Source organism: Mauremys reevesii, linkage group 16, assembly GCF_016161935.1.
Source record: "Mauremys reevesii isolate NIE-2019 linkage group 16, ASM1616193v1, whole genome shotgun sequence".
NCBI lineage: Eukaryota > Metazoa > Chordata > Testudines > Geoemydidae > Mauremys > Mauremys reevesii.
The window spans coordinates 13374049-13662406 of NC_052638.1; the positions used below are offsets into that span (position 1 = coordinate 13374049).

At 41.2% G+C, this 288358-nt stretch overlaps 4 protein-coding genes and 3 long non-coding RNA genes across 17 annotated transcripts; 3 read left to right on the forward strand and 4 right to left on the reverse strand.

Annotated features, from left to right (window-relative positions):
• The first annotated feature begins 1288 nt into the window (after nt 1–1288).
• Nucleotides 1289–4599, forward strand: LOC120384546 (ferritin heavy chain A-like). The gene is made up of 4 exons (XM_039503404.1): nt 1289–1483; nt 2188–2334; nt 2818–2943; nt 4367–4599. Exons 1-4 carry the CDS (start codon nt 1382–1384, stop codon nt 4520–4522), a joined length of 531 nt encoding a protein of 176 aa, XP_039359338.1. The 5' UTR covers nt 1289–1381; the 3' UTR covers nt 4523–4599.
• Nucleotides 4600–8627: 4028 nt separating this feature from the next.
• On the forward strand, nt 8628–154775 carry LOC120384507. 8 transcript variants are annotated; one of them, XR_005588920.1, is made up of 7 exons: nt 8628–8833; nt 9119–9260; nt 12791–12965; nt 15854–16002; nt 87838–87942; nt 92003–92081; nt 93683–93951. It is a non-coding gene; the product is annotated as an uncharacterized LOC120384507 (long non-coding RNA). The 8 variants fall into 8 exon arrangements; XR_005588921.1 differs by lacking the exons at nt 87838–87942; nt 92003–92081; nt 93683–93951 and adding exons at nt 151264–151386; nt 153886–154775; XR_005588923.1 differs by lacking the exons at nt 87838–87942; nt 92003–92081; nt 93683–93951 and adding an exon at nt 78253–78648.
• LOC120384508 lies at nt 60609–65064 on the reverse strand. Its single transcript, XR_005588926.1, has 3 exons — nt 65006–65064; nt 63798–63995; nt 60609–61692 (listed from the first exon to the last, which is right to left on the reverse strand). It is a non-coding gene; the product is annotated as an uncharacterized LOC120384508 (long non-coding RNA).
• Nucleotides 98140–201878, reverse strand: SLC6A2 (solute carrier family 6 member 2). 2 transcript variants are annotated; one of them, XM_039503335.1, is made up of 15 exons: nt 201733–201878; nt 199289–199601; nt 170468–170599; nt 165699–165936; nt 151234–151372; nt 149713–149847; nt 145056–145159; nt 139472–139596; nt 138148–138260; nt 133308–133436; nt 126402–126501; nt 110619–110719; nt 105109–105276; nt 101196–101267; nt 98140–99567 (listed from the first exon to the last, which is right to left on the reverse strand). In XM_039503335.1, the coding sequence occupies exons 1-15, from the start codon at nt 201760–201762 to the stop codon at nt 99544–99546; spliced, it is 1923 nt and encodes a 640-aa protein (XP_039359269.1). In that variant the 5' UTR covers nt 201763–201878; the 3' UTR covers nt 98140–99543. The 2 variants fall into 2 exon arrangements, with proteins under 2 accessions (XP_039359269.1, XP_039359270.1); XM_039503336.1 differs by lacking the exon at nt 201733–201878 and adding an exon at nt 200035–200147.
• LOC120384509 lies at nt 175391–186723 on the forward strand. Of its 2 annotated transcripts, none has more exons than XR_005588927.1 (3): nt 175391–175503; nt 179666–179768; nt 185944–186723. It is a non-coding gene; the product is annotated as an uncharacterized LOC120384509 (long non-coding RNA). The 2 variants fall into 2 exon arrangements; XR_005588928.1 differs by lacking the exon at nt 175391–175503 and adding an exon at nt 175900–176276.
• Nucleotides 201879–233223: 31345 nt separating the features above from the next.
• Nucleotides 233224–282102, reverse strand: LPCAT2 (lysophosphatidylcholine acyltransferase 2). 2 transcript variants are annotated; one of them, XM_039503582.1, is made up of 14 exons: nt 281772–282102; nt 272681–272820; nt 271379–271596; nt 269623–269735; nt 266289–266349; nt 264766–264824; nt 256285–256319; nt 252648–252702; nt 248889–248971; nt 248156–248281; nt 246228–246381; nt 238050–238148; nt 236168–236309; nt 233224–234895 (listed from the first exon to the last, which is right to left on the reverse strand). In XM_039503582.1, the coding sequence occupies exons 1-14, from the start codon at nt 281967–281969 to the stop codon at nt 234657–234659; spliced, it is 1722 nt and encodes a 573-aa protein (XP_039359516.1). In that variant the 5' UTR covers nt 281970–282102; the 3' UTR covers nt 233224–234656. The 2 variants fall into 2 exon arrangements, with proteins under 2 accessions (XP_039359516.1, XP_039359518.1); XM_039503584.1 differs by having other exon boundaries at nt 272656–272820; nt 281772–282100.
• Nucleotides 243116–244412, reverse strand: CAPNS2 (calpain small subunit 2). Its single transcript, XM_039503585.1, has one exon. It carries the CDS (start codon nt 244176–244178, stop codon nt 243435–243437), a length of 744 nt encoding a protein of 247 aa, XP_039359519.1. The 5' UTR covers nt 244179–244412; the 3' UTR covers nt 243116–243434.
• Nucleotides 282103–288358: the final 6256 nt, after the last annotated feature.

Genomic DNA, 288358 nt, shown 5'->3' on the forward strand with positions numbered 1-288358 from the left:
CAATGATACTAAAAGGGACTAAACCAGAGGGAGGGTGGGCTGGAGAAGAAGCCAACTGCCCTAGGAGAAATAAGGGGAAAACTAGCCAATCTTTTTTTCCTCAATTTGAGACAATTGCTTGAAAGTGTTTCTTTATCAACTATTTGTATTCTGCAGCAGCCAGAGGTCAAAAGCCAGGACATTCTAGCTGAACCCAGCTCTTTTAGACAGAAGTGAGGTACCTGGGGGACAGAGTTTGGTTAATATTTTCAATTGGTATCTATTTAAATAAGTCCTCAATAAAACGCAGAAAAAGAATGCACTGCTGCCTTGTCTTGGACCCCTACATCTTTTTTTTAATGACAGCAGGGGTGTTTGTCACAGAGGTACAGAAGCCAAAATGTCTCTCTTTCAGATACTAGATCACAGATGTGACCTCACCTGCTGCTTCTGTTGAGCCCCAGGAGCTGCCCATCTCACCCCCTGCAGACGTGCACACCATGACAATTCCTGGTGGGACCTCGATCCGCAATCACTTCCCTAATTCTGGTGTCTGCAAAGGCAATAGTGTGAAATATCTCCTGCCATCAACCTGGTGTTCCTGTCCCAGCAACCTCTCTGTGTCCTATGTTCACCGCTCTCCCTGTGACTCCCACATGTCCATACTACAGTGCTGGGCTACGCTTGGGATCCAAAAGAGAAGTGTGACTACACAGAGAAAGGACTGTCAGATGCATAACAGTCACATGCATCATGCCAAGCCTCAGACACCCAAGGGCAGAATTCAAAGGAAACATTGACTCGTGCACAATTAGGGTGACCAGATAGCAAGTGTGAAAAATCAGGATGGGTGTGGGGGGTAATAGGCACCTATATAAGAAAAAGCCCCAAATATCAGGACTGTCTCTATGGTCAGCCTATGCACGATAGGCATTATTGCCCCAGACTCCTGATGCCACTTTCATCTCTTCAGAGCAGCTCTTAATGGGGAAATCTGACTTATTCGCTGTTTTCTGCACATCACAGCCAATTCCTCAATTATCAAACATAAAAGAACCAGGGAGTGACCTCACTGTTGTCCTCTTGGAGAATATCTACAATCCCCAGCTCCTTTAGCTGGGCTCAGAACAAAAGAAGAAATGTCTCTACATGAACCTCTCCCTGGTGGAAATGCTGCTATAGCCACACCCACAATGTTAACGAGCCCCTTGCTGGAGAAGGGAATTTCCATTGGCCAACAGCAACTGCCAATCATGCCTACAGCCTTTCTGACCATTATTAAAAGCAGCTGTGTTGGGGGAGATAGTTTCTTTCTCTTGCCTGGCTAGAGGTTCTGTTTTCACAGAGTTTGTATAGTTGTATATGTTATTCTTATCTAGAAGCTTTTGTTGGACTTGCAAAGATGGAGTCTCAGGTGTGCCAGAACTTCCACTTGGACTGTAAGGCTGCTGTCAATCACATGGTGAACTTGGAGTTGTATGCTAGCTATGTCTACCTGTCCATGGTGAGTACTTTTATTTCTCCTGCTGCTCTCTATTTGAAGGTAATTGTGGCCTAGGGTTGCAAATGGGCATTGCTAGAGAGTTTTCTTGGTCAGGTGTGACTTCTGGACAACTTGGTTTCCTAGTCTGGAAAGCACAGAGGTCTTTTGCTGAATGACCTACTCCTAGTCTTTCAAGGCAATGAAATGCTGATGTAAGCTGCAGCCATATTTCAAAAGGAATTGTGCTTCTTTTTCTCTAGAGACTTCTAGTCTCTGGATGAGTGTGGCTGCTACAGAAATTCTCCCCTATTCAGAAAAAACCACAAACAAATAGGTTTGTATTTATGAAGGTTCTATATGCATCTCCTCAAGGCAGTCTCTCCTTTGCAGTGGACTGAACTGCAAACTGAATGCCAGATATGATGGCAACTGATTCAATGGCAAGGATCGCTGCACAAACCAAATACTATATAGTAGTGTGGGGGTCTGTCTAACGACCGCTGTGGGAAGTTGCTCTTCCTACAGGCTGGTGGTAGTGAGACATAGGCTTCTACCAGAGTTGCTCTAATCTTTGGATATGTGTGTATTGCACACTCAGAGCCATGGAATTACAGTAGTGCATCAGTCTGGGCACTGACCCAGATCTCTAAATTGCCTGCTATTTAGTCTGTTGTAGCCATGTTTAAAAATATTGTCTTCACTAATGGGTTTGATCTTCTCCCTAGTCTTGCTACTTTGACCGTGATGATGTGGCCCTGAGGCATATGGCCCAGTTCCTGAAGGAGCAGTCCCATGAGGAGAGGGAGCATGCAGAGAAATTTCTGACCTATCAGAACAAGCGAGGGGGACGCATTGTCCTGCAGGACATCAAGGTGAGAAACTATATAAAACAGGCTTTCTTCCAAAAATTTCACACAAACTAATGAGACCTATGGATTTGGGGGAGAGAAAACAACTAGAGGTATCAGAGGCTGGGCTTTTCATTTTAGACAAAATTAATAATCTATGTACTAATCATTTCCCCCCAAAGGTATAACATGGCCAGCTCTCATAAATCATCTCCTTAATACAAGTGCATGCAGTTCTACAGTCATGGTATCCTGCTTGGTCCTTTACTTTTTTTGTATATTAACATGTTACTTAGAGTTCTAGTTGTCACTGAGTAGACCAAAAAGATGCTTCCTACAGAAATAACAATTTTTCCCAAGAGAAATGGGTGGTACTTCCTTGCACACTAGGGCATGGGGAAGGAGAAGTGTCAGGGTGAGTAGGCAGTGGGTCACCATGTACCTTCAGTGAGTGTTGAAGTTGGTTTGGACTGAAGGTTGCTTGGTTTCTTGGTCAATTCTGAACAGAAGCCAGAGCGGGATGAATGGGGAAACAGCCTGGAGGCCCTGCAATGTGCCCTGCAGCTGGAGAAGACTGTAAACCAGGCTCTGCTGGACCTGCATAAGCTGGCTACAGAGAAGAATGACCCCCATGTGAGTATAAGGTAGTGGGAAGAAAGGGGATAAGTTGGCAACTGCATGGAAAGAACATCTTGGTTATTGGCCTACTGGCCAATTTTGTGAAAAGGAAGAAATGTTAGGAAGCAATGAAGCTGTAATGCAAATGTTACCAAACTGTGGTAGATGACCTCAGTGGTCTAAATGAGCTTGATGTTGCAGCCATTCACTTCACTACAATATTTTGAGATTGTACATGAATCAGAAGTCTGGAAGCCACTGCTGTATACTACTTCTCACTTTTGTACCAAGTCAACTTGTGTCTTTTAAGGAAGCTGCCTCTCACAGCTGGGAACTCTGACCAACAAGTCTTCCTGATGGAAAAACAGGGTGGCTTTTTTTTCTTTTACATGGTGTCAAACCTTCCAAACATTTGAAAATGTAGACAATCCACAAATTAAGTGACTATTTTAAAACGGCATTTTTCTTGGTTTTCCCCACTTGTGGTTTTCCCCAGGCGCCCCTCCCCCATTGAAAGCAATAGAATGGATGCTGTCTGGGTGGAAAGGTTGCTGGGGAGTAATAGCTGATCAGTTTATACCTCAGTTAAAGCAACCCCATTCTAAGGAAGGGCCTAGTTCATGCCACTGCTTTATAGAGTCGTGTACTCTCTGTACTTGGCCCAGCTAAGATGAGCCTTGAAAGGAGGCACTTCTGAACTGGCAGGGGACTGCTAATGACCAGAAGCTATCATGAGTTAAGGTTCCACTATTGCCAAATGTTCTGATAGGGCCATACTTGTTTCCCAGTGGATTAACTAGGGCTGTACAAGAGGGTGAGGAAGGGAATGATGGGAAAGGAGCCTTCCTGGAAGAGCGACACTGCTAACTAAATGGAGCAACTTAGACTAAGGGGTGAACATGTAAACTTCAGTGCAATTTAAAGCCAGCAGAAAGGGCAGTATTGAATTGAAATGAGGCATCAAAACACATGCTCTCAGAGAATTGTGTGAGATGTCTTTTGTATTCCTTGTGCCTGTTAACAGGACCTTAACCTGTGGTGAATGGCATCTGCTATTGGATATTTCTAGCCATACAGTGTAGAATGATGTGTGGTTTTTGTTTACTTCCTCCAGCAACACCAGCATGAAACTTTTTTTTTTCCCAGCTAACAGTCTCTAGGCTAAAGCCCAAAATGCATGGGGGTAGCTATAGATTTAAGGGGTGTGTGGGGAATTTGGACTAAGTAAATGTTACACTTGAATGACTGCTCCACCACAATATCTCTCCTGGCTAAAACTTGAAGGAAGAACACCCATTCTTTCCAGTCCCAGGACTCTTCAGTTAAAGGTAGCAGATTTAAAATATCTGTATTCAGTCCTTTCTGGTCACACATCATGATGTGTGCGGGTAACAATCTAAGATCTGAGATTGAAACTAAATGTCAATTTACCTTGCAGCTCTGTGACTTCCTGGAGTCTGAGTACCTGGAGGAGCAGGTGAAGGCTATCAAGCAGCTGGGAGACCACCTCACCAACCTGAAGCGCCTGGGAGTGCCCCAGAGTGGCATGGGAGAGTACCTGTTTGACAAGCTCACCTTGGGGGAGAGCAGCTGAACTACTTATTACCAGGGTTTCTTGTCATGCTGTCTGTTATAAATCTGAATAAAACTTGACTGACTTTTCAGCTGCCATCTGGTATCTGCTCCATTTGTATGGGGGAGGGGATCAGGCCTCAGCAGACAGTGCAGGAAGTCAGATGGGGAATTGTTTCCCTTGCTAGCAATCATGCAGTGTGGATCTAAACTTGGGTGGTGCCCTGAGTAGTTTATGCTCAGCAGTGTGTAAAGTAGGTGTGGAGAAGAAAAGGCTGGGTCTTGATGTAAGAAGTGGTTAAGAAAACTAATCCTCCCTAGACTTGCACTGCCATGGATATTGGCAAAAACAGGCCCTCTAAACACCATCCTATGCATTTAGTTAAAATTGCAACAGCATTCAAAACAGTTAGGCACTCTTCAAACACACTTCCTACAAAGCAGAGCCCTAGGTGCCACTCCAGTATCTCTAAGCAACAAGAATAGCTGACCAAGTAATACTATGCATGCCCTCAAATTTCCTCGATCTTCCAGTTTATAGACTTTAAGGTCAGAAGGGATCATTATGATCATCTAGTCTGACCTCCTGCACAAAGCAAGCCCCAGAATCTTACCCATCCACTTCTATAACAAACCTCTAACCTATGTCTGAGTTATTGAAGTCACAAATTGTGGTTTGAAGACCTCAAGCTGCAGAGAATCCTCCAGCAAGTGACCCGTGCCCCATGCTGCAGAGGAAGCCGAAAAATCTCCAGGGACTCTGCTAATCTGCCCTGGAGGAAAATTCCTTCCTGATGCCAAATATGGCGATCAGTTAAAGCCTGAGCATGTGGGCAAGACTCACCCGCCAGCACCCAGGAAAGAATTCTCTGTAGTAACTCAGATCCCACCCCATCACAAACCACTGGGCAAACTTATCTTACATTGCTCAAGTACCCCCACCAGCCTAACCTGCTTTTAGATTAGACAATGCCAATATCTCAGTCCATATACCTTTTTAAAAACCCTTGATCTGATCTGTGGTTTGTTCTATACTTACTCAGAAGTAATAAGTCCTTGAATAACAAAAGAGGTGGGGGAGAACCCATGTGGTTGGGGTGACATGTCTCAGCAGTACTAAGGCAAGAATCATCCTAATTCCAAGTAACTTCCCCATGTTACTTAATGATTTCTATGAGCATATTTTAGGAGCAGAAACTCCTCTCTTCCTCTTAAGTTATGAGCAGTGACCAGGCTGTCACTCAGGTTGCCCCAACAAAATGACTATTATCCAAAACAGACTAGCATCTCTCTCAAAACATCCCCACAATGGCAGTAAATGTGGGCCTCTTTTCCTTCCACCTCTGTACATCAAGTGGTGTATATAGATTTGAGTTTGCTCATGAATACAGGTGCAGCTTGGGACCCTGAATTCAGGCTACACTTCTGTCTGGCAGCATGGGAATCTTAGTGGGGATAGTGTTGGCTAATGGGAACTAAATACAGCTTAGTGTCTGAAAATTGTTAATGTAATCTCTCCAATTTCATTTGGAGACAAATGCTGTAAGCAAAACTTCAATTGCTTTCCCCCAATACCTGCTTGAGGTGGCTCTACCTATAACAATGGGGTCATTTGAATATTCATGACATAGGGCTAATAGGTGAACAGTGACCTGGGTTTTGAGAAGTATAGTAGGATAATATAGGGATTCTTCCAGGTTTTCCTTTAGAGAGAGTGTGTGTGTGTGTGACCTCATGAATTTCATAGTAGTCACCCAATTGTTCCAGCTGCTCACATGAATTTCCCTTTCCCACACTTGTCCACTCTTAAACTATTTCTGGAGCAGGATTCTTTCTCCTACTTCCCTAGTCTTCATTTGTATGAATGAGGTAGGCAGAGAATCAAGAGATGTGACATAGTTGTTTTTAATGCAGGTGGGGTAAGACATTTCTGTGAAGACATCATGGGATCTTGAAAAAGAGATTTAGATTAACCCAAAGAAACAGAGCAGGAGCTGAGCAAAATGTAAGGTAGATTGTGCCCAAACTTCCTGAAAATCAATTTTGTGGCGTCATCTGAGCCAATAAAATGTACCAAGAGAGTAGCGTGTCTAAACAGGATGATTTTGTTTTGTATAATTTATGTGCATGGCAAAATATTTTAAAGAAAAAAGTGGATCAAGGGATCATTTTTAGCTGACCAGCAAATACACTGCAATTAAAGATAGACTGCATGATGTCCCCTGTGACACTGGCAGACTAAGTGACAGCTCAGGTTGAAGCCCCAGGCCAATTCATTTGTGTATTAGTATAGAGCAAAGTGATTGTTAAATGTACAAGAGTGTATTTGGTGTTTAAATGTCATGAAAACTAATGGGATGTTACTTGTATTGTTTTCACTTATCTATATCCTGGTGCAATGTAGTAGCAAATGTTAACTTTTTATGTATCCCTTAAATAAATAACCCATTCAGCAAGAAAGAAGCCTTGTGGAATGCAAATGAAGAACTTTAATAGAAAAATGCTAACTTCAAAGCAAGTGGTCCTTGTGTGTGATGAGTGAAGGTCAAAGACTCAAACTGCATTCCTCGCTCTCCATCATCGAAGGAAAAGCCCATGAGGGTATTGACCCTATCAGCTTGTTTTCTTTGAGAAGAAGTTATAAGTATTGATTCAAGGAAGGATCCTGCATCTCTGGATTGTTTGGACTCTTACGGGAAGGTGAACCAGATGCAAAGTGGAGATCCCCAGAGACAGTCTGGGTACCCTGAAAAGACTTTTGGGAAACTGGGTTTGTTACATCACTGCTCATAGCATGTTCAAAGCATGTTACCTAACTATCCCCATTTTATAGATAACAAGCTGTGGAGTGCCTTGCACAAGGCCACACTTCTACAGCTACTCCTGTATTTGACCTTGTGCATGTGAGCTGTCCAACTGAAGTCAATAGAAATATTTAAGTGTCTCAAGTTAAGCATGAGCCTGAGTGTTTGCAAGATTGAGGGTGTAGTCAGGTAGGCCCTGATCCTGCAATGAACTCCCTATTATTATTTTTATTTATTTGCATTGGTGCCAACAATGTGCTAGGACATTTGCACAGTCCCTGTGCCGAGGCGCTCATGGTCTGAAGGATTTTCTGTTTTAGAATGAGCCAGAGTTGGAACCCAGGAGTTCATGACTCCCCTTGCAAGGTTCATTCTGGTAGGCCACACTAGCACTGTAACATTTTAGCACTAAATGTACACACAGCTTAGCAAATGCAGAGCAAAAGCCAATAAAGGAAAATATTGTTTCCTAAATATTTAAATTGCGATGATTATAAGGATATCATAGTGTGTTCTTTCCAGTTTCCCCCATAGTGAAGGGGGAAGGTAACCCCTTACCATGTCTTGGCTATGAGTCATCTCAGAGTGCTGAAATAATATTGAGTATTTACATGACATTTTCCAACTTCAAAGCTAATTAAATCAGTCAGCTCCCTTTTGAACCAGGCAAGTAGCATGATTATTCGTCATTTGCAGACGGGAAAAATAAGGCAGAAAGGTGAAATGATTAGCCTAGAGCTAGTCAGTGTAATGTGGGATTAGAACACAGGAATGGTTGGTTTCTAATGTCACACTCAGAGTACTAGACTACAGAGCAGAGATTGCTGTATGTTGTAATAGGCATATGCCTCAGGGTTTCTAATAGACCATAGAGATGGTTCCTGGTGCCATTCAATATGCACTGATAAACTGTCTACACTCTAGGCACCCCACTACTGGAGCTACTAGAAGTGACTGTGAGGTACCTACAGCTAAATATTACAGTGATTGGTGATACAGAGGCACATTAGAAGCTGATTGATAGACTCTATATATCTTTACTCAATTTTCTCCTCATTTTGCACTTATTGTATCATACTCTTCACAGTCAATCAAAGGGAAGGGGCCAAAAGGTGCCTACCTGGGCTGTTCAAAGAAAGTGTGTCCCTTCTCCATGGAAAGGGCCGGGAGTGGGGCCCCATTGCTGAATAATGCTGTCACCTGTGGAATGTCTGTCAGCCATTGTCCAGGAGGCTAATTGGGATGGAAGAAGAATTCTATTGGATAGAAGCAGCTGCCACAGCCTTGTCTGAGCAGTATCAATAGAATCTGTGTGAGGCAAGATTTTTACATTTGCTCTGGGTTGTGTTTGTGCTTCAGTGGAGTTTTTTCTTGGCCCCTCATTAGGGTCTAAACTATTACAGACACTGTAGTGCTACATCTCCCAAATAGACTCCCAAGTGCACCAGAACTTCTATGTTGCATGCGAGGCTGCTGTGAGCTGAATGGTAAATATGGAGCTGTATGCTAGCTATGTACATCAGTCCATGGTGAGTGCTTGTATTTCTTAGCCTCTTTTTAGAGGTTCGGGGCTTAATTTAGAAATGATTCTGAACTTCTTTTGCTGAGGGTAGGTTTCCCCTCCCCCCTTCTTCATGTAAGGATTTTGAAGCACTGCTGCAGAAGCAGTAGGAAGGAAGGTGTTCTTGTAGGCATTAAGAGCTAGTTACTTTGTAGGATATATGTAAGAGGCAATCTTAACTATTGGTGGCTCCTTAACCAACCCTCAGGTGTGGTGTATAATCTCACTACACTCACTCCTTGTATTTCTACAGTTCTGCTACTTTGATCGTGCTGATATGGCTCTGAGACATGTAACCCAGTTCGTCAAGAAGTCCTATGAGCTGAAGGAGCATGCAGAGAGGCTTCTGTCATACCCAAACAAGCGGGGGGTACATTGTCCTGCAGGACATTAAGGTACAAAACAAATCCATTCATGTATCCAGGAAAGGGATTGTTGAAACCATATTAAGAGAGATTCAGTGCTTTCAGATAAGCTATAATGTGAGGTTATTTCTGTATAGGGTGACCAGACAGCAAATGTAAAAAATTGGGATGGGGGGGGGGGAAATAGGAGCCTATATAAGAGAGAGACCCAAAAATCAGGACTGTTCCTATAAAATTGGAAAATCTGGTCACTTTACTGCTGTGTTACTGCTTTATATTCCTGTACAAATGAGCAGTTTCAATAACTTTAGTGGATCTCCTTTTCTCTCAGTGGAGAAAAATCTCTTTAGAGAGTCCTTACATGACCCATCTGTTAATACGTATTCTGTAACTTGGAACTGGAACACTAAGGGGTGCTGTGGATCTGCATTTAAAAATTGTGTGGGAAACCCTGTATGTCTTTTTTCCTGCAATATGCTTAGCTGTAGCTGGTGCTATTGCTCCTTCCTCTACAATAATATTGACAAAAACAAATAGAATTAATTCTGTTCTAAAGGCTTCTGTATACTCAGGGCTGCCTGAAGAAAGTCTGCTAGCAGTAAAATGGGTAACTTTGCCCAGGGGTGGTTCCAGGCCCCAGCACGCCAAGTGCGTGCTTGGGGTGGCAAAATTCCTAGAGCCGCCCCTGACTTTGCCAAATACTGGTGGACGGACTGACCTTAAGGTAGATTCAGCAGGCATAGCTGTTCAGCTGAGCCTCAAAATACAAATTGTCTGCCTGACACATCTTAAATCATTCCTCACTGCTATGTATTTTCACTTATGTTCGTGCCATACCACTACTCCCCTCCGCCCCCTTTCCTGGAGGAGGTGGAAGCCTGCTCCTTTGTATTACTTCTGCGGTCTGCCTTGTGTGGCAGGGAAAGGGAGAGGAGGTCATGTACCACTCACCTAGTGGTCTATTCAAAGGAGCTCTCAGCACCATTCCCTACTCCTGGTTGAAATAATAGGATATGCTGCAATGAGGGTGTCAGATTATACATCTGTCCTCAAAGTGCCCCTTGTTACTTTTCTTGGAGTCTACCTATTTCTCCTGCAGAGTACCCTGTAAGTGTGGTCCCACAATCCTCATGAAGGTGAGGTCTACTAGCATATATTTATTTTTTTGTGTTGCAGAAGCCAGAGCAGGATGAGTGGGGGAACAGCCTGGAGGCCCTGCAAACTGGAGAAAATTGTAGCAGGCTGTAGCAGAGTGGTCACCTACTCTTGCCTTAAGGCTTAAAGCAGCCTGGGGAGAAGGCTGTGGCAGGGAAGGAAGAGTGGGGCTGATTGGGGAAAGCAGCCTCAGCTGGGGGCCATGCTTCAATCAGGCCAAGGATGGCTTAATGAGGGCCCAGCTGGCCCTTATAAGGGGCTGGGGCCAGAAGCCAGAGACAGACTGTCTAGCTTTGAGAGGGAGGGACCTGGCTGCAGGGAGCTGAGAGAAGGTACCTGGAGTGGAGCAGGGCTGGGGGAAGGCCAAGGGAGCTGGGGAGCTCTGGCTTGGAAACCCCCCAGGCTGTGGCCTAGTGGACAGCCAATTAGGTACTGGGATTGCAGCGGGTAGCCCATGGGTAGGCAGAGGCAGCAGGTCCAACCCCCCCTTGCTTATAAGTGGCTTTTACACTGTAGTCTGCCCCAGTGAGCAGGGGCTAGATGGTGACTGGTAGGAGCCCATGACTGAGGCAAGGTGGGGATAGAGGGTTGGGGGTTCCCCTAGGTGGGGAGACCCTGAGACTGGGGGTATTGCCAGGAGGCAGCACCCCAAAGACAAGGGGCACCAGGTCCTAGGAGAGAGACAGGGGCCAGTTGAATTGGGACACTGGCCTGCAGAAACACTAATTCCCTGAGACAACCAGCAGGAGGCGCTACAGCGGTGAGTCACGCACTGTGACACAGATCCTGTTAGACCTGCACAAGCTGGCTATGGAGAAGAGTGATCCCCATGTGGGTAATCATGCAGCTGCCCTCAAATCCAGCTTGTGGAGATGTTAAGGTGTTTGTGAACACACAGTTTAATGGCCATATTGGCCTGACTCTCTGGCTGAGTGGACACAAGGAAAAAACATTAGTCAATGTTGAGCCATAGCAGTGGCTTAGTGTCTTCTAAGCTAGGCACATGGTGCCTCTAACTTATCCAGTCCCTAATAGCTCTCATGGTTGCTAGCAACTGAACTGACTGCATGAGCTTTGCTAGATTCCCAAGCTACCTGTTATGGATTAATTGGCACCTACAATAAGCTATTGCTGGGTCTTGACTAGATTGCAGAGGATAGTCTAGCTACTGCCCTTTTACCATATCAAACCAGTGAGGTAACTTCCTTTTTGATTCAGGGACTGTTGTTTATTAGCTTCAGTGATTGGCTTATACACAAGCTTCTGGAGAGTGTGGTTAAACTGAACTTAAACTCCAATTAAAAACTAAGCTAACCAGGGACCATTCAGGAGCACTATATAAACCGGGGAACAAATATTGCCCTACCTAAAATGGAAAATGCTGCTTTCTGAAACAAAACTAGATGCTGACTGTCAATTGCCAATAACAAATGGAGAATACTAGTCCTCTGCAAAATTTCCCCTAAATCCATACAAAGACTACTTTAACTCTTACATAATGATTAGGGACTTACCAAATTCATGGTCCATTTTGGTCAATTTCATGGTCATAGGATTTTAAAAATCACAAATTTCATGATTTCAGCTACTTAAAGCTGAAATTTCAGTGTTGTAATTTTAGGGGTTCTGGCCCAAAAAAGTGTCTACTTCTGCACTGTTGGGCAGAGGTGAAGGGTGGCATGGTATTGTCCTCCTAACTTCTGTACTGCTGCTGGGGAGTACTGTCTTCAGAGCTGGGCACCTGACCAAGAGCTGCTGCTCTCCAGATGCCTGATTTTGAAGGCAGTGCAAAAGCAAGGGTGGCAAAGGTGTGATTTGCCCTAAAATAACCTTGTGACCCCCTGCTGCAGCTCCCTTCTGGTTCAGGACCCCCAATTTGAGAAATGCTGGTCTCCTCCATGAAATCTGGATAGTATTGGTTAAAGCACACAGGACCAGATTTCACAGGGAGAGACTAGATTTCATGGGCCATGATGAGTTTTTCATGGCTATGAATTTGGTAGGGCCCTAGTAATATGTTCCCTTGCTTGCACTGAACCCAACAGGACTCACCTGTCTGTGTGGCAAATAAGGAAGGCTCTAAACTTTGTGCTGTAAACACTTGGAACACATCATTATTATCAGACTTGACCATAAGAATGGCCTTTTAGTGGATTAGGCCAATGGTCCATCTACCCTATATTGTCTCTGACAGCACAGAGTGCCAGACAACTGCAATGGAATGAACAAAACAGGGCAACTTTGCATGATCCATCCCTTGTTGTCCAGTCCCGGCTTATGATAGTTGGCAGTCTAGGGACACTCAGCACACATGTGTGTGTCATGCTTTACCATTGCAGGCAGTTAAATGTGCTAAGCCAACAGTAATGTGATGCAGAAGTGAGTCCATCTTTTCTTTCCTGCAGCTCTGACTTCCTGGAGTCTGAGTATCTGGAGGAGCAGGTGAAGGCCATCAAGCAACTAGGAGACCACCTCACCAACCTGAAGCACCTGGGAGTGCCCCAGAACAGCATGGGAGAGTACCTGTTTGACAAGCACACCCTGGGGGAGAGCAGCTGAACTCTTCACTACTGTCTTTCAGTAAGAACCCTGGACCTCTCCTCTAGAAGACAGCAAAAGATCCATTGCCTAACACCTTTAGTATGGTGAATAAAATTTGGCTTCAAGCTATTACTTGGTTTCATCATTGTTAAATTTAATAGACCGTGAAAAGTCTAATCAGCTGTTACAATAGCCAAAACACTGTCATTGACTCTTCCCCCTGCACGTTCCACATTCAAAATTGTATGTGTCACAACTGGAATCTAAAGCCTATGGCCACTGTTAGAGGCAACATAATGAGCAAAGACATTTTGGGTCTTCTCTGCTACAACACCCTTTCTGGTTCTGTTCACCATAGCAGGAGTTGTCTAGTACAAAAGCAAAGTGGCTTGGTGTGGTGTCTGCTAGGCAGTAGGGAAAATGGGTAGTGTGTGTTTTGCCAGAGGGTGGAGATGGATGGCAGGAGAGAGATCACTTGATCATTACCTGTTAGGTACCCCAGAGAGAGTGAACCTGGCATTGGCCACTGTTGGCAGACAGGATACTGGGCTGGATGGACCTTTGGTCTGACCCAGTATTGCTGTTCTTATGTCCCTCAAATAGTAGGAGGCCTGGGGGGTGCTTTAGGGAATGATCAGTTAGATTGGCTGGGCCCCCAGCATCAGTCTCTTCTCTCAGCAGCTAGTGCTGCATGGCCATGCTGAATGGCTTAGTTTAAGTAACAAGGGATACTTCAGAAAAAGTTTGACACTAATAGAATGAAAAACTTCTGTGGGTGTAAATGAACGGCAGGTCTCCTCTGCATATTGATTCCTGGTGGGCAAAGAAGCCTGAAGTAAAATATAAAGCTTGAACAACTTTCTCAAATGTAGGCCCTATTTTGAGTGGAAGGAGGGAAGTATTAATGAATAATGAGTTTCTTTTAGGAGAGAGGGGGAATCAAAGTACCAAGTATAATTAGATTAACTGGATGTGCTGGTCAGTCTTCCAGAATTGTTTTTTAGATGGAAATTATCTTTTCACATTTAATCCAGGTTTAATTGAAATGGTGATGGGGATGGGTTGGAGGGGGAGAACCAGTTTACTTTAGAGCCACTTTCATTCCTGGGGAAGTTGGTGGCTTTCTCCCCCCTCCTCCCTGTGCAAAATAAAATAAACCACCTTGAAAAGAAACAAATACACTTGCACAATACCCTGTAAAATGGCTTGTGTGATAGGGAGTCAAGTTTCCTAGGAGTTACTCATAAGCTCTAAAGTCTGAAAAGACTGATATCTGATACAGTGCATGTCATGACTGCATAATGCAGTACTGTCTAAAACTTTATGGTAGCTTGAGTGCTAATCCCTTTAACTTCAGCCAAAGAACAGCACTCCTCTGGCTTTTGTGCTCCAAATTCTGAAGTTGACAATGGGTCTCTTCCTCACCCTGTGTCCTGGGGACTCAGTATACTGATCAGAAAATACTGGCTGCATCAAATTTGTCCTGTCCACATAGTGGACACAGATTGGACACTCTTGTCAAAATAACTAAATTCTTGACCACCTCCATTCTGATTGCAGGAGCATATCTCCATAGTAGCTTTGGCCTGAACCCTGCTCTCTGTGGAGTGTCACTATGGCAACAGGCCTTCCCTAGGTGATATAGCTGCATGCGCAGCCAGAGAGGAAAGGCACAAATGGTGTCACTATCTGGGCTGCGGAGAAACTGAGATGCCTCATAGCTGTAATCTCTCAGCTCAGTGTCCTAAATGTGGGCCACTTAATCCCCACTTCTCCAGCCCCCATCTCTTGCTTTAGTCCTGTTGGTCTTAGGACCATTTTCTGTGTAGTCTCAGTAGTGTTTGCTTCCATTCAGGTGCCTTCCTACAAACTCAAATACTTCCTGGTGAAATAATATAACGGTTCCAGCTGCTGGTGGGGAATAGTTGACAGGCAGCATAGTGTGGGTGCTTCCATAGCTATGCTGTTGTGTACTTCGTAAGTATCTAGCAAATGGAGTTTATTAACTTGCAGTGAGAGTAAAGAGTTGTTCTGACAGTCTCACTTTTATCGTGTTGGCTCTTTTCTCTATGAACAAACCATTCCCATCCATTGCCCAACCATGCAGCACTAACTAATCCGAACAAAGGAATTTCCATAGGCCAGGCAGTAACAGCTAGTCAGGCCATAGCTGCTCCTACGGAACCCAGGTTCCAGAGTTTTCTCGCTGACCTATGGAGCTACTGACAATGGGATTTTATCTGTTCCATAGTGGGTGGTTCTTTTTCCTACACTCCAGGCTTTGTGATGAAAGCCCCCCAAGACTTATTTTTTTCTGTTTATATCTGCTGGGGTCAGAATTACAAACATTTAATCAAATGTAACAAAATGTCATGTGTAAAACTTGATAGCATATTGTGAACACTAAACTTGTGGGCAACTACTTGTGGGCTCTTAGGAAGAACCATTCCCAGAGGCTTGAATATCAAAAATCCTGGGGTTATGGAACAAATCTTGCTAGAGTATAGGAATGACAGGAAATTGGTTAGGAAGGCTGGAAACTTGCATGATTTATGGGATAAATGAATATGCTTCCCTAAGTATTCTTGTTTCTCTGTTATAGCTCAAGGGTTTTCAGAGTTTTATACTGGTGACCCCTTTCACACAGCAAGCCTCTGAGTGTGACACCCTCCCCCCTTATGAATTAAAAACACTTTTTAAATATATTTAACACCATTATAAATGCTGGAAGCAAAGCAGGGTTGGGGTGGAGACTGACAGCTTACAACCCCACTTCCCCATGTAATGACCTTGCAACCCACTGAGGGGTCCCAACCCCCAGTTTGAGAACTCCTGGTATAGCTGCTATCTAGATCCTTATCTTCTATATGGGATATAGTCTCCTAAAAGTAAGACTTCTTCATTAGTCTCCTGTACTCTTTTTCTAGTTCTGCTACTTTGACTGTGATGATGTGGCCTTAGGCACATGGCCGAGCTCCTGAAGGAACAGTTGTGTGAAGAGAGGGAGCATGCAGAGATGTTCCTGAAATACCAGAACAAAGGAGGAGGAGGGTGCATTGTTCTGCAGGACATCAAGGTGAGCAATAAATCTGATCAAATGGCTGAGGCTGCTGAAGCAAAGACTTGAGACAATGGGTTTTGCTTTCCTAGTGCTGGAGTATATGGGTTGGTGATTTTATCACTGAGTTCTTCAGGCATATGAGTAACTTTTTGTTCCTCTCATTAATTTGGCAATAACTGTTATTGGGACAGTTCTACCCAAGAGGGTGGCTGTCTCTAAATCTATTATTTCTGAGATTTTTACTATCTTGAAAGGCAGAGATATTGGTATCTCCACTCTTCTAGTAAGACTTTCATCATCTTGCTAAAGTCTCATGAAAATAGGTGTTCTTGATTGTGGTTCTGAGCTGGGGCTAATAATGGGGTGTGGGTGGGGAGAAACAGATCCAATGGTTCAGATTGTAGGCCTGATTTTAGCCCTTTTCTGTTTGTTCCTGCATTGCCATTCCCTATAATTTAAAAATAAAACTACATAGTCTTTGGGTTACTTGTACCAGGCCTTAATGTACAAAACCATTTTAGAGCTCATGTGGAACAGAAGCTGTGGTAAACAACAATAAACATGGTTAGAAAGGGGCAGAAAAATCAAATGCATATATATATATATATTTTGGAATGTTTACTATAAAGAAGATAGTATATTGACTCTAGTTAGCAGAAGGATATAGTTAGAGGTCTTCTCAAGCTGACCATTGAACAGAGGCCATTGACTGGCTCAGGATTATTTAACTATTTTCTAGATCTAGCTTTGTTCATATACATTTTCTCTCTAAATAAAAAGATAAATTTAAACAAATGGTTAATCTTATTTAAGGTCCTGACCTAAGAACTAGCTGTAATACAGATTCTGACTCCAGTCCGTGTCGACAATTGAACACCGTCACTTTCTTGATTGTTTGTTTGAATAGCTTTTAAAGCATGGATCTCAAAGGACCAGTAGTGACATTGATACCAGGCCAGCTTTGTGGCTTATTGAGGAACCTGGTGCAATGAAGTTGCTTAACTACACAATCTTCTCAGGGGGAGAAAATATAAGATGGAACAAAACAGTGTACATTTTTCTTTCTTCCAGAAAATGTAAATATTTATTGAAATGAAGAAAAGAGAACCAAATTGCTGTGCCAAACACAACAGATAATTGTTTTCTGTTCAAATGCAGCCTCTGTCTCTAAATAGGAGTAGCTGGCATACTACCTGCCTGCTAATGAATAGCTACTCCCACCAAGTATTGTGGATACGAATACAAGCAGCACTTGGCTTCCTGTTATTTGTTAGATATATTTTTGGCTTTGTGGCATTGTAGTCTTTAATGTTTTTAATGTAGTTTTGCAAGAAGGTGATTGGTTCACTGTCCTGTGAACTGGTCTTTTGTTCAGTATTGCAATTGCAGTTGGAGTGCAAGTTCCCCTACGTGGGTGCTGGCAATGTGGTTCACCCCTGACCTGATGCAGCGATGTCGGTGCGGGAGAAGGTAGTTCAATCTGTGTCTACACAGTCCAGGGCATTTCTTTTGTGACTGGCAACAAGGTTGCCAACTGTGACACTCATTATGAATACAGTCCACAGTAGAAGAGTCTTTTCAACCACGGTAGTTAAACTGCATCAGAATGCAATATGTGAAAAGCAACAGATGTAAGTGATTAAAAGAAAGACATGACAGATTTTGTGGTTTGAAATCTGTTCTGTTTTGTTAGAACTTGCTTGAAAATATACAGCACAGGAATTGCCACATGAATCAGGTTGGTGGGTCGTCCAGTCCAGTGAGAGAACCCTCATTTTGGACATTTTTATAAGATAGCTAGACCACTGGAAGAGTTCTACTCTAACCCCTCTCTATTGGAAGTTGGCTTCAGTTGTGAAGCATGAGGACTTCTATCCCTTCTATTTTTTCCCTTCTCTAATGTAACTGGATATTTTCCTTATCCATATAAATGCCTAACCTTTATTTTCTGTCCCAGCTTCCATTGAAGCTTTACAATCATTTTACTCACCACCAAAGGGCAACTGTCTTTGGGGTGAAATGTGGCAGTAGTTGAACAGGGAACAGCTAGGCTGCACTACAACTGGACACAGGAAAAAAATGCCATGTCCAATTGTAACTCTAAGTAGAATTGTAGTTAGGCAGAATGTAGCAAAGCAAACTGAAGTTTAACTAGGAAACTACAACAGTGGAAAAAATTGACTTAATTGAAACATGTTTTTTTATTAAACCATAAAAATTGAGTTAACCAGACCCTCTTTTTTTGTCCATAATGTTCATTTAATTGAAAACCCAATATTCCATCAAAGTTTTGACCAAGTTTTTGACCAGCCCTAAAAGAGACATACCGGTAGTTGCCTTAAATTTAAAAAAAAAAAGAGTAGATTTGAATGATAATGGTATTCAACTAAGATTATCTCTGTGTGGAGTATGTTGATGTGGAGACACAGATGACCCTTAGGTGGTGAGCTTGTGAGGATAGCAGACTTGTCAATGGAGGAGAGAGAAAGAGGAGGTAAGACAGGTTCGGAGGACAGATGAGAAGTTTAGCCTTTGCCACATGAAGTGGCAGGACATCTAGGAGGAAAGACTGGGAGGGCAGGCAGTGATGCCAACCTGGATGAAGGGGGAGCTTTAGAGTGAAGAGTCATGAACAAAAAGTTGGCGGCTGAAATCCATAGGTGCTGTTAAGTTCCCAGAGGAACACATGCATTATTTCTTTCTGATATAATGGGCCAAGTGTGTTGCAGACATGGGAAAAAAAACCAGGTCCCATCCTGTAGAGGGTGAAAAGGAAAAGGTTTTTAATGAGAAACTTTATAATAATTTTGCCAGGCCTCATTGAGGCAATTGGCTTTGGTATAATTGATCTCCACATTCCCTCCAAACTTTAATGAAGTTTGAAACACTTCTTGCAACTTTCCCTTTTCCATTATTTTTTCATGTCAATTTTTCATCTCCTTTTCCAGGTTCTGCCTTTGCCTAGAAGCCCAAAGGCCTAGCACACTGCAAGAGAGTTTCAGTTTGCAGTCACCTGAAAGTACAGTATCAGAAATCTCATGAATGCATCTGCTCTCTGAGATTTGAAGTCCCAGCTCAGATAAGCAGTCAAAGTTTAAACGCTTACACTAACTGCTCCTCCAGGCCTTTTGAAGTTCACCTATTGCAAATTGAAAGCTGTCTCTGACTTTACTATCAAAAATGCCCCTCTTTTATAGTAGTAGTGGATGCCTGAAGTTACCAAATCCTATTCTATGCTGCATTACACACTATTTACCATGCTCCCAATGTATCATTTAAATCTGTTTCAATTATAGGAAAATATAAATAATTCATAATGTGGTTGACTATCTTGAGTCTTTCCTATTTTTTTCTTCCAATTCACAGTCACAGGAACACCTGATTTGCTAAGGTAACAATAGATTGATACTCTTTGGGAATGGTACTGAACTCTGAATGGTACTGATGGAGGTGTCTGAGAGAGAAAATCCTGTAAAATTTGAGAATGCCTTGCAGGCATGTTACTGGTTAAGGCTGTTAGTTGCTGTCTATTTCTGTTTATTTTTTAAAGTAAAAATACATGGATTTGAGACAGTTTGAAACAAGCTGAATGAAATAAAACTCGGATTTATATCAGAACATCAGGTTGGGGCAGGGGACCTGCAGCAGTGTTTTAGCCCCATGAGGAGTTAGTTTCACAGTAAATCTTGATGTTTCACTGCTTGGAATCGGAAACCTATCACCCCCCCCCCCCTCTCTGATACATGTGGACTTTTCAAGCAGGAGAGGGTGACAGCTGCTTTGCTCTAGGTACAGTAGTTCTCAAACTTTTGCAACTTGAGGACCCCCTCATTTTGATTAAAAAAAAATTTCACAGACCCCCCCCCAAGCTTCTTGATGTTTGTTTACATTTGAAGAAAAAAATTCCATCCCCCCCTCCATCCCTGCCACTCCTCTTCCTGCCCCCTCCCCTGAGCATGTCCCATCCTTGCTCCTCCCTCTCCCTCCCAGTGCCTCCTGTACTCCACTGAGCAGCTGTTCTGCCATGTCCAGGAGGAACTGAGAGGGAGGGGAAGGATTTTATCAGTGGGGCCAGCAGCCCTGGACATGACTTGCGGACCCCCCCCCCCAAGAAAACCCTTGCATACCCCCGGTCACCAGTTTGAGAAACACTGCTCTAGGAGATGCTTGATGCACAATGTCAGAAAGGTTTGATAGTGTCTGGAGAAAGTTAACTCTCTTGCCTTTCTGGGCGGAGGTAAGATGCTGCACTGAATTAGGCCAGCAAGCAAGATGGGGATGGGGTCAAACCTGTAGTGTTGCAGGAAAAGAGAGACCTAATGGAGCAGTGCGGGAAATAGGAGCAATGAGAACATTCTGCCCAGCAGTCGGATTCTTGCTCCACCTTCAACAGAGCAACCCCTGAAAAGTAAAAGTGCTAGCTGTTGTTCTGTGTATGTGTTTGCTCATTATTAGTGAGCATCCTTTGCCATTTACAGGAGAACCTCAGAGTTGCGAACACTTCTGGAATGGAGGTTGTTCGTAACTCTGACGCGTTTGTAACTCTGAACAAAATGTTATGATCTTGCTTTGAAAAGTTTACAACTGAACACTGACTTAATATAGCTTTGAAACTCCACTAGGCAGAAGAAAAATGCTGCTTTTAACCATCTTAATTTAAAAGAAACAAGCACAGAAACAGTTTCCTTACCTTGTCAAACCCTTTTTTAAACTTTCCCTTTTTTTTTAGTAGCTCACATTTAACGCCATACTGTACTGTATTTGCGTGTTTTGTTTTTTTTTTTGGCTCTGCTCCTGCCTGATTGTGTACATCCAATTCCAAATGAGATGTGTGACTTACTGGTCAGTTTGTAACTCTGGTGTTTTGTAGCTCTGAGGTTCTACTGTAAATGTTACTGGTTAAAAATAATCAGTAAATATCAAAATAAGACAATGAAATACTCTTGCTGTTGCCTTACAATACATAATTTCTGTTTTAATGAAATCATTTGGGGATTGCTGCCCACGATGTAGAGAAGTTCTGCCCAACACAAACACACTCGTATTTAGTCCCAGACTACATGTCATTTTTTAGGGTTTCAAGATATACACAGAGAGGCAGGAAAACTGGGTTAGAAGTGGGGAGTCATCCTGAGCTCCCAAAGGTGCATATTGAATGTGGTATCACCTAAGCCCTCTTCATCCAACCCTACATCCCAAAGGAAGAATAAGATAACTTATTTCCTTTTGGACTCTGTACAAGGCATCTCAATATAGCAAGTGCAGTCCCAGGCTCTGCTGTGAGGAGATATTGTTGGGAGGACAATGATAAACAGATCACTGCCACTATTAAAACAGAAAATATGTATATCATACACACCCACTCTGTAGCATGGGGAGACATACAAGGCCTGTGTCTGTAATAATCAAATCCTATCCCTTCCTTCTCTGTTGGTGGCACCCTCGAGCTGTGCAATCTCTCCAGAAGTATCCAGCACATAGTTCCCCAGCTTTGTAAAAGCAAGGCAGTGAAAAAGTTTTTAAGCTGTGTCTTAAAAAGTGCAAACTAAAGAACTAGAGATTGCAGGAAATATATACATGGCAGAACTATCACAATTCTCTACATTAAGCAGCAAGTTCTGGGTGTTGTGTGGCAGTCTCTGATACTCTGCAGTTATTGACAAAGAGGCCAAATACAGCTTGAATTTCACAGAAGCCTTTTGTAATGATCTGCATTTCATTTGAATATATCATGATGTTTTTATGCCATCTGCAAGAGGGTCCTTTAAGGTCAGGAGAGAGAAGTGGGAGGGCAATTACCCCATTAAGGGGTCCAGGGAAAGAAGATGAAGTCTGGAAAAATAAGTGAAGCATTCATTGGGAGAGGGGAAGATGGTCCTGGGGAACAGTTAGCATCTAGGAGAGAGAAGGTATAGGGCCATCTCACACCACTATTCCTTTAAGAGCCTGGGACCTTGTGGAGCAGGTGAGACAAAGCACTGTTTTGAGCTAACCATGCTCCCTCCTGCTCTCTATAGAAGCAAAGTATTTATTTTGTGAATGTGACCATGACCAGAATTCACCATAACGTATTGAAAAAGAGGTGCTTGCACTAAACATGGATTTTTTTTTTTACATGTACAGTTAGGGGAGTGTGCAAGGTTGTCCTCATCTGACTTCAGTTACAGTAATGAAAGTAAGATTTATACCCCAGAAATGACTTGAATTAAGCAAAAGGAAATACTTTTATTTAGAACATAATTATCCTATGGAACTCAATACCACAAGATATCCTAAAGGCCAAAAGCTTAGTAGGCTTAAATAAAGGCTGGATATTTATCTGGATAATGAGAAGGTCTCAATCAGATTAGACATAGGAAAAACACGATATGAATCCTTTTATTTCTGGGCACAAGCCAGCTGCTAAATTAGATGGTTAGTAAGAAAGATGATTCATAATTACCCATTATGGGCTTTTCTTTGATTCTACTCATGGTCAGACTGTTGTATATTAAACTGGATGGAAAGCTCGCCTGATCTGCTATGGAAATTTCTTTGTTATATGAACATCTCTCTATCAGAAACTTCTCAGGCTTTTGTGCAACTCTATATTCTCCTACTTTGCTATAAACTGTCCTGGCCATTCTTTCAGCATTTCACTTGGAGGCGCTATTCCTTTCCGTAGGAATCAATCACTGTTACAGCTTTAGCATTCTCCTTTCCCTGCACTCTCTCTTTGGGTGATATCAGTGCGGTCTATTGGCAAGTTAATGATTTATCTAATCTCAATGATGCTTCAGTTGAGAAGTAATTCAAATTCTTTCTAAATCTCTTACTGAAAAATGCGGCTTTATGAAACAGAAGCCTTTTCTTTTTTATAGGCTTGTTTTCTTATTGTATGATTTCAAATACAGCATTTGGACCTGCTACTCGTTTCAAATGAAGAACATTCCCTAAGAAATGAGACAGTTACTTCCTCCCAGCAGGGCTATATTTTATCTATTTAGAAAAATGGAATAGGCTCAAACATTTATATCTTTCAAGTTGCTGATGGATTTAGGCTTCAGAATGAACTACAGCTGGCATGGAAAATTTCAAGAAAAGGTGTGAAAGGATGAGTAAAAAATGTCACGGGTGACATTTGTTTAATGTAATTTCATTCATATTTCTTCCATCTCCAGAAATGGGTCTTGAGTCCGTCTGGGAGCTGTGCCGCTGAGTCATGTTAGTCTTTTTATTTTTTTTCTCATTTACTCCATTTTGCTTATGCTTCCCACCCCTTCATTTTATTCCTGCTCTCCTTCCTTCCTCCCCCCTTTAGCCTTTCTCTCTTTCTGTCCTGGTTTGTTCTTTCTTGGCTTAACTTTTAATTAATTAAACATGAATGGCCTTTGACACAGCAAGGATTATGAAAGCAGTGGGACACTTGTTACTTATTTGAAAGAGTTTGGCAAATATTTTTTTGCCTTTACACTCTTTTCTCTGTTAACTTTTTCAGTATTGCCAACTTCAAGAGAGGAAAAAATCAGGAATTGGACTCCCAAAAATCATGAGCATGACCCCCAAATCATGACATTTTAAAAACAAGATTATAGTGTGTGTTTAAGTCAATCTCTTGATTTTTTTTTTTTTTGAACATCCCCGCTCCCCCGACCATTCCCAGGGTGTGTGCATGTGACAATTAACATTGCCCACTCTTCTGTGTGTACTGGACAAGGTGATTTTTGGCCCCTGCTACAGAAGCTCTCACCCCCACATATGCTCATCTCCTGCACAGCAATTAATCCTGTTCCTCAGTCCCCCATCAGTTCTCTCTCCACCCAACCCCCCCCTCAATTCAACCCTACCTCAGTTCAGTCCCCCAGCCAGTTCTGCCCCTCTACCCCATTGTCTCCCACCCTCAGTTTACCCTCCCAGTACTCACTCCATCTGCTCAGAACCCACCATCACTATAGCCCCCTAACCCCAATCAGCTCTGCCTTCCTCATTTCAGCCACTCTGCAGCCCACAACCTCACCTCTGCTCCTTAGGTTTCTTCATCCTCCCCAAGCCTGAGGGGGATGCAGTGGGGTCCCCTCTCCCACTTCTCAGGGAGTCTGACAGGCTTTCTGGGTAAAATTAACCCTCACTTTTAAAACGCTTAAATGTCAGGATTGATTCAATTGCTCATTTGAGGATTGGCCAGCCCCCACTTCTCTCTGGTAAAGTTTCTGTTCCCGGCTAGGGTGTAGCCATGCTGTCTCTTGTGAGCTTGATAGCTTTGCTTCTCTGATACGTAAATGAATTCTCATTGTCTTTCACTGTATTTTGGAAGTAACTACCCGGTGGAGAGACCATATTCCTTTGTTTAGGGTGGGGATAACTCCTGTTTGAATGCAAACACGTTTCTGCTGCAGCTGTGCCCCCTCCAAAAAAAAAATTTTTTTTTTAAAAGTGAGAGTTCTCTTGTGAGATCAGGAATAAGGCTTAATTTTACTTAGAAATTGCAACTCTTGCGATCAGTTTGCGAGAGTTGGCATGTCTGCTTTTTTCCTGGAGGCTCTTGGGATCATGTTGTCAGAGAAGTCAAGGAGCCATTTGAAAGTAAAGAGAGACTTGATGTAGCTGAGGGTGTGTGTACAGTGGGCTTCCATCTTGAATGGTCCCTTGCAAGTCATCTTCCTTTGGCAAGGGTCAGTATGGGAGGGTTCTGCAGTTTTTTCACAGCTCTTCCAGCCAATAGGCAAACCTATAAATGCATACTAAGGGACAGTCACTGCAGCAAAGAGCTTACAACAGAAATAGATGAGATAGAGAAGGAGTGGGAGAGTATTTTTCCCATTTTACAGAGGCAGAATTGAAACGCAGATGTAGGGTCAGATTTTCAAAGGCTATCAGCACCTGAAGGGTTTAAGCTCTTTTGAAGTTCTGGCCACGTGTTTTGGTGTTTGAATGGGAGCTGTGTGGTAGAGCTTGGAAATGAATCCAGTCCCCAATTCAGTGCTATCCTTACAGAATTATCCTTCTTTATCTGCACAGAGGACTAATGTTTTCCATCTATGTGCAGAATAAATTTTATGTGTACCGAGGTATGTGTGGATGTGAGCCACCACTAGAAACAAAAACACCTAGATACATTATATATTTTTTAAAAGTTACCATAGGGATACTTACTCCAGCCAGGACATGTTAGGCATTTTAGAATTCACTAGTCAAAGAATTAAATTTAAAAGAGTAAGAGAAATAATAATTATGAAATGCATAGAGCAGTCCAAACACTAAAATAACACACTTTGAAAGAATAAAATTACAGGAAGTACAAAGAAGTAACAACAACAATAATAATAATGTGTTGGGAGGTGAGTGTGAGAGAGAGAGACATACCCACAGAGACTGTGTGCTGGCTTTTGGGGAAGTTTCTGAGAGATGCCATGTGCTGTCTCTTTAAGGCACTCACTGAAAGCTCCTACTCCTACTCTACTCTGTCCTGAGCCTGTCTCCCCGCTCCATGGAGATGGGGTACATGGACAGAGGGGAGGAGGAGAGATTGTGTGTGTGTGAGACCGACAGAGATTGTGTGAGCTGGCTACTGGGGAAGTCTCAGAAACTGTCTCTTTAAGAAAGGCACTCAGCCACTGTTCAGACCTCACACCACAGCAGCTCTGAGTCCTGAGCCAGGCTGTCCCCTCTCCCCTGCTCTGCAGAGATGGGGCACAGGGGCAGGGGGACACCCTGACATCAGCACCCCCTTCCCCTCCCGCTCTGCACAGCCTGCAGAAGGGTCCCGGGAGCAGCTGCAGGATGGAGCAACATGGCTGCTAATCACTTGAATCTCTCCTGGACATCCGACCAACCCCGCGGCTTAGAGGGAACACAGTTGAGGACGTTACTGTTTCGTACAAGAGGAGATCATCCTAAACACATCTAGTCTCTGTTTGAGGCTTTTTACTGATTTAGCTAAGTCGAAGTCTTAAAGGCAAGTTATAGAAGATAGAGATGACAATGACATATTAGATCACAGAGTTAATCCTCCTGCAAATGTATGATACAGCCTCCCGTCTGAAGACATGTAGGAGATTTAAGTTTTTTCCACACTTGATTTAAGCCAAAAGGCTGGAATTGCAGTTACATGCTGTATGTTCTTATACATAAACTAAAGTGTTGGCTCTGCTCTGATGCCAGCTGGAATATGTCGTGTTTTTGTTTTTTAATTAATCAGGAACAATTGGGTTCTAAGGCCTTTCCTAGCAATTAGTCATCAAATGGCAAAAGATGAATAGACCCTACTGCCATTATTGACTTAGGCAATGTCTTATACGAGTTCCTGATTGCCAACAGGTGGAAATTAAGTGCCATGTGAACCTCAGCATGTGGAGCTGTGTAACCAGACCTGATGGTTTGAATTTGCTGAAACCATGAGAGCCAAAATCATCTTTTTTTGTAGTAACTCTGCTCTAGCTGCAGGTCCTCCTCAGCAATGAAGCAGGGGATAGGTGACTGCTCAAACTCATTTAACTTTCTGTAATGAAGGCAAATAGACAAGTTGTTCTGACCACCTGCCTCCTATTTTGAGAGAGGCCTTTGTTTTGACAGAAATATTCATAGAATCATAGACTTTAAGGTCAGAAGGGACCATTATGATCATCTAGTCTGACCTCCTGCACAATGCAGGCCACAGAATCTCACCCACCCACTCCTGTAACAAACCCCTAACCTATGTCTGAATTATTGAAGTCCTCAAGTCATGGTTTAAAGACTTCATATTGAACTTTAATGCTCAGCTGTGGCTGAGTTCTGCTCTGTGCAACTGTGGGGAGCGACAAAGGTGGCTTTATTCCTTTCTGGGCTTGCTAAGGACCAGTCTGGTCAGCACTGCAACTTGGAGCTACCTCAGGGTTTCAGGTAATGAATCCAGCTATAACAACCTCGAAAGGATTTCAAGGCGCCGGATTTCACCAGAATAGAGCATTGCTGTAGCCAGGCCCTTGATACACCCCCTGTCCTGGGTCTAGGAAGGGAGGGTGGCCTAGGGCCAGAGAAATCCACAGGAAGCTGGTAAAAGCAGCTGTCCTTTGCTGTTGCGCAACACAAAGGGAGACACATGGTAGCCAAGCCCTGATACCACATCAGGACTTTCCAGAGTGATTTGAAAAGCATGGCCTGATTTTCAAAAGACCAGGCACATGCCATGTGCATCAAAATAAATAAATAAAGACTCTGCATTATCAGTCCACGTCTGTGTGTGTGATTGCCTTGAACCATGTAAACAGCATATGCGGGACTGTATAATTGGCCAGCTGCTTATATGTGGCCATTGATTGATGCAAATCCTTGATTTCTAAATGTGGTAGCGTAATCATACATGTGGATGTACATGGATTTGTGCCTTGTGTCTTTTTACAAATCAAGGCTTGGTTTGCATTTCTATTTTTGGGAAGACCCTGAAGAGCAAGTGATATAGGAGATTTTCAAACCTGCAAAACCAACAGACTCTAGCAGCTGAGTGTGCCTCTAAAACTTAAACACAGGCAAAATATTAGTGCGAAAACATCCAGTACTATGGATGAAACTGGGCCCCATTGAAGTCAATGGGAGTTTTGCCATTAATTTCAGTGCAATCAAGATTTCATCCTAAATGCCCATGTTCAGCCATGGGACGGTTTTTATGACCATGTTATAAACCCCCTGGAAAACAGGGCTGATAATGGAAGTATTGGCCCAACAGTAACTAAGCCAGTCCAAACAGCTTTGCTCTCTCAATAACAGAATTCTTAGCAAATGCCAACCTTTAAGCTGCTGAAAGAATTGTGGAATGCACACTCTGAGGATTACTAAGAGCAGCAGGCACAACTGAGAATGGAGGAAAGCTGGTTGACAGGAATTACTATATATTCCCCCCCTTTTTTTTTTGAGGGCATGGATGAGTGTAATTACTGCCATGTCGTATTGTTACTCCTCAAGCTATGCCATGTTATTTGTGAGTGAGAGCAAAGAAGACCTTTACCTCTCTTAAAATGGGAAAAAAAGAAAACTGGAAATAGGCTTGAGCTGCAAAGATTGGATCCAAACTTTCTCCCAAGTTCAGATTGCTCCTCTTAGCTGAGGGGTTGGTCCCTTAGGTAGACGCTGTAAAGTCTTTTGCACTGGAAATATTGTTAAAACAAAACAAACTTGTTCCCACAAAAGGTTGGACAAACTGATTCAGAGGGAAGATGCTGCCCTACAACCCCCTGCCACTCCAGAACCTTCATGTGGTTCTCCAAACTGGATCCCAACATTTTCTGGGGCTCTGAAATGTTCAGGTGAAAGTTTATTTATTTCTAGTTTCCAGCTAGGACCAGAAGCAAAGTGCCAAATGATTTTATCGAGGAGATGGGAGAGGCTAGGCTGGACACTGTTGTTTAGTCTAAGGGGTTAAAAAGATTGCTGTTTTTCTTTTGTAACATCTAGCGTTCACATATTGTCCTATTTGGGGGACCCCTTGTCATTAGATGTGTTGGATGTGAAAATTCTGTACTGCTCTTAGAGGTAAGTTAAGTGCAGTGGGTGCATTTACATTCTTAACTATTTATATTACAGTAACAGCTAGGATTCCTTATGGTAGGTGTTGTACAAAAATGTGGTAAGAGTCAATCCCTGCCCTCAATCTGTGCCATTGATAATACACAGCAGGTGAATGAAACAACTGCATGGCTAGAGGTGGGGGAAAGGAAGGACAAGGTACACGGTGATATGAGTACACTTTCCTGTAGTCCAGCTGTGTACACACTGAGAAAAACATAGAGGAAATGGGCTAAAATAGCAAAGGAATTGGAGGACAGAAATGAAGAATGTAGACTCTGTTCATTATCACGTGTACTGCTTCTTTTGAACTCCGTTTTAAAACTGAGGTTTTCTGATGGTTGGGTTGTATTGCAATAAGCAGTGTGTTAATGTGGAGATGATGAGGGATACTTGGATCCAAATGAGTCATGTAGAACACACACACACTTAATTATCATTTTGACTTTATATAAATTTATATAAATACTTTTACATAAATATCATTTTGACTTTTTGGTTTAAATCTACTCTGACTACTGTTTAAAAAATGCATTGTTATGTGTGTCATAAAAGTAGCAAGGTAATATTAACCATGTCAACTGCAAAACATTCCTAAAAAATATACTTTCTTCTTTATAAGCTGAGCTGTTTACTGAAATATTCTTCACTGAATCAGACACACACACTCAATTGACCTTGATACAAACGTATGTAGCAAAAGTAAATATATGGATCAGAGTTGATGGAAAAATGGTAACAAAATTTTATGTATTGGGTTTCATCAATAACCAGAGCATTCTCTTTTTTATAAAAAATTATTTAATACATTTTGATCAGCTCTCACAAGGTTTATACAAAGACAAACAAGCCAAAAGGCAAAAATGAAAAAAAAAAAAAAAGTATGTGAATGCAAACCTGATGCTCCCAGCCACGCCTTCCCCCTTCTCCCAAAATGTAAGATATGATGAATAGTCTGAGGCACAACCAGAAAAAGCAAAGACATTTGGAAGGTATTGTTGTATGTAATTTTTGTCACTACCTATGTACTTCACTGGAGGAGTGTTATGTTTAATTACTGCTTTGAGATCCTTGGATAAAGGCCATACAGTATTTCAGACAATGTTTTAATATATTAATTATCAAGGAGCTTATAAGAACACTAGGTTTCTGTGTGCAGGGAGAGAGATCTGTTAAGCTTTAGTGGATGGGAGGGAAATATGGTCTATAATGCTTACTTATGACACCTCAAAACCAACACATTACTTCTGGGAATGATCGTAAATCATTAATTGCTCAGCATAGTCTAACAGCACTAGTCATTCCTGGAAGAACCATATACCAAGAGGTGAATTACAATGTAGAAATGGGGGGAACTAAGAAAAGACATTGTCTGATCCAGACGGGTAATGTAAGATAGGGAAAATTCTCAAATGTTTCTCTTCAGGGCTACTCACTCTAGAGGCAAACCTGCTGGCTTTATCTGACTTCTTATTCCCAGTAACTTTTATTTTCAGAGGTTAATTTTTTTTTCTTTCTTGGAGGTATAAAAGGCCCCAATTCTGCAAATTGTTCCAGGTGGGTGGACTTTTCTCTTGGCATGGAGACCCATGGTCTTTAGTGGGATACATGCAAGATCAGCAGTCCACTCAAACAGATCAGCTTTCAGGACTGGATCTCAAATAAAACTAGAGGTCAGCTTGCTTATAACATCTTTTATTTAGAGAAGTGTAGGTAAGGACACTGGAGTCACCAAATGGGCTTTATGTTTCTTCCATATAGCTGCCATAGAAGGGCAGGAGAAATAACCTTGGTGTAGGATGTGTTGGGGGATGAGAATTGCACCGGCTACCTGCTTATGCTAGCTAATGAATGCCCCCTCCCCCCTAAATAAGAAGATTTTAAAGTAATGGGCAATGCCTTTTAAATGACAAAGAACTTTCTGCTATAATGTTCCAATATAAGACATACAATGGTCGACATTTAAAAAGTCAATAATTGTCAGCATTTACCACAGAGTTTTGACATTTTAATAGTGACCACTGGAGCTTTCATTTGCTTTAAATGCTCCACTTATAAATTCTTATAGCAAATTATTGGCAGGTTTTTCTTCTTTTAAAGTGGTGGCCTCTTCTGGGACTTCAGTCTTGGGGAGTTAGAGGGAGCTCTTAATTTGATGGTTACAATCACTGAAATAAGGTCAGTGACATAAAGTTGGGGCACTTATTTCCAAGTGGTGGCATTTGCATTTAGCTCATTGCATGAGGAAAAGCACAGCAAGAGGACAAACAAACGTTTGCTCTCTGGAAATGTGCTGTTTCGTAAAACCCTTTATTTGGGATGCAGTGTGGCCTAGTGGACTGTAACTTGAAAGACCTGGGTTCTATTCCTTGCTCTGCCATTAGCCTGCTGGATGACTTTGGGCAAGTCTCTTCCCCTCTCTGGGTATGCCTACATTGAAAAAAAAAATTCACGTCACTGAGGCCTGGGCTACACTAGCGGGGGGGTTTCGAACTAAGATACACTATTCGTGTAGCTGAAGTCGAAGTATCTTAGATTGACTTATCTGATTGTGCTCACGGTGGCGAGTTGACCGCCACGGCTCCCCCATCGACTCCGCTTACTCCTGCCGAGGTGGAGTACAGGCGTTGATTCAGGGATTGATTTATCGCGTCTAGATGAGAAGCGATAAATTGATCCCCGATGCGTCGAACACTACCTGCCGCTCCAGCAAGTAGTATAGACATACCCTCAGTCTCAGAGCTCAGCAACTGACTCAGGCTTGTAAGGTTTAATCTATAGGGCTACAAATAGCAGTGTAGATGTGTTGGCTTGGGCTGGAGCCTGAGCTCTGAAACCCAGAGTGAGGGGAGGGTCTCAGAGCTTGGGCTCCAGCCTGAGTGAGAATGTCTACACCGCTATTTTTAGGCCCATAGCATGAGTCCTGTTAACCCAAGTCAGTTGACCCAGGCTCTGAGACTCGCTGCCACTTTTGGGGGGTTTATTTTTTTGCAGTGTAGACATCCCTTCGGTGTCTGTTTCCACATCTGTAAGATGGGGGGAGAGTGATACTGAACTTCTTTGTTAAAGTGCTTCGATATCTGCTGTAGACAAGTGCAATTTAAGAGCTATGTATTATTATTGGTTATGGGAGTTGTACAGAGTTTATCTGAAATTATCTTAACTGAGACTCCAATCCTGGTGCACAGGTTTCCCTGCACAGAGCTCATTGCAGGCTCTGGGGCTCAGTATGATTTGGAACCAAAACTCAAGGACTTAAAACAAATGAAAAAATGTTTAGAAATGACATCAGTCCTAAATTAATATTTCTGTCAGGAAAGTATTGGCAGAAACAACATGTCCAAACAAATTGAGTGCATTCTGGGAAATCTATACTCCTCTGGCTCACTCTGTTAGCTCTGCTAGTGTTCCACATTTACTTCTAGTATAGTTATTGCTGAATAGTTCTATAAGGGTAGTCCCTATAGGCCCTATTTTAGCTAGGCACTATATAAATAAATAGGAAAAGAGTCCCTGCCCAAAAGAATTCATATCTCACTAGATGCAGGGTGAGGAGAAAGGAAGTATCAACCCCATTTTACAGATAGGGAACTGAAGCAAAGATTACGTGACTTGCCCTCTGACCCAAAAAAGATGGAATGGAAAAATATTCACCTGTTACTGATATGTACTGTAGCTTGCTGAAATATAAATATGCTACAAGAAACATCTCAAATTTGGGGTTGCAGCTCTATCTTTAGAATGGTGTACTTAGGAGCTTTAATGAACATTCAGTTTTTTGGATTTTGGTTGTCTTTCTCCTTGGCTTTCACCATAAATGAAACACTTTAACTATAATAACTATTTGCAATCATTTGTTGTGGGTCAGCACCACGGTGTCACTCAAGAGTAAAAACAGACCGCCTGTTGATCTTTTAATCCAAAAAATGTGTGTGGCAGCTAACTACTAAGGTAAAGCTAACACAATGTCACTTGAAAGTTCTTTAAGCAACAATATTGATTTCCTGTGGAATGTTCTAACTCTAAATCTTTAGTTTGATCCATTTCCCGACATTCTTTATTCATTTCCACCTCGTTCTTTTGTTTATGTGTATCAATTTTGACATGGCGCAAACAGATGTTATCTGCTCTGTTTGAATCTAGAGGTTGATTCAGAGCCAATGGGAGTCTTTCCCTTCATCAAACCACAAGCTGAACTGACTTTTTCACATGAAAACTCTGTGTGGTGGGGATCTTTAGCTACCCCCTGCAGTAAAGGAACTGCTTGTTCCTCCAGCCACGTGATCAGTTGGTATTGGTTCTCATTGTTTTTCAGTCTTCTCAAGAAGAAGGGCTAGAAACTCCTATATAATGAAAGTTTTAATTATCCTGCAGGTGGCTTTAGGGGCAGCGCTGTTAATAAAAAGCCAGTGTTAGACAGCTCAGTCAGTTAAAGGGGCCTACAAAAGTGCGCACTCCATGAGGTTTGTTTGTGCCTAAGATTTATATTGGACCAGAAACCTGAAAAAAAGATATGTGATAGAGTCTTTGCTGCCCCGTTGCAAGCATAACATTTCCATTTCATAGCGTCCGTGCTGCCAATACACCGAAAGAAACTGTTGAAATAGCAGAGATCTCTGCTTCCTTTTTCAAATCCCGCAGAAGTTTAAAACCCCTGACAACAGAGAGGGGATCGATCCTGTGCCGTGAGGGAATGCGCTGTGTGTAGCGACTCCAAAATGTTATCTTTTGAAAACTGTACAGTTTGTAACTCACTGGTCCTGTGTGCACGTGACCTGTTGCAATTTAAGGCTGTGGCCTCCCATTGGCATACAGCACTGCATCTGCGCCACTGTAGCGGTTTAAGTGTAGACATAATTTGATACAGATGTTCCCCACAGTGTCACAAAGGTGTCTTAAAACATTTGGGTAAACCAGATGACATAGCATGAAGACAAAGAAACAAGTTCTGTTCTGCATAGGGAATCAGATGAGAAGAGGGAACCTGATCTGTCAGAGAGGGAGATGCAGCACCGAGGAAGGATCCAGAAGGGGCTTTCTGCACAAGCTATGTAGAAAGTCTAGTGGGAATACCTGAAGTGATAGAAGCTTTACTGGCGAGAGGCTTTAGGAAAGGCCAGCCACCAGGTCCTGGTTTCAGGAAGGTAACTATAGAGTCTATGAAAGATTTTTGAGTTGAGTTGACATTGCACTATTCTGTTAAATAAAGAAAATTCTGAGGAAAGGGACTGAAATTCTGCAAGCTTGGTTTGAGGTATGGGCTTGCACTGTACACCAAAAAAGCTTTTAAAACTGTCTCTTTGAAGAGTGCCTCTTTGTTTGTTTTCATGCTATGTCACCTGGCTTATCCAGATGTTTCATTAAGACACTTTTGTGACAGAGTGGGGTACGTCTACGTTAAACTATAAACATTATGGATATGTCAACACTTAAACCGCTACAGTGGCATGGATGCTGTGCTGCAGCTCTGATGATGTAGCGCTTCAGTTCACTCTTCCTATGCACATGGGAGGGGTTCACCTGTTAGCGTAGGTAATCCACCTCTCTGGGCGGTAGTAGCTAGGTCGATGGAAGAATTCTTCAGTTGACTTAGCAGTGTGTACGGTGAAGTGAAGTGGCTTTTCCCCACCCCAGAGACAGACAGCTATGCTGATATACGTTCCTGGTATAGACCAGTTCCCAGCTGTACTACATGGGGAAATATAAGCACTGTACTGCTGTGATATGTCTGGCCTTGCCCCAGGGAAGCTTATTGTACTGCATTCCAGACAACCACCCTGGCTGAGAGAGTGTTTGACACCTCATTTAAGGATTACCACGAGAGCCTTCAGGATTGCAGTTTGTGGCTATTGTCATTGACTCTTAGCTACTGGCCTATCGACCAATCATTTTTCTACACAGGGGCCTGCAATAGGGGGTGGGGGTGCAACCATGACTTGTGGACCTGGAGCTTCTCAGTTTGATCATGTCACAGAGGTGGAGGCAAAGAGCAAAGTTGTATTCTGTGTAGGAAGCCAGACATTGCTGCACAGAATTCTTTGACGGGCTTAACAAGCATGTGCACAAGGGGGATCCAGTGGATATAGTGTACTTAGATTTTCAGAAAGCCTTTGACAAGGTCCCTCACCAAAGGCTCTTAAGCCAAGTAAGCTGTCGCGAGATAAGAGGGAAGGTCCTCTCATTGATTGATAACTGGTTAAAAGATAGGAAACAAAGGGTAAGAATAAATGGTCAGTTTTCAGAATGGAGAGAGGTAAATAGTGGTGTCCCCCAGGGGTCTGTACTGGGCCCAGTCCTATTCAACATATTTATAAATGATCTGGAAAAAGGGGTAAACAGTGAGGTGAAAATTTTTTTAGATGATACAAAACAACTCAAGATAACACAGTTAAGTCCCAGGCAGACTGCAAAGAGCTACAAAAGGATCTCTCAAAACTGGGTGACTGGGCAACAAAATGGCAGATGAAATTCAATGTTGACAAATGCAAAGTAATGCACATTGGAAAACAAAATCCCAACTATACATATAAAATGATGGGTGTCTAAATTAGCTGTTACCACTCAAGAAAGAGATCTTGGAGTCATTGTGGATAGTTCTCTGAAACATCCACTCAATGTGCAGCAGCAGTCACAAAAGCGAACAGAATGTTGGGAATCATTAAGAAAGGGATAGCGAATAAGACATAAAATATCATATTGACTCTCTATAAATGTGTGGTACACTCACATCTTGAATACTACATGCAGATGTGGTTGCCCCATCTCAAAAAAGATATATTGGAATTGGAAAAGGTTCAGAAAAGGGCAACAAAAATGATTAGGGGGTATGGAATAGCTTCTGCATGAGGAGAGATTAATAACACTGGGTCTTTTCAGCTTGGAAAAGAGATGACTAAGGGGGGTATGATAGAGGTCTATAAAATTATGACTTGGGTGGAGAAAGTCAATAAGGATGTGTTATTTACTCCTCCTCATAGCACAAGAACTAGGGGTCACCAAATGAAATTAATAGGCAGCAGTTTTAAAACAAACAAAATGAAGTATTTCTTCACACAACGCACAGTCAACCTGTGGAACTCCTTGCCAGAGGATGTTGAGAAGGCCAAGACTATAAAAGGATTAAAAAAAGAACAAAAGTTCATGGAGGATAGGTCCATCAATGGCTATTAGTCAGGATGAGCAGGGAGGGTGTCCCTAGCCTCTGTTTGCCAGAAGCTGGGAATGGGTGACCGGGGATGGATCACTTGATGATTACTTGTTCTGTTCATTCCCCCTGGGGCAGCTGGCATTGGCCATTGTTGAAGATAGGGTACTGGGCTAGATGGACCTTTGGTCTGACCCAGTATGGGCATTCTTACGTTCTTATGTAAGGACCTGCAGGAGGGATGCTGCCTAGCCTGAAATATGGCCAAACCACAGACTCAAAAGAAGGGCTTAGGTCAAAGTAGGGGAAGGCGCATGTCAGATCTTTTATTATTTCAAAGATTGGTGGTTCTCAAGTGCTTTAAGAGTCAAGCTGGTGTGGTTAAGATATTTCTTTGCTAAGCCTGTTTTCCTTGCTTTCCTGCCTCATTGTCCCCAAAGGGATTGAACTAGAAGTCCAGAGTGCCCACAGTTGAGGTGAAGTAAGCGACTGGGGGCTCGGAGATCTCAGACACTGGTTCAGAATCTAGGGTCGGTGGGTAGATGCATGGCAGTGTCTTATGTCTCCAGGAAGGACATCAGACAAAAGATCTGAGCCTGAAAGTATGCCCTTGCTTCCCAGAGCTAGAAGCAGTGGTTATGCTCTACCAAAACCCAGTTCATTTAAAAGCACCCAGCAATTGGGTCCACTGGTTATACAGTGGGGTACTGGTCCAGTTTGCAACAATCTTTTATTTATGGACTACATAAGCTGGAGAGACAAGGACTCATTATTAGAATAGAGTGAATAATTGATTTTTCAGTTCAATCCAGGGGGGAAAAATTGGTTGTTTGAACTGAAACTGATTTTTTTCCCCTCACTAAACCAACAACAACAAGAAAAAAACATGAACATTTAATTTGGATCAAACAAAACAAATGGATTCAAAACAAATTTTCAAAAATTTATAATTTGCCAAATTCTTTTTTGCCCAGTTCTACCTGTCATTTACAGCATTACGACCATGGTACAAAGCATTTGCTGCACATTGTGCTAGGTAGAGGTAGTGAACTGAGATGACCAGTCATCATTCCCCAGAAAATGCCCCGTGCCTTTGTTGTATGGGGATCAAGAAGTTAATGTGTTTTTAAAAGCATGTTATCTATTGTGTTCTTGTTTGGATTGCTTTTGAAAACTGGGAACCCATGTGCATTATATTCTTGGCCTTGGTGGTAAGATAATGCTCCCTTGTGTTCCCCAGACTTTCAGTTTGGACAGCATTCCAATTGGTTGCATTAACTGATGATTTCCTTCATTTTTTAATGATTGTGCTATAAGGGAATAGGCTTGTACAGCCTTACCTTGAGTTAACCAAGTTTTGGAGTATAATTAATCCAGGCAGTTTTTAAATTGCCTTTGTACTGATGAAGCTGTAAACTATTATTTTGAGTTTATTACTTTGGGGACGCTTGGCTTGGAGATAAAAATCAGAGCTAATTGAATCCCAAATGTGGTGCATATCGGCATGCATAGTCCACAGGGCTGTTACTGCCATTCCTGAGTCTAAACTTAATGTCTCCAGAAACACTTCTAGACGGGTTTTCAGTGTGAAGTGTTTATGTTCATTTCAATTTCCAATCATGGCTTTTCAGCATTAATAAACCACTTAATAAAATGTGATTTGTATACGGCTCCTTTTTCATATTAGTTTCTAGAATTAGACACAACAATCAAATTAAAGGGCATAGTTCCAGATGGCAGCCTGTCAGAGCAGAGAGGAGATTCAGACTCTTATAATGGAATACATGGACTAGTTTGTGTTTACAGAACCTACAGCTGTTTGCCCTTCAGGCCAATCCGAGCACCTACTGTATGAAGGATTTAGCCCAGGGGTCTAACTTGTGAATAGTGAAAGTTTAAAATCTAAGATCCAAATTCAGCCACCCTCCTGATGAGAAGCAGTGCTTTGACTCCATGTGTTACTCCACTGAAATCGGTGTGAATTTTTGCAGAGTACTATTCCGTGGGAGTAAGTGTGGCAGAATCTTGCTCCCAATAGACCAGAGGCAGGGTGTATGCCTGTGGTGTAGGAAATGTGTTTCTTTCTTCTACAGTTCCTCTCTTTCCAAACTATCTTTCCTCAGTCTGTTTATTCAAAATGATATCGCTAGGCTAGAAGCTAGAGTAAAGGATACTGTGCTATCCAATCTGCATAACTGATTCTGGACTGTAGTATTTCATGGATGGATGGATGTTCTAGTGGCTAAAACACAGGACCGGGAGACAAACAATCAGGGTCCTGATTCCCCATGCTGCCACTAATTTAATTTGTGACTCTGTACAAGTTACTTAAACTCAGGGGATCTGTTTTACATTTGTAATACAGGGTAACCAGTTATGATGTTTTGGAGGATAAATATTTATAAAGCACATTGAGATATTTGGATAGCAGATACTATAGAAATGTATTATTGTTTTATTATTTATTATCTTATGCCTTATTTTGAAAATCACAAATAGAAATTAACCTCTTACATCGTCCGGGAAAGTCTGTGATACAGTGTCTTTTGGAAGCAATTAATTTGTTTAACCTAAATACAGTTGTTTTTTTTTTTAAATAGGGAGAGTAATTGTAGCTAATACTATTTCATGGTGCTTTCTGTTTTTATGGACGAGAAATAACATTGGTATTATTACATAAATCCTTTCCTCATCTCTTACAGCAAAGCTGTACAGCATAGCTTTTGGACATTCGCTTCTTATTATGGTTCATTGTGGGTGTGTTTTTCATTTCAGGGTTATGTTTTTCTAATAAATAACTGCCTATATTAAAATTAATTACTAGAAACTAGGATTTTGTTTAGAGTGACAATGGTACAGGACCAAATCAATTGCTTTACATACGTGTTTTATGTCCCACCAACTGTACAATGTATATTGAATTTATGTCAGATTTCATCTGGGCAAAGGTATAGCATAAGGCATATGAATCACTTAACTATCATTTAAGCCCTCAACAATAGGACTTACATGGTACATTGGCCTTTTCATAGAATCATGGAAGATTAGAGTTGGAGACCTCAGGAGGTCATCTAGTCCAGTCCCCTTCTCAAAGCAGGACCAACCCCAACTAAGTCACCTCAGCCAGGGCTTTGTCAAGCCGGGCCTTTTGTGTTGATCCTCTGCACAGTGATAAACTTTACCCTTAATAGTATGAAATAAATGGTAAATTCATTTTAGATAAGCTATCTGTGTTATAGGCAAAATCTAGGCACCCCTAACAAATTGAATTGGTTGATGATCATAGCTCGAACTCTGTTTTTCATGTTTGCTTGAACACTTTTTACTTTTTTATTTTATTTCATATATTTGTTCTGTATCTACTCTGTACAGTCACTTTTTGGACTGAACTTTGATTCAAGAGCCCAAAATGACACTGGACAGTACCATCAAGCACTGTGGCCTGAGCCAAAGCCCAATAAAATCAAAGGAAAGATTTTGTTCTGGGACGTGTGACTCCTCTGTAGTGGGCTGCAGCTGGCCATGCACTTTGGGCTTTCAAGTCAAAGTGCCAGTTTAACTAACAAAGCAGTAAAGATAACTGATGAAGGACTTTTCATCAGTAGGGTAGTAGCAGCATTTGTAGTACCAGCTGCTCACAAAACTATGCCACACCAATCTAATTTCTACACACACAATTGGAGCAGGCTCTCCGATACCATAGTGATGGGCGACTGTAACAAAACCTAGACAGACAAGAAGTCCAACTGGAAGACTTCTCTCTGGAAACACAAATGGCCTTAATGCAAGGAGTATCAAGTCTGGGGTTGAAGCATAGGACTAAGCTTGTGTGAGCTTGGGAAGTGACGTATCCATGTGCTTTCAATATGGAAGTTTCTTGGCTCATATCTGCATGATAATTTACAAGTGGTGACTTGTACAAGGGTTTGGGGTAAAAGCCTTGCTCCATTTACATCAATGGCAAAACTTCCATTGACTTCATTTCAAGGATTTCATGCTTGACTCTAGTGGACTTCAAATGCTCAGGGGTAGCACCCTCTGGCAGGTGGTACGTGTAGCATGCTGGCTGGATGTGTTGTCTCCCTTCTACTGGCTAATCCACATACATGATAAGAGTCTACTAAAGTTAGCAGCTAATATAGTCACTCTATTTGCTGAAGTAGTAGAAATCTCTGCTTTTGGTGTTGAAGGCCAGGGTTCAGTCCCTACTTTAGCCCTTGATAGCGGGTATTACAATTTTTTGTTGATAGTTCCCAAGGTGGCTCTATAATAAATAATTTCTTAGCCTACTCTTTGTGCCAGTCCAGGAAGCAAAGGACCAGTAGATTTAGGCTTTACTGCTTAGATATTTACTTCTGGAGTTGAAGAAATAGGCTTAAAATTCTCATTAGGAAATAAAAGCAATTTCCCACAATGCCCTCAGGGAGAAAAAATAAGAAAAAAAAATTAAGTACATTTGCTAAGTCTTTACATTGTTAGAAGATGTTTATGCATCTGTGTTACCAAAGGCCTGGTCATTGCTTTAAATAATTTTATTTTCTAGCATGAGAAGAATATAAAAACTGAATATAAAAACTGAATTTAAATTCCGTGCTGTGGGAGCCTGATTCAGCAAGGTACTTAAACACTTGAGGATCTCTTAGGCACAGGAGAAGTCCCCTTGACCTCAGTACTGGATGGGAAAGTGTTTTAAGTAAAAGCATTAGTAGGTGTAGGAAATGGGTGTGGCAAAGTGGGATATGTCTGTATCAAACTGTGAAATTCATTTTGTATTATATGCTGTAGACATGCTTGAGCTTGCCCAAGACATGTCTATTGTACTACAGTACAGACAGCAGCCCTACCCAGGAAAGGTGCTTGACACCTCACTGATAGCCATCTGGAGCTATGGACTTTGAATGACTCTCAGCTACTGATCCACTCTCATGGACCAATGATTTTTCTACACAGGGTCCCACAGGCATGAGGCTGGGAAGAGGTGGGTACACATTACAGAGATACCTGTTAAGAGTGGGGTGATGCTGTGTGGATGGGGGTGGGAACTATTACCGTATGTAAAGATAGCAGGACAGAAAGGGTAGTGGGACTCTGCCTAGCTTGGAACGCTGATGACCTATGGACTCACAGAGGGGTTGAGATCAGACTAGGGGAGGATGCATCTCAGGACTTCTGTTGTTTTCAGAGATCTGTAACTCTGGAGTGCTTTAAGATAAAGGCACGGCAGTGAAGGAATTCCTTTGCTAAGCCTGTGTTCCTTGTTTTCCTGTTACTGTCCCCGAAAGGGTTAAACTAAAGCCCAGAAAGTCCACAGCCTAGGTGGAACTCCAGGGGAGCAGGATTAAGTAACTCGGGAGGTTTTGGGCAGCTGGACTATGGAGTCCCACATCCCAAAGAATGGTGTTAGAGAAGGAGTTTGATTCTGGGGTTGTGCCCTAGAGTTCTAGAGCTACAAACTAGATTCTAACCAGACCCAGTTGACTTGGAAACGAGTTGGACCTGTGTTTTTGCAACATACTGGTGACCATGTAGAATGGTCCTGGTCCAAGCTGTAACAATGGGCATCTTCAAAACTGGAAGTGTTTTAAAGAGTGAGGGGATGAGGTTTTCCTCTAGTCTGGAGGCTGAATATTAATCAGATTTTGGTATGAGAGTGGCATGCATATTCAGATCTTAAGGGGATGCAAACATCTTGCAACACTGATTGAGAACTTGAAACAATCTAGCTGAGAAAATGTCATTTATTGAAAGTGCATTGGACTCGGGACAGCTCTAGACATTTCGCTGCCCCAAGCACGGTGGCATGCTGCACGGGGCGCTCTGCCGGTCGCCGGTCCCACGGCTCCGGTGGACCTCCCGCAGGCGTGCCTGCAGACGGTCCGCTGGTCCTGCGGCTTCACCGAAGCAGCGGGACCAGCAGACCCTCCGCAGGCTTGCTGCTGAAGGCACCCTGCCTGCCGCCCTCCCGGTGACCGGCAGAGCGCTCCCTGCGGCATGCCGCCCCAAGCACGCGCTTGGTGTGCTGGGGCGGACTATCATATTATTAGCAAATATGTGGAGAAAACAAATCTAGTGGTGTAGATTTCTTTAACTAAATCTTGAAAATTGCATGTAACACCTACCATAGCAGCCTCTCAAGGTTAGATGGCAGATCTCCAAAGAGATGCCAGGGATTTCAATAGGCATAAAGATCGAAATACCCTCTTCCACTTAGAGGTGGTTATCTCCCACTTCAGGATCATTGGTAGGGTAGTAGCTTTCACTACCTCTGCCTGTGCTATACCTACTCTGTGCACCAAAACGAGAAGACAGTAGTGATCAGAGATGTTAATTTAACTGCTGCAATGAAAGGGAAATTCATCTTAACTTAGTCACTTCATTAAAAGAAAAATCAATAAAAAATGTAATTATTCGGAGTGAGACAGCATAACATGAAATGGTTAACTCACTATGAGCCAAATCCTGCTGGCCTAACTGAGCTGATAGAGCAGTTTGGAAACCGGAATTCTACTCTGCAGGAAATTCTGACATTTTGAAAAATAAATCTTCCAAATCATAACAAAAAGCTGAAATTTTGAAATTTCCTAAGAACCACAAATTCCAAAAAATTTCAGTTCAAGGTCTTCAAATAATTTTGTTTGGATAATAATGAAATGTTTCATTTTGGTAGGGTAAAAACTTTCAACTTTATTTTCATATAATCTTAAAGTCGAAAGACAATGAATTGAAGTAATACCGCCACATTTCATTTTGACTTTATCAAAATGTTTTGACTTCAATAAAGTGAGTGAGTCAATATGAATTGAAAATGTTATTGAAATTGACATGCACCTGTGAAATGTTTCAATTTTGATAAAACTGATTTTTTTCATGGAAAACTGTTTCGTCAAAAATTTTCCGACCAGCTCTATTAGTCAGATATATTACTACTTGCATAAGGTGAGCAGGATATAAACTTCTCTGAGCTGGTGGATAACTCTTTTCAGAACATATTGTTTCTGCAATGAAAGTGAGTATTCTGTCCTGCTCACCCCAAAAATCCACCTTGGCATTCTCAATTCTGGAATTAAAATTTCCCAAATAATACTAAAATAGGGATATAGAGTGGGGGATAAGGGTTAGGGAGCAGTGAAATAAGGCAGGGAGCTCACTTTGTTGATTTGGGGGGAGTTGAGAGGTTTTTTTCCCCACCCCCCGTATCTTTTGTTCAACAGAACTCGGACTTTCATGCGTTAACTCAGGTCTGGTTGTAACCACAACACGACTCAGGAAAGAAAGAAACAAAATGATTTTGAACTTGTTCTGTGTATACAAGATAGAGCTGGGGAAAAAAAAAAGCCCATATTAGATCACTGAGTCTTTTCCACTGACAAAGCAGGCTGCAGTCCCTAAAGAGAGGGTGTATTCAATGATATTCTGGAATTATCTCATTCCCAGCTCTCCTATTCTGTTTACGTAACCATGTTCAGATTTTCAATCTGTATTATTAAATATATATGTATATGTTTATGATTTTAGTTCAAGGTTAAAGAGACATTCAAAAGTCTGTCTACACTCTACACCCAGGTATAATTCCCACTGACATTAATGGGCGATATATGCACAACTTGGGGACAATAGAAGCCTCAAATCTCATTTTATAGAGCATTAAGAGACACCACATGCAAAAGCTGATACCTTTAACTCTTTCATGTAGTAGCCTGTGATATGTTAGAGCAGTGGTTCCCAACTTTGGCAATGAATTGCTGGCCATGTGTTGCATGATTCCATATTTTTAGCTGCCAAATTGCATTAATAGACAGCTTAAAGTAAATACTTGTCTTGATGTTGCTTTTCAAGAGAAACTGTTGCTGTAGTTATGACAGGATGTCATGAAATTGCAAATGGGAGAGTATTGGTCTGCACAATTGTAAGGGGTCCTCAGTTTAGTCCATACTGAAAAAGTTTGAGATCCCTTATCTTTGCATGGGTTGTGGCCCTGAACATGTGTCTGCCGATGGGAGCTTTGCTATTGACTTCAATGGGCTCAGGATCCGGTGCTGTATTTTGTGAAGTGGGTACAGAATGCAAGGGAAAGACAATAAAGGGATTTTGATAGGAAAGATTGCCATTAATAAATGCTAAAGGCAAGATCTTCTCCCACCCACTGTAAAACCAGCAGGGGGTGACAGTTGGGGAGAAAATCTCCATGAGGCTCTTCCGCCGTATCACCCTGTTGAGAAAGAAAGGGGACGCAGTTTGCCTTCCTCCCTCCCCAAGCAGTAAGGATGATGGCACCTATTTCCAAATCTAGCAGATTCTAAGCAATCTGTAGGGAGCCTGGTACCTGGCAATCACCCCTTGGCTTGCTGGCATAATTCTACTGGAACTGCACTACCAGGGGTTCCATTCTCGCTGTGACTGCTGTAGAGGCAATGATGTGTATCTTCCTGGCAAGCCCAGTCATCTGCCCCCTTCTCCATCACACAGCCTTGACTTGCAGAACACCCTCTATAGGATTTGGCTAACTAATGACATGCCTGTCGGAAATTCATTTGGAAGTTACCACTTTGGAGAGGGTGATGGGAATGCCTAAATTGTTTTCTCCCTCAGCAGCCTCTATCCTGTGAGTCAGGAATTGGGAAGAACTGTAATGAATTTAAACTTGCAGAACTCTCTGCTGTCCTTTCCCCTTTTCTGTGAGGTTTTTTTCCCCCCAGGAGGATCATGTGTGACTCATAACTTAACCAATGTTCCAGCAAGGTACTTTGAGTGTTTCGCAAAGGTGAAGACACCAGTTACTGAAATAATTCACACTGTGTGGAATGTAGCAGTTTCCGCTCATGTGGGTTCATCATTTTGGGGCGCAAGACTAAATAATGGGAAACACTGAGGCTGCCTCACAGGTTGGGATGCTGGAACAATTTGTTTAGTAGGGGTGCTGAGAGCCATTGGACCAAATCATAAACTCTGTATATGATGGAAACCACTTCAAGCCAGGACATGTGGAAGCACCCCTAGTTCCAGTTACCTATGCAGGAAATTTCTACTATTTCAACCAATGTCTCAGATCTCTTATCCCTTGCAAGTTTTGTGTCCAAACTGTCAAATTTCACCTGATTTCTCAAGTATGTAAAAACATGGGTTTTATAGCCAGCATTTTGTATAGTTTTGATGATAACCTTGCAACCACCCATATATTAAAAGCAGGGTGACATAACTTAAATTCATGCTTCATTGATCAAAGATTAAAATAAAAGATCTAGAACATAATGTGAACATTCAATTTTCCAGTGATCTGACATTACGAAACTTTACCGGCTCTCGTAAACCTTGTAACATCACTATGCATTTTGTGACACTGTTTTATGGACTTGACTTTTTAAATTAGGGCACCATTAGGTTTAAATATGCCTCTCTTTCTTGTTTTAAACTAAAAGCATATTTATGTAATATAGGCTGCGGAACAAGAAAGCTTGTATAGTGGTTAGCTGGGTTTTTTTTTCATGCTCACTAAGCTTGTTAGCTTAAGAACAGCTTCAAGTCAACAGAGAAATCTTCAGGAGATATTTCAAGCAGTAAGGTCTTTGGGATTTCAAAAAGTTTCATCTTGACTGGTCTGTGTTCTCATTTGGTAAAAACTCCCTATGTCAGCTGCTCCAAGTAAGACTCACTGAATGTTGTCAGATTATCATAAAAACAAGACAAAAAACCCACCACACTGTAGGGCTAGACAGTATTCTTATACGTTTTCCCTGAGTAACAGGCAGCGTTGCCCCAGCAGCAGAGCAGAAACCTCACTAGGACTCAGATTCTCTCTTGCTCCTGGCTCTTTTCTTGGTTCCAGACTATTTTCCCCTCCGCACTGGCTCAGCTGGCTCATGCATTGAGGAGGGCAGAGCTTTGGCTCTAGCTAAGGGTTTTAAAGGAAGTGAGGTGGCGGCGGCGGCTCTGCCCACTCTTGGGTCTTGTTTGTCTTCTGCTTGCCTATCTGCATGAAGGGGGCTACTTGTGCACCAACATAATATGGGTAGCAAGAAAAGGAAAGGAACATGGCATTGCATGCCCCCTTTACTCACCTGTGTGAGTATGCAGCAAAGATCTCGACCTGTCCAATGATGAATAGGTACTAAAATCACATGTTTAGCATTCTTCTCCTCAAAGTACTTTCCAAACCCTATACATACAGCACAGCTGAAAACCAGCTACTTCTGTGGCAACTGAGAAGAGTGCAACAAGCATGCAGAAGTGAAGTTTGACTAAGAAATCTGGGAGGACAAGCCCTTGCTCAGAAGAAAAGTCCTGTGAGATGTTATCTCCACAGGGAGCAGACAGACAGAACCTCACCTTTTAAGGTCCTGTCCAAATCCCACCCTCTGTAAACTGAATAGAACTCTGGCCAGACAGAATTAGATCAGCTTATACCAGCTGAAGATCTTGTACTCAATGTATATACCATGAAAGAAAGAATGAAACCACCTGACCAGCTTTCAGACTTGTGGCTCCAAGAGTTACTCAGTCTGTCCTCTCTGATGCTTACACCCCTGCTATGACAGCTTAGATGGTGGAGCATTTTGTTTCCCTTTCCTAGGCTAGGGGCTCTTAACTGCTCTGGGTCAGGTCCTTTACTGCTCTTAGGACAGCTTGGTAAAAAGGAATTCATAGTACTGTGTGTTCTTGTATCAGGCTTGCATTGTGGAGGGAAGGTTTTTCTTTAGCTAAGATGATCATGGGCCAATCTTACTTTCACAGAGATGCCTCATGTCCTTAGTGGTGTGTGGTCATGTCACAAATCCTGGGCAGGTCAAAGCTCTCTGAATTAATCCAACAGGAGGAACGTGCTGATAAGATAGGAGAACACTGTGGTGTGTACACAGATACTTTGGTTAATCTGCAGAGTTGGCTGAGAAGAGACACAACAAGGGTTTGAAAGTTGGATGGGGCTGGGACTGGTGAAATAACATATATTTTAAAATTTATCTGGTGAACTGCAAGGGGCTTTTAAAATCAGTTCAGTATTATATTCATTGAGTTCTGACAATAGTATTTTTCAACAGCTCTGATAAGAAGTCTCACTGGGCATGTTGTAATGGAAAGTCATATTTGGGCCATGGAAGTTACTACTACAGTATAAGTTAGAAGATAGCTTGTTATTGACCCAGGCCTGCTGTTCAGCTCAGCACTGCAGATAAGCTTTATCAGGAATGGAGAGCACCGGTAATACTCTAAAAGGCAAATTCAGCCCTGATGTAACTCCACTGAAGTTAATGGGGTTACAATAGCCCCTAAGAACACGCAGAGCCAAATTCATTCCCCGTGTAACTAACAAGGCTTATTGAAGAGAGAGATTAATGGGACTTAGTTTTTACATCTCAGGCTCTATTATCTTCTTGTCTTCTCAGCCCTGTTTACTTCTCTAGGAACTGCCATTCTGGTCAATAGTAAGTAGTGTCTCTATGGCAACTTTCAATATAAGAAGGATTTATTTGTATACACACATATCTTGAACCTCATTTATAACTTAAGGGATATGTCCAAATGTGTGCAAACATAATATTTACTGCAGTCTTTTCAATAAATCAAATTCCATGCAGTCCTCTGGCCCACCAGGAACCCAAGCATAAATACTAACTGATCAAGTAGTTCAGTGCTATGGATAGGAGACGAAGCAATGTTGTGCCATAGGACTTGTTAAAGCTGCCCAGGGGTGATTTACACTCATCCTACGCTGAGCACTTATAGGTATAATGAATTGCGAACTCTAAATATTGTTTGCAGCTTTTCAGTGGGCAGAATTTGGGGTGCTATTATGAAGTATTGCTTGAACCATTCACACATGGAATTTCTTAAATGCAGCCCCAGAGACTTTCCACAGATATTGAAACTAAAAGTTTTTGATAGTTAAAAAACCCTTAAGAAAAAAATAACTGATTTGCCTCTAAAGTTGCTATGCATAGCTTATAAACAACTTTGATAGAATGAATTTTTGAATGGAATTATTAAGAACCTCTTTATAAGTTTTTGCTACGTACAGAATTGTATGTTTCTCTCATAGAATATATGTGTGGGTCATGTAATTATCAAAGTTACATTAAACCTCACTACATGTGACCACTTAGAAATTATGGACCAAATTAATCTCATTTATAAATCCAATAGGCCAAATTCTGCTCTCAGCTTTGCCGGTGTAATCCAGTGTTAACCCAATTGAAATCATTGGAATTACCCAGGATTTTCACTAGTGGAGCTGAGAGTAGAATTAAACCCATTGATTTAAGTGCAGTTACATCAAGGATAAATCTAACTAACCAAGTTCATTATGATTTATAATGCTTGAGATTTTGCAGAATATGTTCATTTTTGTCCTGTGATTTAGGTAATGTCATTAGTTTTAATGCCTTTTATTTTGGCCTTATTATTGCCTTTAAAAGAATAAACCAAGAAAAAACAAAAGTAAGGTCTCTAGGAGAAAGGATGGCATGGGTCGTCTTTGTAATGGGCTGGAATGGAAATGAATACAGAAAGGCAGCTGTCTGCAACAGACTCAGATTTAAACATGCAGTATGAAGAGGGGGAAAATATGAATAGTTGCATAATTACTGTGATTCATTGCAGGAATCCTACCTTTCATTTATAAAACTCTCTGAGATCCCCAAAAGTTCATTCATAAGCCTGGTCCTACGAAGCAGGTAAATATGATTATATCAATTTGTGGAGGGGTAGGCTGAAATATCACATACTTACTGAAAGTCACACAATGAGCAAGATGATAGCTGCACACCGCACTATGTAACTCAGTGACACAGAAACTCAGACTGTGTCTATGTTGCAGAGCCCGTGGTGACAAAGCCCCGTAGGGTAGGTGCAACCTACGCTGGCAGGAGTTTTTCTAACAGTCTGGGAACACTACTTCCCTGAACACCATTACCTAAATGCTCTTCTGTTGGCATAGCTGTGTCTATGCTGGGGGTTTGTTGGCATAGCTCTGTTGTAAGTATAAATGATTTTACACCCCTGACAAACACAGCTATGGTGGTATACATTTTAAGTGTAGACCAACCCTCAGTATCACCTTGTACCTACTGTACTGTAGCATTTATTTCAGACTGAAAAAAAAAAGTTCACAGTGCTAAGCAGCTCAAAAGGTCTTAAGTGACACCAAAGAAATAAGGGTAGCTGAGACAGACATGCTACCTGCAGGCATCTGAGGTCTATAAAATAATCCTTTGAGGTTAGCTAGGTCTCTTCTGCTTTTAGATATTAACATCCTGCTCATTTCTATCTGAACCCTCTCTCCCACCCTCCCCACCACTAAGACTTGCTTATTATGGTTACTTTTAAACTTTCTTTACTGTTGTTTTTATTGAAGCCAGATAGTGTCATGAAAAGAATACTGAGTGCCTTGTGCTGTGGAATCCTGAAAATGAGTCAGACTTAAATTATTTGTAACTGGTAACAATGACTCTGTTTTCATAAATATGGGAAAATTATTAGTGGTTGTTAAGTAAATTAATTAGTGTGCATTTTTTTTCTTTTTACTGGGTGTTTTTTGTCAGCCAGAATACACGGAGATGAAGTTTCATTTTGCATGCCAAATGTCAAAAATGTTTGTCTTTTCAGAGTTTACTCCCAGGGTAAAATAGGTATCAAATTTATCCAGCAAAGATGTTCTCTTTATGTTTGATGGGAACCTGCCTCCTCTGTGATGGTGTCAAAGGAATTAGCACTTTTAAAAATTGTATTGCCTAGAAAACAACATATGACTGTACAGCATACTTATATCTACTTGCCACAGAAAGAAGATTGCATGCCTAGAGGCTGAGAATCCAAAGGAACAGAGCATGTATAATTGCCTTGCAGTTGCATATATGCGCATATATGCATATATGCACATATATATATGGCTGGAATGTGTTATTTGGGCACAACTTGCCATGTTTCCCCCCTTACACCTCAATGTAGTTTATATAAGAATCAGACAAAATTGCAGTCCCTGTACTCAGGAATAGAAGTTCTAACCCTTTGCTAATCTCTTGCTTGCCACTCTTGCAATAGTTCATGGAGAAGAGCTGTGCAGCAGGGAAGGTATTAATATATACACACCACCCCAGAAAGGGCTGCTGATTTGGTTATGCATCTCTGAGGCAGAATGCCTGTCAATGTCCCCACAATCTGTCCCTTAGTATTCTTTGTTCATTCAAAGAAGAGTGGTCACTCTGCTTAACAGGTTGCGTTTTTTTCTGTGCTAGTGCATTTGCCTGCTATGTAGTGGAGTTTTGAAATTCCTTAGAATCATAGAATATCAGGGTTGGGAGGGACCTCAGGAGGTCATCTAGTTCAACCCCCTGCTCAAAGCAGGCCCAATCCTCAACTAAATCATCCCAGCCAGGGCTTTGTCAAGCCTGACCTTAAAAACCTCTAAGGAAGGAGATTCCACCACCTCCCTAGGTAACCCATTCCAGTGCTTCACCATCCTCCTAGTGAAAAAGTTTTTCCTAATATCCAACCTAAACCTCTCCCACTGCAACTTGAGACCATTACTCCTTGTTCTGTCATCTGCCACCCCTGAGAACAGTCTAGATCCATCCTCTTTGGAACCCTCTTTCAGGGAGTTGAAAGCAGCTGTCAAATACCTCCTCATTCTTCTCTTCTGCAGACTAAACAATCCCAGTTCCCTCAGCCACTCCTCATAAGTCATGTGCTCCAGACCCCTAATTATTTTTGTTGCCCTCCACTGGACTCTTTCCAATTTTTCCACATCTTTCTTGTAGTGTGGGACCCAAAACTGGGCACAGTACTCCAGATGAGGCCTCACCCATGTCGAATAGAGAGGAAGGATCACGTCCCTCGATCTGCTGGCAATGCCCCTACTTATATAGCCCAAAACGCTGTTAGCCTTCTTGGCAACAAGGGCACACTGTTGACTCATATCCAGCTTCTCATCCACTGTAACCCCTAGGTCCTTTTCTGCAGAACTGCTTCCTAGCCATTCAGTCCCTAGTCTGTAACAGTGAATGGGATTCTTCTGTCCTAAGTGCAGGACTCTGTACTTGTCCTTGTTGAACTTCATCAGGTTTCTTTTGGCCCAATCCTCTAATTTGTCTAGGTCCTTCTGTATCCTATCCCTACCTATCAGCGTATCTACCACTCCTCCCAGTTTAGTGTAATCTGCAAACTTGCTGAGGGTGCAGTCCACACCATCCTCCAGATCATTAATGAAGATATTGAACAAAACCAGCCCCAGGACCAACCCTTGGGGCACTCCGCTTGATACCAGCTGCCAACTAGACATGGAGCCATTGATCACTACCTGTACAGCCCGATGATCTAGCCAGCTTTCTATCCACCTTATAGTCCATTTATCCAGCCCATGCTGCTTTAACTTCTCGGCAAGAATATTGTGGGAGATGGTATCAAAAGCTTTGCTAAAGTCAAGGAATAACACACCCACTGCTTTCCCCTCATCCACAGAGCCATTTATCTCGTTACAGAAGGCAATTAGGTTACTCAGGCATGACTTGCCCTTGGTGAATCCATGCTGAGTGTTCCTGATCACTTTCCTCTTCTCAGTGCTTCAGAATTGATTCATTGAGGACCATCTCCATGATTTTTCCGGGGACTGAGGTGAGGCTGACTGGCCTGTAGTTCCCCAGATCCTCCTCCTTCCCTTTTTTAAAGATGGGCACTACAGTAGCCTTTTTTCCAGTCATCCGGGACGTTCCCCGATCACAAGGAATTTTCAAACATAATGGCCAATGGCTCTGCAATCACATCCGCCAACTCCTTTAGCCCCCTCAGGTGCAGTGCATCCGGCCCTATGGACTTGTGCTCGTCCAGCTTTTCTAAATAGTCCTGAACTACTTCTTTCTCCACAGATGTCTGGTCACCTCCCCATGCTGTGCTGCCCAGTGCAGTAGTCTGGCTGCTGACCCTTGTCACAGAAGACAAAAAAAAATGACATTATTTTTTTTCCATATCCTCTGTCACTAGGTTGCCCCCTCCTCCTTATTCAGGGCGGGGCCCACACTTTCTTTCTCTTTGTTCTTGTGTGGAGAGAAACCCTTCTTGTTACTTGTACTAGCCTTGCACAAGTGTGAAAGTTGGATCCTGATTCCTGCATGCCTGAGCAATATTTTTATACTCCTCCCTGGTCATTTGTCCAACCTTCCACTTCTTGTAAGCTTCTTTTTTGTGTTTAAGATCAGCAAGTATATGCCCATGTATAGTAGGGGTACAGCTTCTATCTGCATTTCTAAACCTTTTAAACATCTACATTTTTATTTGCTGACTTAAGGACAATTAATAATGTTTTAGATAATATTATATGGTTGGTATTTGACAAGCAAAGTGCTATATATGGGGAATGTATTGTACAGTCCACTGTAAACATAGTTTATAAATAGATGAGGTTTTTCTAGGACAGGAGACCTTAATCTAATCTAATTTTAGGTTGGGGAAGGGAAAGATTTTTTTTAAATAACTTCAATGATACTGTTCCAGATAACTTTGTTCTCTTGTTCCACTGGTAGATGAGAATATCCTGTCCTCTCCTACTTAGTCTCATAATTTTTTCTTCAGGTTCCATCATAAACCCCAATAATTTATTGCTCATGTTGTAGAATATTTAATTACTCCCTTTGAGGGCCCACATGCACTTTTTCTTCACTTCATCTGAGAAGTCATCATGGAAGCCATAAACCCTTCCTCTCAAGCTAAATTAGGAGCAAAGTTAAGTCTCCTTCAGAAAAGGTAAGAAAAGTTGCATGGTTCTTTAAAGATTGTTCACAAATTAGTTATAGATGACTGCATCCTGAAGCAAACTATTGTATTAGTACCTCAGCTGGCAAGCTACCAATGTAAGTTTGTAATACAGATTTGAAACCACCACGAAGTAGGAATTATAGGCACACGTAATCTAAAGTGATAGAATATGAAAACTAACTGTGCAAGAATGAATTTATTTAAACATTTGCATTGTGAAGTTGTATTCCTAGTGAAGTTGTTTGGAATATATGTAATTTAATACCAAGAAGACTTAAAATAATTTTGTTTAATTTTGATTTTTTTTATTAGTCTGGCAGAATACCACTGCCTTAAAATTATATTAAAGTTTAGATGGAGCTATGGGCTATTGGAGCTTATTTGCTTTAACAAATACTATGCTTCCCAGGCTTCAAATCAGTCCCCAAAAGCTTCAAATCAGGGTTTCTTGTAGAGCTGATAGAATGATTCATAAAATGAAATTTATTTGTTTGAATTTTGCCTCTTTTCCTCTTCAGAAATTGTTCTTGAACATATAATGAATTCTTGAATGTATTTTTGGTTTTGAAATTGTTCAGTTTTATTCAGCAAATAATTCTTTGTCTCTAGATCCCTTTGGAAATGCCTCATTGCAGATATTCAAGAATGTGCAGTTTATTAGTCACTACATTGGGCTTATATTTTCTAGTTGCCTGACTGTAAGTAATAGGATACAGTGCCTGCCGAACCATCCAGCTTCAGTTTTGCTGCTCACAGGCATTACCACCATGATGTCAACAGTGCACGTTAGGGAGTGGTATTAGTGAATCAGTAGGGGGGTGCGATTCCATCCACCCAAACTAGCAGTGGGGGGTACTTGTTTCCTCCAAGAATCCAAGCTAAAAAAATCATGTTGAAAGTATCCCTGGTATTATTTATTAATAATACTGCAGTAGCACCCAAAGTACTAAACAGCATCAGGGTCCCATTATCCTCAGTGCTATACAAACACACTAGGAGAGATTACAGTTTAACTCAAAATATGACTCAGGAAGCGAAGGTAACAAAATGGGAGGGAGAGATGGTGGGAGGGAGGAAGAGAGGCTGAGGGTAACAATAATATTGCAAAGTGTTGCAGTTACAGGGTACCCCACCCATTGGTCCCTTGGGAGTATCTCACAAGTAGAGGTCGGTGGGATTAAATGGCTTTGAAGCTGAAAGGTTTTGTGGGAAAGGACCAGTTTTGACTTGACGTTCATCAAGAAAGGCCTCTTAGCTCGGGGTGGGGGGAGGGAGACAGACCGACTTACCCCCCCCGCCCAGCAGAGCCAATGGCCTAGTGGTTAGGGCACTCGGGATGTGGAAGACTTGGGTTCCAGTCCGGGCTATGAATCTGGGTGTCCCACACCCCAGAAGAGTGTGCCTTAACCACCTGGTTGTTGGGGTAGGGTCTTCCTCTCTTTTTTTTTGCAGAATGCTTTAAAAAGTCTCAGTTTTGTCCCAGTGTGGAATGGGAAAAATTCTGAAATCCTGAAAATTTTACTGGGATGGGAAAACAGTTTCCTGCCCAGCTCTACTCATGAGTGCACCCTTTCAAGGGACAAACTCTGTGCCTCCACTCCTCTTAGAGTAGAATCCCACAATTCTCCCACTCACAGACCAGATCCCTCAGCGATAGCACTCCTTGTTACCAACTGTGATTCCTCAGCAAGAGACTCTCTTTTGGGAGCTCTGACCAGGGTAAATACAGTGGCTCAGAACAGCTTCAGAATAAAATGTTATTTATTCATCCATAGGAACATCACATTCAGAGAGAAAAAGGTTAAAGTAACAAAGAGTCTGCATGCATATTGTAGTACCTAAAGCTTATAATTCTCTCAAAACTTAGGCAGGCCCACCTTATCTCAGGTACCTTCCCTTCTGGGGATTGCATTTCAGTCTGCTTCCCAGTAAACATTGCCTTTGTGTCTCCTGTCTTCCCTGAGCTTCTAGGAGTGTCTCTTTTTAAAACCAGGCAGCTGCTGCTGTTCTGGTCCACAAGCTGGGGCCTCCCACCACTTACCAAGCTCATTTGGTGAACACACCAGTGGTAGAGGTAGACCATCAAAGACAACAATACAGTCACTGTCTTGTAAGTGTTGGTAGATGGTTGGCCGTTATACTCATTTCCTGGGGACATGATCTGTTTGACCTCTGCAGGAATTAATCTCTGTGTCCTCCTATGGCAAGACTATATCATAATCAGATAAACAGAGGTACACACAATAGTCATAAAGTTTCATGCAAAGTTATATGGTTTAGGTGTCTGCACAGCTTTGGGGTTCTGAATTGTATGAAAGATTTCTCTCTCCTTATCCCCTTTTACAAATAAATAATATCAGCTATTGCTGACTTATACTCAACCTACTCATCAACGAGCCAGTTGAGCATCACAACAGAGGGCAGTCTTAAGGAGGAATTTGAAGGAGAACAGATTGCCAACGTGAGCACTGACGTTGGCAGTAAAATGGATGACATTTCCCACTATTCAATCAGCTCTATGTTTTGTGTGTGTAGATATTTCAAAGCAGACTATCAATATAATGAATGACCAAACTGAGAATTTCTTCCACTAGGCAGATTTGGGTATGCTCACACAGCTGTGTCTGAGTACACTTCTGAGTTGAAAAAATGATTTTTTGTTTCCACCACGAAAAAGCTTTGTGAGTATTACAGCTGTGGAAGTTTTGGAAAATAATGAAATCCATCCATAGGGATTGCACGAAATATGTTCTCTGGTTTTGAATTTACGATAGTTGTGCCTAACATAAGCAATTTATCTTGTAATAAATGTATTTTAACCTGGTTAAAATCATGCAAGCCACAACAAATAATAGAAAACCATGCACTCGACATATTCAACTCATAATAACCAAAAAGATGGAGTATGCTATTCTCTGTGGGTTTTTGAGAAAGCCAGTGGAAAACTTTCACTGCATGTTCCCCTTGCTTTGTGCAGATTTTCTGACAAGAAGCGGAGTATAGTACTCTTCTAGAATGTAGCTTATTGTAATGTTCTACATCAAAGCCTTCTGTTGTATTTCACATTTATAATATACTTTAAAAAACATAGTTTGAGTAAATATTCTCTTGGTGAGATTCCTCTTAAGATTTTGTAGTGTACCCTGAGGCTTCTAATAATTATAAATCAGAAATAGTATCAGAGGGGTAACCGTGTTAGTCTGGATCTGTAAAAGCAACAAAGAATCCTGTGGCACCTTATAGACTAACAGACGTTTTGCAGCATGAGCTTTCGTGGGTGAATACCCACTTCTTCGGATGCAAGAAGAAGTGGGTATTCACCCACGAAAGCTCATGCTGCAAAACGTCTGTTAGTCTATAAGGTGCCACAGGATTCTTTGTTGCAAATCAGAAATAGAATGTGCTATGGAAACTGTGTAAGATAGGAAATATTAGTATGTATGAATATACTTGCACATGCATACTGTGGATAATTGTAGTTATTCTCAGCAGAGGTCATGTTTTGGGATTGTTATACAGTCTTAAAATATTCAAATTGGATTAGATGCAAGTTTTTTTGAGAATGGTAGCTTTTAGATCAGGAACTAGACAGATTAATATTTTGCCGATTAGAGTTGAAATTGTTTGAATGAGTTTTTGCTACCAGACGGCAAACCAAAAAAATCCTTTCTTCTCCTGAATTGGATTAAAACTGTTATAGTCACAGCAATTATGCTGTGGTTTGTAGCCAGTTTGCTGCTTTTATTATTTAAACAAATTTTAAGGAATTTTGTGAGTTTGACCTTTTGTATCATTACATAGCAACAGGAGGTTGGAAGAAAACCAGCAAGATAAGGAAATATTGAAATGCCAGACTCTCCCATGCATATTATCATCGACTATAAAAACAGATTATATTCAAACTGCAGAAGATTTTTAAAAATATTTGATGTATTTGTCATTATTTTAGGGCTATTTTTCTAATAAGTATTTAGTTAACATCAGTTTTGTTCACTGGGATTATTGGTATTAGTCTAAATGTTTTACTCCACCAGACTCTTTTCTAACAAGTTAACATCTGGTTATGTACAAACAGAATTAATTCCTAAACTGCGTACTCCAAAAATAGCCTTATAGAAGGAATATACAAATCGTTTATGGAGAATAAATGTATGACTACATGTGGCACTATTACAGATATTAGCCATATCATGACTTATGATGGAAACACATCAATTACACCTCTACCCCAATATAACATGACCTGATATAACATGAATTCGGATATAACGCGGTAAAGCAGTGCTCCGGGGGGGGGGGCGGGGTGGAGCGGATCAAAGCAAGTTCAATATAACGCGGTTTCACCTATAACACGGTAAGATTTTTTGGCTTCCAAGGACAACGTTATATCAGGGTAGAGGTGTACCTCATATACAGAGAGATTTTAAGTTATTATCATGGACATCTAACTATTGAGAATGGGCCTAGACCTGGTCCCAAATGAGTCGAAGACAAAACCCTAATTGACTTCAATAGTAGCAAGATCCCTAAGTCCCCAAGCCTATTGTCATTGGCTTCAGTAGTAGACATTCAGATTTTGTAGTCATAGCTATATGACCCTATGTCCATATCTGCACCAGCACAGTATGCACATCCAGTGTAATAGAAACCCTTTTTTATGTCAGAATTTCACTTAAGCCCAGAAGGATCCTGTAGGGTGAGTGTTTCTTTGGTTTTTCTTAGCCTCTTCTTGCTCACTGTTAATGTTTTCATACTGTGCATGTGTGGAATACCTGGATATACTGCTGTTAATGTCCATGCTCCTTTCCCATGATCTTGTGTCACTTTTGATGTTGCTCCAGATATTTTTATAACAATCTCTTTTGTTCTGGTAGAATCCCCTCTTTCTTTCATCACTGTGTGCGGCAACACTTTTCCCTCTTGCTACATGCATTAGGCCAGGTTAGCGACAAAGATTGTAAGAGCTATGCAGCTCATTGCAACTGGTCTATTACACTATGGAATTGATGTTTGCCCCCCGAATTCTTCATTTTATGAAAGCTTTCCCTAGATATTCTTGGATCATTGAATAGATTGCAAAATAAAGGAGCTCCCAGAATGAGCCAAATGTGTAGAATCAGATTTGCTGACAGAGCACTTCAAACATCACTTCGTTTGCGCAGGGTGGGAATGGAATCTCCAGGGACAGAGAATGGGGAAACTTCAAAAGGTTTTGTGTTTAGGTTTATTTTGGAGAAACACCTCAAAGTTCAGATGCTCATCTCACTGCCCTCCAGACTTCTTGGATTTGCAAAATTCATCTGGAAATTTTGCAAAAACTTGGCTTTCTTTGGAGAGTTTTTCTACTTGATGCTTCAAGTTAAGGTAGGAACGGGAGGAAGAATAACCCTGTTCTAGATAGTAGGTAGATACTTTGTTTCCTGAGTGCTACAGGAACTGGAAGCAACTGGAAGCTTAGGAAAAGTTAAAAGACTGGGTATGGGTATGTGGGTGGGAAGGGAGTTGGCCAGGTGTTTTTCAGACTACCTGAGAGAATCAGTTTGGGATCAGTTTGAGTTTCAGGTAAAACTGAGACAATTTTTGTTTTATCTATACGATCCTGTGACAGCTGTCAAAAACATGGCTCTGACACTCCGTTGAGATAAACACCCCAGGAAGGGAATGAAGCAATGCAGAACTTGTATCAGAGGATCAGCACCTTAGGTACCATGGAATAACAGGCTAGATTCTGGGGTTCAGTTTGTGCTATTTATGGCGCAAGATTTGCAGTCCTGTGCCCCTGAAGGATTAAGCTGCATTATACCATCTTTCCAGAATGTGTAGTGGAATAACTGTTAATATCTGATCCCTTTGGAAATGCCTCATTGCAGATATTCAGAATGTGCAGTTTATTAGTCACTACATTGGGCTTATATTTTCTAGTTGCCTGACTGTAAGTAATAGGATACAGTGCCTGCCGAACCATCCAGCTTCAGTTTTGCTGCTCACAGGCATTACCACCATGATGTCAACAGTGCACGTTAGGGAGTGGTATTAGTGAATCAGTAGAGGGGTGCGATTCCATCCACCCAAACTAGCAGTGGGGGGTACTTATTTCCTCCAAGAATCCAAGCTAAAAAAATCATGTTGAAAGTATCCCTGGTATTATTTATTAATAACTGTCAATAACTGTTAATATCTGTCAATAGAAATGTGTGCAAAAACTTCTTGTGGCTGTAAAAACTGTTAAACATTTAATCACAATTGGTAAGAAATGATCAGTATTTGTCTGAAAGATCTTTGTTTTTTGCAGGTAAAAGATAAAAACTGCCCTTTAGTGCAACTATTAGCCTGTTTTTCATTTTGTCTGCTGTAAAAGCTATTTTTGTTGTTGAAAATGGTTCAGAGCAACATGTATTAATAAAAAGTAATTTAAATAATTTACAAAAAGTGAAGTAAAAACCTTCTCTCCCAATACTGCAAAGATCATGAAATAACACAAACCATGTGATTCCACTGACAAGTACGAGCCACAACAGCATTACATTTTTCATCTCTCAAACTAAAGAAGTTAAGCTCTTTAGTATATCTTCGATACACTTCAAGGGATTTTTTTCTCTCAAGAATGTTGAGAAGTTGTACTTGGACCTGTTCAAGAAAATTATTTTATTTTCCCTGCAAAATAGTTTTGATGAAAATGAAAATCTTTCATTGTTATATAAAAAAAATTAATTGAAAAGCCCAAGGCCAACCCCCCCTCACTGTCTGGCAAACAACAACTAAAATATTTGGTTAGCTTTGCCTTTGTAAAGAAAAATCTGAACTTTTTTTATTGAAAATTGATTTTTTTAAAATAGTTGATTTGTTTTAGAAAAAGCCATTTTGACAAAAAAAAGTTATGAACATTTTTTGACCAGCTCTATAATTGACACCAATAAAAACAAAAGTTTAAGTTTCAAATAAGAAAATAATGTATGGTCTTATTGTTGGTGTAGCTATAGAATCTGCCTGTGGGTCTGCAATATTCCTGGAAATTAAGCTGATTTTAATGACAGACGAGCAGAAGAGGAATAAAGCACTAGGTATCTTTCTGTTGCTGTTAGAAATGATCTAGATTTGATCAGTTGTGGGCTCTGCCTCAGAAACAAACAAATGCAATAAGTATCTGATCCAAAGACCATTGAAGTAAATGGATAAACTGAAGTATCTGGCTTGGGTCCTAGATGAATTGCTAAAAAGAAGTTTTAAAATGGACTTCTTACAAATAACACAGCTGCAAGAGGTGGGTTTGTTGTTTTGTTTTTGTGTGTGTGTAAGTGTTACCAAGGGACTTTTTCAAATTTCTTTGGAAGAGAACAAAATACTGCCTGAACTGAACTCTGTCTGACCTGACTGGTCCTGCTACCCTATTCGTATTCTTATGAATGTCAGACCATATGTTTCTCCAATATAGCTCAATAAACAGAGAATGGGAGCAGAGTTTGTTGATCACAGTTACAATTAGGTAACTAATAAATATCTTAGTGCACTGTACAGTGACTTTTCTGTGCTACCTCTTTCTTAATGACAGACTTGTATACTTAAACGATAATGTCATTCTGGGCTTTAGGAAGCATTGAAAAACCAGTGGAATATGTGAACTACTGAACTGGCATATTGTGAGGACAAAAGCCATCAAATCAAATGAATAGAAAACAGCTTATTCTGTTCCTAGATAACAAAGAATACTGCACTATACATGCCTGGCAGGAACATTCATATTTCAGATTTGATTTTTAAATAAATAGGTTAAAAAGCAAAGAACAAAACAGTTCAAGGAATTCAGGGTCACTTCAGTAGGTACATTTAATTATTTGTTCCATAACATCTTTAACAAGGAAAAAAGAGCAAAATAGCCTGAGAGGATGGCTTAGTTGTTTATGCATAAATTCCTAGACTCCCTTTAAACTTAATTCCAAACTTTGGCAAGGTTGATTGAGCTTTCAGCCTTCTGAAGTAGATGCATTGACTTCTAATCAGTTTAGTGTCCCTTGTGGGTCTTTTGGATGAGACATTAGAAACCCAAATCCAGTCTGCTCTTTTTGAGTATTGAGGAGCCAGTGTGTTATAATGTCTACGGCTACACATCTTTCTCCCCGCCATTGGGGGGAGGGAGGGAGCTAGTACATCAATTTCTTTACCATATGATTCCTGCACCTGTATAGCTCCCACCCCCCGCCCTGCCCCATAAAGTGCCTGTCACTTTAATTGGAGAAACTAAAAACTGAAATGCAAGAAAATCCAGAAGGTAGGGAAGGATTTTCTCTCATTAACTTTACCACATTGAATGCTCTATAAGGCATGAGCCCAAACCCTAGATCTGAAGCCAAAGTTCCCAAACTTGGAGATTTGAAGTGAAGATCCATATCTGAGCTTTACTAGATTTTGGAGTATTTTATGATGTAGCCTGTTATAATGAGAGATGTTGACTTTAACACCGCCTTAATGCCACCTTTTCTGCTTTTTTGGTTTGTAAAGGAGCACTCATTTCTTGAGCCCTCTGCGTGGTGGGGTGCGGTATTAGTTCTTTTCTCGACTCTGGTGTCCCTTGCAGGCTGATCATGGGGAGAGGTCTTCAGTGGCTTGGCCCTCCAGCCAAATCACAAAGTCCAAATGAACCCCTTCCTGGGTATTTAAGAGTCCAACAAATAAACAGCCTGTCTGCCCTCTCTAGGGCCTTCACCCTGGCTCTCAGCCCTTTAGTTCGGGCTCCCAAATAAGAACTGTCCTCATCTTGGGGTTTATGCCATTTTACCTGGGGAACCTGGGTCTGCCCACTACTCCGGGTTCCAGCCTACGGACCCTCTACACAGGAGCACACTGTTCACTTCAATCCTTTGCTGCTTTCCCCTGGGCCTCATCCTGCTGGACCCTTTTATCTCCAGCCCTATCTCATGTTCTTCTCTCTCCACAATCCTAGCTATGTAATTTCAGGTAGCCATAAGCTCTCTCTGATTGTCAGGCTCCTTCAGCCATAGAAGAGCGCCCTTCTTCACTTCTCTGGTCCCAGCCAGGAACTGACCAAATAGGGCCCTTCAGCTCCTTTTAGCTGGGCCAAAAGGACCCAGATTGGCTGTTGCTAGCCCCCCTAGTCGTGGAGGGACCAGGTTTCTGTAGTTTCTAAAATGGCTTCTCCAAGGTGGCTTCTCTAGCCAGATCTGGAGGACCCACCTTCACTGCGCTGTTCCTCTCATATCACTGCTTCCTGGGGGAGGATGTAGCAGGACCACAGGGCCTTCTGTGGGGATTAGCAAAGGCCAGGTACATCCCATCAAATAGTTCCTTGGCTATTATATGGAAGGGAAAAAAAGGGGTTGGGTGAGAAACCCAGAAGTAACCGGTTTGGGTAGCTTACAGGCTCTGCCAGTGTTACAATGGGTTTGACAGGAATAAGTACATGTGATAAACCGCATAAAGAGTGCGAGCAGATGCCTGCACCTGCTAGCTGAGACACCATGTATTTTTATGCATGCACATGAAGAAAGATCTGAAAATTTACCTATCACCACTTGAGAGTTAGATCAATAGTTTTAAAATACTCATAATGAAAAGTCACCAATATTTTTACAACTAGCAGTGCTGTTCTTGATTCACACTGCTGTGTTACTCATGAATTGTGCATATTTGAACAATTGCAACCCCTTGGGAAAATATTAATTTCTGAAAGCTTCATGAATTTTACCACAAATGCATATTCATACTAATATTCCTACCACAAGTGAATTATTTTTCTGTTTATTATTCACCAGTGAAACTGCCCTCAGAATCTCTAGTGAAGTCTCGTGATTTCTGCTCCAACTCCTTGTCCTTTCTGCTGCCTTTGATACTGGTGATCACTCCCACTTCCTTGATAGTCTTTTCCCAGCATCGTCCACACCTAGTTCCCCTTTCTCCTCCCTATCTGCTCCTTTAACATTTCCTTCTCTGTGGCAGTCCCTCAGGGCTCTGTTCTTAGTCTTCTTTTTTCCATCTGTATCTTCTCACTGAATGACATTCCCCATTTATTTGGGTTCACCTGTCATCCCTATGCTGATGACTCTCAGGTCTACCTGTCTGAGTGTGTTAGTCTCTCATCTCTCATGGTCTTTCTGACCTTTTGTATTGGATAATCTCACTGCAATTGAAATCTCAGCATGGCTAAAACTAAACTCCTCAACCCCTTTCCTCTATTCTCTTCTCATTTGCTGTGAGCAACATCACCCTGTCACCCAAACACACAATGTTCGGGTTGTCTCTGACTCCACCTTCTCCTTTCTATTCTGCATCCACGCTGTGTTCAAATCCTGCCCCTTTTTCCTTTGCAACATCTTGAAAATCCAGTCAGTCCTCCTTCTCCATCCTGGTGGCTGAGTCACTGGTTCACAGTCTCATGGCTACAGGACTAGCTGCACTTCTTGACCCTTTCTCTGGCAGTGAGATGAGCATCTGAACTTTGAGGTGTTTCTCTGGTCACCCACTCAGATGTTAGATCTCATGACATTATCTTTTCTAGAGTGAAATCCCATGATTCTCCCACTCTTAGACTGGGTCCCAAGGCTACAGCCCCCTCTGTCCCAAGAGTGATTACTCAGCAGGCCAGACAGGGTTTGACACTTGCAAAGTCTTCCCTTTCGGGCCCTGGGACCTGTGGTTAATATAGTGACTAGACAACTTTCATAAAGAAAAGTATTGTTTAATCTTAACAGTAGGAATACAGCACAGCAAAAGGGAATAGGATTTTAAAATAGGAAAACAATGTATATTTATCTTCCCTGTGTCTTACCATTAGAGCTGGTCAGAGTTTTTGATTGAAAAATGCCATTTGTTTAAATGAATGTTTCAAAAAATGTTGATTCTGATAAAATTTTGTTTTAAAAAGTGAAACAAAGCATTCTGATCATGTCAAAAGTCATGTTTTGACATTTTTGCAATAGAATGTTAATTTTTCACTTCAAGATGACTTTTCAGAATAAAAATGGCATATAAAGAGCCATCTTTACAAGTTCTGGATGTTCGCAATCAGAACAAAAGTTTTTGATTTCATTGAAACAATTTTTCTATTGACTCAAAATGAATTTTGTTTCTCAGGAAATGTTGAAAGTGTTTGTTCCATTTTGGATTAGGAAAAAAAATTTCTCCCACAAAATGGAAAATCCTGTTCCCACTGAGGTCTACTTACCATCTCCTGGAGCTTAGGCAGGTCCATTTGCTTCAGCCCCGCTATTAAACTAAGCAAATACATGCACACAGTAAACATTCCAGTAACCCAGTATGGCCATTCAATAACTATCCTAATAACCCAGGTAATTTATTTCATTCATAATGTTTTACAAATCAACCCCACATATCCATCACACAGAGCCTGGTCTTCTTCCTTTGATTGCCTTTTAGGTATTTTTGATACTAATCTTACCCCAGTCTATCCAAAATGCTGCTTCTAAAATCATCTTGCTCTTCTTTTGTTGGCCTTTTGCTTTGTCCATGTTGCACCATGTGCACCTCAAGTAGTTTCATTTGCAGTGTGTATCAAGTTCATACTTCTTGTCTTTGTTTTCAGGGCTCAGAACATGCACCCCCGTCTGTATCTCTGACTTGGTCTCCTTTAGCCTGGCTGCAGCAGAATTAAAATTCACATTAAAATTAAATCAACTAGTTTGAAAACAGGAGTCTTAAGGGGTTGTCAATGCCCCACTAGCAGAACCCAAAAGTTCTCAAACTTTCATGACAAAATTTGTAATTAGGACACAGTATAGCTCAAAAAAATCAATAAGGAACTAAAAATGTGACATGATCCCCTTTCCTTTCTCACCACAGGCTCAACTTTCTATCTTTGTGATTCTCATCAGATATGTTCAGGAAATAGTTTTACATGTGTATACGTTTAGTTTGCAATGGTTTTAGCAAGTCGCTCCTACCTGCTTTGGGCTCTGATTCAAGATGATATTCAGGACAGGATACACATTCTTAACTTCCATCAATGTTAATGGACTTACACATGTGCTTAGATACTTTCCTGAATTAGCTTTAGCTAATTAGATACTCAACAGCTTCTCTATTTCATCCTCATAGAATACTTGGAGGAGATGGATACATCTTCTGTATGATTAAGCCAGATGCAATTAAAATACCCAGTCTGGTGAATTACTCATAGACTTTCATGAAAATACCCAACTGATTAACTAGCTCTTCTTGGTATATGAAATGCTGCACAGATTAGGTGTTTTACTGTGTGTGTTTGGGGATGGAGGAATCATCTAATTCCTACAACTGTCCTAAATATTCTCTCTTCTGCATTCACCACCTATGAAAATTTTGAGGGAGCTGGGAGATCCATGACTTCCAGTTGTGACAAAGTTCCTCTTCTACCTTGGTGGGTCCTGCGCTTATTGGCAGATTTGCTCACCTCAGTGATCTTCCCCACAGTCTGGGTCAACTCCTCCTGTGTCTGATCAGGAGTTGGGAGGTTTGGGGGGAACCCAGGCCCGCCCTCTACTCCGGGTTCCAGCCCAGGGCCCTGTGGATTACAGCTGTCTATAGCGCCTCTTGTAACAGCTGCATGACAGCTACAACTCCCTGGGCTACTTCCCCATGGCCTCCTCCAAACACCTTCTTTATCCCCACCACAGGACCTTCCTCCTGGTGTCTGATGATGCTTGTACTCCTTAGTCCTCCAGCAGCGCACACTCTCAGCTCCTTGTGCCTCTTACTCCCAGCTCCTCACATGCACTTCCTCTCCTCTGGCTCCTCCTTGCCTGACTGGAGTGAGCTCCTTTTTAAACCCAGGTGCCCTGATTAGCCTGCCTTGATTGGCTGCAGGTGTTCTAATTAGCCCGTCTGCCTTAATTGATTCTAGCAGGTTCCTGATTACTCTAGTGCAGCCCCTGCTCTGGTCACTCAGGGAACAGAAAACTCCTCATCCAGTGACCAGTATATTTGCCCTCGACCAGACTCCTCTACCCCACTCGTCTGGGTCTGTCACACAACCTATGTCCTCATGGCTGGTAGAGACAGAAGTGGGAAGTAGGGTTTGGTCCTTTAAAGAGTGGATTCTCAGAGCCCTCCTGCAAGAGTAGGCCAGATTCTCCTAAACCTCTGGTTGCTGGATGCCAGTCCATAGACAGTTAAACCAATTAATATCCAGCTTCAAATCTTCTCTTTATGGGTAAGTTGATTGAGAAGGTTTAAGGGGCCAGCTATGTTGACATAAGCATCTGATTGCCTTGACTCGTCAGCCTGAGTTTGAGGCCAGGTGTCATTACAGATCTCTAATAGTTTCCTTAACCAACAGCTGACTCCTGGGAATATTTAATGGTCATACTGATGCCTTTTGACCTTTGGCAATCATGTTTGGATTTTTTGTTTTTCCTGTATAAATGTAAGTGTACAGAATGAAGAAGTACATGTTCTTCAGCTATATTTCATTATTAGGATCTTCAACTTTCATCCCATTGGCTTAGAATGCCTTCTGCAAGAGGTATCTTTCATTGTTCTCCAAATAAAAAAAACACCATTTTGCAAGGGGTGAAGCACCTAGACTAGGAAACAGAGAATAAGTAGAGTGGTTACACTTAAAAAGGTCATATCATTGTAGCTTTAGACACTTCCCATCAGAATCAAGACCTTATCATGCTTGATGCTCTACATAGAGTGGAAGGCAATCCTTTGCAATCTATTTAGCAGGCAGGATGTAACGGGTTGATGTTGATAACTAGACAATGATACTATGGTATCAATAAGTTTAAGAAATGTTCTAAAAATGGAGGAAGTCTTTTATATTCATCTAAGGCAAAAGAAGCAAGTTTTTAAGGTGACCACTGTAGGAAACTGCCACTGCCACTTTGAAAAGACACCTACTTGGCAATAACATAAAATGCTATGGGCACTGAGATCAATCTCTGCAAATTAGAAGCGTCAGTTGTTCAAGCAGAGAGGTTTCATAAGCAGATAAACAGTGAGTAACGGGTAATTTGTCTTATGAGGATGGTCAGCAGTACACAGAGAGTTTTGCCCGTGATGCTAAGTTGTTGCAGGCCTATGTAAAGGTAATGCCAACATGTGTTTTGTTTTGCCTTTTTTATTAATAAAACTTCCCTGGCATTCACCTTCTTTGAAGGCAAAGAAGCTGCATAATGAAATCAACATTTACTTTGCACTCATAATGCATGGTTGGGGGGAAAAGGGTGGCTACTAGTGGGAATAGCTAAGAGAAATAGCTGACTTTTCAGCAACAAGTATTAGCACCTAGTATAATAATGTTATGTATTACTTTATAAAACACTAGTGGGCTGAATATCTTTAATTATAACAACCACTACCACTGGAAAACAGAAGGGGGTACATGTTGCTTTAATCTCTCTGGACTAGCGCCTAATGTGCATTTGCATCACTTTTCACATTAGTATATCTTTCAGCACTGAACCTAAGAGTAGTGTTCATAGTAAAATGAATATTTATCAGTGATAAATAATATGAGTCTTTTTATATTGCAAAATACATTTCCTTTTGCAGTAGCAACATGTTAAATTCACTCCTTAGTAAGCATCTAGCACACTTTTGTCAGTATGAAAAATTGTGGCTTGATAGAATGAGATTGCATTCTCAGTACTAGTGTCAGTGACTGCGGAGTTATAAAAAAAAACCCACCACGAGGCGTCCTTGTGGCACCTTAGAGACTAACACATTTATTTGGGCCACAAGGACTCCTTGGTTTTTTTCTGATACAGACTAACATGGCTACCCCTCTGAAACCTGTGGAGTTATAGTTATATTGATATGTTTAGAAGACTACTAAATAGGATTCTAATGGATGTTCTGCTTAGAGATAAAAGTTGGGCTGTAGGGGTAGTAGTACATTTGAAATTGATCTTGCATGAGGCTCCTGTCTGACAACTTTAATCTGACCGGTGTCAGTAGTAGGCATGTAGGAGAGAAGAGATCTAAGGAATGTGTGTGTAAAGCTGTATGTGTGAGTAGAAAAACTGAGAAGACCAGGGCAGATCCAGCAGCATGCATTTACCATATAGTTAGGCCCCCTCAAGATAAATGGAATGTTCTTCCCACCCTGAATAAACACTGACCAAGAAGCTAATGGTGTCTGTACAGAAGGGATTCTGACTGAACAGCACTCTCTAGGGAGAGGAACCCTGTCCTGGAAGAGCACAAGAACCAATCACTCCCCTTAGCTGTTGTTAGAAGGCAGAAGGAGAGTTGGTTGCAAATTTTCCAACACACTATTAAAGCATCACTTAATTCGAGTTACAGTATAGATTTCTGTGTGTGGACAGGAGTTGAGTTCAGAGTTAATGCTCGAGTTACAACTTGAGCTAACTGCGCTGTGAAGAAACCTTAAATCAGCTGTGCAAAATTCCTGTGTCGTGTTAAGTGAATGTGAAATTTTGATGGTACTAGACAAAGACAGCAAGGGATAAGAGTGATGAAGAGAGACACTCTGTGGTCCTTCTAGCCACTTTTAACCCGTTTTCTAGGGTGAAGGCTACACTGGAAGCCACTCAATATTTCAAATGTAGGGTCATTTATTTTTTTAAAAGAAAGGGAGCTGAAAATGTCTGGTGGATCACAAACTGAAACTAAAAGGGCAATTGGGCTTTTCAGAGGGAAGTGGTCTAAAGAGTCCAGGACAACCTGCAAAAAATAGAGAGATTTAGAGAAAAATGAACAATCAATTTATTCTGAATAGCGGGCTGAAGATATTTATAACCTGCTTCCTAATATTTTCTCTTACTATTTTACTAAGACAGTGGAAGGAGGGATTGTGTAACTCCCCTCATTAAAAAAATATAATAAAATGTAAACTTAAACCATTGTCTGATAGCAGTGAGCCCCAACAGCGGGTGCACTAGTAGGCTACAGGCACGTGTTTCAGATGGTTGAAGGCACCATGTATCTTGACGCAAGCCTCCATACCCTCCACTCCCCCCATAGCTTATTGTTTGTTTTTACTGGGTTAGCACATATACATTCTTTGCTAATTAAAGCAGATCTTCAGTCTGGGGTGGGGTGTTTGGGGGACAAATCTCTGTTGCCCCATCCCAACCACCTTTAGAGTATGTAATGTTTGGGGAATTGAAATACAGGTGGCCACCAGACAATGCCATCTATGCTATTATTGATTTATTTATAATAGTGTTCATAATGTGCTTTCTGGACAGTCCTTGCTCCAAAGAGCTCTCACTCTATGGGTGGAGAAACAAACAGACACAAGTTATGGGAAAGAGAACAACAGCAATCAATTTACATACAAGTCAACTCAGTTCACTGTAAGCAGTATAGCAGAAGTGGATCTTCGAGGAGGGACTTAAATGGGTTGGGTCTTTGTGGATGAACTCGGGCAGACATTATACACTGATTTTATTATCTTGGTCCCCTTAATTCCGGCAATCCCCTTAATTAAATTATTACTTCTAATTATGGTTGCCAATTAGTCCAGTGCTAAAGACAACATAAAGTGGGAGAAGGGGATATCTTGGTTCACTGCTTCCCTTTCAGGTTGAAGTTTGAGCATTTCAGGTCGTTTGTTCTTGTGGATGCTATAGGGTTAGAATACAGTTTTATCCTGTGTTGTAGATATGTTTGCCCATTCAAATTGAAAAGGATCCATAGGATGTATGAGGAGAATCCAGGCTCCTTTGGGGGTTGAACAAAAATATTTTAAAAATTGTATTTTCAATTGGAAAATATTTTATAATTGAATTGGAATTAGATCCATTTGGAAATGGTTGATTTCTTTTTTTTATTGCATCTGCTGCAGCACAACAGCTTTAAAAAGAATTTCTTGCAGCCACAAATTATGATGTATGGTTTCTAACAGCTGTGATCTCAAAATTGGCTAATAGTGAATAGGTCGATGAATAGCCATTTATTCCTGGAATCTATAAGATGAGCAATTATGAACAGCCAACAAACATGGTCAGAGCAGAGATTTTTTAGCAGCAGCAGCAGCAACAGCATATTCACTCACTAAAATGAGTACTTAGGTATAACGTGCTTTTTGTAGTAAGAGTATGATTTGTTATGTTCAACTCATTGAAATCTGTAAATAATCATCTCCTGGAATAAACACACTGTTACAAACCATTATTTGAAAGCATCCCTTTTTTGCTTTGCCAGTTTTTGTACTAACCAAAGCCATTACTTCATTTCTTGGGTTTATTGTGATAACAGAAGATAGCCAGCCAGGTATTTGTTCTGAAGAAAATTCCTGTGTGAAAGTCCATCTTCTATAGTGTATAACCATTACTTACGAACCTACACTTTCAAGAACTGAATTGGAATATACTGATTGCTGATTTCCAGAATGCATTCTTTAAATGTCTTTCTCTTCCTCCATTCAAAGTAAGTCATAATTCCTTTGTCACTCAGTTGAAACAAAGATCAGAAGGAATGATTTTGAACTAAAAAGAACAGCCTGCATCTAAAAATGCCTGCAAAGACCTTAGCAGCAGTTCATGATTCACTTTTCAAAGGGAAGAAATAGGGTCAATAGGCCAGAGCTGGCCCCAGTTCCACCTCTTTGCGCCACTCCAACAGTCCAGTCCAGGTTGAACGGTAGTTCAATTGGCCTGCTAGGGATTCTACTAGCAGCATAAAGGAAAGCCCAAGTGGAATAGGCCAGCATAGCCAGCCCTATGCCATCCACTATGTAATGGGGTGCCCAAGAGAAGAAAGGTGTGGCTGAGCACCAATAATTCTTGGTAGCTGGAACTTCCCCTGCAGTTTATACAATTTAGAACACATGCTGCTCTAAATGTGCTCATTGGAACTGGTCCAGTGCCCAGTGGTCCAAGGATAAGGGAATCACAAAAGTGGCTTTACAGCTATCTTGACTCCTCCCAGCCCTGAGATGTGCAATGTGGAAGGAGGTAGTCTCCAGAATCTGCCCCAAGTAACTTTAGGCCTAAAATGTGTTTTCTGTAGAAGAATAAAAGGGCCATTTGAAAAGCAAATAACATTGTTATTTCCAAGGTGATTCATGGATTCCAAGTCCAGAAGAGACCGTTGTGATCATTTAGCCTGATCTATATAACACAGGCCATAGAACTTCCCCAAAATAATTCCCAGAGCAGATCTTCTAGAAAAACATCCAATCCTGAGTTAAAAATTGATGGAGACTCTACCACAAGCCTTGATAAATTATTCCAGTGGTTAATGACTTTCACCATTAAAAAAAGTGCATCTTATTTCCAGTCTGATTTATCTAGCTTAAGCTTCTAGCCATTGGCTCATGTTATACCTTTCTTTGCTAGATTGGAGAGCCCATTATTAAATAATTGTTCCCCATGTACTTATAGACTGTAATCAAGTCACCTCTTAACCTTCTATTTATTAATCTAAATAGACTGAGCTCCTTCAGTCTATCACTGCAAGGCATGTTTTCTAATCCTTTAATCATTCTCATGGCTCTTCTCTGAACCCACTCCAATTTATCAACATGGAACATTTGAGAACATTTTAATTGAACACTTCTCTGCATTGTTGGAAATCCAAACTCACCAGCAGCGCATTAGAACACGAGGACCAAAACAACGAACCATAAAAACAGACAGCGAAACTGATAGGTTTAGTTTTACACTCCAAGCTGAATGAACTACAAAAAGTACAGCTGAGCAAACACTTCAAAAACCTGTCCATGAATATTCACTTGAACCCAAATGTCAGATTCACTTGGCTGTATTTCCAAGCCTTCATGTTCACATTTGTTAATATTATAGCAAACACAGTCACTAGCAGAAATATCTGCAGAAGCAATGAGTTTTAAGTGAATATTTGAGGAATGTGAATGCTCACATTTTGAGATTAAAATTCATATTGTAACCCTGATTCTGAGAGTTGCTCTCATGTACTCAACAGATGCAATCAAAATTTACCAAGAATTTCAAGTATTGACTTGCCAGCAGTGTGAGGACAATTTGTGAACAGGAATGAAAAGAACAGAAATTAATTGAATAAAAAATTGACAAAATAATTACTTGTCCAGCTCTAGTAAAAGAAATGACACAAATGATTAAAAGAAATGTGGATTATAAAAGTTTATTTCAGTTTTAATGTTAATAAGTCAGTTTTTCTTTTAATGTTTTGTTTACATACTGTACCTTTTAAATCAGGTTTCTTGTCCTTTCCCTATGGCTCAATCAGTAATGTGAAGTCAAACACTGGCACCCACTCAAAATGTACACAACATCCGATATCTTGATTAGAACTGATTTTTTTTCCCCATGCAGTTATGAAACTAAGTATTTATTTAAATGAAAATCAATTCTCAAGATATATATGTGGCCTCAAGCAAAAATGGATTTTATAGCTCTTTCTAAGCCAAGACATTAACCAGATATGAATTTATAGATGACTAAACTACCCATCTTACAGTAACTCATAAGGCAAAATTCTAAAAGGCAGCTGCAAATTCTTTTTCCTTTCAGGCTTTGGTGGTTCTTTATGCTAACCTACTGTATTCCTGAGCAACGCAAATCATTTCTAATCTGTTTTACCCTTATGTAAAATACCAGTGCCCACCTCTGACAGCTTCTAGCATTAAAATTATATATGCAGTAATTAATCTGAATCTGATTTTTAATATCAAAATGATTGACAGGGATTAGATTTTCTTTGACCTTAAATAGTTTGTTTGACTTTGTCATTTACCATAGTCTTAAACCAAAGGAAATATAAAGCTGAGATGGCATTTGTGTGGGTAGACATATGCTTTCCTTGAAATCAGTCCTGGGTAGAGATGGACATAGGGTGCTAAAGATTCGTCACTAGCCTCTATATTTCAGGTATGTGTGTTTTGGATTGAGTGTATTGTTTGCAGTCTCATGCTGCATGTCTTCCACCCTCTCCAGCCAGATATACTTCTCATGGAGATTGTGTAGCCTGGTGGCATAGGTTTAAGAGAGGATGTGAGGCCATTGTTGGAGCACTAGTCTTTCAGATGGAGACACTTGAGTCAAATTGGAGTAAGTCATAATTAAAAATATGGTTGGGTTGGTTTTGGTGGTCTCATCCAGTTCCAGATCATGCATGAGATAAAGTTGCCACACAGCTTGGTACAATGCAGAGTGATTAATGGAAGTAAGATTGGGAGGAGCCCAGGCCTGGAATGGTGAGGGTAGTGTTAGTTGTCAGGGCTGATGTTTTTTCATGAGCTTAATTTCTTGAGCCAATAATAGTGTAACCTGGTTTTCATCTTCATCTAATTGACTCTCACATTTTTAAAGTCAAATATGTCATCAGGTTTAAAGTGCCTAGTGATCAGAAGACTTGGCAAAATCTGATGCTAGCTAATATGGTAGTCACAGAGGAAATGCATTGTATGGAAGAGATAGGCAGCTGCTTGTCTACTAATGTCTGGCTTCTATGAAAGATTGCCTAGCCCATGAGTAGGCCTACTTGATGTCTTCCTTCACTCCATGAGCTGCTGAAAGAATGTGTTGTAGTTTTTCATGTTTGTCTCTGGTGCATGGCAATTGTGTGTTCAAACGAAAAAAAACTGCACCAACTGTATCTTCTTGGGTGTTTATACTTACGCCCATCTGTTTGGAAGACATCAAGTGGGCCTACTAATTGTCTAGTCAATCTTTCATAGAAGCTAGACGTTAGTAGATAAGCAGCTGTCTCTCTCTTCCATACAATGCATTTTTTTTGTGATTACTTGATCAGTCTGCTTAGCCATTTGACCCATTATAAAGTTCTCTAGCGGGCTGATCTCTAACTTGTGATGGGTAAATACTGTCACAAAAATTTCCAACATCAGGTAAAATATTAAAACACATTTGCTTTGACTTGATTGAGGCCCCTTTTGTGTTTGCTTTCCACCCATGTCCTGGAGACTGATTGTAATGGCAGGATAGTCTGCAGGAGCTGCAACTCTTAAGTAAATGATGGAGAACATTCACAGAAAGCAAACTTTGACTTCATCACTATTCCCCCTGGAACACTATGAAGTTAGGCTCATCTAATCAGAGAACAGAACTATACCATGTGACTTTTGAGTCCAATCAAAGCAATTGCAAATTTTAAATATTGAATATTCTTAATAAACTGCAGAAATTATTCAGTGAAATAGCTTAAAATAAATTTGGGAAAATCACAATCTATTTACAGACTGAATTATTTCAATACTTATCGGACATAATCACATTGGAAAACCAGGTGCTACTTTGCTATGTGTGTTTGAAGATATCTTAGCTCTGCCTTGTTACTTAACAGATACGCTTTAATACAGTTCAATCTCTTATGCAGTCATGCAACAGGAACATGTGTATGTCGTGTTAATAAGCACATCTAAGATGTACTAAATTATAGTGTCCAATACTATATCATTACCTGCTGTGAAAATAAACTCTCCAGTTTGAAAACGTACAGTAGATCAGCTCTTATCAGTGCTATATCACAGTTAGATTTAGACATCAACATGTTAAGTACTCCTCTCAAGAGGATACCAGTGTTTATGTGAAATTCTCTTTTCTTAATTATTACTTCTATAGGAAAAATCTGTAAAACACCCACTGAGATCAAATAGAAATCTTTGAAAAACATTCTAGTTGATTTCTCAACAGCATATTTTCTGTATTGTGTATCCTTGGTTCTTTACTACTAGTCACCTCTGCATGAAAATAAGATCTTTCCTCCCTGGAGTTCATCTACTCTTCTTGGTTCTCTCTCACTATAAGTTATTATTTCTGTGTATGACACAAATATCTCCATGACAACTTCAGGTGAAGGACCTCAGAGGAATTGTTAGTGGGCTGCAAATTTTCTGTTGCTGTGCTTTGCCTACTCTTGCCATTATGGCTTTATTGGCAATTGTAGTAGCAAGTGAATAGGTGAATAAAGAGATGAGTAAAGGTAAGATCCTTGGGATTTGGATGCTGCAAGTTGGAGGGGCTGCAATACGGTTGTGAGTCAGTCAGCAGGTGCTGTGGCAACTACCTGATTGATTCTGGTGTAAAAGTTCCTCAGCCACTCACATCGTGTGACTATGTGACATCAGGAAAGGGTGGGCAGGCAGTGAATGGCAATAAATGACTCATTCATCCAGCATACACTATTAGAAGGATTTTTGTGTGTGTGTGTTTGGGGGTAGGGGCAGCAAAGGTGTGGTGTGTCCAGGCATATAATAGAAAGCACAAACCTACACCCCTTACTCTCATGGGTAATACTTATTCACGCAAGAAGTCCCATTGACTTCAATTGACTCCTTTTGTAAGTAAGTGGTGAAGGATCAAGCCCACTGTCTTTATTCACCCCTGCATGGAACGGGGAGGAAACAATATTTAAGATAGGTTCTAAGTCTAGTTAATCACCTCACAATGTGAAATGGGTTCAGAATAAAGGAGAACTTTACTCTGGGGTGGATCAAGTAAACAGTCCAAGCTCACAGCACTCTGATGGGAACACACAGTTATGCTTATGCAGCATGACAAACAAATTCAGTGCCTCATGGATTTGCTCTGCTAAAATGAGCTAAAAGCAGCATAATGGTGAATGTGTGAATGTTTCATTCTGCAATGCTTCTATATTATGGGCAGAGGATGCCATGATGAGATTGCTGCTTCATGCAAATTCAGCTTCTCCACTGTTTTAGCTTCTCAGGTCAGAGTTTGACTACCGTCCTGGCTCTGTCTGTCACTGAAAAGAGCTGTGAATGATGGGTCCTTAAGGAGCTGACCTGAAATCTCTTTCTTTGGAAATCATAAATTCACAGCATGAAAGAGGGAAATTTCCCTTTTTGGTCTTTAGGCCCCAAATAATAAAAAGCCAGAGCATCAAGCACTTCTGTACTCTGATAGACCGCAACCTTGTCAGGGTGGAGAGGCTTGCATGGGCTAAAGACCCTCAGAGCTCCATCATCTGGAGCTTTTATACTCCTGGTAGGGTCCCCCTTGGCAAGCAGGCCTCCGGTGAGGCTCCTGACTAACCACAGTCCAAACTTCACAAGACCCCAATGGTGGAGCAGGTGCATAGAGAGGACCTTCTAGTACACTGTGGCTGTAAAGGCGGATGGGGGCTGCAGCAGAAGGGAGGCCTCTGGTTGTCTTGGATCTCCTTGCCACTGGGTGAGGGTTTTCCTCATGTGACGTCTCATGTGGTCACTGCCTGCACACCAGTTTCCCCACGTTAAAAGATTTCACGCGCAGGCCTCTGCCAAAGGGTTCACACCCACACAAAGTCCTGCAGCGATGGACGAGTGGCGGGGAAGACGGGAGCAGAGAATTTTGATTTTTGTAACAGGCCAGTCTTCAATTTAAAAAAAAAAATTCAGATGAAAAATTTCAGCCTGATCTGGACTGATTTGTATATGTTCAAATTTTGCAAATGTTTCTTCATCTCTTCTGAGAAATAGGCGGTGTGAACTGTGGCCTTTTTGTTTTTCAATGAGAGACATTTTGAAGTCAGCAATGTGTACATTAGTCTCTAAAGATGGAACATGTCTTAGCCTAAAAATAAGTTTTTTATTAAATATTATATGCTTTGAAGGGTATGCCTATGTTCATTTTGGATAAAATGTGGTTTGCAGGGTGCTTATGCATAGGGAAGCATGCTGTGGCTCACCACCCTAGGAACATTCTAGAGAAGGCCAAGGGGAGGGGCTCCTTGCTGGAGGGACTCTGTCTGATTTTTGTACCGGGGCTCTCCCTTTGTACATATTAAATAAAGCCTTGTTGAATTGAATCGAATTGCATTGAATCGCATCGCATCAAATCGAAGTCCCTTGATTCTACCCAGCATCAGACTCACTGGGAACCACAAAATCCCAACAGTTTCAAGTCTTTAGACAGGTTGCTTGGCAATGTATGAATATTATCAATTCAGGTGTAAGAAAAGCATGTAAAACTTCTAGTGTTTAAGTGAGAAAGAAATGAAATGTGCTAAGAAAAAGAAGTGAGGTTATACTCACCAATGGAAAACAACCACATTCGTTGTGATTCTGAAGATAAATATATATTTAATGTAATACTTTTTATTTAGTCATGGGATCAGCCATGTACATTTCTGCCACATCTCAACACATTCTGTTTGTACATCTGCCCACAGCTGGTGTCTTCCAATTTTAGTTATAAGCAGATGCGCAGATTCATCCCTAGTGTTTTGGTGGTGGTATATATCAACTTTATGCAGCTCTAGAATGTGTCAATTTGTTCTGAATCTGCAAATGGAAGATATGATGATTGTCCCCTTTAGCAATTCTTTTTCATGCATATTTATTCCTATGATATTGTTCCTGTTGTGGGACCCATGTTTAATCCAGATTTCAAGTGCTGGCTGAGATTGGTGCTTTAGTATAATGCTCTTTTTTGTGAGACTGAAAGGTCAGTTCCCTGCCTTCTCTCACTGTAACCTGGCCACCATCCTTGAGTGTACTGTCCATCAGGATTCTAATGCACAATATAATCTGATGTATTCCAGAGACGCCTACAGCCAGAAGTACTCAGCATGTGGATGCACATATTAGCTTTAACTGAAAGTGAGTTTATAATGTTCAGATATGGTGTTCCATTAGCTTTTCAAGTAGTATAAGAACAAAATAAATGGATACTTTCTGCTGTTGCCAAACCAAAGAATTAATGTCATAGCAATTTGAGAGCACAAAGATGAGTTTTTGGAAAAACATGTAAGCAATATGGTGGTTATATCTGAGATAAACTAGGAAATTGGCAAGCAGGTTCAGAAAAAATGAGGCAAACACATCCTCAAGTCTTTATCCATTTACAGATTCAAATTCAACTGAATCTGTTGTTTTAAGGTTCCAAAATGTTACGGTAAGGATGGCGGGTATGTAGGTATATGTGGAAGTTCCATTCTGTTTTGCACATCTTTTCATTTGCCACTAGGATCATAACAGAAAGTGCCAGTGCCCATTGATGAGTGTATGTTACAGATCTCCCTCTTGAGGGCTCAGCATCAACATTAACAATCAACAGTAACATTTCTTGAATGCAGATGTATGTTTTTTGTAGGGCTTATGACTTACTGCACATTCATTTTCTCTATAGCATTGTGTTTAATTTCTATAATCCATATGTACATTGCTTTTGTAGGATTTTATTGGGATCAGGATTAGGATAAGTACGCAAGTGTTTGCATGACATTCAGACAACTAAGAATAGATTCAATAAAAACTGTGTCTCCCTATAGTTATGGAATACTTGTTTTCCTGTGGAGAGATGTGCTTGGCTGAGTGTTTGCTCTTTGCTAGCTGTCATTTATAGAAAGAGGAAGAACATTACTACATCTCCTCAGGGAAAAGTGGCAGCTTCACTAAAAGGTTCTTAACAACCCTCCTTCTGTGATTGAATATGGTACAAATTAATTCCACACAGTCATGGGAGACACCTTGCTGCATTGGGTTCTACACTGGCATTGTGCTGCCTCTATCAAACGGTGACTGCAATAATGCATTGTTCAACTGCTGGTGTGTCCGGTTGTTCTTGGTGATTTTAATGGGCTTTGAATCAGGCCCTTAGACAGGCCTTTCTAACTCTTACAATGCTTCTAGCTTTTGCATTCCCATCTGGTATGTAGATTTTCATCAATAATGTCTTCATTCCTCACCTTGGATTCCTTTCCATTATTTGTGGCCTGTTACTAGTTTTTTTGTTGTTGTTTTGCATCTTATTAACAACAGGAGATAAACTTCTCTGTCTCCTTCTACCTTGTGGGATGATGAGCAGTTACTTATTGCCTAGTAATTGACATCACGGTGGAGGCTTGCTTATAATATCTCAGCACTTCTGGTTCTAGTGCATGGAAAGGTGCAGGAAAATGAAAAATAACCAAAATCATCTTTTTTTTTTAGTTTTTTAAAAATAATCTTTAAAAAAAATCTCCCACTGCTCTTTCCATACCAGGAAATACAAAAGTTGCCAATCTCTATCAAACTGAGGAAAATACGGAAAAGAAAGGAATTTTCACTTGTTTTGTCAAGAGCAGATTAGAAGTTGGTAGCAGTGTGCGAAGTGCTGTAAAAGAAGAGCTGTGACTGTCTGGCCAGCATTCTCTTGGTCCTTATTATATGGTGTGATGTGGTTATAGTGGCTCAGTTGTTAGGATCCTACCCTGGGACTTTGAAGACATGGATGCATTCTCTGCTCCGTCACAACCATCGTTGGGCAGGTCTCTCTATCTTTCTGTGCCTCACCAGTAAAACAAAGATAAGACCGCTTCTGTAGATTAGAGAAGGATTTCTCTCCCACATACATGCACGCACACACACGCATGAGTGTGCGCACACAAATATTTTCTATCTACCCACATTGACCGGTCTAGGTTCCCACTAGATGAATGCAGCAAGTAGTCTACATTACCAGAAAGTTGGTGTAAAAATAAAAAAAAATAAACTAACCCTCTATGTAGTGCCCCCCAGCCGTTAGACAACAATGCTTCCATATGATCAGAAGTAATGTTTATGGTAGCCAACAAGCCTGCTGTGAGAGCTGGGATGGGTCATTTCTCTGTATGAAGGGCTTCCAAGAGCTTTTTGGGGGCCTTTAAAAACAACAACAACAACAAAAACACCCCCAAAATAACTTCATCTGGCTGCGGAGATGAAATATACAAAGATCTAACATGAAAGGAGATTTCCAAACATTTTTACCACATGCTAAATATATCATTGCAGTATGAGTAAAGCTGTATGTTTGTCACAGCCATGATTTCCTCAACAAAAGTCACAGCATAGGTTCTTTTGTCACAAAAATTGTTTGCCTTTTCTCACCTTGACCTGTCCTCCACCTAGTGAGATTTGTCCATGATTGCCTACACATTTTGCTTTGTTTTTTGATGGTGTGCTATCGTCGCCTGCTTTTAAACTGTTGAGGACTGCAGTTTAAAACATTTCCATCATGTAGAAGAAGCATCATAAATATTAAAGTATTATTTGGCATGACTTTTCCTTTTTTATTTTTTAAAGTAAAATTACAATTTACATTTTCTGCCATCATTAATTATTTAATACAACCAACATTAATTATTATTTAAAAATATATTTGCTTCCCGCTACACCGCTAGGGTATTTCCCAATATGATTAAAAACATATATTTGTTGTGTATGTATGTAACAGTATTGCCTGGGCATCATCATAAAAAGTCGGCCCCGTTTTGCAAGGTGTTGTATAGACATGTAACAAAAAATACAGCCCCTGCCCTGCAGACCTCACATTTTAGGACCCCATTCCTATAAATTCTTTGGCTTTGATAGAGCTACTGATGAACATAAAATTGAGCATGTGCATAAGTGTTTGCAGGATTGGGGTCTAGTTGTTCAACCAGATGCAATGGGTGGACAAAATGGACGAAGGGGCGAGCATGGGTGTGGAAGCTGAGGTAACAATAAAAGAAACAGAGCTTTGCAGAAGAGAAGCCCCAGCTTGCCACCAGACTACCCAGTTCTAATCTAGTGGTTGTAGGGATCCATTTCACGGAGGATTTAAAGCAGTTGTTTAACCAAGATATGTTTATTATTATTATTGACCCGGAGATGGCAATATAGTTGCTAACATAAGTTCAACAGGTCATTGTACTTTTAATATTAAAAATCTGTATTTAGATTGGGCCACACTATTGAAGATGTTGTAACAGTAAAGACCATCTTCAATAATGTGACCCAAACTAAATTCAAGGGATCTGCTAGCTGCAAGAACTCCCCACAGATCGCTCAGTTTCAAGAATAGCAGCAGTCCTATAGCAGGGACTATCGTCTGCTCTGCATGCAGCTTAAAGATATATACATATATATAGGCCAGAACTTTGCTAATTCACATGACTGACTGGGAAACTCATTGTGAATGGCTGAATTTTCTGAACCTTCAAGTAAATGAATGAATACAAACCTAATAATAATACCGAGCTCTTATACAGAATTAATAGATCACAAATTGTACTTTGTTCATGTATTTTGCCAGTCATCATTTTAATTATTTATACTCTATAATACTGTATGTAAATACGTATTTAGTATATTTTATATAAAAATATAATCTAAGTAATATACATATAAATCTAAGTAAGATACGTATAGCACCTGCTCTTAATTATTTGCTGAGAGGTCAGGAAAGGCTGCTAATTTTCTATACAGATTATAACATGTATAATTCAACAAAGCGAGGATTAGCAAATCATAGTTTTTCTGAAAAAGATTGGAGCTATATAGCACAGCACACAAGCCTAATATAGAATAACATGACATTCAAGAGTTATACTAGGTTTTTCAATAGTCAGAGCTTCCTAGAATGTCACTTTTAGTGATTTTTTTTATTAGTGTTTGAGTATGTATTTTCATGGCTCTCAAAAATAGCACCTGAACAATACTTTTGATGTCAGTGGCAAAGCTTTGGGTGATGGTTATTTTTCACATGGATGGAAAGGTTTCAAATTTTTACCTTTCCAATATAGGTTTCAGCCAGTTTTAGAAACGTTTCTGTGTCTTCTGTGCAAGGGAAGAATAGTATGCTAGGGCTTTTTAAATACTACATTAATATTATCAAGCTGATTGCAGTGTTGCCTACTCTTGAGATTTTGTTACAGGTCTAGTAATATTTGGCATTTTTCTTAAACCCCAATCAAATGATTACCTGAGCATCTCTGCTGTCTATATTAAATGAAAGTTTCTATGCCTATTGGTTATGGAGAAAAATTTGAAAACATGAACCTGAAAGGCTCAGACAGCAGAAGGCAAATAAAAAGAACCCCAAATTTAAAATCATTGATAAGGAACGGCTTGATTTTACAAGATTCTGGTTGTGGATGTTGATCTATTGTTCATCTATTGCATTCTAATGTGCTTGTCACAAAACTGTATAAAACATCTGTTGCTGTCAAAGGTCGAAAGAGAATGGCACTGGCAAAAAATCAGGTATCTATCAGGATTTGTTAATAGGAGAAACTGAGGATTGCATAAATAAGAGTTGTAACTCAATCACTAAATCCAATTACATGCAGCTTTCCACCATTCTTGTTGGCTGTAAACTTTATACAAACTTAGAACAGGCCCTGGACTTTCATGATAAGTAACAAGTTCACATGCTTGTATGTGAGATTATGTGAAAATCAGGGAGGGAGAGTATGACAATTATGGCCGAATGGCATTGGACCTTGAATAATAAGAGGAGATGATAAAGGAGACCACCCCCAAATCGTATACTACAGTCTATGCACAGCACACAGCGAGAATTCGGAGAGAGGCTGCTGTAAAAGTTTGTTATATAAGGTTAAGTTCTTGTATCCAAATCTTTCTTGTTTGTTTACAAGTGTGAGAGTTTTTATTAATGCAAAACAGCCACTAGAAACAAATTGCCTGGTCATGCTTTTCTACTGCCCCAAGGCAATGACACTGAAATCACCTTTCAAATCTCCTTTAATGTTTTTATGTGCTTGTGTGCTCTCTAATTCACTTTAATGTAGGCCAACGTTCTCCAGATTTTAGCTCTCGGCAGGATAGATAACCTGTTCTGTTTCTACTACCACAGTATACCAAGAAGCTTACAGTAATTTTGTGAAAACTATAGAAAAAGACCATTTTCAGAGTACATTTTGTACTTATTGTGCTTTAGTACATTTTTAATGGAAATAGAAGACAATAATACTGATATTTGGCACATGTGTACTTTAGTTCTTTCCTGCTCAAGATCATGCAGTGTTTTGCAATGGTAGGTACAGTGTTGTCTCCATTTTTTAGAGAGGTCTTTTCCACCTCCTGTGAGGAGATCATTTTGTTTTATTGCTGAAATTACTGATTAGGCTGCCAGACTATGCAAATGATGCAACAGAGCACATCTTGCCTACTCCCTGCTATGGCACTAGAATTGAAAAAAATATATATATAAATTTGTTTGGATAAAATGAAATTTTTCCATTTTAAATGTGATTAGTGTTATCACAGGGACGATCCTGAAACCCGTCACACCTGATTTTCCTTTCAATTTCACCACCTGTTTTATACCACTATAACTCCACTAGCTTCCTCAGCGGTATCCCCGATTTGCATTGTTCTGAGAAGAGAATAAGACGCTTCCTCTTTTCCCTACCCTCCATTCCAAGCCGTTTTTTTTTTTTTAAATTCTTTCATTGACAATGGAACGTAACTCATGCTTCAGGTAAATGGTAGGGGTCAAATCTAGGTTCACATTTATTCGTAAGATTCCAAAAGAGGCGAAGAGTAATAAAACTGCTACTTGAAAATGCAATTAACACCATATATTGTTACCATTAGTGAGTCCTCAGCTTGGAAAGGACATGCAATTTTAATTAATTAATTCATATTAGATTTAGCTTCTCTACCAGAAGAGGCACAACGTAATTGGCCAAAAGCAGAGAAGAAATAGTTACTTCCATTACACTTTTAGGAGGACACACAAACTAGACTTTCTCCAATCAAAGACTTATATGGGACCACTTTAGTAGTACTAGTTGTTAATAATGCTGATATTAGAGGCTTGAAAACAATTTACAGAAGTTTGATGCAAAAAATAACATGGTAAATAGACAACATCTATTAAGACAATAATGAGAAGTGTGGCCTGAAAACAGACTGACAAAGTGAAATAAGGAATATCAGTAACTGATACCTGCAACTCTGCTACCTGTCTAGCTGAAAAAACACTGAAGAAGGGAGTATTTTTCCTGGCTAGGCAGAGCAGTACTTGATGCCACTGTATTTGATTTAAGGGGTATAATCTCTATGGCTCTGAGCATTTTAATAAAATTCAAAAGAGGGAAAGCAACTTCTCTGAATGGGGTCAGCTTTTGAATTGCCAGATTTAACACACCACAGGGGACAAAATATTCTTCCCTGCTTGTTGTAAGTTTCCATAGTAAGCATAAATTCTGGGCTCACTTACATTGCTGCCACCTCACTGACTGGGAGAAGGTCAGTGGGCGGATCAATAGCAGAATTTGGACCTGTAAACTAAAACAACACCATCATCAGACAGTTTAGACCAGTTATGCTTCTAGAAGTAGACAGACATTCAGGAATGGGTAAAAATAAGAGGGTTTTTTTGGTCTTTGTTTTACTGCTGAACAAGTCAACTCCCTAGTGATGGTTCCCTTACTTAAAACATCTGGAATGTTTCTACTGTGGAAAGAAACAAAACAATCAGTTGTTAAGGCATCCAATACTTGACATGTTCTCTTTGCTAGTGGTTAAAAGAATTCCCTCATCTGCAGACTGAAAGAGATGGTTCACTTTTTCTACCAGAATATTGATGATCTGAGCAATGCAAACTAACTGCAGCAGGTATAGCAGCGGGTTCATTCCCCCTGCAGACTCCTGTACTGCTTCAGCATGTAGTGGAAGCAGAAGAGGAGGGGTTGATGGTTTGGGAGTAGGGTGAGGTTTGGGAAATGAAACAAAGCACTTACACGTGTGATTAAGTTCCATGAGATTTAAACAAATGCTTATTTTAAAGCTAAGCTAGCGTTTAAGTGCTTTGTTGAAGCAGGGCCTGGATCAGCAAGATATGTAATGTAATGGGCAATCATTCCAATTAGTCACGAATACAAATTAATGGAATGTGATTTGCCTGTGTTTATATTAACTTATGTAAAACAAACTCAGTTCATTATTTTTAACTTTTCCTTTAGCACCTTCATTCATCATCCAAGTTTACAAAAGATCGTAGACAGCGTATAGAAAACTTACTCCAGTGTTCAGAGAGTATACCCAGCTGCTTATGTTCTCTATAATTATTGCCACATTATTTCTCACCTTCTTGACAGGGCATGTTAAACATCTCAAAAACCCAGTGCATTCTCTCATCACTGGCAGTTTACATTTTGGGCTGTGATCCTCATCTTGCAGCATAAATGCACCCAGCAAGGAGAGTCAGATAGCTATTCCTACCCCACATCAGTGCATTGATTGTCAAGGTCAATGTACATTTTACAGGAGAAATGCCAACAATAAACACAGCACAATTTTGACCGAGTTGTATTGAAATTCCCTAATCTTGGGAAAATGCAATTTCTCTCCTACCTGCTGCCCTCATCATAGTTAGTTTTCATTTGACTCCGAAAGCTTGCCTTTTCTGAGGCCTCATTATCAATCTTGGACATGGGTGATGGTGAATTATGAAGAATTTCATAACACAGTGGTCCGCTGACAACACAGTGAGTGAATGCAGGATGGGGTGATACACTGCTGAGAGTTTTAATTCACAAAACAAGCTTATGTTAAAATAAGCCTCTAGCTTACAGGATTTGTGGTGATTCCTTTATGATGATAAAGTACATTTTATTTGAAAAAAAGTGCTGTTAAAATATAGGAGTCAAACCTTTAAAGTTTCTGGCTTGCTGTACTTTTCCAGTCATACAGTACTGGAAACCAAATAAGTTTTTCCTCAGGATATTTTAGCCTTCTAGTTGCTTGTGCATCATGCTATATTTTGGCCTTCAAACATCCCTACATTGCAGATGTGTACTGTTATGTGTAACTTCTCTAACACTTTAGTACACTGTGACACCTCAAATATCTAAAGCAACGCTATAGTACATCCAGAGTGAATAACTTGCTAAAATCAGTTAAAAGACCTCCTCAAACATCTACATTTCTGCATTTAAGTGCTTTCAAAACTAAGATTCTACAAACTGACCCTAGATATTGTATTTATTTTATTATTTGAGATTTTGGTCTTATACAAACTCCAGACAAAAGGATGTCCATCCAGAGCTCTAGGCACCCTTCCCTTTTACATCTGCTTATACAAACAAAAACATAAGAGATGCAACATTAAAAATAGTCCAAAGCCACTGCACTTCTTTCTGCATCATTCATATGACAAATTCTGTTTCTTGACCACCTCTACCAAATACACACAGATTTTGAAAACAAAATGAATATTCAGCCCACTTGAAGATGCAGCCTTCAACCAACATTTCACGAATTGGGCTGGACAGGACTGGATTATCTGTTGGTAATTTAGATTGTAAGATTCTTGGAGGAGGAACTGCTTTCTCCTTTTTACAGCACCAAGCACAATAAATTAATTCTCAATAAATAGTAATCTGGAAGTCGGCAACTTTTTGACTCGGTACACCAAGAAGTGGTTAAACTAACTTCAACTTTGCAAAATCCTTAGGGAATCTTTGCTGCTTTTCCCTAATGCTTTCACCCAATCTTGAACTTTCGTAGTATGTATATGCTGTATCTGTCTAGCTCTAATTATTTGTCACTCTATTCCTGAGCATTCACCATAACAACATGAGGTGTAAGTGACAGTAGACTGAGAGTGTTGTGTAATGTGTCACATACTAAATATATATACATACACTGGACCACTGCACTCTCCTGAAGTCCATTTGTGTACAGCAGTACACTTTTATTGAGTGTAATATGTTGTTGTTGCTCCTATAACCCAAGGGTTGGAGATGTGAGAACCTAGCTCTAATTCTGATGTCATCTCTGGATGTAGTTGTATTAATGTGTGGACCATTCCTGTAGTCAAAATGTCCTTTATTTTGTATCTGGATGGAACAATGAATAGGGGAAAGTTTAAAACTTGAAAAGCTGTGGAAGTTTTATGATGCTTTTGCAAATCTCTTGGCATTCAACATGGATATTTCACTAAACATCTCACAACTTCTGGACTGAGCCCTTTGACTATACTTACTCGTTAAATAGAATCCACAACATGTTGCTGAAAATATTTATCATGTACACTAATCCACACAGCCAGTTATGGTAGCCAAAGCCATGGACAGAAACAAAGGGGAGAAAATTGGAAATACTGTAGTGTCAAAGCAATACAATGACTAACAGGTTTTTCTCTTCTGAAAAATATAATTAACTTTTTTTTATACAATGTGGTTACTCCATGTTTGTATCCTTTTTTGAGCACTAATATTGGAATCCTATATACTTCTAATTAATTATATCTTATTAAAATACACTGGGCCTCAGTTTAAGCTTTTTGCTTTACATGCCTCACAGCAAATCTGTGAATGGAGTGATAGGATCTTCAGCTACTCCAGAGTAAGTGCTAGTGTCCTGTCCCACTGCACCTGAGGTAGCACAGGGAGGCAACTTGCTTCACACAGCAGACTGGTCCTTTAGACTCCTGGATGAGTAGGGGGAGCCATTTATGGGTGACAATTTGTTCTCCCTGTGCAAAACCAGACTGCAAACTTATGTCTCCACCTCCTGTCTGACCTTCTGGGGATTCCATATGAAGCAGGTTGGAACATTTTCAACTAAATTAAATTTCATTTAAATATGCTCTTTTGCCAAGATGTACATCTTTTGACTAAGTTTTCATTGGAAAAGTGCTTTGGGCTCTCCGGTCACTTCTGACCAGAGCGAGAGAGCAAGAAAAACATTCTCTCATGCTCTAATAGCCTAGTGGTCAGGCGATTGGCCTGATTCAGAGGGATCTGGGATGACAAACTATGCTCCTATTAAGGTAGAGCAGCGCCTTGAACCTTCTTCTCCTAGGCGGATGCCCTGGCCCCACAAACTACCAGGTTTTGATTTGAAAATAGACATTTCAACACAATTTCATTCTTTTTGTGAAAATGTTCAAAAGGTTTTATTTTCATTCCAGTGCAGAACACAACCCTCAAAAGTTGCCATAAAGGTGAACTGTCTTCCTTTGGCCTGCTTTAGTTCTACACACTCTGGGGGCATAAACATGAAGTCGGTGCCTTCCTCAGTTCATGGGGGCTTCAGCTCTGTATGGACCTTACAGAGGCTAGGAGGGAAAGCTCCTTATACCCTCCTTCGCTAGCCTCCTTCCCAATCTGTAGTTATGGCAGAGACATTCTCGATGTACATTATGTATTTGAAGATTTAAAAGGGCCTGATCCTGAAACTGTATTTTTGTGTGTCTAATCCCCATTTAGCTTCATGGGAAGTAATTACATAGCATGTAGCTCAGGATGGTCCTGGAAGTGTTAATTGCAAACTAAGGTCTCTGCTTTGGCTTTGAGAACAAGGTGGTCCATGCTGCGGGGGGTGGGGGCGAAGCAAATAGGTGCAGATGCAACATCATTCTGCCTCCAGAAAACAAGGCAGCTAGAATGTTCCAGGGGCTTGAGGGCATGTGTGTGTGAGGCGGCGGGGGGGGGGGGGGGACATGCTTAAAGGCAGCAACAATGTTTATCTCTTAAGTTTAGCTTGTGCCTCCCACAACCAACCTCCAGCTGCCAAGGAGTGAGCAGTAGCCAGGCCCCCAGACTCCATTTTCAGTGTGAAGTGGCCCTGACTTCCCTTGGGTTATTTATCTCAGTTTCCAACCCGAGGCAGCAGTCGCACAAGCTTTATATACTTGATGAACACATCTGACATTCTGATTTAACGGAAGAACAGGTTTTTACGGACAATATTTATATTGTAGAAATAATTCTCCCACATCATTTAAAACCAGATAGATAAAGTAGGTAGATATTTTGTATCCCCCTATTGAGCCATTACCCGTCTAATAGGCTTGATTGGTCTTCTGTAGGCTAAGCTGCACCTGAGAGGGGATGTCCTCCGCTATATTCCTTCAATAGCAGAGCTGGTCAAAAGGAGTTGTGGAACATTTCAAACCATTCAAATTGGACCCATTGTGAGTAGGCTTTAAATTATTTTATAAATTAAAAAAAACTTTTCAATGGTAAATTTGATGGTTTCAGCTGTAGGGAAAATAATCAAATTATCCCATTTTTTAAAAAATAAGTGACATCAATTAAGGGGAAAAGCAAAAGTAAATCTTTTCTTCCTGGTTAATCCATCGATTAAGGTTGGTTTTTGTTATAGTTGTTACTATAGTTATGGCATATTTTATAAGCAGAATATAAATGACAGCAAGTAGTTAAAAAGGTTAACCATGTGTACTTTGGGAAATGGCAGTTCTTGCGTCTTGCATTTTGAGAGAGGTTTAAATTGTTTGATTTTCACTTACTGTGTGTTTAGTATGACAGCTTTACAGAGTTACTTGGATTACACTCACTCTAGGAATTAAATAATCCCTTTACTTTTGCTAATCCATTTGATTAGCTGAATGGTAAAAGGATGTGGGCTATAACTGAGCAAAGATAAGAACTGTGTGCAGTTTCTACGTTTTGCCTGCTATTTTTAACTGGCTACCAGCCTGGAGGATCAGCCGGAGACCATGTTCGATAAGAGTGGCTAGTTTGCATATTTTTAATAGGACTGGTGTTTCTGTACCCCCACTCACATCAAGGCATAGTTTCCACCTGGTGGAGATCATTTCAGGATTATCCATTCAGAACAATTTGGACATCTTAACTCCATTTTCATTTTAACAATTTCCACACATTGCATGCAATATTACCATGACTAAATTGTAGATACAGAAGATACTCTTTATTGTTTATAGTCTTTTTGTATGTGCATATTTGTCAGATGTTTATTCATTTAAATAATACTTTGTACACAATATTGAAATCTATTACATTTATGGTGCACAGCTTAAAACAGTTCTTATTTACACTGAACACAGAAGGACAGAAGAATGAGGACAAATACTTTACATTCACCAACTTTATCAATGTTTTTAACATAGTTCACCAGCGCATCTATCACACGTACACCCATATTTATAAGAAATGTAGTTGTTTCTGGTTACATACGTATGTAGCTATGTCCCTGTTTTTAAAAAAAATGAAAATGAAATGCCGTTTCTTCCCAGACAACAAAAGGTGTTAATGTATGAGTTACAGAAATGAAATAGTTGATAAAGGGCTCTGCAGATCATACAAACCCATGGAAGTAGAAGTGAAAGTTTAGTGGCATTATTAAAACATTAGTGGCCACTGGGATACTTTGCAGAATGTTCAATCACTGGTAAATTGTCAACTTCTATGATTTTTTTTTAAATTAAATACTATTTCTTGACTTGAATATGGATCTATATTAGACACTACTTTGTGTTATTTAAAGTAGAGTTCTCCATAACAAAACAAAATGACAGGCAAAATATGCTCTAATTAGTTCTTCAGAATATAGACTACAAATGCATGACTTCCTTTTATGAAATTAAGGCAGTGTTGGAGAATATTGTTCTACAGTGCACTTTAGCTGTAGACAACAATTCTTTATTCTCCTTTATCACATTTACATTTATAATCAAAAGGCCAACATACTGTAGAACTAGACTGGCTGATTACATAGATTTATAATGGAGAGACAGGTCCTATATGATAACACAAAAACTCAATTTCTCGCCTTACAATATACATTTACATTTTGTTAAAAATAAAAAAAAACAGGTAAAAATATTAAAATATTCATATACAGAGGTACCCTTATTTCAGATAAATTCTAATCACTGCTATAAAAAGGCATTACAAATTAAGTAAAACATTTGTGTAAACCAAGTAAATGCTCACTATAAAGCTTTCATTTGTAAGGCAAACCTTGATAAGTTACTTTTAAAATGCAGTATTTGGAAAAACACCCTTAGTAAATAATATTTTCCCTAAGTGCACATATGTTAAGCTCTCACCAATAGGCTCATAGAGAGGGTGCAACATAATAAATGATGAAGGCAGGTCACCTGCAAATTTAACACTGTCTTGAGCAGTGATTAAAATGCAACATGACATATTTAAACAGAGACAACTTAATGCTTAGTGATTTTCTGAGTTCACTGCATTTTTGCATGTTACCCTGTTAAAGAAATCTAGCAAAGAGCCATTTAAAGTTGCAGTAAAAGAGGAAAAGTAAGCACCTTTTTACAAAAGAAAACAAATATACAAGTGGCACAGTCTTGCAATCAGTACTTAAGCAAGAGGTCAGCTGATCTCAACTTCAAAGCTGATGCAATAGAAATGTTTTCACTGAAAGACTAAAAATGTTTCACATAGGGGCCGATCCAAAACCTCCAGAAGTACACAGGAATGCTTGCAATTAATTCACTGAGCTTTGAATCAGTCCTATTAAAATTACCTAGCTCTGGCATAGCATTTTTCTTCAGTAGATCTCAAAGCACTTTACAAAGGAGGTCAGTATCATTGAAAACATTCATTGTTCTACACTACATTTGGTCATTTAGTTCTCCTGGATTTCTCTGTCTGCTTCTCCCCTCTACACCAATTTCTTGCTAAATGATTGCTATATGGCTAAATAAGTTTGCTTTTGGTACTGGGGAGGTGGAGAACACACAACAACAAAAAAACACCTTTTGTAAGTTGTCACTTAACTAAAACACAAGGAAAATTCTTATGCAGGCTGAACTGTAGCCTAATTCTCTCTAGTAGCCCAAATGATAAATGTCTAATGGACATAGATAAAGAATTTCAATGGAGAGCATCCAGAGGTGGTCTTCTGATTGTGATAGTATGTCCAGATCCTTAGGGGATGAACAATGCAGCTATGCAGAGTTACAGCCAACTGAGGATATGGCCCTACGTTTACATGAACTTGCCATTCTTAAAAGTTATAGTGTGCTTTGGTGAATAATTTGAAAATGACCTGAGTGCATAAAACCTACAGCTTCTGTCCCTAATGATCATACTCCCCATGTTTGTACCGACGATGCCTTTTCCTGCAGAAACTTCTAGGCATCAAAAGAGGTACACTGGGCTGTATAGTTATCCACGTTTGAAATGTTTTCTGGAGTGAATGAAATTTGGGGCAGAGGCTTAAAGATAAGCAGAGGGCATTCACATTTTTGGTCCTGCAAAAGGAACCACATCATCTTGACATGTGCATGATATGCAACAGGCAGTAAGTAGCACTCACAAGAGTGTAGCATGCAAGAACTGGTTCATTTCAAATCATGGTAGCATAAGAACTTACTAAAAAAACAGCTACAGATGCTCTGTGTTGCTGCTCATCAACCTAGTTAGTTACTGCTACTCCACCTCTTATTGGTGTCACTACACGATAATGTGTGATGAGGGGACTAGAGGGGACATTCTAGTCCATCAGATGCTAAGATGAGAAAAATCCATGTCAATATCCAAAAGTTGGGTTACTGGTGTAGAAGAGAGGCCCCAGCTTAGTGGCACTGAAAAACAAATGACCACATACAGCACCAGAGTGGACAGGATACTTGCAAATACAAGTATCCTGTTAGCTTCTTTGTCTCACACAAAATGCTACCAATGTTTCCAATACTGCTGCCAAATAGCACTGCCCAGTTTTAAAATAGAACTACACCACTTCTTTCACATATTTTAGACAAACTTTGCACATCAGCAAAGTTGATAAAGTGCCCTCTCTTTGCTAGTGTGATACAGACCATGTATATCTTCTGGAATATTTTGTCAGACAATAGATATTAGAATATTCCTCCTCACCAGTGATGTCCTTGGAAGTGAAAATTAATAGTTTCTTACCATTCTTATTCAATTTTTTCCCTTGTGTTTGCCATAGTAGTTTTTTCTGTTCAAGAAAACAAGTTTTGCTAGAAAATATTGACACTGAAATTAAAGATAATATTCTTTATGACTAACGCATTGAAAAGTTGCTCAGTAATAATCTACCCTTATTAATGTTGACATCCACACGTTTCCTAAATCACATCAACTTGGTTTTAGTGCCAATGTAAAAAGCAAGTCGACAACTTCTGTTCACAAAAGTTTTAGATGAAGGAAGTGCCTGTTCTTGCTTTTACTTTTATCCGGATATTTCTGTCTTTTTCCCCCGTTCCCTTTCAGATCAACACACTGAACCAATTGTGATACAAAGATCAAAAGTCCTAGGTGTTCTTCTCCTGTCATGTGACCTTCATGCACTGTGAGTGGGAGAATCAGGTTCAGAAACATTTTTTGTCTAAATAATAATTAAAAAAAAAAGCAGTTATACATGGGGTAAGGTCTCTCTCAGAATAGGCCTTTCAGGGCATTGCAGAAACATGCTAATTGCATTTTTCATCAAAGCTAACGAACATGTGCTCACTTGGTTGGTCTCATTGACTAACATTATCCCTACCTCAGCAAAACCTTGCCTCCCAAGAATATTGGTTAGGAAAAAACAAACCAAAACAACAACTCATTGTAGTGCAGTACAAAGCACTGGGTTCCAACGCCTAGATTGGAATTTAAAAATGTGACTGCAAAAATATATCAAGGACTCAATTCTATAACACAAAAATCCCCCCCACCCCCATGGCCTTTTTTAGATTCCTTCCAGGTAGAAGCTTTTCATTAGAATATACTCCTTTGCCAAACAAAGAGGAATAATTTTTGGGGGGGAGGGGAGGTGGAGGGTCAAAGGACTAACTGAGGCTATGTCTTCACTACTGCGGTAAGTCAACCTATGCTACGCAAATACAGCTATGTAGCTGGAGTTGACGTACCTTAGGTTGAGTTACCGCGGGGTTTACACCGCGAGGGGTTGCCAAGAGAATATCTCCTGTCGACTTACCTTACTCTTCTCGTCAGGGGTAGAGTATAAGGGTCAACTGGAGAGTGACGTGCAGTTGATTTGGCGGGTCTTTACTAGACCAGCTAAATCGACCGCCGGTGGATCGACCTCAGAGCATACATATTGTAGTGCACACCTGCCTTGAGTTTTTTTTATTTGCCATAAATTAAATGCCAAAGAACCAGATTCTGCAACCACTTTGCACTGCTCTGCTGACATAATCTGGATCCAATGCTTGGATACTCATTAATGCTTTGATGAGGGGGTTGGACTAGATGACCTCCTGAGGTCTCTTCCAACCTTAATCTTCTATGATCTCAGTATAAGGATGATCCTTTGACACAGAGCACAGGTAGGTAGGAGCTTTTATTCCATTCCTAGGCACCCTTTTCATTGCCAGAGTGGCAGAGGAAAGGGGGCAATGGCCTGGATGCCCAAGCACTGCACTGATCCTCTGCTTCAGATTCAGCTCCTTGGGGCTGCTGGCCACTGTTATTTAGAACAGCCCTCATGCTGTTGATGCAGCCCTTAATGCAGAGGGGCCAGCCCTGCAGAGGCAGCTCCAGCATCTGTAGGTCTTGTTTACCCCCCTTCTTTTGAACGGAGTGTGTTCAGACAGCAATAACGCCATTCTATAGTAGTCCACAGTAGCTTGACTTCTAACTGAATAGCTGTCATAGGTTATAGTATGAGTCATGCTAATCAATACAGAATGCAAAGACTTTTCCCTTTGGATGAAAATCTCCAAGGATTTTTATTATAAAATCTGCCTCTTCCTGTGTTGTAGCCAAGAGTCTAAAAGAAAATCAATGATTTTGGGGGCCTAGTTTGAGACACTTTGTCAGGTCCTAACTTAGGACCCTTTTTAAATGTCTCAACTCAAATGAGACAGCAAATAATGGCTAGTCACGTCAGAAATTCTTGGTCTATGTTTTTGAGTTGATTCACTAAATCTGTTCCCTGTGTTTAAGGAAATGTTTGACACAGCTTCAAGATATACAATAAGACAACATTCAAAACACCCAGGAAAAACAAATGTTGTTTTTGTGCCTGTCTTATGCATTCCTTCTGAATCCGAATTAATGTTAAATGAACAACTTTTTTGGATTATGAAAACTGTTTGAAAAATGAGATTGTTTCCTACGTGACATTTCTCTTATTAGGTTGGGGAAAAAATAAATTAAATTCACGTCTAAACAATAATGTAAGAAGGGAAATATATATACTAGATGTTTGAATGTGGCTGTTTTATCAATGTTTCATCTTACTGTGGAAAAAGGTCAACTACAGGGAGCTTCCTCTGGGAAAATTACATACAACATGCATCATACGGGCAATTGCTGTACACATACAATAGAACAGCCAAGTGTTTCTCCCCCTTTACTTTATATTTATCCTAGATTTCCTGCAAAATCGCTCGCTATGGTAAAATACCTTTCAAGTGTTGCCAGCATGTATGCCTCAGGACATGGCAGAAGGCAAGATAGAGCCCTGCAGTGGTTCAAACAGAGGCCAAGCATTAAATCATACTGGTACTTTTTGAATTACTGATTTAAACGGCTCACTATATTTCCATTAGAAATCTAGGTCTCAAGGGCTTTAACCATGGAGTGGTGGAAAGCTGCAGATATTTGGAAAACTCACAGCATTACTGCTGAGCTGCAGTAGAAGAATATGAAGGAAAAGCAAGTTCTCTTCGTACCTGCTAGTTGGTTTTCTGTGGCTTGGTGAGACAGTGTGGATCGTGGCTGGGTCCTAGATTTCAATTAGAACTGGGCAAATAATGGATTTTTTTTGGTTACTGGCAATTCCAAAAAATTGGGGAAAAAAGAGTTGAGTCAAATGAAATGTTTATTTTCAACAAAGATAAATGTTTCATGTTGATTTTGATCATTTTCAAATATTTTTTTATTGTTTTTAAATAAAATTAAGGGAAATTTTAAAATGAAAAGTAGTTTTGAACCAAAAAATTGAAATATTTTGTTTCATAAAAGATAGACTGAATTTCAGAATTTTTTTCTCCAGTGAAACTATTTCAGAGAAACAGAGATGAATTTGCAACATGTTTTGGTGTCGGCGAATTTCTGTGTTTTTTTTTTTTTTTTTCAAAAAAAGTTTTGCATGAAAATTTTTGCCCAGCTCTGATTTCAGTGTCAGGCAGGCAGTGAAGGACTGCCCAGGAGCAGGAGACATGGCACTGAGCCCCTCTCCTTGCTGGCCCTGAAACAGGTCATAGAGCACAAGTTTACATTTTTTTTATAAAGGTGTGATTTTAACTTGGATTAGCTAACACCTGTTTGCTACCTTGGGTTAAAATAGCAACAAAGACACAGCAAATTGGCTTGTAACTCATGTTAGCTGCTTGAGTTAAAGGTTATATGGGAGGATGGGGTTGAATTTGGGCTGACTTAAAAGTTGAGCTGCAGTGCCTTCACTGCTATTTTAACCTTAGCTGATGCAGTAAAGCCAACCTGAGTTAAGAACTCACCTGTTTTGCAGAGTAGCCATACAATGACTTCCCAAGCTGTCAAATAAACCTGCTTAGCCCTACACTATGCTCCCTACAATAGTCACTTCGTCCTTTCCCTCAGACCAAGGTGAGTGTCTGCACTGGCTCACCAATCTACAGAACTAGCAAGCACATTACAAGCACATTTTTAAGGGAGAGATAATGCTGCATGTGAGGGTGCAAATGAACAAGGCCTTTCCCCTATCAGAAAATGGGTTACCATGCCACCTCTTACTCTACTAGGGATTGTGTGTGTGTGTGTGTGTGTGTGGTGGGAATATCTTCAGAGTTTGGGATCTGTGGGGGAAGATATGGGGTGGGGGCAGTGAAGTGAAGTGGCAGAAGTTTGAGCTTGGAGTCATAGTCCTCTTCTGAGGGAGCCTGTTTCTAGGCGGTAGGAGGGGGAGGAATTTTTATTCCTCTGCAGAGGCTGCAAAGAGGTCCCAGGAATTACTGAGCTGTGACAAGGGATGGTGTAAGAGGGGCATTCATTTAAGAGACTTTAGGCTTTGCTAATCCTGAGATTTATGAGACTCTGCCTCTTCCTAAGTAAGCATGTAGTGGAGTTGGATGGACTCTTTCTCTCCAGTGTCCAGTGCCCTCAGAAATGGGTCTCACGGGACTGCTCCAAGGCATGGGGAGGGTCTGCTCTCTCAGGCAGGCATGTGTGGGGGGGAAATAGTGAGTTGCTGCTTGGCAGCACGTGTCAGACACACTGGTTCTGTTATGGTGGGAGCCATTTAGCTGAGCCACTTCACAGAGGTGGTGAGCCCAATCTTCCATAACTGCTGTGGTTGAAGTCTAAAGAAGCTGACTCTGTGCGAGGCATTTTCTACTTTCCTCAGTGAGACACAGGAAAACACTGGGGAGATGGTACCTGAAAGGAGTAGGGTGTGGCACAAAATCTCTCTTATTCCTGACTGATGGACATTTTTGATGGACTTTGGCTTCTCTGATGGACATATTGTCCATATTGCCTTACAAAGTACAAAGTGAATCTTTAGCACCTTGTTCACACCATCAGGCATGGCTTCCTTGAAAGTATTTAATTACTCAGCAGGCCCTGAGGTCGCATCTAATAGCAATATACTTTTCTGTCATCCAGGAGATGTGATAAAGTGACTCATCTTGCTCCCTCATTTAATGGAGAATCAGGGACAACATTTTCCATCTCTGAGGCAGAAGAAATGCCTCGTAATAATTGTGAGAGACTCCTTCTGGCTGACACTCTGAAATAAGGACCAACCATGCAAGCACTTACTATCCTGAGTAGTCCCACTGACAACAGAATTCCTCTGTCTCTCAGCTCCACCTATTATCTCTTGTCTTATACTTAGGCCTGGTCTATACTAAAAAGTTAGGTTGACCCAGTTATGTTACTCAGAAGTGTGAAAAATCCACACCCCTGTGCAGCATAGTTAAGCTGACCTAACCCCCGGTGTAGAGAGTGCTAGGACCTAGCTACTGCCTCCAGGAGGTAGAGTACCTACGCCGAGGGGAGAACCCTCATGTCAGCATAGGGAATGTCTACACTGAAGTGATGCAGTTGTGCCACTGTAACATTTCAAGTGTAGATGAGCCCTTAGATTGTTTGTAAGCTCTTTGGACAGGGACCATTTTCTTGTTCTGTGTTTGTACAGTGCCTAGCACAATCGGGTCCTGCTCCATAAGTGGGGTCCTAATGTGCTACCACAATACAAATCAATAATAATTTAATGAGGAATCACCCTAGCCTTGGGCGTAGCCACCCGTGGAAACTATTCACAGTAGTAAGAATTACTGTTACTACAGGAGTAAGAAACCAGTGAGTATTTGCAGGATCAGGCCCCTAACATGCTGGTTAGAGCGAGCTCCAATGTCCCTTAGGGCTAGTCTACACTGGCAATGCAAAGCGCTGCTGCGGCAGCACTTGAATGTGGCTGGTGTAGTCACAGAGAGCTCTCCCAGCGCTCTAAAAATCTACCTCTACAAGGGGCGTAGCTCCCAGTGCAGGTAGCACGGCTCCCAGCCCTGGGGCACTGTTTACACTGGCGCGTTACAGCGCTGAAACTTGCTGCATTCAGGGGTGTGTTTTTTTTCACACTCCTGAGTGAAAAAGTTGCAGCACTGTAAAGTGCCAGTGCAGACAAGCTCTTAGATAGAAGAAGGAAAAATCACACAGGCTTTAGGACGTGAGAGCATTACATCGGCGGCCATTTCGCTGTATGTTGGCAGATTTTCACAAGTAAACATTGCCGTAGGTTGTTAGCCTGTAAGTTTACCATTGATGTGCAGAGCGAAAGGAATATGACTTGATGAGACATGATGATTTGCACATTTAGCAGTCCTCTGGTATTTCTCACTTTGATCGCCATAACCGTTCTGAGATGCTTTTCGATCACCTCAGAACACTGACTGCGCAAGCTATGCCATTCTCGAAGTAAGATTTATATCTACAAAAATAAGGACCCCAGCATAATGTTAAGAAGCAATGTTGATTAGAGTGACGATATAATGACCATTTAAAAAAGAATCCTAAACTTATTTTCCTCCTTACAGAAGATGTTGTTTGGACTCTTAGGTAATTACAGTACTTTAATTTTAACATTTTAAACTCCTTGATTTTTGTATATAAATTACCACAGCTGTCCTGCCAGGTTACTGTCCATTAGCTTGGGTAAAAAACTGACAATGCCCTTTGGGTTTAAAACACTGTGTTTTGAAGAAGAAGAAAAGGAGACAATGAAAATAGAGAGAAACTATTTTAAAGAACTGTTAAATCTTTCTGGCTTTTCAATCATGCTGGGGCATAAAGGATAAAGTAAAAAAGAGAAGCAGATATATTTGAATTCTATTAGAAACATTGGGGTTTGGAAGGAAGTCAATGGTTGTTAAATGGAAAAGGACAAAATCAATGGGGAAAACTTTTATTTTCAGACTTCCAGGATGATGATATAAAAATGAAGAATTAAAAAAATATAAATAACCATTAAAAAAGGAGACACTACATATATTTAAAAAAACATTAAGAAACTGAATTGAACATATAAAGGCAAAGAAATTCAGCATTAAGGCTTTAACTCCAAACTAGATTCAACTGAGAACCTGCTGTCTCTAAAATTTAGAATAGTTCTTGTAATAAGTAATTGTCAGTTACTGCAACCTAGTGATCACTGGGAAGATATGACTTTAAAACAGTGACCATACAGAACAGCATCCAATCACACTAAGATTGCTCTGTATTTTCTAGCTGGCATAAAGCTGCTTGAAATACACAAGAGAGGGAGTAGGCCTAGATAATTGAGTTATGCCTAGAAGACCCCTCCATCCAAGATGTTCTACACAACTCTTAAAATGTTCTGGCAGTTGAACCTAGAGGACAATTAGAATAATAGTGCACTTGCACAAAGCCAACATTTGATATTTTGGTGCCACTGGATAGCGTGGCTTATTCTAAAAATCATTGCCTTTGTTCCTATATATTTATATATACTATACATTCTTTGTCACACAATATAACAGAATGTAGAAGGAAAATCTGACTACCTGTAAATATTTTTGGTGCTTAACTCAAAGTCTGTAGAATATGGATCATGTGATAAATAAAGCCATTTTAATAGCTGACATAAAGGAATATGTTTGCATTGTTAAGTACGGTGTATTGTTAAAACTACTTTCTGTACTCAATAGCCACAACAATAGGAATTTAATTCCATCCCTGTTACTTTTCCGTGTGTATAGTTCAACTGCACAGAAAATGGCACAGACATATACAGCAAAGACAACCTTCTTCACCAAAAGAAGAGACTAATAACAAACCACTGAAAGTGAAGCACTGAGTCTTCACTTCAGAAGGATGCAAAATTATATCCCAAAGGATAGTCCTGAAAGAAAGCAAATGACATGAATGTGCACTTAAAGTCACTCTTGTCTCATAATTGAGATGCATCCATCTCTGAGTATATAGTTGGCCTCTAAACAATGTTGTGGCAGGAATTTTTAAAGGAATTATGTTTGTTTATTTCTCCAAGACAAGAGTTTCTTTAATTAATGCTGATTTTCTGCTCCCTCCTCCACTTCTCTCTCTATCAAAGCTCACAAATTTGGTCAATTATGGATCTCGTGGCACTGAAAGATATAAGGAAATGGAAAACCAGTCTGTAAGTTCATTTGAAACCAAGTAATAGAGAAAACAGAGAGCAGAAGCTGTCTTCCCTCAAAGGAATCAGTAGATGAGCTCTGAGCCAGCCTGGTCCAAGCACAATCAAGAGAGCTTTGAACTTGACTTTTCGTTTATTCCCAGTTTAGTTTAATGTATTGGCTTTTTCCTCAACCTGTCAGTTGTCATATTGATAGCCAGTGTTGAAGCTGAAAGGAAACAGAAGCCATCATTTATTTGATAATATATTATTGATTTAAATTATAGTGATGAGAGTAAGTATGAAATAAGGGAGATGACAAATCTTGAATTACAGAAAAGCAGGAAAAATTGACTACCAGTATTTTCAGAAAGAATCCCAGTTTCTATTAACAACCAGCTTGTCTGATACAGCGATCATTTAATAATCGGACAGTTTTAAAATGCACAACAGCTGGACATTAGGGAAACATAACTAAGATACTAGTTGCATCATAAGATAGGCACAGTGCTTAATGTTTTGTTAAAATGCTTAACCAATGTCCAATAATCATGATGTTTTTCTGCTACTGATCCTGGCTATTTGGAAACAGTAACTTAAGTTAATACACAGGCCTTAGTGATTGACACATCATCCAGGAACTCCATTGTCAGAGCCCCACTCCTGCTTTTTTCAAACTAGGCCTTTCTACTTTTTGTATATTTTCCCAACCCCCATAATTTAAATCCAAAACTGCGGAAAAGCTATGTTATACCAGTATGGATTTGGGTTCAAATGTTCAGAACTGTGCAGAAATATGTGCATATAGCCCATGTCTGCATGTTCATGTGCTGTAATTACAGAGAAAATATGGAAACACACACATTTGAAATCTTGAGCCATAATCACTTACATTTGAGGTATTAAAATATAAGGGAAAATATCTATACTATATCACTCTAAAATATATAGAAATAATTCTCCTTCATATAATAGCAAGTATTTTGCCTATTCAGGTTCTTGCTTTTGTTTCAAACCAAATACAAAGAGCCAAATTTTCACCTTATTTTTCATGACCAGTACGTGACTCTGAATCAGCAGTGCAACTGGGGTCAAGTTTTGAGCTATTGTACATAATTATTAGTTACTTTTAACCACGGAGGCAAAAAACGATACAGTATGAATGTTGATAACAGAGAAGAATGGGATATTTGTATCCTTTTTCACTTTTAGGAAAGAGTTTTTCAACAGGCTCATTTTATTTGCAAAGTCGAAGGCCTCATTGGAAACTTATAGCATCTTTGTCATAGTTGCTTAAAGACCATCCATGCAAAACAATGAACATGTTCAACCTGTCAGCATATGGGGAAAACCTATTACATCTCCGTATCGGGTCATCTCAGCATAACCACTTTGTAAGTGAGTTCTTGTCACAGGATATTTGCTTGCCTCTTTGTCATGACTGGTGGCACATATTTGGAGTTTGAGGTAGAAACCATCAATCCAGATCCCTATGAAATGTGAGAAGCATCTCATAATACTTTATTTTTTCAAAACTGCATGATGGTCTGGAACTGATCATTGCCAAGATGTTCTTTGATGAGATCTCACCATGATTGCGTATGAACAAAAATGCTTGGAACTAGATCTGCCGTGGGATAACCTCAGGGACTCTACAGGGTCATATTGTTAAAATGGTAAAAGATAGGCACCAAAAGTCCTACAAGGCCGATGCACATGTCATTTTCCCACCCACAAAAGCCACATACTGGCAAAAAGGCAGAAAGGAAACAAATCCACTTTCATTTGCTAGTCAAACTTGCTAAGGGTGCAAAGGATAAGGGAGTGGGCAGGGAGGTAGGGAGAAGGAATACACACCTTAAACTGCCTCACGTTCCCTTGTGCCACAAGATGGTGTTCGTTCTCAGGTGTGATGCAGTAAGCTAGTCTCTAAACAAGAGTGGAGGCACACAGGAAAGAAAGTTAGCCATGTTAAATGGGTTAGATCTGCAGATAGGGGATGTTATCCCTGGGTTTACAGGGAAATAGTGTGTGACTTAATTTTTAATATCATTGAGCCCAGAGAGGACATAATCATTGAGAGACCAAAGTGTATTATAGTTTGAGCTTCTTGATGGTAGTCCTAATCTCACAGCAACAACAGAATGTTTATGATAAATTTTAGCTGGTTCTCTCCCCCCCAACCACATCATGGGAAAAGGGCTCTAGGAGCTACTTGGCACCACAGCCCTTGAACTTCCTGACTGCAAGGATTGCTGGAGGCTAGTAACAATGCAAACAGGTGAAGAAAGGTGCATGGGAGCGTACCCCTCCATATTGTCCACAAAGCCTAGGGTGTAGTGTCATTTGGGAGCACACACAAACATCGCTCTGGCATACACTTCCATGGGCAGTGTGCATGCCTCTAGGAGCTCCTACTAGAGAGGTTCCCTCCTCTCTCCCTCTATTGCAAGCTGAATAGCCATAATTTAGCCCTTGATATCTAATTTTGGTCATGGCTTCCCCTTTATCTGCAGCCCTTTTATTTTGGGGTATTGCTAAGGTTCAAGCTTTGCAAGCAAACCTGAACTTGCCCTATAATTTTGTGTCGTCAGCTTTTGCAAGCAGGTGAAACTCAGTGGGCTAAAGTGAATTCTGCTATGAGGTTTTGGTGTTGCTTGAAAGGGATTTGCAAAGAGAACTGAACAAAAGAAAGGGTTTGCACAAACCCCAGTGAAAAGAAAGCCAAAGGTTTTGCAGAACACTGATTGCAAGGGGCTGGATCGTAACCCTACAAACCAGCAGGAGTAAAGGGCAGTGCAGGAATCAGATTGTAACTCAGAGGACCTCAGTCAGGTTCCTGGCTCCCTGTCTACACTGGTTTTGCTAATTAACCTGGTGTGTTGGGGGGTGGAGTCAAGTCTTCATCTGCTCCCTGCCCACTCTCATCCATCTGAGCAGGAGAAGGAATAGCTGACCAGCAGTGGTCGCTCTCTTCTCCATGCTTGTACTGTAGCTAGCCTGCCCAGCTGTATAAGAAGGATCAGACTCCCTCTTATTCCTCTGTGCATGCAAGAGGGCTCCCAGTTGAGCCTATGGAATTGTCTGTCTTACCTTTCTCTTGTCTTAACATATTAGGAGACTATTTGAATTTGAGGCTCAGAAATAGAAGATTGAACTATAATAATATGCCTGGTTACCTCACAACTCTATTTGCATAATAGGTTTAAAAGATAATTAAATTCTACCTGAACTAAAGGGCCTGATCCAAACCCTTTTGAAGTCAATTGGCACCTTTCCATTGGCCTCAGCAGGTTTTGCATCAGACCCACAGTGCATTTTCTGCACTTGTTCCACACACAGATCTTCTGCTGAGATCAGTAGAACGTCTGCGTGCAGAACACATGAAAAATATGAAGGGTTCATGTAATTTGCTTGGGAGAAGAAAGGAAAAATTGTTGCAATTGTTGGCTATATCAATCGTTTCTGAGAAACCATAAAATGCTTCTTTGTGGCAGTCTGAATTTTGACAAACCTAGGGGCATCTTTTCAGATTATGGATAGATACTATGATTGAAATCCAACTGTTTGCAATAAACCAGATGATATTCAAACTGTGCTTGCCCGAGTTTTAAAATACTGGACTATAAGGAACATAAAACAATCAAAATTTCAATGTTTTAGGAGTATGTTTGGTATTTTTAAAGGGCTGAAAACAGATCTAAAGGTGGCTTTACTTTCTAAATCCTATTTGTGGATTCCTTTGGAGCATGGATAAGAATTTCCAGTGACAGTGATGAGAAAATTAATATGATCAGTGAATCTTAAACTTGTGTCATTTTGAAATGGTAATTTGAGGCAAGTACAGAGCAGTGAGATTGTAATGAAAAATAATTAGATGTATTTTTTTCACCATAGAAACCAGGTTCCTCTTAAGCAGAACAATAACACACTAGATTAACATTACACACAATAACACTACGTTAAAAGAACATTTTTAAGGTAGCAAAGTCAAGCACTCAGAAGTTAGGAAATTAGCAAAGGAATGGTGAGACAAGGGAATCTTGGGTTCCGTTCAATGCTGCGGAGGGGAGTTTGTCTAGTGGGCATAGACTCCTCTGTGCATTTCCACCAAAGCTTGAATTCCTTTTGTCCCATCCCCTCCAACCTGCCTGTCTCAGCCCCGTGTATTCTGCATCCCTGGTTCCTCATCTCAGTCTCCACTCCTCAGGAGTCTCATCCAAGTGCCAGTCTCCGTGCCCAGCAAGTCCTAGTCTCACCCCTCTGGACTCCCCGGATCAATCCCTTTGCCCAGCAATTCCTAGTCCTCCCCCAAACACACACTTGCACGTTTCCCATCCCCACAGAATCTCAGTCTCAATCTGCCTCCCAAGGGTCCTCATCCAATCTTAGTGTCCCCCAGCCCAACTCAGTGTCCACTCTTTACTCACCTACTGGCTCTGGTATCTCCCCATTTCCCTCCCTAGCCACTCCCAGTCTCCACCCCAACCTAACTCCCATTCCCAGTTTCCCTTCCCTATCCCCCCCACAGCCTCAGTCTTGCCCCACCCCCTTGTCTTTTCCCCAATCTATTCCCCTTTCCTCTTTCACAGGTCCTACTCTTGCCACTCTGCATTCAAATCAGGCAGCTGCCTGGGTCCAGCATGGGGTGTCATTGAGAGTACAGGAGAGACAGTCTCCCTGCTCTCAGTTCAGGTGCCCAGCAGAGCCTGAAGGAGCCCAGAGCGGCAATTGCAGGGAACAATATGCTCCAACCCAGTGTGGACTGAATCTTTGGGGAATCTAGCTGCAAAAATCTACTTGAAAGTTAATTTGGATAAAGATATGGTGTTAATTTAAAGCTTAATCACTATTCCTGAATAGCAGTAGACAAGCCTTAAGAAGTCTTTACTGAGCACATGTGAATGGCCATTTTTCAAAGCTTATCACTTGCCCACGTTTCGGCAGATTTCCATAGGGATAGCAAAAGGCACATTCCTGACACAAAGTCTACCCCCGTCCAAATTCCAAGTCGCCGCTCCAAAGCATGCGGGCTCTAGAACAATTCAAATTTTCCCCAGAATTTTTTAATATGGGAAACAGAACTTATTTTTCACAGCTTCGTTTTTGGTAATGACTCTTCTATTTTGGCTAAAGTTTTCCAAGAATATTCAGCCTGACCCCGCGCATTAAGAAATTATAAGCAACTGCAAACAGGGTCTATGAATGGGAACTGTCAAGCAACGTTCACAATAGATGATGTCACTAGTTCTATCATTACCCACCCTCCAACTTTTTTTTAATATCACCCATACAGTAAACATTTGGAACCATATTTTCAGAGGAGTGGCCTAATCTATTTTAAGCACCTCGCTGAAGTGCCCAGATTTTCAGAGAGGGACAGCACTCCTGTTGAGAATCATGGGCCAAATTGCTGTCTAGGGAAAGCATCTGGACTGGGTCCACTCTTTATTCTGGATGTTGTATTTGAAGGCATCCATTTATATATATTTCTACAGTTGAGAAAAATCTACTAATTCAACTTTAAAACGTGCATTAAAAATGCTTTTATGAACTACAGTGGGGCATTCTGGCAGACTAATTTCTGTCTAGAAACTGGAATAGGGTGTATTAAATCCAGCTTGTAATTCCAGCCAGTTAGAAAGCTGGATCTGAAAGGTCACACAACGAGTAATGTGTCTGGGGAGCTAGAGAAGCAAACTGTTAACGCAAATCCAGCACATTCATTTCATAATAACATTTCATGACATTTTATTAGCACTCCACTTACTTCTTTAAAGGTCCCACGCACGTTCAGAAATTTATAGATAATGTAGGCAGGCACAAGGATCATTGAAGATAATGCTATTCCCCAGCCAACGCGATTTGCCCAGAGAGGGAAGGTGTAGTCGTCATAGGTCAGAGGTTTGAAGTTTATAATACTGACTATCACCACAAACTAAGGAAGAAAAAATAGAAAGAACCACAATTTTAGTCCTTTGGAAAAACTCCAAGTGGAAAACAAGCCCCATCTGTTAGATCAGGCAGGCTGCCAAGTGCAAAGGGGCTACCTAGACCTGTGCAATAGGCCCTACCTTCAGCCTATTTACAATGTGTCCCTTTTAGATGACAGTGTGGAACCACTTAGGACACTCACGAATGATGTTAATGGTCAGAAAAATCATAAAATTCCAGCCAGTCTATTTGTATCTGCCCTGTGTACTAGTGAACATCACTGGCAGATGACACGCTGCTGTGGAAGGGGGATTTCCTTCCCTACTTCTGAAGCAGACAGGGGAGGCTGACTTGTTATTCTGTAGTTTAAACTAGAGTTAGAGATGGGGAAGTTCTCAAGGCTGAAGCCATGGGTCCAGGACAGGATTATGCGCAGAGATTTTCAAAGGGTCCCTGAGGACTCCTCAAGATCCCTCTGTCCTTTTCCCCAGGGGCTCTAGTAATGCTTCATAAGGATGGAACTGTCCCAATATACTTTTCTCTGCTAGGCTGAAGAGCCTGTTATTAAATATTTGTTCCCCATGTAGATACTTACAGACTGTAATCAAGTCACCCCTTAAGCTGCTCTTTGTTAAAATAAACAGATTAAGCTCTTTTAGTCTATCACTATAAGGCAAGTTTTCTAATCATTCATGTGGCTCTTCTCTGAACCCTCTCTAATTTATCAACATTTTTCTTAAAATTGTGGGCATCAGAACTGGGCACGCTATTCCAGCAGTAGTTGCACCACTGTCAAATATAGAGGTAAAATAACCTTTCTGCTCCTACTTGAGATGCCTCTGTTTGTTCATCCAAGGACTGCATTAGCTCTTTTGGCCACAGTGTCGCATTGGGAGCTCTCAGACACCATGAGCCACCAATCTTTTTCAGATAGAATCCTGTATCCTATAAGTATGACCTACATTCTTTGTTTCTAGATGTACATTTACTCATATTAAAATGCATATTGTTTGCTTGCGCCCAGTTTACCAAGTAATCCAGGTCCCTCTGACACAGTGACCTGTCCTCTTCATTATTTACCACTTCCCCCATTTTTGTGTGTCATCTGCAAACTTTATCTGTGATGATTTATGTTTTCTTACTGGACATTGATAAAAATGTTAAACAACACTGGGTCAAATGCTAATCCCTGCGGGAACCCACTGGAAACACAGCCACTCAATAGTTTCCCATTTACAATTACATTGTGAGACCTATCAGTTAGCCAGTTTTTAATTCATTTAATGTGGGCCATGTTCAGTTTATATCATTAGAAAGGTTTCTCAAGTGTGTGTGTGTGCCTGTCCCCAGAATTGCCACTCAGTCAATGATTGACAATATTGGACTTTAATTCTGGAAGTCTTCTAGGACTATATGCATGGCTAGAGGATGCAGCATCCACTGATCCAGAAAGGTACATATTTTCATGTTTACAGAAGATATTAAAGCATATACTTTAGAGAGATTAGCAATTCTTTTTTAATTCGCTTTCCAATTATCACCTGTCTACACTGAAGGTGGGTAGTTATCTAACCCTGACCATACAGTTCATCACCAAATAATTTAGAGAACAATTGGTAACATATTTATACCAGAATAAGCTTATTTGGAAAGACAGTGACCATTACGCTGCATCCCAAATCCTACACACAGACATCTGTGAGCAATTGTGTGATTGAAAATAGAGCTGAGGTTACATCCCAAATACCCAAAATTGACATGAAGCCTGGTAGCCAGGAAAACACCATTAGAACATCTTTCATTTACTTCCCTAGAGCTAGGTTCATGCTGTAAAACTGAATCCAGAACTGGGCTTCCCATTCTCAAAAGTTGGGTTGGAGGGAGTGTGGTACGCAAGAAAGCTAGATCCAGCATTTTCATTCGAACTATTGTAGATTGGGATCTGGATCCAAAAACGTGTGCGGATTTGGTTGCAGGATCTATCCTTGAGGGCCACAATTTATACTAAGTTTATAGTTATAACTAGTGTTTAAAGGGCTACTAAATGGTTAATCAATTGTTAGAGCATTTAACAAGTCAATAGGTTGTTTATGTAACGATTTATAACCATCTCTATATACCTTCTACTGATGTGGTTATAATCATCTTCAACATACAGTCCTCATGTCTGTAACATATTTACATCATCTTTTGATCATTTATTAACCTTGTATAAAACACCTATAAATGGAACATTAGTATAAAATATGACTGACTGACTTCAGTGTATGCTTCATTGGCTCATTACTGAATGGATGCTATCAGATGCTAAGTATGCTATTAAAATGTTTTCCCTTTTAAAAATGTATTGGTGTATCCCATCATAAATATGTCTTGATAAGAATGCCTTGTGTCATTAACTGTTTGATAGCTAATTTTGAACTTTGAGACGATATCTGATCCAGATTTGATGTAGCTATTTGGCAGATCGCTATTGCTTTCAATTTTATATTGAAAGCACAAACTTTAATGCAACAGAAAATATCCTAGGTCACAATGATGTCAAAATCTCCATATATTCACCATGACCTTTTGATCTACAAATAACTTGGAGTGAATGTATAAATACCCAATATAAAACTGCAGTTTAGTTCCAACTTTAACCTTTACATAAAACTACCAAATGCTACCTTCACATTTCAGGGAGAAAAAAAATTCTCAAATGTAATGAAACATCTGTTTATTTTCCTTAATACATGTCAGAAGGCTCACAAGCTATATTTAATGTGTCTCTTTCCTCTCTATGTCACACAGCTAACCATTTGGAGTAATTGCACCCTACATATTCTAATGCGTTAGTCCACATTTGTGATCTTCATACCCTCCAACTAAAAAATACACTAATAACTGAATTATGTTCTTTAGTACATATATAACAAATAGTTGTAAAATTTTATATGTAGTCACATTCTTGTGCATATTGTTGATTTTACTATTCAAAAACAAGCACATACATAAATGGTAATGCCTCAAGAAGTTATGTGCTTAGTTGACACATATTTGTTTAATGATGGCTGAGTGAAATTTAGCACAGAATAACACCCCCCCCCCAATATTTTGATTTGCCTAAAACATTAGGTATAAACATCACCACTCCATATCGAGTTATTTATCTTACATTTTGGGGCTGGACCTGAATTGGCAGCATGTTATTTGTGTTGAGATTAAGTTGATTGGAAGACAGCATTTGTACATTTTGCTCTGAATGTTACAAACATGATAGTTTCAGTGGTATAATCATTAAATAGTTTCACTTTGTACTGTGTGTATTACACTTCTGAACTCCATCAATGAAGTATCAATAGGAAACATACTGGATACTGCTTTTACCAGTTATGTTTCACATTTTTGCGCCAAGCATTTGCTTATCAAAAGCTAAACTCAATTACAGTCAATGGCGTTACTCATCAAAAGATAAACACCAAAGCCCCAATAGCTACGAGAAAAACATTTCTCCCCTTGGCCAAGTTATTGCAAAATTGTACTTCAGGGGCTTTACATCTTCCACTGAAGCATCTGATATTGACTGTTGTTAGAAAGAGAATATTGGACTAGATGCTAGATTTGGTTTGACCTAATTCCTATGTTTCGTTCCTTACGCGGGGCAACCTGCAGTTCTGTATAACTCTGGCAACAGCTGGAATCATGTACCTATTACCATATAAGTTTCTTTGTGGGGAGGAAAGGGTTGTTCTTTTGCTTATTTTTAAGCCAGTTTGTTTGACATCTGCTGGGCATCATTGAAGTCATAATGAGACACATTTATCCTTGAAGTGGAAGCACAGAATCACAACCAGTGATGGGCAGAGGATCCGGAATACACAAAGGTAGATCGGATTCAGTTTCCACCTATAATCCTATAATTCCTTCCAGACAGTACCTGCAGCATTTTCTTTAATATCCAGTAACTGGGTATAGTTAGCTTTGGCTTTTTAGTTATTTTTGTTTTTTTGTTTTGTTTGGTAACATCTCTGACTTCTTTGTTAACATTAGTTTCAATCACAATTTCACCTTTAAGTGAAAGATATTGTGGTTAAAAATCAGGGAATGGGAGTCAGGAGATTTTGGTTCTCTTCCCAGCTTTATTGCAGACATTCTCTGAGATCCAGAGGATGTGATATAAACACTCGCTGCCTCCATCTCTCTATCTGGATAACAAAGATAATATGTACTTGTGTCAAGGGTGTTGTGGGAGCCTTATTTAGTTTTGTGTAAAAAACATTGAGATCCTTGGATGGAAAGTGATGCATAATATGTACAAAGTATTATTGCAGCTAATGGTTTTGATCAAAATTGGGCAAAATTGGTGACATTTCTTCCAGGAAGTTTCTCTCTCTGGTTTTAACTAGTCATTTTGTGTAGCGTTTAAGTCCTCAGAATTAAACTTCCCTGAAACCGCAAATGCCCAAAACATAATACAGATCAGTTCGCAGATAATACTAACAAATTTGAAGTTATCATTTTATACGTTCAAAATTGTGTACAAAAATACTAGGACAACTACCACCTTGGGCTTATGGAGAGGAGATAGGGAGGGAAGAAGCCTCCACAGATACTCTCACTCTCATATCAGACATGCTTCCAGAGGCACAACTGGTCAAAAGGAGGTGGAAATGTACCATGGTGTGATGAAGGCAGACCAGGTGCGGCTCATGCCAAGGCCCCAGACCTTACTGAACCCTTACAAATGCATAGCTGGAAACCAGCCTAGCTTACCTGTGTGTTAGCATTATCAGAATAGATATTAGATGTTAAGCTGATAAGAATGTGTTTAGTGTTAGACTTTATATAATGCTTGTAGGACGCTGCATTATTGATCTCACTTATAACCTCTATAGCCCGTGGTATAAAGTTATATTGAGTGTTTGCATTGTAAATCTCTATAATCGTGTAACTCACTGAACAGGAAAAGAAGCATTAATTAAGGGAAATATGAAAATGAGTCAAAATGGCTTCTGCTATCCTGGCTGACAACACTGGGGATAACAGCGAGTAACAGGGCCAGCCTTAGGGTCCAGTAATCAGGGCAGTTGCTCTGGACACCTGGTTCTGGGGATGCCAAATTTAACATCCAGGGTGTGTGTCTGCATCAAAATTGGGTGGGCAGAGAATTTGTTTTGTTCTGCTCAGCTGTTTGGGCAGCACTGAAAATCTATACTGCCCTGGGCAACAAAACATGTAGCGTAGGCCCTGACGAGTAATGTTACGAATCCACTTAATATCTTGCTTTTAGTATGAATAAGCTGGTAGGAAGCATCCTCAGAGTGTTCTTTCCAGGACAAAATAAATAAATAAATCGCCTCTTACCAATAAAAAAGCAGGGCTAACAAATTTCCAACACAGTCGCCAGTAGAGGCCCGGTTTGAAGCCCATCATTTGCTGGATATCTTCACTGAATCTGTCCACACCTGCAAGTTAAACACAAACAGAAGAGACACAGACTTCAAGTTGGCAAAAATGATTAGACGATGGCAAAAAAACAAACATATTTGTTATTTGTAGTCTCAGAAAAAATGTGAGTTACTTCCAAAGCAGAAATAATGTAAGGATGAAATCCTGACCCGTTTTAGCTAACAGGAATTTTGCAATTGAGTTCAAAGAGGCCAGGGTTTCTCCCTAATTGTCTATTCACATGATACTCAAATTGTAAATCACATGACTACTGAGAAAGACATAACAAATTTATTTGGGCATAAGCTTTCGTGGGCTAAAACCCACTTCATCAGATGCATGCAGTGGAAAATACAGTAGGAAGATATATATATGTTGAACTTCATTTGTGTATATATATATATACACACAGAGAACATGAAAAAATGGGGGTTGCCATACCAGCTGTAATGAGACTAATCAATTAAGGTGGGCTATTATCAGCAGGAGAAAAAAAACTTTTGTAGTGATAATCAGGATGGCCCATTGCAAACAGTTGATAAGAAGATGTGAGTAACAGTAGGGGGAAATTAGCATGGGGAAATAGTTTTTAGTTTGTGTAATGACCCATCCACTCCCAGTCTTTATTCAAGCCTAATTTAATGGTGTCCAGTTTGCAAATTAATTCCAGTTCTGCAGTTTCTCGTTGGAGTCTGTTCTTGAAGTTTTTTTGTTGAAGAATTGTGACTTTTAGGTCTGTAACTGAGTGTCCAGGGAGGCTGAAGTGTTCTCTGACTGGTTTTTGAATATTATAATTGTTAGAGTTAGTATGGCAATCCCCATTTTTTCCCCATGTTCTCTGTATATATATATCTTCCTACTGTATTTTTCACTGCATGCATCTGATGAAGTGGGTTTTAGCCCACAAAAGCTTATGCCCAGATAAATGTGTTAGTCTCTAAGGTGCCACAAGTACTCCTCGTTCTTTTTGCTGATACAGACTAACACGGCTACCACTCTGAAACCCGAGAAAGACATGTTGAACTTCATTTTCAGTTAAGCCACAACTCATTTCAAACATCGAAGCAGCAAAATGAATACAGATTTTTTTTATTATGGCTGTGGGCTATTCTTTGTAGTCAAATTACACTACTCATTCATACTCGTAAACAAAAACCCACAAACAAATAAGGCGCTGATTGTAAAGTAAATCCACATATTTGTAAGTCTTCAGAGGAGCTACAAGTTCCACTTTTTTCAGCGCAGTGTGAAGAAATACCCATTGTCTTTGTAATGCATGCCATTTCATCTTTCAGCAATCTTTGCTAGAGTCTGCCTAGGTGCTTATCTTTCAGTTTAGATGTGAGCCATAACGTAGGAATATAAGCCACCATACTGGGTCACACCATGGTCCATCTTGCCCAATATCCTGTTTCCATGCTAGAGGTTCAGGGGGATTGTACAGACCAGGGCAATTATGGAGTGATCCACTCCTGTCTTCCACTCCCAGCTTCTGATAGTCAGAGGTTTAGGGTAGAGACCTACGCAGGACTAGTGTAGAACCCTGCAGTGAGACTGGGATCCCGTGGGTTCCACAGGACCCACTGCCATAATAGCAGCTGCAAGTGGGAGCAGGATTAAAGAATAGTCCTGTGCAGGGCTCTAATTTAGGGTTTCCCCGAGCATGGTGGTGTTTCCTTCACCAACTTAGCTAATAGCCATTGCTGGACCTATCACCTACAAATTTATCCAGTTCTTTTTTTGAAACCAGTTATACTTTTGGCCATCACAACATTTCATGGCAATCTCTTTCACAGCTGAGTTGTGCATTATGTGAAAAAGTTCTTTCTCTTGTTTGTGTTAAACCTGCTGCCTATTAATTTCATCAGGTGACCCCTGGTTGTTGTATTATGAGAAGGGGTAAAAACACTTCTCTATTCACTTTTTCCACACCATTCATGATTTTATAGACCTCTATCATATCCTCCCTTGGTCATCTCTTTTCTAAGCTGCCCAGCTGTAAGCTTTTTAGTGTCTCTTCCTATGGAAGCCTTTCCATACCCTTGATAATCTTTGTTGCCCTTCTCTGAACCTTTTCCAGTTCCACTATAATTTTTTTAGATGGGGCAACCAGAACTGTCCACCAATATTCAAGTGGGGACACATCATAGAGTTATATAGTGGCATTATGATATTTTCTGTCTTATTTTCTATCCATTTCCTCCTAGCTCCTAATATACGGTTGGCCTTTTTGAGTGCTGCTGCGCATTGAGCTGATGTTTTCAGAGAACTATCCACGGCGATGCCAAGATCTCTTTCCTGGGTGATAACAGCTAATTTAGAATCCATCACTGTATGTGTATAGTTAGGATTATTTTTTTCCACTGTGCATTAATTTGTGCATATCAGTGTTGAATTTCATCTTCCCTTTTGTTGCCCAATCACCCAGTTTTGTGAGATCCCTGTGTAATTCTTTGCTGTCTGCTTTGGACTTAAATAGCTTGAATAATTTTGTAGCATCTGCAAACTTCACTGTTCACCCCCTTTTCCAGGTCATTAATGAGCATAACAACATAACAGTAAGGCTACAATGCCCTGGTTTAGATTTCCCAAAGCATTGCTGGAAACTACTCAATAATACCAAATATTTTTTCTAAAAACTACTATCTCTGTACACATTGTCAATATCTCCTAATTTAATACTGCTGACACAGAAGATACATTAGAAAATAAATGACATGTTCACATGTGTAAAAAAGTAAAAAGCAGCAATTATAGGAAACTGTTGGGAGTTTTGATTTTTGAAATCATTGGGCAGCTGGGGGCAAAGGGTTTGCTTGATGAGACTGCTAGATCAGACTCTAAATAATTATAATCAAACTTGCTATGTTAAATGAATGACATAGAACATGTGTTTATAAACATGGTAGACTCACCTTGATCACTTGATTAGCATTTATAAATTTGTATTAGCAGTTATAAATACATGAGCCTATTACTTTCATTGTGAGTCAAACCTTATATAACCAAACACCACTTAAAAACTGTAGCTGAAAGTTCGCTACATCCAATGGTTGTTACTGTGCTCTGTGGAAAGAGGGATGCATGAAAATGAGAAGCAGAACAGACTTATATGCAACTGACATTGACTAGAGAGGAGGGAAGAGTAGCAGACAGACTTTCTCAAATTAACCAAACTATCATTGAAGCACTTAGGTGTTCATCTAAACCATCAGATAGATGAGGTTCTCAATACCGTATTCGTTTCTTCTTCTTTGTGTGTGTGTGTGTGTGTGTGTGTGTGCGCGTGCATAGTACGTGTCAGAGGTGTCATGTTTACAGCACTAAAAGCTAGAATCCTATCTGTGACCAGACACAATATACACAGTGGCAGTACAAGTTTCTTCCCACTGTCCTATCAGTGAACTGGTGGAAGCCCCATGTCTATCCACCTAAGGTCTTTCTAAGGCACCTATGAAAAAGTGTTATTTGAGCTTCCATTGTGACTCAGTCTCTGGAATCTCTGTTGAAATAGCATCATGGTTGTTAATTAGTGCCAATGTGAACCTGTTGTGAGAGGAGAATCAGGCCTTTAAAGGCCATATCTCACCAGGAACATAAAGCCAAGGATGAAATGTGATGATTTTCATGTATTTCATTTTAGGTAATGCACCTAAATTCTCGTGTATATATATTTGATATATAGACATAAGCAGCAGTGGAAGCCATAAAAATAAAAATTTCTGGAGCCACCTAACCTATCTAGGCAAGCACCCATCGTTTATCTCACTTACACCATCCTCAACTTGTCCCTTTCTCCGAAGCCTGGGAAAATAAACATTTTTGTAGCATGTTCTTTAAGTGAAGGGTGTCAGGCTCCATGGGACCAAGGATGGACATTTGTTCCAGAGATGAGACCCTCTCGTAGGAAACATCCTTCCTCCAGCCACTGCTCATTTAAACTAGAGGTCTGTTAGTGTGAGTACCTACGCACATATCATATTCTGTGGCAATGCATGAGGAAAGGGATGTGGTTTTTTTTTTCAAGTAGGCAGGACTTAAACCCTAAAGAGCTCCATAGGGCTTCTAAACCAACACCATGAATTTCACCGCTGAACAAGTTGGGAGCCAGTGTGTAGGCATGAGGTCCTTCCTGTGAGAGTCTGCAGTAGGCTACCCAAGTCTGCACTAGCTGAAGGTTCTGAGAGTCTACAGGGGTCAAATGTATTGCAACTAGTCTCAAACTGATAAAGACATGTCTAATTGTAGAAAGCACAGTATGTGGACGAAAAAATTATAAAAATCATGCTAACTCATATTCCTTAGACCTTTCTTGAACTTCATTCCTGACTGGAACTACTTACTTTCCGCCCATAATATTTTATTAGAACATAAATTTATGTATTAACTGGCAGCTTAAATTTGTTATGCAAAATAATTGTTAAATGTCTACCTTCCATATGATTAGAATGGAAATTACTCCCCCTAAGCCCCGGCTTTGTATCTGTTGTTGAAATCCTTGAATTGAATTTCTCCTGGTAGCATTTCCCAATAGGAGATATCACTTTGCAAAAGTTTAATCTGTGCCAAGACTATTTTCCCACATGAGTTTATAATTACATGACCACTACTGCGGGATAGCTTGGAAAAAATTTCCTGGTCAGAACCACCATAAAAAAACAAACACATAAATAAAAAAGATTCCTTGCTTATAAGCCTAGAGACAACACAAATAAAGTAATTAGAGAAATCTCCAAGAGAAAAAAGGGCTCTTGGCTCAGGGCTCAATATTTCTCTTTGACCAGTGTCACACGCTCATGTAGATATACTGAACCTCCAAGTATTAATATACTGGAGAAGTACTGTATGTTGCAGCTTGCAGGTTTGTTTTCATCCCCAAACTAATGGGCAAAGAGCCATAAGTTTGAAGGCTTTTCTCATAGGAACTTGTTTACAAGGGTTGAAAGGTGTTACCACAGAACTAATGTCTATTCTTAGGGAACAATTCAAATGGAACCAGTTGACTTGCATAACTTTGCTTCAGTACCCACATTTAACTCATTCTTTCCTCCCAGAATGGTTAGATTAGCATAGCATTTTGTGTCTCAAGTCTTTTTGATCATGGTATATATGACTATGCAACTCTGAAAATAAAGGAACTTTGTTCCCCCCCATCACTGTCAATATGAAGAACATACCAAATCCATGATATTCTTAACCTACAATTCTTAACCTATAGAAGGACTTTTTTTCTAAGATATGTTTTCTGTGTATAGGATTCAGCCCACCTGTTTGCACTGTTTCTCATATTTTATTAAACTTGTTTAACTCTGATATGCTGGCTTTAAAATTTTGTAGGAGCTGATTCTCATTTACATCAGTGTCTCTTTACATTGTCAGAAGAGCGATCGAGAATCAGGCTCAGAGTCCATTAGACAATACTGCTGCTTAGTGCTTTAGAAATGTGCAATTTAAGGCCCCAGTTCAGCAAAATACTTGAGCATGTGCTTAACTTTAAGCTCAGGAGTAATCCATTCCTTTTCAGCAAAACACTCTAGCCACTTTAGTGCAGTTACAATACATACTTCTTTGTTCTTTTATTTCTGTTCGTACTCTGACAGTCTCAAACTAACTCTGCAAACCTGTGCTGACTATCCGCTCTGTAAAGTTTGCTTTTATTTTTAACATTTTAAATGGTCATATATAAAATCTTCTCACCCATTTTAATCATGTGACTTTAACATTTGACATTCCTAATTCTGCCCAATTCAGTTAGGTAAAGTATTCTTCCCAGCTTCCTATCCTAAATTCTTTGAATCTTGATTTGTACTGTTGATCAGTGGCTGCATGCCACCAAAACAGCTGTATGTTACTATGGGTGATGTATACACCCTCAACAACCTTTCGCAACCCTGACAACAAATCATGTAGGTTCTATAAATATAAAGTAGTAAAGCTTATGAAGTGCTTCTGAAATCTTTGGAAGTAAAAAGAGTCATATACTTTCAGTGTAAGAGGTGATGATACATGCTGCAGTTAGTTGCCTTGTCTTTTAGGATCAAAGTCTGCTCTCTCTGGCATCAGTGACAAAACTCCCACTAACTAGCTGGAGATTGGGATAGACAGTGTAAACCATGGCCTACACATGTCATTTATCAGAAAAACGTTATTACCCAATAGTGCTGGAAGAACCAGGGTATGGTTTGGATTGTGTGTAAAACTGAGTTCTGAGAACTACTTATTCATTTAATTGGATTTTATTTTTTTTGGAAGGAAATTTAATATCTATTTAATTTAAATTAATTTAGTTATTTAACTGTATCAAATTGTTAGCCTGTGGCAGGCCACCAAAGGGGGAGAATACACCACACCCAATATTCATACAAGAGTAAAAGTGCCTTCTGAAGCAGTACCGAGCCACGCTAGGACATGCAGATGGCTTAGGTACTCAGTGATATGTTCTGTTCACACTTGGCACAGGCAACTCAACAGCTAGTGACAATAATAGCAGGACAAATGAAAAAGCAGCACTGCAATTGTGTAGGGAGAAAACATATCTTAGACTGTCACAACTGGGCATCTTTCTGGATGCTATGTAATTTGGCACCAGGGGAGACAGTGAAAATGGAGGTGGAATTGAAGAACAAGGGGCACAAGCCAGGACAGTTAGGATATGGGATAGGTATAGCTATGTTTGCAGTGGCATGTGAATATAAATACAGCAGAAGCATTATGGACCCCATCTAAATCCTCCTGAAGCCAAGGAAGTCTTTACAGGGACTCGGCCTTATAAAACCATGGGTTGAAAGGGGCACCCTCCCACTAAACACCCTTCTTTCTCCTTTGTTTCTCTTGTCTGTTTCTCTTTGCCAGCTTCTCCCCATATTCCTGTTCTTGCTCAAAACTTGAACCGAACACCCACAGTATTTTTTGGACACAGAAAATTTTGGTTCTCAATTTTAAAAATTACATTTCAGTTTTGTACATGACCTCCTTGTTTCCAGGGACAAGACTGGAGCCAAAGTGAGAGTGCTGCAGAAAGCCACACGAAATGGAGAAAGGTGCTACTGGCATGGTACTTTTGGTCTAGCAAGCGGAAAGTTCAGGGAATCTAATGGGAGTGCCTGTACTTGTGAGATTATCACCCCGTCTTGCAGATCCAAGATGGTCAGAAGCATTTGAACTTTTGGCTGCTTGTCTGAACAGACTCCCTGAACTGCTTTGAGTTTCACATTTCCCTAATCATAATACGGAGACAGGGTGAAAATCACCCCAAACAAAGCACACTGTCATGACAGACTCTCTGCAACGGGATGAATTGCACCCTTAGGGCTTGGCTACACTTGAGAGTTGCAGCGCTGGTGGAGGCTTTCCAGCACTGCAACTTAGTAACTGTCCACACCTGCAAAGCACATCCAGCGCTGCAACTCCCTGGCTGCAGCGCTGGCTGTACACCTGGTCTGCTTGGGGTATAACGAGTGCAGCGCTGGTGATGCAGCGCTGCTCGTCAGGTGTGGCCACACACCAGCGCTGTTATTGGCCTTCAGGGTATTAGGAGATATCCCAGAATGCTTTTAACTAAATTACTCTCTTTGTTTTGTTGTGAACTCGGGCTCCGGGAGCTGCTTATCTAAAAAACAAACACAGCTCCTGTTTGCTGTGATCAATCTGTAACTGACTGTGAACAATCAAATGAGATAAACCCACTACCTTGCTGTGAATGAGGCAGGCAGGGGGATGAGTGTTTGCTTGAGGAGAAAAACAGCAGGGGCAGGGGGGAGAAAGGGAGTCCGTTGGAGCAGCTGCTTATCTGGTCTGCGGGCTGTTTGCAGTTAAGAGTAAGGGGTCGGGAAAATTTTCTGATTTTGCAAGGCAGGGAGCTGATACACAGTGTCGGCTCCAAAAATCCACTCTATCTCTCTCCCCCGGTCCCTGTCACACTCCACACCACCCCCCTCTTTTGAAAAGCATGTTGCTGCCACTTGAACGCTGGGATAGCTGCCCATAATGCATCACTCCCAACAGCGCTGCAAATGTGGCCACACTGCAGCGCTGGTAGCTGTGAGTGTGGCCACACACCAGCGCTTTCCCTACACAGCTGTATGACCAGTGCTGTAACTCCCAGCGCTGCAACTCTCAAGTGTAGCCATACCCTTAGAGTAAAATTCTGGTGCTTTAAAGTTCACAGAAAGCATCACAAATACAATCAAATTGAATTCAAAAGAGTATGTGCAGACTCTCTCTTCCACTAGCCCCCCAGTTCAAGCATGAAGTATGTGACCAAGATACTTTGGTTAAAAATCCTTCAGAAATAATATTAAAAATACCTCCAAGCTTACCCCGGTCTTAGAGAACTTCCCTTTGCAAAGCAAAGAACAACACAGAATTCCATTTCTACTGAATTAAATCATTTAAGTCCTCTAAAAGTAGCTTTCAAATAACATGCTTCTTTTTAATGCTGTATTTTTGTTTTCGAGTAACAGCTCTGAAAAGGGGCCTCCATAGCAGGCGTGTATATCTATCTATATTTATCAATATATATTGCTCGCTTTCTTCACGGTTCTTGAAAGCCACTCACCCAATTTTATTTGTGCTTCTATAATGTGGCACATGGGGGAGGGGGGGAACCCTACATAGTGGTGGCTGTTGCAATCATGAGCAGGATTTGGTATTATAAACCCAACATTTGATTTAATCACCAGTTGAGAGAATCTGTATCACTTTTAATACATGACTGCCAGCATGAACTTCATCTCTGTTTCTCACTGGGAAAGCAGTTATGAAGAACTTAAGTTTTATGACCAAAGATCCTAAATAAATACATTAGTGCTGAAGAGAATTTCAGTGTAACCTCTGAAATACATAAACAGCAAAGCTGTTTTATCAATGTGTCCACACTAATGGTTTGTTACTCCACTTACGGCCACTGGCATGGTTCTTGCATAAATAATTGTTCTGGACATGGCAATCAAATTAATAGGCATAAAAGAACAGCTTAGTAAAAAATATGACAAATAGATCCCAGCTGTAACTGAAAATTATCCTTTAACATAGCATTATGCTTTCATCTCAACTGCATGAAGACCACTGTATTTAGTCAGGATGCAATTTCATACACTGCAGATGCCCCTGCACAATGCTCTGCTGTGTGATTTGCTTATGGCTTCGTTATGCATTTAGGGAGTAAATCATCCCGGTGCTAAGGGCCAGCATGAGGCTCAGAGACCACTCAAGTCCTCCATAAACCCCTGTGTAGACCATTGGCCCTGGAGATAAACTGTTTTCTCTTACCTGAAAGAGGTAGGCGTCCAAAACATGATGATCAGTTCTCAGTATCTGGAATCCTAAAGTTTTATATATATCTATCACTCATCTTCTATTTCATTTTGCTATGTTGAATATGTCATGTTCCATACTCTTTTAACCTTATGTTTTATACAAATTAAAGTTATTTTTGAATCGCAAAGAGGATATACGTCAGTCACAATTTAAATGGCATATCTGATCAAAGAATGGCAGGCAAACTTAATCTTTAAAATTGGATCTTGATTTAATTCAACCATGTTTACCCTCTTTGTGCATTTTCCCCCGAATGTGTATTCATAGGTTTTGTTTGGAAAAATATTAGGTGAGGTTTTATTTGTGTAGATATGGACAGCATCGGGAGGACATTTGTATTTGCATGTTGGAAGCACTTGATTGTCACATGTACAGGAGCAAGGTGTTAGGAAGCAGGAAGAGAACAGAAGAATGAGAGATGTAGCAATTTTTCAATCAGACAGTTGAGCCACCACTTGACATGAGCAGCAATGAGGGAAGGAGGATGGAGGGGGATGCTACAGGAGCTCTCTTTAAAATTGCACTATGGAACCAACTCTGCACCGTGCTGGGTGCTGCAGCCATGTGGTCACCCAACAGCACAACATGGAAGGACTGCTGTGGTTCACTCTCATGAGGTGCGCAAGGAGCAGTAGGGCGCATGCATAGCCAGTGTAGGAAGGTTTGGAGGCCACCACAATTGACACTTCTGTTAGAGCTGGGAGAAGAGTGGAGAACATTTCCCCCAATTTATTCATGAATTCCAAATTTCTATTCATTCCAACCACATTTGCACAATTTGTGTTTGCTTTTCTATGACTATTTCTGTGACTGTTTTTGTTCACATGAATGTTTGTAGAGGTATTTCATTCCTGGTGGTACTGGTATCTATGCATGGGTGCCAGAGGTGGGGAAGGAGAGACACTGTCCCCCACCACTTTTTAAACAAGGAGGCATGCCTCCCCCCCCACACTTTTGAGAATCTGAACTCACCAGGGGCCCAGCTGAGGTCAACACCCTCCTAGTCCCTGACTGGAGCTGGGTGGTGTAATGGCAGATTCCCTTCACTGCTGGTATGATGGAGTGGTGGCTGGGCCAAATTTGAGTGAGTGGCAGTGTGACCTGGCACACGGGATTACAATGCCACTCACATTTGGCCCATTTTGATTGCTTTCCCTCCCTCTTTTGCAGTCTGTTCAGTGGCACTCCTGTATCTATGTGTGAAAGGATGAGTGCATGAACAAAAGTATCATGTTGAAAGTCAGTTCCTAGCTAATATTTGTCTCCCCATCATCCAAATGGTTCAACCCATTTAACTCAAACATTCCAAACAAACTCACCTATGGGTTGAGCCCAAGTATGGAAAGCTTCAGCCCAAAAGGATTTTTTTTTTTAGAAGATTCTAAGCAAATGAAAATGCGAGGCAGGAATGGAAGCAGGAATTCATTTTTCACAAATATTAAGCTTATTCCTTCACAGAAACATGCCGTGACAGGGATTGTGACTTGTAAACCCTACATGGAGCTTTTCCTGGCAGTGATGCTAATTAACAGATTTTAATTTGGGGTGGGAGGGGCTTTTCCCAGAATGTGTATCAAGCAAAGCATACCTTTATGTTAACAGAAGGAAAACTGAATGACACTAAAGTATCATTACTTGCTAAAACAAACCAATTCCCCCTCCCCCGTAAAAAATCTTTGGAACAAAAGCTTCACAGTTAATGGACGTAGGTATTACTTGAACTAAATATTTCCACATTTCTGGTCTGTGCCAAAATGTCAAGTTTGCCTTTGGGCTAAGCTAATGTTCCTGCTGGGTCACTAAGGCAACTGGGGTCTATCAGAAAACAAGAAGTGGTCAAGACCATGCCAGATTTAATCAGTCAACGATTTAAATAGCACCTGGGGCTGCAATAAATTGTTCTTTATAGAGCAACAGGTTTTATTGTGTCAGTAAAAACATTTATCAGCTGTTTGAGACAAATTAATAGCCATTTTCCCAATTATGGGGGGCGGGTGGGGGGGGGGAGAGGGAAAGATGTGATGAGCAAAGGGAGAAGTTCTAACAAGTAAGTGAATTCTGACTGAGCTCGGATGATTTACATTGTGGACTTCATCCAAGCCTAGCTCTTGTGAAGCACAGTAAATCTCATTTTAATAACAGAAGATAACTCTTCATCACTAAAGAAACAATGCTATTTTTATGCCTCAGCTGCCAAATTGGAGTATGAGCATCCCTCTCTTTGACACATTTACCTCTCTTAAAAAGCAGTTTCCTCTACAATCTAGGGCTGTAATTGTTTTATAAGAAAGCAGCATTATAACCTGTGAGATTTACGCTACCTCTGACGGACAGAATTACCATTGTGAAGATTGTGTGTTTGACATGCTTTGCTTTCCTTAGATGCAGCAATTGTGGACATCACCCCTTCAGATCACTTGCTTGCCAAAAGTTTCCATTTGGGAGTTTAACTAGAAAAATAAAGTGATGTGTGCAGGTGGGATGAGATGATGGCCGAGGGAGGTAAATGGCAGTAGAGCAAGGGTACCTGAGAACTTTATAAAGCATACAATGACAGCTATAAAGCACTTTCTCTAAAAAGAAAATAAGATGACTGTCAGGAAAAGAAGAATCATTTCACCAGTAATCAGGACAGCTAGCTCAGTATATACTTGGATGAATCACATAAAGTCTCTAGGTTGATTAATGTTATCGACTTTTTAATGGCAACTATCTTAAGGTATGATAGATGGTTTGAATTGATGCTGTCAAAACAGGACTATTTGCCATGAGTAAGAACTATTTACCCAAGTACAATTTATTATTATGGGACCCTTAGGACATTCAATATATTCCTAAAGTGTGTGGCGGAGCAAAGAGATTGGCTTACTATTAATATCACATTGTTCAGATGATTATTGTTTGAGTGGTCTACTAAATTGCCAAAATATTTAGACTGCCTTTGACAGAACTGAAAAAAAAAGTCTTCCTAGACGGTGTCCTCAATAACTGGGACACAACTGGCTTGAAAGCAGAACAGAAATTAAAAATAAGCAAAGTAACCTCAAAGTCATTAAAGGAGGAACCTGGATGGTGCATTGTATTTTGAAAGAGGAAAAATGGAATTGTTACATGCACCTTGTATCTGAGCTCAATACTGAGCTGCATTTATTTACAGACTGATCACTGGGGAAGTAATTTGGAAGCATGTTTTCAACATTTATGCGGTCTGAAAAGTTGGCCAGAAACATGACAGATGAGGTTACAAAAAACACGGCAAATTGTAGTTGTATTCAGAGCTTTGATCCACAGTTGGAGCATTAGTTATTTGCAGGAGAATCTTGAAAAACTCGCAACAACAACAATACACCAGGTGATTTGGGAATTAGGTGGTTGGGAATAAAAACAGGCCATTACACTGTATTATGAATTACACCACCTAATGTATAGTTGTGAAAATAGACATTAGCAGATCATTTAAGGACAAAAACATGCCAGAGGTTTATAATATAATATAGTTTCCCACTCTCATTTCAAGTTACATTATGGAATCCCCAGGGAGAATCCAGAATTTCTTTGAACATTTGGCTATTCAGAGAAGGAAGTTGTTATAATTTCATCAGCTTTGTCAGGGACAAGTTCAAGACATGTTATAGTCCCTCCCAAGAGAAATAGAGTATCATTTCCATTACATATGTAGAATACGATATGTCTAATACAGACCAAATTCTGCCCAGAGTGTTCAGCATGATTCAGTGACCAATGGAGCTTTAAAGTTCCCTCCATTTCTCAGCTGGCATTCTTCCTTGCATTGGACAAACATTGAGTTTCAGGGTTTTTTTAAAAAAAGAAACAACCTCCTACAGAACAGGTGGAATTTTAAGGCTCCAGCTCTTTAATAGCCCCCAAAATTTAGTCCTTTGGGTTGAAAAGACATGAGATGCTTCAGGAACAATGGCTGAGAGAGTTAAAAAAACCCATTGATCATCACACGCTGAACAGAAGAAATATAGGCCTGATTCTGCCACCTTTATTATCTTACTATCAAGTAGTCCCATTGCTATCAAATAATTGGCAAAACTGAGCCCTGTGTACATAGGATCCTATTAGTCCAAGTAACATACAGTTTAAGTTTTCATTTCCATTCTTCAGGAACAAAAATAGTCTACTCTGTCATCACTTAATCGTACAGGATCATTATGTTGCATATATAAACACAATCATATTAGTATACAGTAATAAGTGACATTTTATTGTTGATACACAGTGGAGCAACCTAGCTGCCTCACAAACAAGAGGCAATCAAAACTCTAATTTTAGCAATCGAAAAGCATGCCAACAATATAAAAAGGAGTTCAGGCCCTTTCTAAGACAGATAATTCCTTGTGTCTTCTCAAATCAGAATGAAACACAGTCTAAAGTTCTAAGGCAAAAACACTGACACCTGAAACCAAAAAGTGGCAAGCACCACTTGCGAAGTTTAAGCTGGAAGAAGCTTTTATCCATCTGAAACCCAGTCCACTAAAGGAAAGAATTCATTTTCCAAAGCAAAATATGTCAGAAAAAAAATCAGTTTACGTAATGTAAATTCTCTACATAAGGATGATTTGATACAACTGATCACATGTATACAGCAAAGCAGTGAACGAGATGGAAGAGTTGTACATTTAGAAATAGTAGATGCTACAATCCAATTAGCATTCAGGGTTATCTTAGATTTCAAGTGGCTTTCCAACAGTTTCATCACTGACACCTGTTTCTTGGCAGACATATACAACACAGGACATTTCCCACAAGATTACACCAGTTTTAAAATTCTTGTCATTTAAGTACTGGGTCTATCCATATTTAGTGTCCCATTATATTAGTAAACTAAATACAGTTGCTGTTCTTCTGGCTAAGGTCACCTAAATACATTCATATTGGTTTGGAGGAGAATGAGCAATGGCTGGCTGCCAATGTTTGGTTATTTTTGCACTGGGAAAGCAAAAATCAATTTAGCTGTTTCTTCTTCCTTATGTAACTGTCCTGTATTTTTAATGCCCCATTCTGCATTTATAATACTTGAGGGAGCAGAAAATACGAATGGCCAAATTCTGCTTTCAGATATTGTTTGTGCAACTGCCAAGGAGGTAAATGGAAGCCGTGTGCATGCAACTGAGAGCAGAATTGGACCCATACTTTGTATGAGTATTATTCTCCTTTAGGGTATACTGGCATATCATTGCATTGGGGTTGGTGCAAAGCCACTCTGGCATGAAGGGAGTTCCAGTGGCCATCAGAATATCTCCTGAAGCCTGGCCTGCAAGGGAGTGTGCTGTGCACCCCTGGGATAATATGAACAGAGTTGTCCCTAAATTCCCACTGTGCCTTGCCCTTATGGAAGGCTCCTTATACCCCTCCAGCCCCCCAGTATGCATCCCTTTTGGGGGACATGCAATCAGGTGTTAGGTGCCCAGCTGTCATTGACTTTTAGTAGGAGTTGGGCACCTCACTTCCTTTTGCACCTTTGAAAATCTCCCAGAATTACCAAAGTGTGTCAATTGGGAAAGATTGCTGTTTGGATTTACGGAACAGTCTCACACAGACCTTAGTGTCTATGGAAAGTTCCCAAGCCTGGCTCATCATATCCTTGTTAATATATGTAATTGATGCTTACAGAGGGAGCTTTTTAAAGGCGCAAAGGACAGTTAGGTGCCTAACTGCCATTAGAGATTAAACTGCTACATAATACCTCATGTTAATATATATGTCCTATTTCTAGTGTTCACCAGTTCATTGATGGATATGCTCATACACTAAGCATCATATGTTGAAGCATATAACAAAACAAAATTCAGTGCTACAGGAGTATTTCATCATGCACTATATTACTAAATCAAACAAGAACTGCCCAGGAAGAAATGAATACAAGCCTATAGGGTCAAGCCAGCATGTGTTCATTGTGTAGGTCATGGAGAGACCACAAAGATTCCACGCTCCCTGTGGGTAGCAGAGAGGTTCTGCGGGAGGTACGGGCAGTGTCCGTGTCTCCGCAACTAGGCTAATCCACTGGCCTGAAATTCTGCATGGTTTAGAGGCACAATTGCAACCCACAGGCTGTATTAACAGCTGCAACACCTTGGGAAGAGTGGGAGGAGTCTCTCCCTACAGTGATTCTCAGCCCAAAGCAGTTTATTTTGGCTTTGTGCAAGGCTCCAAAATTTGGCCATAGAACATATGAATTCGTGTCACTATTTGTAAATCAGGTGAATATCACTGCATTAAAACTACCGCTCTTATGATTTCTGCTATACAGCACACTTCCATTATTACTTACAGCTGTGGGCCACCGTATCATGGGGACAGCCAACATTTTACAAGACTTTTTGTCATCACAAAAAACAAGAGAAAAGCACTTACCATAAAACCAGGAAACTCCAATTGCCTCCATTAAAACAGCAAACAGGATTGAAGTCCCAGCTGCAAATGTGTCCAGTAGCGTGAGGACATAAATTCCACCCTGTGGCATAAAAAAATCCAACAAGTATGATAGATTCATAGATTCCAAGACCAGAAGGGACCACTGTGCTCATGTAGTCTGAGCTCCTACATAACATGAGCCAGAGAATGTCCCCCAAATTATTCCTAGAGCAGATCTTTTATAAAAACATCCAATCCCTTGGTGCAGTGTTCTAATGGTTAATTATTCTCAACATTAAAAATGTATGCCTTATTTCCAGTCTGAATTTGTTTAGTCTGAATTTCCAGCCATTGGATTATGTAATACCTTTCTCTGCTAGATTGAAGAACCCATTATTAAATATTTGTTCCCCATGTAGAGATTTATAGACTGTAATCAAGTCACCCCTTAAGCTTCTCTTTGTTAAACTAAATAGGTTAACGTCGTTGAGTCTATCACTAGAAGGCAGGTTTTCTAATCCTTTAATCATTCTTGTGTCTGTTCTCTGAACCCTCTCAATTTATCATCATCCTTCATGATTTCCCCTGTTTAATCATTGTAGGGCTACATTAGGCCTTTTGGCCACAGCATTGCACTGGGAGCTCATGTTCCCCCAAATATCCACCATGACGCTCAATTCTTTTTCAGAGTCACTGCTTCCCAAAATAGAGTTTCTCCATCCTGTATGTATGGGCAACATTCTTTGTTTCTAGCTGTACACATTTACATGTAGCTGTATTAAAACTATCAGTGACCTGTCCTTGTCATTATTTACCACTCCTCCAATTTTTGTGTCATCTGCAAACTTATCAGGGATGATTTTGTTTTTTCTTCTAGGTAATTGAAAAAAATGTTAAATAATATAGGGCCAAGAACACATTCCTGTGGGACCCCACTTGAAACACACACACTTGATGATGAGTCCCATTTATAAGGCCTATCATTATCTGGGTCATCCCATTTAGCCTTTTAAAATATTGCCACATTTTCTTTCTTTTGGAACTTTCCTCGTGTTCCAAGACATTGAAAATCAACATTAACTATCTATTGGGTTCCTTAGCCGGATCTTTTAAAACTCTTGGATGCATGTCATCTGAGGGACTTGCTGATTTACAAATGTATAACTATAGTAGTTGCTGTTTAACATCCTCCTGTGATACTATTGGAATGGAAAGAGTGTTGTCGTCGTCATATGAAACTACATCATCTGTTTTCCCTCCAAAATACGGAATAGATATCGATATTTAAAACTTCTTCCTTTCTGCATTATTACTGATAATTCTACCATTTCCATACAGTAATGGGCCAATACAATTGTCAGGATTGTTCTTCTTCCCAGTATCCTTAAAACTCCTCCTTGTCGTTAACTCTGATGGTCATATATTTCTCTTTGTGTTCCTTTTCTTCCTTTATCAGTTTCTATAGTTCCTAGCTTCTGATTTATATTCATTACTATCAACGTCCCCTTTCTTCCATTGTTATATTTTTATATTTACCTTCACTTCCCCTCTAAACCAGGTCAATTTTTTTAATCAATACGGCCTTCCTCGATTATGAGATTGTGACTTTTTGGGCATCTAGTTAAGTGTTCTTAAACAATTCCCAATTATGATTCAGATTTTTCTGATTAAATTCTTCCTCCCAGTTGATCTGGCTCATAACTGTTTTCAGCTTTGTGAAACTGTCCCTGTTAAAGCACCAAGCATATATATTACTGGTCTGGACTTTATTCTGCTTCCATATTGTAAATATGATCAAGTCATGATTGCTTGTACCGAAGCTACGATTAGTTTTTAGTTCTGTGATCAGTTCCTCTTTATCTGTCAAGGGTCAATCTAATATAAATTCCCCCATGTTGGATGCAACAGCTTTTCATTTAGCAAACTGTCATCTATAATAATTAGAAATTCCAAGGGTATTGGCAGCATGAGACCTCCAGCATATGTCACTCAAATTGAAGTCCCCCATGATCACGCAGCTTTTCCCCCCTACACATTATGGTTAGAGGCATAAGGAGCTGGTCACCCTGTTCCCTAGTGTGATTTGGTGGTGTGTAGCAAATGCCAACTAATACTCCATCTTGTGCTTTATGCATTAGAATATTGATTCATAGGCATTCAAGATGATTTTCTTTGGAGTTATGAGTGACTCAGAAACCAATAATGCCATTTTTTACATAGAGTGCCACTTCCCTTTTGCCCACTCAGTCCTTCCTAAATAGGTTATAACCACTGATTTTAATATTCCAGTCTTACACATCATCCCACCAGGTTTCAGTAATACCAACTAGATTGAATTTATGCTCATAAATAAGCAATTCCAATTCAATCTTGTTTGTTATCCTGGTTCCTAGCACAGGGTTTATGGGCAATTAAAGAATTGTTTCTCTTCATATCCTCTGGTTCCTTCATTAATTTTGTTTTCAACATCTTGATTTGGTGCTAAATGAGTGCTCATATTTCCCCTGTTTTTACTTTCCTCTTTTGTTATTAGTTTAATGCTCGCCTGACTACTCTAGCCAGACTACCGCTGAGGAGATTGGTTCCCCTTCTACTGGTAGAGGTGGTCCAAACTATACTGCTCCCTCTCCCTGTAGAAGGTCGACCAATGTACCACAAAACCCAAATTTTCCACGCTCCACCACTTATCTAGCTAGTGGTTCATTTCCAGAATCTTCTACCTTCTGTCTTCCTTCACTTGTGGGACAGGAAGGATCCCAGAGAAGATTGTTTCACGTTTATTCTTCTTCAGGATACTTCCAAGTTCCCTGAAGTTATCTATTATCTGTGAGATGTCCCATGATGCCATGTCATTAGTGCTGAAGTGAATAATCATGAATGGATCCTTGTCCATTGACTTCAGAAGCCTATCCAATCTTAGAGTGAGGTCTTGTGTCTTGGCTCCAGGAAGACAGCACACCATCCTGTTACCCATCTGTCCCTTTCAGAATGATCTTTCAATTCTTTTGAGTACAAAATATCCAACAAGGATCATCAGTCTTTCTTGGACAGTTAGAGAACTATTTGTGGATATGCTTGATTTTCGTACCCGTTGTCCTGGACATCTTTCCATTCCCTGGGACCAGCTGGATCTTGAGAGGAATCTTCTATAGTTTCCATACAGAGGACCTGGTATTGATTGGAAACATCTAGCTGTGTGGAATTCCTCCTGCTCATCATCCTCATCTGTCTCCAGCTGTGAGGAATGCTGATGTGATTTCTTGCCTCTGGTGGTTATGACCTGCCAGGCCTCCTCTCTGATTTCCTATTTCCCTGACTTTTTGGCATTCAGTTCCTTTCTTCTTTGAACCTCGGGGTACGGCTGCTTCCCAGACCTGTCTAGGAACTCCTCTGCTTCTCAGTAGCACCTCTATTTGGCCCTCCAGTCCAAGAATGTTTTCCTCTGGCACCAGGAAGTCCCTTCTTGTTTCGGCAAGAAAGAAAACGTGGCAAATCTGCTGTGGGTCACCACCACTGTTCCATCACTGGTCATCTTAAAATCAGATGTAGAGCTGAACCTGGAAGGAACGGCTCTCGTACGCTTTCTCTCAGCTCCGTCCAAAACTCTCCTGTTAGCTGCCTCCGTTCTTTGAATTTGTCGAGCAAGTGACTTTTTATACCAGATCTCTCTGCTTAGCTCAGCTTTGTCCCCAGCACCAGAGACTTCAAATAGCAGGGCTCATCCGAGCTCTTAAGAAACAGTTAAAATTCTTCTACTTTCAAAGTCTATCCTCCAGGTACCAGAGGTCTGATGTGTAGAAATATAATAATCTCAGTATGTTTAACCAATGAGTGGAAAGCTTGGGCATCCCTTGGTCTGCATGGAATATGGTGGGTTTGAATGAACAACCCTTGCAAATGGGCTTAGCCTTCACCCACAAAATGGGAGCTGAAAAATGGATGGAATTCTTACTCAGCTTTGCTGGAAACACAGTTAGTGAGCACCGTCAGTTTCCAGTAACTTCAGTTGGAATTGAGGTCTGTTGGTGCCTTGCAGAACTTCTCAGCAACTTGGAGGATTGAGCCCAAACTACAGCTAGTGTAGAGTTACTTCTCAAAGTAGCTGCAAGGCATTGGTGTGTCACAGTCATGGCTGCTATCACTCCACTTCTTCCCATAGCCAGGTTTGTGGTCCAATGGATCTGCAGTCTTGGATCCAATGTCCTATTCCCATGCTCCTGTAGAGTGGCCCAGTGCATACAAATGGTTGTGAAGTCTCCATTGCTTGCTCTCCAGTACAGTAGGAGAGCCCTGGCTATGCTGTGGTTTGTGTCTTTTTCTGTGGCTGAAGTGTGGTGACAGGATTTCACCCTACATAAATATCCCCTCTCCTCCAAAATATACATCCCTTGAAATGCATTGATTTGGAACTGTAAGGTGCATTTACAAGATTCTTGCAAAATTGCTTTTCAGACACTCTGAGCTGGATTTGACTTTGTTTTATTTGATTGGTCTTTGAGTAAACTATTAAATGTCTCATTTTATTTAGTGTGGAGTGAAGAGAATGGGGCGGGGGGTTGTTGGCATATGGAGCTCCCTATCGTTTTGAAATGAAGCAAAGCAAAATGTTTTAAGACATTGTTACCATTTCATCCCATGCAAACAGCTGAGAGAACTTCCAGCCAGGGTAGATTCTAACAATCTTATTTATAAACAAACCCACTATGAATATGCCTGCTCCTCATGTGGATTTTGTCTTTAGTATCTTTAACAATTTAAAAAAGAGGCTAAATACCATTCGTTTTGTAGCTCTGATGATGATTTTACTGTTTAATCAACAAAGACATAGTTTAGCTTTTCTCTTGTTATAGCATACAGAGACTTTGTACCAGAGATGTCACTATTTACAGTAACCAAAGGAGAGAGCTATCTAGGCTTTTCTGAGTTATAAACTCTGGAGATGTGGAGATCTGGCCAAAGTTTGGATTAACATAGGGCACCTAACGAACTGTATGGCAAATATTTTATCAACAAGCAAAAGACTGTTTATTGAATAGTGTTTTAGGTGGGAAATTCTGCTCTACACCTGTTCATTATTTGAATGCCTTTATTTTAGAAATCCAGCAAGGTGACTGATGAAATATGTGTGTATGAAAAACAGACTGCTTTGAAAATCAATCCCAAAGATTTTCAAGGAGAAATTCAACTGATTATTTTATCTCTGTGTTCTCACAGGGGATTTGATTTCTACTTTGTACACATGTGACATCAACTTTTTCTTTGACATGAACTAATGTATTGGTACCTGTCAAAGCAGTTCAGTGCAGTCTAGCTTGTTTGAGAATTTAACCCCACAGAGGTGCATAATTTGAAAGACACTGAACTAGATTCTCATGTGATCTGAATTGTCATAGCGCAGTTGAAGTCAATGGAGTTACACCAATTTAGACCAGCTAAAGATCTGACCCATTGTGTTTCTTCAAACCCATTGGTCCAAGCCTATTGTTAACCCAGATGAAACCTTGAACAAGGAAATACACCTCTACCCAGATATAACACGAATTCGGATATAACGTGGTAAAGCAGTGCTCCGGGGGAGGGCGGGGCTGCGCACTTCAGTGGATCAAAGCAAGTTCAATATAACACGGTTTCACCTATAACACGGTAAGATTTTTTGGCTCCCGAGGACAGCGTTATATTGAGGTAGTGGTGTAGTATGTCCAGCTGCATTAGATGACAGAGAGAGCTAAAAAATGTAAAAAGGGTCAATATTTATTATTAGCATAAATTATCTGTATTATTAATATAAGGCTTACTTTCAATCTTTGAAAACCCTTTCTGGCTAATGAAACACTGTAGTGAAAAAACTACCAGGAAAATGGATTTTTTTAACTTTAAAACTTCTTTAAAACTTTTCAATTCATTAATTAGTACCATTTAAATAACTCTCTGCTAACTTGTTGATCTGTGAGTCAGTGGAATGCTGATCGACAGGGATGTGGCCATAGGATCCCAGCACTGGTGCATTCATTATGGCTACGTAAGGTATAATGCATACGATAGCATTATGGAGTGCATGCTTAGCAGCGGCACTCACCTTCCTGGTTCTAGCTGGCATGCAGAGAAGAGCAAGGCCAGCCCAGAACAGACATGTCCTCTCTGTGGTGTGTTGTGTTGCCAGCACTTGCAGTGCCTTGCTCCTTTGCCCGTAGACAGGAAAAACAGCCACAGTCTGACTGCCATCTGTGCAAAGGGTTCCCTGCAACCTTTCCCCACATCCAGCGCATGTATGCAGCCATTATTTTTCTGCTTTATATTTGTAATGAGGGGAGCAGGTTGCATTATACCCCCGATTTTCAAAAATAGGAAGGTTCCTTCACTGAAATGCATCCAACCCAATGCATTAGTAACTATGATCTGCTACGCTGCCAAGCTATCATCATGCTCAGGGAAAGGGTGATAGGATTATTGTATTGAAGTGTAATTTTACAAGAAGTAAATGTTTCTTATTGATTAATTATCTTGTGCTGTTGCAAAAAGGGAGTTTTCAAATGCTTATGGGCGTGGTCCCCAAAATGCTTTCCCCTACACACAAAAGTAAACAGTGACCATAGTCCCATTTCAGATGAAGCTACAGTAGAAGTAAGCATAATGCATGGAAATAAAGGTTTGTGAGATCAATTGATAGATAAAAAACAGGAGGGGAGAGGCATCATTTATAGAAGAATTAATATAATATTCAGACAGTAATGTTGGTTATAATTAAACTTCCCAGGTACACAAAGTATCAGAGGGGTAGCCGTGTTAGTCTGGATCTGTAAAAGCAGATTGCTTTTGCTGCTTTTACCGGTACACAAAGAGATCAACCTTACAGGAATAGTTGCATTGTTAAGTTAACTTGCTAATGGAAACGCTTGCAGTACTTACATTGGTGATACAAAAAAGAGCCACCAGAAAAGTGCCAAAGGAGACACCAAATGTGAAAAGCTTTCTGTGCCGCTTCAGTATTTGGAAATCATCCGCTAACCCAGTGATGACAGCTTCCATTCCACCCATCTAAGGAAAAGGAATACAGGAGTCTAGTTGAGACAGTAATGACAGAGACATTTTACCCACAAACAAACAGAAGGTATAAATATGTTTGCAATTCATCTTTATATCCTTTTGTGATCTCTGACATTGACTGAGTTTCTTCTCTTTATTTAAAAGGTGTTCTACCTTCTGTAAAATGTGCATTATTCTTCCTTCTTGTTGTTCATATTTGCACATAGTGGAAGTGTTAGAAATCAGAATAAATAGGTCTCAACTTCCATCACCTGGTGGCTGCTGTTTTTATTGATAAGGAACAATAAAATGGAGAGCAGAGCTAAACAATGTGGCAAATCAAACAACATTGTTACCTCTGTATACTGGGGCTAGAGAGACAACCCTTAGTGCTGAGAATTTTATAGTAATACAAATTCTTGATAATACCATAGAAGAATTTTAGTTTGCCCTCTGGATGTAACCACTATATGTTAGCCATTTTTTGCTGTTGGGAGAAATTGACTGTGGTAGCTGAAATATTTTCCACGCTTTCATTGATCCTGCTGTAGGGTACAGGTTCCTGATCATGAGCTTTATGTCCTGTGCTGTAACGCAAACATTTTGGTTTTTTTTCCATAGGGTTAGATCAGAATGAATCCAAGCCAACCCTCAGTGTTTTGCTGCCCAGGTGGGAAAGTATTTTTGGCACTCCCCACACAGCTGACCACCAAATAAATAAATAGCTAAGCAGTGGTTCCCCCCTCCCTCTCATGCCAGTCCTCCTGTTGCTTTGGTGATCCTGGAAGCTCATGGCCCGGGCAATCACCCGATCATCAACCCCTAAGGCCAACCCTGCTCCTGCTAGGGATGAACAAGCCATCTTAATTTCCTTAAGAATCAGTTAAGCAGTGGGGGAGACTCAGTATAGGGTATTTCCTGCACATGGAAGAGAAATGTGGCAAATACTTGGGGGTTAGGGGAGAGGGGGAGGGCAGCAGGTTGGAGAGAAGAATATCTCTGTTTCAAATCAGTTGCTGAGAATAATCTCGGTAGTATCTGAATGATTCACTTCCGAAACCAGAGGGCTAGAGAGGGAAGGGCAAACATTGTTTTAGCTAATCTGACAGTCGAGTGAACTGTCAAAGCATAGTATGGGGTTTTATCCATGTGACTTCTGTAAGCATCAACAGGAATCGTACAGTGAAATCTCAGTGCACTGCTTAAATATGGGTTCATATTTTTTCATGGTCACAAAGATTTACTACACGGCTACTTTGAGAGACTCAGAGAAGTTAGAAGTGGAAAAGTAGCCTTCAGATTCTCTACTCCATCTATTCATTCAGGACTGCTTCCTAATCTAGTGCTTTGTTCATCCCCGTTGTTAATGTCCTATGTAGAGATGGTTGCATACTGAAAAGAACATTACAGACATTCATTCTAATTCCTAATCCTTTTAATTTGCTGTCCACTAACATGTTCATGAGAAAGTTTCTCTTTCCATAAACATTTGGAGGCATTCCAGAAAACTGTCTCCATATGTCAATAAGGGGCTTTGTTCATGAACAAGGGTGTTGATGCATTATTTCTCTATTTTCTTTCTGATTTTTGGTTTTTGTTTCAGTTTCTAATCAGGGATAAGCAACAATACCACATGTGCTAGGTGACCGAACTCACAGCATGTAGAGTGGGTAATCAAGGGAAACAGTCTGCAAACAACCCCACAGTTGCTTGCATAAAACCAATAAATAATTATGAGTGGCAGCAGCTTGATGTAGCTGAGGTGGTGCATAGAATGGAATTCATCTTGAATGGTCCCCTGGAAGACTTCTTCTTTTGGCAAGAGTCAGCATGGGTGTGGGGTGGGGTGCCTATCCCACACAAGCCTGACAAGAGAGAAAAGGGCCAATTAGCCCTGTGACAGGCTACACCTGGTGGAGAGTCAGGGCTGATAAGCTTTTAGCTGATGATGAAGCCCAGCTGGGCAAGGAGAAGGCTAAGCTGCTATAAAACCAGGAAGTAGAGAGCAAGAAGAGGGTTGCAGTGCAGTAGGCCTGCAGTTGCTCTTTGGGCTTACAGCGGGAAAGGCGCAAACCCAGGGGAGAATAGAAGCCCTGAGACCCTGGGCCTGAGGGAAGGGTGTACCTAGAGATGGGTGAAGAAGGAGCCTGATAGCGGCAAAGCAGGAAGCAGCCCAGGGAAACAGCAGAAAGATTTAGGATATTGCAGGCCTTGGCTGGGGAAGTGGCACAGACTGGACAATGGAGCAGAAGACTGCTTGGGACAGTCATTCAATGGGACTTTGATACCCTGGTAGGACAAAATGATAGTAACCTGGCTGGAGGGTTGATGTGATGAAGAGGGAGTGACTCCAAAAAAAAAAGAGAGATCATAGGGCAAGAAACTGAAGGAGGGGGCATCAGACTGGGTGTGAGCTCATCCCCAGATGGGCCACAAGGACACTACACAGCAGTGAGCAGAGCACCTCATGACAGGGAGGATTTAGGATTCTTAAATCCCTCAAAACTGCATCTTCCAACCTCCTTCATTCATGGTCGGCCTTGTGTTCTGCTTCCTTCAGCCTCAACTCTACAAAACTTCCGTAAAACCATACCTTCTTCTGCACATGACCCCACCATTGCAGTGTCATCTTGTTCTCAACTTGTGCAAGATGGCAGCTGGCCAGGATCATCTAAATATCTCCTTGTTTTTGACAAAAATCAAACCAATGGATGTTAAGAGTCCACTGTAACTTCTGACACTGAAAACTGTTTAGTTTCCTCTCCTCAGCTGTTTTTAATGGCCATGTTTGTGCTCCAGATAGCAGGGTGATGAAACTAAAGCATGTCTCTATAAAATGAATGACTTGCTGGTGGTGCATGTAGTTGGCAATGACATTGAATGCGGTAAATACTTTTATATGTCTGGCTAGTCAATTGAAACAGGAGGTTCTATAACCAAAGGAGTCACACATTGGATTGGTCTTCCCTCAGTGGCATGTCAGTGTCTTCAAAGGCCTGTGACTGTGTGGTGGGATATCACTAAGATATAAGTGTTCAGTGTAGTAGTGTTGACAAATCCCCTTCTCTTCTCCTGCGAGAAAATAATTCTGAACAGCAAATAAATAGGCAAACATCCAAGCCTAATCAAGAACAAGAAAATGCCAAATTTACCAGAGTTTATCCACTTTGAATAATTTGACCCCTTCCACTGAAAAATTATTATTCTACAATTTAAGGTGCCGACGCTTCAAATATTTACACACGTGCTTTACCATGGTAAAGTTAAACAAGTCCCTAAATGTTTGCAAGATTGGGCGTAGTAGATCTCAACTCATAATATACAACCTAGATTTTACTTTTCTTAATTTTGACTCATTATTACTGGTCATTCTTGCCACCCTAATCTACTCTTCTCCTTCCTTCATGTTTGTTTACAGTACAAATAGGTCCAGACTGGAACCCCAGATCTGACTTTGCCTCAGGTTTTTAGAATAAGGTTCCAGCATCTCAATTTTACAACTTGATCTAATTGCTAACAGGCCTGAAGTGAAATCCAGAATTTAAAGAGTTAGGAAGAGTTCAGAGCTAGAGCTGAACTTCACAGCTCAGACCCTTTCTAGAATAAGTCATCTGCAAGTATTTGAAGGACAATCAAAGCTCCTTTGTGTGATTTCTTCTCCCCCCCCCCAGCTTTGTTCCCTCTCTCGTCTCTGTTTTTCCTTCCCTTTCTATCTTTGAAAATGAGTTAACTTTCTTCTTGGCCATTTTTATTTTAGAATAGTAATAATATCCTTATGAACCTGACTAGACTGTTCGGAGTTCTGTTCTTTAAAGATCCTATTTACTTTTTCCAGAAGAAAATTAGCTTTTATGTTAAGTAGAAAAGGAAATCTTGATGCCTCTTTGGCAAGAACAAGGTGGTACAAGTGCTGTTAGGGTACTTAGAATATTTCATCTAGGGTTGAAGTTTCTGTTATCTTTTTTATCCTAAAACAATATACTTTCACTTTGTAGACAGCACAAATACTCCTCCTTCATGTTGAATGAAGTTCAGACACTAAATCTAAAACTGAATTCAATTGTAAAATGAGGCAGCCCATCTTAGTGTTCATTTTTTACCATTCCTAAATATCTATTATCTGTCAACGTACAGATTACGTTGTTGCCTTTTGCCAAGACACCGAACAAACACAAAATAATAGTGTAAATTAAATTGATTTTTAAAAAAGTATCACAATGAGACTATTGTTGTAAGGAAAGTATCTTAATACAGTTCCATATTATAGGAAATCAAAGATATAATTAGACGCTATCCTCAGCCTTTGTGTCATGAGTATCATTTAGGATGTTGTGGGAAATACAAATCTCTGATACAAAATAGTACTGAACCATAGGCAGGCAATTCAGCATCTCGTTCCTGTGCTTTTTCCAGGTTCATTTTTAGGCTCTGAGTGTGCTGCTGTAGAAATTAATGGTAAAATTCTCATTAGCTTTTGCTGCTTGAGCCCAACCCAGAATTGTAAACTAGTTGGCCCTCCCAAGCCTTTTGCACACCGTGAATCTGTGATTAAACAAACTGCTGTGTGCAATGCTATATGGCATATTGGCCTTAAGTATGAAAACAGATATACTGAGAGCACAGCATGTGGCTTCTGAAACCTAGTGGAATCAGACTGGTGCCTCCGTACTTATTACCAGAGAATGTTATTAAAGGAAAAATGACAGGCATGGAAGATACGCACAGAACTGTCAATGCCCAGTGTGAGAAGCATTATGAAGAATACCACTGCCCAAAATGTTGATCCTGAAAGGGTTGAAATGGCTTCTGGATAAAGGATGAAAACTAATCCAGCTCCTGAAAAGCAAGAGGAAAGAAAAACTCATTTCTGCTTTTGTTAAATTTTTAAAGCTATAAAAAGGTTCATGAAAATAAGATTTGACCTACCTAGATTCTTATATTGGTGTCCCTCACCATAGTATATGAACAAGTTAGACTCATAGACTTTCAGGCCAGAAGGGACCATTGTGATCATCTAGTCTGACCACCTTCATGTTGCAGGCCACAGAACCTCACCCACCCCTCCCACTCCTATAATAGACCCAGAATCTGTGGCTGAGTTACTGACATCCTCAAATCATGATTTAGAGATTTCAAGTTATAGAGACTCCACCATTTACACTAATTTAAACCTGCAAGTGACCCATGCTGCAGAGGAAGGTGAACCCGCCCCCCAGAGTCTCTGCCAATCTTCCTGATCTCAAATATGGTGATCAGTTAGATCTTGAGCATGTGTTCAAGACCTACCAGCCAGACACCTGGGAAAGAATTCTCTGTAATAACTCAGAGCCCTCCCCATCTATTGTCCTATTACTAGTTGTTGGAGATATTTGCTGCTAGCAGTTGCAGATCGGCTACATGTGATTATAGGTAGTCTCATCATACCATCCCCTCCATAAATTTATCAAGCTCAGTCTTGAAGCCAGTTAGATTTTTGAAGCTAGTCTCAGGTCCAGATGCACAAAAGTACTTAGGCGTTGCAACTACAGAATCAGTTTCACACTCTATCTGGCCCAATTAATTTTTAATTTTTTAAATGCAAAATGGAATCCTTTCAACAAGAGAGACTGAAAGAGAGACACATCAGAATATCCCTGAGTGCAGTGGCTACAGCACTCACCTGAGAGGTCAAGGACCCCTCAAACTCCTTCAAATCCCTTGCCCTTACCAAGAAGAAGGAGGAATTGAATCAGGGTCTCCCATACCCCAGGTGAATACCTTAACCCCTGGCAGCTAGCCCAAACCACCACCTGTGCTCCATCCAGCTACACTGCTATTTTGAGAGTGTTAGCTCAAGCAAAGCTAGTGTGTGTGTCTATTCACATTGAGAAGCATGTACCCAACTGCAGTGTGGACATACCCTAAGTAGCTTTCTGAATCAGGGCCACAGCTGGGTCCATTGTAGGTGGGCTTCTTTGTCTTGTTTAATTTGAAATGAACATAAACAAATTTGCAGGACAGCACTGGAGAAGCACTCCAGTAAATCTGGAGTAAAATGAACTTCCTACCTTCAGTGGCTACATCTTCAATTTTCACTTTGTGCTCATGAGCCATGTAGCCCAGTATAGAGAAAATTGCAAATCCTGAGATGAAGCTTGTGACACAGTTGATTGTACTAGTCAGCAAAGCATCCCTAATATGAGAGAGAGAGAAGAACAATTGAGTGAAAAACAGTTTAGGAAGTAGGTAGGAATTGTGCTGTTATGATAAAATTCTGGATGGAAAAGAGAAACACGCCAATTAAGTAATCATCCTGATGATCAAAAGCTTACACGAGCATATTGTGCTGGGACAGACCCACTGTTATTTCCTATATTGTTTTGAAATTAATCTGTGTTCAAAATTTTTAAAAAACTATATTAAATTGTAAGTTGGTCTTAGCTGGCAGCAATAATGGAACAGGGAAGTAACCAGACGTGAACAAAAGGCTACACGGGGAAATGAATACTAGCAAATACCAATCCATACCTATAAACTATGGTGAATATTTTCAGACAACACCAAGTATGCATTTTAGTGAACTTTGATGCCATTTTCAAGGTATTGCATAGAATCTGTTCATCAGTCCTTCCAATTAAGCAGACGTTTCAGATAAGATGCATGGAAAGACCTCATCTGGCTCCCACTGAAATCAATGGCAAATCTCCCATGGACATCAGTGAGATTGGAATCTGACCCAACCATCATCATTGTATAATATAATGAGGTAACCATCAGTTTAGTCATGAATCTGACAAAAATGCTGATAACTTTATTATTAATCTACTATTGTTTTAGATCAATGACAGGACTTGCAAAGGAAAATCCAGATTCAGCCCTCGGGTAAGCAGACAACCCTCCTTTGAATTCAATAGAGTTATGTACATTTATGTCAAAATTAAATCTGGTCACAGTTGTCAACATTAATTTGGAATGCCAGCCCCATCCTAATGCACATATTTACAACTGGCCATGTGGTTTTGAAGTTCAAAATGTCACTGAACATTTTTTGTTGACATTCCAAATGTTTACAAAAAGAGATTGCTCCTCCCCACCCCCCATTTTGCACTAGCTCTAGCATTTATTTGTGGTGTGTACATTAATGCGAAGAACGTGATCATAATTTGTTAGATATTTCATGAGTCAGAGGCTGGCAATGTTTTCCCCTTTGCTCCCCATTGTTAAATATTAGTAACGGCAAGATTTTATAAACCTCATTGTCTTTTGCAAAGCTGTCATCTTCATAATGAAACCTGCAAATATATCTCACAGGCTGTTTGCTGTAAACTATTCTGTTCAAATTTTCTCTAGCAAATTTGTCCGTCATAGATTTTTTTTTTAAGTTTAGCCAGCTCTTCAGTGTAAACTTATGGTAATACGCTCCCCTAGAGCACTGGAGAAAATTCCACCTCAGCGAGATAATTCCCCAGAACTGTGAATATTTGATGTTTAGTGGCATCAGGGAGCCAGCTGCAGCAGGATCGGTCTCCTAGCAACACACTGGGCATAGCTGCCCCTAGCAGGAGCTGCCCTGCCTCATTGACTGTACTTCCTGACTGGAGGGGATGGCAGAGCTAAGCTACCCCTTGGCCGAGCAGTGGCCAGAGTGCTTGACTCTGCTTCCTGTGCCTTTTCTTTCTCCTGCCCAGCCTGTGCCTGCCCATGCCCAGCCTCCTCTTGTGCCCATTTCAGTTCCAGCCCTTCCCCATCCTTGACGTCTTTGGCTCTGACCCCCATCTCAGCTGCCCAACCGTGTCTCCAGCTAGCCCATTGGCTCTGGCATTGTTCTTCTGATCCCTGTGTCTGACCCTTGGCTCTGCTCCCATCTACGTCCACGGCTGTCCTTTGACACTGGTCCTTGACTCCAGTTTGGCTCTGTGCTAAGCCCCAGACCAGGCAACCCCTATGACTCCGACTGATAGGCCCAACTGCCGACGTCCTGGTCATGATCCTGACAAGTGGCATAAAGACAAGCCTTGTGAAACAGGTAAGTAATATGATTCATTGGCTTTAGTCATGTCATGAACTCCATTCCACAGAGGATTGTTCAATGCTTTCAGCCTTAAGTATGAAATACTCAGGCTTCATGGGCCCCTGGTTAAAAGGGAACGAACCACAACAGGGTTGTCAAAATAGATCTGTTTTAGAAGTAGATATAATGAGTTCCAGACAATCTACTGTTGGAGAAGACCTTTACAATTGAGGTCCGGTCTCCAGTATGTGGACACCACTCACACAATAGTGCTTTTGTTAATGACAGGGTTTGCCTTAGCTAGAGTTTCCACCTCTGTCACATTTAATTACCCCACTGCATCCCAGACTTGACTGGATTGCTGTAGAGTAGTGTGTACATAAGGGGAAGGACTAACTCAGACCTATATACTTGTAAAATTCTCTGGACTCCTTTAGGACAAAAGTTGCTAAGTATCTGTGAAATATTATGGCCAAGGTCATCATTACCATTTCCCTCAATTACAGAACATTCACATGCAAGTAGCTTTTTCCTTTTGCATGATCAGCCTGCACACTTTACCCCTTTAAACTGACAGATTTACATGCAAAATATAGAAGTTGGCAAAATGCTGTGTTGCAATGCTTCAGCACTTCAGACTCTCTGGCTCTGATTTGCCACTGTGTTGCCCCAGGTTTACACCTGCGTAACTATTGATTTCAATGGAGTTCCACTGGCATAAAACAATTGGAGTAATGTGGTGGTGAATCAGGCCTTTTATTTGGAAATACAATGCTAATTTAAATTTGTTTTTTTCCACTTCAGTAAAGCATTGCCAATATAATAAAGATGTCACTGACATACTCCACACTATTTTACCAAAGAATGGATTCATTTAAGTGTCTATTGTATTTGAATGGAAGCTTGTTATAGGATTAAAGATAAAACATAATATTTTAGAAACACTGCAGATCACTCTACAATACAGCAAGAGTGATTCTGGTAAACAACATAAGACAAGTGTAATAAGCTCAGCACAGTTTAATGTAATTTTGGATATTGCCTGAAGGCATTTTTTTTTAAGTTCCAGAGTATTTCTTTTTCTGTTTCATGGCAAATTTACTCAGGATACAGAATAAAACAATTATGTAGGAAACGTCTTAAAGCCAGGCTTCCTAGAAATCGGTAAGATTAATGTTAACCTAATTGTAGAATGCAATGATTGCCACTTTGGAGAATAGCTATTATTACAAGTGTCATTTTCACTACAGCATTACCCACATTAATGTCACCTAACATGAAACCCACTTGTGAATCTAAAGTTACAGCGGGCTTGGTCCAAAGCTCCTTGAAATCAATTGGAGTCTCTCCGTGGACTTGAAAAGGCTTTGGATCAAGCCCTGTATTCAGAGAATTGAACAAATTTAACAGATCATTTCAGCAAACTAAAATCTATATGGTCTGTTGTGCTCTTTACAGACTGCTACAGGCATGTTTGTTAAAGGCAATGTAGGTGCCCATTTTCCTCTTTATGGTAATATATACTACTATATTCCTGCAAATATTAGATCTTTCTAAACCAGGCTTTCCATTCAAGTGTCACAGTGTGTCTGTGCAAGCCCTTTTGGTGAGACCCGTGACTAGGCTACTGGCTGAGGCAGGGAATAAGGACTTCATGGGCTTCGTGCCCACTTTCTCCCCTTCTGGGCAGGCTGGTGGAGAAGGGTGGGAAATGGGAAGAGTGTTGGTTCTACCCCATTGCTGCTGAGCTGATGCTCGGTGTGCTGCCTATACCAGCAGCAAGCTGCTACCCATCTAGAGCAGGGGAAGTGATGTGGTACTGTGATTGTGATTGAGAGGTCTGTCTCAAAACACACTACTTCTGCGCTGGTGTGGTTTATGCACCACTCAGGTCTGTTTCTATAGTCACCACCAAGCCCTTTGCTTCCTAGCTTTTTACTAACAGGTATTTTCAAAAGGAGCTACTGTAGGTAACTGTTAGCGCCCAGCCCAGGGCTATCTAACATGCAGTGATGTTCTCTGATGCTTTCTGTTATGAGTATTTTCAGTCACTTCAGTTTATTCCTCTGGCTATATTACAGGAACTCCATTTTTGTTCTCTTTTTGCATAAAAAATATTCTGCATTAAAATCCATATTTTTTAAAAGAATCCTAAACTGAATTTACAAGCAATGCATTTATTAAACCTGAAAGACATTCTAGAGTTTACTTGTCGCTCTTCGTGCTTTTTGCACGTCTCATAGCTAGGGCATTTCAAAGAGACTAGTCAGCCCACAAATGCTGACACACACACAAACACTAGGCAAATGAAATGCCCCAGAAGGTGAGTCCTTTAAAGTCCAACTAGCCAAAATAATGGAGTCCTTGGGGAGTCACTTTAATTAAAATTTGTACCAAAAAAGTATCCCTTTGATTGGTAAAATCCCTTCAAAATTCAACGTTTTTCAGCTAGTTCCATTCTATAGGTCTTTTCGATAAGGCAGCATAGTAGACACACATAGAACAATTAAAACACATATTCAAATGATTGACATTAAAGTGTAAAGTGACAGTGTTTGTCTCTTACTATCTGTCTGTACAGTGTCTCCCACAATGGGACCTCCAGCCCTGGTTGGGACCTCTACGCACAATAGCCCTGATTCAGCAAAGCACATATGCACAGGTTGAATTTGAACTATGTGTTTTGCTGAATCAAGGCCTACTGAAAAAAATCATAGGTAATCCCAAAACATAAAATCCCTGTAGGATTTGACTCTAAAACTCTCATTTCTGTTAAATTTGAACAAAGGAAGAAACATTCTCCTGCTTCTCTGGGGTTGTGGACCAATCAGATTTCATTTAATATTCTCTGTTGTCTCTAGTGCTACTTGTGAAAGACAAATATAATTGCAGTTTACACAGCTGTCTAAAGTCTAGAATTAATCCTGTACTTTTGCACAGGAGAGCCAATAACTTTGCAGGTTCTTACTGCCAAACTTCCAGCAAATTTGGGTGTGTTTGGTTCAAGTTTTGGGTTGGTTCTCACGTGCAAATTCAGAATGCCTGTCAATAATAAAATCACAATTAAGTGAATGAAGCACACTGGTGCATATTAGCTTGTAATTATCAGTTCCACTGGCTAAATAAATAATAATAAATAATAGAATATACCTGTTATCTGTATAACATACTATTATATAAAACAGATATATTTTATTATATTATAGGTTTATTATATAGGATAGCATTATATATATATATATAAAATCAGAAGTAAAAAAAAAATCCAAAGCTAACGTGAAAATAGAGTTCTTGAATTGTGAAATATGTATCAAGAAATAAACATATTTCAAATTTCTCAGATACACCTCTACCCCGATATAACGCTGTCCTCGGGAGCCAAAAAATCTTACCGCGTTATAGGTGAAACCGTGTTATATTGACCTTGCTTTGATCCGCTGGAGCATGCAGCCCCGCCCCCCTGGAGCGCTGCTTTACTGTGTTATATCCAAATTCGTGTTATATTGGATCGTGTTATATCAGGGTAGAGATGTATTTTATTGGAACCTTGGTGTCAGAGTGTAAATAAAGTGAGTCTGAAATCAAAGCTTTTTAAAATCAATTGTCATTATCAAATAGTAATGAGAAATAGACTCTCTTACCTATAACAGTTGTTGTCAAACTTGTTATAACTAGCAAATGCAATTAAAACTCCAAACCCAGCTCCTAAAGAGTAAAATATCTGAGTGGCTGCGTCAATCCATACCTGCAGAAAGAGATGGAAATTATTAGATGTGTTTGCTCAGTTTAAAAGAGAAAAGTTGAGTGACATGACAGAACTGTACTGTTAGAACTAGCTTTGGATATCTATTGAAATAATATCTGATCACTCTCCATGACTACGGAACCCTAAATATTTCCCAGCCCATCAAGAACCAAGGCATGGGATACAGTCAAGGACTGGACTATTTCAACAAAGAGGCAAACTCTAAAGCAATAGCAAAACCTAAGTATGTGCAGAGTGGCATTAGAGGAGAGCTGGTTGCTTATTGAACTTCCACAGAGTACAGAAATGATTAATTGATTTTTTTGCTGTGCTGTGGCAATACACTTCCCACTAGTGCTGGGTTAATTTGGATTGCACAGTCAGAAATGAAAATAGTTAACAGGCTAGATGTTATGGAATGTTTTCCTTTCCCATAGGAGAGTTTATTGCATGGGGCTGTAATTACAGTTTATATGATGCTTTCTTCCATCAGAGGTCGGAGTCTGTTTGACATGCTGTGAATAGGACTTCTAAGAGAGATTCCTTTTCAATTCTCACTCATTTAAAGGGCCAAGAATTATTTTTATGATAGTCATTAAGTCCCACCACTTCATCTATTCAGACTGTATATAGCCCGTGTCCGGAGATAATGCCTGGATTTTAAACTAGGCAGAGGAGTTCAGATTAACTGTTTTATGAAGGTTTTCAAACGTCTCTGCTCTCAAGTGTCACACTGAAATCAAAAGCTCACGGCTCATTCTCAAGAGGTTTTGAAGTTAAGGGGAGCTGAGAGTACATAGCACCTCACATACTCAGAATGTTTGGGTTTAGCTGAATCTGCCAAATATAGCCGTAGGCTAAAACACCCGTGGGCGTGCGTTGAGCAAAAAACCTCTAGGATGTATTACTATCAGCTGCTGGTGCTGCTAACACTCCTCATCCCACTTGTTGGAAAAGTTGTACAAAGTCTAAACACAAGGAATTTTTAAAAATAAACTATACTTGGGAATGCCATATTGACCCCCCCAAGGTCCTTGTATTGCTTTTTGATAGGTCACTGGCTCTTTGCCACTGTGTGTCCTGCCACTGGATTTGTAGCTGCCTACGCTAGTTCTGTATTTTTGGTCTAATTCAAAAGCACTTAAGTCTCACTGGCTGTAAGATGACTTTAGCACATGCTGTAGAGGGATGGATTTAAGCATGGTCTTAGAGTTAGGCATGTGCTTTTGGGCCTTGCTAAATCTGAACCTTGGATTGAAATAATCCTCTGTGTTAACCCAATTAGCTGCTGTGCGGATCAAGATAAGGAGTAAGCAGCAGAAGACACAAGTCACTAAAAAGTCAAGGTTCCATGCAAAATATTCCTTGTATTAACAAACAGGATGCAACACAGAGACAATGGGGCTGAGTTTGTCTACAATTTACATCAATGTTATTCTACTAATTTCAATAGAGTCACTTCTGACTCATGCCATGATTCAGTTTAACTGTATCCTATAGTATTTAAATTTTTATGTACCGTTACCAAAAATGCTGGGAGGTTGTAGCCAGTCTTGCACTCCAAGCTTCCTTCCTGTTTATATTACTCTAACTTTTGTTCCTACACTTTCTCTTCCATGTATGGACTTTCAATATTACTGCACAATACAGAGAGGAAGGGGAAATACTAAGTGAATCCCCAGACATGATGTAATTTTCAGGAAACTTTTTATGACGTCCAAAGGAGCAAATACCTCCTTCCTGGACTAGAATTCCTGATGGCTCCGGTTTTATTAAGCACCCACTGCTGTTCCTTTTGTGGAACAGAAGTACAGCTGCCATTTACATCGATTTTTAAGTCAATCACTTGCTTTTTGTTCCGTGGAGCCAACAGTATCAAGATTTGTGCTGCTGGACTTTCAACAAGGAATGCACGTAGGCCCTGTTTCCTTCAGATCCCTTCAAACCAACATTTCTATCTGCATTCTTGATGGGTCTGATCCGGCACAGTGCTGGGGTTGCTGGCAATGGAAGCATCTCATGAGGTGCTGAACACCTTGCAGTAGTGAGGCTTATAAACTCTTGGCATGAAGGGACCTTATGCCTTTTACATTAGGACTTTTGATCCAGTGGCAGAGCAGATTGTAGAACAGTGCAATTTATCTGTGACTTTTATTTGCTGCTGTTCTTCACGGGGAAAAATATTCATAAGTCCCAGGCTCTTTCAGAAACACACTGAACTGGTACTCGGGCAGCTGTCAAATCTCCCAGAGGCCCAATAACAAGGATTAAGCACACAAACACTCAGTAGAGCCAGCAGGGGCCCCAGGCTCCTCAATAGGGGGTTGCAGAAAGAAGAAGGCAACTTGGCTTTCCTCTTCCTTGTAAGTTGTCTTCCATCATCCTGCAAGCATTCTCTCTGTCTGTCTGTCTGTCTCTTTTATATAAGTAATCTGGAAAACCTGGTCTCAAACAAATATCTTTGTGGCTAGCCAAATAGCAGCTGTGTAAACTTAAATCCCCAAAAAGCAATACACAAATATAGTCTGCAAATGCAGAACACAATTTGAGGACCAGACCCTGAGCTGGCGTGAAGTCAGCATAGCTCCATTTACTTCCAGCTGAGGATCTGGCCCTGAATATTTATTGTTTTCCAAACATCACTTAAAATACTAAGGAAAATGAAATCACTCACGCCCCTTCCCCTGTATTGTGTAATATACAGTAACGGGTGTGTGTCTGTATAGTCCATTTCTTGTATGATGGGCGTGACATTGCTTTGGTGACAGATATGGCTCAAGCTGTACTATTTGGATCTGGATTCAAAGCACCCCAAAGTGGAGTGGGCTCAGATTTGAAGATGTGCTGTGCTATACTGCAACCTACTGTCAATGAGGAGACCTGAACATTGGCTGCTGCACACAGCGGATAAAATTAACATTCCCACCCCACCCCACCCCACCCCCAAAAAAGGGAGTGGAGAGGCTGTTTTGATTACAACACATGTAGTAATCCTGGATTTTGGTACTCAGGCTTCGTATTAACTTTGTCTAGTTTTTCTAACTGTGATGGGCCTCTCTTTAAGTGTTTTCATGCCAATTTGTTTGTTCTTCTTGTGTTTTTCCAGTTTTCTATTTTGTATCTATTTGAAAAGCACTTAACATTTTCAAGTTGGTCTTACCAAGGGGATGCCATTGTTTAAGCACTGGTTCTTTTTTCTCCACTAAGTAGAAAACAAAAAAACGAAAAACAAAAAAAGCCCTGGGATAAAATCTGTTTGTGATCACTAAATTACTGCCCTGCGGAGCTTTGGAAAGGCTGGTAATTTCACAACGAATTTGTGTGAGTTGACTTGCACATCTTTTTAATACTGTGGGCTGAGGGCAGAAGTTATTCTAATATATAGTAGGTTGAATGTTCTCAGGGCGCTAAGGACTATATTGACTACAAATTGAATTCATGTGGGCACATTTGCTTAGGCTGGCTTACAATGTAAGGAAAAGCTATAAACATATGTAGTTCAAGTTGCTAATTCCTTACTACTGAAAGTCTCAGTCATTATAAAGTACAATAAAATGGCTTGCACTGGAATGGCCCTGACAAGTAAGGTATTCAATACCAAACCTCAGTTCAGATACTCACCCAAAATTTCAAGTGCCTATTCAAACTGGTTTCAGAGTAGCAGCCATGTTAGTCTGTATCCGCAAAAAGAACAGGAGCACTTGTGGCACCTTAGAGACTAACAAATTTATTTCAGCATAAGCTATTGTGGGCTACAGCTCACTTCTTAGGATGCGTAGAATGGAACACACAGACAGGAGATATTTATACAAATATCTATTGTATAAATATCTCCTGTCTGTGTGTTCCATTCTATGCATCCGAAGAAGTGAGCTGTAGCCCACGAAAGCTCATGCCGAAATAAATGTATTAGTCTCTAAGGTGCCACAGGTACTCCTGTTCTTTATTCAAACTGGGAAACATAATCCAAAATGATTTTTCCCCATGAAAATTTTCATTTTCAATTAAAAGCTATTTTCTGTAGACATTTTTTTCAATGGAAAAATTTCAATCTTCTCTGCTCATTATCTTCTACTAGCAACTGCTCAGCATAAAGGGCCAGAAAATAACCAGATCTTACCAACTATTTCCCCAGCATGCAGGAGCTCTCAACTGGCACAGAGCCTTTGTACCACCCCATGGCCAGACAGGAAGCATGTCATCATAGGTAGGGTGTGTGGTCAAAACATGTACAGTTTCTTAGGGACCACTGGAAGCAGGAATAAGCTGAAGTAGCCCCTAGACTATTCTACCAGTACCAACGCCCAGAATTGTACAGATCCATCCTGATATGGCTCCCTGATGCTCTCCTCACCATCAGAGAGCCAGAAACTCATCACAGTAGAGAAACTAGAGTAATGTTCATGTGCCAACAAACATAAATACATCCTTTTAGAAACTAACACTAATAATTTAATAACAGCTTCCATTTCTATTAACTTGGACAAAAGTTAGGAGGTTCTGTGAGTGCTATTATTTCATTATAGGAAGCGAAGATGGAGGAGATAACTTACCGTAGCTTCTTTTAACCTTCTGAAATCTATGTGAAGGTAAGCATTTATTCCATTGTATGCACCAGGCAATGTGATTCCATGGATTAACAATACAAATAATACAACGTAAGGCAAAGTGGCTGTTATCCACACAACCTGCAGGGGACAAACAGACACCAAATGTTAATTAACCTACTGTTACACAAACAGGAAGTTTTATAAACATACTGGAGAATCCGGCTGTTCCTTTGTTGCATTTGTCTCTTCTGTTCTCTGGAGGACGTCTTGATTGTTTATCATAAGGGACGTTGTCCTAGCACAAAAGAACTGTTAGCTACCGGTCACACAGACTAGGAAAATTCCCACAAGTAAAGATAGGTAGTATGTGAAAGTATGAGATGGGTTAGACAAGTGAGATTATATGTCAGCAGTGGAATGACTGTATTATTAATGGTCATATTAAACTTCTGAGCAAGCTCACTGTGAATTATTTCCAGAGGTGTAAGTAGACATGAGCAGATATTTGCTGCAAATACCATAGAAATATACAAAAGCAACCACAGACAGCAAGAATTGTCAGATGTCCTCCACAGCTAGGATTTCTGGAAGCAAACAATACGTTGAGATTGAGTCATTCACCAGACGTTGTCAAGAAATGTTGCATTTATTCTTATCAATTAAGTAAAATATCAACATGAAAATGAGGAAATGCTGGCATTTACTGAAAATATGTGGCATAAATGGTGGTTTAACTCTATTGTAATTGAAAAGCCAAATAAAGAAAGGCTGTGCATTGAAAGAATAAAGAAAGGCTGTGCATTGGACCACATGATTGAAATTAAACCACGGTATGTGAACATTAGCTGATGAAAACTGTTGAGGTGGTAGCTAATTTATCAAAATCAAAAATATTCTGAGCTTTGGAAGCTAGAAACTCCTTTTCAAACAAGTTAATAGAGTTATGTCAAGGTCTAATGTCTTAATTTCAAAATATCCAAATAGTGTGTAAGTAAATATCCAGGTGGTTTTATTTCAGCTCTTGAGGTACTTCGAAGAATAATTGCTGAAACCTTTGGAAGTGATAAAGTGTTTAAGTTAGAATGGATGTTTATTTAATAAAAGCAAAGGCCCTTAAAAATACAATGAAAGCTTTAAGCAAGTTTTGCAGATAACGAGAGACAATCTTTAACCTTTATCCAACGCCAACAGAAGTCAAAGGAAAGACCCATTGACTTTAATGGGCTTTATATCAAGCCACTAATACTGAACTTAAAGTTAAAGTTAAAAAGCTAACAGAATTTTGCAATGCTGGACATCACTGGAGCAAAGATGACATAATTGTTGAGTCAGATAAAACAGGACCTGTATTTGAAATGTCCACTCCACTTTCTAGAACAGATAGACCAAAGCTGTAGATCTCTGTATAAGTGGCATCCTTAGGTACAATGATTTACAACCCCTATTCCCCTCCACCCCCCAAAAAGTCACTTTCTAAAAAGGACAAAGAACAATATTGAGATACAAGAGCAATATTAACTCTACCTTTCCTGAAGTCTTCACTCCTTTCCACAGACTAAAGAAAAGAATTATTACTACCACCAAGAGGCACAGCGAGAGCTGCCATCGGGGCGAGCCAAGGTCATGGATTCCACCACTTTCATGCAGATGCAGTACACCTCGTCTAGACAGAAGAGGGTAAGAGAGACAAAAAAACAAACAAAACCACCATCAGGTCATTGCTTAGTACTTCTCATCCTGTGGGCTGCAAGTAGACATGAAAGCTGAATGACAACATCAGTGGCTTCTCTGCTTGATTTAGTTTTTACTAGAGCTGGTCAACATTTTGCATATTTCAACTGACAAAAAAGTTAATATTTTTTTCTATTTTGATAAAACCACAGAAAATAAAATGAATGTGTGGACACTCACAAACCCTTATTCTCCAGCCGGACAGCTGGTTGAAATATTTCAGATTTTGAAATTGATGAAAAAATGTCAATTTTCATATGTATGTGTATACAGTATATTCACCAATATTTTCCCCTAATTTTTGACCAGTTCTAGATTTCACTTAAGCCAATGTCAACTAGAAATCTGGGTCACCACAGCATGAGGAAATGGGAAGTTAAATAAATATAACTGTTTTGTTTTGCTAGCTCATCATATCCAATAAAGATTTGCCATAATCTTTCGGCTGGTTCTTCAATTTCAGTCTTAATTGGATGAAAAATGCTGTTAAAAGTATCATGTTGCAGTAGGCAGCTGCTCTGTTTTTATTTCATTGTAGGGCCAATAACAAGTAAGGAATGAAAGCGCATGGATCAGTATGTATGTGACGCCCATTTGAGAATCTTCTCTTTTTTAGAAATTAAAAGATGAGCTTTAGTTTATATTTTAAGAACGAGTGCTAAGACCTGCAGAAACATTAACAAAATATACAGATAGAGTCCTTATGATGCTGAACAAAAAAAAATTCTTCAGCCAAATTTAGGGACATAAATTCTTTAGAATAAACCCACAAAGTCTCACATTTTGAGCAAAGGTTTAAATGAATGGAACCCACCTCAAGTCTTTGATATTCAGAGAAGTTACACCTGATCCTGCATGCCTTGTTCTCATTGAACATTCATTTCTCCCAAATATTCTTTTGAATTTTTAAACGAATATGCTTCAGTGGTGATTGTTTTCCATGAAAATTCTCACAAATGATCTTACTGATAGGAACATTTGCCAAAAGAGCCATTTCAAATTTGGGTTTATAAGTAGTTGCATTGGAAGCTTGATTCCAAGAGGTCTGTTCCTTTCATCAGGAAAAAGAATCATAACATGGGGGAGGTTTTTGTTTGTTTGTTTCTTAAACCTCAGCAATTTAATGTTAAGGCAGCTGGGGATCAGCTGGACTAAGGGTGTCCTCCTAACCATTCTCCCTGTAGCAACTGTAAGGATGAGGAAGGTGACTTCACAGCTGCTGTAGGCCATTTGAGGATTCCCTGACACATGAGATTCTCCAGGGTTGAAGCATCTGGGTGGATGGCCATTTGGCACTGGGAGAGTAATGCAAAATGACCAGAGTCCATTCCTGGACAGGGACAACTTTCTTCACCAACTGAAGAACAATTCCATATCTCCTCCAACATTGTGCAGATGTGCTTTTGAGCCTGTCATTTAATGTGTTCTGGGGTAACATAAGCCCTATAGACCTATTTAAAATATCATCAGCTTGAGTGAACATAAACAGGAATATTTATTTTCAAGTGAGACCTGTCATCACCTGTCTCTCTTCTCAAAGCCTTAATTGATTCACAACTAATCCAGAAACCTGTCAAAACACAGTATTAATGGAATCAACTTATTTATTTGGTGTTTTTTTGCCACTAATCTGTCTAAGCAGGTCTACATCTAAAACTACCCAATGGAGGACAGAGTGTGAAACTTGCTGAGAGTGGTACTACTCCTGTTTTATAATATATTTCTCTAACTCCATTAGCAAAACAAGTAAACTGTCAGATTAGTGACAGCCAAAGAGAAAGATGACAAAGGAAGGCAAAAGTCAGAAGATGTAGTAAAATAACCAGTGATAGTAATGAAAATCGGTAGACAAAATACTAAGAAAAAGTGATGGAAGATGAAAAACAAAAGAGAGGAAAAACATTACCATATTATTACAGGGGGGCGGGGGGGAGAGAAGAGCAATTAGAGAGTAGATAAGGGACTCATTACATTAGGCTGAGCAAGACACAAGAAGAGTTGATAAATCAGTACAACTTTTAGGCTTTGTAATATTGCAGCCTGACCCCAGAACTCAAGGCCAACGGTATTCAGCTGGAACAGCATGAAAACACGACTGAGGAACCTGCAGATAGGAAAACAAGAATTGCCATAGTGGTGCATCTAGTCCAGTTTCTTGTCAAGGGTGCAGATGCAAAGGGCCTAATTCTTGTAATTTACACTAAGGCTACTTTACATCACTCTGGCAATGTAAAGGGGCCTTAAAGTGGCCAGAAATTACATTTGCACCACCTTTGAGACGCTTTGCATTGTCAGGGCTATAAACTACTATATAATCAGGCCTGCAGAGTCTTCCTGCCTATCTGCTGAGGTAGGAAGGGGTTTCAGGCTGGAGGATATTACTGTCAGGGACTTCGCTGTCTCTCTCAGGGAGATTTTATGTTTGCCCTTTTATTGTTATTTTAGAAGCAGCACGTTCGGCAATTTTGTGTCTGGAAAGCAGTTCTCCCCATGGGCAGACTCCTCCTACCTGCCCTGCTCCCTTCGGCTTGCTCTTCCTGGACAGATTTCACTCCCCTACTTCCTCCTGGATGGACTCTTGTTTCCCCTCCCTCACCTGAATCCTTGAATTTCCATCCACGTGAGGCCACTCATCTCAACTGAAACCAGAAGACAACTGGCCAGCAGCAGTGAGCTATTTATTACACCCTTCCCTTCTGTTCTGCCTCCATAATACAACTAGGTTCTCTCCAATCGCAGATCCTGGATCCCAAGAAGCCAAGATCCGGTCCTGCATTTACACTCACAGCTTTCATTGTCACTTTCCCCATCTGTAAAGGAATAGTGATATTAACCCCTTTGAGAAGTGCTTTGCGATCTATGGATAAAAAGTGCAATATAATAATAGTTAGGTATTTTTATTAGGTCACCTCTGACTTGAGTCCATCATTATCCCCTTTGTGAGCTATTTTGAGACCATGTCCTTTATGGAACTGTTGAAGTATTAAAGCATAACAAGGAAACCAAACTCCATAGAAAGAAAACTTCATATCCAGATGTGAAAATGACTAGATTGTTCATTCAAATATTTTTAAGCCAAAGTCTGAGAAAAACACAAAAATGATAGAGTGGTATTGCCCTTTGTAGAACCAAATCCTATGGAGAGATTCCTTAGTAGCTTATTTGTGTGACTAACTCTTACTAAGAGATTCACAGTGCTGTACTTTGCAAGTATAAGAGATTAGGGTACAAGCAGATCAACTTGAGTATATTAAAATGGAGGCTATGCTTCCAATCCATGTCCAATGATAATTCCAAGTTCAATTAAAAGGCTTGTTTTGCCATTGTGATGCAGTTTATAGATGACACAGAGACTAAGGGTAGGTCCATACTTACCTGCCGGGTCGACGTGGAGAGTTCGACTTCTCGGAGTTCGAACTATCGCGTCTAATCTAGACACGATAGTTCGAACTCCGAACGCGCTCCTGTCGACTCCGGAACTCCACCACTGCGAACGGCGGTGGCGGAGTCGACGGGGGAGCCGCGGAATTCGATCCCGTGGCGTCTGGACAGGTAGGAAATTCGAACTAAGGTAGTTCGACTTCAGCTACGCTATTCGCGTAGCTAAAGTCGCGTACCTTAGTTCGACCCCCCCCCCCATAGTGTAGACCAGGCCTAAGGGAGTGAAGGAGCAGTACTGGGTCAAAAGGGCCCCGCCCTTCAGCAGCTGTGGAACATGTTCCAAATGGATTCGCTGCTCAGAGGGGGACTCTAACAGTCAAGCAGGGGGAGAGAGTGGAGGAGAGGATGGCTGAAGGGAGGAAGCCAGTTTGCAGCCCTGGGGACAGAACAATCCACAGGAGAAGGGTCTGGACTGTGGGTAAGACCCCAATTGGGCGGGTAAAGACCTGATCCTTTTCCCTCCCCCGATGCCTGCTGAGAGAGAATAAATGAACATGGGGAAGAGAGTTGGGGAATGCTGGACCAGCTGAGCTGCTGACACTGATTGGGAACTCCCTTCTAGAGGGGGAGGGGGCTGCAGCCACACACCAAACTGCAGCGAGAGTGGGAGGAAATAGGAAACAGCCCAAGTGATGCCAGGAAGGTGCACCAGGAAGAGGTGATGGAGACATTCCACATCTCTACCCTTTGGGTCCCGGTGTGTAGCGGGATGCAGAGGCAGGGCCTAGGTCCCCCTAACTTCATCCCCCTCTTCCATCCGACTGGGAGAACCCTGGAGCACTGGGGAATTACAGGCTACAGCTCGACTGCTGGACCCGCTGACCTCCAGGCAAATTCATCTCCGGACTTTGGGGGTGGAAGGACTGTCGAGCCATGGCCAGTCAGTCTCTGAGTGAAACCAGCTACAGCCATCCTCAATTTTGTAGTTGAAAGAGGTATTGGTTTGCATTTGTGTTGGACCGTGGCAGGAATTTTACACACACATGCACGTACACAATATACAGAAAGGCAGGTTTCAATGGCAAAATATATCTGTCCTCAGAGCGATTTGTTGATGAATTGATATTTTGGCAAAAAAGTCATTTGTTTTGACAAGCTTGTATTAAAAACAGAAGTATGTTTCTAGCCCTTATGTTAGAAAATATAAACTTCTGGATATTAACTGATGCAGTGATGTTTGGAAAACTTTTGACATCTAAATCTGATGAGGACAAGTAGTTTTAGGCTATGTGGGTTATGGTATAGGCACCTATAGATATGTCTCTAGGAGTTGCAAGTGGCCCAGTTCCTCCAAAATTGGGACGTTAAAGACTTGTCAAGTTAGCCTCCCCAAATTTGTGGCACTTAAAATTAGGGGTCTTGCTTTTGAAAATTTGGGCTTAATTTACTTTCCCAGGGTCACAGAGCAATAAGGCCAATAGAACCACCTAACAGAGAGACAGGTGGGAATAAACCAAGAGTCCTAGTCCCTACTCTGATCTAGATTAATTTCTTTATCACTTTAATTTTTAAGTTCAGACAACCATCCTGGTTAGAAGATGCTAGAGGGACTTACGGTATATAGTGTATGTCAGTGGTTAGCAACCTATTTACCATTGTGGGCCGCATATGCAGCCCTCTGTATGTTATGTGGGCTGCATCCACACATATGCATACACACATACACACAGGTCCTCAGGATGTCACATGGGCTGCACATGTGTGCTGATTGGGCCACAAGTGGCCCATGGCTGCAGGTTGAGAATGACTGCCGTATGTAAACTACAAAAACTAAAATTACTGCTCCCTGCTAATGACATTTATAATGCAATTTGCAATGTGTTCATTGTGCTCATTCCTGAAATTGGAAGAGTCACCTGGGTGTGTCCATCAGGTTGTGGTCATAATTTTAAATAATTATTGGTGCTGGTTTCCTTAAATGTGTAATGTACAATGTATTCTAGGAAGTACCTACACAGAGACAGGTAATTTATCAATGGCCCTGGCTGGTATATTATGAACTGCTGCTTGATCTAAATGAAATGGTATTAGGTTCTGATGAATGTTAATCCTGAGCTGATAAATGGCTGCTTTGGGATTTAACTTTTCACAGAAAGAGAATATTAATCCCAAACCACGGAAGTCTTTGCTCTACTTAATGTTGCCATTTAATTATTAATACTGGCCTCCCTTGTTATGTGTACAATGCTTAGGCACATTAAAGTTTACGCTGCACTTTGAAGCAGCTGCTTGTTAAATCTGATTTTTGCACCAACTCTCCTGTGGTTTGCAAATAAAAATAGAACATTCTGGTTTAACCCGTTGGCTGCTCTAATGAATAGCAGATGCACAAAGTGAGGCAAGTTAGCCTATGTCCAAGTTCTTTAGAAGTAAGAAGCAAAGCAGCAAGGGCACGTCAGGAAAATTCATGTGCTCCCAGGTATGTATTCGTTTGTGGTTGCCAATGGAGTATTCCTTGACTAAGAGTTTTGTAAACTCTTACCATGCAGGTCAGTTAACCAAAGTCCCAATCCTGCAATGAGCTCGCTACAGGTAAACCGGCGCTTGCATGGAGACTCTAATTTCAGTGAGGCTGAATGCAAGTACAGGGGTTTGCCAGGATGGAGCTCATTGCAGGAGCAGGGCCCAGTGCTCTTGACTGCTGCATGATAAGGACATGAACACACACATGCTCATTTTATGGCTAAAGTTCGCTCTCATACGAAGCTGGGGAAAGTCCACATACAGAGGCTCTGGCTCAGGTTGTCAAGATTTCAAATCTAGGGAAACTCAACAGGAACTCTAGAGCTGACTTCAGCTGTTGTAATCCTCTACAGGGCAGTCGCTCAGAGAGCCAGATACTCTTACCAAACCACACAGGGCTTTATTCATGAAAAGTAACACTTTGAATTGCTCCCAGAAGTTAATGGAAAATGAGTGTATTGCATGCAGGACAGGTGTGATCTATTGATATTGACTCTTTGCAATATAGCATTGCTTGGAGCCCCACTAGAAACTTAAACTAGCATAGATGTTACTAAGTCCCCTAGTTTCAGGTTTCGCCATAAAATCTACATTCAGATCAGGTTTGCTGAGGCTTATGAACCCTTCAAACAGAGCTAGCCAAGTATGAGTTTCCTAAGAATATGCAAGCACATGTAAATGACTTGGTTTGCTTTGTACTCACATTTCGTTTGTGTTCCCCTTTCTACGAGCAGGCATCAAACAAATTTTACTGGTGTGAATTCTTGTGGAAAACAAATATCCCAGCTGTGCATGAGAGTATTTGTGGGAAAGCGATTTTAAATCTGAACACCACTATTTGTACCAGAAGGGCTTGCACACTCATCCAACCAGAGAAAAGAATCAATAGCATGTGACTTTGACTTATTTGACTGTCTCAAAATGTCTAACATGTTAAAATAGCAAATGTACAATACTCACAGAGAACTGTTCACTGTCAGTTCCTGGGCTTATAAACAATTTACTAAAATATTTCTTGAATGCTTCTGAATAGCTAAGAAACCTGAGGTAACTTGATTATGGCTCATCTGATGGCAGAAGATGGCAAGATTCACTGGATACATTATTCAATATGGGGCCTGATCCAAAACCCACTGAAGTCAGTTGGAGTCTTTTCATTGCCTTCAATGGATTTGGAACAGGTCCATGGGCAGGCACACAAAGCTAGAACCAAGCTTAGTGTTTGCATGAGTCCCTCTGAAGAGGAACTCCCCAGTGTTACCCATCCCTAACCTTTGTCAGAAACATCTGGAAATCCCTCCTTTGCAATGACCATTTCAAAGAGGTGATTAAATTAGGGATCCAGGAAAATTATGGACTTTTCTATTGCCTAACCAAACCCTCAGATTTGTATTTTGGATCTGGCTGCAGCAGGAGATCAGGGAAAAACCCTTTAAGAGGTTCAAACATGAACAATGATGTACACACTTATGAACTAGATCTTGTTACCTGCTAAACTGGAATATGAGTGAAAGTTGCTGACAACTCCTGCCCTTTTTCAGCCTAGCATCATCTAGGATTTTTCTCCTTATGGAACATAATCAACAGAATATCAGACTGTCCCTTTTCATTTATTGTTGGCACTGCTTAAAGAGGTGCCTGGACTCAAGCAATTTTTTTATTTCATAATTGATGCGCCAAGCCCAGAGATGCCAGAGCTATGAACCTCCAAGCCCAAAGGCGCCGGGAATCAGCCGTGGCACAAATTAAGCACTGGATTTTGGCCTCTGATGTCATTTTATTTATGACCAGAATTGCTGACACTTGCTCTTGAAACAATTTTAAGTGAGATACCTAATTCTGTTCTGTTATATTGAATGGAAGGCTAACAGGATTGTGTTAGTCAACATTCAACAGAGCAAGCCAACACAATTTTAAACAATGTATGCTGAAGAAATAGAACTCACTGGCAAGAAATTGAGGGCAAGAATTCAGCAAGATTTAAAAAAAAGGGTTAGACATTGTGTGTGTGTGTGTGTGTGAGTGCATGCGTCATTATATATATGACACACACACACATACACACATCTGCAGTTACTTAAGAGGCTACAAAAATTAAGGGATAAACCCTCATACTTAAGGGATTACATAAACTACTGATTTATGGTGATTAGGAAAAAATTCTCTCCTACAGAGAGTTTATTCCATAACTGTCCACACTGGGGTTTGCTGCACCTTCCTCTGAAGCATCTAGTACTGGCCTCTGGCAAGAGGCAGGATACTGGACTATGTGGCCCACTAGTCTGATCTGTTATGGCATTTCCTATTAGGAATTACAGTCCAACCCACTAAACATGCAGTTGGCCAACTAAAGTTAAGTTACTTCAATTTTGATTTCTGTCATTACATTCTCAGATGCGGAGTTAATGTGCTGCAGAAAACTGTTACTTCATGCATCATACATCTACGTTCATAAGTATAATAGATGTGGACTGTGTTGATTCACGCTTGTTTGAACTTCCATGTGGTTGCTTACCTAGCCATTTTACAATTAATTACTCATATCTGGGCAGCCTTGTATACATTCAGTGAATTTGCTCCCCTGAATGGGGCATGAAAATTTGCTTGTAAAACATGTTTTTATTACACAGGAGAAAAGGATTAAAGGCCTGAGAAAATAGCTGTAGCTCAATGCATTGCTGACAGTTTGGTAACAAAACCTTCCAAGGAGCAAGAAGGGAGAGAACAAAGATACAGTATGTCTATATTCAGATAAAATGTTTGAATAAGTAAGATAGGTTTGGGAACAATTTTTATTCCACTGAGGCACTTTCTTAAGTGGTAACTTTTTTATGATTTATTTTAACAAAGTTAAAGCGGATGAAAGGCAGTTTGCATTCTCCAGGGTGAATTCCAAACCACAGGATAAGGAATTAAAGTGATACATGTCTCTAAAGTAATGTGGGGCTGACATTTTATTCCTAGCTGGATTTCTCTTATGACTTATTATTCCCAGCAGCAGAGCATAAGCTGTGAACCCTACCACTCCACTACTGGCATGTGATAGGAAGAATAAAAGAAGCAGATTACATAAACTTATTTGTACATTTAAGATCAGGCAAGATAAGTGTTATGATTTATTTTGACCATCTCTAATGAGGTACTACAGAAGGCCCATTCCCGTAGTCCATGTTCAGGCAAAGTTCCCATTGACGTCAATGGGAATTTTGCCTGGTTGGAGACTGGAGGATTGGAACCAGAATTTGTCTAATAAAACATGGTATTAAGCAGACATAAATGGAGAGTTCAACCAAAATTATCTACTAACTTGTATTGCTGGGAAATGACATCTTGTGTTTCTGTGCAAACCAATTAACTGTATGAGCTTCCCCCCACTAAACTAGATTCTCAGGAGATGCATATCAGTTCCAGTTAAGTCAGTGGTGCCTCACGGCTCTGGAACTTACCCCAGTTAAAATAGGACCTCCCCTCTTCCCCCAGAGTCATTCTACCATCTCAGGGGTGCTGAAGCACATCTCTCTGTCCTCAGCCCCTGGAATGCCCCATTGCTGGGAGGAGCCAAGAGCAGAAGGTATACAGACAGCTCTGTCAGTCGTATGACTGCAGGGTTCCCCTACTCCAGATCTCCAGCTAGTTATTTAAGCCAGCTTTGTTGCTAAGCATACATGCAACACAAGTATGTAGGGGCAAAATTAGAAAGGCCAAGGAAAGATTAAACTAATTAGAGACAAAGGGTAAGAAGAAAACAAACATTCTACAAGTACATTAGAAGCAAGAGGAAGACCAAGGCCATGGTCGGACCATTACTCACAAGGAGGGAAAAACAACAACAGAAAATGTTGAAATGGTGGAAATGCTAATTGCCCTTTTTTGTTTGTTTATATAAAAAATTTAGTAGCAATTGGTGTCTGACACAGTGAATGCCAGTGAAAATGAGGTAGGATCTGAGGCTAAAATAGGGAAAGAACAAATAAAAAAATACTTAGACAAGTTAGATGTCTTCAAGTCACCAGGGCTTGATAAAATGCATCCTAGAATACTCAACAAGCTGACTGGGGAGATATTTGAGCCATTAGCAATTATCATTGAACATTTCTGGAAGACAGGAGAGATTCCAGAGGACAGGAAGAGGGCAAATATAGTGCCAATCTATAAAAAGGGGGATAAGGACAACCCAGGGAATTACACACCAGTTAGCGTAACTTCAGTACCCAGAAAGATAATGGAGCTAATAATCAAGCAATCCGTTTGCAAACACCTAGAAAATAAGTCAACATGGGTTTGTCAAGAACAAATCATGTCAAACCAACCTAATAGCTTTCTTTGTCAAGGTAACAAGCCTTGTGGATGGGGGAAATGGTAGATGTGGCATATCTTGACTTTAGTAAGGCTTTTGATACCATCTTGCATGGCCTCCTCATCAACAAACTAGGGAAATATAACCCTAAATGGGTACATAACTGCTTGGAAACCGTTCCCAGAGAGTAGTTATCAGTGGTTCACAGTCAAGTTGGAAGGGCATATTGAGTGGGGTCCTGCAGGGATCAGTTCTGGGTCCAGTTCTGTTCAATATCTTCATCAATGATTTAGATCAGGGGTTCTCTAACTGCGGGTCAGGACCCCTTAGGGGGTCACGAAATTATTACATGGGGGGTCATGAGCGGACAATCTCCACCCCAAACCCTGCTTTGTCTCCAGCATTTATAATGGTGTTTAAATATTTTAAAAAGTGTTTTTAATGTACGTGGGGGGGTCGTACTCAGAGACTTGCTGTGTGAAAGGGGTCACCAGTAAAAAAGTTTGAGAGCCACTGATTTAGATAATGGCATAGAGAGAGTACACTTATAAAGCTGATAGGGGTTGCAAGTGCTTTGGAGGGTAGGATTAAAATTCAAAATGATCTGGACAAACTGGAGAAATGGCCTGAAGTAAATAGAATGAAATGCAATAAGGACAAATGCAAAATATTCTACTTACGAAGGAACAATCTACTGCACACATAAAAAAAATGGGAAATGACTGCCTAGGAAGGAGTACTGCAGAAAGGGATCTGGGGTCATGGTGGATCACAAGCTAAATATGAGTCAACAGTGTAACACTGTTTCAAAAAAAGCAAATATCTTTCTGGGATGTATTAGCAGGAATGTTGTAAGCAAGACATAAGTAGTAATTCTTCTGCTCTACCTTGCGCTGATAAGGCTGCAACTGGAATATTGCATCCAGTTCTAGGTGCCACATTTCAGGAAGGATGTGGACAAATTGGAGAAAGTCCAGAGAAGAACAACAAACATTATTAAACATCTGGAAAATAGGACTTATGAGGAAAGATTGAAAAAATTGGGTTTGTTTAGTCTGGAGAAGCGAAGACAGAGGGGACATGATAACAGTTTTCAAGTACATAAAAGGTTGTTACAAGAAGGAGGGAGAAAAATTGTTCTTAACCTCTGAGGATAGGACAAGAAGCAATAGGCTTAAATTGCAGCAAGGGAGGTTTAGGTTGGACATTAGGAAAAAATTCATAATTGTCAGGATAGATAAGCATTGGAATAAATTGCTTAGGGAGTTTGTGGAATCTCCATCACTGGAGGTTTTTAAGAACAAGTTAGACAAACACCTGTCAGGCATGGTTTAGTTACTACTTAGTTCTAGCATGAGTGTAGGGAACCGGGCTGGATGACCTACTGAGGTCCCTTCCAGTTCTATGCTTCTATGATTCTAAGCAGCAGTCAGGGGCGGCTCCAGGCCCCAGCACGCCAAGTGCGTGCTTGGGGCGGCATGCCGCGGGGGCCACTCTGCTGGTCCAGGAGGGCGGCATGCCTGCGGAGGGTCCGCTGGTCCCGTGGCTTTGGTGGAGCCGTGGACCAGCGGACCCTCCGCAGGCACGCCTGCGGGAGGTCCACTGGAGCCACGGGACTGGCGACCAGCAGAGCGCCCCCCCGTGGCGTGCCGCCGTGCTTGGGGCGGCAAAATGTCTAGAGCCGCCCCTGGCAGCAGTGGCACAAAAGAGTGTAGAGCTTACACCCAGGTTTGTCCCCTTTATGTGCCAGAACAGCAGCCTCATTAGAGCCTGCTTTAAAAATATGGAGGCTGGATAGGAGTTGTAGCTTTGTTCGCTTATGCTCCGATCACAGAATGGATCTTTGCTTCTTTTCTATTTTCCCCAGTGAGAGTTCAATGTTTCTCCATATGACAAACCAAAACACAAAAGGGAGATTGAAACCTCCCACAGCAAAACTATTGCCCTAAATAACTGTTCTTACCACTATCTGTACCACACAGTGGCCAACACAACAAACCTTAAACCACTAAAAGCACTTGCAACCCCTCACAGCTTTATAAATTTACTTCTTAGTAACTACAGGCATTGGGATTTCAAAAACACCCAAGTTTTAGGACTATGAATCCCAGGAAAAGCTAAATGCCATGTATGTTCCTAATTCACTTAGGCATTTTTAAAAATCCCACCAGAGATATACATTACTTGGCAGAGCTGAGAACACAAATCTCTTGACTTTTAGTCTTGTGTTTTAGCAGAGTCACAAGTTGAGTTGTGTTTCATAGAGCAGTAAAAGTTCACTCAGGCTGAAAGCTGTCGGATATCACACTACCTAGAAAAATGGTGAGTGTTTGATTCAGAGAGAACCACAACAATTCCTAACTCTAAATAAGATGTTATTGCAAAATGGATAGAACCCAAGGGTTACTAGTCAATTAGTGAGTAATATAGAAGTAGACCGGGCAAGTAAGATGACTATGATGATTGTTGTAACAAGTCTGAGGGCCAGATTTTTAAAGCAAATTAGATGCCTAGCTCCCACCTAAATAAATCAAACAAATCTGACTCCAAGAATACACCCAAGTTTTAAAAGGAAACTTTTCTAAAATGACATTAACATTAGAAGTTGTGTAATTACCACTTGGAAGTGTTCCCAGGTTGTTCAGATCTCTTCTTCTTTCACCCTAATAGCATATTCTACAGTGTATAATATTTACTGCATTTTTTTGCTGTAATTAACCACAATACTAAGAGAAAAGTTTTTTTTCTGTAGGGAAGAGGCCAATTTCCTGGCTGACATTACTCAGCATTGTATCAAGTTCCTATACCATCATCTCCAATACATCTGTTAGGCTTAAAGGTGCCACAGGAGTCTCTGTTGCTTTATACCATCACAGCTACTCAGTAGACTCTTGCAAAGTATAGAGTGTAGCCAATCTGTATCTTCGCCCATCAGTTGTACTCTATGCTACTCCCAACTGTTCAAATGTACTAACATTAAAAGGGAAAAGAGAGTCAATGTGTCAGTGCAGTAACCACATACCCACAAGATCCCAACTGTAGTCCAGCCAGGTATGCCACACTGAACAGGTTAGGCTGCTTGTGGGAGGAATGATGACTGTTCCCAGTGTTGAGAACATGGTCAGTGCTCACTAGATAAATATACATTGCCATGGTTACAATTACACAACAGAAATACTCATTAATATAGTCTGAACCAATTTAGCAGTTGATGAGATTAGTCTGGTGTCCAGCCAGTGCTCCCCTTTCACTAATTCAATCACATCTTTCCCTGGAAGAGGAGAGGGGTCCAGAACCCAATCTTTCATAGTGAGACTGATGCTCTACTATCTCAGACGTTCTTGTTTTGTATTTTCATCAGTCATTCGTATTTCCATTTGCAATGGGTCCTGTTACCACTACACACCCGAAGAGGACTTTTAGTTTGAAGTGTCTGAAAGCCTAATGATTGCCTATGTGACTGATTCTGATCCTGTTACCATCAACAGCAGAACTCAGCTTCACTTAAATGGGAACAGAATCAAGCCCTATGTTTTGCAACTGCTACCATCTCCTCCCTGCGCTGCACTTCATCCCATTTCACTGAGCTGCTGAAACAGCAAAGGAAAAAGACCTGCTCAGAGATATTTGGTAAGCAGAGAAGCAAAATTTGTTGGGTAAATGATTAGTTTCAAACTATTCAGACAGTTTTATTCTGTATGTATTGTTCCTTTGCTTAACACAAGTGTCACCTTGGTGTAGAATAAAAAAAAAGCTGCACATGGGCAGGGGGCGGGGCAGAGATTTTGTGCTTTGTCTCTGACTCCACATCACTTAGTGGCATCACTTAGCTGGACTGGGGAAACTGAGGCACAGAAGGAAAGTGTGACTTGCCTAAAGTCACACAGCAGGTCAGTGGTACAGCCAGGTGTATAACTCAGGTCTCCTGACTCGCAGTCTAGGATCCTGTCCCCTAGGCCAGGCTCCCTCACCAGAGAGAGACTTTTAGAGACATATGAACAAACACCTCATCTAAACTGGAAATTTGAAGCAACAGCAAAGGCAACTCAACACTTACTCATAAAATTCAGCAGCAGGAGTGAGTTTGTACTTGGAATACTTGGTGCCATTGCCAAGCACCGAGGCGTTGAAGAGTTTGGGATCTGTACAGTTTAGGCTATTCCAGCTGTTGCCGCAGTTTGTCCAGGGAAGCTCAAATGTGAATGATGAAAACAGATAATACAGAGACCAAGCTATGATAACGTTGTAGTAGAAACCCACGTAAAGAGCTATGAGTATCACGGCATAGCCTACACCTAAAGACAAAGGAAAACTAGATTATACATTGCATTTCACATACAACAATATACTCCAGCCGTATTGTCTGAAAGCTAAACCACGCTTTTTGTTTGTTTGTTTAGATAAGAGCAGTTCCTAAACACAAGCTTGTTTTTGCCTAGCATTTTGTAAGGACTTAGCAAAGGGTTATAAATATAGTGGCTGGACACAAAAACTGACCGTTTAAAATAATAATTCCATGACTGGTGTTTAATAAAGTTTATTGTGTTTGCTGGAAACTAGACACGTTGCTATTAAAGGACAACGCTCTGCTCTGATCCAGCTCTGTATTCATAGGGGAAATATGCAGTGCAGAGGGCCATAAGCCCTGTGTGAATAGGGCGATTCATTTCACCTGAGTGAAGTTCAGGTTCAGTGTAATCCACCTCCCTCCCCATACAGTTAAGGCGAGAGCGTGGGGCTGCAGTGAAGTATCTGTTCCCATCTGTGGGCCTCAGTAGTGGCTGCTGCCCATCCCAGCCTGCAAACAGTATTATGACGACAGATTGATTTTCTCTCCTGGCGTATCCCCATTGCCATGCTCTGCGCTGGTTTACATGAATCTAACATGAAAACTCCTTCCAGATTATGCAAGGTGTGTGGAGACTGTGGAACCCCCAATGAGGGATTTAAGTGAGTCCTGGACATTCAGCTGACCTGTCAAACCATGGTGAATTTCAACCTTCGGGCTAAATTTTACCCTGACTTTCACCCCATGCTACTGTATCGCCTCAATGGGTCGGCAGAGTGTAACTAAGGGCAGAATTTAACCCTAAATCCTTAAATAGTATGCAGGGCCTTGTAGGGGGCCTCCAGCCTGGAGTGAACTCCACCCTCCACATTCCCTATTGGCCCGTGTAGATCTGGGTTTCTTTGGAATCTCACGAGGTATGTTTGGAGTTTTGGTGCAGACTTTCTTCAGTGAACATTTGTTCTCACCATGAAAAAACGGGCCCTTGTAAGCAATTCATCACGGTCACATATCTTAAGAGGGAACTCTGGTACTAACAGCAGGTGAGAGTGGAGGTTCATTCTCAGAATTGTGCAAAGACGCTTGCTCTGCTTCAGCCAGTGCCATCAGTTTCTTTCTTCAGTGGGCAGCAGTGTTTAACGATGCTACATTTAAGCCATTTGGATTATCTCTAATAGGTGAAGACTATCCAGTCTTGAACAGGCAGCATCACTATGGTATCTCAATACCTAAGTGTAAGCCTTCATTTCTACTTTTAGTCAGTCCCAAAATGTGATGCTGCTAATGGCATGATATTCTCACTAATAATCACATGCCACCAGGTTTTTATGCACCTTGACAAACCAAGGAAGACCCAGCTTGCTGTAAATCGAGTACCAGGGACTTGGGCAGATGGTCTGTGAAACTGCCACAAGACTATTGTTCCATTATGTAATAGAAAGAGGTTTTTAATTCATGTAAGGAGTAGCTGCCAACTCCTTAGGAGCCAACACTCTTAAGAGTAAATTGTGTCAAGCATGCTCTGTGTTGGTCAGGAGAAAGTTAACTAATGTTTTACATAGGAATCAGTTTGTTTACCTCTGACTTCTAGCAAAAAAGTGGTGAAAAACTTGAAACTCTTAAAAATCATGGGGCTTGGATGGCTTCTGCATTTTGGCAGTGAAACTATATTGATAAATGATAGTAAAGAAAGCAGTGGAAACCTCCCTAGATGATGTATGTTAGAATGTACATACCCACCACAAAGACTGTATACTGCATTGAAATGGGGGATTTTTTTTTAAACACCCCAGGCACATATTCTGTTTCCACAGTTCTGTAGAGAAAATGGTTTCAATTTAATGTGAAAATTCAAAGGAACTAGACCAAACCTAGCCCCAGGGTCACTCCACTGACAACAATAGGATAAATCCAGGCATTAATCTGTTCCATTGTTTCTGGATCCAGCCTTTTATTTATTTTAACTTTGTCCCACCCAGGCTGCTAATATAAACCCTGTAAAGTCTTGTGATGCAAATGGGCTGTGCTGTAAAGGTTACAAGATACATTTTTGATCCCTTGCCTTATGGGAGTGCTTCATTAAGTTTAGAGTCTTAGGTTTCATAGCAATATTATTCAGAGCTAAAATTAGCACTATAGTGCTTTTTTATTTGGAGAAACTATTATAAATTTGAGGCAGGGCTGGCTCCAGGGTTTTTGAAGCCCCAAGTGGCAGGGGAAAAAAAAAAAAAACAAAAAGACTTCGGCAGCAGCTCCACCGCACTGCTTTCTTCTTCGGCGGCACTTCAGTGGCAGGTCCTTCCCTCCAAGAGGGACCGAGGGACCCGCCGCCGAATTGCCACCAAAGACCACTTCCCCTTGGCCGCCCCAAGCACCTGCTTGCTGCGCTGGTGCCTGGAGCCAGCCCTGATTTGAGGGTAGACCATGCCAGTGATGGATTTGTTAATCCAGAGATATATCAAAAGAACTCTGGTGTATTTAACAAAGTACTGAAATATATTTATGCCTCTTATCAGAAGCTGTGATTGAAACTTTACTAACTGTATACCATTGCTGGGATTTAAAATATAACAATATTTCTTATTCTTTTAGAATCCAATATTCTATGTCCCTTGTATTATACTATTCAGTAATACAAACATTTAGCAATGGATTCTAATGCACACTTAGGCAGACTTGAAAAATCTCAGTTTAAAAAACAGCTGGATTGTTAATGAAATCCTAAACATGAAATAAATCTGGAGTTTCCTTTCTCATCTTCTTGTCACGCCTGAAGTCAGTGAAAAGACTCTCGTTGACTTGAATGGTTTTTGGATCAAACTTTGTGAGATCCTCCAAGCCAGATTTTATAGTTCTGACAAGTAAAATTCCCATTGCCATTAAAATAAAATAAAAATTCGCTAATAGTGAGATTTTTTTGATTAGGGATGTCATAATTCTGGGGGTGGGAGGAATCAGGGGCGGCTCCAGGCACTAGCATGCCAAGCGCGTGCTTGGGGTGGCAAGCTGTGGGGGGCGCTCTGCTGGTCGCCGCGAGGGCAGCAGAAAGGTTGCCTTCGGCGGCATGCCTGTGGAGGGTCTGCTGGTCCTGCGGCTTCGACGGACTTCCCGCAGGCGTGCTGCCGAATCCGTGGGACCAGAGACCTCAAGCCACCGAGGGCAGCCTGCCTGCAGTGCTTGGGGTGGCAAAATACCTAGAGCCGCCCCTGGAAGGAGTATCGCTCATGGGTTTAGTAACAGGATAACAGGAATGGGCAAAACTAAGCAGTGATATTTTGAAAGGTTTCATGCATACTTTTAATTAGGTGTCTGTCGGTGCTTGTCTGTTCATCTCAAAACTTCACTATAAGTTTTGGGTGCAATTGAAAGCAAGATCTCAAAGCAGAATGCAGTAAAACTGCACTTGTCTCCTGGTTTTAAGTTCCAACCCTCACAAAAAGGAACACTCTACAAGAGTTCAACACAACAATAAAAGCCTAAAATTAGCTCAAGATAACCCATAGTCAAGCTCCAGTTCAGCCAAGAGGAGATTGCCAGTGTGAAGCTCATTACCCTTCACCAATTGTTTTACAAATGTTGTCTAGCCTTTATGCTTCTAAGAGAACCAAGAAGCCTGGTGAGTACATATGTTGTGGGTTTGGGTTAGTTTTCAGTCATTTCACACAGGTCTGAATTGCATAATCTTTCATCTAGGAGGCTAGATGGATCTAATTGGGTACAGGATGGGAGCAATCCAAAATCACTGCCAGCTGGCACTTTTTTGATGGGTCCTTATAAAGTATTAATATTTTACACTGAAAGCATATCACATCTTACATGAAGGATGCCACAAACACTGAACTATATATCTCAACACCCACACAAACATCTACACGCCCACAAAAGATGCCACTGGAATGCAGCCACCTGTTTGATGGAGAAAATGTAGGCACCTAATGTACAGTGTGCAGTGCAATGGGGGGAGAGGGGGAAGAGACCTTTAGGCCCAGGCCCTCAAAGCTATTTAGGCATCTAACTCCAGTGGGAGTTAGGGACCTAGATAGCTTTGAGGATCTGGGCCATAGTCAGTTTTAATCCCCCAGGCTTTCAAGGTTTCAAAAAGAAAACCTTAGAGAATAAACTGAACGGTAAAACCTGATTTATCTATGTTAGAAGCATGATGGGCTCACGGGACCTTGCTTGGATTTAAACCTGTGTTTCCAAAGGGTTTAACATGAGAGGTTTACATCACAAGAAACAACAGCCACAACAAATGGTTTTAATTGGCACCCTTGATGGAGTTTCAACAGAGACCTAAAACTGCAATGAGCAAGGAGTCTGAACTAGACTCTCCTCTTCCCTCCCCACCCCCCCGGAAGCTTTTCCTGCTTTTTCCTGTGTTTGGCTTTTTCTGTCATCACAAGAGGACTTTAGATTATCAAATAGGCCATCAACTTTCATGCTATCTAAGAAAGAAGAAAATAGACCCTTTCTATTTTTATCAGACTTGTTTAAAACCTTCACTTTCTCCTCAAACCAAGTGGAGGCCTGGCACATACCTTTGAAAACTGGACAGATTTTCCACACTGTAGCAGCCCCTTCCCGGTTGTACTGTCCCAGTGCTAACTCCATGTAGAACAAGGGCATTCCAGCAATGATTAGGAAGAGGATGTAGGGGATAAGAAAGGCACCTGGAAAAAGAGAATTACAAGCAGCCATTGAAATCTAGGCTTTTATTATGGTTTATTATAACCCCATGCTAATTTTTTCCCCTACTGTTACTCACACCTTCTTGTCAACTGTTGGAAATGGGCCATCCTGATTATCACCACAAACTTTTTTTTTCCTCCTCCTGATAATAGCCCACCTTAATTGATTAGTCTCATTATAGCTGGTATGGCAACACCCATTTTTTTTATGTTCTCTGTCTGTGTATATATCTATATATTCCTACTGTATTTTCCACTGCATGCATCCGACGAAGTGGGTTTTAGCCCATGAAAGCTTATGCCCAAATAAATTTGTTAGTCTCTAAGGTGCCACAAGTACTCCTTGTTCTTTTTAAGTATAAAGAGTGTGTGTGTTATTGTGACTGTTTAAACATCCTCCTTTAAGAAATGGCTCCTCTGCTGTGGCAGGCAGGATATCCTAACTGCTTGTTGATGCTGTGTCACTATGCAGGATGTCTGTAGGCCACAATTGTCTTGCTTTAATTTGTAAGCAGACTATCACTCCATTACATCGCAACATGACAAACCATAGGGCATGCCCCATGTTCATCTTCATGGGGTGCCTAACCTGACTTGATTTTGGACATTAGTCCACAAATTCTCAGCACACACATATCCTTAATAAATGGCAAATCCTGTTGTGTCAGTGCTACTCATAAAAATGGTTTTAAGCCATTTGTATGTTAAGATTTTTTTTGCAAAGGAAAAAAAGTAAATAATTTAATGTAGAATTGATCTGAACGTTTCTTAGCTATATCACACCATGATAGCTAAACCACAGAAACTAAAGATTCCCAGAGGAATGGATATCCTCAGGTGAAGCCATAAAGCAATTACAGCATTTGTCATGTTTAATAATACATTCTGTCCTGGTGTTCCACAGACCATGGACTTGTGAGGTTATCAAAATGTGGTTCTCATTTTTATTGCATAACTAGGTCCAGAAAACTTTAATTCTTTTATAATTTGTGAAAATAAATTACAGCTGGATTCTTGTACTAACTAGGTTGCAGAGTAAATACATATCCAGAATGACTTCTCTCCCTAGGAAAAGAAATGTATTCTCTAATCAGTATGTGGCTAATTTATACACCTAAGTGTAATTAGGGTGAGTGGGAGATACCTGTTTAAATGACCCATATAATCAAAGAATAAATAAACCATCCAAATTACATTTGTGGAGGTTTTATGCACTACAACAACAACAAAAACTGTTGGGAATAAAAGAAAGGTGTAAACCTGGTTCTGTGCATCATGCTCTGCTGTACTAGTTTGTGTACTTGAAAACTCTTTCCCTTGCAAGGCAAAATGTTAAGTTTCTAAAAATAAAAACCTAAAATAAAGTGTGTTTAATCTATCCCTATAATGTAGCTTAAAGTGTTGGTGCAACTGTCCAAAACATGAAAATAAGTAGAGCTGATTGAATACCTTAAAAAAGCAAAAACACAAAAAAAACTTCTGCAAATACTCCATCATAGTTAAAAAGCTTGCATGGCTTTGGTGTTTGTTTTCCACAAATATTCTAATAAAATAACTAGCAGGAGTGTTCAGAGAATGAATTTCAAGTGAATATTGAAGAACACAAATGGAAAAGCAAACATTTTTTAGTCACAGCAGAAATCGAATTCAAAAGGATTATGCAGCTCATCCAACCATGGAAAGGAAATCTGCTATGCAATCAAGAGTACAGTGTTTGAAAACTGAAACAGTTAGAGACCAAGAAATATTCACAGAATAAATAAATTTAAACATAGTTTGCAGACAAATCATGACTAGATAAGAGCAGAAATACATTATATCTTTCACCATGTTTTTGTTCGGTGTTTGTACCGTGCCTAGCACAAAGGAGTCTTGTTCAGTGACAGGGGTACTACATGTCGCCGTAATAAAAATATAATAATTCAGTGCTGATCGTATGTACTTTTCTAGTAGTAATGCTATTGTGAGCTGTTACAATTTAATAAGAATTTGGGGATCCATTTTCAAAGATATTTAGGTGCCCAACTCCCACTGATTTCTAATAACTCTGAATTGCAATAAGTGTTGAAACACAGTCTAGTATAGGATATATTGTTCTCATGATGGCCAAAATCTAAATTACATTAGGTGTTATACTTTCAGAGATCTTGTGAGTGATGATCTCAAAAACACAATGCTTCTGTTTTGGGCAGTATTACAATGAGTAAAACTGACTCACAAACCTAGCATGTTGTGGAGAGGCACTTCTTGTAGGAGTTTTCACAAAGAGCTATTTGATTAACTTTAATGTCAAGAGACAGTAGAAAACAGAACAGTACATATTGAGCAGGAATGTTTTTGTTTGAAGCAATTAATAAAAAAGGCTGTGTAATGCACATAAATATTAAATCATAGTTAAAATATGTGTTTTCAAAGTGTGACTAATATGTTGATTGAACTCTGAAGTGTTTTGTACTTAAATGATACTTAAACAAACAAGCCCATTAGGCTGCAAGTGAACCCAGGTTTAATGAGGTTCTTCTGGAGAGGTTCACTATTTGTTATGGTGTCATTTTCAACAAAAGGCTGTTACGTGATAGAGCATTATCTCACACCAGAGAGTTCCCTTTCATGTAAATATATTTATAATGGTGATGGGTGAAATTTTCAAAGTCTGGACAAACAACCAAATGCTGATCCTTATTTGAAAGGAATCTGTTTCCAAAAATGATCTGGAAATCTCATGAGACTTCTGGTGCAGCCAGCTTCAGAAAACAGCAAAAGTTTGGCCTTTCTGGCACTGTTCTCACATTTCCTCTTCCACTCCCAGCCAAAGCCCAGAAGCACACAGGTGCACAAATAATGAAAAATAACCGGGAAAAGAAATTAACCAAGCTCTATTTGATCTCCAAAAAGCTTGCTTCGGGCACAGTTTGAGTTTATGGAGAAGGTTGAGTATGTCATCCCTAATATGTTCAACAGGACTGCTGCCTAGTTTTAAACTGGACCCCATATTTGTCTGATGGACTCTTCAAAGGAGAATAGGATTGTATCCATGTTGTGTCAGCCTGACTATGACAAAGCTAAAAGCCAGTCTCAACTGCATTGCCTTTGCCCTCTACACCCTTGACTATGAGGTACTGATGAGAGAAGGTGTGTATGTATGAATGTTGTGGCTCCATGACACAGGCCAGGAGAAACTCCACCCCAGGGCAGTGTTACATGGGTAGGAGCTGTAGCTGGGGAGAGAGAGTAGAGCTGAGATTCCCCTTCCTCAGATTTTATCACCATATTGGAAGGGAGTTGGATGGCTAACAGCAGAAACCCTGTGAGTGCATGGTTTCTGGGGACACAGACTAGTGCAGAAGACCTGGACCACTGCATAAATGCCTCATCTGTCAATACAACAGATGCCATGATCCCTATATGACATTTCCTTTTAGATCTCAGAATATCTGTGGATGAAAGAAAACCATGCCTCCACTACTCACTTTACATGAGATCAAACCTTGCACCTCTTTCCACCCGCACCAGAACCAGCTGTAGGAAACTACAGGCTGAAACCTCACAAGTATGATTTCCTGTAGGCTGGTCAAAATATGGCCCAGAGTTTACAATCAGTTAGCATCCCTGAGCCCAGTGACAAAAACAAAACAACATTTATAGTAGTGAAATCTACTAAAAGTTTTCAACAGTTTCCATTCTGCTTCAATATTCAAAATATTTTTGAAATGGCCTTTTTTTGGAGGGTACAGAAGAGAATTGCAACAACTGTCTTTCAACAGTTAGTCCTAAAAAAAAAAGATTTATCTCCATTTTAAAGATCAAAGAAGGAAAATTCTAAGTTGATGAGGATCAAAACAAGGTGATTACAACAGCTGCCACCTATTTTGAATGAATTTATTAATACAGATATAACAGGCTGGGCAAACTTACCTAAAAACAATTTGTATTGGTGCATTCATGACTCTTTTGAATTTGCTTTCCATGAATATTCTAGTGAACAAGTTTGCTGCAGGCAAATTTTGAACAAACATTGTAGGGCATTTGCAGCAAAGAGTGTTTCAAGTATACATGCTAGAAACTTGATGCTAAAAATGATGGTGTTTCAGGCAGAAAACTGAAAAACAAACGCATCTCTGTGGCCAGTCAAAATTGCTTGACTTTTTTCAAACTGTTAAAGAACACTGAAAGTAGTATCAACAGTTCATAAGCAATAAGAGAATGAAATATATTTGCTTAGACAATTAAGAAAATGTGTGGAAGTGTAATCTGTTCAGACAGTTGTGAATTGAAGAGGGTCAGATGCAATTGTTTTTATTGTGTTATCTTTCTTAAGCTGTTGTCCAAGAGCCTGACTTAGCTCCTGGGACCCTGTTGTGCCAGGCACTGTACAAAACACATTTTTCAAAGGCAATCCTAATGATCTTGATAGCTAGGTTAGAAAAAAGACAACCACAGACAGAGAAAACAGGGTAACAGTAATAAGAATGTCCTAGCACAGCAAACATTAGTTCTGCCTCATTGTCTGACTAATTACTATCAGCTGGCATGTGTAGCCATAGAGGAAGAATCTGAAAGTGGATAAACTTGTGCCTAGCTGGATTTTGTCAGTTTTCCTGAACACAGGGCAACATGGGAGAAAGCACAAAGGTGTTGGAGGGAGCAGCTCACTAGTAGGTGGGGAAGATTGGGAATGTTGATAGAGCAAAGGCAGCATTTGATGTGTGGAGCAGGTGGAGCCACATTGTGAAGGTGCTTGTGCCTGATACAGGGAAGGGGAGTGGTCCAATCTGGCTAGTCCTTGAAAGGGAGGTGGGTCTCAGCCCCACCTGTAAGAGCCAATGCTCCTCTCCAGGTGCAGAAAATGAAGAGGGTCATGTGACTGAGTCATGTGACCCAAGCAGGTGACTGGAATGGATAAGGGAGAGGCCTGGATAGCTAGCAGGGAAAATTTTCTGTAAAGAGTTAGAAAGGGGCCTACAGGAGCTTATGAGATACTAGGGAAGAAAGAGGTACAAGGAGAGAGAGAGCTGTAGGAAGTTAGTAAGCCCTAGGGGGAGATCCTGAGGCACCAAGCGGGGGGAAAAGACTGTAGCTAGATAGGCCTGGGAGTGACCTGCTAAGCCAAGGAAGGCCTGGGCGTGCCTTAAGGAAGAGTGGGGAAGGATGATATGTAAACTTTAAAGAGCATGAACTTCTGATTTGTACTCTCAGGACCTGATTTTCAAACTGTCTGATAATAAGCCAGAGGAAGTAAAGATGTTGTTGGCTATGAGAATGACTTCACAAAGGCTATGAGGAGCCCAGCAGAGAGGGAGACTGAGGCAGGGATGTTGTAGGGACACCCCAAGGGGATGTTCAGAGGAAGTGACACTATTACAGGGAGAGAAATATAAAAAGGAGGAGACTTAATCTAAGTGACAAGCCATGAAAATGACTTAGCAACAGCTTTTTGAATGATGATGATGTCAAGTACAGATAGATGCAGGTTACAGTAGTTAAAACTAACACTGTATTGTAAATAGTTTGTCCACATCTAACAAAAAAGGATCACAGTGTTATACTTTGCAAATGTCAGCAACTTTTGTAATATTTCATACTGCAACACCTTCCAAGAACGCTAATAGGTTCTTCTCATAAGCTTATTCTTTCACTCTACAAAGAATGGAATTATATGGTAATGAGAATTTTATAGCATCTCTTATGATGCACTCTTCTTACACCCCCCTCTAATGCTGCTTGTTTTTAGATGTGAGTCAATTTATGCCCTCATTTTCAGTTTTGGGTCAACACTTCTGATATTGTTGGGCTCCTTTCACCCAAGTGAAAGGGGGAATAAACAGGCTGAAGTCTCCATGAGTGTTTTAGTGCAATTCACTGGCTGACCTCCTTCAAAGTCTAAATACACTGTTGCTAATCTTTCACTGCCATGTTACTTATGGCTGTGTATTTTTAAACTCTGATCAGTGGGTAGTAACAGAAAGGGTTACCACATCTCTGCCAGACAAACTCAGTTATCTCCTCTGCTTTCTGTTGCAAGAGTAATGAGCTAAAGAGACCCATTAGAAGCTATTTTGAACATATTAAAGAGAGTTAAATATATCCAACCACTCAGAGCAGCATGATTCATTCATAAGTAATAGCTAAGTCATTGAGTAAGGTCCTATTTACATAAATTAATGAAAAGATCACCTTTTACAATGGTGTGTAATTTAGAGATAATCACAGGAACAGCCAAAAGGGCAGCAAAGGCCCATCTGGTTCATCAAGCATTTTAGAGTAATCAAAGCAGAAAGCATGAGTTTGAGAAAACATAGGCAATCCAGGAAGAGGATCAAGAGCCAGTGGAGATGACAGTGTGGTAATGGTAGGAGTGCTGGTAGCTGAAGCTTCAGAGGGATTGTCAATCATAACTGCATGTATGATGCACTCCAGTGATCTCAGTTGGGGAAGGAGGGGTGTCATAAAAGCACAGATAACATCAGTGTGAGAAGAAAGGCAGAAACAACTGGATTTGACCAAGATATCTCCTCCTTATTTCCACTGGAGGAAAATGGAGAGCTTTCCAGAAATGGGAAATTCTCTCAGGTAGAGGAGGGCTCAATGTAGTAATTGGATTACCAGGGAGATGGTTTGTGAAAAGATGGAAGAGGCTTAAAATGAGGAACTAGCTCCAGAGAAAATTTATAGATGAGTCTAGGAGGGAAAGAGGGCGCAGCTTTACTGGTATCTAACTAACTTATATTTATGGAAGATCTTGGAGGACAGCTTAGACTTCATAATGCTAGAAAGCAAAAGTAACTCAGAAAACAATTCTCTCTTTAAATGACTGAGCATAGCTGTTGACTAATAGCTTTGTACAAATTCTGGTTTCCATAGCATACCAACTAGAGCGACCAGATAGCAAATGTGAAAAATTGAGACAGAGGGTGAGGGGTAATAGGAGCCTATATAAGAAAAAGACCCAAAAATTGGGACTGTCCCTATAAAATCAGGACATCTGGTCACCCTAGTGCCAACATGAAAAATAGTGCCTGGTACAGCCTCCTTCCTCAGAAAGTACAGCAAGTCCCATACTTGAACAGACCACTGGTGTAGCTTGTCTGGTATTCTAGTCTGTGTAGATTCTTATACTGTACTTATCACCATATACTATTTGTGCCTTCCAGTAGTGCATTTTGTCATATGATTACACATCTGTCACATCCTGCTAGTGCCCTACCCACCTTCCTCTGAAACATCAGATGTAGGCCACTGCCAGCTCCATGGCACTTGCCTAAATGGAGCATTGCTCTGTTTCAGTATGACACATACTAGAATAAAACTTGAGTTGCAGCACTTCTGTATAGACTGATTCCTTTTCTACTGTCTTCCCCTGCTGCTTGTTTAGGGGCCTAGCCAGGTGTTTGTTTAAAGCCTTTTCCACCTTCAGTTCCATACTTGATTGAAAAAGGCCAAAATATTGTTTGCCAGGGCTGCAGAGATCATGTTGTTATCTTCTGCATTATACCATCTTAAAGCTGCATTACTGTCACAACAACATAACCCCCTTAATTATAGGCCCATAGATTGTGGGTTGATATCAATTCTAACAATTACATTCAAGAATGAAATGACTTGAAAGTCTAGCTGCCACCTTTCATGCCCACATTTTTCCATTGGCACCGTGACTCTTTGCAGGTGACTTGGCCAGTTTAGCCAGGTCACAAATATCCGAAAGGTCAAGTGTAGCAAAGGCTGCCTGCAGAACATCTAGCTCTATCCCTTAGGGAAATTTCTCTTCCATCACTCATGTTCAGTTAGCACTCAAGAGATAGGGAGGCTGACGGAAGTTCACAGCACTAAAAAACTCAGCTCAGAGTGAGACTGCTAGGCTTCTGAAAACATCTAGTTCACAGTGGACATGCTTAGAGGCTCAAGAGAGTTATTAGCATAGTTTTCCCCATTCTGTCATTTTACTGCATTAGCATAGGTGCCCCTGTAGTGGGAACATGATGTATAGCCTTGCAATCACCCACGGTACAGCAAAGTCTCTAAGAGAGAAGTTCATCTATAAATGAATGAAGTCAATGAGGCTCCAAACATCTTGGAAAGTCAGCAGGCAAACAACTTGTCAACCTGTACATTAGCAAATCTGTGTCAAGGACAACAAATTCAAGGCTCCCCCCCGGCCCCATGTGAATAAGAAACATTTGTAGATGATTAGAACAGAAAAGAGCTAGTTTTCCAGTCCATGGATCCATGTAACCAGGTGCAAACATTAGAAGTCAAAATATGTTTCTTAAAAGCCCTGTTACCAGACCCTCATATACTAGGTTTCCCTAGAAAGATGATGGCCTGAGCAGTTGTTTTCTGTGGTGTTCCATAGGAAGCTATGTACATAACATGAGATGCAGAAGGTTCCCTACTTGCTGCAAGGGGGGGCTAAAGAAACTGCCATTTTGTTTCCATTCAGAGGCAGAATATTAATCAGTTCTCTCATTTGCTCTCAGGGGGGCTCCATTTGTTCATTTCTATTTGTTTGTCTCAATCCAGAGTAATCGAGACTGAATGTTTTCACCATTCATAGATTCATAGGCTCGAAGGGACCGTTAGATCATGTAGTCTGGCCTCCTATATATCATAGACCGTAGAATTTCACCCAGTTACACATGCACTGAGGCCAATAACTTGTGTTTGGTTAAAGCATATCTTACAGAAAGGGATCTAGAAGACGTCAAGCAATGGCAAATCCACAAAGTCCCTTGATAGTTTGTTCCAGTGGTTGCTCACCCTCACTGTCTGAAGTGTGTGCTTTATTTCTATTTTGAATTTGTCTGGCTGTAATTTCCAGCATTTGGTTCTTGGTTTTTATGCCTTTTTCTGCTAAATTTAACAGCCTTTTAGTACCTGCTATTCTCTCCCTATGAATGTACTTTTACACCAATCAAGTCACCTCTCACTATTCTTTTTCATAAGCTACAGAAGATTGAGTAAACTAAACTACTGTACTGTAGACTGTCAGCTTTCCTCTTCTCTACTGAAATGCTCTGTTTACTCAGTGGGCTTTGTGTACTAATTTCACAGAGGGCATAATGAGGAAGGATGTGGCTGTGACTTGTGGGCCATTTTATGAGCTGCACAGTTGCCATGGGGGAGACTCTGCAAGCATCTGAAAATTTGGTAGGAGGTGAGTGAATACCGTGCTTGACTTCCCTAAGTAGTGTTTTAGCTTTTGAATAAGTGTGACTTTTGGTCAGAATATTACATGGATATTTCTGGAAAACTGAAGCATCCTGCTATACACAGCAGAGAGAGGTTCTAGTGTATTCTCTTTACAACATAGCTCTAAACATTTGCCATTACGTCAAGGCTGAGAGTTTTTGAAAAGCTATCTGCTCTCATTGAGGTAGCTAGGACCTTAACCCTTGACGTCAATGGGAGTCAAGTTAGACCAGTGTCGGATACTTTTGAAAATCCCACCTTTGGTTCTCTATGAAAAATGAACATGACAGGTAAATTACAAGTAGTACAAATGGAATGAAATTCCGCTCTCTGTTGTCACTCTCTTGTGGGGAAAGTTTAAAGTGATGCTTTAAACATTACTTGTTAGGTCAGAATGGAGTGTCAATGTTGCATTTCTGAGATGGCTTCTGCTGGAACATGCAAACTTAAATGTGGGTCCTAGATGCATAGGGCGAGATACTGCAAACCCGAGGGTGCTATGGGAGTGGGGAAGAGCTACGATGCTGCTGGATGCCTGCAGCGGGAATTCTGCCCGAGTTAGCTAGAGCTGGTCCTGAGGGGGCTCCTGTGTAGTTCAGCTTGCATCCAGCCAGCTCTGGGAGCTGCTTTAAGGGGTTTCCACCCCCTCTCAGCCCTTCAGAACACAGTTAGCATCCATGGGGGCACTAGGATGGAGCAGGGATTGACAGCCTATGTATCACAGACCATTACATTTCAGTTACCCCTGTATTGAGCCCCCTTAACTTGTGTTTGGCTAAAGCGTCTCGTTCAGTAAGGCATCCAGTCTTGATCTGAAGACATCAAGAGATGGAGAATCTGCCTCTTCCTTTGATAGTTTATTCCATGGCTAATCACCCTTGCTGTTAAAAATGAGTCTTATTTGAATTTGTCTGGCTCCAGCTTCTAGCCATTGGTTCTTATGCCTTTCTCCACTAGATCAGGAGCCCTTCGGTACCTGGTATTTTCTCCCCATGATACACTAATCAAATCACCTCTGCCTCCTTTTGAGAAGCTAAACAAATTGAGCTATTTAAGTCTCACTATAACGCCTTTTTTAAAAAAATAAATAAATCATTTTTGTGGTTCTTTTCCTGTACACACTTAAATTTTTCAACATCCTTTAAAAAAATGTGATCAGAACTGAACACAAAACTATATGCAGAGGTAAAATCTCCTCCCTGCTCCTATTCACAACTCCTCTGTTTATACAACAAAGGACGTTAGCCTTTTTGCCGCAGCATTTGTTAGTTTCCAAGGTGCCACAAGTACTCCTGTTCTTTTAGCATTGCACCAATTATGGAGGGGGAGGGATAGCTCAGTGGTTTGAGCATTGGCCTACTAAACCCAGAGTTGTGAGTTCAATCCTTGAGGGGGCCACTTAGGGATCTGGGGCAAAAATTGGTCCTGCTAGTGAAGGCAGGGGGCTGGACTCAATAACCTTTCAAGGTCCCTTCCAGTTCTAGGAGATTGGTATATCTCCAGTTATTACCAGGAACTCATGTTGCTTCTTGTCCACTACAATCCCTAAATCATTTTCAGAGTCACTGCATTCCTTGTTCCTAGGTGTGAAACTTTGAATTTTAAAAGGCATTTTGTTGGAATGAGCCTAGCTTCCCAAGTGATCCAGATTGCTCTGTACTACTGCTCTCTCTGAATCATTATTTACTACTCCGCCAATCTGCGTGTCAGCCACAAAATATATCAGCAGTAAGTTTTGATGTACTTCCACATGATCGATAAAAATGTTGGGCCCTGTTTGCACATGAGCTTGATGCTCCTGTGCAGGGCACTCAGATTCTGTCTTAGGGCATCTGCTCCAGTGGATTCCCAGTCATTAGCATACACTGCAAAGCTATGCAGCTGAGAGACAGTATTTTTAATACTGTGCCATTCGGCAAGCTTAAAGGAATGATGTAGTTTCTTTTTCCCGGAGCAATTTCACATGGAGGCAGCCACATTTAAAGACTGTTTTTTTTTTCCCCCCAAGGTTGTCTTTAGTTATTTGACAAAACAAAAAACTACCCCAAATGCAAACACCTTCTGGGGAGCATGCAATACCTATTTTTAGGCAGCATGAGATTCATAACTGTACCAATGTGTAGCAAAGTGCTCAAGACATCTTAAATCAGCTCTAGACAAGTGCCAGGCAGCTTTCAAGAGGATTAATGTACAAACCAATGGGAGGTAAATGATTCTTCTCTAGCAGAGTTTTAGAGCAGGTATAAACATCATGAGGTACACTTAAAACTTGTCCTACTGTTCAGTGATTAATCCTATCTTAAGTCCAATTTTTGGTCTGAATGACCAAACCAAAACACCCCGTCCTTCCAGGTTTTACTAGAGGTCTATCTGTAATATCTTAGTACAGCAAATATCTTGCACTCCTGGCACAGCAGAATCCTGCAGATTTCTGCTATCGGCCAAGGAATATATTCTGTTAACTAATGATAGTTAAAATTTCCTACCTGTAAGAATCCCAGTAAATCAAGGTGTTGTTTTGCTCTCAGTCATTATAAGTAGAGTTGTCAGGACCAATGTTTTTGCTGATACCAGTATGGGCAACTGATGAAACACACTCTAGACCAAATATTGTGCATATTTTTTTTGCCAACAATATTGAAAAACGTCTACAGTTTAATTATTTTTTGTGTTATAGAACTAAGAACCCATAAAAAGTAATGTTACATAGCTCATGCAATTGGATTTAAATAAAGAAAAATATCATAGCTAATTATAATCAATACCTTACTAAAGTGAGGCTAACTAGGACTTTGTACAATATTTAAATTAATTTGTTTGTAAACTCTCTCTGGCTGCAGTGATTTAAATAAGGGATTATGCTGGCACTAAATTTACCATTACAGTAACAGCTGCTGTTGCCCAAACTGTCTTGGAGAAGACAAAAATGTTCTCCATTTATTTTAAAAGATTTCAGGCACTATCCGCTCAGACCACTATATGATTTTAAAATCACTGAATCAGAGTAACTTCCAGCTGATTGTGGATTCTTTATCTGACAACCTTTCAAGTAGAGGAACTACTTGTGGGAAACTAGAGAATTTCACAAGAATATTGCTCATTTTTACTGAAAAGCATTCACAATTGGAAAGCTTCAAGGAGCCCCATTTATTATGTATGATAGGGTAGCACTGCCAACATGCTAGATGCAACACACCTATAAGATGATGCCCCTGCCTTGAAAAGCTAAGAATCTTTGGGATAGATTGCACCTTACGGCATGGTTCTCAGCAAAAAGTCTTGTGTAAACTGCAACACCCCATAAGAACATAAGAAAGGCAGGTCAGACCGACAGTGGCCAATGCCACAGGCAATGATCAAGTGATCTCTCTCCTGCCATCCATCTCCCTCTGACGAACAGAGGCTAGGGACACCATTCTTACCCATCCTGGCTAATAGCCATTTATGGACTTAGCCACCATGAATTAAACATTGTTATAGTCCTAGCCTTCACAACCTCCTCAGGTAAGGAATTCCACAAGTTGACTGTAACTTCCTTTTATTTGTTTTAAACCTGCCTATTAATTTCATTTGGTGACTAGTTCTTGTATTATGGGAATAAGTAAATAACTTTTCCTTATCCACTTTCTCAACATCACTCATGATTTTATATACCTCTATCATGTAGTCTCCTCTTTTCCAAACTGAAGAGTCCTAGCCCTTTTTAATCTTTCTCAAATGGGACCCTCTCTACCCCCCCTAATTTTTTTAGTTGCTCTTTTCTGAACCTCTAGTGCTGAATATCTTTTTGAGGTGAGGAGACCACATCTGTACACAGTATTCATCTTCAGAGAACTATCCACGATAACTCCAAGATCTATAGTTGGGGTTATTTTTCCAATGTGCATTACTTTACATTTATCCACATTAAATTTCATTGCCATTTTGTTGCCCAATCACTTAGTTTTGTGAGATCTTTTTGAAGTTCTTCACAGTCTGCTTTGGTCTTAACTATCTTGAGTAGTTTAGTATCATCTGCAAACTTTGCCACCTCACTTTTTACCCTTTCTCATCATTTATGAATAAAAATTGAATAGGATTGGTCCTAGGACTCCATTCTGAGAATTTACCATTAATTCCTACCCTTTGTTCCCTGTCCTTTAACCAGTTCTCAATCCATGAAAGGACGGACCTTGTCAAAGGCTTTCTGGAAATCTACCCTTGTCCACATGTTTGTTGACCAAAGAACTCTGAAACCATGTTGACTATTGCTCAAGAGTTTGAATTTTATTCTTTACTATTGTTTCAACTAATTTGCCTGGTACCGACGATCACCCCTAGAGCCCTTTTTAAATATTGGCGTTACATTAGCTAACTTCCAGTCATTTGGTACAACCTTGGTTAATAGTGAGTTCTTTCAGAACTCTTGGGTGAATGCCATCTGGTCCCGGTGACTGTTAATGTTGAGTTTTCAATTAAATTCCAAAACCTCCTCTAGTGACACTTAATCTGTGACAGTTTCCTCAGATTTGTCACCAAAAAAAGCCAGCTCAGGTTTGGGAATCTCCCTAACATCCTCAGCCGTGAAGACTGAAGCAAAGAATCCATTTAGTTTCTCCGCAATGACTTTATCATCTTTGTTTAGCAGGTTGTTTAGCAGGCTTGTTTAGCAACCCCAATAGTTGCCGCAGGAAGACTGGATCACTGAAACTCTATTGCCCAGTTCTCTAGCCACTGTCCTTTCCCCACATCCAAAGGGTAGTAATTTGGTTCTGGCCTAAACCACAGCAAGTTACAATAATCGCTGCATTAGCTCAACCATTCTAGCTGGTGCATTGGAATGGCTAGGCACTAAACTTCATCCTTTCTCTGCCCACTCGGTCTGGGAGGGGAGAAATCAGGCACACAGGGTTTTATCTAGGCTACAAGCAAAGGTTTTTTTCAGTTTTTATTTAATAGATTTTCTTATTAGTCCCTTAGCAACAAACATAGAAGCCTAGTTCCCCCTCCATCCAAACTCACCTATACTCATTCTGTCACTGCCACTCTGTCCAGGGCCTCTTAGCTAGAAATTCCATCTAAGAATGTGAAAATGACCTCAGGGCCCATAATAACTCACTGCTAAGATGAAATGAAGACCCAATAAAATTTGAAAGCAAGGTATTTCCAATCTAAAGTTTTACATGGAAAACAAAGCAAATTTTATGCTATGACTGCACAGTACTCTACAGTAGATCAGTATTGCCTGGGTAGCGTTTGGACTGTGTTGTGCAGAAGAAAAAAGAAACCTCTCCTTGATTATTACTTCTAGTCTCTTTATACCTCATTACAGTAGGGCAAAAGTAGAAAACAATTAAGCAAACTCTAAGATATCCAGATCTGTTCATTTAGGGTTAGAGATTGTCTTTGTCACCAGCCCTTTGTAAGAGGCAATGCATAATTGTGACTCCAGGACTAAATCAGGAGGGACCAAATTACAACTCAGAGTCTGATCCCAGGCTTCCCCTACTACTTCTCCCCTGAAGCAAATCTGCACCAGCCACATACCCAATGTTCCCAACATTCAAAAAGGTATGAATCAGGTCCCAGAAAATCATGAGTTTGGCTTAACACCACAAGATTTTTTTTTTTAAATTGAGTTCTTTTTATTTGCCTTCTGGCCTTTTGAGCCTTTCGGGTACACTAGGTTCACATTTTCAGACTTTCCTTTACAGTCATGAGGGCTAGAAAGTTTCTTGTAGTTTGGAATGAAAGCTGAGAGTCTCTCCCAATCACTTGTCTCTGTGAGCTGGGACTCTAGGTAAAATCCCTAATGCATTAGAATTCTCACAATAAAATGGTGATCATTTAGAACCCTGAATACTTTGCACAAGTTACTTCACCCTGCACTGGCTCTGCTGTGCTGGCTGGCATGTGGGAGACCGGGGCAGAGTCAAAACTCCATCCACTCCCCAGCCATCTGCCCAGGTAGGTAAATAGTAGCCCCATGGAGGCTGCCGTGCTCTCCCCGGGGTGCTGTGACCTGTAATAAGAAAGCTCTGTGCAGTGCAGGAAAGGAGTGCATAGGCCATAATATGACCTTTATGGAGTCAGTTTAAGTCTAGTGCCTTTAATGAGAACCACTATTTATACAAATCTAACACTCTGTTCATTATTTACAGGGCGTAGTATTGAGTGAAGACTAGCTCCTACAAAGTGAAAATCTTCTGCACAGGCTTCGTACCAAGACTTTTTTCTATTGCCTTCCTCTGGAAATCTGCCTACTCAAAAGCGCTTAAGATATCCAAGTCAGCTACCTGGGATGAAATCCTGGCCCTGATGAAAATCTTGCATTGAGTTCCTTGGGGCCAGGGTTTCTCCCTTTTGTTTTACAAATAAGAACAAGAACATGGATCTATGGATTTTTAAACTAATAATACAAAACTACATATGTATAAGTAACAAATTACAGACAAGCTGCATACTATCAAATTCTTCACAAAAATAAAATCCTGAAGGGCCCTGTTCTCCTCAACTAATGATCCCTTGTGATCCCATGTACTGGTGCCTTTTACTTCTTTCTCTTTAGATAAGACACAAATGCATCCCTTAGCACATGAAATTCCTTGATTTTTGTCATTAATGTGCATTTGAAGCAATTTCATTACTAATCTCCTAACAGTGGGGCACAAAAGCTTTTCAGCCTCCTAAGGATCAATCTCTTTGAACATCCATAGATAGTTGCAGTCCTGTGTCCCGATGAAAAGTCATGTAACAAATGTAGTTCTGATTCAGCTAGTGACTTATGATTCTTGCGTTTCTATAACACTTGTGTGAAAATTTCTAATATTGTAATTACTCCCACTCATTTAACTGTTATCTCTCAAAGCAAACATTTCACTTGTATCCCCAGCTGTTTGAAAGATTGTCATGCACAAGTAGGATCAGACTTTGAGACCTGGTGAGAGGGGGATGCAAGCTTTAATATTGTAAAAAAATACAGGATGTGGGTCTGTGTTCTAGGATTGCAGTAGTGAATGTAATATGGAAATGTGGATTGTTCAGTCCATTTTTAAAACAGTTCGGTAAGGTTGCAGAGGTAGCCCTCTAAGATTTAAACCATTCTGAGAAATCATCTCTGCCCTTTTCCTTCCTTCCAATAAAGGGATATGCCTCCACTTTTATGTTAGCCTTGTTTCAAATGGACCAATGGCAGGTTAATTTGAGCGACATGCTGTTCATTTTTGCACAGTGTTCCCATCACCATTACTGCACAAGCCAACTCATTGGTGCAATTAGGCAGCATTGAAAGGTGCCAGTCCTAGAATGTCCTAATATATGAAGTGCATCAGAAGATTCAAGAAAAAGAGCCAGTTGTGAAAGACCTTTTTCATTATTATACAGTCGTCTGACGAGCTCCTAGTGATCTGGCTATTTAAATACAGTACATTGACTTTACATTAATTATCCGTTTATAAGGTTTTATTGCTCCACCTTGTGGTCTGAAAAAAGTTTTGGTCTGTTTCATATTCTATAGAGCAGTGTGACTATCAGAGAAAAATGCCAGTCCTTCCTTTTCCCCTGCATTTAAAAGGACATTTCCCCTTCAGTAGTACCACATTGGACCCATTCTAAAAATGTCCTGAGCAAACCTTTGATTATTTTTTTTTCTTTAGGGTTGATCAGCTGAGGATAAAAGCTTATTTCATTGGCTCATTGACAACTTAAATAGAGTACATTTTTCCATGCCATTGATGGGCCAGAAGACCCGCTGTTGGGCTCAAACAATTCTGCAGGCTCACATGAAGATGAATCCTATGTAGTTTTCTACCACCTCTACTCCCAGCACATCAACCACACACAAAACTCTTACTCAGCCTAAGGATGCTGTACTAAGATGTGGTTCTTTAATCACCCTGCTCCTAATTTCAGTGTTTGGAAATCAAGGGCTATTCTTGGCACCTGTTCCCCCCCCCAAAGCGCTGATAAAAAAAATGTATAAGGGAGTGAGACTTTGATCCTTCTAGCACTGAAATCTAAACTCCCATTGACTTCAGTGGGGCAGAATCAAACCAATAGGCAGCTCTTGTGCTCCAAGGTTTCTTTGTTATGCTGATGTGACAAGCACATTCTAAGGAAGGAGTTATATATATGCCTCACAGCCTGCTGTTATACATATATATAAGTCTAATAATAGTCTGATAGTGATGGATTCCTATTTTACACATGCTTAAAAGGTAGAGTATGAACTCAAACAATAGTGATAACTAAACGATAGCAAACCAGTTAATACATGGCAAGAGAACAGCATCAGCAATGGTCTATACTTTTGCAAGTGAGTGATTGTGTTCATGACTATTTAGACAAAGATTGGGAGCACTGGAAATGAGCATCTTCTAGTGAAAGGCAAGTCAACAATGAAGGCAGCTTTCTTCACCGCTCTCCCAACAATCAGAGAGCTCTGATCATAAAGAACTGCTTAAGGGGTGGCAAAAGATAATTAACTGTCCATTTCTACCTGATTTCTGAATTTTGTCACTTTGTTTCATGGAATTTCATCCACTGGAAACTTTGAAATGTCATTTTGGATGAAAATGAGTAAGACAGACAGTCCTCTGTTGGACAGATTCAGCTTCAGAACTGAAGTCCCTAAATCTCAGAGTATTGTGCTGTCACCTCTGTTATACTTTGGTAGAGACACTGCAAGGCATATTTAATTACAGAACAGGGGGGAAGATAAGGACAAAAGAAAATAAAATAGTGAATAATGCTGATAAGGTATGTTAGTTGAGAAGTTCTCATCTGTGACCTTCCCAACATAAGCTATAAATAAACAACAAAAGAATAACATACCAAAATGCAGGCAATGCTCTCTCTTGTGGTGCTGGTGCTACTGCTTAAGGAACAGGCCATTGCTTTCAAACGGCTAAAGCTAGGCAGACTAATCCTATATCCAGGCACATAAGCAGCCTAAAGGTGCTAAGCAATTGCAGCTCAAGCATCATATCTATCCAATGATTTCAGTGGGAGTTGTGAATGTTCAGCACCTCTAGAAATAAGATTTTGTCCCTAAAATAGGGATTCAGGTGCCTGATTTGTTTGTTTTGTTAAGCAGCCAAGCTTGGAAAAGGTTGGCATGATGCCTTTAATGTGGAACATGTATTCTAACTTAGGGAACAATGCAGAAGCACTAGTCATTTGGGATGAAATCCTTCCTGAGCTGTCATGGAAGATCCAAGATTCAGTGGAACCACCACATTTCTAATGCAGGGAGGAGAGAGAGAAAAGGGAGGACTCGAGAGCTTCTTGCACATCATAGGGGTTGGGCGAAGGTGGTGGTGTGGGTAGGCAAGATGTGGGGCACAGATAACAGATGTGGCCTGTGTGGATCCTGTGACCACAGACCCCATGTGAAGGGGAAGCTGAAGGATACAGTCACCACTACAACCTTAGGGCCAGTGCTGAAGTCTTTCCTCAATCAGTGCTCAGGTCAAAGGCATTTCAGTCAGATTATTTTCCCCCTGAACAGGGACTAACTACCCTGTCAGAGAAAGGGTTTACATTTCATTTCCAGATGTGGAAGTCCCCACTCACAACCCACTGCAAAAGAAATGTTGTTCTGAGATGCAGGACCAGCAAGATTAAATACGAGACTCATGACGGATTAAAGCTCCAGTGACCCACCTTGGCTAGAAATTTGAGACTTGTATCACTGGGAAGGGAAGTGTCTCAGCTTTTTAACTAGATTAGGCTCTTTCTTTTAGAAAATCATAAAATCTTGGATTAAAAATCAGTGTATTTGCATCTTTTCAATGTGAATAAATAGAGACTTTTGCCAGAGTGAGGATGGACTGATTCTTTAAATCAAGACAAATTCTGCTGTTCCTGCTCACCCAAGCAGCTTCATTGATTTGAGTGGGCATCTAGGGTGATCAAGATCTGCCTCATCTTCTCCTGAATAACTTTCTACTAACATTGCTCACTGTCACTCAGTGCTCCAGTGACAGCATTGGTATTAGTTGCAAAGTAACAGAAACAAGGTTTGACTTTGTTTTCAGTGCAAGATTCCGTGGAAAATCTCATGTCATGTTTTTGTATCTGCTGTGTGAATGATACGAATGCTGTGTAGGAGACGGGAAATACTAGGAATTAGGAAGAACTAGTCAACAGATCTGGACTTGTGCTATGTCCAAGAAGGTACTTATGCAAAATGGTTATTGAAAAATGTCTTTCATCGGACCCTGTCTCCTGCAGTGCAATATTTTACAATGACTCCGATGCCTCTCAAAATATAGGAACGTGCATGTTACAAACCATTTTCCCCCATGCTTTTGAGAGAAAACAGGTCCATAATAACCATAGCTATGTTAATGCTATGGTGTTTATGAAAGAAACCAATAAGGGAATTCCGTACTTTTGCCCTAGATTCCTAAAGGTTCTTTACTCATTTTAATCAGATAGTGAATTGGGGCAAAGGCACTAGCAGTGATAGCCATTAATGCACTCTCAACCAAGTGGTGGAAGGATGAAGACATGTTCTATTTTAAATCTGTTCCTTTAAAGGTGATGCGTCTTAAAACTACTTGCAATGCTTTGAAACTTTTGCCTGCATTAAAATTTGCAGCAAGTGGACCAGAATATGACAGACTGATTTTAATCACAGTTTCTATCAGGGCTTATTTAAACACAAGTTAAAATAGTACAACCCTCTCAAGTCTCACCCCCCGCCACCCCACCCCTTTGTGTGTACACAATTTATTAGAGCTCTGCAGATCCAGATATTCACTTTATATCTGCAGCTATCCACATCCGTGGACCATTTCTGCGGATCGCAGATAGATACGGATCCAAATTTTATACCTAAAACCCTGCAAATCTGCGGATATCTGCAGGTCATTTTTGCAGATCGGATACGGACACAAATTTTGTATCCATGCGGGGTTCCAACATTTACATCAGTACAACATTTATATCAGTACATTTATATCAGGTGCTTTATCGAGATAGATATACTGCATGGAAAGCAGAATACTCTATAATGCTATAACCATCTTTATACTGATACAGCAATGCTATGTGTAGTGTGGATGAAGCTATAACTATTTCTCTTAGGGGTGTGACTTATTTTTTACTGAAATAATTAAACTGGTCAAAAACTGTGTTTAGACCAGGCTAGTACTATAGGCAGATCAGCATGAATTCCCTCCTTCAGCTGTCTCTTACAAATGTTTCAGCAGGTGCAGTGAAAAGGGTCTGTTGGTTATTCTCATTAGGGGTCTTTTCTGCTTTCCATTGCCTCTATAGTTCCAACTGAATTCAATAAGCGTTTAAACAGTGATCAGTGAGAGAATGGGTCTGGCATTTCAGCTTGGATAAGTATCCAAAAATTAGGATTCTTAATCAAACTACACTGAACTCCTGGGTCTGCTTCATTAGGCTGCTATACTTACAAGAGAAGGCTTTCTAATGTGACTTTTAGAACTTACCTCTTCAGATAAACTAGAAATATGATGAGAACAGGCTTTCTTTTCTGGTGATACTTCAGCACTCCTATTTACACACCAAACCAGCAGAAGCACAAGGGGATGAAAATGAAAACATGAACCAAACCTTTCAAATGATACCCACCTTTAATTGTGATTTGGTGCTGTTTTGCCCATCTTTGCGGTAGATGCTACTGAAATTGTATCAATGGATTTCTAATCCTTAATTGTGCATGATCTGTTCCTTCAGTCCCCTTCAGCATGGTTAGAAAGGGACATCTGCATTCTGTCAGCAGAACTGATTAATCTGCCAACAGTAACACTAACCTTGTTTATTATATGGCAAGCACTGCATTAGGGAAAGGTGTTAAGCACCTACTGTAGTTCCTAGAAAACCACTATTTTCTTTCTGTGGGAGTGTGGATTGGGGCATCTCTCCGAACAGATCAGAAAAAGGATTTTATTAGTGGCAAATCTGGTCTGCCTTACTCAGTCTCACAGCCCTCAGGATAATCCTGAATAGGATACAGCCCGAAAAACATTTCACTACCATTAACCTGCTGTTGAACATCAAACTACAGCCCATTGGAAGCAGTTCAGGGAGATGCAAGTTTTCAATTCAGAGACGATTTAGCTGGAAGTTTGTATTACTAGTGTTGCCAACTCTCATGAATTTGTCACGTGTCTCATGATAATTGTTTTCCTTAAAGCCCAAGTTTCAGGAGTCAAGTGGATGTGTGATGATTTCAGCCTTCATTCTTAGGGGAAAAAAGTAAGCTTCTAGTCCTCATGACTGTGGAGAAAGCTTCAAAATGTGACAATCCCCCCCTCCCCATGCACTCTAATGACTCAAAAAGCAGAAGGCAAATAAAAAGAACTCCAAATCTATTATTTTTACATAATCTCATGATTTTAAAGCCAATCTCATGATTTATTAGCCTGACTCATGATTTTTGAACATTTGGGGTCAGTAATACTGTATTATTAGCATCTTGTCATTTATGTGAGATTTCATAGTGCCCTGAATTCAGAAGTCAGAAACTCAATTTAGAATAGGTAGGGCTTTGATCTCTTGAGACAGGAAGAATGTTATTCCTTCTCAGATACTGGCAACATCTATTAAGTATCTGATGTAAGTCAAGTAAGCAGGGCTACACTCACCTCTAACCCCACAAGGCCTGGGCCTGAGACACTGCAATTCTGGGGCACCATTCTGGTGAGGCAGCAAGACTGATGGTCAAGTGGAGGAGAAGCAGCAGGGAGATTGTGAGACGCATATGACCAGTATTCTGTTAGCTGCAATGCTGGTTAGCTAGGAAAAGTGCTGGCTGTGTGTATGCCAAAGGACTGATGGCCAGCCAGCAGGGGCTGAGGAATGAAGAAGTGGTCCTGTGGCTCTGAAAAGAAGGGGATGTTGTCATGTGGTGGGGACACTGCAATCCCTTAATCTGTGATTTTTTTTTCAAATCTGCCATTTACATGATCCATTGGGACCAAAGGCTTATGAACACATTGCAGAGAGGGCCAGGCATAACATTTTGAAGGATCTATGGGAGTTCACTGGCTTGACACAGCTTTGCTAATAAAACTTGGATACTCTGTATTAGGAAACCAAACTTAACCACTACATTTGAATCCAAACTTTTTATTGCTCAGTGAGGCCCACTCCAGGGTAGAGCTTTTAGTGAAATTGACTGAAATTACTTCAGATGTTGAATATATAATTTTGAGGGAATACAGAAAACAATATTCGATCGGTTATTGTCCTGTGACACAAAAAGTAGGATAATCAGGATTTTAATGGTGTGCTGCATTTCTCTGCTAAAATGTACTGATTGTTGGTGTGAATTGTGCTTTGAACCAAATATAGATAGGTACAGTCCTGGAAATCAATCAGTCTAAAACACAGGAGGAAAAGTGTCTCTGAGGAGATTAAACTTTATCTATTATGATACATATTTTAACAGTTCCTTGGGTAGCTGACTTTTTTTGTGAATGTATGAAAAGCTTAATTTGACTCTTATGGTATAATAAGGATCTGGTGACTAATCTGACAATTACATGCTTCCTAATGAAAAGTTTGAACATTATCAATCTTACCAAATAGTTTGGATCACAAAAAGTGCATGATAGTGTAACAAGTCTTTTCTCTTCGAAACTGAATTCAAAATATTCTAGATGGTAGGTCACATTTCCTTTTGTTTACAGACTACAGGAAAACATTTAAAAAATGAATGAATATTAACAGAATATGTTGTAATTGCTCTGTTAATTAATGCAAAGTATCACCTTACATGCACTCACAAGGAGTACACTAATGAATCATACCAGTCATTACTCAGCATGTAGTTGCTCAACTTCATTTGGCATCAGTTTGGGATATTAGATACCGTCTAAACTACCAATATAAATCCTATTCCAAGTTTCTGAGAATCTAATTCTAAAGCTACTAGATGTGCTGGAGAACTCTTTGGGGCTCTATGGCAATCCTCACTCGGAAAACATCCCACTGAATGCAGGCTCACGAGAAATGTATAAGAAGTCAGGCATCAGACTTGACTTAAGTATGTTGATATTGCCTCATTAAGGAAGAGTGATCAGACCCTAGATACAGAAGTAAAGCCAGGAACTGCGTTAAAAAAAAAAAAAAACTTCTTGCCAGAGGTTTATGAGAGAAGTTAGTTATAATAAGGCTCAAGAATTTAGGAGCATAGGGAAATCAGTGAAAACTGGCATACTTGATAGCAAGGCATTTCACACTTTACCTACTGAAAGCTATAGGTTTTCTTGTGTTGTGAAGGCTAGTCAAGTACAAATGATTCACAATAGCTACTGATAGCCCAAACCAGTTTGGAAACATTCAAGGACCTCCCAGCTCCTAGAGTATCATTTTGTCTGTCTGCCAGAAGCTGCAGTATCTGTATGTAATTTTCACTGTCACAGAGTAAATTAGCTTAGAATAATATACAATGGCCTTAGTCCTGCACTCAGTGAAATCAGTGAGAGCCGGCTCAGGGCCAGTATATTTGAACTGAAATGTTCCTCTTAAATAAATCTTTGACCTGTTTCAAACTGTAACTCTGGCAGACACTGAATGCTGTCTTCACCTGCAAGATAAGCAAAATCAGTGACCACAGGTAAGCAAAATAAAAATGAACACAGACTTTTTAAATCTCACTAAAGTTTTTTTTTTCATTTTGCTTTGCTTTTTAATGACTTGTTGAAGGATATTTTGGAGAGCAACAGTTGCTCAGGCAGGGTTACATTCTATCTCTGTGTGCAGAAATCCCATTGGAGTAACTCAGCAAGATATGCCAAAAACACAGATGTTTCTAGCTATTCATTTAATATTCTAAATGAATATTAAATGAATAGCTGGGTCCTTCCTACTCTTGGTTGTTATTTTATTGGGAGCTGGTAAAAATAGAAACAGATTTATTTTTATTTATTTTTAACACCAGTGATGCAGTTTATGAACTTGCACATTGTGACAAACTATCAACCAATGGTATGTCCCCGCACTCCTTGCATGTGCACTATTCCCATTCAGGCTAATGGAAATTGTCTTTTTGTGGAATTTAGGTTCTAGCCACAAAGGGCCATATCTCCAGTTCTTACACAGGAAAGCCCCTGGAGTTTGCCTGACAAAGGAACTCAAGGATCTGGCTTATAAGAGGTGGGTATGTATATACATACACATCCTTGGAACGTTCCACTTTGAATGAGGCGAGTCCGGTGAGTATTCAGACTTCCCTCCTGTAAAAAGCATGTTGCTTCCTACAAGTGCTTTCACTTTGACATCATGAACAACTTAATCTTTACGAGCCTGGAAAGGCTCTAGTGTGCCATGTCTTCATTGACAATGTCTAACCTATTCAGAGTAACATAGGAACCCAGACAGCACGCACACAGCATCCCCCCTTCCAGGGCTGCCCAGAGTGTGTGTGGGGCGGCGGCAACTGGAGCAATTTGCCCCAGGCCCTGGGCCCTGCAAGGGCCCCCATGAGAGTTTTTCGGGGCCCCTGGAGCGGGGTCCTTCACTCACTCCGGGGGCCCCGGAAAACTCTTGTGGGGCCCAGGCCCCTGGAGCTTCTTCCATTCCGGGTCTTTGGTGGCAATTCGGCAGCGGGGGGCACTTCTGCCCCGGGACCTGCCGCCGAAGTGCTGGGTCATTGGCACCGCAAAGACCCTAGGCCCCCTGAATCCTCTGGGCGGCCCTGCTCCCTTCCCATTGTAATAGGGGGATTTTCTTCCACATAATGCTTTCAGGAAGGATCTTTCATGTGCTTGGATGTTCCTGTGTGCAGTGAGCCCCTAATATTGCCTTATTGATTATAGATTTTGGAATGGGAATATAATTCTGTTCACCAATGTATCACAGTACTCTGAATCTAAAAATCACATGTAGCCATAACAGTGGTTAGTTCTGTCTTGGCATTTGAGAGAACTTCTTGCAGGCCACTCCCTCGACTATAGGAAACATCAGCCTTGATCACATTTGTCTACAAGTGCTATAACCGGCCCTAGCTCTTTATTTACTTTGTAGATCTCAGCACACTCTATGTATTGAAAGTTTCACGCTTTCCCCTGTACATTCAGGTCCTTTAAGAAGACCCTTATAAACATCAAAAAGGAGAACAGAAACCCTAAATGATTTTTTTAAATTTATTTTTAAAAAGTCTCTGAACATTCTGTTCAATTGGTGCCGTTGCCAATGCCAGGAATCCAAGCGGATACTGCATCTCTGGCTGACTGAGCAGCCAAACCAAAAGCTACTTTGATAACTGTATCACTTCTGTTTTTGGTTGCTTTTCGTGTGTGTGTGTGTGTGTGTGTGTGTGTGTGTGTGTGTGTGTGTGTGTGTGTGTGTCATCTCCTGAATGGATGTGTAAGCCAGCGGTTATATTCTTAGGGTGACCAGACAGCAAGTGTGAAAAATCAGGACGGGGTGGGGTTGGGGGGTAATAGGCACCTATATAAGACAAAACCCCAAATATCAGGACTGTCCCTATAAAATCAGGACATCTGGTCACCCTTTCTATCTATGCTCCCTGATCAAACTCTTTACTAAATTTGAGTCAGCAAAACTCACTTGAATGCTAGTGGGGTTCTCTTCTACAGCAGAGAGAGAAAAGCAGCGTTGCCATTGTTTTGCACCTACAATAGCAACTTTCACAGGCGCTGCTGTATTTGCAAATCAAGCCTTTGAGAACACCTGTGGTTCTCAGGGATGGAGAGAAGGGAGTGAAACCCAGAAGGCATTCCTCTTCTCTGCATTGCGTTGCACTCCTCAGCATCTCTGCTGCTGCAGGGAAATCACCTTTAGAACCAGAACCCTCCTATGTCCAAATGTGCAGCCAAACTTCACCCCAGCAAAGCATTGAGCTGGCTTGAAACTACCTAAAGCAGGTTCACTCACTCTTAGTCTCCTCTGCCCAACTCGCTGAGACAGAGACTTCTACTTCCTCACCAAGCAAGCCCAATGCCTACATCAAACATGGTGGTGGTGGATGGAAAAGCATTCAGATACCAGAGAGATAATTGTAGTTGAGTGAGATTAGCTAGAAGATAGTAGCCAAGCCCACTCTGTGGTTCTGTTTCCCACTCCTCGGGCCTGATCTGTACTAGGAAACGGTGCCATGTCTGAACACTATTAGCTGACACGCTGCTGACCATGGTTTAGCAATCGGCATAGATCCGGACAAGTCATGTTCAGTATCTAGGTGTGATTATGCGCTGCAGTTTAAGCAAGGCTCTGAGGCAGCCCTTCCCTGGTTATCTTCCATGCTGAGAACAGCACTTAAAGAAAAGCCCTGGCTAAGTGACTGCCCTCCTCTCAGAAGCTGACACTCCTGAGTGCTAATGACAACCCATCCTTTCCTCCTCAGCAAAAACAAGCCTCCTCAACTGCCAGAAGGAGCTGTCCTGCTAAGACTGTGTTAAGGGAAAAGGGAAGGCTGACTGAAGGAGGAAGGTGGAGGAGCAGAGGCAGCAAATAGTGTTTGCAGTCTCCAAACCAATGAGCAGAGCTGCTCTGAGTTTCTGAAGAATCTATTTAGCATTGGGGGCCTCTCAGCAATAACCCTGATTTCACTTTCCTGCTGGTGGGAAGAGCGAAAGCTTCCGAGTGGCAGCTCACAGGGTGCTCTATGGGAGAGTACACTAGCTCTGTCTATCATCTGTGTATATTTCCAGAGAGTTCAACAGCACGGTTGACCCTCTGATTTAGTTTTTGGGTTATATAATTTTAAGAAGTCATGTGGGAATTTTTGGTCCAGTAGAAAGAATCCTCTAAAAAGCCAGGCAAATACCAGCTGCCATCTCACACTTTTTTCCAGAAAATCATGCTAGCAGTGTCTAAATTGCCCTGGCTGAAGTTACAATAAACAGCTAACAGACAGCTCACAGAACACAAAGGAAGATGCAGAATCCTGTTCCCCCTGTGCCTGAACTAGTAGCAGACTACTAAGGAAAAGGGGAAGAATCTGACTGAAAGTGACTCAGAATCATGGGGGGAAAAGGAGTTTGATCATTGTAGACTTTACCTCTTTCTGTTTCTCTACAGTGAAATAGGGGGACTATGCCTCTCTCCCCCTGAAAATAAAATACAATCTGTTCACTGAATGTCAAGTAAGCAGAAGCTCTCCAAATGGTGGATACAGGTAGAATGGCATGGACAGTGATGTTGATACACCTGCAATAGACCTCAAGGGTCACCTACCTGTCTCCTTACAAAGAGGCAGTGTGTGGCGCCACAGTATCTTGGCATGTCTGCGCTATCTTGGGTTGAATCAAAGTATATTTGGGGGTTATTTTTTTTCAGTTGCTGACAGCTGGAACACATCTGTATGGGTAGCAGGAGTATGGTTTACCTGATCTCCCTCCCCCACCTCCAAATATTTGGTGGTATTAAAGCAGGCTAAGTTTTGAAGTACCAGCCCTTACTGCAATCAGCTTAAGTTTTAAGGAAGAGACAGTGAAGATACAATGACCTACCGTACAACTCAGTTGCAGCTATCTACATGGAATGGGATTTTCCCACACCATGTATTTTCTCATAGGAAAGAAAGACTTTATGCTACAAATGTGAAACCGTTAGTCTTTATCACCAAGCAACCACATCACCGAGACATAAATAGCTGCGTCTCACAGTACATGCTTCTATCCAGCCAGCCATCTACCCAGAGCATTGAACGTTCAGGCAAACAGTCTTCCATCTGGTAGATGGTGTCTGTTCTATGTGTGATTTGTAGGTACCCGCAGATGGTGTTACTCCATTGCACAGTGTGTGTGTGTGTGGGGGGGGGGGGGGAGAATCACCACCAGCAGCACCTTAAATTTCACAGGGATGAAAGAGGCCTCGTGTTTAAGGTCTTGCTATAGATGTGCTAGATTATTTGAATTGAATATAATTAAGGTGGGTTTTTTGGCTTGTTTTTGATGTGCAGAAGGGGTTTTCATTTTTTTGACAAGTCTTCTGCGCATTGGAGACAACACAAAACCAACTCCCCCGCCCCCTCAAACTGCACACTAGATAGTGGAAATCAAATCCAAAGTGTCTCCCTCAGAAACTTTTCACTGGCCAAGCTACAACTTTTCCAGATGCTCTTTTACTGTTCACAGGTATTTCCCCCCCATACACTCCCCTCAGATCTTTTGCAAGACAAGCCGTCTGACATAAAACCAGCTCTAAAGGACTAAAGTGGCTGCCGACAGTAGTAGCATCAGTTCAAAACTTTTACTCAGAGGGGTGCGTGTGTAATTCGTATCTGATCGATTTCAGTGGAATAAACTGCAAGGGAGCTCTGAACCATGCTCTGCAGACTGCTAGGAAGGGAAGAGGGTTTCTAGGGTGGAGGAGGGAGCGCTCCCTGCCCTAGTGCCCAATAGCTATTAACCAGGAGAGGCTGGAGAGACCCAGCGCAGCTCTGATTTCAGCCAGCCTGCAAAACAAAATAAAAAGGCTGGAAAACTCTGGGAAGTGACTACTGCGCTACGGTCTAGCCGCGGGGATGGGAAAGACCCAGTAAAATTGTGCTCTTACCCCCTCCATTTTTGTAGCAGAGGTAGGGAAATCTCCAGACATTGGCCAGGTCCACAGCGAATCCAATGACCGAGAGAAGGAAATCGATCTTCTTGCCCCAGGTCTCCCGCTCCGGCTGCCCCTCGGCGCTGCAGGGCAGGCTGGAGGCGGCGGGCAGGAGGCTGCTGCTGGTGTACTGGACCCCATTCTGCTCCTTCACCAGGAGCAGCTCCACGTCCTTCCTCGGCGGCGGCTGGGGCTGGCCGGAGCAGTCCTGCGCGGGAGCCACCGCCGCCACCCTGCGCTCGGGCTGGCTCTGTTTGCTCATCCTCGCCTTGAAGAGCCAGAAAGAGAGCTCAGGAGGGGGGTGGGGGAGAAGGCGCTAACGGAAGCGCCCTTCCCGCTGGAGGCGATGCTGGAGGAGCCGCACGAAGGCTGCACGTGAGCCGGGGCGGGGGGATCCCGCGCGGGACGGAGCAGGTCCCTGGAGTCCCCAACTCCGGGAGCGCCGGCTGCCAGGCTCGCGGCGAGCCCGAGTCCGAGCCCCCGCCCCCTGCCTAGGTGAGGCGCGGGACCCGTGCCCAGGCCACCCGCCGCCGCCGAGGGGTCCCTGGCATGGGCGCTCCAGGGGCTGCCGGCTCCCTGCCCCGCTCCCCACGTCCCGCTGGCTAAATAGGGAGCAGCCCCCAGCCACTCCCCTCGCACCTGGAAATGTCAAACCTCCGCCCGCCCCGCCCAGCCCAGCCCAGCCCCGCGCCCGGTCCTACCGCCCGGGCAGAGCCTGGCCCCGCCGCGCCCGCTGCCAGCGCTCCCCGCCGGGGCCGGACAACTTTCGGCGGCCGGAGCTCGGACAGAGGCGGCTCCTCCCGCTCCGGCAGCGCGGGGTAGTTGAGCAGGGCAAGGGCGGCGGGCTGGCTCCGGCGGGGATGCCAGAGCTGGACGGTGCCAGCGCTGTGGCACCGCGATGCATCGGCGGCTGGACCCCCGCCCCCCTCCCCGAAGCAGGGTGGTTGGACTCGGTCCCTGTTTCGCCCAGGGACTGTCTGGATCCGGTGGGGTCCAGGTGCCAGATCGGGGCACAGGTGCTGGAGCTAGGGGTGCTGCAGCGCCCCCGGGCTTGCAGGGGTACCCGGGCTTTCCAGTTTGTCTAGAGGGAGGGCTGAGAGCTATTGAACCAGCGCCCCTGGGTCAGGGTATTCGCAGCCCTGCTGCACGAGGAAGCCCTGTAAGAGGAGTAAAATTAGGGGACAGAATTAAGGGGACTGGGGTCTGAAATTGTCTGAATCCAGGGGGATACCGGGTTCTCCAGAGCTGATCTGCTGCATCAGGATCTGGGAGGGGGTGTGATTCCTTCCCCACCCCCATAGCAGGGACTAGACTTGTTCTCCCTTTAGGCAGTGGAATTTGGGGGTAGCGGCCAAACATGGCAGGGTCCAACTTTTTTGCCTTTTCCCCAATGATTCCACTAAGCAGCCCCTGCCCCTGCCCCTGCCCCTGTCTAACTTCAGGTCAGGTCACAGGCCCACTTGCTTGCGTACATGCCTCCCCCACTGAGTGGGGGGGTGGGCTCCTCCTGCATTGGGAACGGATTTATAATATACTGGTGCCAGCTGCATTGTGGCAATTCCAGCGTGACCTGACGAGGCGTTTCAGGTGCCTCCTTGAGTTTAGAGGGTGAGAAAGGAGCCCGGTTAGGAGAGGGGGAATGTTTGGGAATGGAAATCCCTCATCCCAGACCTACGTGATCCTCAGCTGTGCCTTGGCTCCTACCCCCGATCTAGGCATGGCATCTCTACACTTGCCGAAACTCTCCAGAGTTAGAGCACACTGAGAACACATGGCACCCAGATATTTGTAGTTCCTGCCTTCAGCCTGGCTGAATAAATCACACACACAACTCCTTCCCCCCACCCCGCACACCCTGCCAGACATATTGCTCATGCTTCCAATATACACACTGCCCCATGCAGTACCTTACTGCACAGGTGCCCTCTACACATACTACATACTACACAGCTAGCCTTTATAGAACCTACATACGCTCACAATGGCCTCTACACACACACACTAGCTATACAGAAGGGGCACATTCACTCCATGCCAGTACTGCCTAGCCCCGCACACCTCTCCATGGCCCGCACCCTGTGAATGCTCCATCCTGGGTGCACATACCCCACACACATTCCTGGGAACCACCACCCCGCCCTTCATACACACACAAACACACACACCACACCACAGCTAGAACCTATAAACACATGCTGCCGTAGAAACAATCACCTGCTCTAGACACACATTCTCCAAAAACACTCAGAGCAGGTGCACAACCCCTTCCCCCCCTCCTCAATTAGGAGCATCTGCACCTTGGGATTAAAAACAAACCCTGCTTCTAATCTAGTCATAAAGAAACTGCACTCCCAACCCCACCTTGCAGCACCCTGAAGCAAACATGCGGGCAAACTCACCAGATGGCCCTGAGAAGGGCTCTGTCCCATGTCCTGGCAGCTGGGGGGCAGTAATGAAGGAGGGATCGCTCTCTCTGGGGTCTACCACACTAGTCCTTCTTTCCTTTGGGGCTGGAAATGCCTCCTGGAGCAGAAGCTGCGGGCGATCCACCAAGGAGCTTTTTAACCCCCTCTCTCCATGTGATTGAATTACTGTCCCTCTGGCTGGTCCCTTCCGGACAAACAAGATAAAATCTTGCTAGGAGCAGATGGGAACACCTTTTTCCCCACAAAGGGGAATTGGAAGGGAGGAGGGGGATTGATCTTGGTTCTTATGAGATTGGGGGAGGGGGAAGAATCCAGGAAGCCCCCACTTATTTTCAATATATGTGATAATTGCTCTTAGGTGGAAAGTGTGGGCAATCTGGCTAATGTAATATCTGCTGCACCCTCAAGGTAAGAAAGTCTCAATTGGATTTTTAAAAAGTTGCTTAATCTTGAATCTGTCTGGATCCTGTTATGCCTAATGGGGCCTGACAGCTGTTTTGAGTTACAGGCAGGAGAAGGGAATATGAAGTGTGGTAAGAAACCTCAGCGGGGCAGAGCAAGATGGCAGGCAGTTAGTTGCATGTTACTCTGAGCTAGGGCATATCCTGGGGTGGGTTTTGTTTGCGTCGGGTGGGTGAATGCCTTTGGTTGCTTTTGAGTTGGCCTTAATTGTTCAATTGCCCTGAGATCTCTAACGTTTAAAAGTAGGCTGGAGCACCGGAGAAAACCCTCTTGCGTTGGCATAAAAGTAGTCTAGATTTAGCATTATGCTTCCAAATTTCCACTGAGGCAGCTGGGCTATTTGCTTGTGTGAAGCCCCCAATGTGGATTGTCAGCAGGGTCTGAAACCATGGCCTAGCAACATAGCACAGATGTCTCCCACTGGAGTTAAAGACAGGGCTTTGGAGCTGTGCTCTGGCTCCACTCCAGCTCCAGGCAAAAACCTGTAGCTCCACTGCTCCAGGCTGCTCCGGGCTCCGCTCCAAAGCCCTGGTTAAAGAACTAGCTCCATTAGCTGGCTGCAGTAGTAGGCTGTTATCCCTCATGTGGCCCAGCTGCTCAAAAAGAACGTGACAAACACTGTGTAAATGTAACGTACTTGCCACCTAACATTTTAGGAAAATAAACTGGATACCTCCAAAATGATCATGACTTTGCCAGTAGTCAATGGATAACATCAAAAGGCTGACCGCAACTAAAATTGTAATGGAGATTAAGCTTGTCTCCTGCACTCTAGAACCAAAGCTTTTACACATAAAAAGTAATTAATGTGAAGGAACGAAAGAAATAAGAATATCTTATGTATACATTGCCTTTCATCCCCAAAGATATTAAATTCCTTTACAAGTTTGATCTTATACAGACTATAAATGGAGCCACCTCTGGTATGGAAGGCGGGAGCTGTTGAAGTTGCACATAGCAACCCTAGCCACCAATTTTAGGACAGGAAGGAAGAAGCATATTGCATAAATTTGAAACTTAATTACTAATACAAAATAGTGTTTAGTGTTCCAGAATAGAGCTAATGGCTGGGGAAAGATCAGTACAGATAGCAAGCTGGGAAGAGATTGAACAGGGGTGGGTGTGGGGAGGTTGAAGTCTTGAAGGGCAAAACCAATGTATTCCTTGAGGGTTCTGCTCAGGGAAGACCATTTTAACTTAGGACCTAGGAGGGTCCCCAAGAGATGCTACATCAGATTATGTCCTGATCACTCTAACCCTTTCCTAGCTAGTACTAATTGCCTTTGGGGCTGTATTAGGTGGCTTCAGCCCTTCCTCACCTCAAAAATGAAGCAGGGGCTTTGGGATATTTCGTGTCACTCTAATTCCCTGTCCAAAGAGACATTTAGATGCTGGGGTCCAATGTATCCCAGGGCTGGATCATTCATTGTCTGGCTATGCTGCAAGAAAGTAAGGAAGCAATAGTTGTAGGTTCATTAGGCCAACTTTATTAACTTAAAATATCTGATAATATTTGGCAATAAATTGTAAAGTGCAGGTCATCATCATTTTCTTAATCATTTCCACATAATCTCAACCTGGTGCCATCATTTCCACATAATCTCAACCTGCTGGTGAGACCTCATCCTCCTCCTCTTTTAAGAGGTTTAAGGTGCTAAAAAAGCAGGAGGAGGATTGGCTTCCTATTGCATGAGACATAGGAATTTTAGTCCCTCTCTTACTCAGATCCCTTAAGGGATGTTTTCTTTTTACTTCCGTTTTCAATTCATTGTTTTCGATAACCATATCTCTTCCATACCAAGTTCCTGCACTGGACATTCACCACAAGTTTTGCATCTTAACTTGTGACATTATAATCTAACCTGCCTGTGACAATGTACCCCATAAGGCTTTATGGGGTGGGGGTGCTTATAAATGTATGTATGATATAACTGGAATAGAGTTTTGCTACATATGCCATGTAACATATCTATGTAAAGGTTATGTTCATCCTAGTTGTATGCAGGCACCATTTGTGTGTTCAAAGTTATGAACATTGGCTGTATAATTGCTTTATTTCTAAGTAGCCTTAGAACATTTGGTCACTTCTTGGGAAAGGAATGTACTCAATCAAGAGGCATTTAACAGACAAAAGAGCTTGGAAGACTTCAATCCACATAAGAAGTCTACCTGAGGACATTCAAGGTAGCCTGTGGGTAATGACTGCTGCCTGCAAGTCCTGAGTCATGCATGGGCATGTGATTCCAAATCTCCATTTTGTGACTAGATTCTACACAGGGTGCGGAGGGATCTCCACCCAGAAGAGAGAGTCTATTTAAACCCCTGGGAGACCCCTCCATTTGGTCTTCAGCTGGCTAAAGAAGGAGCCTCTCCACACCCCCCCCCCCAGGATACTTAAAGAAAACTGAAACAAAGGACAGTAACTACAGGGGGTGTGAGTGATTGCTGGACCCAGGCTAAAAGGAGATTAGTCTGTAAAAGGGAGCATTCTGGAACTGGTGAGGATCTTATCTGTATTTAGTTTGATTAGACATAGATTTGCGCATTTTATTTTATTTTGCTTGGTAACTTACTTTGTTCTGTCTGTTACAACTTGGAACCACTTAGATCCTACTTTATTTAATAAAATCACTTTTTACTTATTAATTAACTCAGAGTATGTATTAATACCTGGGGGAGCAAACAACTGTGCATATCTCTCTATCAGTGTTATAGAGGGCAAACAATTTATGAGTTTACCCTGCATAAGCTTTATACAGGGTAAAATGGATTTATTTGGGTTTAGACCCTATTGGGAGTTGGGCATCTGGGTGCTAAAGACAAGCACACTTCTGTGAGCTGTTTTCAGGTAAACCTGCAGCTTTGGGGCAGGTAATTCAGACTCTGGGTCTTTGTTGAAGTAGACAAGAGTGTCTGGCTCGGCAAGACAGGGTGCTGGGGTCCTGAGCTGGCAGGGAAAGCAGGGATAGAAGTAGTCTTGGCACATCGGTTGGCAGCTCCCAAGGGGGTTTCTGTGATCCAACCGGTCACACTGCCTACTCCATACTACCAAGTCCTGGAACTGCTATGGAAATGAAAAATAAAAAACCCAAACCCACCCCACCTCTGCCTGTGTGGTGGGGAGGGAACAATTCCTTCCTCCCCCCCCCCCAAAGGAAAAAGGCAACTAGCATAATGCGCATAGTGGGTCAAGAGGGAGTCCAGCCCTTTTACCCAATTCATGGGTGGGTGTTGTCTGATCCCAATGAAAGAGGGCCTCTCCAGGGCTGCATGAATTATAAATATTGCCCATTCTCTTCTGGTCACCAAGAAGGGCAGTGCAGTGATCTCCTGACTCGGCACCAACTGCTCCCTCCTTCCCATCTGTTGTAGGGGAACAGATATGGGGAGCCCTTATATGGGTAAAACCCCGCTCTTCCTCACTAGCCAGACAGAAATCCACTGCTTGGGAGGTTGAGCACAATCTCAATGGCTTTCTGCTGTGGAGAGCTCATGGAACTGTGAAACAAGGGAGACAAGTAATACACACGAGGATGAAGCCTTGTCTTCTGCTAGATCTAGGCTTCCTTGTATGGGTTGACCATCAGTCTGTCTTCGAGGGCTGTTGCAGTATTTCTCAGTAAGGAGATGATGAGGAAGAATAATTGTTTTATAGAACGGTGATGGGGGGTGGGGGGAAGAGGCTAAGGTTGGCCCTATAAACATTGACTCACTAGGCAAAAAAAGACATCTTGCACCGACTCTCTAAAGGAAAGATACCATGACAACAGTTTAGAAACCATACAACACTTCAGACCATGAAAAGATTACTTTACTTATGGTTTTGTAAATGGGCTACCAAGCAAACCCACTCCTGAACTAGGGTGACCAGATGTCCCAATTGTATAGGGACAGTCACGATTTTTGGGTCTTTTTCTTATATAGGCTCCTATTACCTCCCCACCCCCGTCCCGATTTTTCACACTTGCTGTCTGGTCACCCTGCTCCTGAACTGGCCAAGACACTGGAACTAATGTTCCTGCTGTTCATTAAAAGGTGATACTTGCTACAAGTAATCAAGTTGTCCATTACATGCTTCACTAGAAAGCTGACATCTCTAGCATTACAGTGTCCCTGTCATTGGGGTGTAGTGTCACTTCTGACTCACTATGAAAACTAATGCCTACTTTATCATCAATTCCTACAGCAATTGAATCTTCTCTGATTTTCTCTTCTCAAAGGATAACCAAGCCTACCCTCATTTGGTCTATGAAATCTGGTTGAAAATGTTTAGTCTTAGTTCTCATTTCAGGATGTCTACACAGCAATTAAATACCCATGGTGGGCCCATGCCAGTTGACTTGGGCTTGCGGGGTTCTGGCTATGGGGCTGTTTCATTGCTGTGTAGACTTCTGGGCTCAGGCTGGAGCCCAGGCTCTAGGACCCTGTGAGGTTGGAGGTTCCCAAAGGTCAAGCTCCTGTACGAGCCTGAATGTCTACACAGCAATGGAACAGTCCCACAGCCCGGGCCCCGTGAGCCTGAGTCAGCTGGCCGCAGGTTTTTCTTTGTTGTGTAAACATACCCTTCCTTGCATTGAGGTAGTTGGTAAGGCCGAGGGCCAGAAGGTGCTCAGAATTGTTCTGGACACACCTAAGCCAGGAGTTATAGAGTGGCTGGATGCCTCTTCTTTTTCATCCCTCTCCCCTTTTATTTTAGTGGCACGGCTCTCTTGTGATGTGCCTGTTGGAGGAACTCTCGAAGAGTGTTGTAACTTGTTATTGCGTGTAAGAATTGTGGCCAAATATGGGTCTCATGGAGTTATGTGCGTGTCTCCAGATCAAGGTAGTCACAAGATACTTCATTAGCAGTAGTCATTTACACTAGTGTCTATAGGCCCCAACCAAGATTGTACAGTGCCAAGCAAAATGGGCCCCTAAACACATAGTGAGAGAGCACCCCACAGATCTTACAGTCTAATAAATATGAAGACACTTTGAAATTTGGATGAGCTTGAGATTTAGATGAAGCTTTTCATCATTAGGTTGCCTTTAGGGAGCGTTGGCTGGTAAATGTGAATCTAACATGTTAGGAATTTAGAAGCTGTTACAGCCCCAGTTGAAGAGACTTTAAGCAACAACTAAAGCAAGTCTCTCTTTGATACTTATGATAAGGTGGAGCAAGCGTAAAATGTGGTTCATTTGACTTTGTGTAAAGAGTGAGAAAATGAGGCCCTAAGTGTATTGTGTACAACACTGAATATTAAACACACTCGAGGTCAGCTTTACCTGTAGAGAGACAACGCCCATTGACTTTAACAAGACTCGTGTTCAACATCCAAAGGCAAAAATGGACCACCAAAGTACTCTCTTCGCAACTGGAAAAACAGCACCTGACTCATTAATTTCACTAAATCCAAAGCAAACAATGAAAACATCTGAATTATTCACTGGGGGAGATTGCTATTTGTACTAACATTAATATTTGGGGTCAAATTATGTCCTGTGATGCAAATACAAAGTTCCCTTTATGGCCAGTGGGAATTACATACCCATATCTGAAGAGAGGGAATAAACAGAAACTCCACTTGTCTAAATCGTACTTGTTGTCATTTTTGGCTTTGCTAAGGAAACCCAGGAATAAGTGATTTGTATTAAATAAACAAGCTGCCTCCCCAGTAAAGAATGCATGAGATCTATAGTTCATGCTATTACCTAGTATTTCTATTGTGGTACCACTTAACAGCCATCCAGGTCAGGGACTTATGTGCTAGATGCTGTACATGCACAGGCACTGTACAAACAGTTGTAAAAATTAGTTTCACTTCGGACGTCTACAGGTGATCTTTCAGTTTGTGTATGGCACATTCAGACCAGTTCAGTGGGGGCGGGGGGGGGGGGGAAGGGAGGAAAGGTGTCTATAGGCCAGTATATGAAAAAAGGTCCTGATCCACAGCCCATTGACTTTTGGATTAGGCTCTGTTTCTGGAAGAAAGAGGAAGAAAAGCCAATTAATATTTGAAGATTTTCCCAAGGCATTAACCCACTGAGTAGACTCCTTTTTAAACGAAGATGAAAATGCCGGTAATCTTTTATATTTATTTTAATGGATGCTAATATATATAATTTGCAGTATTAGCAGAGGAGCTGGAGTAGAGCAGCCTACCAGAAAATATTTCACTTCTCAGCATTTTTATATATATACATGTTTACCTCATGGTGTATTGACTCAGTTCCTTGGGCCCAAATTCTCTCAGATCCTACAGCAATTGGTGTATATAGGTGCTTAGATTTATAAAATTACTTGGTACTAAGAAAGCTCCAGTTGCCCTGAGTGCAGCATTTACCCAACCACAGCACCAAGTAGCAAATTAGTGAATTAGCTTCTGAGCTAACACTGAGTAGTTTGGACAGTTGTAAGTAAATTGTTTTTGTTGAGCTGATTGTTTTAAAATTAAGCCTGCAAGCACTGGAAGCATCAACAGCACCCAAGGAGACTCAGAGCCTATCTTCAAAGTTATGACAAGTCAGCCACTTGGCAGCTCTCGCAGTGACCTATATTTTAATATGGGCTATTGGATTATTTCTAAAGAGGCTTCCTAGCCATAAAAGAATTATGCTCATTGGCTGGTCTGTGGCAAAAATACAATTGAATTAAGGGTTGAAATAATTTAGGATCCAGCTGGACAAGTTGCCCCTGCGGCTGAGCAGTAACAGATATATTAAGCTGTGGAAATTACACAGGAAAAGGTATAATTGATCCAAGGTAAACTCACTACTTTATATTGAATAAAGTAATGCTGATAAGCTGAAAGGTTGGAAACAAGGAGCTGAATTGAAAAAAGAAAATGGAAAGTCTGGGTGAAACAAGTTTACTTTTAAATCCTAAATGCATTGGGTGCTGTACACTTTCACAGCCAAAAGCACAGCCAATAAGCTGGGTACCTTATTTTTTGGATGCCTAACTTGATACCCCTCCAAAGGGGCCAGATTTTCAGAGAGTAGGTGGCTCTGCATGTTGTGAAAGTCAGTCCCCTTGAAGATGTGTCAAGTTGGGCACTTAGAATCATTAGTCACACTGGAACATCTTGTCCACTCTGACAGTCCATTTCCTACATACCACTTTGTTAATTATTGTTATTATTAAAGCAAGTGAACCCAAATATTAATGTCTAAAAGAATTGCTGGCAAATATTACTCGACTATATTAAAATCCATCCTTCAGACACACACAAATAGAACAGGTAGTGAATACTGATATCTAGAACAGCATCTGAGTGGGAACCTAAAGAACTGGGTCAAGGCAAAAAATATTTTTTTAATGATTTCTGTTCTTTTAAAAATAAAACAGGACCAAAACTTGACTCAGAAATACCAACTTCAGATAATGCATGCAGACATATTTGACCCCTCTTGAATTATACCGCTGTAGATGAGGGTGGTGTTTGGCCATTAGTTCTCACTTTAAACAGTAATTCTTGATTCACTTTTCCAAAGGCAGCTCAAATATTTTTGTGGGCTGTGTCCTTATTTCACAAGGAACCAAAAATGCATCAAGACCATGTTGGTGTTATTGCTGTAGAGACAGTGACGGGTGTAGATCTATCAAGTTGAGGGTTATATGTGCTTAACTTCAGACTGTATCAAAGTCTGGGGGGAGTGGGAGAAGAAGGGGAACAACATAACAAATCCTTAGAGGCACAGTGTCCCTTTGTTCCGAATTCTCCTGACAAACAGTGCTCTAGCTATGTATCTAATGGGGAAGATGAAATGGGCTGCCAGGAAGTGTGGCATTTATCTAGATCGTGTGTATCAATTAAGTGTCTGGAGATGTAATAATTGCAGTACTTGAGCTGCAGTTTTCTGAATTGGCCTGCTTTTTCTGGCAGAAGCATTGTCTTCAATGCCTGGAAGCGGATACACAGTAAATGTAACTTTCAGGTTGATGCAAAGATTTGCAAAACTCTTTTTGGGTTGCCCTAAAGCTCCACCTGCTGGTCACAGTTCAGTTCAGTTTGAGGGATGAAGAAGGAAGTTGTAGTGTGAAGATAACATTATGTAGAAGAACTGATGCTACTGACCTAGGGCCCTGCTTGATGATCGCAAAGGGGAACCTGCTACCTGTGTCTCTGTTCCTGTGTCCTGCCCTCTTATAAAATATTCTGGTCTGCGGTCATCCAAGAGGCTCAGTGATTTTCTATGGAACTTGAAACCACCTGCTTCGAGGTACTGTAGGCACAAGCAGCCATAACAATACTAAAACAGTTAATTATTTAAACCATATTGTTAAATAATTTAAAACGTGTGTTAAAAGAATGTTAATGTTGCAAAGTCAAGCATTCAAAAGTTAGAAAATATCAGATGTAAGGCTGTCCATTCACCCTTAGATCAGCCCCATTGGGTGTTATAATAGTCTTGCCCAGCATCACATTAGACCTCTGTGGCAGAGCCAGGAATAGAATATAAGGGAACGTCCTTTTTCTTGTTGGAACCTTCTGCCTCATTCACAGTCTGACCTGTCCACTGACTGTGACAGTGACCCTATAAAACAAATAGTATATGATCATGGAATTAAAGACCTCAAAATGCACCAGGGGCGTGACTAAAGATAGGGTTATGAGGGCTTGTCCAATTGAAAAGAACTGTGAATCACACCGACCAATTGACACACATCAGTATAAGAGCTGAGACTAGAACTCTTCCCATTCAGAGCTCTAGTTCTGTGCATGCTCAGTACTGTTGGCCATCTCCCATTGTGTGCAAAGTACCGGATGATCATTCAGAATGAGTCACCTTTAGGAGATTTTCTGATCCCTTTATGCTATTGCTAGAGCATGCTCAATACCCCCAACACAGGGGCAGTTTTTGCCTGGCTCATGGCAATGATTCTACATCACTTCTCCTTATCTCCTACAATAGGGGTATCGCAAAGTCTGAGGGAAGGAGTGTGGCCATAGTGCACTGTGCTCTAGCTGTTCTCTGATGCCAATGGCCCATGCAGAACCCAACCTGTGTTGCTGTTCTCCAGCTCACAGGACTTCTGTGGAGACTTATATGACCCAGTAGTATGAGAGAAGAACCCACTCCCTCAACCATTTGACCTCCCTTTACATTGTGGTGGCACTACTAAAATGGAACCCAACCCATTTCTAGTCTTATTTTTACAAAACCAAAAGATGACAAGGTTGACTTTGCAAATCCAGAACCCAAAAATGGCCTCTTTGGTCCAACCCTAATTGGTGACATCTTTTAGGGCCATTCCTAATGTGAAGTAGATCCAAACCGTGGAAATACTTGTACTGTAATTTCACCCATTCAGTGCCCATTTCCTAGAAGTACTCTTAAGGAACCCATTTTTAGACAGAACTGACCTCTCAGCCTTCAAATGGAATAATTGGTTTATTGACTGCTGGGAAAAATAAAACACACAATTTTCTAAAACTAGCACCAAACTCTGTCTGACCCCTCTCTGCCATGAGCAAACACACAGCATGTTATCTCAAGGAAATGGGAGTGAAAACACCAACAAAAAAAACCCCAGTAGGTTTTAAACACAATTTGGATTTAAGAAAATATTGATTATGCCTTTGTTCATTTCAAATGAATCAGTTAAGTCTCAGCCAGTAGAGAAACATCCCCCCACCCACCTCCCCAGCTCTGACTGTTAACTTTTCATAGATAATTCTATTCAGGGTGTAGTGATTGCATCCCAGTAAAATATAAACATGTAAACACTGCCAGTAAGCCATGAAAAATCACCCTCTTGTTGCTCAACTAGAGGAGAGAATTTTTGATTGCTGTGTCATTTAGAATGTAGTAACTGTAATAGCCTATAGGTTTTAAACAGCAAATTACTTAATAGAACAGGGAGACTGATGACACAGTATCATCAAAACATAAACTGATTCAGTTTTGTTTATTTATTTATGGGATAATGATAATGGCAGAGGGTTAGTCAAGATAACAAATTCCTTTTGAAGGATTAAATTCTGAAGTGAAGCCAGGGCACTGAATAACAGAAACCATACATTGTTTGGATAATCTATGAATGTATATGACAAAGCAGGGCAGAATCAAGCATCCCCAACATTAGAAATATTTTTTCTAGCTCCATGAAGGTTTGCAAGTTGCAAGATTGGCCCCTCGGACTATCCATTGATCCCACTCGTTTGGCGATGCTTAGGTATATTGTTCTTCAAGGCAGGGGTCAAAAATGAACAGCTGTTGAGAATGTTCCATGAGGAAATAGACTGTGTCAATAAGGAAATAGACTGAGGTGATGCCATGTACCATTGCTATGGATTTCAGGATCAATCTCATTGTTTGTATTACAGGAGCTCCTAGGTTAAGCAGGGTTCCATTGGGCCAGGCACCGTACACACGTGGAGGGCCAGCCTTGAAGACGTTACAATTTAAGCAGCTAGGTCAGACAAAAGTAGGAGGGGAAACAGATGCAGTGACTTGCTTACGCTCATGCAGCAGGTCGGTGGCAGAGCTGGCACTAGGACCCCGGTCCTCTGAGTCCCGGGCCAGCACCCTATCCACCAGACTATACTGTCTCTCCAGGGTACCAGTCTTCTTATTTTCCTGAACTGTCATTAGCTAAACTCCTTGCCTTGGAACTGCTTAGAACTGATGGGATTGTTTTTGAATATTTGTGAGGAAGAGCAAACTCTCAGCAATCACAAAATGTTCAAGTATCAGAGGGGTAGCCGTGTTAGTCTGGTTCTGTAGAAGCAGCAAAGAATCCTGTGGCACCTTACAAAATGTTCAGAAAGACATGCCATAAGGGGGCCCTTTCAGAGACACTTTTCTTCCTGTCGGTTTCACCATTGTGAGGGGAGTGGAAGTGGAGTAAGGGGTGTGATCAAGAACTTGTTACAGAAGCTAAAAAAGCCCTCCTTGGTCATGCAGCCAAGGAAACTTACAACAAAAAAACGGTCTCACACATGACTGTATGGACACCCCCCACCAAAAAAAGCAGAGTGGGGGGAGAAAAACAAGTGTGGGGGGGGTCAGGCCCAGGCAAGGTATTATGTGCCTTGTGGTATCAGGGGAAATCACAGTATGTTAATGCAGGAAACATAAGCGAATGCTGCGCTGAGTGACTTTTCTATTGGCAAGAACCTGCACCTCAGTGAGACATACTGTAAGTGTTTATATGGATATCTAAGCCTTAAGTAGACATCTGCAAATAGGGAAGGTAGGTGGATTACATCTCCAACTGCAAGCAGCTGGGAATAATTGGCTGTATGTTTTCATATGCCCCTTCCTACAGAACCTGCCATATTCAGAGTAGCACAGCACACACCATGTCTGTCCCATCAGTAATTCAGATTCCGAACTCTTCAACAATGACCACACCTACTGCCAGTTACTGGGAGCAAGTTTCTCTCCTAATGAGGTGACAGGGTGTGCTGAGTTAGGCACCGCACCTTAAGAGGGGCTGGACTGCCCTTTCATGAGAGAGTCAGGAAGAGAGGGATTTTCTGATTGGAAGCCAGGACTAGGAGTGCTGGCAACCTAAGAACTGGCATGTTTTTTCTGTTTTGGGCTGATGCTATTTGTTTGTAGTTTACACTGATAAGTTGCTTGAAGCAATGTGGCTAGAGACTTTGCTGGTGTCTGTCCTTTTTGCTTTCACAAGACCCCTCTAATTAAACTTGAAATTATAGTGACCTTTTTTTGGAGGGGAAGCCGATATGTTTGCTTAACGTGGGCCTCCTCTGAGACGACTTTCTGCAGCTCCTCATTCTCTGGCTCTGATACATTCATGCCAGAACTATTTCTGAATGGCAAATCACTCAAAAGGAATGTTGCATCCTGACCCACATCAAGATATGTGAACTTCATTTAACAAGTCTAGAAGATTAAAATATGAGGTGAGCCAGATCAGCGCAGTTTACAACTTTTAAAGGAGAGGGAGCTGTACTGTTACATGAAAACTCTCTACATTTTACTGTGAAAGTCTCAAGTCTAGGCAAAATTAATGCTTGGCCTGTAACTTCCAGCTGTAAAATTGCTGTGTTCTCATTCAGCCTCTGAACATGTAGCTGGTAGGCCTTGCAGCATCTACTGCTGCTAGTCAATGTCTTCATAGGCACTGATAAAAATGATATCTTTAATGTTTGTAATATCAACTGATAATATCAATGTTTGTTTTTAAGCATTTGTATCTATTTAGATTTTCACTTGTGCAAAATTATGAGTCTTAGGCTTTCTTTTTTCAATTTTTATCAGCTTCAAATTTCACAGTTGTGAGAAATTATGCAGGATGGGTCTGACAATTATTTAATGACCCTAGGCACTGAGATTCACAAAGTTAGAGCTTTATAACCATAAAACACAAATTGTCAACATCACGTTAAAGTATACAAAGTAATCAGCCTTAAATCAAACTCTAATAAATTCTCGCAAAGCATTCTTCTTTCTTTGTCTGCACATTTTGATTATTAGCGATGGAAACATTTTTTTCATTGATGTGTGTGTGTGAACGGTGAAATCGATGTTTACTGACATTTATAATAAAAATATAATTCTTCCAAACCTACATAAGAGGCACTTAATAATGTAACAACAAAGCACTATTCCTCTATCCTGTGAACTGATTAGTACATATTGATACATATCACTCTAATATCATTCCTCTTCCCCTTTCTTTGCGTCTTTCGCTCCTCTTTTCCTTTTCTTCCAAATCTTTTACTTTTTCAAATGTGTCTCAGTCAACAGCTAGTTGCTTCAGTTCCTTCTAATCAGTACTGTGGACACAAACACACACACAAAGAAGTTTGGGTCAAGTGCCTACAGTAGATAGGGTCAGCGAAATAACTTATTGTAATGCATATGAGGGCAGCAGTAGCTGTGGTTGGTAGGGAAACCCAATTCTATGTTTCTCTGGTGTTATAAAAACTCAACCTTAACATCACATGAATGTAGATTTCTAACTATTAGGCACCATTTTCCCTCATGTTAAAACTTCCTCAGTTGCTTTCCATACAATGTAATTATCATCTGTTTCCAACCAGTTCACCTTCTCTGGATCTTATTTCTCAGCAAATATACTTGATAACTTAATTTCAAGAGGCTGGGAATTAAAGGGTCAAATTTCTATCCAGGGTAGATTATTTTTTATTTGTATTGCAGTGGAGACTAGAGGCTCAAATCAGGGGTTGGGACCCTATTGTGATAGGCATGTAAGAGAAAAAGAGGCTATGCCCCAAAGAGGTTATAACCTAAGTAACCAGAGATAACAAGTGATGGGGATTGAACCAAAATCCAAATCTTTAGAGGACTTTGAATCTAGATCTGAACTTGGCAGCTCTGGACTATTTTAAAAATGCCAAATAAAGGCCTGGAAGGAGAGGCTTATAGTGTCAGTGATGATATTAACTTGCGGCAACTGATGGAGGATTTCTTCTCTCTTGTTTAATACTAGAGTTTCTGTTGGAGGAAAACTATCAGGGGGTAAAACTCAGCAAAAGCCAACAATCAGATGCAAACAAATTAACTTCCTTCTTAAAACACTGTTGCACTGAATACATTCAAAGCTCCTCCGGAACTGGTTACTTAATCAATTTAGTTTGCAGTCCCAGGTAATTAAACAACATTTATTCTGCTCTCCACTGCAAGTTATGGGTCTGTTATTATATCTGTTAAGGCAGATATTCTTCCTGGTTTCCAGTGAAGAACTGAGCTCGCCCACATGTTTGTCATATTGTTAAATTTGGAGTCCTATCTTTTCAAATATTGGTTATTTGTTTTCAAAGCAAGGACCATATTTGCTCACAATGCTCAGAAAACTGCTATTAACCTTGTACTAGTGATTCATCACTTTGTTAATCAAAGTATTGATGTTTGGGATATTTGGCATTTATATCCAACAATTCCGAAGTGTCATGCAATCAGAAGTCACTTTCTACTTTTGCTTAAATGTATATAGGTCTTCTGGAGACCATATGTGGTGATACTAGGCAACACAGACTGTGTTTAGTATGTTTGGGAACTGGAGGTCAAAAAAAGAACTATATATTATTGCTTGTGTCAGAGTCTCAGTAAAGAATGTATTCAGTGCAATTGATTCCGTTCTATTCTATATAGTTTCTTATCCTACCCCATCTCTGTAATATCTGAGTGCTTTCCAGTAGTGCATTAAGTGACATGACTACCATCTTTGTCTTTCATATTCTCCCCAAGGGGAGACTTGTGTGTGCAGTGTAGTGTTTTTGTTTTGGTAAGATTTTTTTTTTTTACATGTGCACCCTACTATGTGTGTGCTAAACAGGAGGCAGATCAAAGAACTATGCCTTGCAGTTGGTGCAGAAGGTAATGAGGTTAGTACCTGTGCAAATTTGTTCCATAAGTTTACTTGAGTCCTCTGTCCTTTCTACCTTGGGCAGTAGTACACCCAGCATGTGGCATGCTAATGTCTGTCATTTAAAACATCTCCAGACATTGAAACCAACAAAAATGCCTCCTGTCTGAAACATTAGCATAGGCTCATGTTCCGTATTACATAACTGGAAGAAAAGTTAATTTTTTTCTTTCGCTAACAAAGATTGGCTCCAGTTCAGTGGTACTTATCTTTGGCAAAGTGTTTTAATAATTGATCATTCATTTTTATTAAGGAAAAGCTGAACAAAAACAAACAGAGGTGCTGAGCAGATATCTTCAGACTAGGAAATGGCCTGAGGCACAAAAACTGGATTTGCAAAGCTGCGGTGCGTTCAGCTTCAGCATTTTGGATCAGACACATCTTCAGTTCCCATATATTGCTAGTTGCTGCAATAACCACAACTCCATTCCATCCCAAAATAAAATGTCACCAAACAACAAACATACAAATCCTTAAAAGAACATACAGGTAGGATGAGAGACGGCAGAATGAACCAACTGTCTTCAAGTGGACACACACCACCCAATCTTGTACTGAACTCCACTCACATACACATAACAGATTACTACTGCTGAGTCAGGACCTGATCCCCAACTGGGACCTGATCCTGCATGCTTCCGGATTGACTTTAATGAGAATTTTGTGTACGCTAGCAATGAAAAAGCATGCTCCTAAAATAAGACTAAGCAATTATAAACAGTACTGTATGTGTAAGAGTGGAGCTAATAAGGCTGAACCGACTTTTTTATGTTTTATTTTAGCAAGGTTTAGCCTATGACCAAATTTCTTATTCAAGCCCTATTCTCCATCTCTGTTTGTCACTGGGACCAGCTGTCTCCTGCAGCGCAAGACAGAGATGCAGGAGGAAAATAGAGATTAGAATAGAGGGATGCAACTTATCCTTTATCATTTGGTGATGCTACTCTCAGTATAGTATTTGCATAACCAGTAAAGAGCTGTGACAAATGATGCATGACGTGCCCTTCAAACAGTGATGGAAGTACCCTACAAACATAATCACTGACAGATCATGGTGGCCATAGCAGCAGCAGCTGAATTGTTCCCTGCCAACCAGCCGCAGCTGGGTTCCTCTGGAATGTATCTGCTCCACTACTTGTAATTTATCACAATTAACATGCCAATACTGCCACAAACCAAATCTCTGTTTCCCCATCGCACTCTACTTGGGCTAGTTGTGATTGGGTTCCAGGCAGAGCTCTCATAGAGTCCTTGTAAACAAACATGCCTTGTTTTCCCAGGATGGGTTTCATTAGGGCTTGGGATTAGAGCTTTTGGAGAAGGGTACGATCCCCTTTTTCCTACTGTTAGGAGGATGAATGGTTCCCACATCTAAAGGCGATAGACCAGGGCAGGTTCCAATATAGGTGTGCTCTCTTATGTAAGAAGAAAAGGGGGTGGGGCGGAGTGTCTGGCTCATGGAACTACTAGAGTGGCTATTCAGAAAAGCGTTTGGAGTGGTAAGCCACTTAGCTACTCTACCAGTCAGAGCGGGGGCAAGGAAAGGCCTGCAAGAAGGTCTTATCCTACATCAAACTACTGAATGTGCTGGGGAAAGGGGAGGAGACTGGGGCTCTTACATACTCACCTCACTCCTGTGGAGAAAAGAGGGAAGAGAGCACAGACGAAGATGATGATTGGGTCACTGGTGTGTGGCGTTTTGTGGTGTTTTAATAATTTTGTTTTTAAAACCTCCAACTTCCTAGCTTTCCTATAATCCTGTGGTGGGCAGGGCCATTTGTCATTCCATTGCTATGGCAGTCAGGCACACCCTGACGTGGCTCTATAACCCCAGAAACCAATCTGGAGTGAGGCTGTAGCGTATTGGGTAGTATCTCTTTTAAAAATGTGTGGCCTCCTTTTCTTCTAGTGTAGAGGCCACCAGAATAGCCATGTATATATCCGTTATGTTTCTATATAATTAGTAAACAGTTAGTTGGAATCCAACCCTGTCTGTATATTTCCTCATCATTTTAACGTTGTGTAAAGAGCAAAGACATGACAGAGAAGGTGGAAAGTGAACCCAAATGATCTAAAATATATTTCAATACAGGACCTATGGCAGGTCAAATATGGCAGAGAAACAAACTGTGATTGAGGAGTATTTTTGAGTTTAAAAGTACAAAGTTCAGTGAGCTATGATTTGTGGGGTACTTGTATACCTTAGTGAAGAGAACTCAGAGATATCACAAATGTTTACGATGCCAAAAGTTTCACTAATTTTAGCAAACGTTATTTGGCTGGAGACTTGTCCCTGAAGCCTGGTGTTTGTAATTCACAACTTGATATTCGTTCTCCTGTTTTAAAAATAACTTCATCCAATCTGGGAGTGGAAAAAACATCATGTGATTTAGATAACCAACCCTGCAAAAGGAATAGTGAATGGAGAAAAGGTGCAGTGGACAGTTTGTGAGTATCCCATAGGCTGAATGTGTTTAGTTCAAAGTAGTCAGGAAATATTCATGGATAATGAATATATTCAAAGAAAATCAGAACAGGCTCTTGAATAATTTACTAACTAAAATGGGGCCAAAATTGTAATTACTAGTTTGACTCGCTGTAGCAGGAGTACATAAGGAAGAAGCTGCCAGGGCAATATATGGCTTTATAATAAAATAACATTAGCATTCTCCAACCCAAAGTTGAACACAGAAGGAACTGAATAGAATGTGCGTTATTTGAAAGAATACCTACCTATGCTTACATGCCTTGCTAGCATGCAAGCTACAGTGCTGATCGCTAAGTCAACATTACTGGGCTATAAACAAGCTGCATTTCCTCTTGCACAAGTGAGACATTCAGTGCAGGACATGCACACATCTTGTACTGGATGGCAAATCCCCCCCACCCAGTAGTGATGCTAACTGGACACCAGTTGGCACTAAGTAAGTGCAAATACCCATAAGCTGGAGATGTCTGTGGTATGTGGGCTCAGCTGCGTGATTATTGGGACATCAGCTTTGCTCGCCACTAATGGTGTGAACGCTGCTTGACTGTCCTTCCTGCTCTGTTGGCTTGGCGAGTCTTGAGAGCAAATTGAAAGGAACGCTTTAGAGCAGCGCTAGGCCAAATCGTTTGTGTATGATGCGGGGAGAACATATGGCTCTGTCCTCTCTCCTGTGGCACACAGCCTTTATTTGGCACACTTTAATTTTCAATTCCTGTGTCGCTTTTTCTGTGAGGCTCCAAAAATGGGGAGAGGGGGAATTGTGCATGTTTATTTTCCTGGAGATCTATTCATAACTAATAGGCCAACCCCTCAGGTTTGCCAGAAGGCTTGCTGCTGCTACCAAGGGCTGGGCCGGCATGGATTCTGTCTCCCTTTCCTCCTGTGATGTATTGTTTTTGTACCACCCTCCCCACCACGGTGATTACTCTTGAGGAGAATATGGTGGGAGGACCCTGGGTAAAACTGACTTTCAATGGGACCTAAGTGAAAATGGACTTGTATGCCTAAGTAACTTTAGAAAACTTCACCTCCTGTTTCTGTCTTGCCTGGAGCTAAGTTGGCTCTTCCGTTTAGTGGCTGCATTACCTCAGCAGCAGGCTGGCTTAGCAGCAGGTGGTTGCCCAGGAGAAAGTCCAGGGCAGTTCTTGCTTTGTTGGTGGCTCACCCCCACATGTAAATTGGTCCAGCAAACTTGGGGGACTGCAGGGCGACTGCGGCAGAGACTGTGAATAACTATATTTAAAGGGAAATCACCTGGACAAACGTCTAACCTTATGATTTAGCTTTTGAAGGTTAGCTTCACCATAAAAGAGCCTAGAAGCTTTTGTCAAATGAAATCTGGAGTCCCTCGGCCATATGTTTTGCAGGCCCAAAATCTGGATCTGGAGGACCTGACCAACTTACATCATTAAACAACACGTATTATAACTCTATTGCCCTGCCTGTATTATATTTTGGGTAATTACATTCTGATTATCTAAACCGAAATCCCTTTTGTAGTTTCTTTCCTGCCTTTTTATTAAAATCAGTCCAACAGCTTTACTTACTGCATGCAGCCTGCTTTATACATAATGGAGTGGACCAAGGTCAGGTCAGTTATGCGTGCTTCCCAAATGAGTGGCCAATAAATAGCTCTCAGAGTAAATCAAATTCCTCAGTCTTTCCTCCTGTTTCAACTTTCTGGAGAAGTCGTCCTTGAAAATCTTCAGCTGTTGTTGGCCTACACCTAGATAGTTTGCTTTTTCTAATTCTGGAAGGTACTTAGTTACCATGGTAAGAATCCGAATAGAAGTAGAATAGCTTCTAATCCAGGAATTAAGTGGCAGTTGCAGTATCCTTAAAAAATGATGTGGGACTGGGCAGCGAAATAGCTCCCTTCAAAGACTATCTTTAGTGGAGCAGCCAGAGACATAACTGGGCTGGTCCTGATGAATGTGATGTATGTCCACCCTTTAGTCCCCCAAGACCCTTGAGATTTGAAATGAACAAAGCCTTTGCTCCATTTGAGATGCCCTTCAGTGGATTTCTAACGAGCACCACATAATAAAGTAATAGTAGCGTCATTCAATAATTGGGGCCATTTTCCCTCCTGCATAGCAAAATTAAACATTTCCAGGGAAATGGCATATAAATAGTAAGTGGCAGCCATTGGGCCAGGTGATTCTCAGACCCGCAATGTATTATCACATCCAAAATCTCCTCCTTTGTGAAAGGGTGGTCAAGCTTTGTAGATTATTCCTTGGTCAAGTTATGTAAAAGCATTGACTGAAAAAAGATTTTTCCCCCCTAATTATTTATAGTTCTTGACATATATAAGGAGGTACAGAATTTTTCAAAAGCGCAACTAATGATTTAAGACTCATGAGTAACTACTCCCTATTCTGTTTTTGTACCCTGAATGGCCCTTGATACCTACTAGGTCCTAGTCTTGGCTGATGGCTCAGATACTCTTTGTATATTCTCAAATATTACATGATATATGTATTTCTAAGGTCTTCATCATTGTAACATGGTATCTGGCCCCCAAAAAATCTTCTGCTAAGTCCTACAAGGAGCTGAGCCCCCCAGAAAAGCACTTAAGCATGTGATTATCTTTAAGCACATGACTCAATTTAAGTCAATGGGTCTAGTCCTATGCTTACAATTAAACACACGCTTAAGTGTTTTACTGGATCTAGGCCATAGTATTCAGCACCTTGCAGGATCGAGCTGTTAGCATCTATTAAACTGGATTTGTTGTTATGATCTTATGTTTGTCAGCAGTTTCTGTTTTATATATGGGTTGGCACATGCTATGTTGTTTTTCTAAATTGATAATGTCATTCACTAGGTTTTTAATTTTCTAACCAATATCTTTATCTGTAGTTAGTTCCATGGCAAATAGCATGCTTCTTCACGGTAAAGTTAAATGCTTCTCTTTTGATGTTGTGTGAAGTCTCCTCTTAAATATCACATAACAATCATTGATTCTGGAGGATAAAAGAGTTGGCAGTTTCTCTCACCCAGTGGGGGGGAGGGGTGAGTACATCTTGATCATCCCATGGTCAGAAGTGCATTGGCAGGAAAATGCCTCAGCTAGTGAGGAGCAGCTTAAGGAAATAGTTTCAGAGACATGGAGGAGAACACTGCCTGGAATGGAACCAGAACTGGTTCTGGAATGGGAGGTGTGTCTAAGACCTTTATGGAATGGAGATGGGGCAGTGATTTTTGAGTTTGGTAGCGTATCTTTTGCTTTTTAAAATGTCCCAGTTTAACTTTCATTTGGGCCAGGCAGTGAGGAAAAGCTGATGTTCGGTATGGATAAGTTTTGTATGATTTTTAAAGTCCATGTTAAAGGTGTGCTTAGAATTTGGGATTGGACATCTTTTACACATAAGTATAAAATAAGATAAAAGCTGCTATCCCATCTCTGCCTAGGCAAGCAGATCTGAGGCCTCCTCTGGGACTTACATGAAATGTCAACTTATAGGGCCCTTCAGAGAATGGATGGATTTATTTTTCTCCCCTGGGTTGTCACTTTCTGTATCAGCTGCAGTTTCCAGGTAGATTTAAGTTGTAGGCCTATGCAGAGTACAATATAATCTAGTTTAAGGAGACAAAGACATAGATTATAGTAGCAAAGTCTGCTTCTGAAAGAAATGGCAACACTCTAGAGGGTGGGTGGAGGGGGGCTTTCCTAGAAACTGATTGATCATATGGCAGCAATCAGCAGCTGGGAATCCCAAACCATCCCTCGATAGTGAATGCTAGCAACAAATGGCAGGAGCACACACTCAACAGAAAGGGAAGACATCCGCCTCAGTGTATCTTCCATTTACTACTGTCAGCCAGCCAGCATCACCTCAGACTCATCTGCATGGAGCTTCAGCCAGCTACCTCTAGCCTCTGTTCTTGTCCATAGAATCATAGATCATTAGGGTTGGAAGGGACCTCAAGAGATCATCCAGTCCAACCCCCTGCTCAAAGCAGGACCAATCCCCAAATCCCTAAATGGCCCCCTCAAGGATTGAATTCACAACCCTGGGTTTAGCAGGCTAATGCTCAAACCACTGAGCTATCCCTCTCCCCCTCCCATGTCTTGTTCTCACCTGTCCTTTGGGTATGACATTCAATAGCACTGTCTGTATCCAATGAGGTACATGTCATCAGCATAGTAAAAGCATCTCAGCTATTGCTTCCTTATCTCACACGTTGTTTCCTTGTGCTCCCTGTCTGTCTGTCTGAAGCCACCATCCAACTGTTGTCTTATACTTGGATTGTAAGCTGTGTGGGGCAGGGGCTATCTATCTGTTACGTGTTTGTTCAATGTCTGGCACAATGGCCACTTTTGGAGATAGGATACAAGAATAGATGGCCTACCTAGCTCATATGATACAGTAATGTTTGTGCTCACACCATGCCCCTCTGAAAGGGTGCGTTTCGGCTGGCTTAATTTCTTAAATCTATTTTAACCATACTATACAAACTAATAGCGTTTCCCCAAGAGGCTGACACACTTTGTAAGAGAGAACGTGTTGTCCAGTTTACAGCAATAGCCCTTTCCCAGGTACAGTGGCACACACTTCCACAGGACGTGCTTGTCCCCATGCTGTGGGAGAGATGTGTGCGTAAGAAATGAACCCGCTAGGAATAAACACTGTTTTTCCCCCCTCATCAATATTTGATCTACTGTTTATTTATCCACCCAAACTGGGATGAGTGCATGCCAAGTTCTGCCTCTTTGTTTTCCAGCTGAGATATTTCTCTTGGCAGGTTCTTCTGTGATATGGGCAGGAAAATATTAACAAACTTAGAAAACAATGACTTAGAGTCTGAGTCTTTGAAGAAAGGTAGATGGATTCTGTATGGGAAAATAGCGAGGAGACCTAAGGAGAAAAGGCAGAAGGGTTTGACTGACATGAAATTATTTGAATTCACAAACCCCACCACAGGCTGAGAAATGAATTAACATGAGACTGATTTCACTCCGACCCCCCTGTTGAAAGTCCACCACTGACTTCAATGAAAATCAGATTGGACTCTATGGGCATGCGATACATTCCTTAGACACTTGCCTGCTAGAGCACGGAGCCTACATGAACTGTGCAGAGACTCTGGGGTGCAGTATCTCAGATAATACAGTCGCAGTGGACAGGATCAGCCTCTGATGAACTGGAAATGCCTCGAGGTGGCAAGCAAAGCAGAGACAGTTGCAGGTGAGAAGGGCAGGCATTTAAAAAGAGAAACACTGATGCTCAAAGTAGCGTATAAGGCAAAACCATGCACGCTCTTGGCATAAACAATCTAATCTATTTGATCTACTCTCTCCTTGTGCATTGTGGTTTTGATCTCATGCTGAACTTACCCACGTTTAGAGGGATCAGAGTTCGATTATTTCTTCGAGTTTCAGAGACAGCATGGTCTAGTGGGTAGAACACTGAACCAAGAGTTAGGAGATCTGGATTTTAATCCCAGCTCTGCCAATAACCTGCAGTGTGACCTCAGGCAAATATTTAGCCACTCTGTGCCTGTTTCTCTTCTCTCTCTTTGCCTTGTTTGTAAACTCTTCAGGGCAGGGAGAGTCTCTCACTGTGTGTTTATACAATGCCAGTCCAATGGCTTTTCAGTCTCAGGTGGCATTTCTAGGTTCTGCTGTAATAAAATTAACAGCATTAATTAAAAGTGTATCATGTTAATAGTTCAATTTCACTTCAGCTCTGTGCCCTGATCATTCCCTTCACAGGTTCATGCCTGGCGGGTCCTTTTAGTTCCACAAAGTTAATCTTTCTATTAAGAAATTATCCACACTGGAAATGATTATGGATCCCCTTCCTGCTTCTAAAGTGGAAAAGGCAAAGATGGGGAAAAAACTAAGACTGACACTTACTTGAAAGGGGATTCTAGGATTGGGCTGGGTTTGAGTTAGAACTAGTTCAAACCTATGTTCTGGTTGTAAGTGCTACAGCATCGCTCTACCCATTGCTATTTATATGTATTAAACATATTCGTTTTCCTTTCTCAAATATTTTCTGTTACAAAGGATTTAGCGACCAAGTTGTCAAAGAAATTTAATTCAAGAAAAATCTTTCAAGACTGGCATGTTTACGTTCAAAGAGAAATGTGCATAGCCTCAACACTTAGTCTGTTTCTCCTTTGAATAGCTGCTCTATTTCATGGTTAGTTTCAAAAAGTTTCAAAAAGGCTTCCTGCATTGAAGAAAACATCTGCCCTAAAAGCTGTCAGAAGTGCTGAGTGATTCCTTTTAGTCTCCTACACTTTTTCCTGTTCACTTTCTTTTTTATACGTTAAGCAAACATTTTGAATTTTCCTAAAATCTTTGATATCGGGAAGTATGAGCAGAAACGGTCTTACGTGCACTTGGCCTTATCTTTGTCTGCAAGGCTGTTGTTTACCTTTGGACAGGAAATTGTTCTTCTTGAACAATGATAGTCTTGAAGCCCTTGCTTTAATCAGGTCTTTCTAATTTGCATCACTTTGCTTGTAGCATGTTGTCCGATGCTTAGGAAACATTCGGAGTGGTAATGTCCAGAAACAGCAGGGAAAGTTGTGGGGATTTTTTTTTAAAAAGGCACTTTTAAAAAAACAAAACAAAACAGAGCTGATCTAGTGTTAAATATTTAGGGCTCGTTTGTGCCACTAGAGCACAGCTAATAGTAATAAGCTCTGTGGTTTAAACAAATATCTAATTAAGGGTATGTCTGCATTGCAGAGTTAACTTGGGCTTTTACCCGAGTTTTAGGCTTAACCTCGCTCCCGTCCACGCACAAAAACCTCTGACCCTAGGTTTGGAGATGCTTTAAGCCTAGGCTAGCTGATCCAAGCGGTGTAGGTTAAATCAGAGCCTGAGTTTTGGCTGAAACCTGGTGACGTTGCAGTGAGGATATAGGCCAAATGACCTGAGTGCTGATAGTCCTCCAATGCCTTCCCACAGTTCCCTGCAAAGGACAGACAAGTTCTGCAATTGATACAATGCTAGGGTTCAGCACAAAGACCCCTGGGATATGCCTCCAAACACACGCAGATGCATCTAGGAACAGTGTGGACACACTAATAGTGGTTTGGCTTTGTTCACATCCAGGCTAGGCTAGATGCCCAGGCCTGAGTGCGAATCACCTGAATAAACTGCGCAATGTAGACCCAGCCTTAGGGTATGTCTCCACTGCACAAGGGAGGTGTGATTTCCAATGCAGACAGATTCGGGCAGCTCAGCTTGAGTTCCCATGCTAAAAATAGCAGCTCAGGAGACCCACTTGAGTCAAGCTCACCCAGCCCCCTGCGTTTGAGCTCAGGTAGCTGGCCCAAGCCGCTGCCCCCGTTGCTATGTTTAGCACACTAGCTGGAGTGGACCTAGTGTGAGCCAGTCTACCCCCAGGGAGAATCACACCGCCCAGCTGCAGTGGAGACATGCTCTGAGACCAGGCTGAGACCTATGTGAAGGGCAGATTATCCCACATCTGCCTGCTGCGAGGGTCTGATACCTTCCTCTGAAGCATCTGGTATCAGCCACTGTTAGAGACAGGATATTAGACTAGATGGACCTTGGATCTGATCCAGTCTGGCAATTCCTAACAGTAACATCTTGTTGTGTCACACCAGGGCCAGACACACACATCCCTCCCCGTTCACACCCTGTCCCCCACCCCAGAACAGCTATTAACATGCTGCTGGCCTATACCATGATTACCAACTGCTTTAGTGCAAGTCTTCTGGATATCTAATGTGTGTGTCTTGAAGCTCCAGCTCCTGTGTCCATGTGATTGTGAAAAATCCCAGATCTCTTAAATAATTAAGTTTCTAATCTCTTGATTGCAGAGAAGCTAGAAACTGTGAGTGCTAAAGGCACCAAGAACAATAAGACAGAGACTCCAAACTAATATTTCATTTTTAAGCCCATCTCATGATGTAGAGTGGTGACACATATGCTGTTTGAATCCTTGGGGTTTAAATACTCCTCTCCCAGCAACATCCCCACACCAGCCCAGACTCTCCCCCATTCCTGCCAAACTGTCCTGAGATGGGGAGTTTTACACACACAAACCAGTTTACTTTTGCACATGGTGAATTGCACTTTGTGTTTAATTCACTGTGAAAGAATCATAGAGTACCAAGGTTGGAAGGGACCTCAGAAGGTCATTTAGTCCAACCCCCTGCTCAGAGCAGGACCAATCCCCACCTAAATCCCTAAAAGAGCCCCTCAAGGATTGAACTCACAGCCCTGAGTTTAGCAAGCCAATGCTCAAACCACTGAGCTACCCTCAGTAAGTTGGTTGGCTACATGAGCAATTAGTGCCTGGGAAGCTGGGATGATCAAAACCCCAGTGAGACAAACCTCTTGACCCCACTTTATGCAAGCATCCTTATTCAGGAAGGTTGCTTAAGTATGTGTTTAAGAGTTTTCCTGAATCAGGGCCTTTAGGAGACCAGTTAACAGCAGATTTGGGATTTAAATAATTTCATTTTCATTTTAGTTCTATAATTTTTGCATCCTTAAGGACAAATATCACCTACCTAGAAATGGATAATATGGATAAAAATGGTAATTATAGGGATGTGTTATATGAACATTAGCCTTCAGGACACCTCTGAAATAACAATAGAAAATTGCCAGAGTCTTTTCTTCTGAAGCTGAGAAATAGCCTGCCTGGTACTGTAAGGGTTGCAGGATTGTGGCTGATGATGATCAAGGCTAATGATGACTCAAAATTTGTGTAAATATTAAAATGCCCAGTGCATGTATGTAAAATTCCAGGACTGGAATGAATAGGGCTGCCTTAATAGGATAACATACTCAAGTTCTGGTTACACAATAGGGTGACATGATGATCTACATATGTTTGTTCAGCTTAGAACAAAATAGCTCAATAAAAAAAAAAACCTTAAAACCTTTAAAAGATAAACCCCTCATTTTAACCTGATTTTACATTTCAAATAGGGAGCAGACAGAAACATTATACAGATAATCAAATGAATATTAGATTATTTGGCTATCTGAACATTTCACCCTTAATGGAACAATGAGTTGAAATTGTCAAGTTATTTGAATATAGACTTAAAGTAACAGTCTGAAAAATTAAGATAATAGGTATTTGGGGGTTTATCTACCTTGAACCTTTTGGGAAAAAAAACAACCCTAAGACCTATATGAAGTAATTTAAGCATAAATTTAAGCACATATCACCTAAGTCTTATCAATCATGTTGCAGTGATTATGAAAGATTTAATGCTAAATGGATGACATTATAAATCAAAATACCTGTGCTATTCACTCATTTATAGTGATTCTGTTTTATGATACTTTATGATTAACACTCTCAGTAATCATTTGCCAGTGCAATTTTGTCATGCGCTGCATTATTATCATGGTCAACAAAACACATGGCTGATGGTAATGGGATTAAATTCATGCTTAAGCACTTCGGGACCCTAAATGAGCCTTCTACGCTCTCTGCATGGTGGCGCTGAATGTACCACATCTTGAACTTTAGCTGCATACTGTATTTGTATCAGATTAATTTTTTTGTTAGCATTTTGGCTTTACAAAATGTCAGAATCTGTCCTGTACTAATGAACTGGCCAAATTTCAACCAAGCTATGAACATAGCCACTAAGCCTGTAAGATGTTTACCTTCCGCCTCTCTATGTATAGTAACCGTGTCTCTGCTATCTTAAAAGCTACTGACAAACTTCACTTCATTGTTAATCAATCTAATAAATGTTATTTCATTGGAAAGGGTACTCTTACTCCTGGGACTTAAAATTAATTAATTAAATGTTATTAAAACCAGATACATCCTCTGATTACATGTGACTTCATCTTGTATGCTTGCCTGCACAGTTATGAATGCCAATTCCCACCAAGCCCTAGGATTTTAATTTTGAATGTTATGAATTTTCATTTTTACAGTCAAAAGCTGAACTAGGGAGGTTTTTTGGGGGGGAGGGGGTTGAATGTGTGTTGGGGGAGAAGGGTTAGTTTCTGCAAGTGCAAAAACTCCACAGTGAAAACAAAACAAAGCACAATCTCGGAAATAGCTCAAGCCAGAAGGCAATAGTGAATCAGGACCTGGTTTGGCATCTGTGATGGATGCTAGGCAGATGGCTACAGAGAAAGTATTGGATCTAACAGTTGCTTTGTCTGCTAGCCATCAATGTGTTACTGACCTCACTGATCTAGTTCTTTCTGGGTAGGGTTCCATCAGAGGTGTGTAATTTCGCATCAGCCTGGAGGCCCTCCTGTATGCACTCCTGTGCTGGTCAGTGTAATGACCACTGCTGTTGAATATCTCTGTGAAGCAGCCTGGTTAAGGCATGCTGGCATTCTTTTCTCTCTCTTTCCATCTGAGCTGGCTTGACATCATCATGTTGCTTGGCTGACAGAGCACAGTGGATGCCTGACAACTGGATGAATCACTCCCCATAAGAAGTGAATAGGGTTCAAAATAACATCCATTTTACAAGATGAGTGTCTTATGTACCAGGGGTCCACACTGTTGAATTCTTACACTTACCCTATGCTGAAATATAAATGTACGGTCCTGCAATGCTAGATTGAGAACTGTTTTTTATTTTAGCATGGCTTTTTAAAACTTTCAGCGTCAGTCCCCCTCTGCCACTTAGTTAGATATAGTGCCTGGTTACGCCAAACTGCTTTTAGTTTGTCTTTTAAAAGCAGCCAGAAGCCCTGAGGATGCCTAGAAATTAATTTATTTGCTTCTTGCACACCAACCAGATGTGCATATATTGAGTTAGTGTCTCTTGTGCTCAGTTAATTCTCTCCAGTGGATGGTGGAACCCCAGCTACATTCTGCAACCATTTGTGGGCCTTTTCTGTTTAATGTATAGGGCTATACCTTTCGAGCTGTGGTAGCTTCCCATTGTGTAACCCAATTGTTACAGTGCTCTACAGTATGGTGTTTCACTTATTGCACCCCACTAGAAAAAGAAAAGCCAAAGAGGAGTTTGAGGAATGGCTAGCCAAAAACTCAAAAGATAATAACAATAACAAAATGTTTAAGTACATCAGAAGCAGGAAGCCTGCTAAAAAACCAGTGAGGCCCCTGGATGATCGAGATACAAAAGGAGCGCTTAAAGACGATAAAGTCATTGCGGAGAAACTAAATGGATTCTTTGCTTCAGTCTTCACGGCTGAGGATGTTAGGGAGATTCCCAAACCTGAGCCAGCTTTTGTAGGTGACAAATCTGAGGAACTGTCACAGATTGAAGTGTCCCTAGAGGAGGTTTTGGAATTAATTGATAAACTTAACATTAACAAGTCACCGGGACCAGATGGCATTCACCCAAGAGTTCTGAAAGAACTCAAATGTGAAGTTGCAGAACTATTAACTATGGTTTGTAACCTGCCCTTTAAATCAGCTTCTGTACCCAATGACTGGAAGTTAGCTAATGTAACACCAATATTTAAAAAGGGGTCTAGAGGTGATCCTGGTAATTACAGACCGGTAAGTCTAACGTCAGTACTGGGCAAATTAGTTGAAACAATAGTAAAGAATAAAATTGTCAGACACATAGAAGAACATAAATTGTTGGGCAGAAGTCAACATGGTTTCTGTAAAGGGAAATCGTGTTTTACTAATCTGTTAGAATTCTTTGAAGGGGTCAAAACATGTGGGCAAGGAGGATCCAGTGGACATAGTATACTTAGATTTCCAGAAAGCCTTTGACAAGGTCCCTCACCGAAGGCTCTTATGTAAATTAAGTTGTCATGGGATAAAAGGGAAGGTCCTTTCATGGCTTGAGAACTGGTTAAAAGACAGGGAACAAAGGGTGGGAATAAATGATAAATTCTCAGAATGGAGAGGGGTAACTAGTGGTGTTCTCCATGGGTCAGTCCTAGGACCAATCCTATTCCACTTATTCATAAATGATCTGGAGAAAGGGGTAAAAAGTGAGGTGGAAAAGTTTGCAGATGATACTAAACTGCTCAAGATAGTTAAGACCAAAGCAGACTGTGAAGAACTTCAAAAAGAGCTCACAAAACTAAGTGATTGGGCAACAAAATGGCAAATGAAATTTAATGTGGATAAATATAAAGTAATGCACATTGAAAAAATAACCCCAACTATACATACAATATGATGGGAGTTAATTTAGCTACAACGAATCAGGAAAAAGATCTTGGAGTCATCCTGGATAGTTCTCTGAAGATGTCCACGCAGTGTGTAGAGGGGGTCAAAAAAGCAAACAGGATGTTGCGAATCATTAAAAAGGGGATAGAGAATAAGACGGATAATATATTATTGCCCTTATATAAATCGATGGTACGCCCACATCTCGAATACTGCATACAGATATGGTCTCCTCATCTCAAAAAAGATATACTGGCACTAGAAAAGGTTCAGAGAAGGGCAACTAAAATGATTAGGGGTTTGGAGAGGGTCCCATATGAGGAGAGATTAAAGAGGCTGGGACTTTTCAGCTTGGAAAAGAGGAGACTAAGGAGGGATATGATAGAAGTATATAAAATCATGAGTGATGTGGAGAAAGTAGATAAGGAAAAGTTATTTACTTATTCCCATAATACAGGAACTAGGGGCCACCAAATAAAAGGAAGTTCTTCCTCACAAAGCATACAGTCAACTTGTGGAACTCCTTGCTTGAGGAGGTTGTGAAGGCTGGGACTATAACAGCGTTTAAAAGAGAACTGGATAAATTCATGGAGGTTAAGTCCATTAACGGCTATTAGCCAGGATGGGTAAGGAATGGTGTCCCTAGCCTGTTTGTCAGAGGGTGGTGATGGATGGCAGGAGAGAGATCACTTGATCATTACCTGTTAGGTTCACTCCCTTTGGGGCACTTGGCATTGGCCACTGTCGGTAGACAGGATACTGGGCTAGATAGACCTTTGGTCTGACCCAGTACGGCCATTCTTATGTTCCTAAATTCAAGGAGTGTGCATAAACAACTCTTGCCACACAAAGGTTCTGGAGAAAAAACTGTTTTGTCTATCCACTAACGCTCCCTCTCTTACTTTAGTTACCTGGAATAAAAGCATCCTCCTCCTATCCTGACACAAACCATGAACTACACTTCCAGTCCCCTTTGATGTGTGTGTCAGGCAAAATCCCCTTTGCTAAGAAATTCATATTCATTTTGCCTCTAAGGGCTTGTTTAAATGAACACTTCCTGCATTGCAAGCTAGGGGGTGAATCTACCCTCCACTAGCCTCCTGAGCAGTAAGTGTACATGTGGGGCCTGCTGATGCATGTTAAAAGTTCCCTAGAGCACACTGATGTACTGATGTTTAAAACAGCAATACTTCAAAGTGCACTAGGGAACTTTTAGAGTAATCAGCAGGGTCCACACAGACACCTAGAGTGCAGCATGCTAGTACAGGGTAGGTTCACACCCAGTGATTGTCCATTTAGACAAGCCCTCAGCGACTGGGGCACTGTATAGCCACGCCAGGCTGAGGCAAAGGGTGGCCCCAGCCGATAATCACACACATCAGTAACTAATTTTTGAATACTGGTACTGTAGTTCCTAACTTTGTGGGGAAATCTGTTTGCTTAGCAAGAGGCAGCAAAAAACAAACAAAAACAAAAAATCCCATAAATTGGCTGAAGAGGCAAGCCAACAATCTATCACAGGCTGTACACACTGTCTGTACACTTTCATACATAGCTTCTGAAAGTAAGGGATCAACTGACTACATGTACGAAGGTGTCTCAGAAATCATGGTGGTTAGATCCTTCTTCTGGTATTTGCTGCTGTGGGGTCAGAGCGCACATTCCTAGAGTTCAACTTACACTCAGACATAATTTCTATTTATGAATTATGGTTCGAATCACTGATTCCTTTTACTTGCCTATGACGTGTCCTCATTTCCAGGCTGTGGACAGACAAGCATCTCAGAGGCTCCACAAAAGGGATGACTGCAAAATTCTTTTTTCCTTTGTGTGTGGTTCCTTTGTGCCAATGTTCCCTTTTACTAGGGGAGTCAGCAGGGAGAATTCTCTGCCATTGTATCGCCAGGAAAGCAGCAACCATATGATACTTCTCTAGCCTTGCAGTAAATGGCAGCACCATCGTTCTCAGCGCTAAGAATGGCAACTTCAACTTACATTGAACCTTACACGATACGAAGACATTGCATGGAAAACCCCAGCAGCCCATGTAGCCAGTATGTCCTTCCTCCAATACTCACACATGTTCTTAAAAAAAAAATTTATTTAAAGCATCTGGAACTGAGAAAGCCACAGTATTACAGAAGATCACACATGAAAGCTAAAACATGTAAATATACCTTGAGACAGTAAAATCATTGATCAAAGGTCAGAAGCCACCATTGCAACTGGACCTCAAATAGCAGAACTAGGTCTACTGCTGATGCTACACAATACATTCCAGGCTTCTGAGGTAATATTCCTGAGCGTCTTGCCCATCTTTCAGCAGGTATTCTCTAATTGAAACTAACCTGCCACTTCTCCCTTTGATGAATAGGGTAATCTATGCGAGTAACTCCTAGGAATGTTGAAAGCTAAGAATATAAATCCCTTTCAGGTTAATGGGCGAAAAGATGATGGACCAACATTTCAAAACTCTGGTCCCAAATTGCACAGTAGGGGACTGAGGCAAAGACTACTGCAGTCAACAGGAATCTTTCCACTGACCTCAAGTGGCCTTTGGATCACGCTCTTGGGGTGTATTAAGTGCAGATATGGTTTCTGAAAGCCTATTTTACAGTAGATTCTATTAGAACTATGGCTTGACATTATCCAGAACAAGGTCATAATCACTTGATGACTATTAGATCGAAATTTTCCTCTAGTTTTCATATGGCATTAAATTAGTAAAAACTGTGTTTGTTTATATGCCTTTTTTTCCATTTAGTGTTCTAACCACTGAGGCCCTGTTTTCTGAGTTTTCCTATTCAAATAATCTGCTATCTTTGAACTCCAATTCATTTTTATTAACAAATACAACCCATTCCATCTTTAGTGGGCCTTGTCCAAAGATGTTGCTATTATCAGTGAATCAACATGGCTTTGTTGAGAAATTTTGACTGTGGTTGACAACAGATTAAGGAAAGCCTCAAGACAGCCACGCACTAACTAAAATACCAACTTCCTAACACTTGTTCTCCTATGAATTCTAAATTTTCTATACGTTTGAAATTTCAGAAATGTTGAAGGGTGCCCGGAGACTAAAGAAAACAAAATCTTACATTTAAATGTCCTATAGCGAGGGAAAGCAGCAAATCTTCTCCTCAGTCCCTACTGGGAAATTACTTTTCTTTGGTTGGCTACCTTAACAATGTCTGCTACCTTGTAAACACCTTGCTTGGAAGAGAGTAAACAATATTCACAGTCCTGTGAGACTAACACCAAAAAAAATTGAGGCTATGGTATTCATTAACTTAGATTCAGAGTGTATTGTGCAATCTACCTAAGAGGAGACATTTTTACTTACAACACTGAGTGGCAGAATGAAATAAATTATTTATCCCTCCTCCCTCACAATTTTGACACACAGAGAAATACAAAAAAAGTCAAAAAATTCTTAAAATCTTAACTGTTATCAATATTCAACAAGCAGTGAAATGTACACAGTGTAAATGCAAAATTATCAGGCTGTTTATACTTAGTCATCCTTTTTGTCTGAAGTACTTGAGATGTCTTCTTCATTGCTTTCAGGACCGACTTTATTTCTTGCGATTGGGGTCTTTTCTGAAACTGATGTCTTACTCTGTGAGTATGTGTCTTCTGGTGTCTGATAATCTTCTTCGTCTAATGTCTGTAGCTGGCACCTCTGTAGCTCTAGGTATGTAGTAAATAACTTGGCATATTCTGGATGCTTGAATGCAAAGTCCTTAAACTCATCTGAAATTAAAGACAGTAAAGACAGTGGGTTGAGCAGCAATGATGCAAAATACTCTACTGCACAATAACAGCATTACAGCAAAGAAAATTATAGTGACTGCCACACTGAGACCAGTATCCCTTCACTGACAGTGACCAGGACAAGAAGCTTCAGAGGAAGGGGCAACAGACTCCAGGGTGGGCAGTTTGGGAATTACTATTTCTATTGTAGCTGTTCTATATTTAGTCTTATTAAAACTTCCAGAAACTGAAATGCCAATTGAATGGTGACCTGAAAAGTTAAAATTTTACACTTGTCAAAACTCTTGCAAAAAGTGAGGCTATTGTGGATTATTTCATTACAAATAATGGTTCGTAGCTGCTAAGAAGCATAAGAGGTGATTGTCGGTCTCAGTGGTGGAATTCACTAGCATGGGAGACACAGATTTCACAGCATAAATCCCAGACTTTGGAATTGCCTAATACAGGGGCTTAGAATGACCACAAGTCTCCTTGCCTTAAATGGGATGTGCAAAGCTCACTGCTTCAGAACAGCTTTCTCTCAGCCATAATAATACCAGCAATGCAGGAAGAAGAAAGGGGGTGGGGCAGTTGGGAAGACAGAAAATCTACCAATTGTGGCGATTGGGTCAGGGGAAGTATGGAAGACGTTAATCCATTGGCTGCTTGTGGGAATCTCTTGTAAGGTATTCATGGTGATGGAGATGGCATATAAAAACCAACCGAAATGATGTTATAAGATCTCTTACGTTACACCTACACTTAGAGCTGAGGGGAGTGATTCCCGGCGTGAGGAGAAATACTTGCACTTGCTCCCATTATGCTCAGGTGCTAAAAATAGACTGTAGCCATGGCAGCGAGAGTGGTGGGACTGGCTAGCAGCCCTGAATATGTGCCGAGGGTCTCTGGCACTGTAGTGCAAGTATGTCTCTTCGAATGGGAATCACAGAATATCAGGGTTGGAGGGGACCTCAGGAGGTCATCTAGTCCAACCCCCTGCTCAAAGCAGGACCAATCCCCAACTAAATGACACCCCCAGCTCCAAGCGCAGACATTCAATTAAGGAGAAATTAATACATCATCTTTGTCCATGTTCCCCAACCACATATTTTTCTCAACATTAACAACATATGAGTGGTCTAGGCACCTGTTAGACTTTTTTTGTGGGGAAAAGAGTTCTGAATCTGTAATAATCGGAGACTGAGATCTTAGAGTAGTAATATCAAAGCTCTTTCTTAGTATAAGTGTATTAGTTCTATGAAATAGACTTACTATAGGCGATCTTCCCAGAATGATCTGTGTCTATTTCCTTAAAGAGTTGAGAAACATCAAGGTCAGGCACGCCGAGAGATGACCGGAGAATACAAGCAAACTCTTCTTCTGTTATGCTGCCGTCATCATCAACGTCAAAGAGCTGAAGTCGAAAGATTACAAAACTGTAATGTGAACACCCCTGGTATCAGTTTGCCTATGTGGTAGCACAGCAATTCCAATTCAAATTAACCTTTGAAAGCACCCAATAATGGTCTCTGCCATTCAAGATGTCTCAGCAGTTGTCACTGTGATTTGAAGACTGGAGTCCCAACAGCTAATTTTTATTACAAATTTTTAAAAAATGTTTTTTTCCAGAGAATGAGATGGGACATTTTTCAAGGAACTTTTCAAAAGAAAGACAACACTGAGATCAAAGGATGCATGATGGACAAATGCAATAATTGGATGTAAATATGCTGTACTGGAGAATATGCTCAGAAACTAGTCATGGAAAAATACCAGTAAATTAGCTTTTTCAAAAACACGGCCCATAGTTTGTTATAAACCATTATATTTATTTTAAAAAGTGTCCCATGTATAAGTACTAAAAAGAATACCATCAGGCTTTTGTCTTTTTTTCTGCAAGTTAAACTTTTATGACATGACTGAACTTGCTACTATTTTGGCTAGGATGAAAATCCATATTATAATAACATGCATGATTTGTCGCCCATTACATATTTCATCCCATCCTTTCTAGCATGGCCGTGGCAGTGAGCAGCTGCACTAACCACTCACTAGTGTCAGAAATAAAGGGAACGATGGCTCCCATCCTGTAAAGAGCTCCCCAGGGTGAACCCCTGCAATCGAGCAGAACCCACTGCAAGTGAAACTATGTTTGACAGCAGATAATGGAAGAAAAGTCATAGCTCCATTTCAGAGTAGAATGCTCACCACTGAGGAGAGTAATGATGTCCAAATTATCGGCTTCAAAGTACATCTCTACCCCGATATAACGCGCCCCGAAATAACATGAATTTGGATAGAACGCGGTAAAGCACTAGTCTGGGGGGCGGGGCTGCGTACTCCGGTGGATCAAAGAAAGTTCGATAGAATGAGGTTTCACCTGTAACGCGGTAAGATTTTTTTGGCTCCCGAGGACAGCGTTATATTGGGTAGAGGTGTAAATGCAACAGTTAATATACCATTGGCGGTTGCTATGGTTTGGAGGCCAGTCTTTCTGAGCATCTTCAGACACAAAACATCTCTGAGAAAGCAGAGCTACCTTTTGGCGCAGTGGTTGAACAGGCTGGATTGCTGGAATACTTAGCTATATAGAGCAGCAATAGGACACAATAATATAGGCAACTGCTTGAGTAAGCACTGGTCTCTCTTATGAGAGTCCTATTCAGAGTAACTTTCCTTCATATCTCAAGACACTGCATGAGGAATGCACAAAAGCAGAGCAGTGGAGGGATCTCAAAGTCATGATTCAAAACAAGCTGGTAACTAATTTTTTATTTTACTAGCCTTGACATGTCCACTGATGATTTTGTTAAAAAGAACAGCTAGACTAAACACTTCTGCCCCACCAAACTATTCTGATCTACGTATCGCTCACAAAACGCCCCCACAGAAGTGTGTAATTGTTGCTGGATCATTTTTGGAGTTATCTTGCCAAGTTACATATTCCTTAGTGCCTTCACATGGCTTTTGAAGAACTTATCTACGAAGCTGACATCTGCATTTTCTTCACCACAAATGTCAGTTGGTTTAAGAGTATTACTCACATTCACATGACAGACTGAATCTATAAATTTATATTATAATTTGAAAGAGAACAGAATTACAGTCAGCCCAGGTCTGTCAGGTTTACAGTGCTGTACTAAACTGAACTTACGTTAAACGCCATCTGAATAGTCTCTTCTGTGTTGGCAGGGTTACAAAGAACAGACAAACCAATCACGTATTCTCGGAAGTCTATGGTGCCATCTCCATTCTGTAACCACAAAGACAGATGGCAAAAGTTAGAGTTAATAGCTTGGATCACTTGAAAGGCTCATCATATGAGAAATATAATCAAGCTATGCAATCTGTACTAATGCTTGATTTACTATTTTTAAAAAAAATTCTGGAAAAAAAAAATCAGTGCATGTGTACCATTTAAAAATGACCAGAGGAAGCATTTCTACAGATGAACAATTGACTTCTGCTTGCAGTTTTGTAAGCACCAGTTCACAAAAGGATTAAAATTTTTACCTGCATAAGAAGGGAGTTTTCGTTATTAGCTTTTGATCACCCCAAAAAGTACTTTTGGCTATAAGGTATAGAACACAGAGATATGATACAGCACACGCATAGTCAAGAAGTTACCATGGGCTTTCTGTGGAGCAAGTACTATGTTCAGAATGCTGTAAAAATACCTGAGACACTTCATGAGTTAAACAACAAGATATTGCACTTTAATCATAATGGCCTGTATTGGAAGTAGGAAAACCAGATTGTATTAAGTAGAAAGATACTACAATAAATTCATTCAGACCTAAACTGCAGTTCCTTTGATGGGACTGGCTATCAGATTGAAGTAAAATTATTGGCGAGTCTATTTGCAGTGAGGGGAAGTGGCAAATACCTGCTGAAATACACGTGCATATTTGAGTTGATTGTATTTATGTGACGATTGTAAAAGTTCTTTGTGGACTTGGGAGATATTCTGTCATGGGTAAGAAACAGTAACATTTGAAAGTTAGGTGACCAGACACAGAGCATCTACCTTGATGTTAAGGTGACTGGCGATCCCTGGGCTGAAATATTCCCACGAGACATTCATCAACAAATTTTGAACAGCAAACAAATTTGTAAAAACTGAATGCTGATGATGTAGAATTCATGAGAAAAAAAAAAAGGAGGGCTACATTTCTGAATTAAAATATTCTTCCAGGACGCAAAATAGTAGTGTCAAGAGCCTCCCAAGTTGATCAATATGAAACATTTTACAGACAAATGAACAAACAAAAGTCTTGTGGGTAAACACACAGAGCAGAAGGGAGATCTGCACAGCTTTCTGGCTCTGCTGTCCTCTTGAACACAACACACTTAGCGTCTCTGCTCCTCAGTTCCTCCATTTGTATAATGGAACAATAAGCTACCTAATGGGACAGTGCTAAGACTAAATTGTAGAATGCCTTGAGATCCTTGGGATCTGCATACTGTGGATTTCCATTACTGAATGAGTGCTTCTGTACTTTGCATGGTCCTGGATTCAGATAGGTGGGCGAGAAAGTATTTTTACTCTTAAACAAACAAAAAATGACCAATATACTTGGCAAGATTTAAAGCAATTGCTACCTAGATCCAAGTTTACTCAGCCTCTAAAGCCAATTCACTGCCAGTTTACAGACACCCATGTTTTGTTTTCTATTGATAGAGTAAAGAATCTTTGTGGAAGCATTTAGAATGTTGAATATCACCTACTGCTTAGAGACCTGCAGGTTTGCCAACAAGTTTCCTTATAAAATTCTTCTCTGCTAATAAAATTACCAGCATCCTGTTAGACAGGTAGCATGGTATAATTTGATGCTTGTTGGCAATTTTCTAGTCAATCTCTGCACTTTAACCTCTGTGATTAACAGTTAGCTGGTACCTCAGGATAATTTTTTTTTTGGTCCAATGGTTTCTGATGCCAGATATTTTAACACTATGGATCTTGTGACATCCAAATGTTAGATATCCAATGTATCATTGCTTTTTATTGTGTAGTTTTACAATCTGAATGCCCGGATTGTTAATTTATCATCAAAGGTCCAGCAAATGCTTGTATTGTACATAATTAGTTGAAGGTTTTTTGCTGATTCCACTAGAACCGTTTTCAGGAATTTACAATTCCATCGTATACGTGGTGTGGCATGACGTACAGGTTTTAGCTTGGGTATGACTTAGTATAATTTTTAAATGGTTTAAGATGGTCCCAGTGGTGCATAAAAATATGAATGCAAGAGTTGGGGGGGGGGAAGTAAGCTATGTTAAGTGAATATGGCTTTGGTTTAAAACAAAACCACAGAATTTGGAAGTCAGTTGGTTCATAATGGGGATTAATGCTTTCGTTATTAATAAACAGAGCATGACAAAGTTAGTATGGTCAAATTATTTCCATCTAGGTGTCAAAACCAAGAATTAAATGCAGTGCCATCAGAAGTACTTCATTCCAGCATTTTGGATATCTGGGTGTGATAACTGCATTTCAGGTTCATACTGTGACTTCATCATACTAACACCTAGGATGCTGGCTACTTGCCTGATGGTTTGACACTTGATGAAAGGAGAGGTGGGAAGGGCAGGAGCAGAAACGGAGATGTTTGCATGGCTCCTGACATGAGAGAGGATAGGAGAGAAAGGACGGGCACTGAATTAAAAATGCCTCTAGAGAAACACTGACAGTAAGAAGCAATATCACTGCAGGTAAGTTTGGCCTAACAGCATCTCTGTTTTCACAGGAGATTGTGATTTGCAGCAGAGATTTAAACTGTTTAGCCAAAGCTATTCAGAGAGGTGACTTGTGAACCAAAAGCCCAATTCCCCAAATAGCAAAGATAAGGGGGGTAGCATTCCATGTACAGCTACTTTTTCAATTTAAAATTTTGGTTTTCATTTCAGGTCTTTCTGTCACATTAACTCATTGCAACTGTCTGGTGAAATGTCCCCCCTCGATTCTCTCACCACCGACATACACCATGTGGTGATGCAGAAGCCACTGCCTCTGGTTATTATATAGCCCAAGTCATACACTAGGATAATAACGGCACTTACCAGGCTTCCATGGGCTATCTACCTGCTGTATGCCCAGCAGAGTTCAGGGTGGCTATGACGGGCCTGGAAAGCACGAATGAAGCAGTGGCTGGCTAGTGTGACTTTGGGATCCTGCAGTGTGCTGAATGCCTGAATGCTGCTCCTCAGCTATACTTACTATTAACTGGGTATTTGGCCTAGCAAATACATGTAGCTCATTTAAATATTTGTATGTTGCTAAAGAAAAGTAAAAGTTAAATACAACAATTTTACTATGTAGTCTGATTTTAAACCAGACTTCAGCATTGCATTGCCGTTTTCAGAATGGGGTACTATATATTTAAGACGTATTTTCTGTTTATGAGTCAGAGGCATGTGCTCAGTTAAGTACATTTATGGTGGTCTCAGTAACAGTAAAGCTTGCATATTGTAAGAAAAACACCCCTCCCGCCCACCCACAATAAACAGTCTCTTCAGAGCTCCATAGGGAGAAAGATCGGGCATGGACACTGAATTACCCTTTTTCCAACTAGCAAATCCCCTTCCAAGGCCAGGTGGATGCACAGGAGTGATGTGGAAAAAGCCTGAGGTGTCATTGCCCAAGGGGCCCAACTTGCACTGTGCCTATAAAAGGTGTCATAACAGGGATAGTTTTCACGTCAACTTTTACTATAGTTTCTAGTTTGATTTAGAAACCATATTTCCTAGGAGAACTGTTCCTGTATGTCAAAGAAAATCATCACAATCGCTTCTAGGTCTGCAACAGAGAGAGAGGAATTCCTATTGGACACAACAGTAGGGATGTGTTTTTACATGTCTCATTTTCATAATAGGGAACATCATGCAGGAGGTTGTTATTTTAATCCTTCCCTGCCAAACAATTACCTGTACCCACAGGTGAGATCTCATTAGCCTGAAAGACAGAGATTCTAAAGCAAACATTAATATAGAAACAATCACAAAGGTGTCATTCTCTCTCCTTCACTCACTCTTCTACTGGGATTATTACCCACCTCGCCACCGGATGTGGTTCAGAAGTTAGCCTATTTTGTCACAATTTGACTATTCTTTTATTTTTACTAAGTTTCTGTCATTCAGTCTGGTATCGTGCACTGTAAGTGATTTAAACGACAGTTCGTACATTGTGGAAAGCTGATCAGATTTCAATGACAATGTGCACACAGACTCGGTGAACGTAGAAATGGAAATGGAAGCCATAATGATTTCAAAATACATCAGCCTGTTAATAATCAAATGCTATCTCCCTATTGTTTAGTTAGTTAGCTGCTGATGACACTTTCTTATCAAGGTTGTGTAGGAAGGGCATAGGCGGATGGATATTTGTAACTAGAGATGACTGCTTGACCATCTTTTCACATTCCATTCAGCAAGCTCACGCTCTCTATCTCGCTCTCAAACACACACACACACACACGTTAATATCAACTAGGCCCATGTAAAATAATTTTGCTTTAAAGCAGCCAAGAACATTCTGAACTGCAGGCACACACCTTCTCCAGTTCCTGCTGCTTCTTGCCTTTTAATGCCACTGCAAGCATCTCTGCCCTGACATGAATGGAACTACTGTAGTTGGAGATTGTGGGTGAAATTCATCCCTGAGGAAACTCCACTTCAATGGAGATAAGCCAAGGCTGAATTTTTCCATCTGTCTGTCTAATAGGTGACTGCAGCAGTTCAACGGCCCTCTCGATAGGCAATTCTGTATTTTAACACTACTCAGATTATTGCACTTTACAGTAAAAATATTTGTTAGAAGGCTGCAGGAATAAAAAGAGTATATACCAAGCACCGGGTCCCCAGGAAACATTTCAGCTGAAAACAATGAGACAGCAGAAGTAGGAAAGAAGAGAGATTTAGTTTGTCTCTCAAAATCCATTGATTATAATAATAATTACAACTCCAATTTATTTTCCGCATTACAAATAATTCCTTACAAATTAGAAATCAATACACCTCTATTTACTAGCAATTTCCCTACAGGCAAACACAGCTTCTGCCTCCAGCAAAATAAGCACTGATAGATAACACATAAAAATCAAAACAGTCATCAAAAACAACCCCAATCTTAAGAAAAAATCAGAAATGTATTCTGTATTATAGGTATATGTCCACCAGCCACCAACATGCTATATGAGAGAAAAGCCTTAACGACTACTCTTCCCATCATCATTCTAGCTTTCCTATTACAGGTACTCATATGCATGTGTGCGCGCACACAGCCAGAGTCTTGCACAGCTCAAGAAATGCTCCATTTGCTAGCCCCTCAGCAATCCAAACTGTAAAACATACACAGTAGAAAAAACAAACATTTCACAATAAACTACACGTTTTTAAGCATTATTGTGTGCTCTTTCATAGCAACAAAGCTTGCTTGACTTGACAAACGGTTGCTCTTGAAGAAGGAGAAAGGCTCCAGTTAGTTAACACCAGTATAAACAAGAGCACACAGTTGGAGTGTGTTCCATTCCAGTGTGTTCCCTCAGGAGTACATGGTCAGCTGCAGCCACTCTTGAATGTTCATGTTCACCAGGCCGTCTCCATCTTGGTCCAGGGATTTGAAGGCACGGAACATGCCATCCAGTCGCACCAAGCAGCTGATGAAGTTATTGAAATCCATGCTCCCATTTTCATCGGAGTATCTGCGAATGATCATCTGGTAGAGCTGTTCGTTCAGCTGGAACCCTGCAGCCTTGAATGCGTCTGGCAGCTGAGCACTCCCAAGAGTTCCTGACTGGTCGGAGTAGTGTTCTTTGTACACGCACTGCCACTTCTTGATGTTATTCCACAGGTACTTAAACTCCTCAAAGCCCAGCTTGCCGGTTGTGTCACTGTCCATGACTGACACCATGCTCCGGCATGTGTCCAGGCTGAAGCCCTCTGTCTTCAAGTTTTTATGTCTGGCCACTACCTTGTTTAGAATGTCCATCAACTCGGTGGCGCACACTTCCATGTCATCTCCGGCCAGCTGGACAAAGAGTCGGCGGAACTGACTGATCTCCTCACTCTCGCCGGCTTCCACGTTCATGAAGTGGCTGCGAGGAGTTGGGGGTGGCTCTGGGGTGTACTGAGCTGCTACCTCACTGATAATGTTGACGAGTCCTCCAACGAGTCCTCCAAGATTCCCTCTTCCTTGTCCACCTCCTGCTAAAAGACCTCCCAGACCTCTTGCAAGGCCCCCTCCACTATTGCTCCCTCCACCAAGTAAGGCTTGAGCGAGGAACATGGTGAATGGTTTACAGAGAATTAACCAGATGAGAGCTGAAAATCCTGCAGCCTCTGAGAGCAATAATGGAGTCTGAGCTGGGTGTGAGCAAAATACAGATTATCTGTCTGAAGTATTAGTATTCCCCATGCCCAGGCACGTCTGATGCAGCCTTTGGTTGCCTGAATTCCATCAGCTCCCTGCAGCCACCCTCTGCTTTTGACAAGTATTTCTCTTGCCGAACACTTGCTTTTTATTTTATAGATCAGATTTGTTTTATCGAATGTGAAACCATTTTAGGGAAAACTGAGGGGTTGAAAACGATACAGCAAAATTTTCAAAATGTTCTTGGTGGCCCTTTGAGCAATGCAACATTAGAAAGGACCACAGCCAAGGTTAGACGACTTCTAACTTAACTTCCCAAGGAGATCCGCTCAGTTTACCATGGTTGTATGTGTCCCTGCATTCTCCTCTCCAATGTCTTCACCTTTGTTGGAGTTCAGAAATTAAAGTAACTTGTTTGTCCAAATCGGTGCAGCGTGGCTAGCAACCATACAGGATTGCCTAACCAGCCATGCCAATGGGTCTCAACCTCCCACTTACTGTGATGGCCACAGCCTAACGGTCAGGATAGTTTCGTTTCACTTTTTGTCTGTAGCCTCTCTGCTAAGACTGAACAAGAATCAGGTTTGATGGGGGTTTCTATATCACGGACCCCGTCCACTCATTTTACTATCTGAGATTTTGATGGCCTTTTGGTGGCTACAAATTTGGGTGAGGCTCAAGTCAGTGACCTGGAGCTGAGAGTACCCATAACTCATTTCCCTTCCTTCCCCAAAGAGCTGCGTTCTTGCGTGCAAGTTGAGTATTTTGAAATTAAATTAAAAAAAAAAAAGCAGGCAGGAAGAACAAGGTGTTGATGAGACGCTCGAGCCAGACTTACATGAGCATCAGCAGTAAGCTTGCTAGCCTGAGTCAAAGAGCTGGGATTTTAAGCGTCGCTGATTTCGTTTGGGGCAAGTGGATAGAATTTTCAGTGAAAATAAAAATCTCAACTACTCTACTGCTCTGTAGGACTCTGCTACATGGAGCCATACCGTAATCTGGTAATCAGCACCACACTGTAAGCATGGAGGGTGATCCTCAAATGACTACAGTTTACTCAGCATACGGGAAAGTCCCAGCTTGGGGAAAAGTAGGGCCTTAGCCAATAGTTTCCTAGAGAGAGACACGATGGTCATTACGGAACAGCTGGGATTAAATATGGTCTATGGCGATGAAATGTTCACATATGTTTGTAGGTCAGGCACTTTCAATACAGTCAGCGTTTTAAAAAGAAGAAGAAATTGGACCCTTCATTTTATGCAGATGAATTCGTTCAGACCTAGAGAATCTCAAAACAAGTTTTGTCAGTGCTATATGGCACAATTCCTTGATAGGGAAGTTTACTAAAAAGCAGGACCAGGAAAAACATGCAGAGTTTGTGAAACTCCCAAAATAAAACGGGAACAACAGATCCTTGAGTGCTTGCAGCCAGGGCTGGCTTTAGGACGTGGGGGCCCGATTCAAAAGACCCGCCGCCGAAATGCCACTGAAGACGGCGGCAGCTGGCGGCAGCAATTCGGCGGCAGCTGAATTGGTTGCCGCTGTTTCCGGTGGCACTTCGGTGGAGGGGCCTTCCTTGGCAGCAGTTGTCTTCCGGGGCCTTACCTTGCGGGGCCCCTCTTCTGGATGTTATGGGGCCCTCTTAGGCGCGGGGCTTGATTCACAGGAATCGGCCTAAAGTCGGCCCCGCTTGCAGTATTCCGTGCTGATTATACGTAGCACACAGTGCATAAATGGGAACCTTTCAAAGTACAGCATGTTTTCACAAGCACGAACGTGCACTCGTACTACATGTACTAGGCTCCCCCAGTTACCTGCAGCCTCACAATCCTGTCAATAGGATTTTGGTTGGCAATTTACTCCTTTTGTGAGCAGGACTTATGCCTGCAAATATCTTTAGGGAAAATGATTCCTAAGAGAATGTTAATAAGACACCTTATTTCAGTCAGTGCCATAAATCCTTACCCTATCGAAGAGTAGGAACAGCTCTTTGAGAACATCTGAGACAGGCAGCTTCAAGTACTCAGCAAACTCCTCCATTCCAATTCTTCCCCCTTTGGAGGCATTTGCAATAGCAGCAAATGTATCCAGTTGATCTCGGATAGGATCCCATTTTAGACTATAAAAATCAGAGGAAGACGTAATTAACTTCTGTGCAGCAGGGCTCAAGAGAGATGGAGTTTTAGTAGCAAGAGAGTGATTGCAGTTTCCACAGCAGAAAACTAGATAGTGTGGAGTATGTAGTGCACCGAAAAGGTTGTGCTTTCAATGTGCGATATTTCATACTGAATCAGCATTTAAACCCCCCTGAAAATTATTATTATTATTTTTACTAAAGCTAATTCTGTGCTTAGGTATCTCAGCACTCACTGCACAGAAGATGAGAGTTTTCAGAAGCACAGGCAACATCTGGCAACAGAACTAAAGACAACATTTCACTGCCTTAAATTTGAATCCACCCAGCCGTCACTGTTTCATGTCACAGCATTAGCTCCCACATGGGAGAGGGCACCTTTTACCTCTGCAACTAAGCCACTGGCTGAGTAATGATACTGATGCACCCCAGAATGCATCTCATTGTCAGGAGAAGTGACAGCGCTCTATCCCCAACACAGAGGAAGTGTGGTCCCGTGATTTGAGTAGTAGGCAGCACTTGGGCGATACAGGTTCAATTTCCTGCTCTGGTACAAATTTCCTGTGTGACTCTGGGGCAGTCACTTGGGCTCTCTGTGCCTCAGCATCCCACCTCTGAAATGGGGATAATTGTACTTCCCTATCTCACAGGGCTGCTGTGACGATAAATACATTAAAGATTGTGAGGTGCTCAGATACTACTATAGCCGAGGGCTATAGAACTACAATAGGCAGATTCTTACTTCCTCACACAGGCGCATAGTCCAAGCCATAATTTAATCCCTGTGGGCCTTTTCCATCTCTAATTTCTAGAGAGACTATATTACTTTTCAAATCCTAAAATACATTACGCAAGATCAAATAATCAACCAGGCAATTTGTCCTTGTTCATAGAATCATAGGACTGGAAGGGACCTCGTGAGGTCATCTAGTCCAGTCCTCTGCACTCATGGCAGGACTATTATCTAGACCATTCCTGACGTGTGTTTGTCTAACTTGCTCTTAAAACTTTCCAATGATGGAGATTCCACAACCTCCCTAGGCAATTTATTCCAACGCTTAACCACCCTGACAGTTAGGAAGTTTTTCCTAATATCCAAATTTAACTTCCTTTGCTGCAATTTACGTCCATTGTTTCTTGTCCTATCCTCAGAGGTTAAGAATAATTCTTCTCCTTCCTCCTTGTAACAACCTTTTATATACTTGAAAACTGTTATGTCCCCTCTCAGTCTTCTCTTCTCCAAACTAAACAAACCCAATTTTTTCAATCTTCCCTCATAGGTCATGTTTTCTAGACCTTTCATCATTTTTGTTGCAGTTCTCTGGACTTTCTCCAATTTGTCCACATCCTTCCTGAAATGTGGCGCCCAGAACTGGACACAATACTCCAGTTGAGGCCTGATCAGCGCGGAGTAGAGCAGAAGAATTCCTTCGTGTGTCTTGCTTACAACACTCCTGCTTATACATCCCAGAATGATGTTTGCTTTTTTGGCAACAGTGTTACATTTTAGCTTATATTAGCTTATGGTCCACTATGACCCCCAGATCCCTTTCCGCAGTACTCCTTCCTAGGCAGTCATTTCTCAATTTGTATGTGTGCAACTGATTGTTCCTTCCTGAATGGAGTACTTTGCATTTGTCCCTATTGAATTTCATCCTATTTACTTCAGACCAATGTTACTGTTTCTGGAGAACACGACACAATGTCTTGTGCAGCTCTAAAGTCATTAAAGAACTTGGAATAGCAAAACCTCTCTCACTTCAGTTTCTTGCTGATTTTGGTAAACTCCACCAGTCCTGCTTCCATGGGCAAGGTCAGCTGTCCTGCTGAAATCATAAGTCTGCAGTCTTCAAAAGTATGGTCTGTAACTGGCACATTCAAAGCCCTGAAATGTAGTAGAAAGACAAACATCTTAACAAAGAGATTTTTGAATCTTACTTTCCCCCACCCCCTGCCCAACCTTCCTCGGTGCTGGTCTCAAAGGCAATATGTAAACAGCCAAGATGAGAATTTATCCTTGCACCACTTAAGCGGTTAGTATAGCTGCTGTTCATAGTTCTATTCATAGTTATGCCAGTACAAATCCACAGTCATTACACTGGCGTCAAGCCAATTGTTTGAGATTTACACTGTTGGAACAGAGCAGAATTAGGCCCATTAACCACAGCAGAGAAAACTGAATCTGTGCACTTATGTCTTGTCATGCAAATGATTACCCCAGCTTTACACCAATTAAATCCAAATAGTGGAGCACAGAACAATTAACTTATTACTAGTCAGTAATAATTAGCCAATTAGGAACTGTCTAGTTACAGAGGCTTGTACACCGTATACAATTAATTTAGAGATTCAAATATGAAACCTAGGACTCAGGTGAATCATGGCTTTGTCAATCACTTCCTGAAATATTTCAGATCCCTAAAGCAGTTCAAAATATATTTGAACCAGTTCTTGGTAAGCGCTTGAGAATTTTTTTTTATATGGATACATACGTTGCCATGGTATTACGGACTTTGCTGGCAAAAAGAGTAGGATCCTTTTTCTCTTCCTCAGTAGGAACATGGACAGGTAGAAACTGAAAAATATAATTTATTCAGTAAATCTGCACAGCCATTAACTTATTACTGATAGGGTTTTGCATCATAAAGGGGAAAAAAATATCAGTCAAGCAATTAAGTAATCAGCCACTAGAGGTCTCCATAGCTTTAGAAACAGCTCAGGTTTTGTTTGTTTTTTAAACTTACCCAAACAAAACACTACACAGCAGATGATTTGTATATTTGTTCCAGGGCTGCTACATATTGGTTTGGTCAGATCTGTTGTAGCTGCTTTAATATGAAATCCAAAACTAAAGGGACAAATAGCCTAAATACATAGTTCTTCATAAAATTAGGGTTGAGCTCCAGTATTTAGGCCTCAGGGACTGTACACAAACTTTTAAAACTCTATGCCCTAAATACCTAGGTACCTAGTACTATATTACAACTTAAATACAGTCTATACTAATGCTAATCTGTTGAAAAGATATTGATGTTGCAGCTAAATTGTAGAATTCTGAGGACTGGTATTCTATATCTTCTTGTTGGAAAAGGGCAGACGCCCTAACAATAGTGACATGGAGAAATAAATTATTGGAAATATTTCCAATGGAAAAATAAAGATAAATGGTTTTATTTCAGGATGAAGTCGATTTTATAATATATGTTTGCTATTTTTGGAATTTGAACAAAATAAATACACAGATAAGATTATAAGAGGCTGACCAAACACAAATGAATCTTGTAAAGATTTTTTTAAAAAATATTTGTATGGAGAGTTCATATTTGTCAATAATGATAAAATAAAAAGTTAAATTTGTTGAAACATCATTATATAACTATCCATTCTTCTGCTCTTTTTCTGTAACAACTGGAGATCAACAAGAGTTATATCAAAATTGTATTCTTTCCTAGGGTCAAGTTTTGTCTTCTGATCCACAGCACTCAGAAATACGTAGTAAAATAGTGAGACTGAGACTTAAGTTATTAGACATATTTGGGTGATAAAAATTTTCCAAAAGATGGGTTCTGGACCCCAAAATGGGCATTACTAGCAAAAAACGTGAAGTCAGTTATATGCTGCTATTTGAAACAGTTGAGTCTTTATCCACTTTGGGGGCATAAATCCATTAAATTATATATACGTATTTAACCAATTTAAAGCTGACTGTTTAAAGACTTACAACTAATTCAAAGATCCAAATGCAAAATCCATGTCTTAGGGAAAACAGGTGGTGTGCAGATATGCCTGAAATAGCTTGTGTCCCCAAAATACTGAGTAGATTTATTATGAAATTATAAGAAAGGCTATTGCATTCGAGTAATTTACTAGAAAAGAAGCATTCTCAATTATATTCAACTTTCTCAATCACTGGGGCATCACCAAAAGGTCAGGACTTGGTAATTTAGTTTACAAAGTACATTTTGAATTATTAGCACATCATAATAAATGTTCATAATTCTACTACCACAATAAAAGTCAGTCTTTATTCTGAGACATCAAATAAAGAGAAAAAATGAGTGAATTTGCACCAGAGTGAAAATTTTACTGTTAAAGATTTCAATAAATGAGGTGTTAGCAGCTGTGATTCTTTATAACATGTCGACAAAGGAGCACAATGAAAATGGGCTTGGCTTATGTAAATATAGTTGATTTCCGCATAAAACAAACCGGTAAAAGTTCATTTTCAAAGCAATGTGGTGGGAAAAGGATGCATAACTCCTGTTTAATTCAGTGTGATGTTTGCACACAGCCCTGTATATTAATTTAGTAATTTGCCATATAACAGTTTCTGTATCTGTTACTCATTTGTAATATATTGTATGTACTTCCTGTATAAACACAGCCCTACCAGTTTTCTTTTGCAGTTTGGCAAGCCGTCTCCTTCCCAATGCCTGTGTGCAGTAATGCACTGGCTTACTGCCTGTGAGCATGTCTTTTTAAGTGGCTGTAACAACCAACCACTTACTCCCAACTAAAGGAGTGCTCTCAAACGGCAGGTGTTCAAGGGGCAGAGGTCTGCGTTTTTGGCATTGAAGGTCCTAGAGCTGATCCTTGAGGATCACTACGCACTCACTTTGTTCTGAGTCGATACCCCATCCTGCCCATTATTAAGTTAACTCCTCCTCCTCCTCCACGTGTCCTGAGTGAAACAGTGGTTAACTCTCTTGCGGTGGGGTAGCGAAGCAAAGCACTGACATCCTCTGCAGTCACAGTTATGGCTATGCATAATCCCTGGTTGCAGGCACTCGAGTAGGATGAAGTCAAAACATTTGAACAATCCAAAAATGTGAACCATAGACATGATTAATCTACCTAAGCCTGCCCATTTGTGTCTCAGGTCCTGGTATGAAAGAGCAAGCTTACTCTTCACCAGCTGAGACGACACCTCTACCTCCTCCAAAGGCAATGGGGATGATGTTTGAGACTCACTGCATGTGACGTGCCCATAACCACACACACTCTGGAGAAGGACTTGATTTAATTTTTCCCATCCTGTGACTGGGGCTAGCACAACAAGCTGATGATGAATAAGTACTCTCTTCTAGTCAGAAATTCCTGAGCATTGCAGAGGGAAATTCCAGCCCTGCAAGATAAAATCCTTTTAAACTCACTCAAGTAATGAAAATACCTCCCTGACCTATTTTTGGCCTCCTCACTCCCTCCTATGCTATTTACCATGTATATCTTTGGCAATAAGTCTGCCTATCAGATTCTCAGCTTAACTGTTTCACGTCCAATCTATACAATTCACTGGGATATGTTCATGATATGTTCTTAAAATACAACTGGTACATTGCTGTACATCTCTGTACAGGAATATATAGAAGCTCATGGTGATGTCTAATTTATTTTAATTCATTTATTAATTCAATTTATTTCTCTCTGCTAGGGGGAGATGCATATTAATGAAATACTTCATGTCTAATTTTTATAATTTTAGAATTTGAGGGCAGATTTGTTTTATTACAGGTGCTCTAGCATTAAATTCTGAGACAGCAAGAGTCCTTTTAAAAAAAATACAGAACAGAACATGATTAGACATGTAGAGAAATAAAATAGTTAAAGACATTTATTCAAATGACCCGCAAAAAAAAAGAGTACTTGTGTGGCCTAAAAGCTTTCGTGAGCTAAAAACACTTCTTCTGATGCATAGAATTCTTTAAGGTGCCACAAGTACTCCTGTTTTTATTCAAATGAGTTACTCTTGTGTAAAACTGCAGTGATTGAGAAGAGAATCAGGCCCACAGTATTTGCATACAAATATACAACAGGTATGCTGTATTTTCTTTTGCATTACACAGCAATTCATGCATATTAATACCAATAAGGAAACTCGCTAACACACATCAATTACTAGGAGACCCATAGCTAAGTCTTAAATTTTGAAAATAAACAAACAACAGAGAAGTTACTTTGTAATTCAACCTGTTCAGTCTTTACAAGAACAGTGAGTCCAAACATTTGTGAACAATGGTATTTAATAGTGATTTTATAACAAATACCCTTTCGACCACTTCCACATATGGGCTCTTGTCAAGTTAAAAGACATGTCAACACAGGTATCCACCATGTTTCCCTGTAAAGTGAGCTAATCTATTAAGACACGAACTGCACTTATTGCCAAAAGACATTTGTTTTCTGTTATTTGTTGATAAAAAACACAGGAACAGTATGTTCATCAAAAAAATCCAAGTTTCTCCAATTCTTACCTCAACTTCTACCCTCGTTAACGGCTGGCAAAAAGTCATCACACAAAGTTCTTTGCTAGGGAGGAGGAAAAAGATTTTGTTTTATAAGTAACAATCTACTTTCAGCTGACTTTCAAATACCATTTGTTAACATTTTTTTCAGTCTCTGTTATTTCTGGCAATAATCCCTATATGCCCTGATCTGAACCTTCTTGAGATGCTGCCTTAGCTTTTCTTCATAGGGCTGGTTCCTGCTCCTATGAAAGTTAAAGGCATTTATGCTTCAAGCTCTTTAGAGCCGAGAACGTGTTACGCTCTCTAGTGCCATATGCATTTACAGCACTATATATGTAGTTATCACACACACGTTCATCGTGCTTTATATAAAGTCAAGAGAGTTCACATCTGGCTAGCAATTTTTTTTTTTTTTTTTAAATAAGGCTGAAGATACATTGGGGGACATGGCGAATGATGACTGGATGCCTTTCTGGAAGATATTCAAACCCAACCTGTTTGGCTCATTGCAGGAGTAACTGGTCTCTGTCATGCAGGAAGTCAGATTAGATGCGCTAACAGTTCCTCCTGCACTTAATCTATGAATTTATAAAAGAGGTGAAGTTTAGTGGTTTGGCAAACAGGAAATCCTGAGTTTTAGCCTTGCCTCTGGCTCTTACAGCCTGTATGAACTTAATCTCTGTGTGTTTGTTCTCTCATATGAAAAGTGAGGCTAATACCTATTGACCTCCCTCCCAGAAGCAGAGGGAGGATTGGTTAAGCTTTTACAGGTTTCCAGTACCATCTAAATGCTAACTATTATTATAACAAGAAATCACCAGTGCACTTTGGGTCTTGGATGCTTTAAAAGGCAGTATGAAGTTTTAACATGGGGGAAGTTGGGAAATGAGGTATGGTTAACCACTTCCACATTTGACTGTTAGCACTTTAAAGCTGCGAGAGAGAGAGAGAAGCATTTACTTGTAGCCTGAAATAAAGGCAAATCCTCCAGACAACTTTATTCTGTTTGGGAAGAGTTTTCTGAGAAGGCCGGGAATAGAGAAGAGGTGGTGGAGTGGGAGGGCCAGCTGGACTTTTCTTATGAATTTTAACAGCTGACTTAAAATTATAAAACAGTTTTAGGCACCTGTCCCACAGGTTAAAAGAGTGACACAAAAGGAGTGAGTGAAAACAGAATGGGGGCAGACAGGTTTCAGGGAGGGGCCAAGAAGTGTTCTACCAAATGCACGCCAGCGCTGCAAGATGCAATCAATTAGCTCTTTTATTAGACCTTCCTGCACTATTTCCAGATTGCAAAACAAGGGAGACATTATTCAGGATATCATGAAATTTCATTCAAGGGCCTACAGAGTCTAAATCACTCCTTCGCCTCTGCTCTCATATCCTGATACTCTTCCCCGTTCACCCCCACCCCTGCTTTTCCCCAGTCTTCTTCCATTCATCTGCTCCTCTCAAAGTCTGCTTCAGCCCTTCAGCCACGTATCCCCCAGGCTTGATTCACCAGTGCTCATATCTACTCCGGCACATCTTAAGTTCTTAGGTCACATCCTGGTAATCATAAGAGTTTGTGCCAGCAAGAGAAGTGAGAGCAACTAATAGAGGAACCCAGTGGGGGAAGCAGAAGAAAGAGTCTAGCTTACATATAGCTAGACATTCTCCCAGACTCTCTGGTTTACTAACTGGCCCCCGTGGAGGGAGGGTTTTTTATGCTATTATCAGTCTAAAGAGGTTTCCTTTCTAGTTTAAAAACTGATGTCATATTTGAGTAAGGAGTGCAGCTTTAAACAGTTTCAGTTATTCAGGTATTAAATCTAGGTTTTCAGTTTTACTTCTGTGCTTACACCCACCTATGCCATTTCACATTGTCCTTTTACACAAGAAAGTGTAATATCCGATTAAAACAATGAGGAGTCCGGTGGCACCTTAAAGACTAAGATTTCTTTGGGTATAAGCTTTCGTGGGTAAAAACCCCACTTCTTCAGATGCATGGAGTGAATATATATATATTCACACACACACACACTATATACTGAAGAGTGTGTGTGTGTGTGTGTATATATATACACACACACACACACACACACACACTTCAGTATATATATATATATATATATATATATATATATATATATATATATATATATATATATATATATATATATATTATAGTAGTAATGCATAAAAATTCCAATGTAATAGAGATGTAATCTATATAGCAAAATGATACACAATGTTTCTACTGAGGTTTTATAAATAAATACATGGCGTCAAATATTTAAGCTTTAATATGCTGCTGAATGAGCACAATTTGGAATCACTTATTAGAAAGCCACCTTCATTAAGCTATTGCCCTTTGTTGGTCTCTGAGGGTCTCCCTTGAAGAGTTTTCACTGACTATTAGTATCTGAAATGGAAAATCTCTCTTCATTGGAATCTCCTAAGCAAAGACACTCGTTTCATTGTGCAAGATGAAAAGTATTAAAAGAGTCTGTATATAGAAAGACTGTCTCTCTGTATCTGATGAAGGAGATGTTTGCTATGTCCTGGCCTCTTTCTATCTACTGTATCTTGGGGTTAAACTTCAAGTCAGATAGAGAAACGAGTATGCTGGAAGTTAAAATGACACTAAAGAAAGATAAGAATCAAGTAAATTGCTGATGCCTGTGATTTTTCAGTAGTGACAGTCCAAAAGAAAAAGGAAACAAAAATGTTAAGAATTTCACTGCCACGTCTGCTTCATTGTAACGTGAAAAAGGCAAAAGCCAGGAGAAGACTAACCAAATCAACTTTTGACAATATGCACAGTTATTTAACTGCAATATTTGCCTCTTCTATAACAGTTGTTATTCTGGTGTTACTAGCAACCAGAAAATCCAGAACTGAACTTTCTTACTTCTGTGGGAACCATCCTGATCTAGCTACAATGAAAAGGTCCGCAAGCAGTCAAGCCTTAGAATATTCCTTGGACACTTTACTGCAGGGGCAGAAGCTTTGCTTTTATAAAATTTAATGCTAGAATAACTGGAAAGACTATTTGGGAATGTTACGAAGGCAATGCACCTGCAGCTGCACATACAATAGGGCTCGGTTTTCTTCCACTTTCACCCTTTGCACTTTGCAGCTTAAAACTCTCGACTTCACTGGAGTTACTCCGAATTGATACCAGTATAAGCAAGGGGATCCTCAGGGTGATATAACTGGGAAATGACAAATCCTTATAGGACAGAAAAATAGAACAAGTACAAAATTTGCTGCCATAATACCACCTAGCTCTTACATAGTGCTTTTTAATCAGTGGATCTCAAAGCTCTTTACAAAGGAAGTTAGTATCATTATCCCCTTTTTAATAGATGGGGAGACTGAGGCACAGAGATGATGTTATTTGCCCAAGGCCATCCAGCAAACCAGTGTCAGGGTCAGGAACAGACCCAGGTGTCTTGAATACCAGTTTAGTGCTCTATCTACGAAGAGATTAAACACTGGAGCATGTCACATAATGTCAGTCTGACCCCCAAATACATTCCATCAGAAGACCAAGAAATGCGTTCCTCTGGACTTAACAGGGCTGGTTTGGTCATTCCCAGTCTATTTATTAATGGGAGAAGTTCCTGTATGTTGTTTTTAATAGGGTTAGAAAACTTACAATGAATAGCCTTGCCATGTCCAGGTCACCGTATCCTAAAGAAAAACAGAAATGTAAGACAAGTCAAACCAGAGGGGAGACCAGACAGGAGACAACAGAAAATTATAAGCATACAATTGGGTGAAGCAGAGGATGTTTTACTGTCCTATAAAAAATGTTAATGTGACTGGAATCCATAGCCTTATAAATATTTTCACCAGCAGCTGCATTGCCATAGTATGAAAAATGAAACCGAGAAAAGATCAAACCCATGGATTAGTTTGCCCATGCAGTTTTGTACTGACTGATGTTTTACATCACCTAGATTCTTACTGAGCTCCCATTAAAAGACTTCACTGGGAGTTGACACTAGCCCTAGAAAAAGGCACTAATTATAATCTACTCCTTGTCCTCCAGGAAGAACAGCTTTACACAGTGGTCTGGTAGTTATGCTTGAGATCGCAGCACTAGCTGTGCCACAACATTGTTCTACGGTATACATGGTCTTACTTATTTCCTTCTTTAAAAAGTGATGCCTTCCATTTATGCAAAACCAATCCTTTTTTACTGCTTCACTCCAGTGTTTTAAAGTTAACCTACAAAGGATACCAAAAGGGGGGAGGGACGGAGTAGAGGGGCTCGTGCTAATTTAGGGCCTGAAAGGATGGGTTGGTTTGGTTGGTTTAATTAAGAAACAAATTCTGCTTGTTTTTCCATCATAGAAATGTGAAGTCTGATCTTCTGTGATTTTGTTGGAGGACCAGTGGGAGGCACTAAGCTATTATCTCCCTGAAGGAAGGGACACAAATGTGGAATCTTCAACAAATGTTTCATTTATTCAAAAATATTAATCACTGAGGTCAAACAGTTGTTATTTTAACAGTCTGACGAAGATTATCTTCTCCCACTTAACAGTGCTACTTTTACTCCTTTAGCACGTGTGATCTCATCATTTACACGAGGCTCTCCAGTCATCAAAGAGTCTTCCAGCCTAGACTGGAAGTTGAAGCTAGACAAATTCAGACTGAACATAAGGTGTAAATTTTTGACAGGGCGGGTAATTAACCATCAGAACAATTTACCAAGGGTTGTGGTGGACTTTCCATCACTGACATTTTTTAAATCAAGATTGGATGTTTTCTAAAACATCTACTCTAGGAATTATTTGGGGGAAGTTCTATGGCCTGTGTTATATAGGAGATCACACTAGATAATCAGTATAGTCCCTTCTGGCCTTGGAATCTATGAATCTAGATAGCATCTGAATTTCTAGTGTAGAAACATACAGAAAATTTAAAAACAAACAACCCCCCCACTCCCAAAGTATCTTTCAGGCCTTCTTTACACAGCACAAAGAAGCTAAATGAAGGCACAAGCCTATATTTTTTCCTTTTCCCAATCATCTTGTATAGAATCACACCGAGGGTAATCACAGCTTAGTTGAAATGATTTGTTTAAATTGTTGTTGCAGGCTGTTCTTATTTTCCTACCATCACATCTGTACTGAGCATGATTAGAAAGAAAAGGAGCCCTAAACAGAAACAAAATGTGGTGCACATTTACCCTAGTTCTTATAAACAGAAGATGACTATTCTGTAGATTAAAATTTACCAAAACCATGCCCTGAAGTGTCCCTAGCCTCTGTTTGCCAGAAGCTGGGAATGGGTGACAGGGGATGGATCCCTTGATGATTATCTGTTCTATTCATTCCCTCTGAAGCACCTGGCACTGGCCACTGTTGGAAGACAGGACACTGGGCTATATGGACCCATTGGTCTGACCCAGTATGACCATTCTTCTGTACCTCTGTAAACCCAAAAAAGGCCAATGTACCTATAGTATTTCACTTTTTAACTCTGTAAAGCTGCTTAATACATTTTCAAACTTCCCATATAAGGACACAGATTTACCCTATTAATATTTTATGGACAAGATTGCCAATTTATACCTTATTCTCAACACCCTGGATTTACTGACCACCTCATTAAACTGCTTTTTATACTTTTAGCTTCCTCCTCCAACTTCCGTACAATCACTGTTGTCTTCAAGGTCATTTCCTCTTTATAAATGATCTGGTGGGGTTTTTTTAAGGGAGGGATAGCTCAGTGGTTTGAGCATTGGCCTGCTAAACCCAGGGTTTTGAGTTCAATCCTTGAGGGGGCCATTTAGGGATCTGGGGCAAAATAAATTATAATAATAATAATAATAATAAAAGGGACAGTACTTGGTCCTGCTAATGAAGACAGGGGACTAGACTCAATGAGCTTTCAAGGTCCCTTCCAGTTCTATGAGATAAGTATATCTCCATATATTATATTATTAAGTTTTAAAACTCTGTCTAGTATTAATCTTTTGATTAGTTACTTCCATTCATAGATGTCAAAGTGCTTTACAAAAGAGTGTAAACATCATTATCCCCATGTTACAGGTGGGCAGGCTACGGCAAGGCAAGATGTAGTTACATTCACCATACCAGTGGCAAAGGCAGGAACAGAATCCAGGTCTCTGACTTGCTGGCCATACCCCAACCACTCCTAGCCCATGCTGCCTCCCTTTATGGACATTAGCACTGTTCTAACTCCAGCTGTCCATACAGCTGTCTCAAATTCTTTAGGAGAAATACCAGTTAATACAATTCTAGTCTGACACTAGTCACCCGTCAAGAACCAAGGCAGGTCTCTTTTACCTGGCAGAGGCTTGAAAAGGTTTGCTACAGAAAACAGGGAAGCTGCAGCAACTCCTCCCCCCCTCCCATACCCTCCTCACTGCCTGCCCCCTCCTGCCTATTGCCCTTCGAATAATCAAGCTCAGCCCAGGATGTGAAAAGTCAGGCTGGGTTCTTTTTGCCTCTTCCACCATCATCAATAAATAAAGATTCTACAACTGGAATGCAGCTGAGTTCCACCAGTGCTGCATGAAGACGACTAGACCTGCTCGGTCTCTTACAGCTGTATTGGCTCCACAGGAATAGAAAGGTGTTTGTTGCCGAAGCTCACTGTATCTATATTGTTCTAGTATTAAGCAAGGGACTAATAAAACTGTCACACAAGTAAACAGTCAAAGGGAGCATTTATATCATAGATGGAGGCAACATTTTTATATCACTTGATCAAAGCCACTCATGTACTTTAAAGCATTCTCCAGTAAAATAGCCGCAACCATCACCTTATGGTATCACAGAGTTTCATGTATTTGAAATAAGACTTTGTCTACCTCTGTATGCCAGAGAAGTTATTATAGAAAATACGCTTGTAAGAAGGTACAAACTGATTCAAAATAACAAGGTCTGACTATATGTTCAATTGGGTTATGGCATTTTTGCCTGTTTTTCCCTTTTGAAACTGTTTGCTGAACCTTGTTGTGATAAAATACTGGAATCTTAACAGAAGAGGGGAACACCAGCAGAATTTTTTATGTACTTTGGGGAAATCTGAGATTCAAGAGGTAGACGCCCTGGCTTGGCAGGAAATTTCCAACTTCTGCTATAATCAAACTACTTTTGCTTAGTGTTTTACTTCAGCTACATCTAAAACTAAATAGCCCCAACTAGCAGGGTTTTCACAGCCAGAGTAGCAGCAGTCCAGTTTTGATGCTAAAAAGACCTGGCTTCTTACATTAGCTCTCAAATGCTACATAAGTGATTCCCATTCCTGGGTCTCTGAAGGAGGATTCTGCTTTGAAACACTGTGGGAATGAATTGGGTACCTGATCAATTGTGTATGGAACAATATGACTAGAGGAATCAAGGAACACAAGCATATTTGGACAGACTTGTGAACAGATATGGCAATTTCCTGCAATATCCTGGAGAAACATGATAGGATGAAGTTACACCTTACCGAGTCAAGTTTAAGAATGAGTATTTCATTGTATTACAAATGCAAACACTGATGTAGTATTGTGGGATTGTATGTAATGTCTCTCGGGGGGAGAAAGGATTCATGTAAAGCATGGAAAATATTAGGGACTTTAAAGAACTATTTGAAACAATTTGAACTTTTAAAGTAAGTGAGTTTTCAGGAAATCTCTAGGGGGAAGTATACATGCAAATGTGCCCCCTTCAGTTATGCAAGAAATCAGCCTTTTGAAGCTTCGCCCTGAGGAGGACACCCATGGTCTACAAATTACCTATTCCCAGATCAAAGACCCAAACTGCACACAGCAATGATTTACAGATTCATGGGGAGCTTGTTTTGAGCTGACACCGGCTATGAACTTATGACCACAGCAAACCCTTTGGTGGGGTCTGAAAGACTGTTTACCTGCCAGAGCCCTTGCTGGAGCTGAGGTGATTGCTGGTAGGGGTATTGGCATGGGTGTAGGTTCTTTTATTGTTTTCAAGATACTTTCTCTGTAATACTTTCACCTTAAAGGTGCTTGCTCTGGAAGAGCTGGGTGGTAACTTAACTGTGGGCAATTATGCTGCTTATAGCCTCTGAGGATGGAAGGCAGTGCAGGCCTGCTGAGGCAATCTGCCTTGCTGGGGAATACACAGTGTAGGCAGGGATCTGTGCAGCCTGGAAATACCCAGGACAGGAATGAGAGAGATGCGTGTCTCTGCCCAAGAAATGATGGTTGTGGAGCTGGAACCCTGAGAATGGGTGCTCTTGCTGGACCATGAAGAGGGAATACAGATGCAGGTGCCTTGAACTGTGACAAGCCTCACTAAATAGGTAAAGAAAATATAACTTAATATGTCCCAGCTATCAACCCACTCAAAGTTGGTCCAACCCACTGAGCTGTATTTATAGATGTCTCACACAAAAGCTACTGCAAAGAACGTTTGGATACTCTGCATGCTACCACAACTGACCAAGATTCTGATGCCTACTGCAATCTACACAGCCTTAAATTCAGAACTAAAACCATGCATTGCATATGCTGCGTTATCAAAACTACTGCAAGGATAAGCAGATTTTCAAGATTACTTCTGCTTATCATGAAAACTGATAAAAATGTGTGACAAGACAAAAAAATTCATATGAATAATCAACCATAGTTTTTCTTCATTACTATACCTTTCAACGCCTATTTTATCAACCTTTTTTCCAGAGACAGATTCTAGACAAACAAAGATGTACTAGACAGGTTTTAAACTCTTTAATTATGATGATGATTTGTACTGTGGGCCCCGAATAGTAGCTCAGCAGCCAGCTGTGCAAGGTGCTGTACAAATACAAGGGAGAAAAAAGATAAACCCTACCCCGAGGAGCTTACAAGCTAAGTAATAACTTATTGCTAACTTGTGAAAGCAAAAAACTTGCCAGCTGCTTTATACTATGTTATTTCACTCTTTACATTCATCTAAGTATCCCCTCTATTAAGTGCAGGAACTTATAGAAGACACTGCTAATAATGAGTTGACATTATCCAAGAGAAAGTTACCAGGTTTTTAAGAAAGACTTTTATGTGATGTCTTTTTTTTAAACTGTCAAATTCCACAACAGAAACGTTGGCACGCTACTTGTGTGATACTTTCTCTAGTGGGGAAAACAATTTCTGTAATCTTCCCTGTGCGCTGTAACTTCTGTCGCCCACCTGGAATTTCTGCCCCTTCCTGCTGCAACATTTAATTGTGCGCCCTTCCTTTCCTCCAAACAAAGTTACCAAAAATGATTTTCCAATCTTATTATTCTTAATAATAAATAATAATAATAAAATATTGTGAACTGAGCCTTTTCCCCTGAACTTAATTTGAACCTACACACTATGTTGCAATGGGCATGTAATGAAACGTTTGCAACTTCCCTGTGGAAGTCAGCTGACGGACACCATTCTAAATCCTGTTGCAGTAGTAAAATTACATTCATGTCTAGCATTGTAATCATATGCTTCACTATTTAATTGCCTGGGAAGGAGGATTAGAAAAAGAACATGCAGGGAAGATAGTTCACCTCTTTGCCAATGCACGTGTGGTTCCCATTGTGGTACACGGGAGAAACAGCATCAGAGGAGAGTACTAACATCTAAGGACAAGTCTACGCTGTAGCGCTAAACTGGCACAGCTACACCGCTGTAGCGTGTCTGGTGAAGATGCGCTATGCCGACAGAAGAGCGCTCTCACCTCAGCATAATTACTCCACCTCGGCAGGAGAACGTCTCCCACCGACATAGTGCCAGCATATATAGCGCAAAACTTGTCACCTCGGGGAGGGGCTTTTTCACGCCCCTGAGCGACGCAAGTTAGATCGACTTAAGCGGTAGTGTAGACCTGCCCTAAAAGACACAGGACACAAGTGATCCCACTCCCCGGCCCCCACCTCAAAATGTTTGATGCTTCTGGTGGTGGTGGTGGGGGGGGGAGGGGAGATGCACAGGCAGCAGGAAAACAACAATAAAGTACTAGTCTACACCATTGAAAGTTAGGTCTATTGCAGCAGTCATAAAGTAAGCCTCAGGGAAGAAGAGCGCATCACCCACACCACAAATACAAGCACATCGATGGCAGCTTAATTAATTATAATAAAGAGCGTTAAATGTCTGCCTTGGGGTCTTTTGAGTTTACTCAGGGAGAAGAATTGCTCTAACAGCTACAAAAACTTGGAAAGATCAAGTGGTGGAGAGTAGAAGTAAAACTGAATCAGAAGTCCCCAAATTCTCATATGCTAAATGCTTGCAGCTGCCTGCTTGCAAGGAATGAAAGTTACCTTAATTTTCAATTAGTTGTGAGAGGTGATGAGAAAAATTTATTTCATTATATGTTTATTGAAGACTGGGGTGATATCCTGGTCCCGCTAAAGTCCATGGCAAAACTTTCATTGATTTTCATAGGGCCAGGATTTTACCTAAGTCCAGTATAGGCCCACTGAAGTCAACGGGAACCTTTCCAGCGATTTCAGTAAGCTTTGGATCAGGATCTAATTGTATGCAGGAGGCCAAGACTTCAGTCAGCTGACTTCCAATCTGATGTAAAACATTTAGCTTTGTAAATATTAAAGGATTTTGTTCTTCCTTCAGTACTCACTCCTGTTGACTTTTGCCACTTTGCCATTGGGGTCTGATGCACTGCACTGGTGGCATTCTTTTCTATGGGACAATTTGGGGGGGGGGGGAAACGAAAGGGTGGGTTTTTTTTTTTTTTATTAAAACACAGACATAGGAGTGAAGAGACCAGAATTCTATTCCCAGCTCTGCTACTCACCCCCTCTGGGACCTTGGACAAATTGTCTCAGTTTCTTCATCTGTAAACTAGGGGTAACATTTACCCTACCTTCCTCACACATGTGTTGTGAAGGGAAATTCATTAATATATGTACGTTACTTGAGGTTCTTGGATGCAGTGCAAACTATTATTCTTGTGTACATGTGAAAGCAGCAGCAGTGAGTTTTGCAGAGGAAGAAGTTGTTAATGGGAATTACATACATGCATCGGGGGTTAAAAATATTCCTCAAGTTTATCTGCCATGTAAGTATTTCAGCAGGATGGAACCAGATGTGAAATCAAGGACAATTCTTAAAATTACATGCACTCCTAATAAAAAAAAAGTGTTGCTGAGAGGCAGTGCACTATCTTATTAAACTATTTCAAAGGTTGTTTCTCATTAATGGATCACATTTGTTTTCTTAAGGGCCCCACAACGTTACTGTGAAAGATATATAACCAGAAGCTGGCATGCAGCTTTACAGAACACCAATAAAACATGGTTTCTGTCTCAAAGCTAATCAAGTTATGACATATTACAATTAATTTAACTAGTGTGAAACAACAAAAAGGAAAGCAGAGTTTATTATTCTAAATAATTTAATTATGCCGGAGGCATAACATAACTACACTGGAAGACATACGCATTTCTTATGGTAAATTTATTTGTATTTGATTTCCAATTGCATATATACTAGAATATGGAAAGTGTATTAAAGACAACTGGGTAGTTGTTTTCAATTTTTTACATGACATTACAAAACCAAATACTAATACTGAAGCACTAAACAGGACATTTCCAAAGCACACGCTACACAGGTTGCTTCAATATTAGGGAGAATGCAATAACCTCATTTGGATTAGGAAAACTTATGTAGAAGTATGACAAGCCAAGACAAAGCACTCCCCAAACAGTAAGAGCAGACTTAGTTTGAGGGAATTGCTTCCATGTTGCTTGCAGTTAATCAAAGGGAACCCGTTGTACATTACTATTACAAATTTGCTTTTCACCTAGTAAACAAAATATAGCAAAAGTGCTCTTAAAATAACATTTAATTTCTTAAGCACTTTCTACTGTATTAACCTTTCTTCCACCGCAATCCTAGGATAGCCTCTCCCAGTCTGGCCACAACAAGAAGCAAGAGGAAAGATGCAGTGGAGCCAGCTACGCTAGCTTTGCATCACTGGAGGATTCCCCTGTGTCGGGGGAATGCTCAGCCAACCCTTTAAGGCAAAGCAGCTGGGCCCTCTAGGAATGCATTTAAACTTGACCATGGACTGCCTAGTACCTGGGTGTCTTTTAAGAAGAATGTTTTGATTTCTAGCTTTCTACGTTGCAAAAAGAAGAATGTTCTACTTACCAGTTTGTTTGGATATCGGAGCAGCACCGGTTGCACTGGAACTCCTGGAATAAAGGCTCCTGTAACCACAAATCACTTTTTAATATACAAACATACCACTTAAGAATTTTAAGTGATTAAGACAAAGGAGGACTGGAGGACAAATAAAACGTAAAAGGGAAATAAAAAAAAAAGTTATCCCTTGACAGCTATTTTTTAAAAGCATGACTAGTGATTCCAGATAAAGGAGACCCTCCCTTCTACCTGGCTGAACTCCAGAGCAGAGTTTTAGGTCAGAGAAAAGTGATTCCCTTGGATCTGAGGATTATTTTAAACTAATTTTCTCCCATCTGAATGAATCAGTTCTCAAGGGACGTATCCAGTCTTGTTGCAGTCGTGTTGGTCCCAGGACATTAGAGAGACAAGGTGGGTGAGGTAGTGAAAGATATTACCTCACCCACCCTGTCTCTCCAGTCACCAAGGAAATAATATTGGCTACATGTTCACATGACCATTGGGGAGAATGACAGCCAAGATAGTCAGGTAATGCTTATGGTCCTTATTTAGTCACATAGGTGCCTATATGAGCATTTTGTGACTTTGGAATAGGGGGCTACTTTTTCAACAACGTAACGTGGGAAACCATCATAGCTTTGGTGAGCAAGCAGCAGCAGAGACCACTTTCTGCTAGACAGTGCCATTACAGAACAGCTATTCTGTGCAGCCAATAATCTGCTCTGCTAATCTTGCTAAACACGAATCAGAGTAGATTTCATAAATCAGCTGCAGGACAAAGAATGTTCCTATTTTTTTCATTAGTACCTGAACAAATATACACGGAAGCACTGAGATTACTCCAGTTAGTTGCTCAGCTCTAAGTTTTAAAAATTACAAAACTACCAAAATAAATGCAATTATTAATAATCCTGCAGGAACCAATAAAATTCAGAGTTGTTTATGCATTTGTAGCATTAATAAGTATATTAAATATTAGGGATTAACTAAATAAAAACAAATGCATCTCAAATTACAGGAACATTGTCAGGTCCAATCTCTCAAAAGCAGGTTTTGTGAAAATGGGTTTCCATTGTTTATTTTTAATTTCAATGAAGATGCTTTATATAAAACTAATAGACATTCCTGTAAAGGATTTGCCACTCAACTACTGAACCATCGCTATAAAGCATGAAAAGACATAGTAAAATTGTCTAGAAACTGCCCAGAAACTACATGCAACTAACTAATCTATTATCATTTTACAAGCTGCCACAAATTGAAAAAGTAAACTCATAACAAATGGTATAAAGTAGCAGAGGTTTTAAAAACTACTGCAGTTTTAATACTCTAAGGTGTTACTAGTAACAAAGGTGAAGAAAAGTGGTTTTTTAGAAGTGCTTGACTTGACAGTACCCTTACAGACTGTAAATGAACAAAAGAAACCCACTGGACCAAATTAATATTTTTACAAACTGACTGAAGTGATTTTGCAAATCATGCCAGTCCATGATTTTCTAACAAAATACATGCAACACAATATCTCTGACCTTGTTTAAAGGTGATCAGACAAGATCGATTTGTACAGGTGCCTTCTGGGAAAATCAGTACCTTGGATTAAAAAAAAAAGTATATTTATTTATATACATATACTTTATACTTTTGCCTTAACAACTTATACATGCCTGAAGGTGTGACGACTTAGTCAAGTTCTCTGAACTGTCGATGAGCCCTGATACTGCATCACAAGTTTATCACTTTGTCAGCAAGGAAATGAAAGAACTAGGGAAGGACGCCTGTGATTGACAGCGACTTTATTCATCTGGATTTGAAAACAAATACTTTGTAAGAGAGGGAACTTCGGGGAAGGATTCTGTCAAGTCTGAAGTAGAGCACAAAAGGCCTCCAGTGTTTCTGTTGCAGTATCTAGTGTTGGAAATAATAAGTGATTGTTTCTTTCTCTGCCAGGAGCTCCTTACAGATCTGTAAGCTGTATGAACACTGAGTCTGGGTTGACATCAAGTGCATAGGAGGCACGCAAGCACTTACCGCCACAGATGCTATCAACATGAGCTTAGATGCCAACTGTGAGGATATGATCATGGATCAAGGGGGAGCAGCAAAACACAGACTTAGAGGTGGGGGCATTTGTGATGTGATGACTTCTGAAAGCATTACGTACTACTGAATGGCTTCGGTGTCTGGAAGAATCAGACACAATGGATACCCAGGAGGTCTTAGAATCGTCTTCTGAAGCAATTGGATTAGAAGGAGATACAGTATGACACAGTGCAGCCAACCCTTCAAGGAACATAGAGCACACCAGCAGCTTTGTCTTTTCGGGGCACTATAGCAACACCTATTGGAATTCTGAATTCGCTGGGCAAGAACATGTGACTCCTGAACAGTGTCACTGTAGCAAAAATTATAAAGAGATGTTCCTACTTCACAAGGCATGGCTGGGGGAAAAGAAGGTATGCCCAAGGCATCCCTGTGCTCCAGTGATATTCTGCTTGGGGCCACAGGCATGTAGGTGTAAGTTAGAGCAACCCTGAGGCTGCTCTAATTTATAACAGAGGGGTAGCTCCAAGGATAGAGGAAGCACAAAGGTGGTACACACATGACCATTCCTGTACCAACCATAGTACAACCAGAACAAAAATTGCTACCTAGGTACCTGGGCACGAAAACTGATACTTAAAGGACATGGGGCTGGTGCCCAGAGAGAGAGGAATTTTCATATTCCTACCTCCAGAATCAAGTAGACAAATGCAGCCAGTTCTCTCTAGACCAAACCACTCTTTGAGAACCTAAAAGAAACACGCGATGGGATCAGCAACATGTGCTCTTGGCTAGCACATGCCACCTACCTCAGCAGACATGCTGAGAACAGACAAAGCACCCTAACCAGATCATGCCTCCTTTGTGCTGAGGAGTACAGAAGAAGCAATTGTTGCTAACAGGAGTGTTCTTCTGTTGATGTGCACGGTTCTAAGGGAAGGGGCCCCTGGATCCCTCTGCTTTCTCCTCCACTGCACCCGTGTTACAGGGGCAGCATTTGGCCCTAGATATTTTAGAATACGTTGTGAAAATATGTTTACGGTCAGGTTCCTCCAAAAAAAAGAGGAAGGATAACACACTGGACTGGGAGTCAGAAAGCACGGGCTACATTCCCAGCTTGGCCGCTGACTCACTCCACAACCTCAGATTGCTCACTTAGCTATGCCTCAGCTTCCTCATTGGTAAACTGGGAATCCACAAGTCTACTCTACTTTATGCCACAAGCCTAAACAACTCCCCAACACCTCTGGGGATTGGGATAGCGCAAAACTGTCGTAAAGCCACCTTTGTGTCTGCCCCGTCTTCAGCAAAGCTCTGGTGCACCTGGTCTATATTCCATCCAACCCTCACTTCCGCCAGGAAAATGAACTGCACTGGCTCAATCACACCTCCATTTCTAAGCACAGCATTACTCAAAAGCTTTCCTAGATGTGACCTAGGTGTCTGATTAAAATACCTGCGTGGCAGAGTTTCAGACCTGTGGCAAATGGAAAAAACAACAAAGGTGGCTGTCAGAATGCATAGGGCAAATTTGAACATGCACTTGTGAGTCAAATTAAAGAAGCCTAAATCCTAACTAAAGAACTTGGAGCAAGCTGCTTGTGGAATGAAAATGATGCATGGTACATTTAAGTAATTCCATCCCAGGGAGAAAATGACAAGTATTTTGGTTTTTGTTTCCTGGAAATGGGGCTCTATGGCTGCTCTCTGTCCCGACTGCCCCCTTATCATTAGGGCTCTGCATTCCGGTTCAACAGAAACACAAATATCTTGCTATTGCCATCTCTGACTTTTCAAAAGCTTTTTATTGTTGCTTCAGGAAGCCAGTTATGGAACAAAAACAAGCCAGTTTCCTCATGATGTTTCAATCATCCAGGAAGGGACCTGCTCTGAGAAAAACTGATCTCATGATATTTCAGCCACTGAACTCGTTCTCTCAGTCACTGAAAACAAAAACAAAGACAGACACACGCACGAGATCAGGTGCAGATTTCTACCTTGGATGCCCCTCTGCCTTTAAGAGCTCCACACACAGTAGAAGAGGTGCCATTCCAATGCGTGGGATAGGACAGGTGCAGGATTTGGTCAGATTGTCATGGGGAGTTCAGTTGTGTGGGGCTCTGTGGGCACTGTCAGTCAGGGGGTTTTATGACAGGGCAGCAGCGGGCTGAGGTCAGGACTAGAGGATCAGCTTCTACAGGGATCCTTTAGGCTTTGCTCTTCCAAAAAGAACGGGGTGTGCGAAGGGTCCAGGTCCCATCCCAGCCCTTGGCCTGGCACAGTAACTGTAGAGCTGCTCCCCACAACACTACTCTCTCCACAGAGGTCCCCAGCATCCAGCTACTCCGGCTGAGAAGATGATGTAGTCCTAGAAGCAGAGAAACAGCGTGGTGCTGAAAAGTTACCACAAGTGAATAGGCGTGAGGAGCTGATATCCATTACTCTCATGCTGAACTCCAACGCAGATGGTAAAGTGGCTTCCAAAATACAGGTGACGCTAAATGCCTACTAAGTTTCAAGCGACCTGGTCAACAGGCTCAAGGCCCCAATCTTCGGGCGGGGGAAGCATCCCTGTAAGTGTTTTGACACATTTTTTTACAAGTTAATACATTTGGGTTCTGAATTGATTCCTCAGTCACTCAAGAGTAATTATGCTGGAATCGCCTTTCCTTTTTTAAAAGCCTTTTATAAACCCCAAAGGGCTGATGTCGTCTCCTTTGGTTTCAAAGTTACAGCTACAGGCCAGCGTCCCACTGAATGGGATGTTTGAGCCTTAAGTTTCACAATTTAAAAGGAAAGCTGACACTTTACAGCCTATTTTACCTGTGGCCACTGGCCTCCTGATGTTGCTCGTTTAGTTATCTCATTGATTGTATTCCTTCGAGAATCTGGGTCTAGACGTGATACCAGTACAGGCTGGAGAGATCTGAGAATTGCTGTGAAAGAGAGATTCAAGTTATCATTATGATTCATGGCACACGAGTTATCTAGAAGATCCAACTGAAATCAAGCGCCACTGTCCTAGGGATTGAATAAGCTCATAGTAAAAAACAGACCCTGCCTTGATCAGCTTCCAGTCTAACTAGAAAAGACAGGCCAAGAATGGGAAAAACAAGATATTACTGCCCCTCATACAGAGAAATTATGTGATTTGCCCCCAAGTTTATACAATCTGTGGCAGAGTCAGAAACTGAATGCAGATCTCCTAAGTCCCAGTCCTGCCTTGACCACGAGACCATCTTCCCTGCCCTGTGCTCCCAAAACTACATAGCAAATATCAGTCAGTCTTTCATGCTAGTCTAGTGTTTTTAGGTTACTTTTCCTAGTTGCCTACTAGGAGTTTGGCTTGGAGTTATGGTGCTTATGAAGAATGTTGTAAACTTCAGGCTGGCCACCATACAAAATAAAGGGCGTGAGATTAGTAAAAGGGCTACAGCATGTATATGGCCTCAGTAAGAATAAAAGTGTGGGTCTTCTTTTTTCTTGGGTTGATTGGGGGGAGGAGGAGAGATCAGACAATGGGAAAATCAAGCATATAGTCTATTCTAATCTACGGAATGGTTTCCTTTTTGCATAACTACTTCTTCACAGATCAGTGACACACACAAAGGACAAATGCTTAGTGAATTCAAACACAGAAAGCAGTGTCAAGAATATGCCATTTTCTGAATTTCCTTGATATGGGTCTGTTCTGCATTTTCTTTACATAACTCCCCACCCCCAAGACCCTGAGTAATTTGTATGTTTATTTGCAAAGTCAGCACTTTGGGGGCTTGATAAATCCATTCCATCCATCCAAGTCAAGTAGAGAAGCCTTTGCACAACTTTCCCATTCCTGGAAATGAATGACAGATCTGCACAGGGAGTGTCAATTCCACTGCCTCCTTCAAGTCTCCTCTGAGCGGAAACATGCAGAGAGCTGCTGTGGAGCTAGTCACTGTCACAGGCCAGGGGAGTATCTAAGCCTTCAGTGTGGGCTCACTAAATCCAGTTCTGCGACAAGAAGGTCTGCCTGTGGCAAAAGTCACCCCAAAGTCACGTGAAACATGTTCCTTTGGTTTCTTTGTGTTACTCCTGAAGCCCCTTTGTCTTCCTGCCTCCTTCCCCCCCCAAGAGTCTGAAATTTCTGGGGAGCTCCCAACCTTTCCCCATTCCATCCAGGTTGCCCAAAGCCAAACACTGTCAACAGGAGAATCTTCTGGCTAATGATTTCCAGGATGATTGTCAAGGATCACTTGAGTCATGTACACAAAGGAAGACAATGGAGACAGAAATTATGGCAGGACAGTGTTAGGGAGGGCAAGACAGTGGAAATATAGATCAGCTTTTCAAAGATATTTAGGCACCTAAAGATTCAGATGGGTGCATGGTGAGATTTTCAGAAGTGCCTAAGCAAGTTAGGAGCCTCTCCCTCACTGAGATCTGAAAATCCCACTAGGTGCCTAGCTGCATTTGTAAGTGCCTAAATGTCTTTGAAAATCTGGCCCTCGGTCACTTTTAAAAATAGGACTTTGGCTCCTACGTCACAATTGTGCTTTGGAAAATTTTACCCCTTATCTGTAACTTTATCAATACTTACTGCCAAATACTGGGGCCGACAGGTTCTCTAACCTGGATACGATCGACGGCAATCCAGCTAAGATACAAACAATTCCATCAAAGAAGCTTGAGTGAGGAGCTACAACAAGGATTGGGGCTTCCAAGGGACCTGCTACTTTTCCCTTCACTTCAACTTGGAAGCCCATCAAGAAGAACATAACACGACCTAAGCACTGGAGGGCACGCTGGGTCACTCTCCTTTAAAAAGGGAACAAAACAAATAGCATGCGTAAGTAAATCAACTCCATTACGTTCCCCAGCCACCATTTCTTTCCCACTTTGGAATAAAGAGCATGCAAGTTAGGTTTCCATGTCATGCATTATAACTACTGGACTCATGCACCCGCTATATGAGAAATCAGACCCTACTGCCTCTTTTTTATGTTAAAACAAAGGGATTCCACTTTGAATCAAAATTAACCAGTCAAATAGCATCAATCCTATTTTTTCAAATGATCAGTTTTAATAAAGAAACCCTGATTAAGACGGAAAGTGATCATGTTCCTTTACAGGGGAACTTTAACTCTCAGCTACTCTCCAGTTTTGCTATAACCCACTTCCTGTTTTTATTCGCGCCTGGTATCATATGGCTACAGAGAGGGAAGAATCTGGAATGCACCCAAGATATTGAAAGCCCCAAAGCTGAGTGCTCAAAACCCAGAATCCCTGCTTATAACAGATATAGCTGTGAAACAGCCCTTTGATGACATCACACCTAGGAGAAGAGACTTGTGAGCTGTCACAGGTGTTTTTGTTGTCATGCATAATAATATTGAGCAATCTGGGCACAAAAGGTGGCCAAATACGAAGTTTGCCTATTATGTAACATCAAAAATATACAGGGATATATTTTCTTGTTCCCATCATCCTCAGGCAGAATTCCAAAGGTATTTTACTTCCTTTGTTAATGAGTACCCCACTCCAAGGAATATTCCTTTCTGGAACCACCTCTAAGGAAAGGCCTGGCTTGCAAAGTGTCTGCCTTAATATCTAAACTAGCTCCCAAGGTCTCTGCTGCAATGAGCTCAGCAAACTACATAGCCCACCACATAGAAGAAGATTTTCTGATACTTGCATAGGTAGCAGAAACCTTATTTCTGTTTTACAATCACTCAGAGCAAATGCACCAAATGTTGTTGATCCTAAAGCAGACACATTCTCCACAGCATGTATTTGCAATATTTCTTTGATCATGTAAATAATAAGGAAACAATTTATTAAAGTTTGGAGCTTTTAAAATGTATCACTAAAATTTACCTAAAGTTTGACAATTGCTTTTTACCTCTTCCATCCCATGAGCGGCACAGACCCTCTTCCAGGATGGCAGAAAGTCGCAATTGCTGCAAATAGCCATGCTAGCAGCAAAATTAATGCAATGCATATGGCACGAAATGGAAGCAGGATAAGTCCCAACAGGACAGTCTGGGAGGGGAAAAAAAGGAAGAAAATGCATCAACAGAAATCACTTTGACAACTGATTTGCTCTGGTTACATAATGTGGACTTTAAAGTACTTATGTCACTGCTACATGATTAAATACGAAAAGTATTATGTGATTCTAACACAACAGATGTTTATATAAAAGGAGGGGGACGTTATTTTTTCTTTTACAAATGGTGCTTGGGAAAATTCTGTAGGTGGAACTGGAATTTCTGAATCTTTAAGTAAAGGATCTTACAAGACTGACTGGCGCAGGGGGATTGGAAATTTAGCAGGGGCATAGTCGTCTAACCAAGGGATGGCATCTTCAGTGGCATGATGCAGTTCTTCTAGGCCTCTGCTGAACCTAGTCAGCAGACATTCCTCGACAATGTGCGTCATTATCTGTGTCACGCCGCAGCTGCACAAAGGCCCCAGCGATACTGGTTGGCTGCACAGAGACCTTGACCAGTCCAGAACCTGTTCAACAGGGACCACGGACAACGGGGGAGGTCAAAACCAGGCAGATATTTGTATAGGTAGCAGAAACTTTATTTCTGTTTTACGATCACTCAGAGCAAATGCACCAAAATGGAGCACCGGTGGCTGGCAGCGCTACAATTGTACTGCCCAGAGCACTGGATCAGGCCAGGCTCTGCAGCTGCGCTGCCGGGCAAGAGCTCGCAGCCCCGCCGCCCAGAGCGTTGCACCAGCAACGGAGTGAGCGAGCTGAGGCTGCGGGGGAGGGGGACCAGCAGGGGAGGGCCTCCCACACCAGGAGCTCAGGGGCCGGGCAGGAGGGGCCCACGGGCCGGATGTGGCCTGCGGGCTGTAGTTTGTCCACCTCTGTCATAGACACGTCTCAGGAAAATGCAGACTGGCTAATCCAGTTTTTCAGTAAAGATTATAAAACCACAAATCATGCTAATATGAATGCAAATATTTGACAGAGTATTAAACTTTATCATGATGTAACCATATCCTGTTTTATTCTACAATACTGCTGCTGTATATAACAGGATACATGCACAAACCATATTCATCCAAAGGCATGACTGGATGTCATGAAGCCTCTCATGAAGCTTAATGTGTTGTATTTAATTTGAAATCGTGAAATAAATTTGCAATGTTTTTCAAGCAGCTCAAAAACAACAGAAAGTATAAACAGAAGAATTAGTTTTGGGAAATCCCATTTTGAAAGTTATATCTGAAGGATCATTACATCCACAGCCATTTAACAATAAATTTCCAAAACCAGACAGGTACATTGCAGCAAGAAGTGTATCGTACAAAAAACAAGCAAGTTGTGTTAAGTATTTTATTGCCATTTCAGATGATTGGCTCTTATTAGAAACCATGCAAGCGTTGCTGTTTTTTTTTTTAAAACCTGCAACTAAATAGCAGCATTCCTCCCTCAAAGACAGCACTTCTAATCTGATTTTTACAAGTGACTACTTCCTGTTCAATAAAAGCAAGGCCAAACAGCTGAGCTGCCCCATCAGGAAGTAACTTCTGGAAAGCAATTTCTGATCCATACAGCTGAATGATCATTCAGGGGGAGGTTTAGGTTGGATATTAGGAAAAACTTTTTCACTAGGAGGGTGGTGAAGCACTGGAATGGGTTACCTAGGGAGGTGGTGGAATCTCCTTCCTTAGAGGTTTTTAAGGTCAGGCTTGACAAAGCCCTAGCTGGGATGATTTAGTTGGGAATTGGTCCTGCTTTGAGCAGGGGGTTGGACTAGATGACCTTCTGAGGTCCCTTCCAACCCTGATATTCTATGATTCTATGATAAAATATATTCACTGTCTTGATTCTTACGTCTCCCCTTTAAATTAACTACTGTTTGTAATTCACGTTGGAGATTAGAAGCATTTCTAAGTATTATTCATCCTATTCTTCAATATACTCCATTGGCTCCAATGCTCCTTTTGTCTGTCTCTCATCTCTTTCAGCATTCCTTCAACCTTGTCATGACATCCTACGGTTCCAAAAATAATTGGATCATCTCCATACAAAAGTAAATTTGTCCTTATTTATCTTCTAAGTATTAATATTATAAAAACTGAATTTTATCTGCCACTTTGTTGCCCAGTCACCCCCTTTAGTGAGAGCCCTTTGTAACTCTTCACAGTTAGCTTTGAATTTAACTATCTTGAATAATTTTGTAACATCTGCAAATTTTGCCTATTCACAGTTCACCCCTTTTTCCAGATCATTTCTGAAGATGTAGAACAGCACTGATCTCAGTACCGGGGGACCCTGCTATTTACTGCTCTTCACTGTGAAATTTGACCATTTGTTCCTAGCCTTTGTTTCCAATCTTTTAATCTGTCCTCCATGAGAGGACCTTCCCTCTTATCCCATGACTGCCTACTTTGTTTAAGAGACTTTGGTGAGAGACCTTGTCAAAGGCTTTCTGAAAATCTAAGTACACTATATTCACTGGATCCCTCTTGTGCACGTTTGTTGGCACCCTTAAAGAATTCTAATAGATTGGTGAGGCATGTTTTCCCTTTACAAAAGCCACATTGACTCTTCCCCAACATATCGCGTTTATCTATGCGTCTGATAGTTTTGTTCTTTTCTGTAGTTTCAACCAGTTTGCCTGGTACTGAAGTTAGGCTTACGGGCCTGTAATTGCCAGGATCACCTCTAGGGTCTTTTTAAAAAACAGGCATCTACACAATTGGAACTCTTCTATATTTACAAACAGTTTTATTAATACATTTAGCACAGTCACAAACACCCCAACTCAGTAAGGTAGATAGCGATACTACAGAACGTACACCTGCACATCCATATACTCACACCATCCCATGTAGAATAACCTGAAATATTAGCTATTATCTTCCTCATTACCGTCACCTTCTCCCACATCACTAGTGCCCATTTTTTGGCACCTCCCAAGGACGACATCTCCTCCCTACTGCCCCTAGGCTATGATACAACATTTATAATATGTTATGCTGTCACCACCATGTTTGATGCATATTTAGTAGGGGATTTTCCCTTTTTCTTTATTTGTATTTTCTTACCTTACTTATGTCAGACTGTCTTTTTTCTATAGGTTAGTACATCAAGTACTTCAACTTATTATATACATAAATTTGTTACCATGACCCCTTTTAGATATCTGTGGATGTAAGTTGTGTACCTGTTATATACATCAATTTACGGGCCGAAGGTGCTGCTTCCAGCAGCTCCCATTGGCCTGGAGCGGTGAACCGCAGCCAGTGGGAGCCGCGATCGGCTGGACCTGCGGATGCAGCAGGTAAACAAACTGGCCCAGCTCACCCTGCCAGGGGCTTTCCCTAAACAAGCGGCATCCCAAGTTTGGGAAACACTGACCTAGCAGTTCAAGCTAAATTCACTTCTGGTTCAGATCCCATGTTCCAATTAGGACTAAACCAAGAACTGCCTCTCCCCTTGTTGGTTCCAGGACAAGCTGCTCCAAGAAACACTCATTTACAGAGTCTAGAAATTTTATCTCTGAATCCCCTTCGGAGGTGAAATATAGCCAGTCAATAAGAGGATAGTTGAAATCCCCCATTGCGTTTTCTGCGTTTGTAGCCTGTCTAAGCTCCCTGAGCATTTTAAAGTCACCATCCTGGTCAGATGGTCGGTAGTATATTTCTACTGCAATACTCTTACCATTCAAGCACAGAATTTCTATCTATAGAGGTTCTATGGTGCAGTTTGATTCATTTAAGATTTTTACTTTGACTGTATGCTTTCTTTCACACATAGTGCCATTCCCCCAACATCGTGACCTACTGTGTCATTCCTATATATTTTGTACGCTGGTATTACCAAGTTCCATTGATTATCATCATTTCACCAAGCTTCCATGATGTTGCACTTCATGTGCAGATTATAAACAAAAGACGCAAAAGGAGACAATCACGTACTGTATTTCTTGATCCAGTATTGAGATGCTAGTAGGAAATCTCTGGTTCCACAAATTCTGCACACAGGAGCTGATTTTATTAGATTCATAATGACTGACACCGAATAAAAGAGGGAATTATCAGTCCCCCATGCCAAAAATTTCAAAATTAGCCATTGAATGAGGATCTCTTGTCAGCTCCTGCACATTCCCTTTCCTGCCCCGCTCTCATTAAAGCCTCTTCTATTCTAGCTGTGCACCCTTTTGGGGATGATTGCTCTACTCACAGGGCTTCAAGTACCAGCTTTAAAACAATGACTTACAATTCTCACTTTCCATACCTGCCGGGTCTCCAGCCATGCAATCTCATACTTCGGCCTGTCTTTCTGCCACCTCCTGGATGTCGCAATACCAGCTTACCCTTAACAAGATCAAAACTGAACTCTTTAGACTTCCTCCCAAACCCAGCGCTCCACCCCAGCATCTGACACTGTTGACAATGCCCAATCCTCCCTGACACTGTCAATCTTGGGATCACCTTTGGCTCCTCCCTCTCCTACATCTAACACATCTAGGCTTTATGCCAATGATGCCCTTTCCTCTTTTATAACATTTCCAAAATCCAGCCTTTTTTCTCTCCACACAGCTAGGCTCACATCATCTCTCATCTCCCTCTTCCTCCTCTCTGGCTTCTCTGACAAGCACATTTGCCCCCGTCTCCACTAATCCATTAAGAAATACAGTTGCTAAGATCATGTTCCTTACCCTTTGTTCTGATTACGTCATCCCTTTCTCTGAATCCCTCCACTGACTCCACATTTTTCAGTGCATCGAATTCAAGCTTCCTGTCCTCATCTTCCAGGCTATTCACAATTCTGTCCCTCTCTAACATATCTACCCTAGTCTCTTATGTTTCCCTCCTACCTCCTTTGCTTTGCCAATTATGGCAAACCTCCATTTGTTTATTTCTCCCATGACTGTTTCTGCTTTCTTCCATGATGCCCTTTATGCATATGTAACCCACTGATCAGTATGTCCTCCTCTGTGCCCAGTCCACACAAGATGAGTCTGTTATAGCTCCCAGCTAGAGAGTCTGTTTCTTGAACTCAAGATGCAGAGACTCAAGCTTTTAGCCCTAGAGATCTCCAGTTCAATCCCTCGTGTTGGCCAAAATGGTGGTCATTACACATAAAACACGCATTCTGAATTAATCTATAAGGTTACTATCCTCTCCTCAATACATATTTTTGGTGTTAGGCCCATGAAAATCAGCCAGCCTGTGAATGATAGATAATGCAGCAGTCAGAGGTAGCAGATTTATTTATTTTAAAAGACAACCATCCTCATGAACTAACTCCAGACTGGAAATAGCAGGCCACCATCAAGCTTGGGAAATCCATGTAAATCCATGTGATCTTATTTCTAAATACCCTACTCCTTCCTTCACTTTGTTTAATCACACTTGCTTGTTACATCTGTTTCAAACTTGATTGCAAGTTCTCTGAGGCAAAGGCTGAATCTTCCTGTGCAGTTTGTACAGCTCCTAGCACAATCTTTTAAAAATCTTAATTGCAGCCTTTGGTAACAACCACCATGTCTTCTGCTTGCCTTGATGGGCTATTCTGATACAACACCCCTCTATTGTTACAGGCTGTATAATACACACACGTTTTAAATGGAGAGCTATTGAGCTATAATTAACACAACAAAGATACTATAATCTTTTTTCCTGATCACCTATAGCACACACATTTAATATTAGAGGGACATGTCATAAATTGATGTACAGAGATGATTAAGGAGTGAGACAAATTTAGGTCTGCTAAATCCCACCTTCTTACAGCTCCTGAGCAGGTAAACCTGCCCCTAGCAGGTAAGACTGGCAATATTTTCGGATGGAAGGTAAACATCCATTGTTTGTTTCAATAGATTTGTATTACTTTTTTCAGATGGTTCCAAACCCAAGTAATCCTATGTGACGTGGAAATCATTTCCTCATCTTCTAAAGAGAACCTTTCTCTTCTAAACAGCTGCACTGTGAGGTTAAAAAACCATTTTTATTTAAAAGTATGTTGCTATATTGCCATATATAATGCCAGAGGTCTTTTAAAGTTGACTACACTTTTCACCACGTCTGACATTATTTACCTTTTACATTGCACTCAGCTCCAACTATGAAAACAGACTAATCAGTTTCACTTTCCAGTTTCCATGTATTAGCACATTGGTGCAGCCTTTGGGTTTACAGCAGAATATAGCTATCCAGACAACGTGTCGTGAAAATGTTGATTTTTATATTAAGTTTTGTTAAAGAGTAAAAAAAATATTCAAAGCCACAAAGGCCCCCGCTAGATTTGGGAACTGAAGTATTTGACTAAGCCTCTAATGTAGGACGGGGTGAGACCACATCTCACTGAAGAATAGAAAGGAATTAAAGAAAAGCATGTGTTTTTATGCAGAAGTTCGAACAAACATTCGTTGCTGTCCAATGACAAGAAAGATTCTGCTAGCAAAATGTGAGTGAAAAGCAGGATCTTCAGTTCCCACTGGCCTCCTGTCTCTCTGTCAAGCCTTGACCTTCAAGGTGCACCTCACAGGCAGAACCCAGCACTCATTGAGAACCCCAATGGCCTTGAGGGGGCTGTGAATGGGTGCCAGGCTCACCACACAGTGCACCTTGCAGCAACGGGGCCTGAAACTGTACCATTGTGTAATCTCCCCCCACCCTCCTGTAGCTTTACAGGAACATACTTCAACTGCTGAACAAGTGGAGATTATTGTAGAGATCTGGAGTAATGGACCATGGTTTCAAATTGCAGGCTTCTGAAAACAAGTTTCTGTATTCTATAACTGGATCTGCTAGTATGGAAACCTACACCTTTGGGAAATTGCAGTCGCACTAAAGTCAATGGCACAACTGAGAGGTGTGCAGTCCATGCTTGCAGATCCTGGTTTGTTTGTATTTAAGAAGCATTTCAGTCCACCATTATAGCAGAATAGAGTAAATACTGATCGTAAATTGTTATGCAAGTGTCTTACCTTTCCTCCACCTCACCTACCTTCAATGCGAGTTATTTAAAATGTAGAGTATAGATATATAGAACTATTTAGAATTCCATTACACACTAATCCCCGATATTTAATGAAGTATCAGCAGAAAGTGGAAGATGATTAGGCCACACTGTGTTGTGTTGATTGTCCTTACTGAGACAATGTCGGGTCAAATTTGGCTCAAAGTTTAGATTTTAATATAAGATTTTTAAAACCATAAATCATAATTGTTTCCACATATTTTTAATTGCAAAAGGTGAAAGAGAAAAAAGAAAAGTCTGTAATCCAATCCCCCGCATCATTTGCATCCACTACCGTAGAATCTAGTTCAATTGAGCCTGCAAGTAAAATCCGTTAACAATAATGTGAAACTGGCTACCTCTTTGCATTGTCCAAGCTAACAGATAAGAGTCACCATTAAAAAAAAAAGTATATGTTTTAAATTATTTAATTTTAATTTTAAAAGAACAGAAAAGAATTTTTAAAGTGCTTAACATGAGTCTTTTTAAAATCAATATTATAATAATTCAGCTTTTTATACTGCCATTTCAAAGCGAGGCAAGTATTAGACACATTGTACAGATTAATAACCCAAGGAACGGAGTTTAAAAGTTCCCTTATGACAAAAATAATGTTTTAAGCGATTTTCTTTCCTACTTTATAAACAACCACCATAGCCATCATACTGCAAATATTTATGCAAGGGTGTAACTTTACTCACGAGTTGTAATTTTAACGTCAGTGGGACTACTCATTTACATACAGACATTTCACCTGCTTGTTTGTAGGATTGGGTGATTAAATTATTAAAATGAGATCATCTTAAACAGTGACTTACTCTTTATGCTGATTTCTTTTACATTTCCCCTAAGCTTTGATAATAAAAAGGCTAGTCATTTTCTCCCTATTCAGTTTCACTTTCAAGGTGACATGAACCAGAAGAATGAGGAAATGATTGGGAATGAAATGTTTCCACTGGAAAAAATTTCTACTGCTGTTAAATGTTATAAAATGCTCCCCTACCCCAGCCAAATCTAAAATCCCAGTGCTGCAACTGGATCTAATTGCAGTCATGGACCAATTTTGACCTGATGCTGCCAGAGCAACATCAAAAGTACCGGGTAATTGCACCTCAGAAGTTCTAGTCCTTTAATTCAGTGGTTCTCAAACTTTTGTACTTTCACATAGCAAGCCCCTGAGTGCAGCGTCCCCCTCCCTATAAATTAAAACCACTTTTTAATATATTTAACACCATTATAAATGATGGAGGCAAAGTGGGGTTTGGGGTAGAGGCTGACAGCTCACGACCTCCTGAGGGGCCCCAACCCCCAGTTTGGGAACCCCTGTTCTAATTGGTCAATTGGACCAAACAGCCACAGTAAACTGAAAGGTTAACTCTTCAAAAAAAGTGTAACATCTCCAGTGCAATGGGAGCTACTTTTTAAAAGGGGGTGGGGGGAAGAGCATTTACCAAGACACACTATTGGTGATAGTCCCTCTGTTTTAAATGGGAACGAGCCATGTAGATTTTGACAAGCGGGGGGAGGGCGATGGGATTTGTTTGTTGGTATAAACGGCCCCTACTTTAATCACACAGTCGGAGCACCCTGCACTCTTTCAGCTGCAGTATGTCCACGCACAGAAAGGGAAGTCTGGGGTCCATGCAATTTAGCTGGGTCGTTGCAAGCCCACACGCTGGCAGGAGGGAAAAGACAAACACCGTCTAGCTGGTGCACGCCCGCAGGGGCCGTCGGGCTGCTCCCAGGCTGCAGGCTAATCGCCGCCCTGGATTTACGGCAGCCTTGGCGGCAGGGCTGCACGGGAATAAACAGCCGCTTTCCCTTGGCTTGGAGCCAGCCGCTGCCTGGGTGGGCAGCCGAGCCCCACGCCCAGCAGCCGGGCCCGGGCCCAGACCCTTCCCCGCTCCCCGGCACCGTCCTGCCCCCGCACGTGCCCCGTTTGCCCCGGCCAGGATGCAGCTGCCCCGTTACTCCGGCCGCGGGCCGCCGGCCTTACCCGGGCTTTGTCGCGGGCGCTCAGGCGCCCCTCGTGCACGAAGGGGTTGCGGACGCTGGGCGGGTAGAGGGACTGCTGCCTGGGCAGGGGGAAGAGCCGCTGCGCCATGGCCCCGCTCCGCTCCTCCGGTCGCCGCTCCGCAGAGTCACCGCCGCGGGGCTGCTGCTGCTCCACCTCCCGCCGCCGCCACCTGCGCATGAGCCGGCCGGCCGGGCCCCCGGGCTGAGCGCGCCCGAGGGATTCCCCCGCCGGCAGGAGACGCCCACGGGCCTCTGCTCCCGGCCTTTCAGCCTGTAGGCGCGTGTCCCTGGAGGGGACCTGCCGGGCAGCCCCTGCCCGGCTCCAGCCAGAGCCCCCAGGGGGGCTGGGGGCGGGATTTAATGGCAGCCGGGGCTGGCCCCCCGGGGGTAAACAGGGAACAGCCCCCAGAGCACAGCCAACCCCAGGGCCCTCAGCTTTGGGGGCTGGGAAGGGAACCGTCCCAGGAACAGCAGAGCCCCTGTGCCTCCTGCAGGAGCTGTGGCCAAAGCCAAAGCAGGAGGCTGGACCCCCGCACTTGCCCATCTCCTTGGACTCAGGCTAGTGCAGGGGTTCTCAAACTTTTGTGCGGGTGACCTCCTTCACACAGCAAGCCTCGGAGTGCGACCGCCCCTCTTATGAATGAAAAACATGTTTATATTTAACACTTTTAAATGCTGGAGGCAAAGCGGGGTTTGTCCCCTCCCCAAGTAATAACCTCATGACCCCTGAGGGGTCCCAGCCCCCAGTTTGAGAACCCCTGGGCTAGTGGGTTCTTGCCAGCACCCCAAACCTTGAACAGCCAGCCGCTTGCAGCCTTCTCAGAGGCAGCACACAGAAAGCCTCACTAACCATACATCTATTTGTGGTGCCTATCTGGCCTCCATCACTGTAGGATCTACATGCCTCACAATCTTTACTATATCTCTCCTCACAACGACCCTGGGAGGCAGGAAACTACTATTTCCCCCATTTCACAAATGGGGAACTGAGGCATAGAGAAACTAAGTGACTTGCCCAAGGCATCTGCTTGGAGGTTGCATCCCTTGTGATGATGATGATGATGATAATTTGCTTTGTGATAGGGCCTGCTGGGGGCCCCAGTCATGGCCCAGGATTCCATTGTGCTGGGAGCTCTACAAACACAGACCAAAAGACTGTCCCTGCTCCAAGGAGATTTTATTTTCCCCTTTTCTTTGTGGTGGTACAAAACCAAAAATCTCTCAAATGCACAGCCCAATAAATCACAGAGGAGCAAGCCAGGTCTGGGTCAGTTGGGTCTGTCTCTCTCTCTTTAATATGTGTAAAGTTTACTTCAATAACGTCAGTTTCATCCTTTTATATCATGTTGCCACATTTCCGGTTAGTATTTGGCATGGATTAACAAAGAGACAGCCCAAGTTTGTATGTAGAAGCAGGGGTAAACGTGGACCTAAAATAGATGGCATATCCTGTAAAGAGGTCCTCATTCTAATGCCCTGAAACCTTTATGTTGCAGCGATCTACCACTAGGCAGAGACAGGACAATTTATTGCCAGAAAGATAAAGTCAGGGGGTCAGGTGGCATAATTAGTGAAGAGGAGTTAATTTTAGGTAGGGAGCCCTATAAGGCTATTCATTCTCCATCTCCCTTTCGGAGGTGAGGGCTGCTGGACCTTCCTCTGTCTTCAAACCTGAATGAAGCTGGGTCCCTTTCTGAAACTAAGCGAAGTTTCAGCCTAACTTTCTTTGCGGTACTTTGTTTTAGTTCCTCACAGCACACTCATAATAGAGTTGATACAAATTTATTAAACAGATTATGATATAAGAACAAAACTTTTTCATTGCCCCATCGAAGGTAGGGGGTCTAGTGGAGTGGGCACTGGACTGGGACTTGGCTCTCAAATGACTGACCTGCTGGGTTACCTTAGGTGAGTCCCTTGACCTCCCTGTGACACTGTTTCCTATCTCACCTATTGTCTGTCTTGTGTCTAAATAAGCATTCATATAGTGGCTAGCACCCTAACTCTGTTGGGGCCTCTAAGTGCTACCATCATACAACTAAATAACAATAACAAGTCTCAACCTTTCTAATCCAGTTCCTCTGTTTGGGGAGAACAGTACTTACCTACTTCACAGCGATGTGAGGATTAATACATTAACAGCAGTCAGATGATTTTTAATAGTATTTGTGCTTTCAAAGTGCAAAACACTGTGTAACAGCTAATTAATAATACAAAGATTCTGCCAAATTCTGGCTTCAGATATGCACGCACCGCACTATCTGTCTGCAATTGAACCTCAGCCGGGCTAGGATTTTCCTCACTGCTGGGGTTTCTCACTGTCACCTATCACACACCCTGTCTGGAACAGTTACAAGACAATCAAAGAAGTTGCTAACATGGAATGTTGGGGAACCTTTTGACTTCCACGCTTGAACTATCTGGACTCTAGAGAGACCTTACAGGTGAAGGGAGAGAATCTGAAGGCTGAGAGGGAGGAGAGGAGAGTCTAGGCATCCTGAAAGGACCAGCCAAAAATCCGAAGGGCTCTCTGAGTGGTGAGGGTATTGGAGGGAGGTGCTGGTTTTGTTTTTGCATTGTTCTGTAACTTGCTGTAGTTTCTCTATGAATAACAGTTTGTTCAAAAACCGGACGGCTTGGCTAGGCGAGCAGCAACCAATTCCTCTCTCATCGGCAGCCAGTCTTCCATAGAGAATAAAAACACCCCAACTGGGCTTAAATGAGCTTTGTGTAGCAATCAAGGCTCTGCCTAATTCTCCCTCTGTAACCCCCACCCCCACTTATAATGAAGGACACTAAATCTTTGGTACTAAATCTCTCACTCACGTTCCTCCCATTTGGGATGATGCCAAGACTCGAGCTTCTAGGCCTAGAGCCACAGTGCCGTGAATTCAAAAGTGACCTTCTCTGCCAATCCTTGATCTCTGCCAATCCTTGATCTTTTAAAGCCCTGACTCCATCGGCCATGGCTAGAACTAGTTGGAAACTGGAATTTCCCATAGAATAGTAATGTCAACAAATGTGGTTCGGAAGCATTGAAAGGTTTTGTTTCAGTAATGGATAGCAGGACAAGAGTGAATGTTCATCCTGGATATTCCATTTTATAATTAAATAAACCGAGATGAGGAGAAGAAATCTGGGGTTATAGTTTTAGCAGTAGAGCTAACATAAATTAGCAGCTCCAAGCTTAATGCAGGAGACACAGAATTGCCATCCAGTTGACGGTTAGACCTTGCTTCACATAGCCAACTATTCTGAGCCTCAACTTCTCTACCCTGTACAGTGTGATCTTCATGCAGGAAGCAGCAAAGTGGAAGCTGAGTAAACATGTTCCTGTTTGCAAAACTCAGGTGTGATCTCTGTTGTTTATTCTCTCTAACCTTCCACCTCTTGAGCACAACCAGGTTTTTTGGGTAGTGCTTTGGTGATATGGACATTTTAAATCATTGAGAGTTGCAGGGGCTCAGCATCTCCAAAAATCAGGCCCTCTTTTTCTATATCAAATTCATTTTCAGTTGCTATTTGAGTTCAGATTTAGGTATTTATAAAGCATGTGGTGGTGGTACTTGTGATAAATAGCGCTTATCAAGCATCTTTGACCATCTCACCTGCACTCTGCCCACTAATCCTCACCCACTGAGACTACTTCTAACTCCAGGGAGCTTCAGTGGCTTACATGAGCTGGAGATCTGGCCAGGAGCTTTATCCCATTGGATAGAGGAGAATCCTAGCTTTCTAATTCATTCAGTTCTTGTGCTGCTTCAAAGATCCCAAGTTATTTAGTCTTACAGTAATGATGTTCTTATGTATAGAAAATCTATTTTAGGCAATTTCACACAATTTTAAAAGTATTGATTATATTTTTTTCCCTTCTACGATTGGTACAGTTGGATTTATGCCATTGAGGGAGCCTAGCTTTGCAGTGAGAGAGAAGCACATAATGCAAATAAAATGTTTTAACATTCTGGAAGAGTCTTTCTGTAAAATATGTAGCATATCAGAATACATGATGAGGTGAAAAGATTTTACCAGCATTCATTTGTAATCTAGCCATTGTTCCGGAATTCGTGGCAGTGAGGTATATGGCAACCTCTTTGGGGTAGGGGCCATCTGTTTGTTCTGTGTTTGTACAACCCCTAGCAGAATAGTCCTGGTCTATGACTGGAGCGCCTATGTGCTACCACAATACAAATGACTACTACTGATAGACATAAAATTCATTGTGGTGATATTATCTACTGAGTTTTTATTGTACATCACCAAAATCCACAGATAAACATACAGTGTCATATATGTACAATTTAAGGGTAGTTTATTCTTATTGATCTAGCACATAAGAGTATTCTAAGCACTTTGCAGGGATGTAGGAAGATAGATTGTAAGCTCTTCTGGGCAAGAATCTAAGTGTAATGTTGCCCTCCTGGCTCCTCCACAAAACTCAGCTGGAGACCTCTTCTGTGCAAATATCAGTACCCTTTTATTTGCAGTGTTTGTTCCTACCACCGTCTATATACAGTTCAGTCAATACAGCCAGCTCCCTGGGGGACTGCTAGTCTCTTCAGCTAGCAGGGAACTCCAGCCACAGGCTCCTCCCTTTTCAGTTTCCCCCTTCCCCTCTTCTTCCTTCCTGCCAGCTCTATATAGTCTCCTGGCTGATCAGGCCAGCAGGTGTTTCTCCTTAACCCCTTAGGTGAGCCACACCCAGCCAGCTCCAATTAATACTCCTTACTTGGAGCTGGGCTAACAGGGGCCTGGCACAGGTCTCCTGGCTAGCCCCTGTTACACGCCTCACCCGCTAAGACAGGCAAGGGCCGGCCTACTTTAGCCCTTTTGCCCCTTGGCCCTTTCTACCCAGGAGGGCCCTTTCAGGGAAGGCTCCCCACTCCTGGCTGGGCACTTCCCGGCCACCTCTGTTGGTGGATCCTCCATCCCTCTCCCACAGAATGTACACTGCTCCGAGAGGGGTGGCCCCCATAATTCGCCTCTGCCTGCAGGTCATCACAGCTTGGCGGGCACTCCATCCCCAGTTCCTCCTGTACCTCGGGTTGGGTTTCTAAATTCATCCCACTCTCGGGTGGGGCTCCCCACACCTCAGTTTCCCCCATACCTCTATTCTGCGGGTCTGGGGCCTTGTCCACGGGGAGCAGTGATATGGGGTGCTCCCCTTGGCCCGTCCCTTCCTCTGAAGGGCTCAGGCTAGCCAGCTCCCCCATATACCCTTCCCACGGGCCCACCCTCTCTGGGCTCTGTTGTCTAGGAGTTTCTTCGCTACTGACGGGACTAGGCCCATCCTTTTGTCTGGGGACCCTCTGGCTCAGTATCTCTGCCCCTCCTCTCAGGGTACCCCACTGCTTCCTTCTAAGCAGCGGGGCCCAGTCCTGGCCTAACACTACTGGATATGGTAGCCCGTCCAGCACCCCACCTGCTTCCATCTGAAGCAACCCCTCACTTCCAGTGGTACCTGAGCCACCGGGCAGGACTTCTTGTCCCCATGGATGCACCCAAGGGCCATCCTTGCCCCCGGGAGCTGCCAGTGTGGCTTTACCAACACCCTTTGTACTAGTGTACAGCCTGATGCCATGTCTACCAGGCCCGTTTGGGGTTTTCTCCCACCTTCAGGGAATGGTGGACAGGTTCAGCCCCCATTTTTGCCCCTCAACTTGAGTCCATCCATAAAATTCTGCCCACCCGCACTCCATATCCGGTCTCTCACACTGCCACACGTTAGACTAGCAGGCCTTTTGGGTGCTCCTCGGGGCTCCCCCTTTTTCTCCTGTCCTTTCCCAGGAAACGGCTCTGTCTGCATCCTCCCCTATCCTTCTGGGGTCAGTCCTCCTTCCGGGGTCCCTCGGCCTCTATGTACTCTTCCGTCAATCGGACGTCTGCCTCGACGGTGCCGGGCTGGTGGCGTCTCACCCATACATGTATGGTCTCCAGGAGGCTCTGCAATAGTTGCTCGAGGACCAGGGTATCCATGATTTCCTCTATGGTCCGCGCCTCATGTCTCAGCCAGCGCGTGGCCCAGTCCCTCAGCCTCTGGGTATACGCCCAGGACCACACTGTTGACATCCACCGGGACGACCAGAACTTCTGTCAGTACCATTTGGCCGACAGGCCCACCCAGTCCAGAATGGCTGCTCTCACCGCCTCATAATTGTGAGCTTGTTCCTCGCTCAGTGCCATGTATGCGGCTTGAGCCTCACCAGTTAAGTAGGGAGCGAGTTGGAGGGCCCAGGTTGTTCTCTCCCACCTGGTGCCCGTGGCTACCCGCTCAAAAGTCCCAAGGAAGGCATCCGGATCATCCGCCATGCTCATCTTACACAGTCCCCAACCCGGCAGCCAGGTGCCCTCCCCTGTCATAGGACTCACCATGCACTGCAGGAGTTGCCCCTGCACGCTGGTCTGCTCCCAGATAAAGTCCTGTAGGCTCTGCTGCTGTTCCACCTGCCAGGCCAGGAAGGCCTGTCTCTCAGCCTGGTGGGACTGCTGAAAGTTTTGCAGGGTCTGCTGTGTCCGTTCCTGCTGCTTTACCAGCCATTGCAGAGTGTCCTCCATGTCCGGGTCACC

Bases quoted from the DNA above. Each gene is read 5' to 3' on its own strand.
- LOC120384546 (XM_039503404.1), top strand. From the start codon at position 1,382: ATGGAGTCTCAGGTGTGCCAGAACTTCCACTTGGACTGTAAGGCTGCT. The intron at 1,484-2,187 runs GTGAGTACTTTT...TCTTCTCCCTAG, and splicing joins GCTATGTCTACCTGTCCATG to TCTTGCTACTTTGACCGTGA. The intron at 2,944-4,366 runs GTGAGTATAAGG...TTTACCTTGCAG, and splicing joins CAGAGAAGAATGACCCCCAT to CTCTGTGACTTCCTGGAGTC.
- SLC6A2 (XM_039503335.1), bottom strand. From the start codon at position 201,762: ATGGGACAGAGCCCTTCTCAGGGCCATCTG. The intron at 139,597-145,055 runs GTAAGAGAGTCT...CTCTCATATTAG, and splicing joins TTTGACAACAACTGTTATAG to GGATGCTTTGCTGACTAGTA. The intron at 138,261-139,471 runs GTAGGAAGTTCA...CTTGCTTTTCAG, and splicing joins TGAAGATGTAGCCACTGAAG to GAGCTGGATTAGTTTTCATC.
- CAPNS2 (XM_039503585.1), bottom strand. From the start codon at position 244,178: ATGTTCCTCGCTCAAGCCTTACTTGGTGGAGGGAGCAATAGTGGAGGG.
- LPCAT2 (XM_039503582.1), bottom strand. From the start codon at position 281,969: ATGCGCAGGTGGCGGCGGCGGGAGGTGGAGCAGCAGCAGCCCCGCGGC. The intron at 236,310-238,049 runs GTAAGTTCAGTT...TTTCGACTTCAG, and splicing joins CTATTCAGATGGCGTTTAAC to CTCTTTGACGTTGATGATGA. The intron at 234,896-236,167 runs GTAAGTCTATTT...CTTTAATTTCAG, and splicing joins TTCTGGGAAGATCGCCTATA to ATGAGTTTAAGGACTTTGCA.